At 43.8% G+C, this 288,358-nt stretch overlaps 1 protein-coding gene across 6 annotated transcripts; it reads right to left on the minus strand.

Annotated features, from left to right (window-relative positions):
* Positions 1–26,869: 26,869 nt before the first annotated feature.
* SLC4A11 (solute carrier family 4 member 11) lies at positions 26,870–204,473 on the minus strand. Of its 6 annotated transcripts, XR_007773012.1 has the most exons (21): positions 204,139–204,473; positions 178,232–178,282; positions 154,641–154,793; positions 138,012–138,058; positions 130,253–130,484; positions 127,948–128,029; positions 106,955–107,078; positions 100,794–101,000; positions 92,245–92,329; positions 82,241–82,366; positions 80,136–80,249; positions 78,934–79,066; positions 78,233–78,306; positions 64,667–64,919; positions 62,240–62,346; positions 60,839–61,007; positions 54,982–55,167; positions 49,308–49,503; positions 41,053–41,222; positions 29,910–34,940; positions 26,870–28,833 (listed from the first exon to the last, which is right to left on the minus strand). XR_007773012.1 is itself a non-coding variant. In XM_050943352.1 (20 exons), the coding sequence occupies exons 1-20, from the start codon at positions 204,176–204,178 to the stop codon at positions 34,877–34,879; spliced, it is 2,610 nt and encodes an 869-aa protein (XP_050799309.1). In that variant the 5' UTR covers positions 204,179–204,473; the 3' UTR covers positions 30,617–34,876. The 6 variants fall into 6 exon arrangements, 5 of the variants coding, with proteins under 5 accessions (XP_050799309.1, XP_050799311.1, XP_050799310.1 ...); XM_050943352.1 differs by lacking the exon at positions 26,870–28,833 and having other exon boundaries at positions 30,617–34,940; positions 138,012–138,055; XM_050943354.1 differs by lacking the exon at positions 26,870–28,833 and having other exon boundaries at positions 30,617–34,940; positions 54,982–55,155; positions 138,012–138,055; positions 204,139–204,472.
* Positions 204,474–288,358: the final 83,885 nt, after the last annotated feature.

The following is a 288,358-nucleotide window of genomic DNA, read 5'->3' on the forward strand; positions in this document are numbered from 1 at the left end:
GGGCCCCCCAGCGCTGGCTGGTTCTCACTGACAGCCCTGTTCCAGCTCCCATCCAAGCTCAGCTCCCTTTACTGGATCTCCTGTAGTTCTTGCCCCAGCAACTCACGCCTCCTCTTCCTTGCTGCTTCCTGTCTCTCCGAGTCTCCAGCAGCTTTGACTGTATCTGACTGCCCAGTCTCCTACCCTCCAGGGCCCAGGTGCCCTCTCATAAGCCTAATTCAGGGTCAACTGACCAGTTACAGGCGCACCCGCCTCTTCCCTCTTGAAAGGCCACCAGGCTGTGACAAGAGCACCATGACACCTAGCCTGACCTCCTGCGTAGGAACCCAGGACCTTCCAAGCCAAAGCTCACAATCCTTCAGCTCAAGCTGTAGGGGCAAGTTCTCTGCCTAATTGTGATAGCAGCCATGTTTCTTCTCTGTGTCAGGCATTGGGCAGAAGGGTCAGAGAACACCGGGTAAAAAGCGGCTACTTACCTGCACAGTCAGTGGTGCTCTTCAAGCTGTGTTGTGCACAACTACATTTAGAAAAGGGAAGAATAAATTCTCTATACAGAGAAAAAATGGAGTCTGTGAGGAGAAATGGGAAGCTCTGACTTTCACCGCAGGCAGTAAGAAGGAATGGGGAGGGAGGCAGGTCAGCACGCCACTTTACGCCCTCATCTCAGAGCAAGAGGGCATTGGGGCAGGCAGGCTTTGGCCTATCAGTACTGACTGCAGTGGGCACACATCTAGCGACAGCAGACTGGATACCTGCACAAGCACGTGAAGGAGAACCTCATGATGTCTACCTGTCGCAGCCTGTCTGACACCGAGACTGTGAGATGGGGTGGATCTAATCTTCTTTCTTAGGAGTCTGTACAGCCCCTAGCACAATGGTGCCCTGCTTCTTGACTAGGGGTGGGGTTCCTAGCCACTAGCATAACAGACATAAGCCACAGCAACCCTGGGAGACACTCCCACCTTCTTTCCCTCCATGAGAGAAGCAGGGCCCAACAGCATAAGGGTCGTGTCAACCATTCAACCTGTGTAGTAGAATTCTGCCACCCACTTACAGCTGATGACTTTAGAAAGCTGCCTTTTAAATATCTATTTAGAGGAAAGGGAGGGGGGCAGGGAGAATGGCTTAAGAGAGTGGAAGTGAGCCCCGTGGATTTATTCATGAGGCTAAGCCAAGGAAAATTGTCTCTTGCTCAATACCTTCCTAGACAAACAATGTGTTTTTTCTCCACCTCTGTATATTTTCCTGGGGGTTGTGTTAAATATATTCTGACACTGTTTACATCCTCGTACCATTGTGTGACTGCTTCCACATCAACAATCCCTGGAAATTTCACAAATAACTCACTGGGCAAGAAAACTGTGTTAGGGCTTGATTTTTGAAAGACAGCTTTAACATTCCTGGTATAAAATAAGAATTTTCACGTGAGCGCTTGGCCCACCAGAGGTCTCCACCCCCCCCCGCCACACACACACACACCCGCCAGGAGTAGAGAAATGTATTGAAAATGACGCAGAGAAGGCCTGGGCACAGATAAGGAATATCTGCATGCAGCCCACAAAGGAACGAAATCAGCGACAGAGGTTGGAGGGCAAGATAAAGAGAAACACAATTCAAGGAAGGAAGATTTAAGGCTGTGGCAGCATGTCTGTGTCTATAAAGATGAAATCGCAGTCTCGGCTGATTTCTGAGGACAATCCATAAAGCAGTGCTGGCTTTCGGTCCTTAAAAGTGGAGCAGTTTCTTGTTCCCATTTCAGCCAGAAGACTGGGAAAGAATCCAGTGTGTTGTTATGGGCCTGCCCCTCTTGTGCAGTCATCGCCAGCGGTGCCGAATACGTGGGAAATGGAACCTCATGGGAGAGGTAGCACTGTACAATCACTTTGGACGTGTGTAGCGGGTCCACTTCGGGTTACTCTGTGCCAGAGACATATGGTGGGGCTGAAAACAAGCCCCGTTCCAGATACGTCTGGACTGGATTCCTGCAGTCCGAGCCTATGTATTGCCCTGCAGGGGTTTGCTGGCCTGAGCTGCTCTTTCACGCATCTACCCAGGGGGTAGGCTACATCCCCAGGTGGTTGTGCTCATTTGATTTTTCCTACAACATGCAGCTCCCCGTGCAGTTGGCTGAGACTGGGAAACTTTGTGACGTGCTCAGAAATCACGTCCTTTGCTGGGAACTACCCCACTCTCCTCCTTTCCCTGCTGTGCAGGACTGACTACTTCTGTTCACTCTCAGTCCTCAGCCAGGTCCCCTAAAGTCAACATAACATAGGAAAGGCCATACTGGGTCAGACCAAAGGTCCATCAAGCCCAGTATCCTTCCTCTGACAGTGGCCAATGGCAGGTGCCCCAAAGGGAATGAACAGAACAGGTAATCATCAAGTGATCCATTCCCTGTCACCCAACCCCAGCTTCTGGCAAACAGAGGCTACGGACACCATCCCTGCCCGTCCTGGCTAATAGCCATTGATGGACCTATCTCCCTTTTGAACCCCATTATAGTATTGGCCTTCACAACACCCTCTGGCAAGGAGTTCCAGAGCTTGACAGTGCGTTGCGTGAAAAAATATTTTCTTGTGTTCATTTTAAACCTGCTACCTATTAATTTCATTTAGTGGCCCCTTGTTCTTGTATTATGAGAAGGAGTAAATAACACGTCCTTATTTACTTTCTCCACACCACTCATGATTTATAGACCCCAATCATATGCCCCCTTAGTCGTCTATTTTCCAAGCTGAAAAGTCCCAGTCTTATTAATCTCTCCTCATCTTGAAGCCATTCTATACCACTAATCATTTTTTTTGCCCTTTTCTGAACCTTTTCCAATTCCAATATATCTTTTTTGAGATAGGGCGACGACATCTGCACACAGTATTCAAGGTGTGGGCGTACCGTGGATTTATATAGAGGCAATATGATATTTTCTGTCTTATTATCTATTCCTTTCTTGATGATTCCCAACATTCTGTTCACTTTTTTTGTCTGCTGCTGCACATTGAGTGGATGATTTCAGAGAACTATTCACAATGACTCCAAGATCTTTCTTGAGTGATAACAACTAAATTAGACCCCATCATTGTGTGTTATATATATTTGTGGCAAACCCAGGATAAATGGCTACAAAGGGAGGGATAGTAATTAGTCCCAGGGGGTTAAAAGGCCTCTCCCAATCCACTGAGGAGAGAGAACCGGGGGAAATAAGGTTCAGCTGGAACAGGGGTTACCAGGGAATTAATTAGGTTCAGCTGGGTCCAACTGCTGGAGACCTTTGTAAACCCTCCCTGGCATGGAAGCCGGGGGAGAGTGAGAGAAACAGGGAAGCTGCCAGCAAGTTAGGTGCAGCAAGGCAGGCTGCGCTCTGTCCCTAGAAGAGGAGTAAACAAGCACAAAGGATTGACAGAGAAGGATTAGCCAGACCCTGTGCTACCTAGAAGGGTTTGCTTTGCCCAAGCCTGTGTCTCCAAGGCTAAAAAGGACTGAGCCTGCCGAGGAGAAGAAGGTACTTTGCCACACCTGGTCTCAGGAGTGGGACGTCATAGTGAGTGAGTCTCTGTGGCAAGCCATCTCAGGACAAGGTAAATCGCACACAAAAAAAATGGAGGATGTATTGAAGGCATTGATACAGGCCACTGCGGCTCAACAAAAGGCTACCAGAGTACAGGTGGCGGCCCGTCAAGAGTCATTACGTGTTCAACAGGAGACAAACCAGCTGCTGATGAGCCAGGTGGCCCAAGATCGAGCCACCCTCAATGAAGTGGTGAACCAGTTGAAAGCCCTGACCATGCTGACGCGCGGGCCCCAGGTGACCCAGCCGCTAAGGGCAAGCAACTATTTATAGAAGATGACAACAGATGACGATGTAGAGGCATATCTACTTGCATTTGAGAGGACGGCACTGCGGGAGACCTGGCTCCAAGACCAGTGGGCAGACATCCTGGCTCCATTCCTGTGTGAGGAGGCCGAGAAGGCCTACTTCGACATGACCACGGAAGCAGCTATGGATTACCCCCAGCTGAAGGCGAAAATCCTGGCGAGGGCAGGTGTGACGCCGGCCATACGGGCCCAGCGCTTCCACGAGTGGAAGTACTGGGATAACAAAGCACCAAGGTCCCAGCTATTTGACCTGATCCACCTTGCCCGGAAGTGGCTCCACCCCAAGACCCATGGGCCGGAGAAGGTAGTGGAAATCCTGGTATTGAACAGGTACATGAGGGGGTTGCCACTGGACATACAAGGGTGGGTCCGCCAAAATGATTCCTCCTCTTATGATGAACTAGTTGCCCTCGTAGAGAGACATTTAGCAGCCCAAGAACTTTCTCGGACCACTGGGGAAGGAAGGTGCCAGAATCGGAGACCAGCCTTTGCACCGAGTTTGCCCTAGTGCCAGGCCGGACAATGGAGGGGAGGAAGGAGGTGGAAGAGCAGCCGGCGGTCCCGGAGAGACTTGAGGACTTGGGGAGAAAGACTTGGGGAATAAAGCCCAGCAGCCCGAAAAATAGGAAGCTGCCCCAAGCGGGGTACGGTTGTTATGCCTGTGGCAAATCGGGGCATATCGCTGCCCAATGCCCAAATCTAGGAGAGCCTATGCAATGTGAACTGGGAGATATGGGGGGACCATGTGATCTAATAAGTCTAGTCGGGGTTGCGATGGTCCCTCATAGATACACTAGGCCTGTTAAGATGAATGGTATAGAGACCACAGCGTTAATAGACTCAGGAAGTGCAATCACGTTAGTCTTGGGGAAGCTGGTCAGGCAGGACCAACTTTCCCGGGCCAAACACGCAGGAATATCCTATGTGCATAGGGATGTCAACTATTATCCAACCATCCACATAAAAATTGAAGTTCTCAGAAACCCCACTAAGTTGATGGTGGGAGTAGTTCCGAAACTCCCCTACCCTGTCCTTATAGGACAAGACTTCCCGGGGTTTGATAGCCTACTCCCTGGGGAGGAGGAAGAAGAAAATGATGACTCTGGGACCCAGGGTGTAGCCTTCCATGAGTTTAGCCAGAATTTGTTCTCCCCGCTGGGAGTCCAGGAAGACCCGGAGGGAACAGAGGGTGGATAAAAGGAGGGGGACAAGGATCCTGATCCAGTACCAGAAGTCTATGCTTGTAGGGGAAAGAAGGGGCTTAACCGACAGCGGGACGGGGTCGGCCGTTAACAACCCAGTCGTTGGACCTGGTTCCCCAGGGGCTTTCCCTGAGAGGGAGACAGAGATAGACCCCCCAGAATTTGGATAAATGGGGACCGCACTCGGGAGTTTTGGTCAGAATCAGGCCAATGATCCCATATACCACAATATTCGTAAAGAAGTAGTCAAGGTAAATGGGGTCCCTGTGGAGGGGAGAGTTAAGGGCCCAGGGCTGTATTATATGATTAAGAATGATCTGCTATACAGAGTAGTCCGGGTCCAAGAGCAAGTCATAGAACAACTCTTGGTCCCCTGGAAGCATCAGAGGGCTGTAAAGGATCTGGCCCACAGCCATCTGTTCGGGGGCCATCTAGGGGTAAATAAGCCCCTTGACTGGATTTTACAGAGGTTTTTTTGGCCTGGCATTTATGCGGTGGTTTGGCAATATTGTACATCCTGTCCAGAATGTCAGATACATGGTCCCCGACCACGCTTAAGGGCCCCCTAGTACCTCTGCCAATTATCGAGGTCCCATTTGAGCGAATAGCTATGGACATAGTAGGGCCATTAGAGAAGTCAGCCTGGGGCCATCAGTACATTCTGGTAGTCCTAGATTATGCCACCCAATACCCCGAGGCCGTGCACCTACGGAATACCCTGTCCAAGACTATAGCCAAAGAATTAGTCCAGAGTAGGAACACCAAAGGAAATCCTGACGGACCAAGGAATCCCCTTTGTGTCTAAGATGAAGGACCTATGTGCAATGCTCCACATACGGACCCTTAGAACATCGGTCTACCATCCCCAGATCGATGCCTTGTTGAACGTTTTTAATAGGACATTGAAAAACATGTTACAGAAAATGATTAATCGGGACAGGAAAGACTGGGATGCCCTGCTACCTTACGTGCTGTTTGCCGTACAGGACGTTCCTCAGGCTTCCACTGGATTCTCCCCCTTCGAGCTGTTATATGGTCGACACCCCAGAGCATACTGGACCTGGCTAAAGAAGACTGGGAAGAACAGCCAAACCCGAGGAGAAACGTTGTGGAACATGTGCTACAGATGAAAGACAGAATAGCCCGAGTTGCCCCCCTTGTGCGCGAACACATGGAGAAGGCCCAAGGGGCACAACGGAAGTACTACAATCGCCAAACAAAGTCCCAGAAGTTCCAGGTGGGGGACTGGGTGATGGTGCTCATACCCACAGTGGAGAGCAAGCTCCTGGCCAGGTGGCAGGGGCTGTGCGAGGTAATAGAAGCTATAGGAGAAGTCGACTACAAGGTCTGACAGCCGGATCGCCGGAAGCTGGAGCAGATCTATCATATAAATCTGCTGAAACTTTGGCAGGATAGAGAAGCTCCAGTGGTGGTGCTGGTGGCACCATCCCCTAAAGGCAACCAGCCTGACCTGGTGGGAATATTCCCGGAGTTGACTCCGGAACAACAATCAGAAGTGATCAGCTTGATCAAAACGCAATCAGGACGTGTTCTCGGAAAAGCCAGGCAGAACTACTGAAGTTCACTGTCATATCCTCACAAAGTCTGGAGTGAAGGTGAATGTCAAGCCATACCGGATCCCGGAGGCCAAGAGAGAAAAGATTAGGAAAGAGGTCAGAAAGATGCTGGCCTTAGGAGTCATTGAAGAATCGCATAGTCAATGGTCCAGTCCGTAGTTTTAGTGCCTAAGCCGGACGGCAGTATGAGGTTCTGCAATGACTTCTGCAAGCTGAATGAGGTGTCCCAATTTGATGCGTACCCTATACCCAGAATAAATGAGTTGATTGGCAGATTGGAAAAGGCACAGTTTATGTCTACTCTTGACCTTACCAAGGGCTATTGGCAGATCCCCCTGGCCAAGGCCGACAAGAAGACAGTCTTTGCAACTCCAGAAGGACTATATCAATACACTGTTCTCCCCTTTGGGTTGCATGGGGCCCCCGCTACTTTCCAACGGCTAATGGACAAACTGTTGTGACCCCATGGAAAGTACGCGGCAGCCTCTCTCGATGACATCATCATATATAGCCCCAACTGGGAAATGCACGTGGAGAAGGTAAAAGCACTCCTGGACACCCTGTGGAAGGCAGGACTGACTGCAAATCCGTCCAAATGTTCGATTGGGTTAGCTGAGGCCAACTACCTTGGGTATATAGTGGGGAGGGGCATGGTGAAGCCCCAGCTCAACAAGTTAGAAGCTATATGGAAGTGGCCCTGACCACTCTGGAAGACACAGGTCAGAGCATTCCTGAGCCTAGTGGGGTAGTATAGAGGGTTCATTCCCCACTTCGCCACTCAGGCATGCCTATTAAAGGACCTAACCAAAGCTCGGGGCCCAGACATAGTAAAATGGTCTGCTGCAGCCGAAGGTGCTTGTGCGTATCTGAGAACGGCCCTCTGCACAGACCCCGTACTAGTCGCCTCAGACTGGGGGAAGGAGTTTATCCTACAAACCGACGCCTCTGAAGTAGGGCTGGGGGCAGTGCTTTCACAAATGGTTGGAGATGACGAACACCCCATCCTCCTCCTCAGTAGGAAGCTCCTACCTAGGGAACAGAAATACGCTGTAGCAGAGAAGGAATGCCTGGTGGTAAAATGAGCCATAGAAAGCCTCCTCTACTATCTACTTCGACGGAGGTTTACCCTTGTCACAGACCATGCCCCTTTGCAGTGGATGCACCAAAACAAGGACAAAAACGAGAGAGTAACAAGATGGTTCCTGTCGCTCCAGCCCTTCCACTTCAAAGTTCGACATAGGTCTGGAACTCAACATGACAATGCAGATGGCCTGTCAAGAGTGCACTGCTTTCCGACCCAAGTAGCCCAACCCTGTAGTGTTGAGGGGGGGGGGGCAGAGGGGAGATATGTGCAAACCCGGGACAAATGGCTACAAAGGGAGGGGTAGTAATTAGTCCCAGGGGGTTAAAAGGCCTCTCCCAATCCACTGAGGAGAGAGAACCAGGGGGAAATAAGGTTCAGCTGAAACAGGGGTTACCAGGGAATGAATTAGGTTCAGCTGGGTCCAACTGCTGGAGACCTTTGTAAACCCTCCCTGGCATGGAAGCAGGGGGGAGAGTGAGAGAAGCAGGGAAGCTGCCAGCAAGTTAGGTGCAGCAAGGCTCTGAACCTTTGCAGCAAGGAAGGCTGCGCTCTGTCCCTAGAAGAGGAGTAAACAAGCACAAAAGATTGACAGAGAAGGATTAGCCAGACCTTGTGCTACCTAGAAGGGTTTGCTGTGCCCAAGCCTGTGTCTCCAAGGCTAAAAAGGACTGAGCCTGCTGAGGAGAAGAAGGTACTTTGCCACTATATATATATATATATATATATATATATATATAATGAATGAGAAAGAGAGAGAGAAAGTGTGTCATAAACAGATGGTTAAGAGTTAACGTCTCTTTTACCTGTAAAGGGTTAAGAAGCTCAGTGAACCTGGCTGACACCTGACCAGAGGACCAATGGGGGACAAGATACTTTCAAATCTTGGTGGAGGGAAGTCTTTGTGCTTTTTGTGTTGTTCGTTGTTCGCTCTCAGGACTGAGAGGGACAAGACGTACACCCAGACTTTTCCAGTCTTTCTGAATCAGTCTTTCATGTTTCAAAATAGTAAGTAATAGTCAGGCAATGTGGATTAGTCTTATGTTTGTTTTCTTAACTTGTAAATGTGTCTTTTTGCTGGAAGGATTTTTACCTCTGTTTGCTGTAACTTTGAATCTCAGGCTGGGGTGGGGGAGTCCCTCTAGTCTATAGGAATCCGAGTACCCTGTAAAGCATTTTCCATCCTGATTTTACAGAGATAAATTTTACCTTTTCTTTCTTTAATTAAAAGCTTTCTTTTTAAGAATCTGATTGATTTTTCCTTGTTTTAGAATCCAAGGGATTGAGTCTAAACTCACCAGGGACTGGTGGAGGGAAAAGAAGAGGGGCATGGTTAATTTCTCCTTGTTTTAAGACCCAAGGGGTTTGGGTCTTGGGTTCCCCAGGGAAGGTTTTGGGGGAACAGAAGTGTGCCAGACACAGACTTCTGGCTGGTGGCAGTGTACCAAATTTAAACTAGTAATTAAGCTTAAAAGTGATCATGCAGGTCCCCACTTCTTCAACCCTAAAGTTCAAAGTGGGGAAAAAACCTTGACAGAGTGTGTGTGTGTGTGTGTGTGTTAGGATTATGTTTTTCAATGTGCATTACTTTGCATTTAACAACATTACATTTCATCTGCCATTTTGTTGCCCAATCACCCAGTTTTGAGAGATCCTTTTGTTGGGAGAGGCAAACGAACCCCAACAGTTGCCCCCCCCGCAACACTTTTGTAGCTCTTTGCAGTCTGCCTGGGACTTAACTTTGAGTACTTTTATATCATCTGCAAATTTTGCCACCTCACTGTTTACCCGCTTTTCCAGACTGTTTATGAATACGTTAAGTAGGACTGGGCCCAGTACAGATCCCTGGGGGACATCATTTACATCTCTCCATTCTGAAAACTGACCATTTATTCCTATCCTTTGTTTCCTATCTTTTAACTGGTTACCTATCCATGAGAGAACCTTCCCTCTTATCCCATGACTGCTTATTTTGTTTAAGAGCCTTTGGTGAGTGACCTTATCAAAAGCTTTCTGAAAATCTAAATACACTATATCCACTGGATCTTCTTTGTCCACATGCTTGTTGACCCCCTGTGACAATGTGGTTCTGGCGAGACCCAACTGAGAGTGCCAATTCAGGACCAACTGCTTAAACAGGGCAGTTACAGCCCAAGGCTGGGTTTTTTCCACCTGTAAGGCAAACCAAATCAGTCAGACAAAGAGGGCTTCGGTTTCACCCCACTGGCTAACCACAAGTCACACAAGCAATTCCCTTAGACACTTCAGTCTCCCAGTATCACCAGCAGTCCCACACATCCTGGGGAAGAATGGTTATGAAAACCCACACCCCAATAAAAGAAAACGGTTCTCTCGATCCCAAAGAATCAAGCCCCAGACCCAGGTCAATATACACATCAGATCTTACCCACAAATCACGCTGTTGCCAATCCTTTAGAATCTAAAATCTAAAGGTTTATTCATAAAAGGAAAAAGATGTAGATGAGAGCTAGAACTGGTTAAATGGAATCAATTACATACAGTAATGGCAAAGTTCTTGGTTCAGGCTTGTAGCAGTGATGGAGTAAACTGCAGGTTCAAATCAAGTCTCTGGAACATATCCCGCTGGGATGGGTCAGTCAGTCCTTTGTTTAGAGCTTCAGTTTGTCGCAAAGTTCCTCCAGAGATAAGAAGCAGGATTGAAGAACAGATGGAGATGAGGCATCAGCCTTTTATAGGCTTTCCCAGGTGTAAGAACACTTCTTTGTTCTTACTGTGGAAAATTACAGCAAAATGGAGTCTGGAGTCACATGGGCAAGTCCCTGCATACTTTGCTGAGTTACATGGTGTATCTGCCTTCTCTTAATGGGTTAATTGTGTAGCTGATGGTCCTTAATGGGCCATCAAGTAGGCTAAGCAGAGCTAACACCAACTTGTCTGGGATGTCTCCCAGAAGCATAGCATGAGTTTGAAATACAGACAGTATAGAGCCAATACTCCTAACTTCAACTACAAAATGATACATACATATAGACAGCATAATCATAACCAGCAACCCATAACCTGGTCTTAGACACCTCATATGATCCCCTTTTCCATAAGATGTAGTGCCACTACAGGACCTTGGTTGCACCATGTTTTATATGGTCCCAGATTATATCAATAACGTCACACCCCCTCCAAGAATTCTAGTAGATTGGTGAGGCATGATTTCCCTTTACAAAAACCATGTTGACTACTTCCCAACAAATTATGTTCATTTGGGTGTCTGACAATTTTGTTCTTTCAACCAGTTTGGCTGGTACTGAAGTGAGGCTTACTGGCCTGTAGTTGTCAAGGTCATCTCTGGAGCCCTTTTTAAAAATTGGCATCACATTAGCTATCCTCCAGTCATCTGGTACAGAAGATTATTTAAATGACAGGTTACAGATGACAGTTAGTAGTCCTACAATTTCACATTTTAGTTCCTTCAGAACTCTTGGGTGAATATCATCAGGTCCTGGAGACTTATTACTGTTTTGTTTATCAATTTGTTCCAAAACCTCCTCTAATGACACCTCAATTTGGGACAGTTCCTCAGATTTATCACCTAAAAAGAATGGCTGAGGTTTGGGAATCTCCCTCACATCCTAAACAGTGAAGACCAATGCAAAGAATTCATTTAGTTTCTCCGCAATGGCCTTATCATCTTTGAATGCGCCTTTAGCATCTTGATCGTCCAGCGGCCCCACTGGTTGTTAAGCAGGCTTTCTGCTTCTGATGTATTTAAAAAAAAATTGCTATTACTTTTGGAGACTTTGGCTAGCTGTTCTTCAAATTCTTTTTTGGTCTTTCTAATTATATTTTTACACATCATTTGCCAGAGTTTATGCTCTTTTGTATTTTCCTCATTAGGATTTATCTGCCACTTTTTGCCTCTCACTGCTTCTTTTACTTTGTTGTTTAACCATGGTGGTTCCTTTTTGTTCTCTTACTATGTTTTTTAAATTGGGGAATACATTTAAGATGAGCCTCTATTATGGTGTCTTTAAAAAGTTGCCACCCAGCTTGCAGGGATTTTACTTTTGCTACTGTACCTTTTAATTTCTGTTTCACTAACCTCATTTTTGTGTAGTCCCCCTTTCTGAAATTAAATGCTACAGTGTTGGGTAGCTGTGGAGTTTTCCCCACCACAGGGATGTTAAATTTAATGATATGATGGTCACTATTACCAAGCGGTCCAACTATATTCACCTCATGGACCAGATCCTGTGCTCCACTTAGGATTAAATCAAGAATTGCCTCTCCTCTTGGGGGTTCCAGGACTAACTGCTCCAAGAAGCAGTCATTTAAGGTATCAAGAAACTTTATCTCTGCATCCAGTCCTGAGGTGATATGTACCCAGTCAATATGGGGACAGTTGAAATCCCCCATTATTATTATTATTATTATTATTGAGTTTTTTTATTTTAATAGCCTCTCTAATCTCCCTGAGCATTTCAGAGTCACTAACACCATCCTGGTCAGGTGCTCTTTAATATAGCCTACTGCTATAGTCTTATTTTCTAAGCATGGAATTACTAGCCATAGAGATTCTATATTATAATTTAGATCATTTAAGATTTTTACTTCATTTGATTCTATGCTGTCTTTAACATATAGTGTCACTCCCCCACCAGCACAACCTGTTCTGTCCTTCCGATATATTTTGTACCCTGGTATCACTGTGTCCCATTGATTATCCTCATTCCACTAGGTTTCTGTGATGCCTATTATATCAATCTCCTCATTTAATATGAGGCACTCTAGTTCACCCATCTTATTAGACTTCACCTTGGTATAGAAGCACTTAAAAAACTTGTCATACAATAGCGGACCGCCAAAAAAATGACAATTGAATGGGACTTTTTTTCATTTGACTGTTTCTCATCAGATCCTCCCTGTATTTTATCATTTTCCATCCTCTCCTCCTTATGGGGACATAGGGAGTCTCCTTTTATAGATCCTCCCCTAAGGGATGTCTGAACCACATGCTCCTCCGAACCTGTTTGCTTTCCCCCAGCCCTTAGTTCAAAAACTGTTTTACGACCTTTTCAATTTGAAGTGCCAGCAATCTGGCTCCACTTTGGTTTAGGTGGAGCCCATCTCTCCTGTATAGGCTCCCCCTCACTCAAAAGCTTCCCCATTTCCTAATAAATCTAAACCCCTCCTCCCTACTCCATCGTCTCATCCACACATTGAGACCTGCAGTTCTGCCTGTCTAACTGGCCCTGCACGTGGAACTGGAAGCATTTCAGAAAATGCTACCGTGGAGGTCCTGGACTTCAATGTCTTACCTAGGAGCCTAAATTTGGCCTCCAGAACCTCTCTCCTATTCTTCCCTATGTCATTAGTACCTACATGTACCATGACCACCGGCTCCTCCCCAGCACTACACATAAGCCTATCAAGATGTCTTGAGAGGTCCACAACCTTTGCACCAGGCAGGCAAGTCACCATGTGGTTCTCCCAATCATTGCAAACCCAGCTATCTATGTTTCTAATGATCGAACTGCCCAATATACTAATACCTATCTCTTCCTAAATAACTGGAGTTCCTTTCCCCGGAGAAGTATCCTCAGTGTGAGAGGATACTACATCATCATCTGGGAGGAGGGTCCCAACTGTGGGATCATTTCCCTCTGCTCCAGCTTGATCTTCTCCTTCCCTGAGGCATTCATCCTCCTCAACAGCACAGAGGCTGTCAGAGCGGGGGTGGGACCATTCTACGGCATCCTGGAAAGTCTCATCTATGTACCTCTCTGTCTCCCTTAGCTCAGCCACCCTGGTCTCTAAAGCCCATACACGGTCTCTGAATGCCAGGACCTCCCTGCACTGAATGCGCACACACGCCACCAGCCCGTAGGCCAGGTAATCATACATGCTGCACTCAGTGCAATAAACTGGGTAGCTCCCACTCTGTTGCTGGACTTCTGCCTGCATTATCTTTTTACTCTCGAAGCTTGTTCCCTTGTTGGTGCTTTGTTTTTATCAAGTGGTGTTTTGAGCTTTAAGTGCAAAGAATGTTCGGTGTATCTAGCCCCTGGTCACGCTCCCCCTGTAAACTCCCTCGCCAAACTCCCCCCATTAGCCACTCCTGTTTGCTAGCTCCTCTGGTTGCTTAGGAGCAGGCTTTTTAAAGCCCTGCTGTGCCTGAGTAGCCCCGTCTCCTGGTTAAGGGTTGACTGGCTGCCCCGACAAGATGTTCCTAGCTCTCAGCCTTACCTAGCAGGCCGCTAGGCTCAGCACACACACGGTCCCCCAAACAAAAACAGACCACACGGTATATTTCAGTCAAGCAGCAAGCACAGCACAAACACAATCACCGCAGACAACAAACTTACCCCAAGGATCCGGCAATCCCTCCTCCTTCACCTGGCGAAGTCCCTCGCCAACTCCCCTGTTAGCTGCTCCTGTTCGCTCGCTCCTCTGGGAGGGTTATGGGACAAATCCAGACCTGGCACTAGCAAGTGCAGCTCTACTGGAGTGAGGCCAATGATGGAGCCATCCACCCATGTCTACAAGGGAGGTTCGTCTGTAATCTGACCCAGCCTTCGAACTATCTCCATAAACAACAGGAGTCCAGGACAAAACTTTACCCAACAGCTACATGCACAAGAAAGAAGTGACACGAGGCCTCTGGAATGCCAGTTTTTAATATACATGACTTGATCAGTGAACCAGGCACATGCAGACTTCTAAAATTCCATCTGAAATACATTCCAAAGTTCCAGAAACATGGATCAACCCAATGTTTTAGGCAGCCACTTATTAAATTAATATAAACCTCAAATAATATCCATAATTATTTCCAGATTCTGTCCTGGTGGCTTGAAACCCCCCTACTCGCATTGGAAAAGTTAAGTGGTATTTATTGAATATGGAGGTGGAGTATATATTCCTTTATCGCTCCGGCTAACTGCTCTCCACACCTGCCGCCTCGCTGCATATGTCTGTAAAAAGGGAACATCTGATGCAAAAGGATTGAGCGACGTCTGTTTAGAAGAGTCAAAGCACACGATTTTCAGAGTTCTGCAGTGCTGGGGGTGATGCGAACAGCATCAGGCTCTGCTAATGTGATACCGAGTCAAATCCAGACCAAGTTAGTCAAAACTGTCTGTTCAGTGGCCTGTGCGTAGTGAATCCGACGGTCCTATTCGAGTTCTTTGTGCAAAGGTGTCTACCCCACAAAAGCCACCAGTAGAACTGGAGCTCAGTGCCCTCCCTTGATGGCAGTCACATGATAGAGGCCAAGCCTAAGGTGACTCAACTCCCCTTCCCAGGTCAGTACTGGGGTATGCTAGCAAGGAACCCGCACAGCTGCTGCCCATGTGTTTACAGAAGAGCTCATTCTCCAGGGCTCCAACCTGCCCTCAACAGGAGAGAGAATAGTCAGAAATAAGAAGCCTCCCTTCAGCCTGGTGCCAGTCTTGACCTTCTGGAAATACTTGGCTTCTAAGCTCCTTGGGGAAGGGGTCCTCATGTAGTCCTGTGTTTGTACAGGGCCTGGTACTAGCTTTGACCCTGGTCCACGTTTTCATCACAGATCTGGAAATAAATATACAATCACTGTGGCCGACACAGACATTGGTGGAGTGATAAACGAGGACGGGGCTGCCATAAGGTCAACTGGATTGCAGGGCAAACTGGACCCATTCAAACACAATGCATTTTAATCCAGCCTGAGAGCTATACACCTAGGAACAAGGAATGCAGGCCAGACCTGCAGAGCAGGGGACCGTACCCAGGAAAGCTGAGTCTGGAAAGGATTCAAGGCTCATCATGGCTGAACAATGCAACACGAGCATTGCACTGGGAGCATGGTGAAAAGGACTAATGTAATCCTTGGATGTGTACACAGGGGGGTAGTAAGTGTAGTTAAAACACATACAGCCAGTGACTTTCTTCAGGTGTTGGCCCAGCTGTGTGCACAAAGCCGACACAGCAGACCTCAAGAGAGCTGCCCACAAGACTTGGTTTAGTAGCAAAGGCACCCAGCCAGGTTTATTGTCAATTAGAGAACGGTACTAGTGCCCCGCAGACTCTGCCAGACCACTAGTACATGAATGCTCCTGACAATGGACCAGCTCAGTGAGCGGTGGGACTTTCCATTCCCCTAGGCCAGACAAAGACACTCCCTCTGAGACCCCTCTTTATACACCGATACAAACAAGTTACGTGGCTTGTTACCGCCCTTTACCTTGAATATGTTGGTTCAATCAAAACATCTCTAGCCATCACACTGCCACCCTGACCTTATCTTTCAGAGGGGGTCAGTGTGTCCTTGTATCATCTTTGGGTGGTGTGTTTACACCGTAACCCTGTATCAGGGTGTTGGGGGAACACAAGGAGCAGGGGCAGGGCCTGAGCAGAGGTTGAGCACCCCAGGGCAAGAAGGAAGCTGGTGCTAGTGACACTATCTAAATAATGAACCCATTGCCTGTATGAGACCCACTCTGTAGATTGAACCAGGCAGAACTTAAAGCCACAAGTGGCTACAGCTTGAGCTACAGGACCATAGCCAGGAGATATAACAGCTCATATTCACTGGTGCAGCAGGGGACTTGAAATACATCCTCACCAGTGGGTTACACCTGTAATTTTCCAGCCCATCAACTGCAAGGAGAGGAGATCTGGAATCACTTGGAGAAATGGCAAAGATCATTTGGCAGCCCGTAGAAAAGGGGATGCAGCAGGGACACACACACACACACAGCTGTACAATGAAATTCTGAAACTTACATCAACCACTTTTGGAAAATAGTATCAGAGGGGAAGCCGTGTTAGGCTGGATCTGTAAAAGCAGACATGCACTGACGAAATGGGTATTCACCCACGAAAGCTCATGCTCCAAAACGTCTGTTAGTCTATAAGGTGCCACAGGATTCTTTGCTGCTCTTTTGGAAAATAGACACCGAGCCCCAGCCACTTGGGAAGTTTAGGGGCCTAACCGCGTGCCTGCTTTGCATGAGGACCTAGGAAGCCTGCATGTGGAAATCAAGTCATTGCGCATGCGTACGGCTGGTGAGGAGCAGCTGAGCAGCCTGTCACCTGATTTGCACAGGCACATTAGGCTCGGGATTGCATCCAGCAATTGCTCACTCAAATAAGCAAAGGTCTGAAATTCTCGGTGGCTGCCAAAACCAGCCGTGTGTTCTGTAGCTGTACAGGCAAACAGGCCCTGCTCTGTAACCCTGGTTGTTTCTTGCTTTCCTTCTGAGTGAATGAAAACCACTGAAGTAAAGGGGAATCTTTCCATTGACTTCAATGGACTTGGGATGTGGTTCTCATAACACTGGCTAAGAGCAGGCAAGCCGGGCTTGGTTGCCATTAAGCAAACTCATCTCACACACAGCTCGACCAAGGCCCCTCCGATCCCACTTGCATTACCCCAGTAAACTCTTTCATAGTGTGTAAAGCTCTTAGGAGTGTGTGTGCGCATTGTGGGGAGAGGGAACTTTTGTATTAGGTATTTGTGAGATCAGAAAATTAGCAGAGGCTAGAAGTGTCAGCTTCACCGGCATCAGCAGGGTACGGCACAGGTCTGTTTGCTATTTACATCTGCTTCTGCTCTGAGTGCAATCAAGGGACTTATCGCTGGGTTATTCCCACTGAGACGTGGCAGCTTGCAGTCCGACAGCAGGCCCCCCCATGCAGGGCCAGTGCTTCCATTTAGGTGACCTAGGCGGTCGCTTAGGGAGCCAGGATTGGGAGGGGCGGCAATTTGGCGGTGGGGGGTCCTTCCGCACTCTGGGTCTTCAGCGGCAATTCTGTGGCGTGTCCTTCACTCGCTCCGGGACCCGTCGCTGAAGTGCCCCGAAGACCGGGAGCGAGGAAGGACCCCCGCACAGCAGAATTGCTGCCGCTGACCGGGAGCGCAGAAGGACCCCCGCCTAGGGCACCAAAAACCCTGGCGCCGCTCCTGCCCCCATGGCAAGAGAATCCATTGCACTTTCAAAACCAGGTACAGCAGGCCAGATCCTGGGAGACGCCCAGTGCCAGGGGCTATGTCTTTAAGGGCTGAACTTCCCAGAGAGAGGCCAGGGGGGTTGCTATGCTCATCAGCCAGCTGGAACCATCCACAGAACAGTGCACTGTGAGCATTGGGTGATCACTGAATAGCACACGCAGGACCTACCAACCCCCTTTCATTTCTGTGGGAGCCACAAGCACTCAGCCTCTCCCAGGATCTCACAACGGGCAGCTCTTATCTAACAGGGACAAGAAGCCACAGACCTCTCCTCCCCCCCGCCACCCACCAGAACAGATTCTATTCTAAACAGGCCTGCGGATAAACGTTCTCCCCATCCTGACACTGAATCCACAATAGCTAGTGAATTCACTGGCAGGGCAGGATTTCCCACCCCACCAATGTGCAGCAGCGAGGGGCTCGTGGCAATGAGCGTGGGCTATCCATCTAGACAGCCCTGGCCCTGCACTGCTCCCGGAAGCGGCTGCTGGGTCCCAGTGGTTCCTGCTGATGGGAAATATGGTTCAACCTCCTCAGGGAAAAGGCAGAGCCCAGCACCCAGGGAGAATGCCAGGACCCCACTGACTGCGATAAAGGCATTTGCTTCAAGAAAATAGGATTAGTTTAGTCTAAATGCATAGGCGAGGCTCCCCCTGCTGGATTCACAGCACAAACACAGGCTTCAGATTCTGGTCTCACCTTTAAAATCTCTCCAGATTTACAGCAGAACTGAAGCTTTCAGCCCAGCAGGCTGCGGTCGGGGCTGGGAATGAGCCCGGTTCCTAATAGAACTAATTGGCACCTGTCGAAAACAATCCCGGCTCAGCAGCCTGGGGGCTATCAGAGTTAGCTCTACCTTATCTGCTCTCTTGACTCAGCGCCGCATAGACTGTACATGAAAGGCAGCCTCCTCTGGGGTGAGCGCAGCAGTCAACACACAGCTGACTCGTACTGGGTATGGAGTGCAGAGCTGCTTTGGACACTCATGGTGCTTTGACACAGCATCAGACACTTGCTATTTACTTCACGTTTTGGAAGCGTTTCCTCTGCGTAATCCAGTTACAGGTAGACGTTTCTTCGGGCCAGATCCTCAGGGTTTCACTCAGTCCTTGCGCCCTGGGCCTTTGCCAGAATAAGGCAACGTCGACATTAGCACTTACGTTGGCAAAACTTGTGACACTCAGGAGGTGTGAAATAAACGACATACGTTTTGCCGGCACAAGCGGTCGTGGTGCACAGCGCTATGTTGGCAGGAGACGCTTGGCCACCAACATGGCTACCGCCCCTCATTGAGCTGATTTGATTGTGTCGACGGGAGACCTCTCTCCCGTCGGCATAACGCAGCTACGAGAGTGATCTTACAGTAGCACAGCTGCATCGGTACAGCCATGCCACTGCAAGGTCTCTAGTGTAGACATGGTCTGAGGGGTGAAGGAAAACGACCCCGTTCTGATAGCTCTTGGATATACACATACTAAAAGAAAGAAAATTTCCATGTACACCCACATCTTGAATACTGCTTGCAGATCTGGTTTCCGCATATCAAAAAAAGATATATTGGAGTTGGAAAAGGTACAAAGAAGGGCAACAAAAAAAGATTAGGGGGTATGGAACAGCTTCCACAGGAGGAGAGAATAAGACGACTGGGAAATGATAGAGGTCTATAAAATCATGAATGGTGTGGAGAAGGTGAAAATGGTAGTGTTATTCATCCCCTCAAACATACAAATCAGGGGGCACCCAATAAAATTAATGGGCAGCAGGTTTAAGACAAATATAAGGAAGTTGTTCTTCACACAACACACAGTCACAACCTGTGCAATTCATTGCCAGGGGATGCGTGAAGACCAAAATGGTAACTGGATTCAAAAAAGAATTACATACGTTTGTGGAGGATAGGCTCATTAATGTCCATTAGCCAAGATGGTCAGTGATGCAACCCCATGTTCTGGGTGTCCCTACGCCTCTGACTGCCAGATTCTGAGACTGGAGGACAGTGGATGGATCACACGATAATTGCCCTGCTCTGTTCATTCCCTCTGGAGCATCTGGCACAGGTCACTGTTGGAAGACAGGATAATGAGCTAGAAGGCTCATTGGCCACGCAGGGTCAGACCATTTTTATGTCTATCAGGTGACGTTATGGCTCCATCCGAGCTGAAGTATTATTCCCTTTCCATAAGACACATGTATATCAATACAGGACATTATGGAGAGGAAATTTGTGCACGTAGAATGGCCATCAAGAAATCACCAAGCAGAAATGGGGGAAGACACTTAATGTTAAACTCCACAGTAAACAAACAAACAAAAACCTAAGTCAGCCAAAATCAACAGGCGTTCCAGATCGTGAATGTAGCAGAGAAGGGATAGTATCTATCTGACGATCTTTTATTAATGAGCCAATATAATTATATTATTTACTTAAGGTGACGGCTGAAATACAGAGCACGTGAAATTTCAGCCCAGGCGCACTTGCTACAGCTCTTTCATACACAAATATACACACTCTGACATAATACATGACAAATGGCCTGGTGCTCTAATCTGATTATAACAGGACTCTAATGATTTGAATTGTTATGGGAGCTGAGAAAAGCTTTCAAATGTTTTCACTTGCATACTTGCCCAGTGTAGGCATTTTGCTTTTGGCTTGCTAATATAAAGTTTCCTTGCAACATGGGCCAGATTCTCAGATGGTGTAAACTGGAATAGCTCTACTGACTAACGGAAGGGTGTCGATTTACATTAGCTAATGATCTGGCCCGGAAAAGCTCCTATGCCAGGAGGAAAAGCAACAAATCAATCTCTCTGTGGAAAAAGAAAGGTTGTACCTGAAGTGTGTCACAAAGTCAGTCAATGTAGTTCTTGGAAACGTTGTACAAGAAACACACAGCAGTATTTTTCCTACCATGCTCTAGGTGGCATCTGTTCTCAATAGAAGATTGAAACTGATTAAAAAAAATACAGCTGCACATTTAGTGCCCAGGCAGTGCTGTTTGCCAGTGTCTGTGAATAGACTCTTTCCTCTGGAAGGTATGATTAAAATGAGCGCTTCTTGATCTTTATTACGTATGATTTTGTATTAGACAACTGATCCCACATTATGGTAACCAGTTTTTCAAAAAGCACGTTTTGAACTTTCCCTTTTCTTGGCGTGCAAAGGTCCGCCTATGCTGCAATCACGGGTTGTGACTGCAGCTTGGGCTGATGTACCTGTGCTAGCTTGGTGAGGGGCTGCGGCAGGAACTGTACAAGCCCACCCAAAACCCTAGGTAATTACTCTGAATCCTGTGTTGCTGCTGCTTCACTACTCCAGTTCTCAAGCTAGCTAAATCAAAGCGAGCTCAGGATGTCACCATGAGTCGCAGGCACACTCCACGATTGCAGCGCAAGAAAAGGTGTGTTCTTAAGTCGGGTTAGCTAACTCAGGATAATATAGCAATGAAAACATGGTGACTTGGCTTTTAAGGCAGGTTAGCAGCTTGATTGCAACTGCAGGTTCCAGAGTGGGCTTTAACTCAAGCTGCGAACTTGGAGTCAAAACTGAATGGCTGTGTCTTCGCTGCTATTTTAACCCGAGGTAACCAACTCTGATTAGCTAACAGGGGTTAAGAAAACACCTCTCTTCGCAGCATTCACATGCACCGATGATCAAATGCATTATCCCTTGAGAACATGGAACCTTTGCTATGTGGCTGTACCTTTCAGAGTTCTTTTACGCTGCTCTAATATAAGGCACAGCAAAATAATTACTGCCACTGCTGTGTTCATAAATATCAGAGACGGGCTAATCTCAAATTCAGGTTAATTTTTCTAAGAGTGATGCCCTGGAAAGGGCAGTGCAGAAAGAAAAAAACTAATGTCCCTCAAATTTCATTCCACACTTTATCTGCTTCCAAAGATTCAGAAGATGGGGGTGCTGGAAGGTGGGGGAAGAGGAGAGAACTACTTTCAAGCTCCTTCCAGAAAAGCAAGAAGCATTTACTTGAAGTCACAAAAATCAGATGCCAATCACAGCAGATTGTCGCTCTGTACCTCCCCACTTTGGCCACTCAGAGGCCATGATATGATATATGCTCCTGACACACACTTTCTGAATGACCTGGAAAACTGCAAGTGCCAGTAACTCTTCAAAACTCTGTTCACTCATGATGCCAAATGAGGTAAACTCGCATCAGACTATGCCCAGCCTCAAATATGTATTTGTTTGAGGGTGGAGGAGACTGTCCTGAGGCCGTGAGCCTTCTTCCTTCTTGATGCTTTGATGAACGATGGACGTTGACATTTAAATATCATCATTAAGGCTTCAGAGTTTGTATTGAATGGGGACACCTTGCACTACACAGAACTATTGTTTTAGGCTAGTTGAAGTCTCAGATGGATGCAGTGCATCCATTTATAGCTGGCTGACACCTGGCTGGTTATCTCCACAACCATAAGGCCTAGAGACTTAATGAGTTTTAACAAAAGTTTAGGCTGCAGAGCACAGCTGGAAAAGAGCCCAGGATCTGGCCAAACTTGGCCTTTGCTGCTATCACTGCCTTAGAGATTCTGGCTTCTCCAATCTCTCCTTTTAATTATGCTAGAGGGTAAGGATAGGGCCCAGAGTGGCCTAGACAAATTGGAGGATTGGGCCAAAAGGAAGAATCTGATAAGGTTCAAAGGGACAAGTGCAGAGTCCTGCATTTAGGAAGGAAGAATCCCATGCACTGCTACAGGCTGAGGACTGACTGGCTACACAGCAGTTCTGCAGAAAAGGACCTAGGGGTTACAATGGACGAGAAGCTGGATATGAGTCAGCAGTGTGCCCTTGTTGCCAAGGCGGCCAATGGCATATTGGGCTGTATTAGTAGGAGCATTGCCAGCAGATAGAGGGAAGTGATTATTCCCCTGTATTTGGCACAGGTGAGGCCACAGCTGGAGTACTGTGCACAGTTTTGGACCCCTACTACGGAAAGGATGTGGGCAAATTGGAGAGTGTCCAGTGGAGGGCAATTAACATGATTAGGGAGCTGGGGCACATGACTTACGAGGAGAGGCTGAGGGAACTGGGGTTATTTAGTCTGCAGAATAGAAGAGTGAGGGGGGATTTGATAGCAGCCTTCAACTACCTGAAGGTGGGTTCCAAAGAGGATGGAGTTCGGCTGTTCTCAGTGGTGGCAGATGACAGAACAAGAAGCAGTGGTCTCAAGTTGCAGTGGGGGAGGTCTAGGCTGGATATTAGGAAACACTATTTCACCAGGAGGGTGGTGAAGCACTGGAATGGGTTACCTATGAAGGTGGTGGAATATTCTATGATTCTACTTAGGAGCAAGTGCATAATGTCAAGAATGTGAGAAATCTCATGGACATCAATCTTTCTCAACAGTGAATACAAACAATCCAACCAGTGAATACTACATGTGAGGAAACCACAAACAGCCGGCAACCATTCTGCAAACAGTAGAAGATACTAAAAACCATCAGGGAAATGATTTACTGAGAATCATTCACTCAGCCCCAACAGTCACCCCCACACAGGTGCTGCCTGGCAGAAGATAAGGCTCAGGATAGCAGATACAACACACGGGGCTACAATCGCTCAGTTATTCTCCTCACCTCGCATTCATCCGGTGGGAGAAAGAGCCATAAATAATTGATGATTAACATTTCTTCTCTTCCCTCTCTACTCCTCACTAACCATAGGCCCAGGATTCTCCAACTGGGGGTTGGGACCCCTCAAGGGGTCACGAGGTTATTACCTCAGGGGTTGCAATCTGGCAGCCTCCACCCCAAACTCTGCTTTGCCTCTAGCATTTATAATGGTGTTAAATATATTAACAAGTGTTTTTAATTTATGGGGGGGGTTGCACTCAGAGGCTTGCTGTGTGAAAGGGGCCACCAGTACAAAAGTTTGAGAACCACTGCCATAGGCCCCACTGAGCCTCAAAGCTACATGTTGAGCAACCCTATTTGACTACATGGCTTATTGTGTGGTTGTGTCCTAGCGACGCAATGTTATTGTTTAAGGAACATCCCCTAGTTTTTTGGTTATTTTAGACCCCCAGGTTTACCATATTGCTCTGCACAAAGCCCCTGATTCACCACGGGGCATAAACATGTGCTTCCCCCCCACCCCAGCTTCAGTAAGACAAACATGTTTTAAATGCTTTGCTGGTGCGCTGGGGTGACTACCCCACACTCACCCTGCAGGGTTGAATGCCGGCCAGATAGGCCACTTAACCCATTAGGCAGCTGACTAAGGGAGGCTCAGCTGGGCAGGAATAGGTGGAGCCTATAAAGCTCAGGATCTGAGATCAGAAGGGGCTGCTGGGAAAAGGCAGACACTCCCGGGTGATGGACGAGTGAATGGAGATGGCAGGCTGCAGTCACTCCCTGGGAAGAGAGGTTTCGGGGAACAGGTAGGTCTAAGAAGAAAAGGGGAACCAATGGTAGGAAGCAGCTCAGGAGAGGAGCAATGAGGTCAAAGAGTGAAGGCCCAGGCTGCTGAGCTGAGGGTTGCTGGGCTGGAAACCGGAGAAGAGGGTGGGCCCAGGTTCCCCTACCAGCCACCAGGCGAGTGGCACTGAGGCAATGAGTGAGAGGACTGCCTAGGACTATTGAGCAGCTAAACCTCCCCCTGAAGGTGAAACAGAGACAGTGACATGGCCAGGGGGCTGAGACTCGAAGAGAACACTGTGGTTCCTGAGGCTGCGAGAAGGGCTGCAGGCAGCTGGAGTGATCGTGTGCAAATCATGGACAGGGGTGGGGGCATCGGCCTCAAGCTAATCCCCAGAGTACCAAAAGGAGGGGCTGGTCTGGTGGTGAAGGGTGTGCCCCATGACAGCTGGAATAGGGGCAGATATAGGAAATGGCATGGAAAAGGAAGGAGTAGAGGAGAGGGTGGGTGGACTGACTTCATATGGGAATGCTTTGTTGCAATGTAAATGAATGGAGATTCTCACAGTCCTGAGCAGTTGCTGAAGGTCACACCAAAGGACAGTCCAAGCAAGAAGAGGTGGTGGTCAACCATAAGCCAGGACATCACTAAATTACATGTTGAATTGCCATATCCTGGCATTGGGAGCAAGACGGGAAAACACCAAATAGCACCTCTGGGGCAGTACAGAAAGCTGGAGCGGAGGACAGAGATGTTGTTGGGACGGAGGATGCAGCACAGACATCGCATCCTTCTCTAATTAAGAAAGATGAAGCATCAGCACTGGAGGAAAGTTTAGGACGTGGGAAGCTCTTCACAAACGACAGGCCACGGTGTCAGAAATTTCCACGCACAGTTCTCTCAACCTCAGTTGTTTCTAATACACCCCTTGCAATTGGATCTAGGGGCAAGATCGCGTGCCTCACCCTTGGGAGGCAAAGCACACGCAGTCCAGGAGGAAGGTGAAGCAAAAGGATTCTGGGCTCTTAAGGGCCAAAATGGACTCTGGTGTAACACAGGCAGCTCAAGAATTTGCTCCAAGATTCAGTGACCCTGACTGGGCTGCTTCTGAGCAGCTTGACAACCCACTGCGACCCTGCCCCTGTTTGAAAAGGACCTTGCAAGAGTTACCTACCCTAAGAGGATTATTGCTCTGTTGACCAGGGGCTTTTTTTTGTGTTCTACTGAGGACTGTAGTGGAATTGCAAGTTATCACTGTAAGTGTGTGTGGGGGAAGGAGGGTAGAGGGTTTCTGGTCCCGCTTGCAGGCAGGAGGCTGTGTAGGGAAGCGTGCAATCAGAGGCAGTCAGCAGCCAACCAGCCAGCCTAGAGTATGGCCAGGTGAGTTGTTCCTCTGTTTTTAGGGAGCAGCCTGTTTTGTCTCACTCTGATTTTGAATTCTTGTGTGTTATTGCTCTGAATTCTCAGAAATAAAGTACTGTTATGGTGCAACCTTCCAGCAAGAGAATTTTATGTTCTAACCAAACTTCTCTGTGTTTATGCCAAACCATAACATTTTTGTTCTGTTTGTACAGCAATCCAGCACAATGGTGTCCTGTCTATGACTCTGGTTCCTAGGTGCTATAACAGAAATAATAGTACAATGGCCTGACCACGAACGAGAATGTGCATATGGCAAGGGGAATCCCTCCTTAAGCACCTAATTAGCAACTTTAACTGCACATCAGTGTCCAATTGGATGTGTATTTGTCCACATGCTCATGCAATCACTGCCCTTGTGCACAGCATCTCAGTGAATGGGTGCACATATGAGGTGTGTGGGGTGCACATGTTTTTTCCACATCCTATTCTGAAGGCCAGACTCTTCCCTTATAGGTCCTCAGATTATGTTTGACCTTTTACTGACATACTTAAACCACTTTAGATGCTATCACTCAAAATCACTCTCTTCCACACACACCAAAGAGGCTGGTGAAAAGCTGCTCCATAGTTCAGCTGTTGATGATGGAATGAAATGTGTACAACAGGGGATCACTTTCATTCTCCCAAATGAATAAATTTCACTAGCTAATTTTGTTATTGTCACATTCAGCTCTGTTTTAGGTTAGCAGAGAATATGGCTACCTTTTCATGGGTAACAGAAGCAGGCACCTCGTTCAGGATATCATAGCAGCGATATAGGCAGGAGGATGGTCCAACCGTTAGGCCACTCCTCTAAGGCTTAAGAGATCTGGATTCAACTCCCTACTCTGCCACAGACTTCCTGGTGGGTTTGGGCAAGTCATTTAGTCTCTTTGTGACTCAGTTTCCCATCTGCAAAACAGGGGTAAATAGCTCAAAGATGTGTTGTGAGGCTAAATCCATTAAAGATAAGGAGGTGCTCAGATTTGATAACGGGGTCCATATAAGCAACTCCGGTAGAGAGAACTTCCTGAGATGTCATTTAAAAATAAATCAGCACCCTGTTGCAAGAAAAAGCAAGATTCTCCCCTTGAAACGACGACACAGGTCTACCTTCCACCTGCTCCACCCAGAAATGCTATTTCAGAGCACAGCAGAATTCTATGTCAATGTCTCATCCTTACGGGCTTGATCCTGAAGCCAACTGAAGTCATGGAAAGACTCCCTATTGACTGCAGTTGGTTTCAGATCAGCCCCTGAGCCTTAAGACAACTTCATTAAACCATGGTAGGGGTGGTGGTGTTTTAGAAAAGGAAATCAGTCCTTGGGCAACTTTAAATAATAATAAAATAAATAATAATATTAATAATAAGACATCAGAGCTCAGCATCGAAATATATGAACAGTATATTTCTCTTTTTATTTGTATGTTTCAAAATACAACAGAGTTCCTTATACAATAAAGGAATTGTTTTCCCCAAGAAGCAACTCTTTTATCAAAAGAAAATCATTCACTGTAATCAACACTAGTTAATATGCATGCGTTTAAAATCCTACTTAGCAAGTGCAATATCTATGGGCTCCATCTCTATAAATACAAACCCCTTGTGTTTTGCCACTTAAAATATTTATAGACTAGCTCCTCGCCGAGCTGTCAAGGAAACCTTTTGGTCACCAAGTACAGAAATTTAACTGGCTGCATTCCAAGTGACATGTCGAAAAATAAAACCACCGCTAGCAATCTCCTGGCATGTAACAGATTGTCTGAGCTCAGCAGCTTTTCTAGCATTAGCTTGTATGGAAGTAGGATACAGGATTTAAGAATCAGTTCTGAATATCTCAGGGAACAGAGAATTAAAGCTCCTCTGTTTTTAGGTTCTGGGTGCTCCATGAGGCTTACCTGTATGCCATTACCCTGTATCTCCCAGAAGGGGGTGGGGAATTGTAATCTGTCATTTCTGCACAGGCTCTTTGCAGGTCCAACACAGGCAAAGAGACCTGGCTGCATAATATAACCTGTAGGGGTGAATACTTTAGGGAAGTAAGAATTAAAGGGAAGATTCTGCCTTACCCACATGGCAAAGTGCCAATCTTCACAGTGGAAACTGAGGCATAAATACTACTCACTGTGGGTAGGGGGGAGGGGAAAGGGAGAAGAAAATACAGAACACTGTTTGTAACTGGAATATTCTTTAAGATCGCTCTAACCCAAGTTACTCATTACACATGCTCAGTCAGCTGACGTGTAGGTAGGTACAACTCAAGACTTCCACCAACCGCTATGCTTGGTGAAGGAAGTGATAGGCTTGTCCGACTCTTGCATTTTTACTTCCTTTCTCTATGTTTGGGTCTCTTTGGAGCCAAGACTGCCATCTGCCACGTAGGGTCATAGTTGTGGAGGTGCACCTCAGCCTCAATGGTCAGACCTGGGCACTTCAAGTTAGGCTCCTAACTCTGCGTTCAGGCATTTAACTAGAAGTGACCTGTTTCCAGAGGTTCTGAGCACCCACAAATCTCAGTGCTGTCAAGGGGAGTTGCAGATGCTCAGCACCTCTGAAAAACTGGGTCACCTATTTAAGTGGTGAAGTATGAAGTCAGGCCCCTAACTTCCGCACCCAGGTTTGCAAGGGCGGGTTGTTGCCAATCAGAAGAAGCTCCACGTCCCAAATTCCAGAAGTCTGGGGCTACAAAATATCGCACATTGAAATGAATACATTAATAATGGAAAGGTGTATAGAACATTACTGCTCAGACATATATTTCACTGAAACAGATACACCGCCTGATGAACTTAATAGTTTATATCGAGAGAGCTGTGTCACTCATTGAACATAATTAATCATGTTCTGAAAACAGATCACCTGCAAACCATGGTACTTAATTACCTAGCTACTGCACTCATTGGATCAGCTACTTCCAGCAAAGCTGACATGTGTCTCATTGCCCTGCTGAACTTGGTAAACCAAGTACGGAAACAGATACATCGGATGTTGAACCTCATACGCAGATTTTTTGTTGGATCCCATCATGTAACTAAGGTGAAGGTACTGTCAGCCAGCATTTCTCTTTGTGCATTGAGGACAGAGTGCCAAAGACTATTAACCTAAAGGATTTTCATTTAATCAGTTTTCCTCCTTGCTGCCATCTTGCTCAATCACAAAGTGGATAGCACCATAGCAAGAAAGCAGTGCAACAGTGACACAATACAGGAAATCACTGGGACTGGTGCATTTCAAGCTTGAAGTCGAACAGCAGTTAAATTTAGAAGTCTATACTAGCCGGGGGGATTTGGTGGCTTTCCACACCTGGGCGCTCAGCTCAAGTCTAAGTGAAATGAGCTGGATGGTCTAGCTTGGTTCACAACAAAAATAATCCACATTACAAATGCCACCATATGGCACAACGGGCCACCTCTACTCATCAAACATCCAGGCTTTGGCTCTTATAATGGAAACTGAATTCTCTCACCAGGAGAGGCAATACATTCCCCAGGACATCATAAGTGTTCTATCAAATACAGTTCAGAATCGTACCCAGTGAGTCATGTCCTTGCACTTTTCTGTAGTAAAATCATAGACAAATTTTCTTAGCTTGAAGGGCAACCATGTGCATTTGTGAAGAAGCAACAGTGCTGGAGATACCATAAGGATTAAGGGCACACCACACTGAAAGAAGGTATTAGAAGTTGTCAGGCATTTCTGAAACCTCTTAAAATATTCTGGCAACCTCCAATACCCTCAGCTCTTGACACAATCATGGTTGCCAGTTCTTTGCTGTAACACAAGCCAGGCCTGTAGCCCCGGGGACAGGACTGGGAGTTCAAGGCACGTTTTCTTTAAGCAACTTGACAACAAACTGGCAATGCTATGTGCTTTTCACTTCTAACAACCACAGGCCTCCTTGGAAACACACCTAGGAAAATTAGACAATCACATCACTTCAGTATTTTTGGAAGCTCAAGAGATGAAAAAAAGGCCTGCTCTAGTCAAGAACTGCGCCAGAAAGCTAACCATCTACAGAGGTGCTGCATAAAGCAGCACAACAATCATATAACAGAAATTATGAATGATTCATAATTGTCTGAGATGGCATGAGTTGCCATGCCTATGCCTTAAAGTTAGCTCAGAATTTGTACAGGCCAGTGAAGATTGAGTGGTCTGCTATAGTGACACATTGCCAATGTCTTTGGACTGGAGAGTAGAAGAGTAGATTTTGCCTCTGCTGTATGATCCATGGAAGGAATGCGTGATGGTCAACACGAGGAGATTAGAGAGCAACGATTTAGCAGCAGTAGCCAATGCCATGGCATGGGAAACAGACAGGGCAAACAATTTATTAATTTAAACCATCCCTACTGCTGCCAGCTAGCTTCCAGGTATAAATGCACATTTTAGAAAGTGACCCTCTCACTGTTCTAGGTGACTTATCTCTGTCTATTCCGACATGTGCAAAGTGAATGCTTAGCAGACATCTGGAACATGATGGCTGTTCTTGAGGTGAGACCAATGTATCTTCTCCCATTGGCATTTCTTTCCTCTCTCCTCGAGATGGCAAATGGAGTGTTTGTTCTGATTAACTCTAGATCTACAATCCAATCAGCTTGAACCAAAATTCCTGCTTCTCCCAAGATCATGCTGTTGAACTATGTTTTCCTGATGATGGTTTCAATGCAGTGAAATGGAAGGTACACACCTCTCCAAAAGCTGGCTTAATCTGGTGGCTTAGTTGGAGATGCATGTTTTAGAAGCTGGGTGCATCAAGGAGATTTTTTTTGTGTGTGGTCCTAATGTGATATGCAGTGAGTCAAGGGCTTGTAATGGTCATATTTCAGCATCTTAGTGTATTGTATTTGTTTTTATATGATTGTATCTCTAATTCACGTGCAGTTCATCAGTGATGTGTGTTTCTCACAGTACAGTTATCCGATTCTACGTTGAGATGTTTCACCAAGTAGCATGCTTGGCCAGAAAGTAGTTTGAATTTTTTTATGTCACTACCCTAACAGTGACCTGCTGGTATGTAACCAGCTAGCTTTTACCATCCAATAAGGCTTTCAAACTTCGCTGCTGCTTGGTGGAGATTTGTGTGTGTTAGTTTCTGAGCAATCTGGAAGGCACATTCAGCAGCCTATATAGCATCAGCATTCTTTAATACACACAACAAACCTCAACATATCCATTTCAATGTGTAATGTAGCAATAGCATTTCATCAGCTGTAAAAAACTTTCAGACCAGCAGACCTATTTATCAATTAAGATTACATCTCCACCTGATCAGGATGACTTCCAGCGATACCATTAAGTGCCTACAAATTACAACCTTTAAAAAAAAAGTGTATTATATTTCCCAGTACTCTCATAATTTTGGCAGATGTTGGCAGCTAATTTAGGTTACAAAATTCCAGTCATTTCACAGGCATTTACTACCTTCTGACTCCAGTAGAATACAGCACAAAGCCCTCTTAATTAACAGCAATCGTCATCTTTTCAGATCCAGTTCTTTGGCAATATTTATACATAACATTGTGCATATCTATCTAAAGAGCTTATAATAAAAGAAAACTTTTGGTTATTACATTCTAACTGTCTTAACCTTCACACAAGTATTAAAGTGCAGAAATAGTTCTGTTTAGCAAACTCTCTTTTCTTAGTTAGCCTACTTCCTGGAAATGCCTGCTTACATCAGTAAAAAGAAAAGAAAAAAAAAACTTTCATTTGTAACAGGAAGGGAAAGGTACTTGTATGAAAATCCTGACTTTTTTTGGTCTGAAATAGGATCATCATTACCGGTATCTTGTGAGCCTGATATAATTCAAGACATTCTGACAGAGTCAAGTTTTTCATCTGATACCCATCGATTAGAATGTAGGGCCAGATTCTCAGATAGGGAAAATAGAAATAGTGCTATTGACTGCATTGACTGATGATAATTTACATCAGTTGATTCTCTGGCCCATGATTTATATAGTGAAAACCCTGGGGGGGAAGGGGGAAATCAAACAGTCATGTTTATGGTGAAAAGAAATATGGCGAGATTGAAATTGCATTACAAACTGTTCCAAAACAACTTAATATAAAAGTAGTTAGGGTGCTTTATTGTAGCTGTGAGAGTTAATTTGCCTCCAAATCATGTTGAAGTGTAACTATTTCTATATTTTACATTGCTTAACTCAGCGACATTTTTCACTGCATCTGAACTGGTATTTTCAGAGAGACTTAGAGAAAAGTAAAGGGCATCTTTGGTTCTTTCAAGAAACTGAAAAAGAGCTCATTTAAAATATATTACTCCTGCAAGGGCTTTTGTTAAGTGCAACACACACAGTCTGTCAATGCAAAAGTGACAGGTTGTGGTAACTCATGTAAGTTTACAAGGTGAACAATGAACCTATGGTAGCTGTTCTACTGCACATAGATTTTAGGGGTTTCTTTTCCTTTTTAGTCCTACTGTAATTTCATGCAGTTTGCAGGTATGCTCATAGGCTTTTCTGTAACTAGATTTACTGTATGTGTACAGCGAAATTCACCTCCTGTGCAGAGGGTCAACCCAAAACCTATGGACAACTTATGTTCCATGAGACTGCACAGAGATGAATTTCACCTATGGACTTTTACTTGAAACAGCTGCTTTGCAGGCAGCATTCTTGCCCCGCTCCCAGCAGGGGATCCATCATGTGCTTTATACCCTCTCATGCAGGGAGCCTGATTTCTCACATTGTGAGATCTGTTGTTAGAAACACAAACACTGGGAGCTCAGGCATCAGTGACATAACACAACAAATGTGTAGTTCCAACACCCATGTTTTCAACACGCAGGTCACTCCAAAGTATTTGAGACACCTAACCTTCTTTTCAGGGGCTTCCATTTCAATGTGTTTTACACTGGGAAGGAAAGAATTTGTTGGAAAATTGTCTTATTGCAATTCATATCCGGCCATGGATATCAATACTGTTCTCTTTTTGAGTCACCTGGTCTTTTGTGTGTGGACTGGCACAGACTGCCCTCTGGACCATACAACAGTCTTGTTTGCTGAACATTCACCTCATCTTTAGGTGAAGTTAAAGAAATGAATAAACTTTAATTTGAAACTTCTGCAATGACTGCTAGCAAGCCTACTAAAGACCTGATTCCAGGATTAAGAATATCAGTCAATGTGCATAATCTAGTTGCCTTTAATTCTTATCTTCTTGTTCTGGATAATGCAAAAAGTGTCAGATCTGTCAGTTAGTTAGCCATGTTTGTTACTAGAGCTATTTCTTTTTGGTGTGCTAAGACATTTCTAGTAAAAACAAATTAATGGCAATGCTCATGTTTCATTTATTAAGAGGGCCAAATTAGGCCATGCCCTTCACAGCACAGCCGCAGGAGTTGAGTAGAACATAAGGTTACATTTTCAAGGTGATACAATGCTGCTCAAATGGCTAATGAAGTAGAGAATCTATTTCCCTGCAATCACTGTGCTAAATGTTTATCCCCGACAGTAACATATAAACCCTTAGGAACAACCTGGTGCTCCTTGATTGGATTGTCAATGGGAAACTTATGAAACTTCAAAGAGAAACTGAACGCTCTGCTCTCAGTTGTTTCCTTCAAAGCTGTAGGCAATTGCAATATGATGGAATCCCTTTGAGTGTTATTAAAAGCAAACTAGTTATTGAGTTTGGGTTTATAAGTTTGGTTTTAGCATATGAGCTTTCTTCCCCAGTTCCTCTCAGTAATGGAGAGATGCGTTTTTTTACTTCGTAAAGAAAGCCAAATCGCCGATGTATTCTCTCCGATAAACTTCACTGCCAATTTATTGTGCAAACAATTTGCTTGAAACAAAAACACTTGTCTGCACGAATCTACTGTCTGTTTGCATTTATTGTAATGTGATCCTAATTTTTGCTTTTTAAAATTATCTTCATTGCTCCACTTTCTTTTCTTGTAAAGTTTGCCACTGGCTGCACTAGAGATGAATATGGAATTCGCTACAGGATAGCTTGTTTCACAGTACTTCAAGTATAGAAAAACTGACCATAATACCAGATAAATTAAATAAACCAAAAGATAAAATAGATAGCAGGAGAGTTAGAATTCATACAGAAATATAATGTAATGTCGGGGGGTGGAGGAAAATGAGAGATAGCTACAAAACTGAAACAGTGAAGTGACAAACAAATATTGATTAGAAAACAACCAACTTTCACTACATACGGTACATTAAAATTAAATGGAAAATTCACGTCAGAAAGCATTCAGACAGGATGATGCAGGTCACAAAAGCCAAAGGACTAGAGGAAAACGAAGGAAAGTTTGAATGTAGCAGTATGTTTAAAAAAAATCAGTAATTGGGTTAATGCAGTTTGACAAAGAAGGGCTTTGAAGAAGAAAAAAGAAGCACCGAAGCAAAGGACAAATGTATGTCAACATAGTACAGGTAACACTGATTGCACAAGAACACTTTCAATATCTTGAAAGAATATGCCTAGATATCCAATATATGTATAATATATATGCAAAATATATACACCAATCTAAGTTATGTATGTATATATGTACACATAGGCCGTTCTGTACATATGTATATGTGAACATTAATGCGCATGACTGAATTTTGCCACATTTCAGCATCCAGGTGAATTTGAGCACAACCAAAAAGGTTGCTGCTGTACATACCTACAATTCTATATTTGATTACTGAGAAGTAACAGTGTAAAATAGGTTGAACTAATTCTCAAGCGGCTTAGACCCAGCTGTAATTACATCAGCATCACAAAGCGAATCCAACCTCTGAACATTTCTGGTACACATGAAGAAATTAAATAATACACAATCCTCAGCACAACCATATTCTTTTGCTTCCCAGCCCATCCACTAATCAATAACTTGACGAGATCCTCTGACATAGAGCTATCCTTTTGGAATATGAACTGGAGAGATGGGTAATTGCATTAAAGCTCCAAATTATTCAGTAATTCTGTAAAGCAAGGGTTGATTACTGTCCTTACATCTCAATAGTGTTCTGGGAAAAGGGACACAGTGTATAAAAAAGGGAAACCCCTTAAAAAAGGGAACGTGAGGCAACCCTAGCATAGCACAATCCAACAAGAGAAACACATTGATCTGTGGGACTTCAAGTTTTAGGATGAAGAAGGTAACATTTCCATAAAGCTGGCTTGCCTCAAAACTCAGAAGAGTACTGGCCTCTCAATCCAAGGCTGTTTTGATCTGAAACTTAAATGGCCAATCGGTCTTCAATCGTATATCTCCAAGTGCCAGACTAGAGCAGAAAGTGAGTCCTGGAGGTTCTAAACACAAGAACTTCAGATAAATAATTCTACATCTCAGCAAGGCTGCCATTTCCTTTTGATTTGAAAAGCTGTTCGCTGTTCTCAGAGCAGAGATTCACTTTTAGTGCTCAGCATCCATAGCATCTAAGTATTTTGCTTCAATGATCCTAGGAAGCAGGTTATACCTATGAGTGAACAACAGAGATAATTAGATTCAAGTTAGTGCTGCAATAAGGGTTATGTTCATCCTTTTCCAGGCTCTTCAGAGCTGGGTGTGTCTGGGGCAATTCATGCAACTTGCTGATTTACATCAGGTTTGTCAAGCTGGCAGGAAAACACAGCCATGTTTGTTCACATCGCTGGAATCCCTGAAACAGCAGTGTTGCAAAGACCCTCCTAGAACCAATTGCCTTCAGCTGTCAGAGCAGCATCTCCACCATGTCTACTGCTGGTGCTCCCTCTCCCCTCTGAAGGCGACAAGGATGGGATGGAATGTTGGCCTTGCCCCCATATCTGTGTCCCTGTTTGGTTTGCGGGAGGCAGCTGACCAGCTTTTGATCGGTCGAAACAGAACATAAACCAGCCTGAGGAGCTGAAGTGTTCAGGAGGGGTCTAACTTTCCTAGAATGTCACTTCCAGCTCTCATGTCTGTTATTCAACAATCACAAAGCAGGACCCAAAACATTATAAGACTGGCTTAAAACAGGTCACTATTTTAAACAAAATAATACATCTGAGTTCCTTTTACAAGAACCCAAATAAACAAAAGTCATCTAAGATTCTCAGACACTCAATGCGTTCCAGAGCTGGGGCTTTAAGAAAACACATCACGTATTGTTCGTGAGAGCTAGCACCACTGCTTTTACAGTCACTCGTCTTTTGCTTCTGCCTGCTTCCCTGTGTTCTCCATCTTGTCCCTGTAAGGTCTTTGTGGGAGGGACTCCCTTATTCCACATTAAAACCAGGACCCCATTGTGCCAGGCACGGTATAGATTGGGGCCGCTGGAATCTACTTTTATAGAACATAATAATAATGGTATCTCCTCTGAGTGAAACACACACTAAGTGGCAACGCAGTCAGGGCTGGCTTTAACTTTTTTTGCAGCCCCAAGCAAAAAAAAAAAAAAGGAGCATAGCCCTGCTGTAACACCCCTCCTGGGCGCCGCCCAAGCCCCCCCCCGAGCGCCACCGAAACACACACACACACCCTCCGAGTGCTGCCTGGCCGAAACAAACAAAACCAAACCTGAGCGCTGCCCCGCCCCAAGGTGCTGCCCCAAGCATGTGCTTGGTCGGCTGGTGCCTGGAGCCGGCCCTGAACACAGTCAACGTTAATAAGCTTTCTCCTTAATACATCTGACTGGATATTTGTAGATTAATCCTCTGCTTCCTCAACGGCACAGGAAGTTACTTTTCAGCTATTTAAATAATAATGACAACAATGTAGTAAGCCTGGTTTATATTTAGAGCGCCTCAATAGGTAGCCAGGAAAGGAGATTTCAAATCTCACTAGCTGCAGCGCAATGCCCTGAACTCCTCAAATTGATCTGACAGGAGATAAACACTGGAAAATGAAAGCATCCAGGAAAACACAACTCTGTTTGATCTACATTCAATTCATTTTGTGAAACACAAATGATTGTGCAAAGAGGAAAAGGGATGCTTAAAATACTCTCCTATCCATGGGGATACAGTGCCAGAGAAGTCATGTTTAGTCAGCAGCATCCCCAAAGCTCTGACCCTGCTAAGAATTTTCTCTGGATGGAATATTCCATTACAGCCAGGGTAGAGTCTCCCGAAATAATTACTCCTGGAGGCATTCTGCACCAAAACATTAAAAATTCTGCGCATGGTATTTTAAAATCCTGCAGATTTTATTGGTCAAAATAACACTACATAATCACACCAGTTTCAATTATTTTGGTAAGTTATTTCAACATACCTGTCAGCAAGTATGTCTGTAAGAACATGGACACAGGCAAAAATTCCCCCAGGAGTAGAGAGTTAAAGAAACCCCCTATGCCAACCCAGTTCCTGTTCCAGCCAGGGGGCCAGACACCCACACCTCTTCCCGCAGAGCTCAACAGTGGGCCCCCGGAGCCAAGGGATCCAGAGGGAGAAATACCCAGATGCTAGGCCCCAGGCTTACACAGAGTTTCCTGCATGCTGCCCTCTCCTTCTCTTAGGGCATGGTGCAGCTGCCAGGAACCCTCCAGCTCCCTCTCCCTCCCCCCAGCAGTGTCTTCTGTGTGCGAGCTGGGCTTTGCCAGGTCCAGGATCCCATAGTGGCAGCCAGCAGCACTGCAGCCCATTTCTGTGGGGGAAAGGAAATTCTGCACACACAGTGTTAAGTTCTGCAAAATTCTGCTGGGACTCACTTGATATGGATTCAGTTCCCAGCTCTGCCACACACTCCCCATGTGACCTTGAGCAAGACACTTCATCTCCCTTTCACTTCCTTATCTATAAAATGGGGATAATACTTCCCTTCTCCTACCCCGTGTCTGTCTTGTCTACTTAAATGATCAACAATGTGGGGGCAAGGACTGTCACTGACTATGTGTATGTACAACGCCTAGCACAACAGGGCCTCGAGTCTTGGTTGGGGACTCTCAGAAGCAGGATGGGTTGATTTAAAGCATGATTTCAAGCACCGAGTGGAAAGCTTTCATTTAATTCATCAATTTTAATCAACTTTTCCATTTGTATTTCAGTTATTTTCTAGAGCAGGGGTCGGCAATCTTTCAGAAGTGGTGCAACGAGTCTTCATTTATTCACTCTAATTTAAAGTTTCACATGCCAGTAATACATTTTAATGTTTTTAGAAGGTCTCTTTCTATAAGTCTATAATATATAACTAAACTGTTGTTGTATGTAAAGTAAATAAGGTTTTTAAAATGTTTACGAAGCTTCATTTAAAATTAAATTTAAATACAGAGCCTCCTGGACTGGTGGCCAAGACCTGGGTAGTGTGAGTGCCACTGAAAATCAGTTCGCGTGCAGCCTTTGGCACCCATGTCATAGGTTGCCTACCCCTGTTCTAAAGAAAGGAACACTGTCACTGGTTCATATAACCATTAAAACATGTTGATGTACAGTTAAATAGAGCCTTGAAAGTATTTGGTATATCTTTTTGCTACTCAGAAGGCTTCACTGTAACTATGTACATTTATTTAAGCAATTATATAGCTCAGTATTTTCAGATTCTTATCAATTGTACATTTGTGTAAGTTAGAAAATGGTCAACGATGGGTGAAGCCATAAATATTCATAATTTGAGAACTGAGCCAATTGGAGCTCAGGTAGAGAGAAGCTATAGAAAAGGCCCCGTGGGCTCACTGGATTATCCTGACAAGATACATGATGGTGTCTCCTGGAGTCAGAGGCTAGGCCCTAGTGTCTGTGGTGACTTTGCCAGCCTCTTGCACCCAGTAGCACAGCCCCTGGATCCCCCACAGGATCAAGCCTTTAATACAGCACATGTCCTATTGTGCCATATTCATAAAGCTTGGTGTCAAAAGTTGGTTGTTTATCCTCTGGTTCTCTCTCTATGTAGAGAAGCAGCATTTGACTCAAAAGTTTTTGATAGAGGCTCATGGATTCAGCATAATTTAATTTTTATTTAAATGTTTTGATTATAAGATGTTTAGACCTTAATATATTTTGTATTAAATTCAGATTTCATGGTAAACAGGTTTATTTTGTCAAGAAAAATATTAATTTAAATAAATTTAAATAAAAAATCCAATTCCTGCCCCAAGAAAAACCATCTGTTTTTATCCACCCTGCTCAGCCCTGCTGTAACACTAACTAACGAGGACAAAAATTCAGGACACAGAGAAGCAAAGGTTCTCACAGTTACAAACTTGCTCTGATTGCACGTACTGAAGTATCCATCTTGCAGTCTAAGCAGTAATCCCTAATATTGTCTATGTGCAGCGTGAGATAGTGAATGTTGCTATGAAAATTGTGACTTCGAGTGCAGGGGACTGGATTAGATGACCTCTCAAGGTCCCTTCCATTCCTACGATTCTATGATTCTGCAATGTCTATTTTTTTTATACAGTTAAACAATGTAACCTTGATGTTGTTGTATGTGGAGGTTTTGTTGCTTTTTTGCAATCCAGTTCCCTCCTCCCTTCTAATTAAAGGAAAGCAAAACATATGCAGGATAACGTTTAAATGATTTAACTTCCACTTTCAATCCACACCTCGCTCTACTGTGAGCTGTGAACAGTTCTCCTGACAGCAAGGCTCGATGGCAAGGTGGTACAAACACCTGTGGATGGTCTGTACTAGTGTTCCCTGTATTACCGTAATGCCCGGTCCTCAGCAGGGGGGATTGAACCTGGGGCCTCTGGAGCATAGTGCATGAGCCCCTACTGCACAAGCTAAAAGCCAATTGGCTGTAGAGCAGACTCATTTAACTCTCTTTTTAAGTATCAGAGGGTAGCCGTGTTAGTCTGGATCTGTAAAAGCAGCAAAGAATCCTGTGGCACCTTATAGAGTAACAGACGTTTTGGAGCATGCATGCATCTGAGGAAGCGGGTATTCACCCACGAAAGCTCATGCTCCAAAACGTCTGTTAGTCTATAAGGTGCCACAGGATTCTCTTTTTAAGTGGTCTCAGTGCCACTAGATGGGACAGAACATCACACCCAGGAGGCGTGGGGGTTACATTAGCACCAGCGGTGACACACTGTTACAGCAACTGAAAGAGAATTACCTAAAATTTTCATTTAGGCACAGCCGCTGAGGGGAAGGGAAAGGAGATGCTCACACACATGCTGCTGTCATTGTCTGGCTGGAGGCATTTTTTGCAAAGCTGGGCTAAGTGACCAGCAGCTCATATGGAAAAGCAGCAGTTAAGGGCAGCAACAGAAAACGACAGCCACCCAGAGCCTAATCCTGATTCTAAGGGAGACCATGGCAGTTTTGACCTTCTCTTCAATGGGGACAGAATTGGGCCATTAGTTTCCACCTTTGACACACACTGTTCATTTGCAATCTTTTTCTCACAGATTCTCCGAGCAGCCCCGGTGTCTTTTAGATCATGTGGGAAACGCTGTATTGTAATGCATTAAAGGCAGCAGGGCATCATTAAACTGCTACAGTGCTGGCTGATGCCCAACAAGCATGCTTAGAAGTGATTTTTAATAGCTTATTACTGTTTGATGTTTAATTCATTTCCCACCACACCTAAAAAAAGGACAGAATACGAAAGAGGGCGTCGGTCAATTGTTTTATTTAATGAGCCGAAAAACCCCAACTCCTACAATGCTGAGAAAATGAATTTCTTTCACTCACTAATGGTCCCTAAAGCATCAAGGGAGTCTCCCAAAATTTAGACAAAAAACAAAACAAAACACACCCCCAAATCACTTCCGGGTCCCTAAGGCAAATTTCAGCCAATTGTGAACATGTGCCAATGTAATCTTAACACTAAGGAGCACTGCCCAGGAGACTGCTAATTGTGCCATGGTTTGAAGCTATAAAACACTTAAGTTAATACTGAGAGTTCTTTAGGAGAACATTCTTTACTGTATGTAACTATTCTGCTGAGAGTAACTAGTTAAGGTCAAGCGGGGGTGCTGCACATGTAATCTAGGCCATTACAGGTTGAAGACTCAATCACAGCTTTACCCCAATCAAGGCACTGTCATGCTACCCCTAGAGCAGACTAATCTGTCTTCTGGGTTCCTCCTTGCTTCTGTGCTACAGTCTGTCTCGGTCATGGGCGGCTTTCACTTAGATATCCTGGCTGGTGTGTATGGTTCCAAGGCTCCCTGCCCCACACCACCTTGGGAAGTCCTGAGAAAGATCTCATCCATCACACACTGCTAGCCATGATCCAAGTAGCTGGTTCCAGGGGAGCAAGTTGGCACCTTGTGTGACCACTCAAGCCAGTGCAGAGTATGGCACAGGATCACAGAGAAATCTAAGGGCAAGTCTACACTACAGAACTACATTAGTGCAGCTGTGCACTATCATGTGTCTGGTGAAGATGCATCATGCCGATGGAGGAGCGCTCTCCCGTCACCATCATGACTCCACCTTGGCAAGAAGTATAAGCTATGGTGGCAGCAGAGCTTCTCCCGCCGACATAGCGCTGGTGTGGACAGTGCGAAATTTGCATCGCTCAGGGAATGTGGAGGCTTTTTCACACCCCTGAGCAACGTAATTTAGATCAACTTCAATGGTAGTGTACACCCACCCTAAGCAGTATGCAGTTGCCTAGTTAGAAGCCAAACATCCTGGTCACTTAGTGAGGTGTCTTTAATACAGAGAGTGTCTTACCTGATTGGGATCATTCCTATCATAATGAGAGGAAAAATCATCTTCATGTACGGTAATGGTGACATCCCAAACCCACAGAGGATGAGGAGCTGAAGAACCTGTAGGCCTGTGAAATAGTGGATCTTCCTCTGAGGGACCCTGCGGATGTAATGTGTCGGAGGGTAAGCCGTCTGTGAAAGAGATAAAAGGTATACATCAGGCAGCAATAGACAAATCAGTCCAGGTGGAAATAAAGTATAAAAAGAGTGCCCATGAGAGAAATTATTTTAGGGAAACCATCACCACACAGCTGTAAGGGTTCATATCGCACATCAAGTCAACGGGTAGATACCAGAAATACACAAATGGCATTGCAGATGTTGAAGGACTTTCTAAGCGGAGTACTGGCCTGTTCCTTAAGCCGAAAGGGCTGAATTGGGGATTTCTAGGGTTAAAGCGAATACCTCTGGCTGTGGTACTGGCAACAGAACACAGAGAATGACTGGGCAATAAAAAATGGGGGAAAACCAGAGATAGACTTGCCTCAGGGACCACCTGGAGCACAAGAAATACTGATAGAAATGCCATAATTAGATTCCCCAGTGGATGATTAGCAGCACTTTGTAGCAACATGTAAAATATCCGGGGGCGAGGGAGAGTGTGTGCATCACGTGGTGTTGCCGTGTTAGGCAGATCTGTTTTCGTGCTGCTCCCATTTCAGTTTGTTTTCTATGTTTTAATGAGCCCTTTACCATTTGAGAACTTTCCATCTTCTCTTTAGGGGACAGAGTTCAGCCCAAACTGAGATCGAGCAACTGTGGAACTTAGCTGGGGAGAGGATAAAAGAGACCCCACACAAGGAGATGGCAATGTAGTGTGAGTAAGAGTGACTATCCGCTGATGCTGATATAAACGAATGGGTCTAGGATCGCAGCACCAGTTATGCAGGTTTCCTAACCTAGGTACAACAGGCTAATCTGTACTAAAACAGATATTATTTGTTATCTGTGTATCATAGCACCTAAGAGCCCCTGTCCTGGGCCAGGACCCCGTAGTGCTAGGTGCTCTACAAAAACAAAATAAAAAGACAGTCCCTGCCACAAACAGCTTACAACCTAAGACAAGAGCCAACAAATGGAGTACTCTGCATACAAATATCCATATCCATTCTTTATTTACAAATGGATATATTCAAACAATGGAATCTACAGTACCTGTGATATCCTAGGTAACAGTGGGTTTCAATAGATGCCAAATAAAATTAGGAGACTGTTTTTCCCTTAGAACCGAATCCTGGGCTCAACTGAAATCAATAGAAGTGCTGCCAGTGGAAAAAAAGAGTTATTAACCTTCCGTAACTGTTGTCCTTTTGAATGGACATGTGCAACAAATCTCAATCTTGGTGCGTGTGCAATCTGCACAAAGTCATTGGAAATATTTCCCTCAGTGGTACCCATCCGGGCGACTCAAGGGCCCTCTGCTACTGTGTGCCACTATGTGCTGGTATAAAGGGCCCAGCTGCCCCAGAACCATCTCAGTTCCTTCTTGCTGGACAGCTCCGATGTGGAGGGATAGGAGAGTAGATTGTGGAATGGTGACATGGGTAATACATTTAGAAGAATACCAGTTACAGAAGGTTAGTAATAATTTTTTCTTCTTCGAAGGATTGCACATGTGCATTCTATTCTCAGGTGACTCAAGCCATCAAGTAGGAGGAGGGATCCATGTTCGTGGACATACAGATTGGAGCACAACTTGTTCAAATTTAGCTTCACCTCTAGAGTATTGGATGATGGCATAATGGGATACAAAGGTACAGTTTGCTGCTGTACAGATTTCCTGGATAGTGAACACAACAAGGTCACTTGTGATCTCTCTTATGTAATGTGCCGTCACTTTGCTGGGCAGGGAAATGCCTGTAAGATCATAATTTACACTAATACAGGAGGTTACCCAAGATAAAGTTCTTTTCGAAGAGACTGGGAGACCCTTCATTCTGTCTGCAATGGGTCTGAATGCTTGGGCTGACAAATGGAACTCTTTAGTTCTGTCTACGTAGAGTGCCAAAAATCTCCTAACATCTAGGAGTATGCAGGCATTGCTCCTCTCCATTGGAGTGTGGTTCTGGGGCAAAAGATAGGTAAGTAAATCAACTGGTTAATATGAAAATTAGATACCACTTTAAAGAGAAATCTTGGATGAGGGTGCAAACATACTTTAAAACTTAAAGAAGACTGTATAAGGCGATTTGCCCACCTTCCTGCATGCAGCTCAGCCACCTTCTGGTGCGAAGTGATAGCTACCAGAGTGATAGCTATCAAATGGAGGACCCATGAGTCTTGACAAAACTAGGTTCAAGTCCCAGGGCAGGGGAGAAGTTTCCTTATCTGACAAGCTTTCCAGGTTCTTCAAAAATCTGATTGTCCTATCGTGAGAACATATAGAACAATTGTCCATATGGAAATGAAAAGCTGATATTGTTGCCAAGTGGACCTTGATAGAATTGCCAACCTTGCTGTTGTAGATGCCATAGATAGTCCAGGATATGATGGATTGATGACTGCACTGGTGAAATCCTAGATTGACAAGACCAGATGGGAAAATGCTTCCACTTCAACATGTAAGTAGACTCGGTGGAGGGCTTTCTGCTATTTAACAAGACACATTGAGAGTTTGCTCCAAGCAAGACTCCCGTCTGAGATTTAGCCATGGAGCCTCAAAGCAGTTAAAAGAAGTGCCCATCAGTTCAGGTGGAGCAGCACACCATGATCTTGGGAGATTAAGTCTGGGTCCAATGGAAGTGAACTCGAAGCATCCACAGATAGATCCAGGAGAGTGGTGAACTAGTCTGCTGGGGCCATGTTGGAGGTACTAGTATAACCCAGGAATGGTCTCGTTTGATACTTAGCAACACTCTTTGTAGGAGAGAGATTGCAGGAAAAACATAGAATCTGATATTCTTTCTGTGAACTTGATAAATTGCCACATGAAATCAGGCACCTTTTAAATCAAGGACGGCATATCAGTCTCCAGGAAGGGAATAATGGAAGCCAGGGTGACCACACAAAACTTTCTCCTTTTGAGAAATCTGTTGAGCTGGCACAGGTCTAAAATTGGTCTGATACCTCCCTTCGCTTTAAGGATTAGGAAATAATGGGAAGAGAACCCCGTTCCCTCTGAGACACTGCAGAACCTCCTCCATGGCTCCTACCTAAAGGCGTGATTGAACACCTGGAGGAGGAGATCCTCGGAACAGCGGTCCCTGAAGAGGAATGGGGAGAGGCGGAAATCAATTGGAGGTATATCCTACTTCCACAGTGCTTAATATCCTTTGGTTCAAAGTCATCTCGGACCAAGCACTGAGGCCATGAGAAAGGCCATTTGCGAATATGGAGAAGATGGAACCTGGCATTCTGAAAACTGGCATGGCATTCTGTAGTGATCCACCAAAATGATGGCTTAGCACTCCCTGGGTGTCTGGATGGAACAGGTATTGATGCAGAAGCAGAAGGAGGAGGTGGTCTATAACTATAACCCCCACTCTTCTCTCTCTGCAGGTCCTGCTGAGGTGCAGGGGAAGAGTAATGATGGGTCCACCGCAGGCAGAAATGTCTCCTGGATGGCTATGGATGGAGTGTACAACCCTACAGACTAATGTCGTTCAGAGTCCTTCAAACCATGGAGCTTAGAGAGTCTGTTTGCGCCAAAAACAGTGATGACCCTTCAAAGGGCAGGTCTTGTACTGTCTGTTGGACGTCTGGTGGAAGCCCCGAGGACAGTGGCCAATAGCTCCTAAGCACAAAAACCACCGAAACCACGGTCCTACCTGCCAAGTCTGCCGCATCCAGTGTCGCCTGCAGCAAAGTTCTTGCTATAGATTTCCCCTTATTAACTAACGAGGAGAATTCCTGCCTACAGTCCTCTGCAAGCATGTCCCTAAATTTTAACATGCAGTCCCAAACATGAAAATCATAACGTCCCAAAAGAGCTTGTTAGTTGGCAATCCCGTCTTGCAACCCCCAGTAGAATAAACTTTTCTACCACATAGATCTAGTTTTTTTTGCATCCTATGATCTGGGGAATGAAGATTCTTGGCCCTGCCATTACTGTTCATTGGCCACTGACACCAGAGATCCCAGTGGGGATGAAAGTACAGATAATTCAAATCTCTGAGAGGGAACATAATACTTTCTGAGGTGGGAGGAATGTAGTAAAGGGTCGGCCAAAGAGACTTAAGGGGGTCCATAATTACCTAATTAATAGGTAAGGCCACTTACGGAGGCCCTGTGGTGGCCAAAATATCAACAAGGCAGAGGAAGGACTCCTTAGCCACCTCCATCTGAATTTCCAAGCTTAAGGCCACCCTCTTCAATAGCTCCTGGTGAGCCCTATAATAACTGGGGGAGAGAGAGAGACACGCCCCCTAAGGAGACTGCCTCACTGGGAGAGGTGGCTGAAGAGGCCAGCACAGGTTGAGGCTGCTCCTCCTCTGGCTAGTTGTCCAGCACCATCCTCCTGAAGTAACTCTTGCTGCTCATCACCAGGCCCAGTACCGGGCTCAGGAACAGGTGTCACCTGGTGAGTAGATTCCCCATGTCTCTTCAAGGACATGGAGCACAAATGCCTTGTGTATGACCTAGAAACCAGGGGAATCCCCGTAGTTTCCAAAAAGGCCACTGGACTGGGGGTGGGCCCCTAGCCCACATGCTCAGTGTTACTCCCACTGGATGATCCCGAGGGTAGTAGCACCCTGATGGATAGTGGCAAGAGCAGCTCTGAGGCTGGGAAGCACAGGCGCCAATCTCCGATTCAGAGGAGGAGGACAAGTCAAGGAGGTCACGGAGAGGCTGCTCCTAATGGTGCTGAAGACTGGTGGCGAGTCAGAGAAGAGCATCACATTGGCAACATTGCAGGCTTCCCCTTCATGGATACCATCAGGAATGATGTCTGAGGCAACGGAGTTTGTGGTGGTATGGAGCACTGCACTGACAATACTGGTGTCTGCCGGTGCTGATTGCATGGTCTCCTGCACTGCCGCGGAAACCGGTACCAATAGGTTCAGCAGACCTCTCTCTGCCACAGACGCCACCAGAGTGGTCAGTTCAAAGATGGTCTCGGAATGATGCAGTCCCACCGACAAAGAAGGCACTCCATCAGGCCCAGAACTAGATGGCACCTATTTCGGTGCCTGAGTCAACAGTGCTGGTTTCTGTGGTATCAGAAGAGTGCTTGGGTTTCAGCTGCACTCTATGCTTATCCCAAGCCTAGAGAATTTTAGTGCCAGTAACCTTCCTTTCTTGGCAATCTGCTGAGAGGTCTTATGCTTCTTCTTAGGCATTGGGAGAGTGAGCAGTGCTGGGTCTTGGGCAACATAGAAGATTCCTAACCAATGACAAAGCAGTCACTGCTGAGTCCGAACAGCTGGGCTCTGCCAGAGATCTCAGGGCTGCTGGCATGCGCAAAACCTTTAGCCTGGTTTCTCTGTCTTCTCTTGTTCTAGACTTAAAGTCTTTGCAGATTTGGCAGCAACCTCAAGTATGAGCTTCCCCCCCTAAGGAATTCAAGCAGCTTGAGTGTGGGTTGCTCAGGTACATTGGCCTAGTGCAGGAAATGCAGGGTACCCTTTGGTACCAAGAAATGGAAAGCCCAAACTGGGAACTGAAAAAGAAACAAATCCTATCTACACTATGAACGAAGTACCAATCAATTAGAAAACTATTTACAATGAGCACACAGAGCATGTGCAAAGGCAAGCCAAGAACTTCCAGTGACAATCCTGGGCAGTAAGAAAGTTCTCAAGGGTTTCTCAGACTGTTGGACAATATCTTGGCAATATCTTGAAGGACAACCATAATTTGGCCCTTATTACAATACCATAATATATAAGGTGGAGATTCACATTACTACTTGTTACTGTCTAACATAGTGACTGGCTTTGCTTCTGTTCTGTTAACATGAGCAGAAGAACTTATCAGAAAATGGAATTTCTGCTCCACTTTGAAATTTGTTTCCATCCTGGATTGGAAAACCAAAATTTCCTGCCTAATAAAAATTCCAAAAAGTTTCTGTTCAGGACCATCAAAATGTTTCCCATATGGTAAAAACGTTTAATCACAACTTCATCATTTTGATTTATTTTGTGTTAATGTTTAGATATTAAAATCTATAATATATATACACACATGTAATATTAAAATATTTTAACGTGTCAATGTTGTTGAAATGAATCATTTCCACTTTTTCCTGATGAAAATTTGGTCAAAGTAAACATGCCCCTGAGAATCAATGTGAATTCAGCAAAACTGCATTTTCCAATGGAAAACTATTCTACTGAAAAATTTTCAGTGGATTGTAATCGGTAGCTGTCCGGAATGACAGTCTATCTTGGAAGTCAACTGCTTATCAGCTGTGAAACGTAATTGGTTTTCTAAAAATACTCTATTAGCAGGCAAACTGAAAAGCATTTTCACATGCCACAACCTGAGATAAGAGTTTTTTTCTCTCTTCCAATAACTGATAACTTCACTGAACAAGGCAGCGATATCTTCTGTAGCTGAGGAATGTAATTCTGAACTTAGGAACATGGTGAGTAAGTGAAGGAGTAACTAATTTTTCACCAGCTAGCTTTAAATTGCATTTGTTTAGTTTAGACTTGCACAAACTGAACATTTCTAGTCACGATTTGAGATTTTAAACCTTCGTTTTATAAAAAGAAAAATGTTTCACTATGCCATTAGCTTCACTCACTTCTCAAATTCATTGTCATTATACACCTGGTATTTTATAGGATTTATACAGCATACAGATATTATCCCTGTATGTGGACACTGTGGTTGGCTTTTAAAATATATGTTCCAGATATTTTACAGTCAGAAGGTAGAAATATATTACTACACGCCAAATCTATTTAAATGGTATTGTTCAAGCATCTATGGTTTGTACTCCGCAAACACTTCAGGGTTTGTCTCCAGCAGGAGTAACAATACATGGTTCTTTGGAGCCCGTTTCTCCCGAGGTGAAAGATTAGCGCATTAAAGCTCGATCACGTCTGTGCAAAACTCACAGAAGGGAAAAGTTGCTTGGGAAGCCTCACGTAACTGACTTTTCGGAGCCCCCCTGGCTGGAATGGGTTATTTTAAAGGCAACAAATGGCAGAGTTTAAGTAATTTATAATGCAGATAAAAGAAAATAAAGGCAATAGGAAAAACTGTACCAACCAATGATAAGAACCATGGAACTAATGGGCGAACCATAACTATTCAGTCACTGGAGGTGCTTTTGAATGCTGCATGCCCCCTCTTTGTTTACTCTCACTGCAAGTTCTTTGGGCAGGGACTTGTCTTACTCCTGTGGTTTGGTATCCTAAGCATGCAGAGCATGAGGCTCCATGGGGAACCGCATTCCCAGCACCACAGAATTCCAGCATACAGAGATGTTTATACATCTGCCTGAACTGAATGTATGTCAAGTCAATATTATTGTTTGTATTACAGCAATACACAGATGCCTCACTCTGGATTAATGTCCTATCCTGCCAGATGCTATCGAACCCAAAGAGAGACGGACAGTCCCTGTAGCAGCAGAGAGCTTACAACCAGGGTGTTCCTCACTTTTACAAGCACTAGTTCCATTCTTTTTTAATAGAAAAAAATAAAGTTACTGGCTAACTGTTGCCCGGAGGAATTTTCACTGGGAGCCGCATGTCTAACCTACACCAAGAAGTGCTATAATTCTGAACGTTTGGGGGATAAACCAAGTGCAAAGGGACTCAAACATGCCATCCCCATCGTTGTGAGAATGGGTGAGTTCATGGTCCGAAGAGCTTGTGCCATGTTTGTCAACCTGCAAGGAAGTAAAAACCACAAACAAATACCAAATGGGAACACAAAATGAGGGTGTGATTGCAAAGGCTGACAATAAAAGCTCCTTCATGTATCAAAGGAGAGGAACATGAGGTTTTTGAAGCACCCTTCCTGTCAGGGTTAATGGCGAGACTGTCAGGAATCCTGTGGTGGCCTATTGCCCTGTAATTATTATGGTGACTGCACGCACAAGACAGCTTATATAGGGTGTGTGGTGTGTGAGAGTGTGTGGGGAGGATGGCTTGGGGAACGAGGAGGCTAAAACACATAATCATGGACTATTTAATGGCAATGTTTTGAAGCTGTAGTAATCAACTCATTATATGAGTTTCCTCAGGAAACAGAGTGTAAGGCGCTATTTCTTGTTCCATATCCTGTGCAGTAAATTTCCAGTTTCAGGATGACTCTCTATACCTGTTCTTTCAGCAAGAGGGCCACCCTCTCGAAGAGTTGATTCCCATCAATGGAGGTCAGGGCGATGTATAAGAAGAGGCCATAGAGGACTGGCTTTGGGATCCACTGCAGTGGGAAGGGCAGGAGGAAGAGTGAGAGACCCACCAAGAAGTTGGCCACCAGTGTAGTCAGTCGTGTCTCCTTCACGCTCACTATCCTGCAGGTGGGAGAAGACACAGTGACATGGAAGCAAAGACTGAGAAGGATAATGACAGGTCAACCCCCATGCGTACCGTTGGGGCTCACTCACACTGGGAGCCTATTATGAGACATGTGTCATTCCAATTCAGCAATCAAGTATCTCCAGCCAAATGCTAATATTTTCAGAAGACAGAAGCCATCTTGGACTCAGTCCAGGCAGTTAGCCCACCACTCAAACAGAACAGCTGGATAAGTGCCAAGGCCCAGGACCAAGTTTGTTTATTTAATTTTCTGTCTCTACTCTTGTTTTCTCCCAAGCTCCATGGATTCTATCTGAGCTTAAACTAAACTAATTTAGTTATCTGCAGTTTGCTAAGCAGAATCACTTTAGAACATTCGAGAACCCCCTTTCTGCACGTTAAGCCTTCCCAGCATTACCTGATTTCAGACTGCACTGATGTGTGCATGTATGTTATACATATACATGACCCCCTCCCCAAATGGGGGTCAGAGAGCTGCTTCTGTGGAAACTAACTAGTAATCCATTTGAAAACACATTCTCTTGACTAAGTCATCAGCATTTTTGATAAACACAAGAATCCCCTTGTTTATACACCAGGGAAAATGTCCAGAGAATTATGTAGGGAATTAGGAACTTAATCCTACGGTGGAGTATGGGAGTTGCTCTGCAAATTTCTCATTAACCCATGCTAAAAACCTACTTACTTAATGCAAATTTCCAGAATTTGACAGATTTTTAGACTGACAGACCTGTCACTGGAAATATATCGACAGGAAGTAAGAAAGGACAAGTTACTTTAAAACACACTGTACAACACACAGTCTAGAAACATTCCCGAATGTGAAAGAGTGTCCCCTGCAGTAAGCCGGAAAATAAGATAAGAAAAAAGGACATTGCTACCCTACATGTGAGCAATCGCTGCCATTGTCCTATGTGCCTAACAAAAACTGCGAAAAAGGGGAAAACTACTCTCCCAAGATTATTTAAAAAGACAGTTTACCTGTATTTTCATTTCCTTATAAGGAAATGTAAGCACTAATGCTGAGGTTAACTGCTGGCAAAGGCCTGCCTATATCAGCACAGAGACAACTGGACTGAAGATTGTTTAGGTGCCTGTGAGTGGGGGAGCCCACACCTAGTGGTAAATGGCCACGCCCCATGGCTAGGAGGGAGGGGAACCTGGGTTCCCCCACTCCACCAAGTTCCGACCAAGGGACTCACTTGGGTAGCGTACAAAAAGTGTCAGGTACTCTCCCCTGGGTCTCTTCCAACAACTCTGTCCCCCTTCTGGATGTGTTGTGGCTTGCTTGTGGTTATTCAATAATAATAATAAAAAAATAATAATGGAGAACAACTCTGTCCCCCTTCTGGATGTGTTGTGGCTTGCTTGTGGTTATCCAATAATAATAAAAATAAAATAATAATGGAGATATACCTATCTTCTAGAACTGGAAGGGACCTTGAAAGGTCATGGAGTCCAGCCCCCTGCCTTCACTAGCAGGACCAAGTACTGATTTTTGCCCCAGATCCCTAAGTGGCCCCCTCAAGGATTGAACTCACAACCCTGGGTTTAGCAGGCCAATGCTCAAACCACTGAGTTATCCCTCCCCCTCTTCTCACCTGGTCTATGGGCATCTGCAGGATGACATGTCCCAGCTTTGTGCAGCTGCCCTCCCCCTGGGGAGGCCCTTTGTTGCAATGAGCGCAGCTCCGGTCTCTCTGCCTGCCACCCACTTGTGCTGAAGTGACTATTCCTTTCAAATCCCTCCTCCAGCTAGAGCATACCCAGCAGGCCTGCCAGGGTGGGGCTCCCCTGGCCCTAGAACTATTCCTGTGCCTGCCTCTCTTCATTGTGGGGTTTATCCACCCCATCACTGCCATCCCTGTGGTGACATTATCTGGATGTAGAAACTTATATTCCAGATGAACGGCAACCAAGCTTCCAGTAAAGCATTTTTAAGTCACAGGAATGGAGAGTCAAAGAAACACATTTTTCTGTTTTATACACACACATTTCTGGGGCTTTTCAATTCCTTCTGGCCTATCGGAGATTTCCAGCCCTGTGGAGTGGATCCTTTCCGCACTTAATTCTTTTTAACAAGATATATTATATAGACACTCCCTTCCTGTAGGAGAGACTGAATTTCAAAACCTCCTATTTTACATAATAAATGAAAAAATGCAGCATTTAAGGTTGTGGTGAGATCCAGACTTAAATTCCCAGAAGTGAAGGCTTCTCGGGTAACGTAACTTTCCATGCCAGTAAATATAAACTTTAACCTGTTACTCTTTAACAAGAGGAAAAGAATAGAAAATATTATACTTGAATAATATGGCAGAATTAAGATAGATCAGTTAGTTACAAGATCTAAAGAATAAAGCCCATCTATTAAAAGGGGGGAATGCAAAGTCTTTTGAAGGTGATGTTTAAGCTCCATGGATGAGTGATAGAACAGATCCAGGATCAAGCCTAAAAACGACAGAAGGGTCATCAAAAGGAATTACCCTCAATCTCCCAACTGCATTTGCAAAGCAGAAATTTGCATCTGCTACCACTGGGCAAGTCCCTCCTGCAAAACCTAGAACCACGGTTCAGATCCTCACGCAAAACTCCAGATTCCAAAGGGACAAGTTGCTATTTACAGACTTACCGCAAATTCTGTAATTACCCCAAATTCTGTTAGGACCTTTAGAAGAATTGGGATGGCCAGCAGTCAGTGAGGTGGATGGAATTCATTCCCCACTGGTCTGCATCCAGGCCTGGCTTGTTGTGGAACAAAGATCCTTGAGATGATGGACTCAGGCAAGCTGGAAGCATAATTGATTCTTTGATGGCTAGAATTAGATGGTTTGTGTCCCAGCATCAGTGACCATTCAGGAGCTTCTAGGACCAGTAACATTCTATTCTAGCCTCTCAGATGACCCTCTGTTAATAGTGAAACACGAGGGATGGAATACATTAGTTAATTTGGCCTGTCCAGGAAAATAATGAATGTGCCTATGAAAAGTGCCCCAGGCTCTCTTCAGCAGACAGCATACAGTAGGAATTTATGTTTTGATGCAAATGGGTCAATTACTGGGCAGCCTCACTGTTCACAAATGTGTCCAAATATGTGTTATTTTGAGCATTCATAAAGCATAGTAGGTGCCTTATAAGCCAAGTAAAAGAGTTTGCAACCTGACCTGGACATGGCAGAGCAACAGAGGGCATTCCCAAGGAGACCAGGTCAGAGTGGGAGGTCGGGCCTGTGTGCGAAGGTAAGAGGTTTGGACTTTATGTGCAGAACGATTAGATGATTATTTTCAGAACCAAGAGATATAATTCTACCCATCAAAACAACTTGAAAGTCTAGCAGGGTAAATATAGGTTCCTGGTCCCCTCTCCTGATGGTTTAGGAACAACAGCACTGATGGGTTTTGCTGGCAATATTAGTGCTGTTAGGTACATGGGAAATGGGCTTGATGTGAGAAGTGCTGTGAATCTGCTTCCAGCTCTAGGACACTATTTATAGGCAGTGCTTGTAGCACCACTTACAGCAAAAGTTTACCTGACCAGTTGTCAGTTGCTTGCAACCTTGCCAGATTTCACCCATTTGGGCTGACATTTCCCATGCTGGTCATCTTCCCTCACTTGCTGGAAGATTCCCTGCACCTTGAAGTCTTTAAACCATGATCTGAGGACTTCAATGGCTCAGACACAGGTTTGATACAGGAGTGGGTGGGTGAGATTCTGTGGCCTGCGTTGTGCAGGAGGTCAGACTAGATGATCATAATGGTCCCTTCTGACCTTAAAGTCTATGATTCTATGAAGCTGAATTATTCTGAAAAGTTTTTGGAAGAAAGATTCAGCTGTTTCCAAGAACAAGATTAGGAAAATATGTTGTACCCATGTTAAAAATTTCTTACAATTGATTGGTTGAGAAGCTCTAGCTCTGGCCAGGCGAGGGTGGACAAGAGGGAATGTGCCCATTGCTGACAAAATCTAACAAAATTTGTCCATTTTACATAAAAAGCTCTTCAAAATCAGTTCACACAGGCTCTGAAGAGACTTAGGAGTCTGGCAGTTAAGACTATGGCCCTAGAAGGCTTGTCATCAGCTGAGGAAATACAGGGAACTAGGGGAGACTCAAGAATATAATCCTAGTTCCTCTTCAAAAGAATCCTTTAACCAAGGCTAGATCACTGGGCTCCTCACTATATGAGGCACAGCACCTTGAATTAATTTAGCTACACGATCAGACTCCAGGGTTGGCCTGGATTAAACTCTGATGCAGATTTCTCCGCAGACAAGAAATAGGAAATGTTTTGCCCACTTCATGGGAGGTTCTTGATTCTTGTGTTTACTTGCATCCATCGTGTTCTGAGTCTGTAGCTTGGTTTCTTTCAGAGAGCAAGAGGTGGGAGGCTTTCAGTACCCAGAGGTGAATGATCCTTTTTTGATTTTCTACTTAAGCTTTACTTAAACTTCCCTCTCACAACAAGGCAGTTGAGGAGGAGGAGGAAGAGAACAATACATAGAGCATCTTGTTTATAGTTTACAGCTTTATGAGGTACGAGAGATCTGGAAACTCCACGGGAGCTGTAGAAGGCAGAAAATACTCCCATTCCCCAGCATCCAGTTCAAAGTTGTCATTTATATATCTAAGCACCTCAGGGCAGAATGAACACTAAGGAGAAGACTCTTAGTGTAGCTTATGGCCATGTGCACTTACTCGCCTCAGTCCTGTCAATGTTTTCCCAAGAGGCCCTAATGGCAGAGGAGTGGCATCAGGAAAGCTATCTGTGTAACAGAAGTCTCTCAGATGCCTGAGGTAAAACGGAAGATGCTGCAGTGAGCTTTGAAACAGATCCACACTGATACTATTTTCTACCCTTTCCACTATTGACCTCACAGGTTTCAGACACGGGGGAGTTTCACTGGATATTTTTCTAATGAGACAAGCAGGCAGCATCTGGCCAAACTACTGTCTCACTGCTCAGCAGGGCTTCAGCAGATAGCTTAGAAATACTAATATCTCCGAGGAGACAGAGTTCAATAAAAAAAGTTTTTTCCTCATGGATTCCCAGATGAACCAAAAAAAGTAGGGGAAAAAAAAAGTACTGAGATATGGAAAACCTGGCTTCCCAACAGCATACTTTGAGGCTAGCACTAAAAGAAAATGTCCTGTCAGAGCAGTGCAACTGCCAGCTACTCCAAAGATGCAGAATAGTGGTGGTGTTTATCACAAGGTTTGATAGCTGGTTCTGGGACCAAAAAATGACCCCCAAAACAATCTTTCTTCATCCCAGCTGCCTCTGTATTGATGTGGGGAGATCATTCCTAGCACCCACTGTCTGGATTGGTGGAGACTGACAGGAAAGGTTGTTCTGAATGATGTGAATTAATCATTTATAGTGTTTAAAGACTCCCGGAAAACCCCTCAGAATCCCCAGATCTCTCTTTCCTTCTATGGGTTTGTCCCCAAAACTTACGTCTCATAGATGTGCCCGTTTTCAACCCTCTCTTCCACGTAGGCCAGTGCCCGGACGTGCATTGGGGAATGAGGGAACGCAGCATGTATCCATGGCAATCCAAAGACAGACAGTCCCGTGTTAATCAGAGCTACAAGGAGGAGGTCCCAGTGATAAGCTGTTCCTTTCACTAACCTGAAATAAACTCTAGTTAATAAAGTTTTTATGTGCACTCAACCATGTAGTAACAATGCTGCCCTTGCTATGACTGAGCTAGCATGTTCAGTGATGGACACCGATTGTACATCTCAACACACAGAATTTTACAGACCTCCTCTTTTATAGAGGACAGTACATGAATTTGAAAGGTAATGAAAATGTGATTGCTGCCTGGGGAGAGCAATCAGTTTGAAAGGACAACTGAAAAGAGAAACATTTCCCATTATAAGAATGGTCTAGTCCACAATTTCTTCAGCATTTATTACTGTCATATTAAACAGGATACCTCAACTTATTCAAAATTATTATTACCATCAGATGTACTACTGTTCTAGCTGGAGCACTAGCAACAGCCATAGCAAGGGTTGTCAAAGCATTTTTCATTTTTAACTCTGGTTTTTAGTTGCTCATAAAATTTTATCCATTGAGCTGAAATTTTCCAGGCCTTGTTTTTTGATGCATTGCATGTGTGTGCCTGGTAAGTTAGCTACATGCTTAAAATTTACTAAAGGCCTATAGGGGGTCCCACTCTGAGGAAAGACACCTTTAATCAGCAGCATCCATTGGGGTTATGTGCCTGCTTCCCCTCTAGGCAAGCTTTGAGCAGGCACGTTCTCAGCTCACATCCTGTTCTTCCACATTGCCAAAGCAGCACCTGAAGAGCGGAGGCTTCATTTATTTTTTTTTCCCCATCTGCCCTTTTTGGATTTTCCCGTTAGCTTATATAAAAAAGTATTTAATTGCTTATGCCATTGTGGGCTTTTTTCCAAAGCCTAGATCCATCTGGCTACTCTCTCTATCCTTGTTTCAGTCCCAAACTGGGATGTTGCCCCTAGGTTTTTTGATAAGTTTTTAAAGTATTCAGTTCACAGCAAGCAGACCACGGCCTGGGACCTGATTCAAGATAAGTACAGCACGTACTCAATTTGAAAAATGGGCAACATCAGCTAAGTTATGCTGAAACAATGTACAGAACCACAGATGTAAGAGACTGCGAAGATTTATTAAGCTGCCTGTACATTGCCCAGTCAACCCATCATTTTTCTCTTCACCGATCACAGAATCATAGAAACACAGGGCTGGAAGGAACCTTGAGAGGTCATCTAGTCCACCCTCACATGGTTAATATCTTCATTAATGATCTGGATGATGGGATGGATTGCACCCTCAGCAAGTTCACAAATGACACTAAGCTGGGGGGAGAGGTGGAGACCCTGGAGGGTAGAGATAGGTTCCAGAGTGACCTAGACAAATTGGAGGATTGGGCCAAAAGAAATCTGATAAGGTTCAACAAGGACAAGTGCAGAGTCCTGCACTTAGGCCGGAAGAATCCCATGCACTGCTACAGGCTAGGGACTGACTGGCAGTTCTGCAAAAAAGGACCTGGGGATTACAGTGGACAAGAAGCTGGATGAGAGTCAACAGAGTGCCCTTGTTGCCAAGAAGGCCAACGGCATATTGGGCTGCATTATCAGGAGCATTATCAGCAGATTGAGGGAAGTGATTATTCCCCTCTATTCGGCACCGGTGAGGCCACATCTGGAGTACTGCGTCCAGTTTTGGGCTCCTCACTACAGAAAGGATGGTGACAAATTGGAGAGAGTCCAACGGAGGGCAACGAAAATGATTAGGGGGTTGGGACACATGACTTATGAGAAAAGGCTGAGGGAACTGGGCTTATTTAGTCTGCAGAAGAGAAGAGGGAGGGGAAATTTTATAGTAGCTTTCAGCTACCTGAAGGGGGGTTCCAAAGAGGATGGAGCTCGGCTGTTCTCAAAGGTGGCAGACGACAGAACAAGGAGCAATGGTCTCAAGTTGCAGTGGGGGAGGTCTAGGTTGGATATTAGGAAACACTACTTCACTAGGAGGGTGGTGAAGCACTGGAATGGGTTACCTAGGGAGGTGGTGGAATCTCCATCCTTAGAGGTTTTTAAGGCCTGGCCTGACACAGCCCTGGCTGGGATGATTTAGTTGGGGTTGATCCTGCTTTGAGTAGGGGGTTGGACTAGATGATCTCCTGAGGTCTCCTCCAACTCTAATCTTCTGTGATTCTATGCTGAGGCAGGACCAGCTAGATCTAGATTTTAATTGGTAATGCTTTACCCAATCCAGTTTTGAAGAGTCTTGTAACTGAGCAATTCAATCTACTTTCAGTTGAGCAGCATCTTTTGCCTTTCTATACCACAACTGAAAGGCTCCATTTCATTTGAAAAAGACACTGATGTGAGAGTTAGCAGTTTGGCTGTGATACCTAAGGAAGAACCCAGTTACATACCCTTTAACTATAACTCTACTCAATACCAAAAGTCACCATATCACATGTGCTGCTAATGTCGCATAGGCAGAAAATGACTCTCAAAATTCAACCAAGAAAATGGCAAAATGATCCATTTACAACTGACATTTATGCCAATCACTATTTGATTAAAGAGCTGAATCAAAGAGGATAGAGGAGAATTTTCCAATGGCACAGAGAAGAAATCCCAGAACAGGCATAACCCAATTGTTTTGAGCCTGTCCATTTCTCTCTGCTTTCTTGTGCTAATGGTCCTTTGTCAAATAAAATGTGAGAAACAGAAAAAACACTAAAAAATATTGTTATGCAAGAAAAAAAAAAAGAAAAACCCTCCCATGCATTACATTAGCAAAAGAAATCCACTGAGAAAATGGTAGTTCGGGGTGGGGAGGAGGAGGAGGAATCCTATAAATTCACCCTTGATGCCATAGCTGATTGTAGTTGGTAGAAACATCAAAGGGAATATTTGAAGACTGCAGCTTCTTGTTTCCAAGCTTGTGCATAAATCAGAGCTTTTAGATAAAAGTGATACTAGATTACACACACTGTCCTACTTTAAGCCTGACCTCCTTTGCTTCCATATTCTGAATTATATAGCAGCAAGCCAGCATAGTTCCAAACTCTCCTTTTTCAGTTTCAAAATTCTTTTAAATTAGCATAGCTGCAATACATGATGCGGGAGATCTTTTTGGTTGATCTGCTCTAGTTTAAAGAGAAATATTCGCTGCATTCCAAAATCAAGAAACCACAAGCCTGACCACATATTAAAATGGGAGGTGCAACCATTGACTTCAGAATAAATGAGATCATAAATGTAAAATCCATAAAATAAGAACGGCAAAGCTGCAAGGTGGGGTAACCAATCTTCAGAAGCTTTGCTCACTGCTCCAATGCAACGCTGGTTCTTTGTCTTTGTCAAAAAGTCTTAAGAGACTGCTTCTGAAGATTCTTTCCAAAAACTGAAATGCTTCCTGACAACTCGTTTTCTTAACAGAAGCTTGAAATAACCTTCTTTGTTTCAACAAACCAAATTTGAGAGGGTCTGACTATCTGGTCTCTCTAGACTAGTGGTTCTCAAAAATTTATTTGATTGCACCCCTCTTGTTCATGTCTGTAGTAGTTTTTGCTCTCCCTCCCTTGATCACACAAAGTACATATACCGATTAAAAAAAACCCCACCAACGTTCAACTCTCACTAAATATTAAAAACAGTAAGGCATCATTGATTCAAACAAAGCCATTTAAGCATATAGTGTATCACTTTCTGGCCACTCAGCTCAGAAGGCTGTGCTGCCACCAGCAGCAGCAGAGAAGTAAGGGTGGCAGTACCTTATTTCACCATTACTTCTGCACTGCTGCTGGTGGCAGCGCTGCCTTCAGAGCTGGGTGCCCAGCCAGAAGCCACTGCTCTCTGTTCTGCCTTCTCACACCCTCCCAGAATACAGTCCATGCCTCCCAGTTTGAGAATCTCTGCTTTAGACATTGGCGTTTTTGGAAGTTCCGAGGTAGGTTGAGTACTTGTTGGCCCAACAAACAAAATGGGTGGTAGCCACACATCTTGCACCATTTAATCCCCAAATATAAATTTCTAGGAATAATGCCAGAGTACACTTGGCACTATGGGTATGTTTACACAGCAGTTGGAAGGTGGGACTGTAGTACATGTGGAAATACCTGAGTTAGCTTTGATTTATTTATAGAGCAAAGCTAGTTCGAGTAACCATAGTAGTATAACCAAGAAGGCTAACAGCATTTTGGACTGTGTAAATAGGAACATTACCAGAAGATCGAAAGATGTGATCATTCCCCTCTATTCAACATAGGTGAGGCCTCGTCTAGAGTACTGTGTCCAGTTTTGGGCCACACATTACAAGAAGGATGTGGAAAAATTTGAAAGAGTCCAGCGGAGGGCAACAGAAATAATTAGGGGGCTGGAGCACATGACTTATGAGGAAAGGCTGAGGGAACTGGGATTGTTTAGTCTGCAGAAGAGAAGAACGAGGGGGGATTTGATAGCTGCTTTCAATTACCTTAAAGGTGGTTCCAAAGAAGATGGATCTAGACTGTTCTCAGTGGTATCAGATGACAGAACAAGGAGTAATGGTCTCAAGTTGCAGTGGGGGAGGTTTAGATTGGATATTAGGAAAAACTTTCAGTAGGAGGGTGGTAAAGCACTGGAATGGTTCCCCAGGGAGGTGGTGGAATCTCCTCCCTTAGCGGTTTTTAAGGTCAGGCTTGACAAAGCCCTGGCTGGGATGATTTAGTTGGTATTGGTCCTACTTTGAGCAGGAGGTTGGACTAGATGACCTCCTGAGGTTCCTTCCAGCCCTGATATTCTATGATTCAAAGTGGAGCAGGCTGTCAGCTACTCAAGCCCATACCCAGGGTCCTGGGCAGGCAGGGCTAGCCTGTGCTGCTGTAGCTTCACTGCTATTATTATTTGAGCTAACTTGGATCAAAACTAGCACGAGTACGACTTCATGTGCTGCAATCACATGTCCTGACTGCATGAAATCTGGTCTCACTTGTGAAATCTGGACTCCGGCCCCCCAGCTCTGAAGGCAGAATGGACAGTGGCAGCTGCTGGCTCGGTGCCCAGCTTTGAAGGCAGCACCTCTGCCAGCAGCAGTAAAAGAGTAAGGGTGGCAATGCCACAAGCCCCTCATTGGCTTGAGACCTCCTTTTGGGGCAGGGCCCCCAGCTTGAGAAATGCTGCAGAGAAATCAGTTTTTGTGGGTTGGTCACAGCATAAAACAGCAAATTTCATGGATGTGTTAACAGATGCAAAATTTGCTATTTATGCCATGACCAACCTGCAAAAAAGTGTGTGACTTCTCCAGGATTTAAGCAGACCTCTACCTATGAAATCACTCCCAAAAGAACACATTGCTAGAGGCAGTTTCTCTCGGACTGGCATAAAATACCATTCCAGGTATGAAGAATTGGGAGACTTCCACATGCAAATATATAAGGGGTACACAAACAGAGCTAGCAAGGTTGTGTAATTCAGTCCCAGTCCATCTTTACTCAGAACACGGTAATATAGTACTGAAGTGAAATTATCTCAGGGCTTCTCTACATGAACAATTAGACTGCTGCAAGCAGGAGTGTGAATCTACAGGGCACTCTCCATATGTACCCTGCTGACATGCGTTAACAGTTCATTAATGCTTTTTGAGCTAGTCCCATTTCAAAAGAGGACTAGGTCAAAGTCTATTCAACTGTTAACAAGCATTAGCAGGGTGCACAAGGATAGCTCCAGGCTAGGGCTGGGGAGATTCACTGCCCTGGTCTCATTGCTCACATAGAGGATCCCTAAGAAGAACTACTCTGGTTTGGAAAGAAAGGGATTAACAATTTTACCTGTTCTCTGGAGCATTTGTGAGTGATGCCACTATATTCTGCTCTATGAAGAAAAGCATCGACAGAAGGAAGCCCAGGCCCATGGCACTCATTACAGAGCCAATTGAGAGAGACTGGATTGGGGCCAGGACGAATAAGCTCTCAGATGGGTTGTAGTTAAATTTGGACACTGTAAACACACAGGAAAAAAAAAATGTTAAAGAGACATCGTACTGTTTTCCAACTACCTGCATGAAACAAACTTATGTTCCAGTCCAACCACAAGTTACTGGCTTTGATACAGGTTCCACTGGTTCTCTGGCCTGCATTATGCAGGTCAGGCAAGAGGATTATAATGGCCCCTTCTTGCACTGAAGTCTATAAATCTACTGTTTTTTTAAAATATATTTATCGCTCTAGCCCTGACTGATAATGGCTAGTCATGCTGCAATTTTTATTTTATAAAGGAGATAAAAATTTTAATTGAGGACAAGGCAAGTAAAAAAAAAAAAAAGCAACTCTTATCATAGACATAGGATTTTACAGCCCGTTTCTGGATCTGAAATAAATACAAATAATTTGGCATCTTCATCGTACAGTCTTACTTCATAGTTAATCTGCTAGTATAGGCATTTTAAAATACTCAACACCAAATGAGCTACACAATGGGTTTAAGCATAATACAGGGCTGGCTTCAGCTGGTGACAAGAAATCCATCGTCACTAAGGGAAAGATCACACGCTACAATTCACCACTTCTCAATCCAGTTGGATGGAGTGAGAGTCACACCAAAAGTGCCACTTCTTATTTACTTCCATACACTTCCTCAGATCGTTAACTCACGTCATCACAGGTCAATGCAATTCCTGTCCCTATTCTCTCTTCCTGATATGGAAAAGCTGATCCGTTTGTCCAATGAATGGTGTATCATTGTTAGACTTCCTTGTGTATCTTAGAATCACCCAGATGCTTTGGACCATTACACTTTTAATTAGGAAAATATAAAGAGGAGACTAAAAGAACAGGCCGAGATCATCAACACCACATCTGTACAGCTGGTGACAACCCTTCCTGCCTACTAACTGCCCTGCCCTTCTGTCCTTTATGAGAATAATAGGATCAACTCTTTCTAACAACAGATGCACATTTTAATGGCATTCAAACGAAATGACAAATTTAAATAACGCACTGAGAAAAACTATATGCAATACTGTTTGAGTCAGTGTTTGCATAAATTAACTCTTACTGACAGAATTGGAGGCATATTTATGCATGTGTGGGGCATGTATTTAAGAGACAATATACTGAAGAACTTTTGTATTTTGATGCTAATGTTTTTTGCAATTAACTTGTTTTCTTCTTCGATTCCATCTTACGTGCCTTTCCCCCCGGTAATTTGGAGGATTAAACAAGTAGACTTACTTTCTATTTCCTTGAAGAAGTAGGAGCCTACGATGGAGAAGGTTAGAACGGATATGGGTAAGGCACAGTCGGACAGGATTTCACGGACCCTTGCATGCAGATAGGGGCTGCAATTAAAAAAAAAAAACAAACAACTTTCCATTAGCATTCAACATACTCAGTTTTCCCACTATGACGGTAATGGAGTAATCATTCAAACCACAGCCAGTGACAAGCTCTATACCGAATGCTACTTCAGCCCAGTGCTGCTATTGTTAATTCTTCACTCCCAATATTATTTTAAGAAGTCCTTAATGACGTAACGTACCTACCAGTTTTTTGAAAGCTAAAGCAGTAGAATCTCTGTTTATGGGAAATGTAGGCTCTGAAGTTTGGTGAAAAATCACAGTGAAATCCAAAAGGGAACAAAATTAAAGATTCAGGCTTTGAAAAACATGCACGGTTCTCAAGAGCTGACAGCTAGCTCTTATTTCCAGTCTTCCTTCCTCCCCCGCCCCCGCTACGTGGCTTGTGTCTGCAATTTCCAGCTCCAGTACTTTTCCATTCTTTAACAATTCGAGTGGGAGATTTGTCAAAGACTCCAAAAGGAGTTAAAGCACCCAATTCCCATGGACTCTCAGAGAGAGTTGGGTACCCAGCTAACTGCCTTTTGTGCTTTTGGAGGTAAGTGAGATGAGGTACCTTTCCAGGAAATTATTATTTACAATATGAGAGGATATTTCTAGAAAGTTATCCCTTTTCCAGATCATTTAGAAAACAGTGAAGTGGCAAAATCTGCCGACCATACACAATTGCTCAAGATCGTTAAATCCAGAGTAGACTGGGACGTTACAAAGGGATCTCACAAAACTGAGTGACTAGGCAACTAAATGGCAGCAGAAAGTCAATGCTGATAAAGGCAAAGTACTGCACATTGGAAAATAATCCCTACAGAATGATGGGCTCTAAATTAGCTGTTAGCACTCAAGAAAGATCTTGGAGTCCCTGTGGATAGTTCTCTGAAAACACCCATTCAATGTGCAGTGGTAGCCAAAAACATTAGGCATTAGGACATTAGGAAAGAGATAGATAATAAGTCATAAAATATTATAATGCCACTATATAAATCCATGGTACGGTCACACCTTGAACACTGTGTAGTTTTGGTCACCCCATCTGAAACAAGATATATTAGAAATAGAAAAGGTACAGAGAAGAGCAACAAAAATGATTAGGGGGATGGATCATCTTCTGTATGAGGAGAGAGTCTTGGAAAAATGATGACTGGGGGCAATATTATACTGGTCTATAAATTCATGAATGGTGTGGAGAAAAAGTGTTATTTACCTCTTCCCATAACACAAGAACCAGGGGTCACCCAATGAAGTTAATAGGCAGGAGGTTTAAGATAAACAAAAGGAAGTACTGCTTCACACAAGACAAAGTCAGCCTGTGGAACTTGTTGCCAGAGGATGTTGTGAAGGCCAAAATACAATGGGTTTTAAAAAAATCAATTAGATACGTTCATGGAGGATAGGTCCGTCAATGACTATTAGCAAAGATGGTCAGGGATGCAACCCTGTGCTCTGGGTGTCCCTAGCCTGACAGCCAGAAGCTGGGAGTGGACAATCACTCAGTGATTACCTGATCTCTGCAGCACCTGGCACTGGCCACCAACGGAACACAGGATACTGGGTTAGATGGACCACTGGTCTGACCCAGAGTGGCCATTCTTATGAGATTAACTGGGTTTTAGCCACGCACTCTTCAAGAGAGTCAACGGAAGTTTATATGACTGTCACAACACTTTCAAAATCTATTAATGTCTTAAAATGCCTAGCCAGACATGGAAGCATGTCTTCCACTGATTAAACAAGATTTGCTTAGCGTTTGCCTACTTGCTGAGCCAAGCAACTGCGTTCATAGTGGCCAGGCGGAGCTCTCGGAGCCCACCACTGAATTTGGTTAGCAGGCAACTCCTCGATAACTTGTATCGCTGTCTGATCTGTGCCGCAGCTGCAGGCGACTGGGATTTTCCAGATTGCCAGCCAAATTAAGGCCTGTTCTTGTTCCCACTGAAGTCAATGGCAAAACGCCCACTAACTTCACTAGGGGTATGTCTACACTGCAATTAAAAAACCCCGGCTGGCCCATGCCAGCTAGCTTGCACTTGAGGGCTCAGGCTAAGGGGCTGTTTAATTGCAGTGAAGACGTTCGGGCTCACACTGGAGCCCAGTCTCTAGAACCCTGCAAGATGGGAGAGTCCCAGAGGTTGCGCTGTAGCCTGATATCTACACCATTATTAAATGGTCCTTTAGCCTGGGCTCTGGAAGTCCAAGTCAGCTGGCCCGGACCAGTCACAGGAGTCTATTTGCAGTGTGGACATACCCTACACTCAAGATTGGGATTTGAATCTGTAGAATGAACTCTAAGGCTGAAGTAACTCACCTTTTCTTAAACTGATAAAGTGTATGACCAAGCCAAAGGGTTCCCAGCATCAACATGAGACTAAGGACAGCAGTTTCACGTCCATAATGCACAACCTCATTCATGCCCGTCTGATTCTCCAGCGACAAAGACCTGCTCACTGATGAATTCATCAAGAAGGTGGTATTGATGCTGAGGCTTGGAATTACATCAGCACGTGTACTTTCCAAGTAACTGTCTCCTTGGTGCTCATGGTAGTAATATTTCTTAAAAACTGCACAAAACAACAAATAGGCAGTATTAACAACTTTCATAGTGTAGTCTCTATTTACCCGTAGTCACATGGGCACCAACTCCGTGGGTACTCCAGGGCTGGAGCTCCCACGAGGAAAAAAAACCCAAACAAACAGTGATCAGCTCCTCCACTGATCAGCTCCTCTCCCTCCTGCCTGACACGGATTAGCTGTTCAGCAGCATGCAGGAGGGACTGGGGGGAAGGGGAGGAGCGAGGGTGGGATGCACTTGGGGGAGACTGAATGGGGCAAGAAGAGGCAGAGCGAGGGTGGGGCTTGGGGAAAGTGGTGGAGTGGGGGCAGGGCCTGGGGTGGAGTGAGAGTCGAGCATCCCCTGGGGAACACAGGAACTTGGCATCTGTGCACAGTCTAGTACTCTAATGGCACCATTCACACTACTGAAGGTAAGAGAAACCAGATTATTAGGAGTTTATAACTCAGTTGTGCACAAAATGTAGCTTGTTTTATAAATTTAAAAAAATAGGTCATTTGTAAGTTACAGTACAGAAATATAAGTCCCCCTCATATTGTTACCTGGTTTTGCTCCATGCACTGAATCATGGCTTTAAATGTAAAGAAGTAAACTGTGGCAATTTCTTGCTCTAGTATACTTGGCAATAACTGAAAACATCCAAGGTAGAGTATACTCAGGAGAGTTACTATTATGAACATGCAGTAAGTACTTTCTTACACTCACTAGTGCAAAGATGTCCAAGTTCGGTTTTATAGGACAGACAAATTAACTGGGAGATAATACATTTGAAAACATGCTTCAAATCTGAATTTGCAAAATGCATTAAGATATTATGGTTTACCAGGGCGACTGTAACTAGCTTAAAAATTTACCTCAATAAATGACAAACGCAAACATGCCTGCTATAACTATCCAACTTAAATACCCTATAATGCTTCATTAGGTCCATAAAATACATAGTGAGGTAATCTACATTAAAAAGACTGCAGCTACATATTTATAGAACAGAGTAGCTGCTGTAAAGATGCTATTCCATTCTATAATTAAAATCAGAATAGTATTAGAGGAATACTTCTGGAAGGTTTGGCACTGGATGGGTCTGACCATACTTGATGGAAGATGGAACTCGTTGAGAATTTGAAAGTAGAAGGAAGCTTGGGTGAAAGTGATCATGAAATCAGAGTTTGCAATTCTAAGGAAGGGTAGAAGGGAGTACAGCAAAATAGAGACAATGGATTTCAGGAAGGCAGATTTTTGGTAAGCTCAGAGAGCTGATAGGTAAGGTCCCATGGGAATCAAGACTGAGGGGAAAAACAACTGAGAAGAGTTGGCAGTTGGCAGTTTTTCAAAGGGACACTATTAAGGGTCCAAAAGCAAGCTATTCCGATGGGTAGGAAAGATAGAAAATGTGGCAAAAGACCACCTTGGCTTAACCACGAGATCTTGCATGACCTACAAAATAAAAAGGAGTCTCATAAAAAATGGAAACTAGGTCAGATTACAAAGGATGAATATAGGCAAACAACACAGGAATGCAGGGGCAAGATTAGAAAGGCAAAGGCACAAAATGAGCTCAAACTAGCTATGGGAATAAAGGGAAACAAGAAGACTTTTTATCAATACAATAGAAGCAAGAGGAAGACCAAGGACAGGATAGGCCCACTGCTCAGTGAGGAGGGAGAGACAGTAACAGGGAACTTGGAAATGGCAGAGAAGCTTAATGACTTCTTTGTTTCGGTCTTCACTGAGAAGTCTGAAGGAATGTCTAACATAGTGAATGCTTATGAGAAGGGGGTAAGTTTAGAAGAAAATAAAAAAAGAGCAAGTTAAAAACCACTTAGAAAAGTTAGATGTCTGCAAGTCACCAGGGCCTGATGAAATGCATCCTAGAATACTCAAGGAGTTAACAGAGGAGGTATCTGAGCCTCTAGCTATTATCTTTAGAAAGTCATGGGAGACGGGAGAGATTCCAGAAGACTGGAAAAGGGCAAATATAGTGCCCATCTATAAAAAGGGAAATAAAAACAAACAACCCAGGAAACTACAGACCAGTTAGTTTAACTTCTGTGCCAGGGAGCAAGTAATTAAAGAAATCATCTGCAAACACTTGGAAGGTGATAAGGTGATAGGGAATAGCCAGCATGGATTTGTAAAGAACAAATTGTGTCAAACCAATCTGATAGCTTTCTTTGATAGGATAACGAGTCTTGTGGATAAGGGAGAAGCAGTAGATGTGGTATACCTAGACTTTAGTAAGGCATTTGATACGGTCTCGCATGATATTCTTATCGATAAACTAGGCAAATACAATTTAGATGGGGTTACTATAAGGTGGGTGCATAACTGGCTGGATAACCGTACTCAAAGAGTAGTTATTAATGGCTCCCAATCCTGCTGGAAAGCTATAACAAGTGGGGTTCTGCAGGGGTCTGTTTTGGGACCAGCTCTGTTCAATATCTTCATCAACGATTTAGATGTTGGCATAGAAAGTACGCTTATTAAGTTTGCAGACGATACCAAACAGAGTGATTGCAACTGCTTTGGAGGACAGGGTCAAAATTCAAAATGATCTGGACAAATTGGAGAAATGGTCTGAGGTAAACTGGATGAAGTTCAATAAAGACAAATGCAAAGTGCTCCACTTAGGAAGGAACAATCAGTTTCACACATACAGAATGGGAAGAGACTGTCTAGGAAGGAGTATGGCAGAAAGATCTAGGGGTCATAGTGGACCACAAGCTAAATATGAGTCAACAGTGTGATACTGTTGCAAAAAAAGCAAACGTGATTCTGGGATGCATTAACAGATGTGTTGTAAACAAGACACGAGAAGTCCTTCTTCTGCTCTACTCTGCGCTGGTTAGGCCTCAACTGGAGTATTGTGTCCAGTTCTGGGCAGCGCATTTCAAGAAAGATGTGGAGAAATTGGAGAGGGTCCAGAGAAGGGCAACAAGAATGATTAAAGGTCTTGAGAACATGACCTGTGAAGGAAGGCTGAAAGAATTGGGTTTATTTAGTTTGGAAAAGAGAAGACTGAGAGGGGAAATGATAGCAGTTTTCAGGTATCTAAAAGGGTGCCATCAGGAGGAGGGAAAAAACCTGTTCACCTTAGCCTCCAAATGGTAGAACAAGCAGCAATGGGCTTAAACTGCAGCAAGGGAGATTTAGGTTGGACATTAGGAAAAAGTTCCTAACTGTCAGGGTAGTTAAACACTGGAATAAATTGCCTAGGGAGGTTGTGGTATCTCCATCTCTGGAGATATTTAAGAGTAGGTTAGATAAATGCCTATCAGGGATGGTCTAGACAGTATTTGGTCCTGCCATGAGGGCAGGGGACTGGACTCGATGACCTCTCAAGGTCCCTTCCAGTCCTAGAGTCTATGAATGTATGCCATGGTCTCAGATGATTTGATGAGCGAGAGTCTGGGAAACTCATTAGGAAAAGAGGCAGCCAGGAAAGAGTAGTGGGCGAAAAGGAAGATAAAGACAGCAACCAACCAGGAGGCAAGGAGCAATGGAAAAGGAAGTCAATTAAGGGGAGAGGTACATGCCAGCCACTGTGGAGAAAGTCAGCCAGCAAAACTGGAATGGGACTTAGGAGACCTTGAAGTGGTGTGTTGACCTGGCTGAAATGTTTCCGTCAAAAAGTTTTTTGGCGCTGAAAGTTTTTTTTTTTTTTTAAACCATAAACATTTTGGCAGATATTTTTCATTTTGGTCAAAACTTTCCCGGGTTGATGAAAACCCAGAGAATGAAAAACTTTAGGTGATAGTTTGGTTTCCAGAAATAGATCGTTTTTCCTGAAAATGGTTTTTAAAAAACATTTTTTTTCAGTTTTATGCTTCAGTTTTTCCACAAAAACGATAAAGTTTTTATAGAAAAAAATTCCTGTGAAATAGAATTGGCATTTTTTTGACCAGCTATAGTTCCATAGGAGCGTGGAGCTACTTCTAATTTCTGCTTGAGAGCCTACCCAGATGTTGTCATCACCCTCTTTTAACTACACTGCCAGGTTAATACTATTGCTATTACAGCAGTGCTTTGGGGTACTGCTGCACAAACAGGCAGTGAAAAGGTTTCCCGAAGAGTTGACAATCTAGGTTAAGAAATGCAATAGGTGGAGGAGACAAAGAAGTGGATAAGGGATAACTGCAAAACAAGCAAATAGTTGTGTGATAACAGAAGTCTCAGTTCTCTATCTGTTCGTGTATTTTAAAAATAAGTTTCATGACTAAGGCTACAAGTAGCACATTAAAAAAAATATCAAATAAGAACATGAATTATGCAAATATCCGTTAAATTTCTCAGATTTGACATTGAACATTTTGCTTTTGTTGCTAGAATGATTTTCATTGTCAATTACACAATTCTGCAATGCAGCAAACACAGCAGGAGAATATTTATTATTACAAAAAATTTCTCTTGAACTATTGTTACTTTTCTAGTGGCTTTAGGTTAATGCAGGGGTAGGCAACCTATGGCGCAGTGCCGAAGACGGCACGCGAGCTAATTTTCAGTGGCACTCACACTGCCCGGGTCCTGGCCACTGCTCCGGGGGGCTCTGCAATTTAATTTAATTTTAAATGAAGTTTTCTTAAACATTTTAAAACCTTATTTACTTTACATATAACAATAGTTTAGTTATATATTAGAGAGACTTATAGAAAGGGACCTTCTAAAAACATTCAAATGCATGACTGGCATGCGGAAACTTAAATTAGAGCAAATGAATGAAGACTTGGCACAGCACTTCTGAAAGGTTGCCAACCCTTGGGTTAATGCATACCTTATTTTTCTGAGGAACAGCATTTTGGGCAAAAATTGCCTTGCTAGTTTCCTTTTAATAATAAAGGCCAACCCTTTGGATTGGATGATTCTGAAATTTTGAAGCATAAACGGAGTTTTCTTAAAGTAGAGGTCTGAAATCTGAATGGATAATGTACCATCTAGCCATTATATATCCTGGCAATGCCCAGTATAGCCAGAAGTCAATGCCAGTTATCTCTCATGCACATTGCACGACTACGACTTCAGAAACTTGGCAGGAAAGCTATCACAAATGTATTAAATAACACCTCGATTATAATACTTGGCATTTCAATAGCACATCTCCTCTGAGGAGCTCAGAATATTCTATTACATTAATTACACTTGCAACACCCTTGTGAAGTAGATATTGTCAGGCCCTTTTTACAGATGGGTAAACTGAGGCACCGAGTACTGAAATGACTGGGCAGAAAGTCAGTGCTGGAGTTGTAAACAGAACCCAGAAGTTTTGACCTGCACTCTACTGCTCTGACCATTAAAGGACATTCCTAATAGCAGCACTGGCAATAATTCAGGAGGATTAATAGCCAGCTGGGGTTAAAGATCTCCAATAGCCTCAGTTATTCCCAACTGACTGTTAAGAAATAAACACTCTTTGTTTTGATGACTACTGACAAGGTTCAGATCCAAAAAGAAAAAAAGGCCAAGAAATTCAAAATAATGCTGATATTTTAAGTCATCCTGTTGGTCTAGTTACCATAAATGTTCTGGGAACAGTAAGTGATTTCACATTCGGCACTACAGTAATACCTGAACACAGAGTAGGTTTAGAATTGAGCATAGATCTTAAAATAAATTTCAAGACTGTTACTGATTTGTGTCACTTCACATTTTACTTAAATGTAGCAGTTAGATTATATGTATTCACTTTGGATGAAATGTTGGGGAAATGCAGCTGATTTTTCATTACTTATTGTAATGTGTGTTCTGATTGGAATGATTGGCAGTTGGATAGATCAGTCTGCCATGTAACAAGGATTTAGTGTTTAATATTCAGCTGCTGCATGCTAAGCAGTCTTTCCAGAGACACTACAGAACAGCCGAGTTCTTTTCTCTATTGAATTTCTGCAAACACTTTAAACTAGAACAGGAGGACTTGTGGCACCTTAGAGACTAACAAATTTATTTCAGCATAAGCTTTCGTGGGCTACAGCTCACTTCTTCGGATGCATAGAATGGAACACAGCATCCGAAGAAGTGAGCTGTAGCCCACGAAAGCTTATGCTGAAATAAATTTGTTAGTTTCTAAGGTGCCACAAGTCCTCCTGTTCTTTTTGTGGATACAGACTAACACGGCTGCTATTGTGAAACTTTAAACTAGCAGGTTGTATACTTTAAACTGAACTGTCCTAGAAGGCAGTTTAATTTCTAGTTCCTTTGTTCCCTCTAGTTCACCTTTGTTGTTTGCTTCAGCTGTTACAAAACCGTTTCCTGAAGAGTGCAAATGTCAAGATCAAACAGAAGCATGGCTCAGGTGGTTGGCCATGAGTTGAAAACAACTGTCACTAGGATAGCAAGAAGAATGCATGTGTTTGAATGACTATATGTGATAATACCTCTCTCTCTCATTTCCTGCATATTTAAGGATACCTTGCAAAGCATATATAAAAGCAATATGGCTTAGCAAATTAAGGAACAAATGTCATTTTCCTTGGGAGCAGTGCATCCCAATGCAATGCTTTTAAGTTAGTAGGAATGCCATAGCAACGTATTGTCTGGCCAGCTGATGTGTTATGCAACCTGACAGCATGCAGAAATCTTCTGATCTCGCCCTTCTGATCTCCCTAGCCACATGACTATTGGAGTACTGTGTCCAGTTTTGGGCCCCACACTACAAGAAGGATGTGGAAAAATTGGAAAGAGTCCAGCGGAAGGCAACAAAAATGATTAGTGGGTTGGGACACATGACTTATGAAGAGACGCTGAGGGAACTGGGATTGTTTAGTCTGCAGGAGAGAAGAATGAGGGGGGATTTGATAGCTGCTTTCAACTACCTAAAAGGGGGTTCCAAAGAGGATGGATCTAGACTGTTCAGTAGTACCGGATGACAGAACAAGGAGCAATGGTCTCAAGTTGCAGTGGGAGAGGTTCAGGTTGGATATTAGGAAAAGCTTTTTCACTAGGAGGGTGGTGAAGCACTAGAAAGGGTTACCTAGGAAGGTGGTGCAATCTCCATCCTTGGAGGTTTTTAAGGTCAGGCTTGACAAAGCCCTGTCTGGGATGATTTAGTTGGGATTGGTCCTGCTTTGAGCAGGGGGTTGGACTGGATGACCTCCTGAGGTCCCTTCCAACCCTGATATTCCATGATTCTGACTGTCCGTCAATAATGAGGTAGGCAAAAACTGACATAGAAAGGTCAAGTGTTTTGCTGGGGTTATGGAGCAAGCAGGAGTCAGGATTAGAACTCTGGAGCCCCTGGATGCAGGTTCTGTAGTCCGGAGTCCATGCAGCCTCTCATAACCCCTGGGTATCATCACTCAGTCAGTCCACAGGAGAATTTACAAAGGATCAAAAGGGTCTGTGAAAACCCCATTTCAGTGATTCTGCCCACACCCTTCCAACATTCAATATGGTATACTGGACACACGTGTGGCTTTTTCATATTGTAGTAAAACCAACCCATCTCAGAGGAGGCATAGCAATGGTGAACCTAAATATCCAAGGAGACGGGGAGACAGATATTTGGAAGAGTGTAACAGGCTGTACATAGATAAATTTGGCCAAGTTATAAGCCATTTAAAAACTGCAGTTCACACGTGCTAACTTGAAATTTGTTTCTGCTTTGTGTATAAAATTCCCTGAAGATTCTGTCTGTGTTGGGAATGCTTCAGCCAGGGGGTGAGCAGGGCTTTCCCTGCAATTCTAGTTCTGGGCTGCTGTGGGCCAGGCACTCAACTTGAGAGCAGGGAGCATGCCTTTCCTTTACTGTCAATGCCCCTGTCCCCTGCTGAGCCCAGACAACATGGAGGAGGAAGCCGCCTGCTTTGAACACAGAAGGAAAAAGACACAGACCTGCAAGGGAGGAAGCAGGGGGAGTAGATTGGGACCAGGGGACTGTAGTAAGTGAAGGCCCTGATAAAGGCCCAGTATGAGGCCTGAACTAAAGTAATGGTCAAGACTTTGCTAACATAAAGCAATGTGAAGCTGTGAGCCAGAGGCAGGCCCTGCTCGCAGAAGCTGGCAAGGAAAGGGCTGATGCTGCAAGAAGATACGTACCTAAAAGGTACTGAACACTAGAGATCAGAACATTCACATACTTGCACATTCCACACAGATAACAAGGAACAGACTGACCCATCCCAATGACAGGGGCAAAAGGGTAATATGATGGATAGAGTTGTTTTGATCGAGCCAACATGTACAAGGTGAGAGGCGGCACTTTACTACGTAGAGGGGTTGTACCTTACTGCCTAGAGGGGTTGCACCTCAATACGTCAGGAGTGATGTGTAACTTGTTTGTACCTGTGTATAAAAATGTATCCCTGGGGCGATATCTTTGTCCGGCCTAGGGGGCAGTGGAAAGTCCCGCCACTGACTGAGCCGAGTCCATTGCCAAGAGGCATTCTGTCGCAGTATGCCCGGTAGACTAAGTACTCTACGGGGACCCTGCAAGTATGTTCGAGCGCAATAAACCTGGCCGACGTGCCTTCGTACCTTACTAGACTCTGTGGTCATTGGGGGTTCTCTTCGGGTCTGCTGTGTCAGCTATTTGCGCAAAGGTGGGACGGCACACAGAGGGAACACACGCACGCAGCCGAGTGATACCAACAAGGAGAGAGCAGAGCAGGGCACCACACCAGTAGCATCTGACAACAACACCTCTGACAACAGGGACAACTAATGAAATAACAGGGATAGGAGTGCAGTCAAAGGATTAAAAGAAGGGAGCCTGATGGGGACACCAAGCAGAGAACCCAGACAGCACCCACTGCTCCTCAAAGGCATCAAGGGAGCCAGTAGATGCTGCCCAGAGGAACTCTGCCCGGGTACGTCAACGGAGAGAGGATCGGAAACAGGCCTCACAGTCACAGGAGTCTCCATAGGCCAATCTCCTCTCCCTGGTTTTATAGATGGCCATTTTAGCTAGGGCCAGGAGGAGGTTGGCTAGGAGGTCCCATGACTTTGTGGGGCCACGGATAGCGAGTGCATAAAGAAGGTGGTGAGGGGAAAAGTGCAGTCAGAAATGTAACAGAATATTCGTGAGGAGCCGATATAGGGGCTACAACCTGACACCCTCCAAGTAAACGTGTGCCAGAGTCTCCCTCATGCTGCAGAAGGGGCAGGTGTCCGGTACAAGGGTAGACCACACCAAATACATGCTGTGCTCAAAACCCCATGAAGGAGCCGCCAGCTGATATCCCCGGCGGGCCTCAGGACCAGGGTGGAGTACAGGCTGGCCCACCGGGGCTTCTCATCCTCTAGAGGTGGCAGGAGGTCTCGCCACTTTGTGTCGGGGCAGGACACGAGGGTGAGGAACTGAAGGGTGTGGAGCATGAGCGTGTATAGATGCTTCCGTGGCGCGGTCTGGAAGCAGATTGGCTACAAGTTGTGCAGCTGGCTCACAGAGAAGGGATGGGGCAGGGGGCAGCTGGGTCCATGGGGCAAGTGCCCAATGAAAAGGTCTGGAGTGGAGGGTGAGCGCGGCGTGCCCTTGTGCAGGACCCGGTCGAAGTTGGCTCAAGCAGTGGACGGCAAAGCGGCCCTCACCTCCTGAAGTATGCGCCGGGAAGTACAAGGCCTAGAGAGTCCCATACGCCAAGCGAGCGTCAGGGGATCCAGCTAGTCTCCCTGGTCATAATCCAGGAGGTCTCTGACTCTGGTGACTTCTGCCAAGACCAACCTCTGACACACCGAGGACGACTCCGCCACCTGCACATGGAGCTAGGGGTTGTGTAGCAGGGGCTCCGCACGGAGATCTGCCCCCTCGGTGGCCACCATGGACATGGTCGCTGAGAACAGTTTCCTGGTCTAGAGGAGGTCCTGGTAGAAGACCGGCAACCTGGAGAGGTCTCGCAGAAGATCTCTCAGATCGAGATAAAAGAGCTGCTGGTCGTATCGGAGCCCTCGAAAGCAGCGCAGGAAGGCATGTGCCAGTACTCTCCATGCCAGACTACCTGCACCATAAAGGAGCTTCTGCAGGCAGAAGACATGGACCTGAGTGCATAGGCACTTCAGACTCTGCCCTCCCTCCTCCTCCAGGGGCAGGTGGAGGACCCCTGCAGAGACCCAGTGCAGTCCTGGCCAAAAGAACTCCAGAATCGCCGTCTGGAAGTCGGCCAGGAAGCCCGGGGCTGGGACCAGGGTGTTGAGCTAGTACCAGAGCATGGACAGGACTAGTTGATTGAGTACCAGTGCCCTCCCTTGAAGGGAAAGGTACCAGAGTAATCCTGTCCATTTCCGGAGCCGCTCCGTCATCCTGCCCTGGCAGGGAGAGTTGGGAGTGGGGTGGGGTTGGAGATTGAAACAGAAAACCAAGAGGAGAGAGAGAGAACCAGTGGGCTGGGATGGCAGACTGGAACTGGGAGCAGCTGGCCAAGGAGACTGGGAGTATCTATCAGTGTATCCCACGGGGAGGAGCCTGTTTGCAGGGGGAGAAATGGTATTGGCTGGGCAAAGACACTGGACAAGAAACTGAGTGGATAATAGCACAGATTGGATGCGGAGCTCAGAGACTGGGACTGGAAGCAAGCAGGGATGGGGAATGTGGTCAGAAGAGGGGATGACTGGAGGCTGGGAAGAGACAGATTGGATGAGGAGCTGGTGAGGAGGGAAAGTCCAAAGGGGTGAGACTGGAATTTACTGGGCAAGGAGACCGGCTTGGGGTGTGAAGCCTGAGGAGTGGAGACTGGGACTGGTTGGGTGAGGGGATGGGGAGCAAGGAATGGGAGAGAGACAGTAGGACAAGGACAGGTTGGAGAGGACAAAAAGGGCAGAAGAGTCTGTGCCCATTAGATCACTTCCCCCCACCACCTGGAATGGAACCTAGGATTCATAACACATCATTCCTCTGCTGTCAGCAAATATCCATGAACCTCCTTTAGTTCTGATCTACATAGAGGATGACAGCTACTACTATCAGTTACTCCATTAGTTCAAGGAGCAGATGTGGTTGGGTTTTTGTTTTATTTTTGATGGGGACAAGTGTTGTACAGGTCTCAAGGGTGTCCTGCATAGAACTGGAGTCTATCCCTGCATCTGTCAGAGTTTCTGTGTGATGCTAGTCAACTCATTTACAACCAAACATTCCACTGGTGATCACTAACTGCATGTTCCTCATTTTCTGGGTGATCAGCCCGAGATGCTAGAGTCCGATTTGCAGAAGCACTGAGTGCTCACAGCTGCAATTGACATCAATGGGAGCTGAGCTTTGAACACACAAATGCTGTAAAATGCTAAGTACCCTGAAAAATCAGGTCCTAGGCATGAAATTGGGGACCCAAAAATAGTGGATACTTAGGACCTCAATCTCTCTGTGCCTCAGTTTCTCATCTGTAAAATGAGGATAGAACTCTTTAATTAATGAGTGTGAAGCACTCAAACTACTGTTATCAGCACCATAGAAAATGGCAAATTAGTAATTCGGTCTTCAGAGCAGGTTGAATAGTGTGCAGTAAATAAGGCCTGGGGCCACACATTGTAAAATGAGGAGAAAAAAAAATACAGAAGAGCTGATCTTTGAGTGAGCACAACCCATCCTGTGCTCTGAATGAGGCTGGGGGCCTTTTGAAAAAGTAGTCTGTGGTCATGCAATTGAAGACTGTATCATAATGCATATGCACAAGGGGCTGAATTAACATTGCTCAAGCAACCCTAATTCTGGCATTTCCTAACTTTTCAGTGCTTCATTTTGCAGCCTGAATAATATTTTTTTAAGTACTTTTTGAGTGTGCAATAAAGAGCAGAGCCTGCAGGTTCTAAGAACTACAAATCACACCATGGGACCAACTTAATTATAAAGGATTCAAGGCAACAGAACTCAAAACCCCTTTCGCCCTGTTAGTATCAGGAAAAAAAAAAGGTGGGGGGGAGGAGGAAGGGTAATAACATTAGCTAATCCCTCAATCAAAGTGCTTTCAAGGCAAGGCAAAAGGAACACTGCCTTTAGCATGCAGTTTCTGCAAGGAGCTTTCATCTTTTTCACTAGGAGGGTGAAGCACTGCAATGCGTTACCTAGGGAGGTGGTGGAATCTGCATCCTCATAGGTTCTTAAGGCTCACCTTGACAAAGCCCTGGCTGGGATGATTTAGTGAGTGTTGGTCCTGCTTTGAGCAGGAGATTGGACTAGATGACCTCTTGAGGTCCCTTCCAACCCTAATCTTCTATGATTTTATCTTGTTCATGCCTCATCCTGTTGCCTGCGTCTGGTGAAGGTAAAGACTGCAGGAGCTTTGTTACTCTTACCCAAGATCAAACACTGCAGAGGTGTGCAGCACAGAAACCATGCACTGTGACCGGTTTGGCAGAGAGACCAGAAATGCTTCCTTTAGGTGCATCCTGACAGGCATTTGCTGCAAATCTGTATGTTTCCCTTTAAGAGAGCTGGACTAGTATGGCAGCTCATTCTGAAGTCATCTGTGTGGGTCTCCCTTCGTATATGGCCACAGGCGGAGGGTTACCCAGCATCTCGTGGTGCCTCGTGTATAGAGGGCGCTGGGGCATTGCGCAGTTAAAGTCTGGCTGGAGGTGATTTTCAGAGGGGCTGGGCTCAACCTGCTCCATATGGCGCAATCTAAACGGTACCTAGTTCGCATTGAGGACGTCCCGTTTCAAACAGGACTATGTTAACGGGCTCTAGGTACCTTTTAGAGTGCACCAGCAGGATCTACAAAGGACAGCTGGAGCACAGCACTTTAGAGCATTCTGCATTTGACATCCCTTCAGCCCAGGCACAGACTGCAAGGACCAGCTTTCACATAGCCCAGCACAACTGACATGCGCTCCAGAACCCAGGTTGCTTACTCAAAGGGTTATGTTTTTTTCCCTCCCCTGTTATGCTCCAATTGCCCCAAAAGTTCACTGTGCTATTGATGGTGAAAGGGAGGATGAATCTAAAATGAATCTAAAAGGCGAATTTTTGTTGAACAGGGCTTTGAAAGAAAAACAATACGGTTCAGAAAAATGTATGTGGGTGGCAGGAAGCAAAAATTTCTACAGTGTCATTAAATTGCACCTTCTCCTTTCGATTTTAGTGTCTGATCCTAACAGAACAACTGAAACAAGAGTGTCTATAATACAGCCTACACATCCAAAATAAAACCTTGTCATGAATCATCCTCCCATCAACACAGTTTAGAAAAACTGAAGACTCTTAATGAATACTTAATAGACAACAAATGCTGTGTATACTGCAAATCCCATTTTGCTGGGAGTTCTATAGCATGCTTGGCATTGAAAAGAAACTGCATTTAAGGTTGGAACCTAGTTATTTTCTTTTGTACAGCAAAACCAAGTATGGATCAGAACTGAAAACCACCACCTTCTTTCAGTGCTTACCTTTAGTAATCCCTTTGAGTGCATCAAGCACAAATGTGATCGATATAAAAAGTGCAATGATTTCTTCGGTTGATCTAAAAAAAAATCTCCCATGGATTAATATGGTCAGAGTGACAAAGTCTGAATACCCCCCAATATATTAATATACTTGTTATTTTATGAGGCAAGTGCACAGATTTTAGTTAAACACTCATTTGGGTGATAAACTAACAAGTCTTGAAAACATCTTGCAAACAGAAGTACTAAAAACTGGAATGAACACATGCTGTCCAAAACCAAAACTATACATTCTCAGTTGAGAGTATTCTAGTGTTGTAACACACATCTTGTTTACATGACATTTAGCTTGCTAAAAGTGGGGGTACGAATCCAGAGTGCACTAGCCTGCTGAAGACAAACGGTCCCTGCAGACTCTGCTGATGCATATTAACAGTTCATTAATATACTTTGATCCAGTCCTCTTTGAAACAGGACTAGATCAAAGCTCATTAATGAACGGATAATGCGCATCAGCAAGGTCCACACCAAAAATCAGTCCATGGCAATTCATACCTCAGCTTGCTGCAAACTAATTGTTCATGTAGACAAGCCCATAGATTTAATAGCAAGTTCACAATTAGGAACTTCTAGAACATATGATTTTCTATTTGCTGAATAATATAATCAAAATGGGGCTTCCCTTGAAAAAAAGCAAGAGGTACCTTTTAAAGAGCTTCATTACAAGACTGAAGTTAAAGAGAGAATACAGCACAAGAAAAAAACTGTTCCACAGTCCAATCCAGGCGTAGAAAGCACTAAAATCCAAGCTGTAGTCATCACAGATCCCTCGGATCACTGCAACAACAGTAACACATTCAGTGGTGGATTCACGTTTAAGATTTTATAGCTAAACCATTCAGGTTTATAGAGTTTGAGGTCACAAGGGACCATTAGATCACCAAGTCTGACCTGTATGTCACAGGCCATTAAATTTCATCCAGTTACCCATGTACTGAGCCCAATAACTTGTATTTGGCTAAAACACTAATTTTTTCAAATGCAATGAACGGGCAATAGTTTCGATTCTATCTGCTAACACTATCGACTGTTCCAAATCTAAAGGGAGGTTTAATGCCCACAGGAAAGGAGGGGAAAGAGAGAGAGAGAGAGAGGTCCTGCATTACATATCTTGACCATCTGGCTGCTGTTGAATTTTCTAGGTACCGTGTAACCAAATCTGATACAGTACATCTGAACATTCCATTGGTTCTTGTTAAACGAGCACTGGTAGCACAGCATAAGCAGAGGACCGGTCAAAAGTATTAACATAATGTCAGTACCAATATTTAAAGAATGATATGGGGGGGAGGGCTCTTTTGAAGGTAGCCAAGCAGTAAGTCTCTCTAGTGGAGAGCTAAGCCACCAAGCCACTCCACTGTAATTTGACTTATTGGACCTATAATGCAAATACTGGTGGATCCAACTTACCCCTGTACCTTCAGCTATGAAAAAATAGGACTACTGTCACTGGTTACCCATTACTGAAAATCCACTCATCAGGACTATATATTCAGGATGCATATTGCAGTCCCTGATCCTCAATGCATACAAATATTTATTTCTAAGTGAGAACAAAAAACATCCCATGGACATTCAATTTTATTCTCATTAAAAAAAACAAAACCTGTATTTTTTTTTTAAATTTAAAATTATTCTATTAGAAATCTCAGTGAAACAACACTCCCCAGATCCCTTTTGCAGGGCTGAAAGCAGGTCTGTAATGTGTAGCTTTGTGTAGCTGTACGCCTACGATAGATTTAGTTAGTGCAGCTCTAAGGAAGGCAAGGCTCTCAGAGAGTGCCATCTCACCGATTCCGAGTGCAGTATGTTCTCTTCCATCCGCAATATGCTTTGGTAAACTTACCATTGATGTACAAGGCTAAAGGAGCTGTGGTTAAGAGTACAACTAGCGGCTGCCCTGAAAACAGAGCATAAAGAAGTCCACCGATACACTGGCCAACAATTGTCTTCTGCACATCTAAAAATAATGAAAAAAAGTGTATTTTTTAAGCCCACGTATTTACAAATGCACTTCCTACTAAGGGTCTGGCTACACTGCAATTGGCTCAGGCAGGAGCCTGGGCTCTGGAGGGTCCCACGAAGAGGGAGGATCCCAGAGTCCAGGCTCCAGCCCGAGCCTGAAGGTCCAAACCACAATTAAACAGCCCCTAAGCCTGAGCCCCGTGAGCCCGAATCAGTGTACACATGCCCTTAGTGACAGGGGCGGCTCTATGTATTTTGCCGCCCCAAGCATAGCAGTCAGGTGGCTTTCGGTGGCATGCCTACGGGAGGTCCGCTGGTAATGCGGATTCAGTGGCATGCCTTTGGGAGGTCCGCCGGTCCCGTGCCTTTGGCATACCCGCCGCCGAATTCCCACCGAAGCTGCGAGACCAGCGGACCTCCCGCAGGCATGCCACCTAAAGCAGCCTGACTTGCTGCCCCAGGCACGCACTTGGTGTGCTGGTGCCTGGAGCCGCCCCTGCTTAGTGATCAGCAAGATTGTTATTGCGCTAATGTAAACCACCCAAGTCGTGAATGCCAGGCACTACCAGCACATACTGAGAACAAGACTATTCAAACAGAGGCCTACCCACAGATAGCAGTTAATACACAAAGGGCACAATAAATTACTAGGGAATTCAAATCGATGGAACATAACCAAACTTACATTAACAGTCTAAAGGGAGACTTGGGATCCTAGGCAATTGCCTTTTTATGTGCGGAGCAGAGGGATTTTTTTAAATCAGTGGGTCTCAAACTTATTTGATTGCACCCCCCTTTACACACACACCCACACACACACACCCACCCGCCCGCCCACCGCTGGCCAGGCAGAGCAGAGAGCCGTGGCTCGTGGCTGGGTGCACAGTGTGGAAGGCAGTGCCACACCAGCAGCAGTGCAGAAGTAAGGGTGGCAATGTGAAAAGTGACATTTGTCAATATCACTTTTCAGCAGACAGCAGACTTAGCTCCCCATTGCCAACCTCACTGCTGCCACCCTGGGACGGACAGTCGGAGACCTGCCACTGCCTCCTGGAGGGCTGGGGGGGGCGGGAAGAGGGGAGGAGAGCCAGAACCCGGGTAGTTAGGTTCCGGCTGTCAGCCCAAGGCAACGGGGTTCCAGTTGTCCCCTTTATCCCTTCCCCCTGCCTCCCCGGTGTATATGGTCCTTCTGCACGAGCCCTAGCCTCCTGGGGCTGATGGTCCGAGCCGCCCAGGGCTGACAGCTGGAGCACTTAAGAAAAAACCACCACCACCACCACAAAAAAAAAAAACCAAACCCCCCCCCACACACGTGCAGCTTGCACTTTCCTTGACACATTCCTGCACCTCCCTTGGGAGGCACACCCTATAGTTTAAGAACCATGCTTTTAAAGTGAAACAAGGAGCAATATTTCATACATAAGTAGAGGACAAAACAGGGCTGAATTCTCATCTACACTAAGCTGCTGCTGAATTATAAGCACAGTGTCAAGGGGCCTCAGTGCAAAGATGAATCAGGCCTAAGGCGGGGATAGGTTGGGTGATACTAGAAGAGTAAGCAAATGTCTTCCACCAGGCTAGTTATTTGTATTATAATAGCCACCCCAAGCCCCAATCAGGAGCGGGGCACCCTTGCATTAGGTGTTGTACAAACACAAAGCATGTGTGGACTTACAACCCTGTGAACAGGATTACCTTTAGCGTCATTGCAACATGGGTAGCACAGAACAGAATGATTAGGTCTGTACTTGTCTATACATCCAGGGATACCAGAAAAGTTTGTATATAGATACAGATTCGTTTTTCTAATCTATTAAGACAAATGAGGTCAGAGCACAACCGTCCATATTTTTACTGGAAAAGAAGTCGTTACCGACGTCTTCTCCACCAGACCTTGCTTATTTCATTATTTCCCCCAAACAGACATAAAGCAACCCTGATTTACAGACAGAGAGGATTTTAAACCAAAAAGACTGGTAAGCTCACCAATAACTCCTCTTGTGTTTTCATCATTTAGGGAACCAAATGCAATGGATGGCAGGAGGCAGGCAAAATATAAAAAGATCATCGTTGTGATGTATTTTCCTATGGCCTTGTTATTCCCAATAATCCCTGAAACAAACCAAAAATAGCAGTATTAATAATCAACAGCAAAGTCGATTCTATGGCATTAAAACATCACTCAAAGACAGTCACGCAGATCCTTAGTTATTGGTGACAATTTAATTGCTAAAATGAAAAACTAGAGACGTAATCTGCATCCATTTAAAAGATACAATTCCTGATGGTGTTTATGCCCAGTTATAGTACAAAGGCAAGCTATGGAAGATAACCTGTAAGTAGTGAACATAGGTATGAAAGAATGTTCAGTGTTTCAACCTGAAAATCTACCTTCATTAAGGAAAATTCCACTTCTGTTGAGGTGAGCTTTTTGTTTGTTATTTACAAACTATATTTGATTTTTCATTCTGTTCTCATTTAGAAATTATTTACAGATACTTCTTAGGGACCAAGGAAGTGACTTAAGTGAAGGAAGCTGAACCAGTTGGGATAAACTAAACCAACCTATAACAATAACAAAAAATAACAAACTTCAAACCAAAGGTTTATCTGGAGGCTTGAATTTTTTTAAAAAAGGTAAGTTATTTTTCATTTTAGTGAACTTCTGCACTCCCATCTGGGACTCGTATTAATTTAGATGAAATATATGGCGCAAAGATATTAACATAAATCCAATCACTATCCAACATTAAAAAGCATTAAACACGGTTTGGGGTTTGGTACAGAGGCCCCCTCAGCCTGCTTAGTACCTAAGCCAACGCAGCATTAAAAATCCATTTGACCTTTGGTTTAAAATAAAATAAATAAATATAAGAAGGGAAACCAGTTAAATGTAAATTGAGTATGACTTTTTATTTTACCTATACCCTTTTCCCTGGAGAGAGTCTTTACAGGGGAAAATCCCTTGAGCGACAGTCTCTTAGATGGTTTTAAAGATGGTAACAACTGTCCTGGTGGGGGAAAGAGAAGATGTTAGTTGAGATGGGCTGGAGCCACTGTTGTACATGCTATTGTTAAAGTCCAACCCTGTTTTATCTCTGCTGGTGTTCGGGATTCATCTGGAACTGGGAGGGTTGAATCCATCTCTCTGGCTTGGTCTAGTAAGGACATCTCAGAATCAAGATGATGAAGGTCCAGGGTTCCCAGGAAATGGTGAGGTTGGCAGCCATGATGGTGAAGCCTGCTTCAGTAGCCTTTGTCTGTTCTTCCTTACTTCGTCCTCCAAAAAATGTCTTTCAGGACCCAAAGAGAGTGTGACGGGCGGAATACCCCATCTCCTCATTATTTTGTCCTCCAATTAGGCCCAATACCTGACACACACATTTGGGTCCATTAATTTCTGGTTCCACGGCTTCTTGTTTTACCAAACATGATCTTAACACAGTCCTTGAAATATATCACCATTGCCTTTTTGTCTGGACTAATTTAGTCTCTCTGTCTGGTTTTCTTGCATTTGTTGACAACATTCAATATTGAAAACAATTTGACCTATTTTTCCATCAACATTTGTTGTTATAGGTTATTGTAATATTTTGTCAACTTTCACATATTTTTTACTGTTGAACTTACAATTAGGGCAACTTTATCAAAACAGACCAAAATCGGAAGTGCCAAAATGCCACCTGATTGGCTGTTCTAGCAGACAGACGTTCTAGCATCATCGGAAACAGGAAATACTGGAAATCTCAAGAGAAAACATGTTTTTGTTAGACTTGCAGCCTAATTTTCCAGATCCAAGAAGTCTGGACAGCTTGGAGGAGGATCAAAGCAGCAGCCACATGTTAGGGGTTCTTAACGAAAAATCAAGCATATGAACATTTTGTGATTTGTCCTTTGTTAGTTTCAACATGCTAATCAATTGTCTTCTCAGGTCACAGTGCCTTTGATAGGAAAAATAAGCACCAGGAACTACACTGTCCCAGACAGAAATCTGATAATGTTATAGGCTTGAATAATTAATACACAGGGGAAAAAAACCACAGTTTATTTGATTTGATACTTTTACAAAAACAAGTGATACAATACAAGAATGACTATGTTAAGGTTATACGCAGTGTTGTTTTTGCTGTGTTGGTCCCAAGATAGTAAAAAGACGAGGTGGATGGAGGTAATATCTTATATTGGACCAACTGAATGAACTCTCACAAAAAAAGATAAGACAAAAACACTATATCACTTGTGGGCGAACACTTTTCACAAAGCAATCACTTGGTATCTGACCCCTCAGTCCTTGTTCTGAAAGGAAACCTTCAAAAGAAAAAGCCTGGGAGTTTAAATTCATAACTTACTAGACAGTAAAAGTCATGGTCTTAAGAATAAATACACTCGATTTTTGGCTTATTACAACAAATCAGTAACCCGCTAACCCCCGCTTTTTTGTCTTATGACTGCAGGGGTGTTAATGGGTCACTTCACCTTGAATGGTTCCTTAGATTAGAATGTGTGTTAACTACTTACGCCAGACAATCTGCTCCACCTTGTATTTAGCTGTGTCACTCTATATACCTGTCCCAGGCCTGAAGAGCTCAGAAACTTGTCTCTCTCATCAACAGCAGTTGGTCTAATAAAAGATATTACCACACCCACCTTGTGTCTCAAGGGCATGTCTATACTACAGCCTCTGTCGGCAAAATTTTCGTCGCTCAGAGGTGTGAATATTCCACCTCCAAACGACAAATTACACCAACGTTAAGAGCTCCTGTGCACAGCGCTATGTCGGTGGGAGAGCTTGTCCTGTCAGCATAGAGGGTCTTCAGTTGTACGTATAGATATGGCCTAATGTCCTGGAACCCATACAGCTACAGTAACACTGCAGATTCATTGAGCTGCTGTTTTTTTCTGCACGTACAAATAAACCATGTGTAAAATTAGCATTTTTAACTTCAAATTTTTATCACAATGACATTTTTCTTTTAAGTCAATGTCTGATGAGAGATCTAACAGGTTTATTTGCAGCCCAGAAACTGACCCAGTCCACTTCATCTGAAAAAAATGCAGGATGCATCATGACAGTATATCATTTGGAACAGCCTAATAAAACTAGTGGAAAAACAAGCCACCTTCCTCCAACTGGGCAGTGTACATTTGCAGCACAATCAACTTGCAGTCCAGCTGTGAGATTTGAGTGCTTGACTGTTAGAGAAGCTGTGACTTAAAATGAAGGTACAGCTACAATTCAAACTGCCAGCGACAATGCTTATTTGTATGACAGCTCTAAATTTTGTGCTCTATCATTTCCACATATTCAATTATCTGTGTTCAGGTTAAAAAAAAATTGCTATCTGACATTAAAAAAAAAAGCCACCATATAGCATCTTCTGGAAAATGCACAGATTAGCATATTGTTGGCCTCAAATTACTTGAATATTCATGTTTAGAACGTAATTCATAAAAAGGCTCAGAGGCTGACACACTTAGACCTATTAATTTTACATTTATTGAATAAACTTGAGACATTCTAGGAGATGTGCGAGTATAGCTATTAGTAAGCAAGTGTTCCTTTCCCATTCTATTAGCTATTGAATAAAGTCAGCTGAAAAGTTCAATTACACTGATGTGCTTCATAGACAAAGCCACATCTTTTAAACCCAAGGCAAACAAAGTATCAGTCATGTTTAAATTAGGAAAATACTTGGCAGATGATATCATTGAGTCATTCCTAAAGAAGGGCAATACATACACACTTCATGCTGCAGTGCCACATTAGAGATTTTTGAACTGTATTATGAATTGTTAGGTTAGATCTGGCTTTCTGATCTACTTCTCAGATCCATCCCAATTAAGAACACCACAATTTCACTATAATGTGCAGGAAGAGTGAAAGCAAGAAGTGAAAGGAAGACGTGAGTCTGCTCTGTATTCTTGAAGAGCACAGACGGCCAGAATGAAGAATTTCTTTTTCCTTAAAGGAAGACTGCTTCTGAGAACACGTTCTTTAAGCTGGAGCGCTCTATAGTCAACCGATTCTTTCTTGGGCAAAGGGAAAACACACACAGGTTCAGGAAACTGAATTTGAGAAAACAAACAGAATGCTCAGGGGGATTCTACCAACTTAGTATCTTGTATTTCTTTCGGCTATTTATTATTTCCTGCAGACTTCTGTCCACTTAGGAGGATGTAAATTCACACACATCCATATTATTTTAATAGGTTTCACTTTCAACAAGAGGGGCCCAAGCTATGCATGGAAATGCCGAGAGTCTATACAATTTGGCACTTGAACATAGCCAGAGATGGGGCTTTAGGAAGCCAAAATCCATTGAGCACTTAAAGCAAGAGAGCAAAACAGACAGACAGCTCAGGAGAGTGGTCACCTATTTAAGTGCATGTGAGTATTTACCAATGGGGAGCTGCAGGCTCAAACTGCACTTGCAGGCTTAGGTGATGCACTGGTCAGTTAAGGCACTTTGCATGTTTGCAAAACGCCCTTTTCCAACAAGTCAGATTAGCTATAGCACTTAAACAAAGCTTGCCACCTTGAAAAGTTCTTTATAAACATCTTGACCCTGGTGAGCATTACGGTACCTCACTATAGCCCTGATCCCGCAAAACACAAACACATGCATCATGTGGCTCACCTCCGTAGTCCTTCAATAGGACTGTTCACTTGAGCAAAGCTACATGCATGCTTAAGTGTTGTGCAGGATCAAGGCCTACGAGGGCAATCCTACTGATTTCAACAAAACTTGCATGGTGAGGTCAAAACATAAGATGGCCAGACTGGGTCAGACCAATGGCCCATCTAGCCCAGTATCCTATCTTCCGACATTGGCCAAGGTCAGGTGCTTCAGAGGGAATGAACAGAACAGGGAATCAACAAGTGATCCATCCCCTGTTGCCCATTCCCAGGTCCTACTCAACATGAGTAAGGTGGAAGAATAGGGTCGACAAGACTTAATCTCAGATCCCATAAGACAAGGAAACTGAAGCAATGGGAAGCAAAGGGATCATCACAGGGACATAGAGAGTCAGTGTTATTGCACAGAACAAAATCCAGGAACACCAGTATCTTACTTCAGTGCACGGACTTTCATTTAACTGATCAGCATTGTACATCTTCAGATTGTTTCAAAGTTCTCTTTGTATTGCACTGGTAGAATAAAATAGCAAACCACAAAAAAAGCCATTATACATAAAAAAACATACCGAAGGAATGGAAGAACATTTAAAAGAATGCAGAGAATGTGTAAATCACATATGATCAAAAGAAAAAAAAACAACAGGATTTTTGGGTTGTGGTTTTTTTTTGTTTTTTTGGGAAAACAAGCAGTTTTTTCAAAATCTGTATGATTTTATCAGGAATTTAAGCTAAAATCTTCAGAATTTTTTTAGGGACAAGTTCAGCAATGGGATATCCTGTATTTGGCCCTATTATTTTTGTACATGATATTGGTAAGTCACAAGGAGAGTTACTCAAATATATCAATAAAGTTATTAAAAGATAACTGCTGCTGCTGGACTGAAGTTTATAAAAACCAAGCAAAATCCCACGAGCCGCACTGCAAGAACTCAACAGTTCATAGCTCACCATACATTTCATTTTACTCCCAGTTTTAAAGGACAGTTAAAGTGTCCCAGGCGTTTTCATAATTCAAGTGTATCAAACCCAAGTGCTTCAGACAAGAAAGACAATCTCTATACAGATCACACACACCCCTAGAATCCTGCTGTGACTTCCTGGTTCCATTGACGTCAAAGGTGCTAGGATTTCACCCCTAGTCTTTCTGCCACAAAAACACAAGCCTCTTATGAACTAAAGCATTCTTCTTTAGCTAGCACTAGCAGTTCCCTTATCTTCACTGTGAGCACAAAGCCACTAGGACAGCAAAATCCCCCCCCCCCTTCTCCCACACAGTTATGACACTCCAAAAAGACAATTTAATGGTCGGTCTTGTTGGTCCGTTCATACATTGCTACTGTGCCTTCTGCTCAGACTGCACTCTCTACTTCCTCAGTAAAAACAATGCCTTCTCTGTAACGTGAACCTTGTGGCTGTTTCTTAGTTTGGCTCATTCAAATACCCCATTTGCAGTACCATGCCGCTCTGAGATGATTCAGAAGCTTCATGGCCTTGTTCTCCTTCCAACCTGGTGCTTTGTGGAAGATGTTCACTGTTTCTCATCTATTTTTCATCCCATGTATCCTTAAAGAATTACACCACTGCGTTCTTCATTGTTGTAAGAATCTCAGCCCCTCCACCTACATTCTGTACAGACTGCATCATTCATGTTATGTCATAAATGCTAAGTATACTGATGGTGCAGTGCTGAGAATCATTGAACCAAGTTTCAGCTGTGACCACTGCTCATACAAAACTTCTCTGCTTATTTGAGCTAGTGATGAGCAAGGTACTTCACAAACACAAAATAAGGAAAGGTCCTTACCTAAACTCATACTCTTTCATGGTGTTCCTGCTCTTCACTGATTTTTAGCATAAAACTACAAAAATATACTACAGTCTTTATTTATAGTAGAACTCACCAGAAAACACAGTTCCATTGAAATCAAAATGCTTGTGCAAAACTGTGCCATTTTGGTGAACTTTTGTTTGAGAAAAATTCAGAAAAAAATTCTGACTATAGAAAATCAGAACAAAATGTTTTTTTAAAAAATCGCTTTACATTTCAATTTTTTAAAAATTTGTAGAATAAAAATAAAGTCAAAATCAAAAAGTGTTATGATTAATTAAAAAAATAAAAAATTCTTCACAGAATTTCAAATGTTTCAAATTTCATTTCAATTTAGAACCAAGTCAAATTTTGAAATCCTTCACAAAATGGCATTTCCATACTCTGCCTAGCTCTCATTTATAGACATTTGTATAGCATTCCCTGTTGTAGTCTCTGTGCCCCTCACAAAAGAAAAAAAATACACACCCCACCTCTTGAAGGCTCAGCTCTAGTTCCTTCTATTAGGCCAGTTCTTCACAGTGATAGGGACTAGTGGTAGATTCCGTCAGTGCTGGGTGCCACTGTTATATGGCTGCTTGGGGAAAAGTTCACTTAAGAGGTGTGATGTGCAGCATGGTCTGCAGGGAGAGATTTGGGCTCAATTTGGTCTCCTGCCAAAGCTAGTTCCATCCTAGGAATTTTTCCACTGAAAACTCTCCGTTCTGCCCAACACAAAAGAAACGTGGGATCTGTTGGCTGATGTCACAGAGCAGCGTAGCACAGTATGGAGGAGAGAGAGATGGTTCTGGGAAAACAGGGTTCAGAGCCCAGTCAACGTTCTTAATGTGAGAACAAGGATCTTGAATTGTATTCAGAATTCAATTTTCAGTAAATGTAGAGGGGAGAGCATTAGGATGATGGGTTCCTGCCTGCAAACATCTGTGTGCTACCCTGATGCAGCTACAGTGCGGATCTTGAGTCATCCCAGGTAGTGAGAGCAGCTATAGTCTAGTCCTAAGGTGACAAAGGCATGGATCATTGTAGTAAGCTACACACTACCTAGTACTCTTCCAGCACTTTCCATCCAAGGCACTCCGCGGGCTTTACTAATGTTAATATTATCCTTACAATACCACGTGAGGAACCAGGCATGGAGAGATGGAGTGACTTGCCCATGGTCACACAGCAAGTCACAGGTAGAGCTGGGGGTATAACTCTGATAAATTATCTCCCCATCCACCAGACAAACACAAAAATACATATGCAAAGAAATGACTTATTTTAGCTGCACTAGGCACTTGAGCGCCACTTATGAAAATAATTTTCTCTGCACATCTTTGCCCACAATTGGCTCACATGATACACTCTGAAAATCGAGCTCTAAGGGTTTGCCCCCACTTGCATCAACCTAGGGAAGACTGAAACTCTGTCCTTTCACCACCTTGTAAACATTTAGCTGCTGCTGAACATTTATGGTAGTCACAGACAGCCTGGAGACACCTTCAGCACTCAGGCACAACTGGGTATGGAGCACATGGAGGATAAAAGGAAACTAGACCCATTTCACTCAGCCCAACAGAATGGCAATGTAGAAGACAAAAAGTTCCTTGCCCACAGTGTTGGGAGCTAACGGGAAGGCTTGGGGCTGACAGCCCTGCCTCAAAGTGACTTTTCAAGCATATTACAAAATAGACAAAAGAAGGGGCATGACACCACTGTTCATATGGGGCTGGAGAGTGAGCTCCCACTGCCTGGCTCCCCACTCTGAGCGCCGTGACCCGACACATGGGAGCGCCGTGACCCAGACTCTGTGTTCCACATTGCAATGCCACCGACTCACATGATTGGCTGGGCCAAACATGAATGGTGCTACTGTTACAACCCCATGCACCAGGTTGCAATGCCCGGAGTGGGGAGCTGGGCCCTGCCTGTTGGACAGGAGCAGCTGCTGCCAGGTGAGTGTGGAGCAGACTTGCTCTCCCAGCCCATCACTAACGACCCACCGGCCCTGTGGTTGCAAAATCTGGCTCCACCAGTTTGCGCCATTCACAAACTGCAAAATATATTTGAAAAATTATTTTTTCAATGACCAATCAGCTTTTGTGACCCTCCTGTTGGTAGAAAGCCAGAGCTTCCTGTGGGGCAGCAAACTTTAGGACATTGGCTCTATGGGAATGTAAGGAAGTCTCCACCCTTTTCTAACAGGACACATCATTTGGTACCTTTCACTGTAACATGTGGAGCTATTTGGAGTTAGATGAACCCCCAAATCAATTTACGTAATAAATTAAAACTTCCATTACTCTAGATCTCAAAACCAGTGAATAGAATATAAAAATTGCTATTGGTCGGACGCTTTGCATGCCAAGGTTCTGTCCTGAGACAGTTTTTACAACAGTTGTAGACTCCCAAAAATGTGTGTTTTTTCATAGGATTTCAAGATTAGAAGGAACCATTATTTAGTTTGCCCCCCTCCGTATAAAACAGGCCATAGAACTTCCCCAAAAGAATTCCTAAACCAGATCCTTTAGAAAAACATCCAATCTTGGCTGAAAAACTGTCAGTGATGGAGAATCCACCATGAATTATTCCAGTGGTTAATAATTCCGTTAAAAATGTACCCCTTATGTGCCCCCTGAATTGGTTTAGCATCAGCTTCTAGCCATTGGTTCGCGTTGTATCTTTCACTGCTACATTATTAAATATTTGTTCCCCCTATAGGTATTCAGATTGTAGCCAAGTGACCCCTTAATCTATTTAGCTTAACAGAGTGAAGGTTGAGCTCTTCGAGTCTATCACTATAAGGCAGGTTTCTAATCCTTTAATCATTCTCGTGGCTCTTCTCTGAACCCTCTCCAAAGTATCAACGTCCTTCTTGAACAATGGATGCCAGAACCAGACATAGTATTCCAACAGTGGTCACCCTACTGCCAATTATACCGGATACAATTTCATGACCATTTACAAATTATGATTGACGCTACTATAATAAAACCAGGTAGTTAAACCCTAGTATAACAACTAGTTTGGCTTATAGCCCTATGCTTCTCTATATTGCTTATGAACCTTAATGAGACCACATTGTTTGTAAAAGACATCCTGCTGAGACGCCCATAACTTCAATTTGTAACAGTGCTCAACACCCACATCATCTCTGGATAGCGATGGCTGGCTTACACAGACAGCAGCAGAAGGGGAGTGTACTGTACCAATTAAAACGGATTCGTTTGTGATAAATTTTGATTCACGTTCCTTCGCAGATACCAACAATAAATCAACGTAATCATCAACATACAATTTAATGGGGAATTAATTTAGCTTAAAACAAACATCTTCATTAAGAAGAGAATGTTGCAAATTTCTCAAGTCCTTAAATCATGTCTGTTCAGAAATTATTTATAGGTTTTATCCTGGTTTTCTTTTAAGTAAAAAGGGCCAATAGAGATATCAAAGAACATATTCAATTCATATTGTAAACAGGACATCATATTACAAGAATTAAAAGCAGGCCAGTGCTTCTATAAACATTGGCCAACCTACCGTCAGTGAAGTCCAAAGCGTACACTGGAAATCTTCGTGCTATGTCATCAAATATTCCCTTGCCAACATTGAAAAACTCATGCAACTGAAAGAAAGGAAGGAAATGTTGTGTCAGTTTAAAGGCTCGTGTATTGTTAAAAAGATTAACCTCCTTATTCAGTGCTGATAGGCACTTAAAACTAATTGTTTTGAATGGGCCATTCAGATCCAGACTTTGTAATAATAATAAAAATAAACAGTTAGCACATCTATAGCAATTTACATAGTCCAATGCACTGTAACCCTTCCATGAGACACAATTATTTTCATAAAGAGTCCTGCGGCACCTTATAGACTAACAGACGTATTGGAGCATAAGCTTTTGGTGGTGAATATCCACTTCATCAGATGCACTCACGAAAGCTCATGCCCCAATACGTCCGTTAGTCTTTAAGGTGGCACAGAACTTTGTCGCTTTTTACAGATCCAGACTAACACGGCTCCCCCTCTGATACTTGACAGTTATTTTCATCCCACTTCACAGACGGGGAAATTGATTCTTGAGGCTGCTGTGGTAATAGGGAGGCTCTGATGGAGCCATGTTACCGAGGTGAGAGGAGAGAAAGAGAGACTGAGTTTAGGAACGTAGCCCAGGCGCCACAGCCAATGCCGAGTAAGGCACAAGCCTCCAAACGGACAACCAGCCTCCTGTAGATCTCAGGATTTTGCAGGTTGGGGTGGGCCCTGGAGCCTTTTCCATACCAACTCCTACCCTAAAGGGATGATGTGGCGAGTCTCCAAAAGAAGGGACTGGGGGATTTCCTCCCACAAAGTCCACTTCCCTAGGTTTCCATCCAAATAGATGATCCAGGCCAGTAAATCTGAAGGACCCAAACTATTTTTGCATCAGATAAACTGCTTCCAATAACAGAGGTCACACCTGACTTTGCCAACCCCTAAAAGTTCAAAAATCATTAGCGCCTACTAGTCCCCCCATCACAAGACTGATCTTTATTAAAAAGAATCTCATGGCTTTTTAAAAAATAAATATTAGGCTCTTTTTATTTGCTTCTGGTATTTTTAGGATGCAATAGCTTTCCGCTATCAGGCTTTCTTCTGCAACCACGGGGCTGGAAGCCTCCTTTGTTTTTGTTTAAAAAAAAAAAAAAAAATTCTCTTGTAGCCTTCCAATTCCAGCAGCTGGAGCTTTAAGAAAAACACCGACCATTGAGAGAATCACGATAAAGTTGAGAGTGGGCAATATTATTACAGTAAGCAACTTGTTGGAGTTGAATACATCTCTGCTGTTTTTTAAAAACAACCTTCACACTTCCGCACTTTTGCAAAGAGCCAGCAGAACGTAATATATTTGGCTCCTTGAACCATGAAATGAGAAATTTGATTCAATTCCTTCCAAAAACCTAAATCATCTAACAATTAAAGTACTTCATTTCTCTTGCTAGCCTTGCCAACGCAGAGCATAACACACCACACAATAGTTCAGGTGCAAAATCTTTAAACCCTGCTGTTATTTCAAACTCTAATGGCTACAAGGGTCTTATTTGAAAAGAGCCAACAGTATGTTTGTTGCAATACTGCACACAGAAAATACAGTCCCTGACCACATTGCTTACAGTCTAAATGAGAGACTCAATACAATTTGGAGACATAACATACATGAATTAACCAGACGGTGGCTCCATCTCAAAGAGGTGGAGATTTATCTGCTTTCCCCTTTGGTTGACTATTCATCTGTGAAAGGCTGGGTGGAAGTCATGTGTTTGAAAGGAAAGTTTTAATGCTGCAACACTAAAAATCAGTTACATGAATTTAATTCAGTATAAAACATTCACCAGAGATTGGTTTCTACGTGGCATTAACTTGACTGCAAACGACAGAACTCCACACCCGTTTCACATGGAATGGAATCACTTATTGAGTGGAAAGAGATCACAGCTGAGCTGAAAACTGGGACTTTTCCCAATCAGGTATAATCTAAAGGGATCCCCCACAAGTTCAGTTTCTGTGTATTCTTCATTACTTTTCCCATTGGCCTTCAGCTATTTGGTCAATTGCCTGTTTCTCTTGGCATGGTGCTGGCACATGTGTACTACTGCTGTGTCCCCACAGAACTTTATTTTAAGCCTTCTTTAAAAGATCTCTTGCTTGTTTGTGTTGGAAATTTGAACTCTAGCAGCTTGTTTGTGGTCTAAACAACTAGGGAAATATGAACTGAAAAACCCCAAACCCTCTGATAGAAACATTTGAGCGTATTGCAAAAGGCTACTATTTTTAGACAAACATTCCCAAAGGCAGAGGTCAGATGGAGAATCACAGTTGCTTTAATGAGGAGTATGTTTACTCATCTTGCCATAGCAAGCACAGGAGAACCACCATCAGAATGGTTACCCTTAGGGGAGAAAGAGAAAATGACTGCACCCATGTGTGTGGTTAGCACAAGCTGCTAACTCAGTGCCTGCCCCGGTAGCCTTCATGCATATGAATGGAGGTTGATCTGGGTGTTAGTGGTGGCGACAGCATATAAGGAACAAATTAAAAAGAAAAAAAGTATGCATGCAGTGAATTAAGGGAAAATTTGGTGTTTCTGCTCATTTATTCCAGATTTATGAACCTTGCTCCTCTCTCCATATTACTTGAATGAAGAATGTTATCACTGGGCTATTTGGTTGGCTAAAATGTCATAGTGGACAATGGCGTACACAACAGCTGCCCAAAGGAAATGAAACTATTACTTTTAAAAAGTTTATCAGGGAAACTAAAATTTCAGTTTTTGTTGGGTTTTAATTAACTGTGTATCAGGCAAGTTTAGGACAGGATTTGTTAAAAGGAGTCAGCTTCAGCCATCAGCTTCTATTGTTGCTGATGATCTTCCCTCTAAAGGGGTGGCAGCCTATGTATGTTTCTCTAGGATACCCACACACACACAAAAAGGCAGAACCTTAGCGAGAAGAAAAGCCCAGCCTGCTTACATGGCTAAAAGTTTTGAGGTGGTCATAATCCCACTTTCCTGCTTGTTCATCAGGGCTCCTGATCCCCTTCTTCTCCATAACCATCTTGAGAGCTCTGTTCGGCTAAAGTTATACTTGTAACTTCAAATCAGCTTCTTGCTTCCCTTCTGGTCTCTAATACCCTCATAACAGCAGTACCAGTGATTTCACATGAATGGCCAAAGAGAATGGATAGAAGCCCTCACTCCCTAAACAGTGACTTCCAAATTCCCCTGGGTCCTCACCTCCTTTACGTGCATCCTTCTCATTATCCTCTCAGTCACCTGAAGTTTCCTTCCCCCTCACCACATAAACATGAATTGGGCTCTCTCATTATTAAAAAGTCACGCTCCTCCAATTATTGCCCCTTCTCCCCTTTATCTCCAAGCTCATCCAGCACAATCTGTAACTGCTGCCCCTTTAATTCCATTCTAGATCCTCTTTGAGCTGGTTTCTCCATCCTACTCTTGGCTCTCAACGAGGTTTCCAGTGACCTCTTCCTGGTCAAGGCTCAAGGTGGACACTCCATTTAGACACACATGCTAATTCCAGTTATTCCTGTTGTGATTGTGACTCCATCCTTCTCCTACCTCTAGGATTGCTCCTTCAGGGACTAATTAATCCTTCACGGATTAGCCCTGGTAAATGGCTTTGATTTTGGGAACTGCTGAAGCGAGTTGTTGGGGGCAGCAGGGTTGCAGAACGCAGGCTTGTGTCTGTATGATGCGCGTACCACCACATGCCTAGTCTGAGCGGCGGAACAGGCTTTGATTGACTCCTTCGCTTCACAGGAATCTGCCTCAGAGATCTCCAGGGAACTCTCGTGGAGATACTGGGCAATCTGCTGCCACAGGTTCTTTGGCAGAGTTGCTTTGTTTCTTGCCCCATTAAGGGTAACTTTCCCACGCCATTTTGCTGGAGGGAACATTGCTACATACAGGTGAGCCGCATAAGGGCCAGGGTGGAAGCCGCAGTCTTGGAGAAGACCCTCCCTTGATTCCCTTCTCACTCTCAGCAGTGAGGTATATTCCATAATGAACACAGCCTGTGGAAAATATGGGGACAGGAATGATTATAAGCCCCCCCTCCCCAATGCTGCCTCTCTCCAAGAGTCACACGTCCAGTATACAGTATGGTCCTGGCACACTGATTTCCCCCGCCCCTGCGGTTACTCACCATTTGGGGGTTCATGTGGCTCACGTGTGCTTGCCTGGGGTCAGCTGGTTAGTGACAGGTATGTGAATAGTGGCTGTGTTTAAATCAGTGGTCTCTGATTTATTGCAACCAATACTGGTTCTGTAAAATGTTGCATTTTGGCTTCATAGATATGACCTGGGGAGCCCAGCCTCCCTCTATGCTAATGCCAGCTGAACGGCTGCGCAGAATTAGAAAGCAGCCACAAAGAACTAAAAAGAGGACTTTCTGCGTGATGTCATGATGCACTCCACAGCTGGAAATCAAGAATTGAAGGAATGGCAGGACAGCAAGAAGAGGAACCAAAGGAGAACGTGGCACGCCAGAACGAAGCCATGGAGCGGCTCTTAAACATTATGGAGCGCTGAGCAGACACGCTCCAGGTGCACCAGCACTGCTAATCGAATAGCTCTGCGCCCGCCCTCCCCTGCAGCCGCTGTCGCAAAACACTTTCCCCTGCACCCCCCAGACATCTCCAACACACCGTTATCAGCATCCTGGCTTTAGTCTCTACCTGCAGCATTCCACTCCTCCCCGCTCACAGTCCAGCACTGCAGACTCCCAGTACGCACTGCACTCAACACCCATCCCTCTGCAATTTAGCCCTGCTGACGTACAGTACCCTCTGCACTGGACTCCAAAGGAGAAGGCTGCATATGACACCTGGACATACACAAATCTTTAACAGTCCTGGGACCCTCTCTTCCCCGATCCCCCTCAGTGCGGTTTTTTGTCTCTCTCTCTCTCTCTCTCTCCGGTTGTTGTTTTTTAATAAAAGAATTGTCTTGGTTTGAAAACAATCTTTATTCCATTAATTGAAAGCAAACAGAGCCCTACAAAGCAACAGGCAATTTTCTTACACCTTCATAGTGCATTGTCTGCACCAATCACAATCACGTCCTAGCATTACAAACACTGCACTCCCGAGCACAGCAACAAAATTTTAGTAGCTTTCAGCTTCAAATTGGTGCTTCAAGGCATCCCTGATCCTTATGGCCCCATGCCGGCCTCTGGCTGTTCAAACTCAGCCTCCAGGAGCTGAGCCTCAGCGATCCAGCCCTGAGTGAAGCTTCACCCTTCCCTTCGCAAATATTATGCAGTGTACAGCACACGGCTATGAGCATAGGAATATTGTCATCAGCCAGGTCCAGCCTCCCATATAAGCAGTGCCAGTGGGCCTTTAAACAGCCAAAAGCACAGACAACTGTCATTCTGCACTTGCTCAGCCTGTTGTTGAACCACTCCTTGCTGTTGTCCAGGTTCCCCACGTATGGCTTCATAAGCCACGACATTAAGGGGTAGGCAGGGTCTCCCAGGATCACAATGGGCATTTCGACTTCCCTTATAGTGATTTTCTGGTCCAGGAAGAACGTCCTTGCTTGCAGCTTCCTGAACAGGCCAGTGTTCCAAAAGATGCGTGCGTCATGCACCTTTCTGGACTAGCCTTCATTAATGTCTCTGAAAAGCCCACGGTGATCCACAAGCGACTGCAGAACCATTGAGAAATACCCCTTCTGATTAATGTAGTCGGTCTCTAGGTGGTCTAGTGCCAGAAATGGAATGTGTGTGCCATCTATCCCCCCTCCACAGTTAAGGAAGCCCATTTGTGCAAAGCCATCCACAATGCCACACACGTTGCCCAGAGTCACGGTCTTTCGGAGCAGGATGCGATTAATGGCCCAGCACACTTCCATCAACACGTGTCCAACGGTCGACTTTCCCACTCCAAACTGGTTAGGAATTGATCGGTAGCAGTTTGGAGTAGCCAGCTTCCACAGTGCAATCACTTTTCCAATGGCAGGGCAGCTCTCATTCTCGTGTCCTTGCGCCGCAGGGCTGGGGCGAGCTCATCATAGAGTCCCATAAACGTGGCTTTCCTCATCCAAAAGTTCTACAGCCACTGCTTGTCATCCCAGACGTGCACCATGATGTGATCCCACCACTCAGTGCTTGTTTCCTGAGCCCAAAAGCAGCGTTCCACTATAATCAGTACCTCCGTGAATGCCACAAGCAATCTCCTGCCGTAGTTACTACGCGTGGTAAGAACAATGTTGAACTGCTCTTGCCTTTGTAGTTTAAGGAATAACTCCACTGCCACTCGTGATGTGTTAGTGAGAGCGAGCAGCATGTTGGTCAACAGTGTGGGATCCATTCCTGCAGCCCGGAGAGGCAGAGCACGCAGTACACAAACCATTGAAAGATGGCACCAAATGTGGACAGAAGCACAGAGATTGCTGGGATGTGAAGCAATGCATCACGGGGCATTGGGATAGGACTCAGAAAGCCCCACAGCCCCCTCTGCCTTCCCACAACTCTTAGCGGCAAAAGAGGAAGAGATGCTCTGTGGGATAGTTCCTCAGAGTGCACCGCTCCGAATACCACTGCAAGTGCCGCAAGTGTGAACACGCTATTACGCAGGCAGCGGATAGTGTGAACACAAAACAGTGGTTTCCCTTCAGCACTCTGAGTGGTGCTGTAATTGCTAGGGCTGTAACCTTGCCAGTGTAGACATACTCCTATTCTCGTTAAACTTTTCACCCAGAGGCTGTGGTTTCCTACTGTGACACGCCCCAGTGTTTACAGAAATGGCTTCAGAGGAAAGGGATCAAAGGGTTTAACCTGCACTGGAAGAAAAAACATTGCTTCAAATCGCTTGTAACCAGCTTAAAGAAGCAACAAGGAGTCCTGCGGCACCTTGAAAACTAACAGACATATTGGAGCATAAGCTTTCGTGAGTGAATACCCATTTCGTCAGAGGCATGTAGTGGAAATTTCCAGAGGCAGGTATCAATATGCGGTCAAGAATCAGTCTAGAGATAATGAGGTTAGTTCAATCAGGGAGGATAAGGCCCTCTTCTAGCAGTTGAGGTGTGAACACCAAGGGAGGAGAAACTGGTTTTGTAGTTGGCAAACCATTCACAGTCTTTGTTCAATCCTGAGCTGATGGTGTCAAATTTTGCAGATGAACTGAAGCTCAGCAGTTTCTCTTTGAAATCTGGTCCTGAAGTTTTTGTTTTTTTTTTTTGGCTGTAAGATGGCTACCTTTACATCTGCTACTGTGTGGCCAGGGAGGCTGAAGTGTTCTCCTACAGGTCGGCTACCCCTCTACAACTTAAACTGGTTCTGCAAACCTGAACCCCAGAGTGAATGAGGTTTAGATGAGCTCAGGAGTCACCTACTATAGACTTGTCTCTGGAAGAAGGGATTCTGTGCTTAAAATGCAGAGGACTGGGATCAAGGTAAGAAAGGGCAGGCAGGCTGCCCTCTTTGTGCTCTTCACTAAGTCCTAAACCATTATATTTTAAACTCTGAAAACCAGCCAGAACATGGGATTTGTATTGAAAGTTTCTACTCTGAACACCGTAGGCTGTTCAAAGCTTCACATAACTTGTAGTCTAGGGAAAAGAGTAGGAGATTCGAAGTGGCATGCACCAATTTATTTTTAGATGTGCAGCTTTTCAGCTTGGATAAAACCTGTGTGTGAACAGACAGGGTGCAAGGATGACATTAAGGGAGCTTCAGAAGACAAAGCGGAGATGTGGCATGCGTGCTAAGAGATGTCACTTTTCCAAAGGATTTCTGTCTGCAGGGGAGCCAAGAAACCCTCAGATCAAAGTGATGATCATGCGAGTAAAGATTACAGTTCTTCAGAGACAGACTTGCTATCTTCCCGATTGAGGATGCCAAAGTGCATTTGCCTCTCTTTGGCAATTTACAATAATCCATCCATCCTAGCTCTCATTAAGCATGATCATTTGAAGAGTTTTCCTTTAATTTTCAGTGGGAAGTTGTTACATGGAGATATATATACACACACAAGTTTCATTGCATTTCTCAGGTATTAAAAAGGGGCAATCGTGCTTTTTACTCTATTTTCACTGTTGCAAAAGAGATACAGTTAAACGGCATAAGAAACCAGAACATTTCAGCAGAACTAGCTGGTGGTGACAAAAAGGGTGTGTCTCCACAGCTGCTGGGAGTGAGTCTAGCGGGGCTTCTGCTAGTGTGCTAAAAACAGCAATTTGGACATTCCTGCCCAGGCTGGAGCTCGGGCTCTGAAACCTAAGGAGTAGGGTGGGCTTCAGAGCCCGAGCCCAAGCCCGACCATCAAAGTGATGTCTACATGGCTATTTTTAGCACACTAGCCCAAGCCCTGATAGTGTGAGTCAGTCACCCAGGGATGTGGGATTCGCTCCCAGCAGCTGTGTAGACCTAACCCAGTTGTCTGTTTTGAGGACGGAGATGCATAAACTCATTAATATATAACTAGGGCTAATTCAAGCCCATGAATAATCAACCAGGTTCCTGCACTTTATTTAAACAGAAACAACAGCGGAAAGCCAGGACTTAGATTTTTTCTCGCCCTACCTTGAGCGGCTTGTGGCTGTGTGTTTTGTGCCCCTCGTTCACGGCTGAGGGTCTCTGATTCACCACCGTCAGCAGGTGGCGCTGATGTACCAAGGCTTCTTTAAATTCTTCTTCGGTTTTTGTTTCTAGAAGCTTCTGCCGAAAAGTTATATCTGAAAACATCGTGGCGAAGGTCCGGCCCACTTCAGTGGCAGTTTTTGTACTTTTCTGAGGAAAACAAATGGATGTGCAGATTAGGGACCATAACAAAAACTCAAATTGTTTAAAAACTGTAAAACTTCAAAACAAAATAAATACCACCCAAAACACCAATCTTCCTTCACCTGCCTGTCAAGACTAGAACATAAGATTCCACACTTCACCTGAAATCACCGCTAGCACAAACACGCAAATCAGGGCAGGAAGAGCAAGCAAATGCTTCCAGCCTGGCTTCGGTGCTGAGAGACCATTTCTTACAGGGGAACTGGTTTGTGCATTGCAATCTCAAGCACAACATTACGATTTTAGCATCGAGAGACTGATCCAAAGTCCATTGTGATGTTAGGTATGTGTCATTTGTAGGTTCGTCTCAATGAATTGCTGTAGAACTTTAGATTCAAAGACAAGACATAGGTTTTGAAAGTTACATCCAAAAGGTTAAAGACTACCGTGACCAAGTCTCATAGGAAACCATCAGATTAAGGTGACTTCTGAAGTATATTCTGCAGATATTTGGGGGGGGGGGGGGCGGGGAACCACTCTAGATTATTTCACAATACTTCAACCCTCTCTATCCTTCATGTGCTGAACACCCCCTACTATCCAATCCAACAAGACAGTCCAAAAAGGCTCTCCCCCGAAGAGCTCCAAAGCCTCACAGGAACAGTATCCTTTGGCTATAACACAAACATAATCATTGCTTTTATATTTTCATTTTGTGGTGAGTTTTGATAGTCATTTAGATAAGTGAGATTGGCAGATGATTTTTTAATTAACATTAGCAAAGCTTTCAGGGCTCTTCCAATGCACCACTCAGGAGCACAGATGTAGAATACTTTAGATTGCACGCACTGCACAATATCTTCATTTTAATCCTCCAGAGAGAGTTTGTGTCCCAACTGTCAAAAGACCCTGCACATTGCTCGAGATCACCCGAGACAGTATCGCTAGCACTTTGTAGATTTAAACATCTAGAGACAGCAGCAGTTTGTTCTAGGTTGAGCGCTCTCAGCCAGTTTGGTCTGCAAGCCTGCTACATCGACAAAAGGGAGTTAAGACTTATTGTAAACTCCGCGAGGCAGGGCTCTTTACTTCATGACTGTACTGCATAACGGGCTCCGGATGGAGCTAGTGTAATACACACCAGAATAACAGCCACCAACACTACTACTAGTGGGGAGGGGAGAATGCGCTGTTTGGATAAGGAAATCGATTCAGGGTAAAGCAAGGAAGTCAGAACCAATCAGTTTTTCCATCCTCACCATCATCATGGGAAGACTGGGGTGTGGATTTTACGCTATTTCCCAGACAATTTCTCAAGGCGATTTAATTCGATATTGTCAATGAGTTTATTATTTTAGCAACTGTACCCAGCACGTACTTAGGGCTTGGTAGATAAATTCATTTAAAAAACAAAACAAAAATCATAGACTAGCACAAACCATGGCTTTTCTTTACCAGTCACATGCTTCTCATTCGCCTCCCTTTATTTGTATGCTGTCCACCTGTACCATATGCCCCTTGGGAGTTATCTTCATACCTGTCGCAGAGTGCCCAGCACCCCCTAGCCACTGGCCTCACTCTCTGCACCACCGCCATGGGGTACCGAGGTCAGTACTGACTCAGAGAAGAGTACCCCCTACTGAGTCACTGACACTGCTCCCTGCAACAGCGGGATTTCCCTTAACACGTTGCTGACTCCATATGTATACACAGTTTGTATACATTGAAAAAGGAAATCAGTACAGCTGAGTGGGCTCAGTTTGTTTGCTGCATTCAGTGGGCGACATCTGCATGTTTGTTTTTAGTCTGTACAGTTTTTAGACACCAATGTGATTGGTGCCAAAAGCATTTTTATATAAAAAATGAACAAAAATTAAGGCAGAAACTGCTGAATCAGCCTGGACATAAATGCTCAAAAAAATCAGCCTTGTCTATGACCCTCAGCTGAGCACCTCACAATTGTTCATTTATTTCTCCTCACCCACTCCTGGGAAATAGGGAAACACTATTATCCCCATGTTTACAGAGGGGGAACTGAGGCAAAGATATTAAGGCCCAGATTTTTAAAGATATTTTGGCATTGCCACACCTAGCATTGCAGCGCCTAACTGACCTAGGTATCCAAGTCTCATTTTCAAATGGGGATTTTGCGTCCCAAGTGCCTAAATCCTTTTGAAAAAGAGTCTTAGGCTTCCAAATCAGTTAGGCATCATAATGCTGAGCTCAGCAACACCTTTTAAAACATGGACCTAAATGACTTGCCCAAGACCAGGCAGTCTGCAGTGGACCAGAGATTTGAACCGACGGCTTGGCTACACTGGAGAGTTGCAGCGCTGGTGGTGGATTTACAGCACTGCAACTTAGTAACTGTCCACACCTGCAAGGCACATCCAGCGCTGCAACTCCCTGGCTGCAGCGCTGGCTGTACACCTGGTCTGCTTGAGGTGTAATGATTGCAGCGCTGCTCATCAAGTGTGGGCACCAAAAGCGCTATTATTGGCCTCCAGGGTATTAGGAGGTATCCCAGAATGCCTGCTCACAACAAACTGGAAGAAAGGTTGAACTCCGAGCTCCCCTGAGCTGCTTATCTAAAAAACAAACACAGCTCTTGTTTGCTGGAGTGAGCGGAGGCAGACAGGGGAATTGCTTTGGAAGGTTCATAGCTGTTTGCTTGAAGAGAGAAGTCACACAGCAGAGGGGGAGGGGGGACTCTGTGTTGAGCAGCTGCTTATGTGGTCTGAAGGCTATTTAGGAGTGCATAATTTGCATTTAGTGAATAAGAGAGGGGTAGGGGAAGGGCTCGAAACTTTTAAATTGATTGCAAGTTGGTGATGTGTACGTTCCAGTCCTTAGAACTTGCAAGGCAGGGAGCTGACAGATCCAAAAATCCACTCTCTCTCTCCCCCCCCTTCCCACATTCCCCCTCACCCCCCCTCTTTTGAAAAGCACGTTGCAGCCACTTGAAAGCTGGGATAGCTGCCCACAATGCACCACTCCCAACAGCGCAGCAAATGTGGCCACACCACAGCGCACGTAGCTGTCAGTGTGGCCACACTGCAGCGCTTTCCCTACACAGCTGTATGAAGACAGCTGTATATCCTAGCGCTGTACAACTGTAAGTGTAGCCATATCCCTAGGTTTCCCAAATCCCAGGCCAGTGTGTTAAGTACTGAAACATCCTCCCTTCTCCAAAAGGCCACCTCTACACTGCAAACAGACCTAATATGGCTAGAGTGGGGCTAAACAACTTGAAGTGGGAGAAAGGTGCAGATTTCTAGTTTAACCAGCAGAGGGTATCACAGTTCCCAAGTTGGTTCATGCCCGCATGAGTGCATCACTTCAGAACCTCAGCTCTGCTGGCCCAACAATTGGCATCCTCAAGTAGAACTTGAGCTCAGATCTTCCATATGACAGTGCATTTATTGACTGAGCTATTGGTTGCATATTAATTATACTGATTACCTAAGAATTCCCAATTAACACACTGAGGTTTGGTAGGTCTTTGTCCCAAGATCAGGGCCAGTATTATTAAAATTACCGTTCAGTGGGAACTCCAACATGCACGGTCGCAACACTCAGACTTAGGAAAAACCTTCTGTATCTACAACAGGCTTATTAATAGAGTTAGCAAAGTTACACACACTCCAACCCAACCAGGCAGAGAGAGCTCATACCGAATGAGTGTCTGTGCACCCGTACACTCAGGCTACCCTTGCAGAACAACCTGAAGCGTTAGTCATTAACTTCCTCCTAGGAATTAATAAGAAGAATTTTTGTTATAAGCTGGGACTCATCAGCTGGAAGTAACAGAGGAGGGGAAGGACCTCACAGTATTGGTTGATCACAGGATGATTATGAGCCACCAATGTGATATGGCCATGAAAAAAGCAAATGTGGTCTTGGAATGCATCAGGCAAGGTACTTCCCGTAGAGATAGGGAGGTGTTAGTACCGTTATACAAGGCACTGGTGAGACCTCATCTGGAATACTGTGTGCAGTTCTGGTCTCCCATGTTTAAGAAGGATGAATTCAAACTGGAACAGCTAAAGAGAAGGGCTACTAGGATGATCCGAGGAATGGAAAACCTGTCTTATGAAAGGAGACACAAAGAGCTTGGCTTGTTTAGCCTAACCAAAAGAAGGTGGAATTGTTTAAGCTAAGTACCAATGTGGACACAGGAACAAATGGATATAAACTGGCCATCAGGAAGTTTAGACTTAAAATTAGATGAAGCCTTCTAACCATCAGAGGAGTGAAGTTCTGGAACAGCCTTCCAAGCGGAGCAGTGGAGGCAAAAAGACATATCTGGCTTCAAGACTAAGCTTGATAAGCTTATGGAGGAGATGGTATACTGAGATTGGTCTTTGACTATTAGCAGTAAATACACGCAATGGCTTGTGATGGGATGGGATCTGAGTTACTGCAGATAATTCTTTCCTGGGTGTCTGGCTAGTGAGTCTTGACCACATGCTCAGGGTTTAGCTGATCACCATATTTGGGGTCGGGAAGGAATTTTCCTCCAGGGCAGATTGGCAGAGGCCCTGGGGTTTTTCGCCTTCCTCTGCAGCGTGGGGAACGGGTCACTTGCTGGAGGATTCTCTGCACATTGAAGTTTTTAAACCATGATTTGAGGATTTTAATAGTTCAGACATAGGTCAGGGGTCTATTACAGGAGTGGGTGGGTGAGATTCTGTGGCCTGCATTGTGCAGGAGGTCAGACTCGATGATCATGATGGTCCCTTCTGACCTTAAAGTCTATGACTATCATCACCTTCCTCATCACCACCACTCAACGTCCTGGCATCTCCCAAGGCACACAGGTCTGGATACCACTTTTATAATGTGTTACGCAGATGCCCCTATGCCTAAGCATGTTCAGGAGGGGTTTCCTCCCCTTCTCCTTACTTGTATCTCTTCACCCTCCTAAGCTTGGCATGCCCTTCTCCCACAGGTTGAGAGCTTTCACCTCACACTTATTAGCGCGTACGTCAATTAGTTACCATGGCACACTGGTGGCCAGACATCAGCAGAGGTTACCACCTCAAAATATACCATCTTGGGCTAATCTAGCATCTTGTGGTTACTTGTCTGCGGTTCAGTCATTACAGCGTTATATGTTGTGATCTAGGGCAGTAATACCGGGGCGCAAAAGCTGCAAGTGGCTCTTTAAATGTGTCTCCTGTCGCTCACTGCAGCCCATGATTTTAAAACACTGTGTGATTCAATTAACCAGTCTCAGTTATTAACCAATCAGGATGCTTTTACTATGTTACTGACCAATTATTAACTTGCATTAAGTTATTAACTTATTTGCTGCGAGAATAATATAGACTTCCCGTCATGCTGTTTAAATACGAATCTATCATACTAGAGTGAATAAAACAAAGAATTCACACGACTGTGGATCTTTTGGGTAATGCTGACCGCTAATTTGGTTCAAGAACCACTGAGGTCTGAGTATCACCAATCTAGGGTTACTTCTGGTTAGCTGCTTATGCTAGGGCTTTCGAACCTTAGGCCTTTTTAGCTAAGCTATTGTCTTACAGGCCTTGCAGGCTCATTACATTACTGCCGTAACTTATACCCATGCTTTACCTAGCAAATAACCTATTGGTATAGGCTACACATTGAGGCAAGAGCATGATATGAGATCAGTCATAGTCAGACTTACAGACCATGCCAAGCTCCAGCTCCAATGCTAGATAGGAAGCCATTCTGCTCTATCATGAGACTGCAGAAGTCTGGGGAACCGTAAAGTCATCTGTCATAATTTTATACCTTGTGCTCGCTGCTGAGTCAGAAGGAGATGTTGGCAGACAACCCACTTTGGTGACCTCAGTCCTGCTCTCTTCCTCCTGCATCTAGAAAATGAGTGGTCTTGCACCCCAGTGGAGCTCCACAAGACAACTATCAGAAAAGCATTCTGAGGCATCAAGAGTGAATGATGGAGAAACACTCACCATTTTAGGAGGCGCAAGAACCAAGATGACAAATCTCACTTCACAGGAGTTCTCCCCCCAGTTCTGAGGCCTCTCCAGGCGGCTGATGCAAACATGACGTCGCTGAAGAGACTTTATAGTGCAACTGTCAAGTGAGATGGAAATATTATGGCTTAGGTTAGACAATACATGAGACCCTCTCCTTTCTGCCAAATGAAGGTTTTAAATATTCCCGTTCTAGCTATGATACAATATACATGGGTGAAAACAGGTGGCTTAAACATTGTTGTTTGTAAAAAGACAAAAATGGCATTCTAATGGCACTGATTTTCCTTCCTTTCTAGGCCTTGATCCTGCGAGCTGCTCAGTGGGAAAGGCACTCGGTGACAGCACGGCCCTGCTCACAGAGTAGCTGGCAAGGGTTGGGGCCTTACTTTGCTTCATCTGTCCCAGCTGTTATATAATAGCCAGTAAATCAATAAAGAAACTTGCCCTAAATTTTCAGTATTGCACAGAGTTCTAGCTAGAGGGTTCCCCCTTTATTTTTAAAAAAGAATAATAAACAGAAAGTACTTTGCACTTCCGTAGATCCATTCATCCAGAGGTCTCAAAGTGCTGTTGCAAACAATTTAAGGATAAAAGCCAACAAACAAACTGCTTCTCTCTCTCTCTCTCATTCCTTCCTTAGCAGATGCCTCAATATTTGTTTTTGTTTTCAAGAGGTTTTCCCCTCCCTGCTTGGTTGGTTTCGATTATTTTTAAATACATTACAAATATCAGGTCCTGACCTCCCTTTTTTTGCTGGACAAGTCAGACAGCCTTCAGAGGACCAAAATTGTGACAACATTGCTCAGTGACGAAACTTGAGTTGGAAATCTCCCAGGTCCATTAGAGAGGAAAGTTGAAGAATTAAGCAGTCATTTAGATCTTTCAAAGATTGACAAGAGTTACAATAATGTTAAAAAACAAAACATTTTTTATTAAAACATGGAAGCCATTTGGGGGCATCACAAAAGAGCAGTAAAAGCAGCAAAGAATCCTGTGGCACCTTATAGACTAACAGACGTTTTGGAGCATTCTCTTTGCTGTTTACTTCAACTACCACAACACGCTGGCAAGGCAGGTAGCCATAATTCTCACAATTTTACCAGGGGGGAAACTGAGGCAAAGCAAGGTGATTTGTCCAACATCACACCCCAAGTCTATGCTAGACATCGGATAACACCATCACACTACCAATAAAACCACAGCTAATTATTCTGCTAATACACTTGGCAGCTCTTTACAAACACAGTAGCAGATAATGCATAATAATTTCACTATTGGGGTGAATAGCACACAACCCTGATACTCCATCCTAATTGCAGTGCTTGATTTTGCAACATGAGAGTTTACATTATTTTTAATGTAATAAATATCAGCAAGATGATGTTACTGTTATTATCATTATTAACACACAAAAGCCAGTAGGAGAACACCTCAATCTTCCTGGACGTTTTATAACACATTTAAAAGTAGCCATACTTGAACAAAAAAACTTCAGAAACAGACTTCAGAGAGAAACTGCAGAACTAAAATTCATTTGCAAATTTACCACCATTAATTTGGGCTTCAGTAAGACCTGGGAGTGGCTGGCTCATTACAGAAGCAACTTTTCCTCTCCTGGAATTGACAGCTCCTCATCAATTATTGGGAGTGAACCACATCCACACTGATCCAACTGGCCCTGTCAGCACTGGTTCTCCACTTGTGAGGTAACTCCCTTCTCTTCATGTGTCTGTACAATAATGCCTGCATCTGTAATTTTCACTCCAGGCATCTGAAGAAGTGGATTTTTTACCCACGAAAGCTTATGCCCAAATAAATCTGTTAGTCTTTAAGGTGCCACTGGACTCCTTGTTGTTTTTGTTATCATTGCTTTTTTTCAGGTGAATATTTGCCAAATTAACGATTGGCAATTAAAGGATGTGGACAGGGCTTCAGTACTTTGGTCCAGTCTCTCTCTTCCTTTCTCTTAACATAGTTTATCACCTTAATTTTCAACTTAAATGACATATCAATAGCAGTCCCTGAACGACTTGGAGAGAAGGGGATGTGCGGACCAGAGCTGAATTAATAATTCTTCCATACAGGTCTGAAAAGTTAGCTTGTAAGTGTATCCATATGGGGCATTTTACTAGTGAACAGGTTTTTGATGGACAATGATAATTAAGTTACTTGATTTATGCAAACTAACAACTTGACAGGCTATTGTTAGACATACTTATTTTGATGCAAGGGATGGTTACGTTCCTTTTATTATTTGTATGATACAGAATATGTGGAAGGGTGCAGGATTTCACATATTTATACTGTATTAGTCACATTCCCTTTCTTCCCCTTTTTACATGAATCAGACTCATAACAGAAAATACACACATACCCTTGGGATAGAAATAAACCTATTTAAAGTTCTGTGCATGCATCCATACACTTTTCAATCTGTTTATCTGCAGTCTTTTCTTGAGTGGCAATTATTTGAAGGTTACAGTTACTAACGGACACATTTGGTAACAATCTACAATAAACCTTTCCAACAGGGAACAAATGAAAACAGAGTTAAAAGTGAATTCAACAATTTGCAGCAAACTGAAATCAATCTTAATCTAATCTAGAACCACTGAGGTGGGTAAGTCTGAATGTACCCAAATCGTCTTGTGTTGTCAATTGGGGGTTCCAGTTCAGCAAGATAGCTGGGGTAAGCACATGGACTTTCTAGAGCTTTGGGACTGATAGGATATCTGTCAAGTTGTCCAGCATCTTAGGTCATCATATCTTCACCCATATTAATCGGTAAAACCTCATGCATGAATGGAGAGGTGAACAGTTAATGTACTGTTAGCAAAATCTACCCTCTTGTATTCTGCTCCGTTTGCTCACTGAGTCAACACTTTCATTCCTTAGCCTTTAAGCTCAGTGATTAACACAGTTCTTTAAAAAGGAAGATTCGCCTGGAGTTCTGAAAGTTATTTGTATTCCAGCAGTGGCCAAAGGCCTCAATCAGGATCATGGCCAAATTGTGCAAAGTGCTGAACAAACGCTTAAGATAACACTATCGCTGTTTCAAGTTGCCTACAATACAATGTCCTGATCTTACATTAAGGCATGTTTGGGGCTCTACGCAGGTGCTTATGCTTCTCAATGCAAAATCAGAGCCTAATTTGAAATATGATACTGCATTTGTGCACTCCAGTCTACTGGAGACTATATGTCAGAGAAAGATGATTAACAATAGTAAGATCATGCAGCTACTCTGACAACAATGTGCAGAGCTTGATGACTCCAAAGTCTTTTGAAAGTTTTAATTTTTCTTCAGGCAAAACACACATACAGCAATCTTCCACTGCCACGCAACCTAACCATCATTAGCTGAATAAATGATTGTAGGCATTGACTGCAGACAAAATACTTGCATTCAACTTCTTCCTTATATATATACATATACATATATACACACACACACACACACTTGCAGCTCTCTCGCTTTTCAGAACAAAGCTTACAAGTTTGATGTACACACAAAATTTTGGTGGTCACCATCAAAAAGTCAACATGTATCAAGAGTAAACATATTATGGTAGACTTAGAATAGGGAACAATACGGTATATACTGGAGTGGGGTAACTGTTGACTTTGTCTAAATGGTGACCATTGTATGGATGTAATATGGTTAGAAGAAGAGGTGATGCCTATTGAGGCAAGCACTGGGATTAACAGTTGATACTGGTTAGATTCTCTTTGCAAAATAGCCTTCAGTAACACAGAAGTTCCTTCCTGCCAGGACACCTTTGTGGATACCAGCCAACAAGCCAGTGAACTGATGAAAGAGCTGAAGTGGTTAATGGAAAAAGATGAAATAAAAGCAAGGAGATGATATGAACCAAAAAGAAAATCTCACATTAAACATGAGCCACGACACTGGAATGACACTCAGACTGACATCAACAATTCCCTCGTGGGACTGTCCGTGAAAAACTAGACAATGCCCAGCAATGAAATAACGACACTCTGTTCTGCCAAGTCAGAATGCATGTTAAAAGCCAATAGCTTCTTCAGCCAGAACAAGATAACTTCCTTGTGCTTAGCCAGAAGAGTGCCATATATGCCCATGGGATTTGCACTAACTCATCCAAATGAGTTATTTTATGCTTAGTTCATCGTCAATGACTCACTGATGGATTCTTTAGAAACATATTCAATGAGATCTGAATTATTCCAAATGGTTTTTGGAAACTTTTCAGGATTTACCTTTTTTTTTTTTTTTAAACTTATCATCTAGTATTCCTTTAAGTAATAAAAACAAGTCAAAATGGGAAAAGTTGCAAAATAAAGTTAACCAAGACCTGTTCTAAAAGGCTACCAAGCTGATGGACAGCTAATTATAGTCTTGTTGTTGAAAAGTTTTCCAATTAAGGGCTGCAATCTTAATTTCTTAGCACAAAAACCAATTTACACAGCTAGTTACACAATTCCTTGTACTGCTTGTGGATTTTGGAGCTAGAAACCAAAATAGTTGATTGGATAGCTCTTTATAAATATATCAGAGGGATTAATATTAAGGGAGGGAGAGGAATTATTTAAGCTTAGTATCAATGTAGATACAAGAACGAATGGGTATAAACTGGACACTAGGAAGTTTAGACTTGAAATTAAACGAAGGTTGCTAACCATTAGAGTGAAGTTCTGGAACAGCCTTCCAAGGGGAGTAGTGGGGGCAAAAGACATATCTAGCTTTAAGATTAAGCTTGATAACTTTATGGAAGGGATGGTATTATGGGAGAGCCAAATTTTGGCAATTTATCTTTGATTATCGCCAGATAAGTATGCCCAGTGGTTGGTGATGGGATGTTGGATGGGATGGGATCTGAGATACTGCAGAGAATTCTTTTCTGAGTGCTGGCTGGTGAGTCTTGCCCACATGCTCAGGGTTTAGCTGATCACCATATTTGGGGTCGGGAAGGAATTTTCCTCCGGGGCAGATTGGCAGAGGCCCTGGAGGTTTTTCGCCTTCCTCTGCAGCGTGGGGCATGGGTCACTTGCTGGTGGATTCTCTGCAGCTTGAGGTCTTCAAACCACAATTTGAAGACTTCAATAACTCAGGCATAGGTTAGGGGTTTGTTGTAGAACTGGATGGGTAGGGTTCTGTGGCCTGCTTTGTGCAGCGGGTCGGACTAGATGATCACATTGGTCCCTTCTGACCCTAGAATCTATGAATCTAAGAGTTAACCGAGTATTAAGACTTTTGCCTGTAGGAAACCTATTAAAATATAGCAGAGGGGAGGCTGGTTATTGCAATAGGAGAGATAAGTAAACCTGCTAGAAATGAATAGGTGACTTCAGTTCAATACAGATGACCACTCCACAGATCTAACCATCACAATGTGCTCTCTTAGCAAAAATACCCTACTTTGATTTAGTTGTGAGACCTTTTCACTCCTAAAATGGACCTTCCAAATCAAAGGAAGTAATCAGTACAGACAGTCCAAGACATTCAAAAGTTTGAACCTCCCTGCAGCATCAGAAGATTTTATTGAAAAAAATAAAGAGGATATTTCTTTGTTGTCCAGCTTTTTAGCCATTAGGCTCCACCTGAGTCCAGCTCTTTTCAGGAGCCATGACAACTGAAAACCTAAAAATGAGATTCTCAGATATCACCAGACTTATGATCAGATTATGATATTTGGCAACACTGAGTATATCAGTGGGAAAGTGGGAAAGCCTGCATGGTCACTATCCATGCTACAACTGTTTTGTGGCTAAAGGACTTTGGAGTCTAGCGCTTCAAGTCGTTCACCTTTCACAAATATTATGCAACAACAGAACTCTTTTGAGATTCCTTCCAGCACCCTAGGAGGAAATTTACAAGAGTAGTCTACACCCAAACTGCACCATTGAATTCAAGGTGTGATTTTATCTACTGATTTATTTAAGCCATGCGTGGGGGCACTTAAAATCTGTTTCAGCCTGTCTTCTATTGGTTTAACTTGTGTTGCTAAGTTTACTGATACAAGCTAAACCAGGGGTGGGTAAACTACGGCCCATGGGCCGCATTCAGCCCGTTAGACATTTGAATCTGGCCCTTGAGCTCCCGTTAGGGAACACAGTCTGGTGCTTGCGGCTCCACACACAGCCCCTGCCCCAAGCGCCACCCCTGCAGCTCCAACTGGCTGGGAACCATGGCCAATTGGAGCTGCAGGGGTGGCGTCTGCAGACGGGGCAGTGCACAGAGCTGTCTGGCTGTGCCTCTGTGTAGGAGCTGGAGGGAGGACATGCCACTGCTTTTGGGAGCTGCTCGAGGTAAGCGTTGCCCGGAGCCTGCACCACTGTGCTCCTCCTGTGCCCCAACCCCTTGCCCCAGCCCTGATCCCCTTGCTGCCCCCAACTCCCTCATCCCCAGCCCCACCAACTTCATGAGCATTCATGGCCTGCCATACAATTTCCATATCCAGATGTGGCCCTTGGGCCAAAAAGTTGGCCATCACACGAGCTAAACAAATGTTAAAATGATGCAAGTGTCTTGACAGGGGGTTAACAAAATCAGCATTTAACCTTATTGAAACAGGTGCAACTTCCGTGTGTAGACAAGCCAAGCCCTTATGCCAGCGGTCCCCAAACTCTTTATCTTATCCCCCTTTCCCCCAGCCACAGTCAGGAGCCAGGGCCGGAAACAGGGCCAGAGTCAGGCGGAGGCTGTGGCCGGAGTCAAGGGCCAAGGGCGGGGCTGTGGCCAGGAGCCGGAGCAGAATTGGCGGCAGAGTGGGGCTGGGTGGCACTCCCTCCCTGCCCCTCTTGGGGGCTGGCCTGAGCTTCACCACGCCCCCCACTCCACCTCAAAATGTTCCTTCATGCCCCCCTAAGAGGCACACCTCACAGTTTGGGGACCACTGTCTTATGCTAAAAGAAAAAGCAGCATGATCCCTAAAGCAAGTCTGTCTGTAGCTCTGCTTCACTAGAGACCTTTCAGCTATAACTTTCTCCAAGCTCCCTGGATTAACACTACGGTTGGGGCAACACTGCACATATCCTCACATGAACACTAGCATTCACTGACACGTTACAATTTTTGAATTGTGAAGGCCCTCTAAAATAAAAGACTGGGCTGAAATGCAGTCATGACAAAATGATCCAGAAGAAGTGATGAACTGTGTTTAAATACCAGGTCTTATTTATGAAGATGCCATAATACCATATTCTCTAATGCGGTATTCATAAAAGGCTCTTTAAATTACAGTTCTCATTTCTGCACCACTGCTCAATATATTTCTTTTTTTAAAAAACTACATTTAAAGCAGCGTTCAAGACAAGAGGTTAGCTGGCATGAACTGGCATAACTCCACTGACATCAGCAAAGATACAGAGATTCACGCCAGCTGAAGACCTGACCTAAGCCCAAGAACTTATCTAAGCAATAACAGACATTTCTTACACAAAATTATTAATGTTTAAGACATACACACCCATCAGAAATAAAACCCAGTCATCTCATGAGGGCAAGAAAGGAAATTAATTACTTTCATCAGTAAGAAAAATGGAACCCTGATTGCTCATTAGAGCTAGCCTTTTCCTATCTTACAGTAGCACAACAACATTTTGGTTCTTTTGCACTGCAGGTACATCTAAGAAAGCAATATCCCAAGTGTGATACATCAAGTCTTAAACCTTCTGAGATCAGAACCACTTGTGAGAGACGCAGTCTTGACAACTTGGATGGTTCATTTGGACTTTTATTGACACCTTGCCAAGAGGAATATCTGGTAATGTACTAGAATATCCAGTCCCGCAGACTTGCTTCTTGACATAGTCTTGAACCTCTCCTGGTGGGCTATCCAGGTGCAAGTAGATCCCATCCTTACCTGTCACCATCAAAAAGAATGTCTACGGAACAGAATGCAAGGAAGAACTGGCCACAACAGAAATTGGACCATCTCCTCAATCACCAATAATTCATCTTTAGAGAGTTAAGTTATTGGACAAGAAGGTTTTGACTTGACAGCTTGAATGGAAAAGCAAATTGAAGGCGGAGAAAAGTTCCACAACATCCCTGTGTGCAAAGAAATAACCAGAACTACACAAGCAAGGCTGATTATGGTGGCTGCAGACTTTTTATACAGAAAAAATAGGTGTTTAAGAACTTTAGAAAGCTTACTCTTGTAAGCATGAGGGTAAAGGCACTTGTATACATAGGGTGTCATTAATAGAATAAAGTCCTGTAATCATTCCTCTAAAGGAGCCTTTCTTTTTACAGAAAAATAGATAGCTGTCAAGGAAAAACATGGCAGAGGAGTACATTTCATTATTAAAAATGATACACTTATTATTAGGCATAATTTTGCAACAATTACTATATTTTAAACATCTCAGATTTGAAAATGTGCTATTTTAAAATCTAAAATAGTAATCAAAGGGATTTTTCATCGCAACTTTAAGACGATAACAGAAAAATTCTTTGGAGTCCAGACTAATAATTACTTTTTAAAATGTGCAAAATCCAATCCACGTGCCTAGTTATGTTTGGTGTGATGAAGCAGAGATGCATCAGTATCCCATGCTATGATTAATCACAGACATTAAAACTGAAAAATTATTTACTACTCTTAAAAGTTAATGTTTGTACAGCAATTTTGCTCAGCATCCTAAATAGCCTCATGCATCATGTTTTAAAATGTTACCTGGGAGTTTGAGTTAGCTGGCCCCTCCAGAGGGACTATTATGATGACAAATTAATATATTAGAATAAGCAAATATCAAGCTACACTCCCATCTTGTTGAGAGATTATTCCTTTGCTTCATTAGTCATGAGAGCTTTATCAAATCAACTGTACAATTTCAAAACAAATCCTTCATGTGCCTTATAAATGCAATCAAAGGAAACGGCTCTTCCACGACTTGACATTTGCCTCCTTATGGTCTGACTTTTCCAAACTCAGCCCTTTTAAAAATAGAAACTGTATCCTGGCAAGTAAGGAATAGCTTGGTGCCAACATTGCTTCAAGTTAATAAAAATGATATGAAGAATTCCATTTAAGTAACCCATATAAAAATACAGGGGTTATTCAAGAATCATCCCAACAAGAACATCAAGAACAGAGATGCAAGGAAAGACTCGCAGGCTGTTGCTTGCTGCTATATTAATAACTTATACGGCAAATTCTCTCTTAAGCATTGGATAATTAAGCCTCATCACTGTCCTGGGAAGTAAGAATTAGTATCTTAACCTACACAGATACAGAGCACGATCTATCCCTTAACCTCAGGGGCATGGAGGAGCTAGACATAGAGGGGGATAATATGTAGGGGAGACCTGAGGAGACCCAGTGTCTCCTAAAGCTCCCATTAAAGCAGGGCACCTTTTACAAGCCAAGTGATTCATGAAAGCTGGGATTAGATTAATTCCTGACCCCTGGTTTTAGGAGAAGGTCCACTGCACTATATTTTGAATTAACTATCAAAATCAACTGGCTCCTATGAGACAGAAAAAACAGACACTCATGTATTTCAGGGACGAGATCTGGTTTAGAATTATACTACATTGTAAAAGAGGTCTTACCCAGATCAGCCCCTTTATTTTCAGTCCGATGACAATCTTTGGAAGGGATTTTTGACAGAAAGGTGCTGTCAATGACCACAGTCCCAAAAGTTATCCCCTCTGGCTCAGAAGTCTCAAGCTCATGGATGAAACACTCAAAATGCAGATTTCAACCTGCATGGAAGTATGAGACTGTAACACATCAGTCAGGATCTGTCAGCTGGGGACTGCCTCTCCTGAAGCCTTAAGTCCCCAGCAAATCACCTCCAAATGCAAGAGTGAAGCAAGAACCAACCAACTAACCAGATTTTGACAAAATCTCTTATTTACTCTGGTTTCTGGGTCTAGTATCTAACAGGCCACTCTATCCATGAATTCTCAGACACACAACCTGGGAAGACTGACTGAAGTCTTCTGTTCTAACAAAAACTAGAAGGCAACACAAGATATTGCCTATTTCAAGCAAGCAACGAGTGGCAGAGTAACAATGCAGTGGATTTCTGTACGTAGTAAACTCAGTGAATGTAAGAACGGCCATCCTGGGTCAGACCGAAGGTCCATCTAGCCCAGTATCCTGTCTTCCGACAGTAGCTAATTCCAGGTGTCCCAGAGGGAATGAACAGAACAGGAAATCATCAAATGATTGTTGCCCATTCCCAGCTTCCAGCAAATAGGCTAGTGAGCGATTTCACAAGAATTATTCCACCCTTGACTGAGGCAGTGTATAGTGTAGCTCACTGACCTCTGGTAGAGCTCCTGCTCTGAAGAACAGCATCCTAAGTCATCTGAACTGGAAAAGAAATGTACTTCAGGGACTGTTGAGTTGCTCCATCCATAAAGTATCTTGCTGTCCTGTTCATGTTGATGTTCAAAATGGCACGCACCATTTCAGATGGCCAGACAGAGTGCGATGGGCACAGAGTTCTTTTCATCTGTTCCACAGATGCATGGATACTGGTGACACACTTTGGGGTTCAACCTAGACCAGTAAGGGGTTTACTCACCACTTGCTCTGTTACCCTAGTGCCAGCGCGCTGTGCAGCTTTGATTCAGGTCTTGGATACCAACAGCCAGCTTATATAACAACACATGGATCTCCCTCTGGCTTCCACCGCCCAGTTACTCTTTACAGGGGGACCTCAACAACCCTTCCAGCCCCAGTTCTCCCCGCAAACCACCCTTCTTTGCAGTGCTCAGCCCTTCTTACTGTAGCACCCACAAAACCGTAGCAAGTTCGCTATTCCTTTAAAGAGATGGTAATAAGCAGTTAATTCACTTCAGGGGGGTTGACAAACCTCCCACTTCAGTCAAAGCCCTGAGTTGGTTTATAGTCAACGTAAAAAGTTTATTAGCAAAAGGACATAATTTAAGTGATACCAAGTATAGGGAATAAGGACAGAAATGGTCACAAACAAGCAGAAGTAAAAATATGCTTTTAAAGCTAAAACATGACAAACTAGAGCCTTTTGTTCAAAGACATTTTTCTCACCACAGTCATTCTTCCAGCCTGGCTGGCCTGTCCTTAAGCCAGGACGCAACATACAGAGCTTGAAGTGCTTCATTTCTCTGACTCCTCAAGTGAGGAATGCTAAAAATGGTTTTTCCTCTCTGCTCATATCCTTAAAGTTCTACCTTTGTTTTCAAAGTCAGGAAGCCCTCCTGGGGGCTCAGCTTGCTTGGAGCCAGGGTAATTTCTGTAGTCTCCTCCCCCAATCATGGCATTTTATGGTGATCTCCGCCACTCACTAGTTTGATGGCTTTGTTTACCTTCTATGTAAATATACCTTCATTATCTCCCCTTGCTCAGGTTATACTGGAGACACCTTCAAGCAGACAGAACCATTCCTTTGTCTAGGAATAGGTTACTGAAGCTCTGTCTACAAAACACCTTTTAAGAAAGTATTTCCAGCACATACTTATAATTCTCCATATAACACCCACTCATACATCATGCAATAATATTCATCACCAGCGTGTTATCAGTTTGCATATGATACTTTGTGAGACAACTTTTAGGTACAGATTATGACAACGTGGTGTAAGGTGTAGTGAATGTGTCAGGCTTGACAAGAGTTGCTGACACAACATAGTGAACCACCAGCGAGCAAAGAGCCAGTCCTGAGCTGCCTATGAACTTGGTACATCAGAGAGGCCGAAACCCACATTAAAACTAGTACTCAAATGAATGCCACTGTGTTGTGCCACACAGGGAAGCTCCTGTATTTCACAGATCCATTCAAATAAAAATCTACAACTCTATTAGCACCCAGGGTAGGTAGCTTAGCTTTCTCTGTGAGCGAGAGTGAGGCCTTTGGAAAAGCCACTGGCAAGTTTAGTTAGGACGTAATTCTGTTAACACTGCAGAGAAATTTTGGATTCAAACAAAGGATAACTTTATCTCTGCAAACAACGGTAAAAGGAGGTCTCACCAGGAGATCCTGAAGCTCTCTCTCTTTCTGTGGCTGCAGTTGCTATAATAAAGGCTGTTTTAATTGACAGACGAAGCAGAGAACATTCTTTCATGGAGTTCGAAGAAATGTTCATGAGCTGAATGAGTAGGAGACCAAGATTCCACGTAGATGTGGGCACTCTAACCGGAGAGTAGATGTTCATTAACCCTTTCAAAAATCTTTTTTCAAATTGTGGCTGAACAGAGTCTTTCGCTGGACTAAGCAGCAAAGAACAAGAGACGGCTGTGAGATGTACTTTTACTAACAAACAATATGGAGGTTTCAAATTACATTTGTACTCTGGTATGGACTGAACAGGAGCTGAAGCTGGGTTTAATGTTATTGCTGATTACTCACAAAGAGAACCTTTTCCACTTATGATCGTAACACAAGCAAGTTGAATACTTCCTAGAGTTCAACAGAATCTCCTGCACTTTGTCTGAACAGGACAGTTCAAGATCTCTCAAAGTCCTATGACCCATGCTGTCAAGTGGAGAGAGTCTGGGTCCAGATGGCAACTCCGACACCTCTGCTGGGTCAACAGATCTGGAATTGTGGGGAGAGACAGATAGTTGCAGTAGATCTGAGAGCTACTGTTCTTTTGATCAGGTCTGGGGAATCAGAATAACTTTGGCTTTAGCTTGTTTGATTTTCATCACTCTTAGAATTAGTGGAATTCGGGGGTGAGGAGAGGCAGAGAGAAGACATACCCCCCCAGAGTCCAGAACACACACAGCCGAAATAGACCAAGTGTCCTCTCCAGCTAGGATATTTTGTGCAGTCAGTTTTTGCAGATATGAATTCAAAAGGTTATCTACAAATATTTTTCAACTGCAACATTTTGTACCACAGCACAGCAAGAAGAGTGTTCATTTAAACTTGACTTTTCTTATTTTGGGGGATTTATATTAGATCTTGAATGTTTTCCTTAGTTAAGCTTTTAAATTCTTACTCCAATCACCATCCTTTCATTTGCTTTAGATGTTTTAAACAATTAACATAAAAACTTATATCATTATACACAATGCCTACTGCATTCAGTCTTACTTTCACTCCAGCAATGAGAAATACAGTTTTGGAAAAAAGAAAGAAAGACAGCAGTATCAGTTTAAAGGATAACTGAGGGTCAGGATGAGAAATGACACACTGCAGAAAAACAATGGCAAAAAGATTTATTTTAGGTTATTTTCCTATTAATATTACAGGAAAAACAGATTATTCTCCCTGACAAAATCTTCCATTCAAGTTAAGTGAGTTGTAATTTTTCTGCAGGCAGGGCATATGCTCTAAAAATATAGCTCTATTAAAAAGCTTTTCTACACTAACTACAGCAAAAATACAGTAAAATAATAGATATAATTATAGTGCACAACTCATCCACTTCTTTCCCTCAGAACCTTCCTCCCTCTCTTTTAATTAGAATCACAAAAGGAGAAGGAAATAAGGAAAATTGTGGGTAATAACCCTATACACCTTTGGGTTATAAGCTTATTTTTTTCAAATCCTGATTGCCAAGGAAATAAGTATTACTCAAACACGCTATTATTCAATCTTAGGGTTGCCCTTTGTAGAAGAGAAAGCATAAATTTATGCCATAAAACCATATGTATTAAATTAATCAGAACATTTGTACCACATTTTCGCCTTTGATCAGTGCTTTATGAAGTGACTTGCTCTATGAACACGTCCAAATAAGCATGTCATACGTGACTGTAGTGGATGCTTGATGACACCTGCTATAGTAAAGCTTATGTCGGGACTGTATCCTTTCACTATAAAGCTCAGTTTTCAGTTGCTCACGGCCTTCTGACAAGTTGGTTTCTTGGGCTGAAATTTTCCATGATTGTCCACAGACTGGGAGTGAATTTATTTTTGAAAGCCTTCAACACTACACCTTCAGCTAAGCTGATTGATGCCAGGATGGGAAAAGAGAGACTCTATTGCCACTAAAAACATTAAAAACAGATTTTTTTTCCCCCACGTACACTAAAAACACAGCTGAATTAAAATGTCTGAAGTGTTCAAGAAGACAGTCCCACTGAAGACTCGGTCAATTAAAAAAAATTCAACTTTGGTCTAAGAATTTAATACTTGTTTGGGTCATGCACAGCAGCTCTAGGTAGGTACAGTCCTAGAACAGCACTGAAACTAAAATCTACAGGACAAAAATTTCAGCATAGAAAACCTGTGGCGAAGTTTCTATTGATTCTATTATCCTTCCCAACTCATCTGCAGATGAGCCTCCTGCCACGATTCCTGTCCCTCTTTAGAGTACCTATTCCCGACACGCCTCGCAAGCTTACTCATCTTCGGACACCTGTTTACAGGAGGGGGAATAGAATTCAACACAAGCTTCCACAGGATAGTGTTGTGAGTGCAGTGGAAAGTTTCTGCTGATGCTGCAGGGTTGTTACTGGTGGCAGTGTTGCTGCTCTTGGAGCTCCGACATCAGCGGCTCTAGCAGACAGTGCAGCACGTTAATTCAGCAGAGCTTGATGTTATTCATAGGAAAAACCACAGGCTCAGTTCAGAGGCGATGGCATGTGGCCTGGTTTACTGTCAAAAAAGCACAGTACTAGTGCTTCATAGGAGCTACAGCTACGCTAACACGTGTATGCCCCTGACTAAGTACCCACTCAGTCAGTACACCAGGATCTTGTTCCCTAGGCCAAACAAAGAGGCCCCTCCTATGACTTCTCCTTCTATTCATTGTGTGGGACACTCCAGATGTTGTTAGTCATCACCCTTATCCATGAGCCTGTTAGTTCAAGCAAAATGTTATTATCCATTGTCCTATCATCCCATTCTTATCTTACGAGGGGTCAGTGTGTTCCTGTACCATCTCTTAAGAACATGCTCACATAGTTACTTGAGAACTCTGGGTAGGTGTTCCCGTACCATCCTCCCAGGTCAGGAATGCGCTCACATGGGTAGCCAGTACTTAGTGTATTATTTTGCCAAGGCCAGACCTACACTTTTTCATCCTTTGGTTCACACTCTCAGTTATACCTAGGGCTCTCGCAAGGCCTACAGATAGCATGAAACTAGGCGCAAGCACTCCCAGACTTCACCAGATCGCAAGCAGGCCACCTAAAAACTGCTAGTAGATTGGAAGATTGACTCATAGGACTAGAGGGGACCTCAAGAGGTCATCATATAGCCTAGTCTCTTTCATTGAGGCAGGACTAAAGTATTATCTAGATCATCCCTGACAGATGTTCATCATTGGAGATTTTTAAGAGCAAGTTATACAGAGATTCCACAACCTCCCTAAGCAATTTATGCCACTCCTTAACCACCCTGACAGAAAGTTTTTCCTAAATCCAACCTAAATTGCCCTTGCTGCAATTTACGGCCATTGCTTCTTGTCCTATCCTCAGTGGTTAAAGAGAACAATTTTACTCTCTCTTTCTTGTAACAACCTATACTTGAAAACAGTTACCATGTCCCCTCTGAGTCTTCTCTTTTCCAAACTAAACAAACCCATTATTTTCAATCTTCCCTCATAGGTCATGTTTTCTAGACCTTTATCATTTCTGTTGCTCTTCTCTGGACTTTCTCCAATCTGCCCACATCTTTCCTGAAACACGGCATCCAGAACTAGAAGCAATACTCCAGCAGAGGTCTAATCAGCATGCATAGAGCAGAAGAATTACTTTTTGTGCCTTGCAGCCTTGGTCTGCAGGTGCCGTGCCCTGCAGCTCCCATTGGCCATGGTTCCTGGTCAATGAGCTGGGAGCCATGGAGCTGGGAGCGCTCTGGGATGGGGGATTGTCATAAACAGATAGTTAAGCGTTAATAGAACAGGAGTACTTCATGTCTCTTTTGCCTGTAAAGTGTTAACAAGTTCAGTGAGCCTGGCTGTCACCTGACCAGAGGACCAATCAGGGGACAGGATACTTTCAAATCTTGAGGGAGGGAAGTTTTTGTGTGTGCTGTTAGTTTTTGGTTGCTGTTCTCTCTGGGTACCCCATGTTTTGGACGCTAAGGTTCAGAGTGGGGGATTATACCATGACAGGGATGGAGGCAGCGTGCCTGCAGAGCCGCCTGGCCATGCCTTGAACAGCAACAGCAGAGATGGGGAGGTGCTTACAAGGAGCTGCTGGAGGGGAGCACTCCCTGACATCTGGCACTCCGAGCCCCTCCAGTGACCCAACTCCCTCCCAGAGCACGCCCCGTAGCCCCTAGGCCTCAGCCCCCTGCTGGCCCTGCACCAACTGCACTATAAACTGGACTTTCAGTGCAGATCAGAAATGCCAGTTAAAAGAGTTTTTACAGTACTTTGCATTTGTCCTTATTGAATTTCATCCTATTTTCTTCAGTTTGTCCAGATCACTCTGAATGATAACCCTACCCTTCAAAGCAACCCCTCCCAGATTGGTAGCATCCACAAACTTCATATGCCAGGGCTTCTCAACTTTTTCCTTTCTGAGGCCCCACAAACAGGCTATAAAAATTCCATCGCCCATCTGTGCTACAATAACGGGATTTCTGCATATAAAAGCCAGGGCCAGCATTAAGGGGTAGCAAGCAGGGCAACTGCCCACGGCCCGTGAAGCTAAGTTGCTCAGGCTTCTGCTTCAGCCCCTGGTGATGGGGCTCAGGGCCCCGGGCTTCAGTCTCATGCAGTGGTACTTGGGCTTTCTGCTCTGGGCCCCAGTAAGTCTAACAATGGTCACAGAATATCAGGGTTGGAAGGGACCTCAGGAGGTCATCTAGTCCAACCCCCTGCTCAAAGCAGGACCAACACCAACTAAATCATCCCAGCCAGGCCTTTGTCAAGTCAGGCCTTAAAAACCTCTATGGAAGGAAATTCCACCACCTCCCTAGGTAATCCATTCCAGTGCTTCACCACCCTCCTAGTGAAAAAGTTTTTCCTAATATCCAACCTAAACTTCCCCCACTGCAACTTGAGACCATTACTCCTTGTTCTGTCATCAGGTACCACTGAGAACAGTCTAGATCTATCCTCTTTGGAACCCCCTTTCAGGTAGTTGAAAGCAGCTATCAAATCCCCCCTCATTCTTCTCTTCTGCAGACTAAACAATCCCAGTTCCTTCAGCCTCCCCCCGTAGGTCATGTGCTCCAGCCCCCTAATCATTTTTGCTGCCCTCCACTGGACTTTTTCCACATCCTTCTCGTAATGTGGGGCCCATAACTAGACACAGTACTCCAGATGAGGCCTCATCAACGTTGAATAGAGGGGAATGATCAGTCCCTCGATCTGCTGGCAATACCCCTACTTATACAGCCTAAAATGTTGTTAGCCTTCTTGGCAACAAGGGCACACTGTCGACTCATATCCAGCTTCTCGCCCACTGTAACCTCTAGGTCCTTTTCTGCAGAACTGCTTCCTAGCCATTCGGTCCCTAGTCTGTAACAGTGAATGGGATTCTTCCGTCCTAAGTACAGGACTCTGCACTTGTCCTTATTGAACCTCATCAGGTTTCTTTTGGCCCAGTCCTCTAATTTGTCTAGGTCCCTCCGTATCCTATCCCTACCCTCCAGCGTATCTACCACTCCTCCCAGTTTAGTGTAATCTGCAAACTTGCTGAGAGTGCAGTCCACGCTGTCCTCCAGATCATTAATGAAGATATTGAACAAAACTTGCTTGGTGGACCCCCTGCAGCCTGGTTGAGAACCACTGCTAAATCATCGATTTATTTCTAAATCATCGATGATATTGAACAGAACCAAACCAAGAACTGGTTGACTGTTAACCTGATAACCACTCTCTGGGAATGATTTTCCAACCCCTAATGTACCCACCTTATAGTAGCTCCCTCTAGGTTGCATTTCCCTAGTTTGTTTATGTTTATTATCCCTACTTTGGATATCAGATACTGTTCCACACATATTGAAGGAACTTCTATTGAGGTAGGAGGGAAGGAATAGCTCTTCCAGCTTCCTTATTGAAATCAATACCATATGCACACTTTATAGATCAAACACATTAAAACTACTGATGCCTCTATATCAACCCTCAGACTTGAAACTCTGAAAAAGTACGGCAAACCATGCCCTGTTTGGAAATGAACCGCAAACGTTCAGAAAAACAGACCTTTCTAAAGGACGTGTTACCATTCCCTATGCAGCTCTCAATAGCAGTACAGTAACTATATTATTTATGCTGTCCGGTAGTGTACATGACATTTTATAGACATAAAAAACAAGGTCTCCTCCAAAAGAGTTTATAATCTAATTTACTGTCTTGACAGTATGATGATTATTTATTGTTTGTATTGCCATAGGGTGTAGGAGCCCTAGTCACTGACAAGGACCTCATTCTGACAGGCACTGTACAAATGGAGAGTTTACAATCTAGGTACTTGTATGGTCCCCAGGATCACAGCATGCAGGTGCCTATTTTTGCAAATAACTCAGCAAATAAAGACAGCTTCAACTCAAGGAGTGGGTGTGATGTGACAAAAGTGGTAAAGAAGAGAAGAGCTTTCTTAGGGTTTACCAGAATTTCGAGGTGCCAAAAGTGATGATTTCTCGACAGACATCCTGCAAACTGTGCACACCGTTAGGGAGAGAATTCTAAACTAAATCAATCATGTTAATTAATAATTGATTTATATCAGGCTTTACCATCCGCTGAAAGGGATGTTGACAAGCAGGTTGCCAAGCCGTCTTCTGAAACAGATCCAAACATAGTGGCCACTGTGATAAACTCAGGACAGACAGCTGCAAGTGAGGGGTAGGAATCAGTACCAGAAGGTTAAAAGGCCCTCCTCCTTATCAACTGAGAGGCAACCACAGGTCAATCAGGTTCAGCTGTGAAAGGTTACCAAGGTAGCAAATTAGAATCAGCTGAGGGGGGAGCTACCTGAGGTTAATTGGGACCAGCTGATTCCAACTTGGGGCCGCCTGAGACCTTTTTAAACCCTTGCCTGTGGAAGGAAGAGGGGGAGAGTAGAGAGAGAAGAAGCCCTGCTGCCAGGAGTGCAGGAGCAGAAAAACAGCGAGACCCTCCAGGAGGAGACGCAGTACTTTCTCCCACAAGGGGGTAAGAATTCGCTAGCCAGGACTAGTGGAGATACGGGGAGCAAACTTCTCTTGTGTCACAAGGGGGACTGCATTACCTGAGCCTGTCTCACCAGGGCTAAAAGCAGCAGAGACTGGGGAGACTGAGAAGGTGCCTTGCCACACCACATATATAAAAATCTCTCAGTATACGCTGTGATGATAAACTACCTGTTCTCCAAAACCTACCAAGTCACCAGCCACAAGGAAATGCATCACCAAACAATGGCTCAAAGGAGAAAACCCTTCCACTAAGATGTGGTTAAGGTAAGCCTTGAAAAATTCTGCCTAAAGACAGTAAGTCCTTTCCCCAACAGGTAAGTAAACAGAGTTAGTCTTCTCAACATGTTCAGTCACTGGGGCACATATGTAGATCGTGTGATACAAACCACTCGTACCAGTGGATTGGAGGGGCCATGAGCACTATTCCAGTCTACAGGTTGTAACACAGGCTGAGCATGCATTGCATTACAATCTCACAATTAACTTTCACCCCTCCAGAGTTCCCAGGACATAGCCTGATTAACCCTGGCTGAGACACAACTTCAACCATACTTAATCAGTACCACTTACCAGCTTACTAGAGTAAAACAATTATGCATCAAATACTCATCTGCCTAAATGTGGGGTTCTATACACGTTCAACTTGTAGACTGATCAGTAAATAATAGCGCATATACTTATGTAGGACAATGCTACAAGTAACTTGCTCTTAATTTCATACCACAAATTAACACCAGAAAGTTGTATAATATGTAATATATTTAATTATCTCTGAAGAGTCATTCTCTGTAGCACTCTCTGTTACACAACATGCAAAAACCCCAACCAAGCCAAAGCTCTGATAGATTTATGAGCCCAGAACAAACATCACAGCATGGATGTAGTGGCAGGGTCCAGAGATGAGGACAAGTATTATGAGAGGAATGGAAATCCTCAAGGCCACCACAATATCCACTTCAGTTTGAAACAGAAGACATCTCATGATGAGACTCTCAGTCACTCTTCAGCAATCTATCAGACTAACCAGGGACATATATATTCTCCTCTTCATACGCACATATAATTCCTGATGATACTACATCTTTTCTAAAACTATATTTGAAAGAAACGTGAGCGCGTGGTAATGCAGAGGATAAAGTCAGAAGATCGGAGCTCATTTCCGAGATCGGTCAGTGACTTCTAGATGAATAGATTTTTTAATGCCAGAAAGGAGCAGCGTGATCATCTAGGTCTGACTTCCTGCATAACACAGACCAAAGAATTTCACCCAGTGATTCCATCCAGCCCAACAACTTGCAGCTGAACTAAAATATATCTTTCACAGAAACACCGAGTTTAAACTAAAGATGCCAAGTGATGGAGTTTACCACATCCCCCGATAGTCTGTTTCAATATTTAATTACCTTCATTGTTAAATACGTGCATCTCACTTTAATCTATCAGGCAAAGGTATACTGAGACCAGCGCCTGGAAACTGAAGAGCCCTTTGGTGTAGGAGCTCTTCCCTCTCGGTACGTAGTGGGCAGACAGTGATCAACTGTCTCATTGTAACAAATGTTTTCCAGACCATGAACCTATTCAATTTCTGAATATCCTTTTAAAAGTGTGCATACCACAACTGGACACAGTATTCCAGCAATATTTTATCTAATCATACAGAGAGGTAAAAAATATTGTGCAACTTTTGTTAATTATTTAAACTATCTGCCTCCGTTTCCCCATCTGTAAAATGGGGAACATTCACAGCACATCAGATCAGTGTTAATAAGTTTAATTCATTAATGTTTGAAAAAGCAATTCAAGACCTTTGGATGGAAGGTAGTGCAATGTATTATTATTATGTGCCCATGAGCAGAAGGGAATAAATTCTCATTTATAAAGTGAAATACATATTGTTTTGTACAGAAAAAAAATGTTTCTAGTTCTGAGAAGCCCAGGAAGGGTTCCCAATAGTCTGATATACTTACATGATACAGAGCCAGGACTGTTGATATTGAACCCCTGTGACGGTTGCTGTGACCCCCTGAATTGTATCGGATAGGAGGTGAACTAGAGGGGGTGAAAAAAAAGAGACACTTAAAAATGTACTGGAAATTGTAACTCTGCAGAATTGCAGCTTCATGAAACCAGACTCATGCAGAGTTCTGATGGAAAGTACTGGCATGAATACTGCACTTTGATTCACTTATCTGCTGATTGGATTGATGCACAGGAGAAAAGGATAAAAGATAAAAACACGGCAACCTGATGTTTTCAAATACTGTCCTTAAAAGACATTTTACAGCCTTGAGTGGCAATGTTCTTCTCTTCGTAACAGAGCTGACCGAGTCAGGCTATAAGGCCTCTCTTATAGAAAGGGGGAGGGAAAAAAAAAAAAAAAAAAAAAGTTAGGCCGAATCCAATTATCAAAAGATGAAATCTTATCCTTTGGTTGGACTATTTTATTCCCATTGTTTGTTCTGTGGAACAATTTATAACTTTATGCTCAATTGTCATTGAAAAGAGGCAGAAAAATCTGTATTGCATATAGCTATAAATATATGCCCATATGAACGAATGAACGCGTAGCACAGAATAACCAAAGCAGGAACATGTGTTACTCACTCAGGAGTCTTGTCAAATTTGTTAATTAAATTAAAGGTGGGATTCCTGTATTTTAAGTAACACACATTTTTGTATTCACGTAAATATTTTATCCTCAATGAAGAGTTTCTAAAAGGCACATGGATGCTTGCAATCAATGCCTCTTTGTTCAACTAGTGTTGCATGTGTAACGGACTGGAGGGTCAGGTGCTGGTGCCATGTACTGTCACATGGCTGAGTACGATTTGATCACTGGCTCCAGTGTCTTAAGCTGTAGGCCAGCTGGTGTTGCTCCCACAGCATCTCACTGAATTTCTGGAGAAGAGGAAATGCCTCCTGCCACTTTCATTTGATTGTCAAGTCTCAGAGGGGGAGCCATGTTAGTCTGCAGCCACAAAATCGACAAGGAGTCTGATGGCACCTTAAAAACTAATTGATTTATTTGGGCATAAGCTTTCATGGGTAAAAAACCCCACTTCTTTAGATGCATGCAGTGAAAGTTACAGATGCAGGCACAAATATACTGGCATATGAAGAGAAGGGAGTTACCTTACAAGTGGAGAACCAGTGTTGACAGGGCCAATTCAGTCAGGGTGGATGTGGTCCACTCCCAATAACTAATGATGAGGTGTCAATACCAAGAGAGGGGAAACTGCTTTTGTAGTGAGCCAGCCAGTCCCTATTCAAGCCCAAATTAATGGTGTTAAATTTGCAAATGAAGAGAAACTGCAGAGCTACATAATGTTCCAGACTCCTTGTTTTCATTTGACTGAGGCCACGTCCAGACTAGAAATTAAAATCGATTTTAGATACGCAACTTCAGCTACGTGAATAACGTAGCTGAAGTCGAATTTCTAAAATCGAGGTACTCACCAGTCTGGACGGCGCTGCATCGATGTCCGCGGCTCTCCGTGTCGATTCCGGAACTCCGTTCGGATTGATGGAGTTCCGGAATCGATGTAAGCGCGCTCGGGGATCGATACACCGCGTCCAGACTAGACGCGATATATCGATCCCCGAGCAATCGATTTTAACCCGCCGATGCCGCGGGTTAGTCTGGACGAGGGCTGAGAAACAATGTTAAATGGCTCCACAGGAAGTTCTGTCCAGGTCTCCTCAACTGGTTAGATATCTGCAACCATGAAGGATTTCAGCAGAGCCGGAGAGAAATTCACAAGCATGTGTCAAGTTGGGTGATTTTAGGCTTAGAGGGATTCCCATGGCAAAGCTGAGTGTTTCTGGGAGCAAGCAGTACCAGTCCCGAAGGGACTCTAACCAACACCACAAACAAACAAGCTCTTACAGAAAGAGAAATATTCCAAACCAAAGAGTAATGAAAAACAAAGCACTTTAATGCTGCTGATGACCCATCCTTTCAGACTGAACCAGTATGACAAACTAAAATACTGACTTTGTGTCTAGGTTAAGTATAAAATGTATCTTAACAATTCAGACAGACACAACATGGGATAACTTAGCTACCACATTAATAAGTGACTCAGATCTAAATGCTACCAACAGCACGACACACAACATATGAGCATGTGGTCACAGGGAACGAGCAGTGAACATTGAGACTCATAAGCCATAATGAAAACGGTACAAAGCAATTTAGATGCTGTTCATAAGGGTCAAAACATGCAGCTCAGATAGAAACTCCACAGCTACAATAAATGAAGAGGTAGTTACCATTCCCTTCTCTGGGGGCTCCCGAATCGGTGAATAAAGTGCTCATTATTTTGTCAAAGTTGCAGCTTGGCTCTGTGTTGTCAGAATCTTCAGCAAAGTGTTTCAGCATCTCTCGAAGGACATCATCCAAGGAGGTTGCTGTCTCATCCAGTATGATGATAGCTCTGGCCAGGAACCCATCCAGGTCACGGTGGGCTCTGACTTCTTCCTCAAAATTCTTTAGCTTCAGGTACTGTATTAGGGAAAGGTTCTCTCATTAGACGTTTCATACTCATGCTAGATGTACTAATGAACTACTAGAGCAACCTGACCCCCTGTATAGTTAGCCACAAATATGCAGTTCATTCGGGCTGTAAAACTGACACAGATCTGAAGATTTTATGATATACATCCTGCGGGACACTAGGAGTGCCACAGACTCCCACTCTCAGACAAGAAAGTCAGAGATAGAGACTGAACACAACCAGGCTTGACCACAGCAGAGCAGTAGCACTGTGATAACTCTATAGGTTATTTTTTTTTGTTAGTTAAATAATTCAGTTATCATTGAACTAAGGATCTACAGTTCCAGCTCATGGCACTGGAAATTGTGGGTGTTTGGGTACCGTTAAAAGAAAATAATCAGACCACAATATGTACACAAACAAACAGATACTGCAATACATTTACAATTCTGCAGGTGCTTCAGGCAAAGTTCTGGCAAAAGGACATATAAAAATTTTAAATACTAGTGCTAAATGAATGGTTAAGGTTCTTAAGTCCCATTTTCTAGAGTGAGTTAGTCCTACAGCAGTCTAAATCTGATTGATTTAGGCTCCTGAATAACCTTTGAAAAGGTGACAAGCACATTCAAAAATGTTACCCTATATCCTTATTGTTGGGGTCCACAATTGTCTCACACATGACAAATGCAACCTCTTACCCTTCTCCATTTATAGCCTAATCAAAGTGTGACTAACATTTTACTAATGACTAACAATCAAGTTGTCAGTACAAGCAACACATCCATTGCAATGAACACTGTTTTACTTTGCATGAATCAGTTTCTTACATAAAATAATCCTTCTCCGTCTAAATTATTCTAAGGAACTAGGCTTCTCTCTTCTCAAAGCCTTTGTTGCCATATGTTCATTAAAAGGGAGATTGATCTTCATATTACTACCTACATTGTGGTAACCCCAGGAAGTCCAACTGAGGAACAGAGGGCCCTATTGTACTAGACACTGTACAGACAACTCCAGAGTACACAATCGATCTTACCAGACAACTCAGATAAACAGGGGAGGGTAAGACAACAACAAAACAAACAGTTAAGCAGAAGTCTCCATTTGCCACTCACCTAATCAAAGCCAGACAGGCATGATTTGCAGGCACCATGACAGAGGTGAGGTTTAAGGAGCTTTTGTAAATAAGGTAACAGAGTGACTTTGCAGATTTTAACAGGGTTCTTCTCCCATGCATAAGGGGCGGGGGGGGAACCACAAAGATGTTTGAGAGAAAACTGGACAGAACAACAGTATCTGTTGGCAGAGCAGCATTAAGTGCTTTCAACATGCCCATTGCCCCTCTGATTCACCTCACAACATATTGCTTCTCCAGCTGCCTTTTACAGAGATATACAGCACCCTGTTGAAACCTATGTGCTAGGATCCCCAACCTTCGGTCGTTGAAGCGAATGGCACATCGCATCCTCAGCAGTGTATTTCAAACCAAAGGGTAAAGAAATACAGAGGGCACTCCAATGCAGATGGCTTACCCCTTTTGGGCTGTACCAGTAGGAATCTCCCCAGTGACACACAGTGTAAGTCACAATTCCAGACAGGAAGAATGGTCTAGGTCACTGGCTCTCGACTTTTCCAGACTACTGTACCCCTTTCAGGAGTCTGATTTGTCTTGCGTACCCCCAAGTTTCACCTCACTTAAAAACTACCGGCTTATGAAATCAGACATAAAAATACAAAAAAAAAAAAAAAAAAAAAAGTAAAGTAGTGTCACAGCACACCAGTGCTGAAAAATGGCTGACTCTCATTTTTACCAGACAGTTATAAAATAAATCAACTGGAATATTAATATTGTAACTATATTTCAGTGTATAGTACATAAAGCAGTATAGACAAGTTAGTGCTTTTTCTGTAGCCTGTTGTAAAACTAGGTAAAAATGTAGAGGAGTTGATGTACCCACCGTAAGACCTCTGCATACCTCCAGGGGTAGCGTACCCTGAGCTGAGAACCACTGGTCTAGTGATTAGAGCACTAGCCTAGGAGTTGGTTGGCAGACCAGGGTTCAAATCCCTGCTCTGCCAGACTTCCTGAGTGACCATGGGCAAGTCACTTGGGGAAATGAGGCACGGAAAGACTATCTGAAAATGGGGATGACAGCATTGAACTGTCTCACAGGCTGTGAGGGTAAAAATGCTAAAGATTGTGAGATGCTCAAAAGCTACAGTCATGTGGGCCAGAGAAGTATCGTAAGATAGTATCAGGTAGCTATCAAAAATGACTTAAATTTTAGGTTAATGTAACTATGGCACTCATGCTGAACTAACCCCTTGGCTAGGTCAAAAGAAGAACGCTACCCCTTCCATTGGTGTAGGCTGGGTCTGCACTATAGGGTTACACCAACATAGCTACAGCACTATAGCTATGCTGCTACAGACCCCGCAAGGTAGCCAGGGCCTTAGCTGGAAATGCTGGGGGCTTAGCTCAAAATAAGGGCTTGTGTACACTACCGCGAGGGGTCGATCTAAGATATGCAACTGCAGCTACGTGAATAGCGTAGCTGAAGTCGATGTACTTAGATCTACTCACCGTGATGTCTTCACAGGGGTAAGTCAACAGCTGACCCTTTCCCACTGACTCTGCTTGCACTGCTCATTCTGGTGGAGTACCAGAGATGACGGGAGAGAGCTCAGCACTTGATTTATCACATCTAGCCTAGATGCGATAAATCGAACCCTGCTGGATCGATCCAGCAGGTAGTGTAGACAAGCCCGAAATCTGCTCTATGAAGAGAAAATTCACTTGTTTAAGCGTAAAATATTTGAGAAGGATTGGTCATTAATCTTGTCTTAAACAACGTTTAAGTCACAATGGGAAGCTTTATGCTGGAATTGTCCTAATGAAAACTGAAAAAAAATCTTATAACAATACAGTTGTTTATAAGAGGAAGAAAAAAATTCTTTGTACTCCCAAAGTACAATTGCACCACTGCAAACCAAAGCTGTCTTCATTGCAAGAGGGAAACAGAGTCTTTTCATTCAAGAACATAATTAACATTGCTTTCCCCCTTCACAAGTGATAACCATGGCTTCACGGCCAACAACAATAACAGTGAGTTATTAACAAGGCCCAAAAGGAGTTTTATCTGTTGGGCTACTGCTGCTTTGGTGATTACATCTGCTCACAAATGCTGCAAGAAAGTTTCAAAAATGTGTTCCAAAAATTTATTCTCATGAACATTACTTCCTAGTTTTCCCAATCCTGAGGTTGCTTGAGGCAATTCACTCAATTAGTTGGGGCTCTCATAAGCAGGTTCAAATCCTGCCAACAATCTTAGAATCAAACAATATGTTTGGCTTCTTTGATTCTCATGCTTACAGGGCATAAGCTGATCAACAGCTGGAGGCAAGAAATATTTCCTCTCTGTAGATTATAGAATATCAGGGTTGGACAGGACCTCAGGAGATCTAGTCCAACCCGCTGCTCAAAGCAGGGCAAATTCCCAGACAGTTTTTTTGTTTGTTTGTTTTTTTAAACCCAGTTCCCTAAATGGCCCCCTCAAGGACTGAACTCACAGCCCTGGGTTTAGCAGGCCAATGCTCAAATCACTGAACTAGCCATAGGACTACAGGAATAGCTGCACTATAGGAATTTATGTACTCCTCAAGTATCTGCCATGAGCCACTGTCCAAGACTGGATACTAAAATATGTCTCAACAGAGAAAAAAGCAAAGGTATTGGTCCATTCCAGAGAACTGGCTGAATTGAAAACTCTTCAATAGAAAGATTACAAGTATCCAGTCTAAAGCTGTAACTTGTTTAACTGGAAAGCAAGCATTAAGAATTTAATTCTCCTTTAAAAATCATTGCAATATACTCGCAGACTTGAATGAAAGACAACAGCTAGCAGCGATCAATGCTCTGCAACTCGGACCAGAGAGATATTTAAAATGGAAAAAACAGATCAGTTCTTTCTTGACATACCTGCTGAGAAAACACATTCAGCATTCTCATTTTCCCTGCCAGTAGTTGATGGCAAAATACCTACAAGAGCATAAGGAAATGGTGCTCCGCTGTAGCTATCTGTGATGCCATCACCTGTTACAAGGGAGATAATCTGCCTGTGCATTCTAGCAGGCACAACGCTTTGGAATTTACCTCAATGAAAAGTGGCCAGTCTGTAAACAAACTGGTCTCTCCCATTCTATTGAGAGTCACCACACACACTACTCGTGCATTGCTCGTTCACCAAGAGTTGCAGCGGGGGCGCCACATGTCCCCAATCAAAATGGTCACAACATGTCATGTTCCTCTGTTGGTCTCGCAACCCCACTCTCCTGTTGCACTGCTATCCCTCCATCCACTGCCTTCTGAACTATCCAGTTGCCCCCATCGGGCATGTTCTCATCTTTGGGCAATACCAAGAGAAGGGGGGCTCCAGACGCAGAGAAAAAAGAGACTTGAGTAGAGTACGGAAGAGGCACTCACATCACCGCTGTCAAAAAAGAAATTAAGTCAACTCTGCCTGCGTCTGACTGGTGGGGAAGGAGGCACACATTCAGCCAGCATAGCAGGTGGCTGGCTGGGGAAGGGTGCCCTGAAGGACAGCAGTATGTTTCTGAAAACAAGTCGGTGACAGCTCTGAATGTGTTATATCTGGGGACTTTGGGGTTGCAGATGAGGGTTAGTGTGGGAGAATGGCAGAAAAAGCAACACCTTACCCCTACCCTGAGCACCCCAAATAACGTGGTGGCCCGTGACTTGCAAGATGCTTTGAGTGCTGACTACTCTGGCATTCATAGAGAAGGATTCACCAGAAAGGAGCAAATTCCAAACAAAAGTGAGAATCTAGTTTAAAAAAAGGGGGCGGGGGGAGAAATACATCCATTCTCTTTATGTCAGTAGTTCTCAACCCGTGGGCCCAATCAGCACACAGCTGCAACCCATGTGACACCCTCAGGGCCACACATGTAGAGTATATATTGTGTGAATGCACCCTCTCCCCCCTAAAACAGAGAGCTGCATATGCAGCCCACAATGATAAATAGGTTGAGAATCACTGGTCTGGGTGCATCTATGTCACTTGCACCATCACATCTTGCAGATGATACCAAACTGGGAGGGACTGCAACTGCTTTGGAGGATAGGGTCATAATTCAAAATGATCTGGAAAACTGGAGAAATGGTCTGAGGTAAACAGGATGCAGTTTAATACAGACAAATGCAAAGTGCTCCACTTAGGAAGGAACAATCAGTTTCACACATACAGAATGGGAAGAGACTATCTAGGAGTACGGCAGAAAGGGATCTAGGGGTTATAGTGGACCACAAGCTAAATATGAGTCAACAGTGTGATGCTGTTGCAAAAAAAAGCAAACGTGATTCTGGGATGCATTAACAGGTGTGTTGTGAGCAAGACACTACAAGTCATTCTTCCACTCTACTCTGCGCTGGTTAGGCCTCAACTGAAGTACTGTGTCCAGTTCTGAGCACCGCATTTCAAGAATGATGGAGAAATTGGAGAGGGTCCAGAGAAGAGCAACAAGAATGATTAAAGGTCTTGAGAACATGACCTATGAAGGAAGGCTGAAAGAATTGGGTTTGTTTATTTTGGAAAAAAGAGAAGACTGAGAGGGGACATGATAGCAGTTTTCAGGTATCTAAAAGGGTGTCATAAGGACAAGGGAGAAAACTTGTTCATCTTAGCCTCTAAGAATAGAGCAAGAAGCAATGGGCTTAAACTGCAGCATGGGAGGTTTAGGTTGGACATTAGGAAAAAGTTCCTAACTGTCAGGGTGGTTAAACACTGGAATAAACTGCCTAGGGAGGTTGTGGAGTCTCCATCTCTGAAGATATTTAAGAGTAGGTTAGATAAATGTCTATCCGGGATGGTCTAGACAGTATTTGATCCTGCCATGAGGGCAGGGAACTGGACTCGATGACCTCTCGAGGTCCCTTCCAGCCCTAGAATCTATGAATCTGAGCACAGCAACACAAGGCCTCTGAACCAGTCCTCCTTTGGGGTCAAGCAAATTGGCTATAGAATCCTTAGCTAATCCTAGTCAAAGCAGATATGACAGATTGAATAATAAATAATAGTAATTATGCCCTAAAATCCTTTAAGTGCTACTTGTATACAAACAGGTGAGCTACATCTTTCAATTCAAAAAGCAAACAGACAAACTGCTGTGTATTCACTACTGCCTTCCTTTTGTTTCTTCTTTCTAAAAATGAAGTCTCTTCTGTGGTTAGAATTTGGCTTTTTAAGAGACTATTTGTTTTATTCTGTTTAGCACTCAAAACATTTTTGGGTCTTTTTGTGGAGAGGGGCAGTCAAACTATTTAAACCAATTTCCAAACATGGGTGCCTGAAGTTAGGCATCTAAATACCCATTTTAGGTATACAAATGCTAAATTAGAGTGCCTATACACAGATATGGTTTCAGGCACCTGAATCAGCATTTAAGTGCCTAAAACAAGCATTTAAGTGCCTAAATACAGATTTCTGCACATAAAATACCCAAGCCTCAAAATCTGGCCCAAAATAATAATAGTTTTAATAATTATACACCTCTACCCCGATATAACACTGTCCTCGGGAGCCAAAATAATCTTACTGCGTTATATCGAACTTGCTTTGATCTGCTGGAGTGTGCAGCCCCGCTCTTCCGGAGCGCTGCTTTACCGCATTATATCCGAATTCATGCTATATCAGGTCATGTTATATTGGGGTAAAGGTATATTTATGTAACCTATTGGGTTTTGAAGGGCTAGCGAGTCTTACTTCGGAGCTCGTGGGCGGGTGGGAAATTGGGGAATGAGTCAAGAAGATTTAGAAAGGGAACACCACACATTTAGACTGTCTCTCTCCCAGTTTCCAGATCCCACAGGATTGCCAAGATTCTAGATTTTAAGTGATATCGGGTAAGTTTCCATTTCCTTTGCAACACGCTTTCTGGTTGATTTACCTAGTTATTAAATTGTTTGCAGTAATGTGGTTTCTATATGAATTTTTTCATTTCTCTGTTAGCACTAACATGTTATGGCCGCATAACTAAGTGCAAAACAAACATTATTTGACAATAATCCTCTTTGGCTACACTGCTGCAAGGGAGTTCACTCCTGCTGAACCTCCTGAAGGCAGATCTGATTAGCTGGGATAAACAGGAAACTGAATCTCACAGTTACAATATCTATTGGGTGCTTTTGTTTTTAAGTTTGAGGCAAGCTAAGGAGACTGTATTGCTGTGTGTAAGCCTGGACCACCTTTCAGGCAGTTTCATGAGAGCAAGCGATGAATAAAAAAGGCCCAATAATAAGAATATTAGATTTTGATGGCCAAAGAAATTGTGTTAGGAAAAGGAGGACAGTACATGGCTTTTGGGATGTAAATAGAAACAGAAGTATTCTGAGAGAGCAAGGCATTGAAATGTCTTCTGATTAGGCCAGAAATGATCAACTTTACTTTTTCTAGTAACATATTATGATTTACAGGAGTGAGTTAAAAAGGATTAACCAGTTAAACAAAACTGCTACTTACCTTTCTAGATGTATGTAATAAAACACAGCCAGCACTTTCACTTTCTACTGGAAAAGAATTTGAGAAGAATATTACAATCGTAGGTATCTGGCAGGCAACAGGCATCAAACAAAGGATTTGCAAATATTCTACAATATAATGCAGGGTGAAAGTTTATCATTCTACTGATAAATGAAGCTTTTTGGTCTGACATTGGCAACATTTAATAATCTTTCCAGACAAATTTGTGACTGCAGCAACAAAAGAGCTATTTAGTATGCAGAAATTTGCTTTAATATTGAAATCAAGAACAAAAAAATGGAAATAAGTCAGCAAAATGCTTCAAGGTTCTGCAAAAATATGATTTTTTCCATTAGTGACAAGATTATTTTCATCTAATCCCCAATCCAGTAGGTAAAATATATAATTGTATCCTACGAATCTGTCTCTTATTCAGGTTTACTGACAAAATGTTTCAAAAGGATCAAGAGTATTTCCTCATTCAGAGTCCAGCCATGCATCCACAGTAATTAATGCAAAAAACTCCCATTGACTTCAGTGAGCAGTGGTGACAGATAGTGACACGAAGACTTGGAGACAGGATGGGAAAATATCACCACCACCTACTTATAAATGATCAAACTCTCTGGTATTACCTTGACAAGATCAAGCACCACAAACTATTTTTAGAGTTTTTGTAGACTCACTTGGTGTGTAATATTACATGCATAAGATTGGAAACTTATAAAGACCTAAAAAAGGCACTTAGAAAATCATTTTAATGTGATTCTGTATTCAAAATTCTTACCCTCGTTTGCTAGCCACACAATATATAGTAAAGCGATTTTTAATTTGTTACCTAAATTATGGAGAACTGAATAGCAAACCATAGGAAATTCCTACTCCCAATCCTCTCCAAAGAGCAAAATAAATTCATAATCAATTAAGAAAATTTTGCATATCTATAGCTGTTGGTATGAAGTAGGAAACACTCTAGGAAATACTTTCTGCTTATGTACATAAGTACTGTAGTATTAAAAAAGAGTGATTACTTGGTACACTAGATGTAAAAAGTAATTTCCGATGTATGTTAACCAAGGACAGTTGAATGGCCAGTGGATAAAATGTCTGCCTTATATTTCACAGGCCTGAATTCATATCTCTTGGGATTGCACTTGTTAAAAATTCCTCCTTTCCTCTTCACAGTACCAAAAGCACCACTGTATTTTCAGTACTTTGTTTTATGACACAGAAACACAGTGAAAATGCTTAAACAACTCTTCTACAGTGCCACTGAGTTCAATGGAAATATGGACCACATCTTTGCTGAAGACACAAAAAGCGTAAGAGCACTTTATGTGTGGAGCCGTGACTGGGTAGAGCACAATCAAGGATCTTAAAAGCTACTAATCTTTTCTAAATTGGCTGTTTTTAAAGCCACATCTTTAAATGGCTGAACTGCTTCTATTATCTTATTTTTATGTGCAAAAATATTTTTGATCTGCTCCCCTTCTCATTTACAAGTACTACATGGGCCTGTCCTCAACTGGTGCTCTACTTAACTCCGTTATCTTCAGTGCAAATAAAGCTGATTGACACCAGCAGAAGATGGGGTTCACCAGACATACAAGCTATGCCTTCACTGCAGAGTTAAACTTGAGTTAAGCACTGCTCTAGAGCAGTGGTTCTCAAACTTTTGTACTGGTGACCCCTTTCACATAGCAAGCCTCTGAGTGCGACCTCCCTCTTCCCACCCATATAAATTAAAAACACTTTTTTATATATTTAACACCATTATAAATGTGAGAGGCAAAGCAGGGTTTGGGGTGGAGGCTGACTGCTCACGACCCCCCATGTAATAACCTCATGTTCTCCTGAAGGGTCCCAACCCCCAGTTTGAGAACTCCTCTCTAGAGAGAGCTGCCACTCTGTAGAACACTGGAGCTGCAGAAAGTGAATGGCTCTCTGCACAAAATGACTTTATTAGCAGCTGACAAGTTGTGCACATATATCCCCCCCAAGTTAAAAAGCACTACCACACTTAAGTTAAGGGTTTAGCGTGCATGGATGGACCTCAAGTTGGGGCAACACATGAGTTACAACTCAAGTTAACTCTACAGGGAAGACAAGCCCGCACACGCACCCCTTTAAGCACAGTGAAACATTATAAGGCAGTTCAGATGTAATCACTTTCTGCCATAGAGAATCTCAGAGTACACAGGCTACATCCATTTCTTTCATCAATCAACTAGTTAAAGTGTAATTAACTCTGAAGTATTATAGATTATGCAAGTCTCCATATGAAAGTTATGATTGTTAAAATATCTTTGCCAGGAATATTTGATTTATAAGTCATCTTTACTTGAAAACGGTATTTAGTAGAAAAACATAAGCCTCCAGCGACCAGAAACAATGGGCATTTTCCCCAGGCTTTTATAGTCACTCTTCATTATTTCCAAATATTTTCCCTTTACAATAGCCTCCATTTACAGTCTGATTACACAGATAGAAGTGTGCTAGAGAGACTTGGAATCAGTAAAAATAGAGAGGAATGCAAAAGCTGAAAGTATGCAATCTGATGGCTCCAGTAAAAAAAACAAAAACCACCAATCAAAGAAATGAAATGAAACTCAAAATAAACTATATCTGTGGGTATTTGATTATCTGCAGTCTGTCCTTTGCTCCATCCTTATGGATGCGCATGAATCGAATATAACTGAAGTTACCCTTCATCACTTCATGACCCTCTCTGTTTAGTTCATCTACTAACTCAGCAGTAAACCAGTCCAATTACCATCAGCAATTCTCTTAAGTAATCTTCTTGAATGAACTCTTTTGCTTCATCATCAAAAGCAAGCAAAAGCATCTCTGATTACATCTTCTGGACCAGGGCCATTTAAACTTCTCATCAAATATCCTCAGGAATGTATGGAAGTTTTATATGGCCTGAAGCCTCATTCATCACAGTATCCAAGAACACAGCTTGGATGCTTTCCCAGGAAAGGAAGCATATCATGCAAGTCTTCCTTGTTAATAACACTGTCCCGTTCTGATCTAGCGGAATTCTTGAATCTGATACAGAAAGAACATAGCTAACACACTGGGGCATGCGTGTGGCAGGAGCTTTAGTGGCCTTTGTCTTTATGTGTTTTCTTAGATTGCTGGCTCTTGGTGCTTAGATACCCCAGCGATGGGTACCTAGGTAAACAGACTGAGCAAACAGCATAAATTAGAGCTAGACAGAATGCATCAAACAAGGATCTAATTTGAACAGTTACATAAAATAATTTAATTTTAAAAAAGGGAGGTGGGAGAATTGATATTTTTAAAAATATCTAAGAATTAAAAAACATACCACAGTCGTTTTGTATTTTCAATTCTGTTCTTCAAGCTCCTCCTTGCTGAAAATAAAATTTAAAAAATCCCAACCAAGAATGTGGTTTGAAAATCTATTACAAAAGTCTAATAAATATAGTACTTTCATTACCTCTACGTATCTCTGCATGTAGCAAACAGAAAACAACAACAGGGCAAGGAGTCTAACCTTGCATTTGTTAGACTGTATTCCAGTTTGTCTGGAGATTTTTTAAAAAATTGATCAATACAAATCAGCGAATAAACCCCAGATGTACATCAGAACCTGTGCTTAGGTATCACACATTATGATTCGTATGATACATACACACACACACACACACACACACACACACACAAACACACGTCTACCGGTTTGCTCAGACGAGCTGTGAGAAATTCATCGGGACTTTAAAATACTTTTACAGTGACTATGACAAATTGCACCATGTTGAATTCACATTTGTGGCTTTGCATATGGGAACTCAGAACTTCTAGCGGTGCACCATTGCTTTTCTCGGTTTTATTATAGTATTATCTAGTACCTAGGACAAAGTCTCTTTCCAACCATCTGCAGTTGCAAGCAGACTAACAGGACAGGTTAGCTTCTACAGCTTGACAAGGATGGGTCTGACACTACAAAGATTCATAAATAGGATGATTGGATGTTTATTGTGACATTTACTCTATGCACCTTAAGGAAAAGTTTTCTCTGAGACAGGCTTTGCATAGCCTGCTAACCTCCCATGATTGGGATAACTTGGAAATGCAAAAGAAAGTTTCAGATTTCATTTTTAAAGAGGAACTGCCAGAATTTTTCTATGCAAAAGCAGCCTTGAAAACAAACTCATTTAAGCTGAATGGTAGGTTTGAAAGCTTGTTGCTTTGCATCTCACTTTCTCTAAAGCAATTGGTTTACTCAAATTTCCTTTCCCCTCGTAGGCCCCCATGACTGGCCTTTGGGGTCTGCAAAAATCACAATCACATGTGTTTGAGATGTCTCCACATTACGGACAGTGCACAAATTGTATGTAGACTGACCCTTAGATTTAAGATCTCTGCAGCAGGGACTGGCTTTTTAGTACAGCAGCCACAGCAAAAGGGTCCAGAACCCAGGGGATTCCTCCAAGTGCTAGCATAATAAAATAAGTAAACTCCAGCAAATAAAACTGAGCAAAATAAGAGCAATTTCATTATCTTCTAGTTTTAAAAGTCTTATTTTCAGGTTTTGAAGTGATCATGTTTGGGCACTTAGACAAAAGCTAATAATTCTGGATCAGGGCTGGTGATTTTTCCCCCAAGGACTCAAACAAATTAAAACACATTTCTAACAGCATTGGCTTGCACTCTGGACTGCAGCACCAACAACCATCCTGCCATTTTGTTTTCTTCAGGATCTATGTAATTTGTAGGCCACGCTTTTGACACAGAATGCAGTGGGGGCACTGCGAGCGGTGACAGGAACTCAACTCACACCACTGTTCTTGGGGCGTTCCAGTGGCAGGAGCTCAAATGGCTCTTCTGCTTTGCTGCTTGCCCTGACTATTCACTCAGCGACTTAGCTGAGAGCCTTTCATTTGCAAGCTGGTCAACAGCCAGCATTGAAAACCTGAGCCTCTGTCTTCCTGATTTCTAGCGGTGCTCTATCAGCTGCAAACGGACAAGGGATAAAGGCAATTAGCTTCACATGAACTTCTCCCTCCCACCCCCATTGTAACTCTAATTTTGACATTTGGATTTGGCACTGGGGAGAATAATTTGAAGATTTAAACCCTAAATAAAATCAGAGCCCCTAGTAGGGTATCCAACTCTGACTGATGCTATTCTGGGAGTTTTTTTTCCCTCCAACATGACAATATCATTTTCTTAAAAATACCCTATTAAAATCTCCTGGATTGATTTCAATAGTCACTGGGAAACCAATGCCAATTCCAGGGGACTCCAGGCTAATCCTGAAGCATTGGCAACCACAGCCCCTAGGAATAAATTCTTCCATCTTTCCTCACAGGGATCTAATTACTATGAAATTTTTCAGGTGTAAGAGCAAAATTTGGTCCCCAGTTAGGATGACCAGATGTCCCGATTTTATAGCCCCGATATTCGAGGCTGTGTCTTATATAGGCACCTATTGCCCCCCACCCCCATCCTGATTTTTCAGGCTTGCTCTCTGGGCCCCCAATCCTCAATGCTCACAAAATGATGCAGCTGCTGCCACTATCACAAGTTAAATTTACAGTGTGGTAGCACCTTCCAGCCGACCAGATGATGCCTCATTGTATTAGGTGCTGTGCAACACAAGCCAGTGGGTCACAACTTTTTTTTTTCCGCAGCCCACTTGAAAATTGCCAAGGGTCTCGGTGAACCACTTCATGATCTTTCCAAGTGTTTGTACCGTTAGCTAACTATTGTAAAGTGCTTTGGATAACAGCGCTATATAAAAACCCGTAATAATAAACATTTTTTTGTTTTACAAATAAAAGCACACCACTCATATTTTAATTTCAGTAGTCTTACCTTTCTAATGCGATGAATGTGCCCTCTCTCCCCTGCCATGGCAACCCCTGAGCTGGGGCTGGGAAGGAGGTGGGGGGTCCTCTCCCTGGCAGCCACAGCCCTGGAGCTGGGGAAAGTGCCTCTTTCTCTGGCCGCCACAGCCCTGCACATCCCAAATTCCCCCCCCCCAGCTCTTTTCACCCCATTACCTCCTCCCACCTACCCTCTTTCCCCCCCAAGGCCGCCACCACCTCTGACGTGCACCTTCTCCAGGGTCCAGGCACCTAATTAGTGGAGCTGCACCTGCTCCACTAACTAGGTGGGTGGCCTTTCATTCTGTTGCGTGCGGTTGCCCAGGCGCACGTTTTAGAGGGAACTATCCGTGGACCACCTGAATGGAGCTCGCGGACCACTGGTGGTCCGTGGACAACAGTTTTAGAACCTCTGACATAAGCAATAGCGTTCCCTGGACCCAAATAGCTTACATTTTAAGAGCCATAAATGAATAAGAGGAACGAGTGAGCTTGGAGGTGGGGAAAGGAAGCAGGTTAACAAATCTAATGGGATGTGCATAGTTCTTGGCCAAGTGATCACAGCTCACTGTCTGCCTAGCTGTTAGTTCTGAGGGAAAACTGGAAGGGAAGCAAGGTGTTGGCTTGATGAATTCTGACTGGAAGCTCCTCTCATAGAAGGTGTGGGAGGGGGAAAAACGCACAAAGGCACTCGTGACTAGAGAAAGACACCACCCCACTCCTGTTATGAATTGAAATGTTCAGACACAAGTCACTATGCAGAGCCGGATTCTCTTGAAATAAGAGGTTTTGATACCTGCAAGAAAAATAATCTCCTGCTCTAGCCCTAACCATCACGCTGGAAAATATTCCATTTAAAATGGTAATCTGCTCAAATAGGGCACTAAATAAAACTCTCACAAAAACATCTGGGCTTCCCGGCGCCTCTGAAGCAGATCCACTGTGAAGGAGCTAGAATTAGCAGAGACCTCTTGCATAAAATACTTGCATAAGGCTCAAAAAGTGTGTGGGAGGGAGGGGTGTTAAGTTGGTAAAGAGTGCTTTGAAAATACCCTGATCAGGAAGCTCGAAGGGAGGCCACCCCTCTCCACAATGTGACAACACAATTGGTGTATCCACTTTCCATTATAGTATAGGAAACCCTAAGAGCCCAACATCCCACACTGACATCACACTTCTAAAATAGGAGTTATCAGATGTAATCCCTGGGTCAGCATTGTGTCAGTAGACATAAAAAGGCCTTTGGTATTCATGTGAGGAAATGTGACCATTGTGTGCAGAAGGACACCCAGTCAGACCCAGACCACTTGTCTCTGGCCACTACTCTCCCTGGAATTCCTTGGCGCCACTACAGCGTTCCTCATCCCCGTTTATAAAAAAAATTATCTTAACAGGGGCCTGACAGCACGCTGGAAAGCTGTGTTTTGCTAGTAAAGCAGCAGGCGAGTGTGTGCACGCGCGTGTGTCTCTGGAGTGTATTACAGGAAACTGTTGGCTCTCGGTATCTAGGAATGGTCTATTGTCTAGAGGGTGGAACAGTCTTTATAATTTCTTGTGAAGTGTAAATTGTGTTCCATTATTATTTCTAACAAAGCCACATCCTTCCTTTGGATTGATTTTTCACCAGTCACTAATAACCAGGAATTCCCCCCCACCATTAACTTTCAAGAACAAAAACATTCAGGCTTCCTTGTTGCAGTCAGGGGCATGAATAAGTATTTGCTATTATGAAATATACAGTCTGCAAACAGATGATAAAATGACAGCAACTAGAGCCATGAGGATCATGAACCTCCAACTGAATGGATCACTCCAGTTTGAGTTCTCCTTTTTCCCTGGGCATTCTTTGCATACTTTGATCCACCATTGTGGTCTCTGGAGCATGGGGTTGCAAAGAACAATGCAACAGTCTAATTCCACAAGGGGGAAAGCTCTGTTGGGACCTGCAACTCTTGGATACAGAGCAGAAACGGGATGCTAATCCTGGGGAGGACAGACAGCTCCCTGCATGGGATATCAGAAAGGGAAAGTGGGAAGAGGAGGAGCGGCTTGGACCAAGGTAGAGGCCTATATAGAAAGCAGGTAAGAAGGGCATTTCTTTGTGTTTATTGTGCACATCTACCCAGAGATGTAAGTACATGGTAAACCCCTTTGCTTTTATATTTGCAAATATTAAAATGAGTCTTGAAAACAAGCCTATAGGAGATCGTGCCAACCCTGTATAGCCTCCATTGCAATACCCTCACAGACTTCCCTACTACCACCAATTCCTTGTTCGAACCTTTCCCCACTTTTCCATCCCCCCAAAAAAGTTTTTAAGAACCAGAGTATGCTAGAAGGCAGCAGCTTTGCTGAGACTGTTCCTTTAGACAGCCTGAAAACACACACACCCCAATCTTCCCAAAAAGCCTTATCTACATGATGAGCAATAGCAAGGCCCCAGGCCGACATAAGCAAGCACCTGTAATCACCCCAAGTGCTTCCTACCAGAAATAAAACACTGCCATTCAACAGTACAGCCTATCTACCTCTGCCAAAGATGATAGCATCCAATATTCAAATTCCAGGGGCTGAAGAACGAGCTTGATTGTGCGCTCTCCAGCAACCATAAGGAAGCAACACACATGTATGTGAACAGGTTCAGTGACCCCAGTGCCAAAACTGAGCCAACCTTTAGTATCTGGGCACCTAGGCTGATATGGGTGAAAGCTGGTTTATACAGTAATAGCCTGGACTAGCTAAGAATGAGGGGTTTTTTTTTTAATGTATATTCTATTTTTTAGCTACATCCTTCCCTATGGTACAGAATTATATGACAATAGTTAATTAGTTGGCATAATTTTATGGCCCATGCTATGCTCTGTTGCTCAACATTGTTTAATCCCACGCAAAGACATTTTAAAATAAAAGTTGTAGCAAAGAGCATCTGATTATGCATGTACTGAGCTGTACGTCCATTACATGAGGTTATTAACTAGAAAGGATCATAGCAGAGCTGTCACCAGGTTCATAATTCTACACTATTAGTTTACACACTTCTTTCAAGCACCTATGCCGGGTGGCTCTAGGTGCTTTTACAAGGGATGATTATTTGTACTGGACCGGAAAGTGGGGGAGCTGCCTTACCCCTATGTTCTGGGGATTGCCCAGAGCAGCAAGGAGTTCGGTCACCTCTTACCTTATAACTTTGGATGCTGCTACGGCTCAGAGCCAGGACACCCGCAAACAGCCCCCACATAAAGTTTCACCTTGGCTCTCATCAGCCCAGTTATTCCTTGCAGGGTGACCCCAACAGGCCTGCTGCTCTCAAGTCATCCCAAATCGATCCTTCCTGAGTTCGTAACTAATAGACACTCTGGCTTTTCCCCTCTGGTGCATCACTGCCACCCCACTTCGAAGGCGTGAAACCAGCCCCCCAGACACCAGCTTACTTTGGCACACACATGCCACAGTTTGCACACTGGAGACCTGCTTAAGATAAAAATTAACTACAAGTTTATTTAATAGAAAAATCACAGATTCAGAGAGAAAATCATGTAATATAGCAAACACATGCAAATTACACCCTCCTCCCCCGCAACATAAAAAAGCAACTTCAGGCTTTACACTTACCTTATATACTCATTCATAAGCCGAATGTTTTTAGTAAAAAAGGGAAGCAACAGAGAAGGGGGTCGGCTTATGAACGGGTCTAGAGAGGGGGAGGTGGGAGACAGCCCCTCCCCCCAACAGAGGGAGCAAGGAGAGAAAGCAGAGCCAGCAGGGCCAGAAGGGAAGAGGTGGGGCCAGAGTCTCTGCTTCTGGCCACGCTGCTCTCCCCCCAGCCTCTGAAGCAGCTGCAGCTCTGGGGCTGGCAGGCTGTGGCCTCGCCTGGTCTGCCCATGCTGCAGCCACGCTGCCCGGTTTGGCCCACTGGAGCAGCTCCAGCCAGGCCAGAGACATCCTCCCCTGACCCTCCCCAGATAACGTGGGAAGGGTTGGGATAGGGAGAGTGTGGCGGTCCTGGGCTAGGGGTGGGGTCATGTGGGGGGTGGTCACAGAGGTTACTCCCCTGACCCCTAGCTTCTTCCCCCCCCCCCAAAAAAAAAAAGTTTCCCCACCAGTTGCTGTTCTGGCCCGTCAGGGTAAGCAGCTGGCACATCGGGACACTTTGCTTACTTAGTTTTACCTCCGTGCCTATGGATGCTCTAGGTAAACAAACCATCTCGGCCCCACTAGCGGCTTATTCTGATGGCCCGGGAGCCAAAGTTTGCCGACCCCTGAATTATAGGGTCGGCTTATGAATGGGTCATAAAAATTTTCCATTTTTACTTACTTACCCATCTGAGGGAAGGGGGTGGTTGGCTTATAAATGAACCAGCTTATGATCAAGTATATAGGGTATATTAGAACAGGAAATTAGTCTCATATAATTTACCTGTTGTCACTGAGCAGTTTCCCAGAATACACTCTGTCATAGAGAGCATCCAGCGTTTCACAGACAGCTCCCTGTTTAGAGGCTACCCCTCATTAAGAAAACTTCAGTTTCTTCTTAAGGGCTCCCTCCCTGCTTTTCTTTTCTCCTGGCATGGTTACTCATGGTTGCTTAGGGTGGGGAAATCTAGCACAATGTTTTCCCATTAACGCTAATGGCCAACCATTTGTCTCTTCCTGGGTTATACAATGCTAGGTGCTTAGAGCTAGTCTGTCTGGGGGAGACAGATCCTCCTCCCACACCTGGCTGACCACCGCCTTGCTGTGTGGTGGAGCTGAATGTAGCAGCATAAATTATGAGCATCGTTTTATACCTACTCACATACACAAATTCATATCCACAGTCTGTATACAGGTCATAATGACCATCAAATTCAGAACATTACAGGCTTTCATAAAACATCTTACTCCATATGTTTTCATACACAAGGACATTGTATACCACAGCTGATTCAACTGCTTACACTTTGGTGTTCAGACACCCTGTTCTCCAATTGGTGTGTCTGGAGGCTGACTGTCACACTTAGGGAACATCTTACTACCCGCCGGCGGGTAGTCTTAGATGTATTGGGGATTGACTTATCGCGTCACGTCTGGAAGCGATAAATCGATCTGCTAATCGACGCCCGCACTTCACCTCGGCAGGAGTAAGTGGAGTCAACGGGGGCACCACGGCAGTCAACTCGTGGCCGTGAGGATGGCCAGGTAAGTCGAACTAAGATACTTCGACTTCAGCCACGCTATTCATGTAGCTGAAGTTGCGTATCTTAGTTCAACCCCCCCCTTGCTAGTGTAGCCCAGGCCTTACAGAATATCAAGATCCTTGCCCCAAAGAATCTGCAGTCTAGAAGTTGGACAGAATTAGCACCCAACACAGGAGACTAGTCAACCTAATAGTTACTGCAATCTTATGTATGTAATCTCCTGGATCTCTCATTGTGGCTACTTTCATTTATTTAATTAGTTATTTTAAAGTTTGCTTCATGTAATCAGTACTGAATGACCTCCAGGTACAGAGGATTAAAATATTATTTAGTCAAAATGATAACAACCATGTTTGATGCTTCTTCAACAAATGGCTAGCACAAGAGACGAGCGTCTCATCATGCATTACAGATGATAGATCCAGGCTCCCTCTGAACAAGGGGTGGAGTGACATCTTGGAAAGGGTCTTGCAAGCAGCTCCCTTTCAGAGATTTATATTCTGACGCCAGAAGGGACCGCTGCGATCACCTAGTTTGACTTCCTGCAGAACGCAGGCCATAGAACTTCCCCAATTAAATTTCTCTTGAGTCAAGCTGCTGTTAGCTCAGCCACTGCCACTGACTGCAACAGAGGTTGTATGACAAAATAGCCCAACCCACAAGACAATTAGTCACTGAGTAAGTTACCAAGAGGCTTTATTAAGCTTTGACAAAATAGGTAAAGAAAACAGTGAGCAAAATCCAGGTGTAGGTGTCTTCTATGCTTTTAGAAATATTAGCGCCTTAATCATTTTTATGAATCAACTTCAAAACACAGCTGGAACTTTCACATAAAAGTATGATCTGAAGTCTGTAAATGTAACCTAGATGCATAGCTTCCAAGGCCAGATGAGACCATTGTGATCATCTAGCCTGATCTCCTGCATAACACAGCCCACATAACTTCCCCAAAATAATTCCAAAAGCATATCTTAGACAAATATCCAACATTTATTGAAAAATTGTCAATGACTGAGAATCCACCATGACCCTTGGTAAGATGTCAAATGGTTAATTACCCTGTTAAAAATTTGCACCTCGTTTCCAGTCTGAATTTGTCTAGCTCCAACTGCCAGACACTAAAATAGGTTATCCTTTTCTCTGCTAGATTGAAGAGCCTACTATGAAATATTTGTTCCCCACATAGGTACTTATAAACTGTACTTACGTCACCCCTTAACCTTCTCTTTGTTAAAGAGACTGAGCTCCTTGAGTCTACCACTATAAGGCATGTTTTCTAATCCTTTAACCATTCACAGGGTTTTTCTCTGAACCTGCTTCAATTTATCAACATCCTTCTTGAACTGTGGACACCAGAACTGGACATGGTATTCCAGCAGTGGCCATACTAATGCCTAATATAGAAGTAAAAATAAACCTCTCTATTCCCATTTAAGATTCTCCTGCTTGACAAATTCAGACTGTAAAAAAAAAAAAAGCAGCAGCCTTATTTCAAGAAAAGAACAGTGATAATTAACAATTGGAACAATATATGAAGGGTTGTGGTGGATTCTACATCACTGAATTTTAAAATCAGGATTGAATGTTATTTTCCAAAAGATATATTGTAGGAATTATTTTGTGGGAGTTCTCTGGGATGCGTTATGCAAGATATCAGACTAGATGATCACAGTGGTCTCTTCTGGCCTTGGAACCTATTAATTAGTCATTTGGAGCTCCCAACAACATACGTGGTGTGGATTATAGACAACCTGTGTGAACACAGGATAGTTTGTGCTGGCAAGCCTAGAAATAGAATAGCTAATCTAAGGAAGCAGAATCATCTGACCAGCCTTCTTGGAGGTACACAATTAATTATCCAGGATTACTATGATTTGCTTACTGAAGCTTCGGTGTTTATTATTAGAGCTGGGTGAATTTTTTTGGACAATTTAGTTTATTTGTTGAAAAATGCTGTCTCAATCAACCCAAAGCTATTTGCAAAATTGAGAGGAGTTCAAAGAATTTTGGCCAAAAATATTTTTCAGAACATGAGAGGTAGAAGTGCCCTCCTTGTAAGTTTAGCCTGGTGGTTAAGACAGTCACTCGGGATGTGAGAAACCAGGTTCAATTTCACCATTGACTTGATCTGGGGAAGGGATTTGGACATGGGCATCCTCCTGTAGTGTTGGAGACCTTTTCCACTAGGCTTTTGGATATTCTGGTAAGGGGCTCTCAATCTCTCTTGTTGAAGTTGTTCCATTTGGTATAAATAGTCACTGGAGATATACTAATCTCCTAGAATTGGATGGGACCTTAAAAGGTCATTGAGTCCAGCCCCCTGCCTTCACTAGCAGGACCAAGTACTGATTTTTGCCCCAGATCCCTAAGTGGCCCCCTCAAGGATTGAACTCACAACCCTGGGTAGCAGGCCAATGCTCAAACCACTGACCTATGGGATTTGAACTTGGCCTCCCACATACTAAGTGAGTCCCTATCAGACAAGGAGTCATTCTCACTTCTTTTGTTGGCTCAATGGCTATTCACGGTCATTCATAGTGGCAATTTATATAGTCAATCAATGACCATGAATAGTCACCGGGTCATGGCAAGACTGAGATCTTGGAATGGATTGTTTCAATTTAATCAATTTTTTCACGATTATTGAGTTTATGGATTTTTTCCTTTTCCTCTATTTTTTGGAACTGCTAGCAAACCAAACCAAATCAGTTATTTGCCCAGAATTATGTATAATGTGCCAGTTACATTTGCTACCATGACAAAGGTATTTGAAGTTACAGTTGCACAGAAATATGATACAGGTTTATCAAATGAAGATCTGACCTGGGAACATGTGAATACATGTAAATCCTGTGTTCTGTTTAGACACCAGAACACAAGAGTGATGTTCAAATCAGGAAATGCAGTCCCGCTAATTAACTACTGTTATACCCACAGGGTCTACATGGACACTGCATAGCCCTAACAACATTGACATAAGCCCCAGGCCTCTTAAGGAGATGGAGTCACTATGTTAGTGTAATAGGGCACTTACATCAGCGTGAGCACAGCTACAGCATGTACACTAATATAATTAGTGGGCTGGTCAGTTAATTGCTGTTAACTCATGTGATTAACTCAAAAAAAATTAATTGCAGTTTTAATCACACTGTTAAACAATACCAACTGAAATCTTAAATCTTTTTGGATTTTTTTCCCCTACATGCTCAAACACAACACAGCATACAAAGTTGACACTGCTCACTTTACATTACCATTTTTGATTGCCATTTTTACAGTGCAAATATTTGTAAAATAAAGAAATAGCATTTTTCAATTCACCTCAGTCAAGTACTGTAGTGCAATCTCTTTGCTGTGAAAGTGCAACTTACAAATGTAGGGTTTTTTTGTCCACTCAGTCCTACTTCTTGTTCAGGCAATCACAGAGAGAAACAAGTTTGTTTGCATTTATAGGTAGGGTGACCAGACAGTAAATGTGAAAAATCGGGACAGGAGGTGGGGGGTAATAGGAGCCTATATAAGAAAAAGACCCAAAAATGAGGACTGTCCCTATAAAATCAGGACATCTGGTCACCCTATTTACAGGAGATAATGCTGCCTGCTTCTTAATTACAATGTCACCAGAAAGTAAGAATAGGCATTCACATAGGACTTTTGTAGCTGGCATTGCAAGGTATTTACATTCCAGATATGCAGAATATTCATACGTCCCTTCATGCTTTGGCCACCATTCAAGAGAACATGCTGATGACGCTCGTTAAAAAATAATGTGTTAATTAAATTTGTGACTGAACTTTTTGAGGGAGAATTTTATGTCTCCTGCTTTGTGTTTTACCCACATTCTGCCATACATTTTACATTACATAAGTCTTGGATGATGACCCAGCAACTGATGTTCATTTTAAGAACACTTTCACTGCAGATTTGGTACCTTCTTTGCATTTTGTCATTGTGAGATTTCTAAGGATAGCTACAGCACTCGAACCAAGGTTTAAGAATCTGAAGTACCTTCCAATATCAGAGGGACTCGGTGTAGAGCATGCTTTCAAAAGTCTTAAGAGAGCAACACTTCGATGCAGAAACTACAGAACCCAAACCACCAAAAAAGAAAATCAAACTTCTGCTGGTGGTATCTGACTTAGATAATGAAAATGAACATGTGTCAGTCTGCACTGCTTTGGATTGTCATCGAGCAGAATCCATTATCAACATGGATGCATGACCTCTGGAAGGGTGGTTGACACATGAAGGGACATATGAATGTTTAGCACATCTGGCACGTAAATATCTTGCAACACCGGCTATAACAGTGCAACGTGAACACCTCTTCTCACTTTCAGATGACATTGTAAATACGAAGTGGGTAGTATTATCTCCTGCAAAATGTAAACAAACTTGTTTGTCTGAGTGACTGGCTGAACAAGAAGTAGGACAGAGCAGACTTATAGGCTCTGAAGTTTTACATTGCATTCAGAAATAAGGTTTTTTTGGTATATAATTCTACATTTGTAAGTTCAACTTTCATGATAAAAAGAGATTGCACTACAGTACTTGTATTAGGAGAACTGAAAAAAGTTTTATTTTGTTTTTTACAGTGCAAATATTTGTAATAAAAATAATATAAAGCGAGCACTGTACACTTTGTATTCTGTGTGTATAATGGAAATCAATATATTTGAAAATGTAGAAAACATGAATATTTAAATAAATGGTATTCTATTACTGTTTAACAGTGCGATTAATCATTAATTTTTTTAAATCTCGACAGTCCTAATAATTAGATCGCCTGGCTTACGTTGTCCTAACTCTGTATTGTAGTAGACCAAGCCTTACAAATGTTGATGTGAAAGAGAAAAGTTTTGTTACTGGAAAACAACCTATTTAATTCAGGTTCCACTGAAAAATGCAAGACAGAGCTTTTTCTGGCATCAGCCCACCGCTATGGAACTCACTTCTAGAAGTGGTCATTATGATAGTCCACCTCAGTACTTTCAGAGCTCAAGAGAAAACCCACTTCAACCTCATTTCACCACCCTCTCACACTCACTGAAAGTAAAAAAAAAAACCAAAAAAAACAAACAAAAAAAAAACAACTTAGTGTACACAGAGGTATATGCTTTCAAAAATGAGTTCTTTAAATGTCTCCCAAGTCCATTTTTAGAACTACACCTATATCAAATAAGTCGGCACGTACATAAAAAGATCTCAATTTTTAAAAATGCTGAGCACGCAGCAGGTCTCACTGAAGTCAATGGGTGCTTCTAGGCATGCACATGGGGTCAGTTTTTCAGAGGCTCAAATGGTATTTGGGTACCTGTCATTGAAAGTCAATAGTAGTTAGATTCCTAATTGAGGTCTGTGACTTTGAAAATCTTCCTTGGATACTCAGACTCAAGGACTGGAAGGGACCTCGAGAGGTCATCGAGTCCAGTCCCCTGCCCTCATGGCAGGACCAAATACTGTCTAGACCATCAGCTTTTGTTGGGCAAATACCTACCAGGGAAGTCTTCATCAGAAAAATAGGGAGATCAACGCAGGCATAGTTTGACCTCCTCACATTTCAATAAGGATTGTAGAGAACACAACACACTTACCAGTTACATTCTGTTGTACTTCTAAATTGACATTCACAAAGAATCTGATGCTGTCCCCGGAAACAATTGAGGAATTTACAGTGTCAAAGAGCTCTTCTCCTCCTACTTCTTCTTTGTTCTCACAGCCGTCATCGGTGTCACATTTAAGATAACCTGCAAATAAAAATAACACGCCTTCATTATACTCTTTGCCCTTCACAAGCAATTGAACCAAGACCACAATGAAAAGGTCCCTCATTATATCAAACCTTTTTCATGAGCAAAACAGAAAGGAATATTTTGCAATTTTACTTTGCGGGTGACATCTCCTCAAGCCTGCAAGAGGATTTTCTACTTCAAAATTGTTACATTATGGCATTCCACACACTCACAAAGCACAGAAGACCAGAACAGAGCTCTGCTGTGGCCTTGGAGAAGAATGCTGTCCTATATATTAGCATTAGTAAACCTCTAAGGCCTTCTCGGGGCAGCAAGTTATATAGGACCATGGTACTCCAGGAATATTCAGGGCCTGGGGGCCCGGCTCCACCACTGCTCTGGGCTGGGTCTCTCCCCCAGCCTCACCTGCTGCCCCTGTGCGCCTCCCTTGGAGCGTCTCTTGGCCCCATCTGCTGCCCCTGGACGATTTAAAAGGGTCTGGGGACCTCCAGCCGCCACCACCGACAGCACAGTGGGGCTAAGACGGCTTCCTGCCTGCCCCTGCTCCACACCACATCTCTGCAGCCCTGCGGGGGGGGGGGGGGAACGCCCCCCCAAGAACCGACTCTACAGCTCCTATTGACCGGGGAAGTGCGGCCAATGGGAGCTGCAAGGGTGGTGCCTACAGGAAGCGGCACGCAGAGACCGCCTTGTCCTCCCGCCTAGGAGCCGCTGCCAGAGGGGTGTGCAGGTTGCTTTCAGAAGATAAGCACCACACCCCTCACCCTCTCCTGCACCTCAAACCCCTGCCCCAGCTCAAACTCCCTTCCAGAGCCTGCACCCAAATGCCCTCCCAGAGCCTGCACCCTAACCCCTTTCCCAGCCCAGAGCCCAAACCCCCTCCTGCACCCAAACTTCCTCCCAGAGCCTACACCCCTCCCACACCCAAACTCACTTCCAGAGCCTTACGCAGGTGTGGGGGTGGGAGCAGGACTTAGACCCATTCTGGGCACCACCAAAAATTATACAAATCTGTCACCCCTGGGCCTTGCTGATACTATGCGGTGGGGGGGGACTGATCTAAATTACACAACTTCAGCTATGTGAATAACGTAGCTGAAGTTGGTGTAACTTAGATCTATTTACTGCGGAGTCCACACTACGCTATGTCGACGAGAAAGCGTCTCCCAACTCCCCTTGCACTTTTCTTTCAGGGGGAGTACAGGACTTGATGGGAGAGTGATCTGCCGTTGATTTAGTGGGTCTTCACTAGACCCGCTAAACTGACTGCCGATGTATGGATCACTGCGTGTTGATCCCCTGCTAAGTGTAGACAAGCCCTAAGACTTTCACACAGGATGTAGTAGCAAACAATTCAGAGAAGTCAAGTAACTTGTGTTGAAAAATATTGCTTAAAAAAAATTAAAAGAAAATACAACACATTATGAAAATTTCATTTATATATGCTATATGGAAGCATCAAAAATGTATTTGCTTATTGTTAGGAAATTCCTTTTTTCAAGGATTAATTGTGTGACTATAGCACTGGTGAAAGGGGAAGGAGCAATAGTCATGGAGAATGAAGTTTCCCATTTGGCTGCAGAACAGACATAGCATGAGTAGCAGCAGCGCAAGCGCCCCTACAAACCTAAAGCATGTCGTTCCTTAGAGGCTGGGTCTAGTTACGAGGGGGAAGTCCAACGCCAATGTGCATTCAGTACTGGATCTCCATTATCAGACTGCCAACAATGGTGCTAATTAATGCAACATGTGTAGGGGTAGAGGGCTGTGATGTTGAAACTTGTCCAACTGAAGCAGGATTGAGAACAACTCATCTTAGACATGTCACTCAAAAGCTATGAGATGGATAGAGGGGGAGGAAAAAAAAAATGTAGGCCCCATACCTGCAAAGCACAAATGCATCCATCATTTGAGATGTCAGTCACTCTCTTTCTGGGCTACCAAACGGATGACCTACAAGTGAACATTTCTATTGCTCCATTCATGTCCCAGTGAAACCATCCAAGTCAGAAAGCCAGGGTTTACCATTTAATCTAGCTTCTAGCAATACAGAAACTTCACTTTGGATTCGTTATTTGAAAACTCAAAGAGCTACAAACATTTTATCTTGCAGGGGAGGAGGTAGCGGATACATGAGAAGAAGACAAGTCTTAATTGTTGTGTCCTAACGGGGTAAGGAACAGAAGCATGGCTGATCAGATGAGATGATACACCAAAAAGGCAGACAAATTTCTTAATTACAAGAGACAACTTTAGATCCTTTTGCAGCCTTATCATTATAGCTTAATCTAGTCTCATTCACCACTTCCTTTTATTACAAACTAACTGAAATACCCTGGTGCAGTGTAATTCTTCAAATCAAATGTGATGCATTAACAAGTTTTATATTACCAGAAAAGTTATTTAGGCAATTTCCACCCCTTTTGTGGCAAGTAATATATAGCACACAGACAAAATATATGGACATATTTTATTAATGTGTTTTTAGAGACAACAGCAAGCTAAAGCAACTAGTTTCAGAACAGAAACAAAAGCCACTTGAATAGAAACCAATATAACATTGATAGAACACTTTTTTAATCCTTGAAAGAAATCTAAATGTAAAAAAAGACTGCCAATAAGAAGAGTTTAAACTCAAATACATATTTCAGGACATCAGGCTGACAGTTTGCCACCACAAAACAAAGAACTCCCTAATTTCAAGACCACAAACAGGAACTCTAAACTATGACACTTGAACTTCAGGACTTCCTGTTGCAAAATTATCTTTCGAGGCTTGTTCTTGCACAATGTGCTGACTCAGAAGATACCTATTATGCATCTTCTGGTTTAGGATCAGAAGCCTATACCAACTTTCGTTCTGCAGAAAGTAGAATTCATTGGGTCTATTCAGGCTTTTATGCAAGGCCCACCACCTCAGAGGAGCACTACCATGCGTCTCTGAGTGCAACTTCTAGAACAAGAACATACAAGATTACCTACATCAAACCAAAAAAAAAAAAAAAAACAAAAAACCCAAGTTTACTCTTCACTGTCCTTCCCCACTATGAGAAACAAGCTAAGTACTTTATTTCCTCCCTCACACACACACTACTTTATACAAATGCTACAATGGACATGCTTAACCATTCCTACAATTTCAAATTATCCTACTCGAGGGCTTCCGGAGGGCTCTGGGGGAGACTGTATTATTCCCAGGACCAGGTAATAATGTTTTGTGCTTGGCTGTCAAAACAGCAGCCTTCAGGCAACCCTATTCTCCAGCTTCTTCCTCACAGTTCGCCATGATTTACCTGCAACAGCTCACGGGAGAGGGAAAACGCAGAGGCGATGCATGGGTGGGCATGTAGGGTCACGTAGCCCCACCAGATTTCTGCCAGGGTTTCCCACCCGGGCCCTCTCCCTGTGCAGCAGCTCCTGGAGCTTGCAAGCTGCGGCCACGGAGAGAGGGAGACGCAAACAGCTGAGAGCTGCAGGGTAGGGTATGCCTGGGGGTTGTGACCAAGGTTGGCAATTTTGGCTGGACGTATTCCTGGAGGTTTCATCACATGACAATCTTTAATTAATGGTTAATCTTTAATCCTTGGAGATTCCAGGACAATCCTGGAGGGTTCCTGTATCCATCATAGCATTGCACTGAGGTGGCTCCATCAGCAAATTTTATTTAGGTGGTGGAATGTTCAATTAATCTGGACAGTCTTCCCACAGTTTCTGATGCAAGTCCATCCATTGCAAGGTAGCTTTGTGGATTGAAATCAATCCAATTTAGACTAAGCTGTCTGTGTCCATGGAGGTGTGTTAAAGCTTGGAGGAGACAAAAGCTAGGCCTTCACTGCTTGAATATAAGCCAGTGCCGTTTATGGACATTTTGGGAGAACTTCATGCCACCGTCTGTGCTTCGAATCCTAGTCTTCCCATGCAGGTGGGGGCCAGTTGGCAAGTATTGAGTCTTTGGCTGGTTGAAATTATCAGTGCCTCCTTTGAGGAGGGCAGGCTGTCAATTGATTTAAAAGGAAGCATGTGTTTGGTCTGTGCTCAACGAAAGTCATCTCTCGACACTGGCAATTTAGCCAATCAGTATCCCATTGATCATTTTTGTTTAAGGTTATAGAACAGGCTGTGGCAAGAAAACTTTCAGAGCATTGACACTGGGTTGGTTTCATTTAACTTTGTCAATCAAGGCTCTGACCTAAGTCAGGCACAGATACTGCAATTTTTATGCTGGCTGATTTCACTGCTGGAATGGATAATACTTGGTGTCCGTGCACATATCATTAGCTCCATCAGCTGCCTTAGATACCGTGGATAATTAGGTGTTGTTGACTCATTACAGTCCCTGGTGGAAGTGGACAGGGCTGCCCACAATTCACTTTATTCTTTTCTGTCTGACAGATATTCCAGAAGATTGCTTGGGGTAATTGCTATTCTTCCCCAAGTTGCTTCCTGGTTCTTTGTTGTCACCCCTCTTATGCAATGTGTGCCGTTGAGGAGAGCCTAGTAAGGATCTATACTCGGGTTATAATGGTTTAAGTACATTGTTAACTCACTGCTTCATATCTGACTTGCCCAGCCCAACAGAATGCGGTTGAGCGTCTTTCAATGTTTGAGTGCAACTGAGGCATGGATGGCCAGAAGCTGGTTGATACTCAATTCCAGATAAGACTAAGCCAATTGCAGTGGGCTAGGGAAGCAATCAGATAGTAAGGGTATGTCTACACTGGCAGAGTTACATCACCACTCAGAGAGCACTGAAGGGAAACCACTGTGTGTTCACTCTGTCAGCTGCCTGCGCAAAAGCGTGTTCACACTTGTGGCACTTGCAGGTGCACTCTGGGCAGCTATCCCACAGAGCATCTCTTCCTCTTCTGCCACTAAGAGTTGTGGGAAGGTGGAGTGGGTTGCGGGGTGTCCTGTCCCAATGCCCCATGATGCATTGCTTCGCATCCAGCAATCCCTGTGCTTCTGTCCACATTTGGCGCCATCTTTCAATGATTTGTGTACTGCGTGCTCTGCCTCTTTGGTCGGAAGGAATGGATCATGCACTGTGGACTAATATGCTGCTCACTCTCACTAACATATCATGAGTGGCAGTGGAGTTATTCCTTAAACTACAAAGGCAAGAGGAGTGCGACCATGCGTAGTAGTTACACCATGAGATTGCTTGTGGCATTCATGGAGGTCCTGACCACAGTGGAATGCCGCTTATGGGCTCGAGAAACAAGCCCTGAGTGGCAGGATCACATTGTGATACATCTGGGATGATGAGCAGTGGCTGCAGAACTTTTGGATGAGGAAAGCCACATTCATGGCACTGTGCGATGAGCTTGCCCGAGCCGTGCGGCGCAAGGACATAAGAATGAGAGCTGCCCTGCCGTTGGAGAAGCATGTGGGGATTGCACTGTGGAAACTGGCTACTCCAGATTGCTACTGATCAGTCACTAACCAGTTTGGAGTGGGAAAGTCGACCATAGGACTCGTATTAACGGAAATGTGCTGGGTCATTAATCGTATCTTGCTCCAAAGGACCGTGACTCTGGGCAATGTGAGTAACATTATGGATGGCTTTGCACAAATGGGCTTCCAACTGCAGAGTGGAGACAGATGACATGAATATTCCAATTCTGGCACGAGACCACCTAGCCACCAAGTACATTAATCGGAAGGGATATTTCTCAATGGTTCTCCAAGTGTTTGTGGATCACCATGGGCATTTCACGGATGCAGGCTGGTCTAGAAAGGAGCATGACACAAACATCTTTCGGAACACTGGCCTGTTCAGAAAGCTGCAAGCAGGGACTTTCTTCCCGGACTAGAAGATCACCGTAGGGAAAGTCAAAATGCCCATTGTGATCCTTGGGAGACTCAGCCTACCCCTTAATGCCGTGGCTTATGAAGCCATACATGGGGCACCCCGACAGCAGCAAGGAGCGGTTCAACAACAGGCTGACAAGCGCAGAATGACTGGTGACTCTGCTTTTGGCCATTTAAAGGCCCACTGGCACTGCCTATATATGTGAGGCTGGACAATATTTCTATGCTCATAGTCACGTCCTGTATGCTCCATAGTATTTGTGACGGAAGGGGTGAAAGGTGCACTCAAGGCTGGAATGCAGAGGCTCAGCACCTGAGACTGAATTTGAACAGCCAGAGACCAGGGCTATTAGAGGGGAACAGCGTGGGGCCATGAGGATCAGGAATGCCTTGAGACAGCAATTTGAAGCTGAAAGCCACTAATATTTGTTGCTGTGCTCAGGAGTGCAGTGCTTGTAATACTAGGAAGTGATTGTGATTTGTGCAGATGATGCACTGTGAAGATTGCAGAAAATTGCCTGTTGCTTTGCAGGATTCTGTTTGCTTTCAGTTAATGGAATAAAGATTGCTTTCAAGCCAAAACAATTCTTTCATTAAAAAAACAATAACGAGTGGGTCCCAGGAGAAGGTGGGGTCCCGGGACGGTTAATGATTTGTGTACGTCCAGGTATCATATGCAGCCTTGTCCGCTGGAGTCCAGTGCAGCTGCTACAGTTCTTCAGCAGGGCTAGACTGCAGAGGGCTGGGTGTTGAGTGCAGCGAGTACTGGGAGTCTGCAGGGCTGGACTGTGAGGGGGGAGGAGTGGAATGCCATGGGAACAGACTGAAGCCAGGAGGCTGATAACAGTGTGTTGGTGGCGTCCGGGGGGGCATATGGGAAAGAAAGTTTTGTGACAGCAGCTGCAGGGGAAGGCAGGTCCAGAGCTGCTCGGTTTGCAGTGCTGGTAGCACCTGGAGTGTGTCCGCGGCTTCGTTCTGGCGCACCATTTTCACCTTTCAGTCCCTTTTCTCGCTGTCCCGCCACTCCTTCAATTCCTGTTTTCTGGCTGCGGAGTGCATCATGACATTACACAGAAAGTCCTCTTTAGTTCTTCGTGGCTGCTTTCTAACTCTGCGCAGCCATTCAGCTGGTGATAACAAAAGAGGGAGGCTGCGCTCCCAAGGTCATATCTGTGAAGCCAAAATGCAACATTTTACAGAAGCAGTATTGGTTGCAACATACAGACCCCGGATTTAAAACACAGCCACTATTCACAAACCTATCACTAACCGGCTGACCCCAGGCAAGCACACGAGCCACAAGACCACCCAAATGGTGAGTAACCGCAGGGGCAGGGGAAATCAGTGTGCCAGGACCATACTGTATACTGGGCATTTGGCTTTTGGGGAGGGCCAGCACTGTTGGGGGGGCCTTATAATCATTCCTTATCCCCACATTTTCCACAGGCTGTGTTCATTATGGAAGATCTCACTGCTGAGGGCAAGCAGGGAATCAAAGGAGGGTCTTCTCCAAGGCTGCGGCTTCCATCCTGGCCCTTATGCAGCTCACCTCTGTGCAGCAATGGTTCCCCCTACAGTGATGGCAGAGTGGCACAGGAAAGTTACCCCTAATGGGGCAAGAAACAAAGCAGCTCTGCCAAAGACCCAGCGGCAGCGAATTGCCCAGTATCTCCATGAGAGTTTCCTTGAGATCTCTGAGGCAGATTCTTGTCAAGCAATACCCTGTTCCGCCGCTCACACTAGGCCCATGGTGCTACGCGCATCATACAGACACAAGTCTGCTTTCTGCAGCCCTCCTGCACACAACAACTCACTTCAGCAATTCCCAAGATCAAAGCCACTTACCAGGAGCCTCCTCTCCTGTTTGCGCTTTGCCAAGATCCGACAGCTGAGACAGGTTGGCATCTGCTAGGGTAGAAACTAGCTCCTGGATACAAGCATCTCCAACCTCCGAGACCCCCTCCCTCTCTACATCCTCGTCCAAGGATTTCCTCCTCCTGGCTCAGTCCAGTCTCGATTGGCACATAAGTCACTGAAGTATCTACAGTGGCCTTCGCAGTGGAGGTGGGGTCGCCACCGAGTATCGCGTCCAGCTCTTTGTACAGCCAGCAGTTCGTGGGATCAGCACTGGAACGGCGGTTTGCCTCCTGTGCCTTGTGGTATGCATCTGACAGCTCCTTCACTTTGACCCTGCACTGCAATGTGTCCTGGTCATGGCCCCTTTCTGTCATGCATCGTGAAATCTGTCCAGAGGTATCATAATTCCTATGGCAGGAGTGCAGGTGGGACTGGACAGCCTCCTCTCCCTAAAGTGCTGATGAGGTCCCTGATCTGGAAAGATGTGATGACACCTCTGCATGCGTCACCAAGCAAACAGGAAGGGGACTTTCAAAATTCCCAAGGAATTTAAGGGGTGGGGCTCACGGTTGGTCACCTAAGGGCAGGGCAGTAGAGTTCAAACCGAAGACCAGAGAGGCGAGAACGGGCATTGTGGGACACCTCCTGGAGGCCAATTGCAGCACTGTAATCGACCAGGGTGTCCACACTGGCACCACGATGCTGTACCCCCGGCACAGAAAGCCACATACCTCCCATCAGGGTGGTGTTTTTTTTGTTTGTTTTTTTTAACAGCACTGAAACTGTGCAGTTTCTGTGCACTAAGTGGCTAGACAGTGTGTACACCTTGGGAGTTGCACTGCAGAAAGCTGCTTTACTGCGCAGAAACTTGCCAGTGTAGACAAGGCCTAAGTGAGCACAGAGCAGTAGTGGTCAGTCCTGAAAACAAACAGGACAGGATGTGATGGTTGACTGAGTGTAAGTTCCAACCCCATTACTGGGAAGATTTGGAAGTGAGGGAAAAACAGAGGGAGGATGGTAGATGGAGGGGACATTCAGGTAGAGGATTTTTAAAGAGAGTGTGGAAGACCATGACCAGCTTTCTTTAAAAAAAGTGAGAGGTCAAGGAAGAAGGTAGAGGGAGGTCAACAGTTAGAAAGGAGTGGGGCTTAAGGGGCAGGTGAAGGGCTGACATTTAGTCTTGGTGGGGACCTGACACGGTAGAGAGATGGGAGACTATTAAGACTGGGAAGGAGTGACTAAACCATGCCAGAGCTTGTTGATCTTCTATTGGAAGAGTCAGCAGAACTGAGGGGAGGGTGAGTAGAAGGGGTGGGAGGGTTTGAAGAGGGAGCGGAAGCAACGGGGGACGTGGAATCTAGGAAAACAGAAAAGTATCGTGGGTATGGTTTTTGGTAAGGCAACATATTCAGCCTCAAAACTTGTCCCACTACAATCGCCTCCCTGATTAGAAAAATGTCCAGTTTCATCATTCTTCCCTCTTCAGAGCAGGGGGTGGTGTCAAACCAAGCTTGGTGCCTCTTGAAATTTTACAAATAAACCAAACATGTTTGGATTATGAAGTCTCATGGAAAGTAACAACACAGACACTATTTGAGCAGATTTCTATTTTTTCCTCAAAAATAGAAGCCTGTGGCTTAGGAAGCCACAGTCACTTGGGATCCCTTAATCAATTTATTGATGCAGACATAACACTTTCCATTTCGTTTTTTAATTCTTCTTCAAATCCATTCACATTTTGCCCATGATCTCAGCTAAACATTTTTTATTTTCCTGTTAGCTGTCTGGCAGGCAAATACATTGCACTCTCTCCCGACTCTGTAGTTCAGCAACTGATTCGTGAGAATTTACTGAAAAGTCTGGCAACAATCCATCCCCAAAGGGATACCCAGTGATGTTTCTACTCTGTTTGCAAAAAAATGCAGATGAGGCTGCAGGAGGCAGCAGAATCTGTTAACTATCCTGGAGTTTTAATTTTTGTTTAAGGGTGTTTTGGGATAGGGATTTTTGGTGGTGGTGTTGCAGATTTCAGCTGCCTTAGATGAGATTTATATTTTCACACTGGAAAATATCTCACCAACCTTCAATAGAGAGAAGCAATTGTGTGTCTTGCACAAACCATAGAAAACTACTTTAAACAAAGAATTTGCAGCAAAATCTTCTGCCAAATATTAGATGTATATGCATCTAATTTGACCTTGACTTGAGAAATAGATTCAGACTCTGCAATATCTAGTCAGATGCCTCAAACTTCAATAAGTCACAGCATGTCACTTGTACCTATCTACAGCATCTTTTTCTGAATTGTTCCATCAAAGACACCATCGGTACCAGCAAAATAACTGTGCCAGTGCTTTGAAGATGGGTTGTGCCACATAGAGCTGAAGTATTGTCAAAACTGCTTGATTGAGCCTTCACTCCAATCCCTGAGTAAAAAGAGGTGGCACACAAGTCTTTTTCCAAAAGAGCCAAGAAAAGAAATAGTGTCTCAATCACCATTCTGTCAAATGCCTTCCCTGCTCCTACTTTTCACCTTGGAGGGAGAGGAGAGTAATTCACTGCTGCCCTTGTGCCAGCTTGCTCTGCCCACCCCTCTCCACTCTGCTCACGGTGGGAGAACCTACTGTCCTCTGATCTCCCCTGAACTCTCATGATCTAGGAGATCCTTATTCCCCCTCAGTCTACAGCTCTAGAGAGAGACAAAAAAAGCTGTGTTAAAGAACACTGCAACCTTAATCAAGTCAAACGCTCCAAAGCTAGGAAATGTCTGTGTAATCTTAGTCTGGCCCCCTGGTAGGTATGCATTATGATACAGTCTTTAATTACACGATCACATGCGATCTATCCCCCACAGGACCCCTGCCTCATTCAGAGCACAGGAAGGGTGGTGCTCCCTGAATAAGTGCCTATTCAATATTTTGTTTTCTCCCCATTGTTTAATGTATGGCCTCAGGGCCTATTTACTGCAAACTATTCAAACCCTGTTCTGAAGACAGATTATTATTTTCCTCATGGGCTTTTCCATGGTGCTCATCAGTATAGTAGCCAAGTGCTCCACAGACATAAATTAACTTATGTTCACAACACCCCTGGAAGGTATGGGGGGGTAGGGGCTATCCCCATTTGACAGATGAGGAGCTTGGAAACTGAGGGACAGAGAAAGGTAAAAAAACTCCACTAAATTTCAAGTACCCAATTTCAGACACCTTGGATTTGATTTTTCACAGTACTTTGCATAATACAGCGCTTTGTATGTTTAAAGTACAGCTCTCATTAACTTTACTTGCAGCTGTGAGTGCTCAGCACTTCTGCAAATGAGACCTCAGGTCTTAAGTCAAGCACTCAGAAAACAAGAAACATACAGTTAGTAACTACTTGTGAAAAGTCTGGAGGCCTGGGGAAAAAAAAAAGTTTGTGATCACGTAGTTATATGGTCATGTAATTAAGAATTGTATCAGAATACATATGCACACGAGGGCTGAATTCTGGCATGTTCTATGTTTTGACTGCTTGTCTTTCCTATCTTAGTAATGTTCTTGTAATGTAGTTTTTGGGTGCAATTGTCTAGGATTTTAAAAAAGCACAATGAAAAAAAAATTCCGTTGTGTGGCATCATAAGGACACCTGTATGGGTCACCAGCAAGGTTGGAATCTTTACATCTATTGCACAAACCTCTGTCACTCAAGCTAATGGAACAACTGACAGCACTAGTAGGTTGTCATCCTCTGTCAGGGGTAGGCAACCTATGGCATGCGCGCCAAAGGCGGTTTGTGAGCTGATTTTCAGCGACATGTTGCCCGGTTCCTGGCCACCGGTCCGGGAGACTTTGCATTTTAATTTAATTTAATTTTAAATGAAGCTTCTTAAACATTTAAAACACCCAGCATACCACTTCTGAAAGGTTGCCAACCTCTGCTCTACGTGGATCAGCACTAGAGGGGAATGATGCACACAATTTTGCTAGCGGATTTCACAGATATTTGCTGACAGCAGATGAACAATCAGGCTCAGGAATCATGGGTTCCATTCCAGGCTCTGGAGAGGATATGCTCCGGGGGATCGGGGGGGTCACACATTCTTGTGCCTATCCCAAATTTAACTCCTTCTGCCCCATCCTCTCTAACCTATCCAGTTCCCAGTCCTGTCTCTTCTCCAACACTGATGCCATGTCCCAGTCTCCACTCGTCAGGCTTCTCATCCCAGCCCTAGTCTCCCAGACCAACCAGTCCTAGGTTCTGCTCTGGGCTTACTGTCCAAGTCCAAATCTTCCCTTCCATTCCCAGTCTCTTCCCCTCTCCACGTCCAGTCTCAGTCTCCTTACCCAGCCAGTCTCAAGTCTCCCCCCACTTGCCAGCTCCTTGTCAGGTTCATCATCCCTCCTCCTGCCCACACTCTCCCACTGTTTCCTAGTCCCCATCTCCTCATCCAGCCAGTCCCAGTCTCACCAGACTTGGTCCCAATCTACTCCTCTTCCTCTCCCCTTGTCTAACTTTTTCCCTCTGCATTAAAGTTAGATTGCTTCCTCCTCCATGCTCCCTGGCTACCAGCACAGGGGGTCATTGAGAACATAGAGATAGGCTATCTGCTCTCAATTTCAGTGCCTGGCACAGAGCAGCCATTATAGGGAAATGTCCTGCTTTGGCCTTTAGCCCTGGCTGGAACATGCACGGTTCTGTAAGGATAGCACATGGAGTCTGGTCATGGGTAGGAGCTATAAGAGACCAGAGCCTGCTTAGTAAGGATGGAATCTTACAAGATTTTTGCTGCTAAAAAACAAACAAACAGTCTCTACTGAGCACGTGCAAACTGCTATTTTTCAAAGGCTTATCACTTGGCCAAAACGTGCATATTTTCATAGGGATGGCAGAAGTCACATCCCTGGCATAGGCCACACCCTGCCAAATTTCAAGTCCATGCTCCAAAGCATGGGGGATGCTAAAGCATTTATAGAAAAGGTCATGAACTTTTTAACATGGGCAAAAACCAATGAATTTTCCCCATTCTGTGAAACAAGTGAATTGCTTTGGCTGAAATTTTCCAAACACACTGCATGTGAAATTTCAACGCAATCCATTGAGGTTTGGCAACACTATAAGCAACTGAAAAAAAACTGTGCTTGACAGTTGGAAGTGTCAGGCGACCGTAATAATCATCTGCACCACCAGCACTGACGATAAGAAGAAATCTAATGAACATGATAAACAAGAACTGGATAAGTTCATGGAGGATATGTCCATCAATGGCCATTAGCCAGGATGGGCAGGGATGGCATCCCTAGCCTCTGTTTGCCAGAAGCTGGGAATGGGCAACAGGGGATGGATCACTTGATCACCTGTTCTCTTCATTCCCTCTGGGGCACCCCATAATTGCCCACTGTCGGAAGACAGGATGCTGAGCTATATGGACCTTTGATCTGACCCAGTGTGGCCGTTCTTATGCAAGAAAGCTAGCGTCCCTGCTAACTGCACCAACATAGTGGGAGGTTTTCATAGGCACAAAGAGAAGCTAGCTGCCCAATTCCCACTGAAAATCATGCTTTGAAAGTCAGTGGGAGTTATGCACCTAATTGTCCTCTATGCCTTTGAAAAATGACAGCCTTAAATTCTCACTGTGAGAGGTTCTCGTAACAAGACTACTCTCATCAGTAATTGCTTCATTTTACATGCCAGCCTATCTGAGATATGTGCTGCTAGACCATAGTTCATTTAATGAGATCGCATTTCAATATAAAGTCCTCAAAAAGCAGGTGTACAAAGCGCAAGTAGAGAAAACACTGTATGATCCACTTTGTAGACATCAACAGTTGGGACTACAAGTGTGTGAACTACACTATAGCACAAGCAATTTAAGAGCTGTCTAATGTGACCAGGTCTATTATTGCCATCAGCGTATTGGGCACAATTCTAAACATTAACTGGAGCAGGCAAATGGCACAGAACGGAGAACAGCATTTCAAATGATCAGTCATTTCTCCTTGTAGCAAGATTTAGATGTTGCACTGCACTGAGAACACACATGCTGAGTAAAGACAGATTTTTGTGACCCTATATTTAAAAACTGACATCTTGTTTACATATGCAACTTTCTCCCTAGAAATAACATTTTGGGGGGGGGGGTGAAGAGGAGAAACTGGGAGACAAAATAATTGATAAACTGTAAAACTTATGTTGTCAACATCTACACAGGAGCTGTAAAATTATGGTTGTTTTCAGGTGGCATTCGCATGACTCAGTATGCGAACGCCATGAATATTTAGGCCAATTATTGAAAAATGCCTTTCAAGTTACACTTTACCCTCAAGCATTCCAAGCAATGTACATTTTACAAATTTAACCCTGCTAACAAAAAGAAAGAATTTAACAGCACTGTGTATATAAGCACTTGTGTTCAACTTTATCCTCACACACAACTATTTCAAATTTGATGACAATATATATCTCCAGATCAGCGGCACAGCTATGGGCACCCGCATGGCCCCGCAATATGCCAATATTTTTATGGCCGACCTGGAACAACGCTTCCTCAACTCTCGTCCACTCACGCCCCTTCTCTACCTACGCTACATTGATGACATCTTCATCATCTGGACCCATGGGAAGGAGTCTCTGGAAAAATTCCACCATGATTTCAACAGCTTCCACCCCACCATCAACCTCAGCCTGGACCAGTCTACACGGGAGGTCCACTTCCTAGACACCACGGTGCAAATAAGTGATGGTCACATTACCACCACCCTATACCGAAAACCTACTGACCGCTATGCCTACCTTCATGCCTCCAGCTTCCATCCCGGGCACATCACACGATCCATTGTCTACAGCCAAGCACTGAGGTACAACTGCATCTGCTCTAACCCCTCAAACAGAGACCAACACCTACAAAATCTCCACCAAGCATTCTCAAAACTACAATACCCACATGAGGAAATAAGGAAACAGATCAACAGAGCCAGACGTGTACCCAAAAGCCTCCTACTGTAAGACAAACCCAAGAAAGAAACCAGCAGGACTCCACTGGCCATCACATACAGTCCCCAGCTAAAACCTCTCCAACGCATCATCAGGGACCTACAACCCATCCTGGACAATGATCCCACACTGTCACAGGCCTTGGGTGGCAGACCAGTCCTCGCTCACAGGCAACCTGCCAACCTGAAACATATTCTCACCAGTAACTGCACACCGCACCATAGTAACTCTAGCTCAGGAACCAATCCATGCAACAAACCTCGATGCCAACTCTACCCACATATCTACACCAGCAACACCATCACAGGACCTAGCCAGATCAGCCACACCATCACCGGTTCATTCAACTGCTCGTCCACCAATGTCATATACGCCATTATATGCCAGCAATGCCCCTCTGCTATGTACATCGGTCAAACTGGACAGTCGCTACGGAAAAGGATAAACGGACACAAATCAGATATTAGGAATGGCAATATACAAAAAACCTGTAGGAGAACACTTCAACCTCCCTGGCCACACTATAGCAGACCTTAAGGTGGCCATCCTGCAGCAAAAAAACTTCAGGACCAGACTTCAAAGAGAAACTGCTGAGCTTCAGTTCATCTGCAAATTTGACACCATCAGCTCAGGATTAAACAAAGACTGTGAATGGCTTGCCAATTACAATTACAGTTTCTCCTCCCTTGGTTTTCACACCTCAGCTGCTAGAACAGGGCCTCATCCTCCTTGATTGAACTACCTCATTATCTCTAGCTTGCCTGCATATATATACCTTCCCCTGGAAATTTCCACTACATGCATTTGACGAAGTGGGTATTCACCCACGAAAGCTCATGCTCCAGAACGTCTGTTAGTCTATCAGGTGCCACAGGACTCTTTGCTGTGTTCAAGTAGCAACTCAAGCTCGATGATGCCCACTCTGATCATTTCACTGCAAGTCTCATGATACATGGCGTTTTTCTTATGACACCAGCTCCTGCATTCATGCAATTACATCAGAATTTCAGTGTTTTGGGTTTTTAAAAAAAAAAAAAAAAAACTTGCAGCCCTCGTGGTTGGGAGAAAAAGCTTGAAGAAATGGAAATGCTAGAAACTCAAAAACCAGATGACAATACAATACTTTTGGGGTTGTTCTTGAGCCACTCGTGATTTTGGGATGCCCGGATAATTTCTGAACACTTGTGGCTGGCAATATTGAAAGTTACTGATACAACACTTGCATTGTTACGTTTCAGATTGCTTTTTACATTTGCTTCTAAGCAGACAGCATGGACTGCAAAATACTGGGTAGTCCCTCTGCTGATTTGGCAAACTAGCCTTTGTGGTACCGTGGCCAAATATTAAAGTAGCAGTATCAACTCTGTTCTTATTTTAATTTAACAGCCCAGACTGGTTTTTCCCCTAAAATAAGGATGGTTTCTCTCCAACATCACTACTTGGGATGTGTTTTATCATAGATTCCAATTCATTAAAACAAACAAAAAACCACTGGGCTTATTTTTATGGTTTCAAACTGTAAACCTCACACATGCTGATCAGTTCAGTTAGGCTACAGCACAATTTCTATTAGTATAATAATACTAACAGAAATTGGTTGATAATAAAAAGGACTACCCTGAACCAAATTCATTACAATATGAAAATGTTGTGAAGCATGTTTCTGCCCACATGGGCAGATCCCTATTATTCTCACATGACAGCTGTGTTAAAACAGAGGTAAGGTTCAAAGTACACATCAATAACTTTAATAGGGATGCTAACTTTCCAGGATTGTCCTGGAATTTCCAGGGATTAAAGATAAATCTTTAATTAAAGATTCTGTCATGTGATGAAGTCTCCAGGAATTTGTCCAACCAAAGTGGGCAACCCTAATAATTTAAAGATAAAACACATTAAAAAGGGAAGTTGTAATTACTGTATCCTAAAACCAAGCATTGTTAATCCAGGGAATTCAGAGTTAAAGTTACACTCAAAATCCAAACGTTATAAAAAAGTTAAGAAATGCATAGGTAAAAGGTATCTAAATGAGCTTAACTTTGCCCCATAGTGATGCCAACCATGATCACATGGTTAAAGACATTTTAGTGTTTAGGGTCTCAGATTACATTAAACTGATTTTTAAAGACACAGTTCTCTTGCTACTCCATATTTTCCCCCTTCTTGTCACTCAGGACAAAAAAGGAAAAAAGATTGACAGATGCTGAACTGCTTAAAGGGCCCAATTTTTAATTAATTTTTAGCTCAGAGTAATTAACAGATTTCCTTGTAAATGCTCAGAAAATTTGTTCTTTGTTTGGAGAATGCTGTAAGTTCAGGGAGACGACACTATATTTTTCATACAAAACAGAAAAGAATGAATCCCTGGTTTTAAGTGCCAAACGGAATTCAACTTTACCTATGGAGTGTCATGTCCTGCATCTCCACACTGAAAACGGGATTACAAAAATATGCAGGCGCAGTATTGCCTCCAACTTTCTGCTTTGTTAATATTAGTAGGAGAATAATCAAAGGATGTTACAGATAGGGAAGAATTTACTTTATACATATGTTACCAATTCCCTCTATTTTGTATTCATCACATTCCAGAATAAGTTTGTAAAAAAAAAACAAAAACAAAAAACCCTCTCTCTCTCTCTCACACACACACACACACACACACACACACACACACACTTACTTAAAATGCCATCATTACATTTAATATGCACACTTACATATAACCCACTTGCTTGAAAACAAGGGTAATGCAGAAGAGCAATTTCTGAGTCAAAATTATCACCACAGGAACCCAAAGCATGGATAAGAGGCTTTTTTCTTCAAGGCAGGGTGATCAAAACTGTACATTTGTATCCTACTTCCAGCTGCAGACATACAGGTAAATTAAAAAAAAAATCCTCTCAGTCATTTCCAGTTTAAACAAAGTCTGCAAAATTGTCAGGAAGATTTACCAAATCAAGCTACAGATTGTACTCACCGCACCCTTTGTCATGATAATGGAGGATAATGAAAAATACTTCTGGCATTCTACCCAGCAGCCATAAAGAAAAATGTTATTTTTCCAGCTGACTTCCCGCAGAAAGTAGACTTAAAATATTAAAGCAGTATGGGGGAGATTAATACAAGTTATAAAAAACGTTAATGATTGTGTTTACAACTACATCTGCTGATCTTAAAAGGACAAACGTTAAAACTTTGCTTTACTAGAATGTTAAGCTTTTACTTAGCTCCATGGGTCGAGACCTTCCCTAGCAGCTCTGTCCCAATTTAACTTCTTAGCAAATTAAATCATAACAAACCCCTAACAGGTAACTATGCTATATGGATCTCTGAATTGGGGAAGCCCTTTAGACAACTTCAGTGTTGAGTTAAATAAGAAGCATTTCACTTCCATTTCAGGGCTCTCTTCGCTCCAGAGGTAATGGGCTATGTCTGCCAATCCCCAAGACCCATAGCCACTTGGGAAAAATGGAAAAGATAGTTAGGAAAGGCACTATTTCCCCATGGGTTTGAAGATCACTATTTTAACACAGAGACTTATGAGATACTGTCTTGGGATGAATGTTTTTTCTTTACTACTGTACAGCCATGATTTCCAACCTTATTGCAGTGGGGCGGGGGGGTTGTCATAAAATAAGCCAAATGGAAATGCAAAGTTTTCCCTACTGCCTTAATAATAATTTATAACAGATTTGAAAAAAAACTGATATGCTACTACAAAAGAAATAAGCCTTATCTGAATAGTATTCTGTTATACAGCTAGTTGCCTAAGAAATCTTGTAATTAAGCTGAGTAATCAATGGGTGGTGGGTTGTTGTTTTTTTTGTTGGTTTGCTTGTTTTAAACACAGCAGTGTGCCAGGTTCCAGCTCTGTACTACAAGGAGCTAAATTAGAAACTTTCCTTTTAATTTATAGCTATCTTAGCAATAGGCCCTAGAAATAAAAATCTGCAGCAAGACACGCAAGCTGATTTCTGGCTTGTCATCAGCAGTTGTGGTGCATTTGCGGCTGGCAAACAGACGTTGTACCTGGAAAATCCAATTCCCATTGTGAAAAGATTCAGTATAGCATTTAGATTAATTTCATGGTTAGATAAAACTAATTTTTTTTAAAAAAGCAAAACCATGACACACATTCCAAATTTAAATACAAAACCAAAAACACAACAACAAATAGATAAAATATGTCCAAAGATCCCCAGCCAGGAAAGTCCCTCCAGCAGAATTGCAATTTATTGTGCCAGCAAAACCAATTAATAAATCAGCAGAGCAAACAATAAGATTCACTCTGGAAGGTGAAAGTTGTGTTGTAGTATTTGCTGACCCAGCTTTAAAACAATGCACAGTTTCAGTTATTCCATAGAATGTTAGGGTTCCTTCTTTTAGGATTTATCACCCCTCATAATTAAAACAAGATTCTCTTCAGATAAAATGAAGATGCAGTGCCAGCACATGTTGCCTGATCATTTAAAAAGTTAATTATGTTGGCAAATAGAATTAGTATTAGTAGAATATAATTGTGTTAGAACTAATCCGCTTACAGTTAAAGTTTAGGTATCTGTATCCCTTTTAACAATGAGCAGAACTAGAAGGTTCCACTAGGAAAAAAGACAACTAGCTTAATGAGTTATTCTGAACACTGCGTGCAGAGCTGCATTTCATCAAGATTCTAATTATCTTCAGATTTGGACTTAGTCTTTACAATCACTCGAACAGACATTTAAAATTGCCAGGAAGGACTCTAATTGACATGAAATCTCATTCAGGATACCAACTGGTCAACTCAGAAACACAATCTGTATCAAACACTGTTGCTATTTGCCAGATCTGGGGAAGGCGGGGGGAATAATACTGACACCTATGGCAAAAAAAGGAAAGGAAAAGAAAAAAGACAATGCAACAGCAGCGATAAATAAACAACCACCCAAATAAGTTAAGTATCTTCCTTGCTGGTAAAAGATTTTTATTCATGTCTCTTAAATCTGCTCAGTTTGGTATACAAGTCAAAACACAATGTTACTGCTAAATACCAGCAAACTGTACTTCAAGAAAATTGGAATTTATTACTCATCTTGCCAGCTTGCGCTCGACTCTGTAAAGCTACTTGTTAAAACTTTTAAAGAATATTTTATCCTTGTTTCTCATGCACACACCCCAACTTAATCCCAGGTCTCGGCGGTAGTTTTCTTTGAAATTCTCTCAGTCGACATGCAGGACCACAGAATGTACAAATCTCAATGTGTGCATGAAGGATGAGTTCAAAAGTACTAAACAGGAGCAGATGGCTATAAAAGTGATAAAAGGTGTTAGAGATATTATTGGGAGTTGGCAATATCGAAGACCCAAAGGAAGAATCTGTTAGAAAGTATTATTCTTCCCGTGGTCAAGGCCTATAGATCCAAGCATCGAGCCAAGCAAAATTAGGGTTTCAACTCAGTGGAGCTAACAGTTGCTGTACCACTAGAAATAAAGAATATCAGTGTTTTCATTTAAAAAAAAATGAAAACCTAGAAGGGAAGAGCAGAAATATTTGGCTTGGCAAGAGGGACTATTAGTTTCTCAGATCAGTATCTTAAAGATGAGGCGAGATAAACCATAAGCCAACGAGATATTGTTATCCCTAATTAAAAGACAATGCTGAAGGGCTCGGGAACGGGGAAGGAAAAGACTGCAATTATACTTCGAGATACTATCAACAGATCATTCCAGGATGGAGATAACAATTTGTGTTCCAGCTCATGGTTATGAAATCTAAGTAACAAAAAACATGAATGCCGGAGTATTGCCCCAGTACAGCGCAACAAAAAGGTCCTTAACGTATTGAAAGTAGTAAAGGAAGTTGCTGGTACAACAATGGGCAACTTTAGCTATCTCAGGATTAACTGGTTGAGTGACACATTGGGGCATGGTTTGGAGAAGCAAGTTAAATGATAAGCCTGCTTTACAAAGCCATTTATATTAAATGGAAGGGTGACTCACTTTAGAGGGAGGAAGTGGACTTAGGAATTTAAATATGGCTTCCTCTAAATTGAGCTGTAGTTCAGACTCTGCCTGCATTTCTGGGCAAGTCATTTAACTTGTCTTTACACCTGTTTCCCCAACCATGAAAGGGGGCTAAGAAATCTTTCCTCCCTCAGAGGGTGATGAGAAGAGACACAGTATGGTAAAGTAATATCCGTAATTAGACCAACTTCAGCTGGTGGAAGGGCAAGTTTCTGAGCTTCACAGAGCTGTTCCTCAGGCCTGGGGACAAGAACAAGAGCGCATTAACTAAATAGAAGGTAGGTCAGATTATTAAGCATAAGGGGTTCACACACCAGGTGATGCAAAGATTAATGCTTGTAAAACTCTAGATAAGTGCTATAATGATTATTATTCCTAAATTCTGTGCAGGAGGTTCTCTGTGACCACATCACAATTAACGCAGATAAGGTGATTCATCTAGGATTAGCAGCAAATGTGAACTTTTAAAAAAGGTCAGATTTTATAACTTTAAGGCTAGGAGAAGGAAAATGACTAACAGGAGGTTTAAGGACGAAGTAACAAAAAAATCCACCTTTACAATTATAAATCAGCCTGGATGCAATATAATAAGAGCATTGTATTTAAAGAGCCACCTACAATCAAAACCAGAGAAACCTAATAATGGAAAAGAGGAGTCTGCATGATTAGCTCAAGTCCTTTGGTTTCTTAGAGCTACATCCCATATGCATGGAGAAGATTAGTTAACAGTGTAGTGCAAAAAGAACGGTCAGGACACAGTGTGCTCAAGGTGACCATGGGCCATCTGGAGAACAAAATGCCGGAAGCCTGCCTCCAGCTCTTGAAGATTGCTGAAGGCAGCAGGTGAACTAAAAAGCTCTGGGGTCTTAACAAAATCCCAGAAAAAAGTCTCTCTGTTTTTGGCATCTGGAGAAAGAGGCTAAGGGCCCTTGGCATCTGTTGCCACTGCTGGATGCTGAATGCCCTGAAAGGGGACGTACTGCTGGCACTGGGGAAGGTACTCTTCCTTTTCTTTCCATGAGGTGAAACGCTCACCTCTGCCTCCCCTCCTGCTGCCACCCACATCCAGCTAGGATGGAGGCTGACGAGGCAGACCTCAGCCTGGGCCTGCAGAGGCCCTTGGGCCCCAGGCACAGACCCTGCAGGGTGGGAACAGCGACACTCGCGTGGGCTGAGCTTGGCCAGGCCAGCATGAGAGTCCCTCAGGCTCTGTTCCGGGGCCTTCAAGTGGCTGACGCCCGCTCCCAGCGTGGCCAATATGCCAATGGCCCTTTTCAGGCAGGTTGGCACCAGCTGCCTGGGGCTCAAGGGAGGAGCAGGCCCCAGTTCAGTACCTCAGGAGATGCTCGGTTTAGCCACAAAAGGACCCACACACTGGCAGGTAATAGCTCCCATCCATAGGGCCCCCACAAAGCCACTCAGGCTGGGGGCACTCATCCCCCTTGCAGAGGGGGCGATGGGCTCCTTCCCATTGGCAGAATTGGGGGAGGGAGGATTGCTGAATCCAGGAGCCCCCAGCACAGCCCCACATCTCCAGTCCCGCATCGAGCCCTAAGCATTCTGTATCCCCAGCCCATGGCAGCCTGTACCCTCCACCTGGCCCTACGTGTCCGCCCTTCCCTGCATCTTTCCAGAGGAGCTCCTAGCTGTTGGGCTCCTAGCCCGTGTGGGGGCAGCACCTTGAGAGCCCAGACATGATGGAATTGAAGCACCGGCTGCAAGGCGAGTCCGGGGGGCAGCAGGGCCCACCGGGGAGGGGTGAGGGACAGCAGGTGGGGGCTGGATACTGACACAAAGCTGGGCAGGTCCCTGTGCTTGAGGCTGAAGCCCCAGCAAGCTCTTGTGGTGCTACCAAGAGCAACTCCAAGCCACGCGGCGTCTGAGCTGCGACCGCCATCTTACCTGCCCTGGTAGTGGGAAGCATCTGGGGAGGGGGTAGGAGTGCTTCCCCACCAGCCTGGCTGTGGGCCATTTCCTGCTCCTCAGAGCCCTGGCTTGTGGCCATCAAGCTCTGCTGGGCAACCCTGCCAGCCGCATCCATTGCCGTCGCCACTACCGATGGAGGGACCCAGGGTGGAAAGCTCATCTGGTGTGGAAACAGCAGGCGCATGCAGGCCTCTCAGCTAGCTCTGAGCTAGTGCTGGTTTCCCTGAGCAGGGCACCAGTTGCTCCAGGCCTCAGCTGCTATAAGACCACCCAGATGGGGGGCAAAGCCCCAGTATCTTCTCCCAGGGGAGCTTGACCCCAGCCTGAGCAGCCCTACAATAGGAGGTGGTAGCCCCAGAGAGCTGGACGGCTGTGTGTGGGGAGGTGGTCACAACATACAGGGAGTCTAGTGTCCCAGAAATCTACCACCCTAGGCAGCTGCCTAGTTTGCCTATAGAGAGAGTGACCCCCGGATACTGACCATGCTGTATCTGGCATATCAAGGAGGAGGAGAACACCCTGAAACAAAACAAGACAAGGAACCACCCAAGACAGGGACATGCACGGAAAATCTGAAGATACTGATATTCAAAGCAGTAAGGCATTAACATCTATGGGACTTGATTGTACAGACTATTTGTAGCACTAGAATTATGCAACATTCCTTTCATCCATACAAATCTGGGTTCAAACCCAGTTTAGGTTATATGTGAAATGGATTTGATATGCCATCTGTTGCAGATGATTTTCAAAATCAACCTACTGGTAGTTATTTTTCCCACTGATACAGCTAGGTCACTACGGTAGTTTCTTTTATATACAATATAACATACAACAAAATGAGTAGAAAATAAAATTATACTTGCCAGTCTCTTCAAAAAAATACCCATTTCTGGACATCGCTGCCGGAGGACTTTCTAAAAAAAGAAAAAAAGGGGAGGGGAGGGGAGAAAAAAAAAAAAGAGAGATTAAGTCCAAGTGTGAGAACCATAACGAATCTGAATACTTGGGTTTAACAGCTTAGCTCAGGGGTCTCAAACTCAAATGACCAGAAGGGCCACATGAGAACTAGTACATTGGCTCGAGGGCCGCATTTACTGACACCTCCCCACTGCCACCATTGGCCCCGCCCCCACTCCACCCCTTCCATGAGGCCCCGCCCTTGCCCCACCTCTTCCCACCCCTTCCCTGAAATCCCCATCCCACTCCACCCCCTCCCTGCCCATGGGGGGGCAGGCGGGATGTGGGGTGCGGTAGGGGGCTTAGGGCAGGGAGTTGGGGTGCAGGAGGGGTGAGGGGTGCAGCAGGGGGTCAGGGTGTGCAGGGTGCGGCAGGGGGTTGGAGTGCAGGAGTTTAGGGCAGGGGGTCATGGTACAGCAGAGGGCTCAAGGCAGCGGGTCTTGGTGCAGCAGGGGGCTCAGGGCAGGGGGTTGGGGTGCAGGAGGGGTGCAGGGGTTTAGGGCAGGGGGTCGTGGTACAGCAGAGGGCTCAAGGCAGCGGGTCTTGGTGCAGCAGGGGGCTCAGGGCAGTGGGTTGGGGTGCAGGAGGGCTTCAGGGGGCAGGCTACAGCCCCACATGCACCAGGGGCAGGGCAGGCTCCCTGCCCACCAGCCCACCTGCCCTGCCCCCGCGCCGCTCCGGGAAGCCGACAGAACCTGAGGAAGGAGGGGCACAGGGGTGTGTGTGGCTGTTGCTTCAAGCACCACCCCCAGCAGGTCCCATTGGCCGCGATTCCCCATTCCCAGCCAATAGGAGCTGCTGGGGGCAGTGCTTGAAGCAACAGCCCCCGGTGCGCGTCGGGTCGGAGCCACTCTAGGTAAAACGTTGGGGAAGGGCGAGGAGCTTGCAGGCCGCAGAAAATATCCCCGCGTGTTTGAGACCCCTGGCTTAGCTCATCATCATAAATGCTCTCAGACAGATGGAAAAAGAAAGTTATTACAGACATTAAATGATTTATTCTGGTACTGACAAGTTTAACCTTTTGTTTATTGACTTTAACATTTCCCAGAATGTTCAATACCGTCACCATCTCCTGCAAAAAGCATTAAAAAAAAAAAAAAAAAAAAAACCCACAACTCATGCTTCAGCTGTCCTGTGTGTGTTTAGTGCTTCCAGCAGAAGATACTACATTAGTCAACATCTGCACAAGCCTGATTACATTGCCGTGACACGTCAGATCTGAAGGACCACATGGGTGCAAGTATTAACACAAAAGTCTGCTAAGGGATGATCCTATTAAAAAGAGTAAATAATGGCATCCAGACAGTATGTACCAAATATGGCCCCGTGTGCTTGGATAATTAATTCTAACAAGACCTTCACTTAAATGAGAGCTTGATTTTACAATCCATTCTGCTCCTTTTAAAGGAACGATCAGGGCACCTGAACTAGAACTTTCTCCCGCATGACAAAAAAAAACACGCTCTTGTCTTCTCCTGCCCACAGACCGACCCTGGATATAGCAGACAGATACCATTTGTTCCAACAGTGTCCCAAAAAAGAGGCAATGTCACACTCACATGCAAACAACTGGGAAACTGAACTCATGTCAGGAACAGGCCCCTGCGTACCCGTGCTTAAAAACAGTTGACTTGCCACTATAGCTAGGTTTAACTCAGTATCAGCAGTTACACAAAGTATGATTGACACTTGGCAGACACAGGACAAAAGGGTTTAACAGCCAGCTGAAATGTGCCTCATCAGTTCTGAATGATGATGTGGGCCAGCTGCCTACACTTAGAGATGCATGTGTAAATCCAGCATTTGGGCCAAGTTGAATTTTTAAACCCACCCTAAACAATCCAGATTGCTGGTTTAGGAGAGGGCAACAGCTTTCTCAAAAGGCGAAAGCAGGACACATGCAGGAGCCCTGCCACGCTCCAGGACCCCGTCCCCTACCCCTCCTCTTCCCTGCCGAGACCTTGCCCTCTGGCCCAGCCGGAAGCCAGAGCTGGGCCATGGTAAGAGCTGCACTGCCCAGGATGCTGTGGGGAGCCCCAGACCCTCCCACCTGCTCACTTCAGCTCTTCCCCCCGCCCCAGAAGAGACTGGCAGGACCCCTGAGCCTTACACAGGCATAGGGAGGTGCTGCAGGGAATCCAGGACAAATGCTGTCCCAGAGTTATTCAGCCCAGGACCGGGACTTGAACTCTGCATTTTAGGACTGTCCTGCCCAATTTGGGATAGGTGGTCACCCTAGTTTGGGACCACTGAGGACCTTCTTTATACCAGGAACTGGACAAGGTGTAACCCTTCTTCAGTTCAACTCACCATAAAAAGTGTGGGAATGGAGCTCTAAATACTCATGAATACATTAAAACATTCACCTGAACACTTCACATAGCAGCCACATGCAGTATTTGAGGGACAAATTCACTGGTTTGTAAACAGTGGTGTAAGTGGCAGAAGGGCATAACCTGCAGTGATCTGGCATTCATCAGATGTGCAAAACAAGGACCAGAGACAGAAATGTGGGCCTATAGCTATTAAAGATGGTATAAAACAACATGAAGCAGGCCTCTTTAATTTACAGTATAGGATCCTGGTACTTCATTTTCCTGCTACAAATACCCTACCCATTACCCTTCTCCCACAACCTACATGGAACAGAGGTTACACTCATTTTGCACAGTTAGGGCCAAATCTGCTGCTGGCATAACTCCATTTGACATAAGCTGAGTTACGCCAGCAGAGACTCTGGCATTTTGGGTACAAATTATGTTATTTCGCTGCTTATAGTCATTTTTTAACCTACTTACATCCAGCTTGTAACTTCACCCCATCAGTCACTGCCAAATGTGTCTCAGAGACTTCCACTTGGCTGCATTTGCTCCAAGTGTTTATACACTTGGGGCTATTTAAAGAACACAAATTAAAAAGAATGAACCCGGACACCAGCCCAGGACAAAGCAGAAATAACCGTGTGCTTCCCCAAGAGGGAGAGTGAGGAGTAAGAGAAACGATTGGGCTGCTGGACAAGCAATGAACCACGGTCCAAATATGCCCCCCCCCCCCCAAAAAAAAAAAGAGTCAGTTGTTTTATCTAGCTGGGAGGGAATGGGAAAATATGATTGTTATGTTAATGACAGAAGGGTCCATTTTTAAAGGCACGGTCAAGCACCGAGAGCAATCAATCAATAGGCACTTCTTTTCAGTTGCTGTGTACATACATTAAAAAACAGATCAAGTTAAAAAATGAGATATCCTGATGGAAGAGCCACAAAATAGACCAGGGATGGTCAATAGGCGGAATACCAGCCAAATCCAGACTGCCAGACGCTTTTGAATGGACCCAAAACATTTTTTCCCCATCATCATCATCTCTGGAGTCGGGACCTTGACAATACCTTGACCAAGAAAACTGGACCTTGACAGAAAAAAAAAAATAAAACTAACTATCCCCGGCCTAGACTCTCAATTTATAATGAGTAAGAAGTCCACATATCAAGGGTCTGATGGAATTGACCAAAAAAAAAACAAAAAAGCAAAAAAAAAAAAAACAAACACCACCACCACACCACTCTTGTGCATCATAGTGTTTTTGTTTACACAAAAACAGGTCACAGGTGCTTTCATAACATTTTGAAATCATAAATCAGAGTGAAATAAGGGGCTCTTCTCTGCTTCAACTCTATAGTCTCCTCCACATCCTATTTATTATATTTCCATTGCATTCCTGAACTAACATGGTTATCTTCTGATGGCCAATGTAATAATACAAATATATTAATCTGCATTTATTTTAACCAAAGCCTATACTTATTATAAAAATGTGTGTGTATATTAGAAAGACAAGGCGAGTGAGATTATAGTATCTTATTGGACCAACTTCTGTTGGTGAGAGACAAGCTTTTGAGCCACACAGAGCTCTTCTTCAGGTCTGGGAAAGGCGCTTCCCGGTGTCACAGCAAAATGCAAGGTGGAACAGATTGTTTAGCATAAGTAGTTACATTGTAAGGGACCATTCAAGGTCGAGGGGCCTGTTAACACCTCTGCAGCTATAGGACAAAAGAGGGGGTTAGGGCTTGTCTACAGTGGCAATTTACAGCCCTGCAACTTTCTGGCTCAAGGGAGTGAAAAAACACCCCCCCCCCATGCACAGCAAGTTTCAGCGCTGTAAAGCGCCAGTGTAGACAGTGCCCCAGCGCTGAGAGATATGCCCCTCGTGGAGGTGGGTGTTAAAGCTGGGAGAGCTTTAGCATTGCCAATGTAGACTATGATGACCAGATGTCCCAATTTTACAGGGACAGTCCTGATATTTGGGGCTTTTTCTTATATAGGCTCCTATTACCCCCTACCTTCTGTTCCCATTTTTCACACTTGCTGTCTGGTCACCCTAGTGTAGACTAGCCCGTAGTGTGTTACAGATTGTTGTAATAAGCCATAAATTCAGTGTGTCTGTTCAGTCCATTATTTTTAGTGCCTAGCAGAGTAAGGAGTTTGTATACTTCATATATATAAAACATGATGAATGAAAGGAGTTCAAAGACTGTTGCATTCTATATTAAAAGTGCCTCATATCTGCAGCATCCCTCCTGGGCTGTGATTTTATCATAACTTAAGTAGCATTGTGGCCTGATCACTACTTGGATGGGAAACAAAAGGGACAAGCCAGGGCACTGCCATAAGGAGCAGTGTTTCATTAGGTGGCACTATTGCCCTTGAGTAAATAACGAACCAATGCTCAAGCATGTTGCCTAGGGGACAGTTATGCTGGAAATGCTGTTTTTCAGATGAGTCATAAAACCAAGGTTTTAACCTGGTAATTAAAGGTCCAGTGGTATGTTTTGAAAAAGTAGGGTGTTAACCCTGGAATGTCTTGGCTGAATTCCAACTCCGGTAATTGCATTCTCATTACGTAAGTTGTCCTACGGTTTCAATTGGGTAAAGTCTTAAAACTATTGCATAGCAATGGACAGCTATTACCATACACACAGAATTGGCTGAACTTATTACTTTGTATCCCAATAGGTTTGGAATATGCTTTAGGAGCCTGTGAGATAAACATGTTTACATACGTGTTGATTATAGGCCCAGTCCCGCACAAAATGTATGCATGGGACTACTTGTGCTTACATTTAAGCATGTACATAAATGTTTGCAGAACTAGGGCCCATCTCTTTTCTCTATCATCCAGCGGATCAATACATTTTCAGCATAATCTTACTTCCTAAACGCATTTTGTATCTAATAAATATTTAAAAAATTCTGTTTAAGATGGAACACAAAAGTATGGTCTCTTTACATTATATTGGAACATACGTCTATGGATAGTTTGTATCTAGAACCTTACATGTTTACCACACTTTTTTATACAATATACGGCAAAGCAATGACTCAGACGGAACAGATCTATCTACAAGTATTTGCAGGGTGTAAACAGTGGAGAGAGAACAGTTATTTAGGGTGGCACAAGAAATGGAAAGGTTCTGGCAAAGTATCAGAATAATCTTCAAAGGGTAATGATGGCAGCACCATCACTTCAAAATGTTTAAATCTTGACAATGAAACACTAGCCAGTTATACTGTAGGGAACAGTCCCACAATGCCCCTCTCATGTCACCCTCTAATACACCAAAGAGCCAGCAGTATCTTATGAAAAATATTGAACCTGTGACTTAAAACAAATCTGCTCATAGATGTTTTCTCTGTTTTTCCCTTTTATTCTTTGCTACTAAGGGTACAGGCAAGGAGAGTCCATCTGTGTCTCCTGCTTGAACCTCAGCTGAAGGTAAAAATCTCTACTTGTACATCATAGTCCTATAAGTAGACATCAGTTGTGACACAGCTGCAGAAAGACTGATTACAGGTGGGGATAGAAGTAGCGGAAGCAGATGAATCAGGAAGCAAGAGCTCCTGTTTTATGCAAATATTTTAAATCATACGGTAACAAAATCCAAAGTTTACAGGAAAGTAACAGTATGCAGTGTTGTAGTTGTGTTGGTCCCAGGATATCAGAGAGACAAAGTAGTAATGCGTTTCATGGGACCAACCTCTGTTGGTGAGAGAAAGCTTTCAAGCTTACACAGAGCTCTTTTTCAGGTCTGTAACTGAACTGTTATGTTCTCCCTTAAGGTGTCCACAGTTTTGTATCAGCTTGTTTGAGATCAGTTATCAATAGAAAGGTTCACATTGCATTCATGGAAATGAATGAGCTCTGCTGGAGGGATTGGTTTTAGCACTACAGTTTGCCATCATTTTCTTGCTGTTGTGCCTTCAAACGTTTAAAAAAAATCCATCAAATCTACTATGTATTAATTCTTACCATTTTCCTGAAAATAACAACAAAATCCACACAGAATCAAGTATCCAGTATAAGCCCCAGTTTGATATTAAAGGAGCAGAATCCTGTACATAAAACAACCCCAGTAAAAAAAGAGAGGATGCGCTATGAAGAGATTCAAGTTCAAACAAAGCAATTAACAATTCCATAGTAAATGAAGATCTTTCTACTCTAAATGCTTAGCAAAATTGTTTTTGTTGGCACATTTTAATGCTTAGGACTTTAAAACCCTATAAGCAAAGAAAATAATTAATGATCTATTTCGTACGGCACCCATCCCACCAATGAACCCAGCTTTCCTACCCTCTGCATTCATTTCTTCTACAAAGTGTCTTTGAACCTTTTTTTATGCCACCACCCTAAAACACAATAAAGGAGTTAATAGTATTCAATCTCCTACCTTTATCTTTATTCACCAAACTATGGGTCAACTCCTAGCCCCACTGAAGTTTTTGGGAGTTTTTTGATTCATGTAGGGCTAGGACTTCACGCTACACATACATAAATCCCTAAGCCACATATTCTTCTTACGACAGTGGTCCTCCTTTACCCCCATTCCTTCCCTACTCATTGCCAATCTTGAATCTAAAATTTAGGTTATAAACTCAGTAGAAAAACCCCATCTGTGTAGCAAGTAGCATAGTGCTATAAAATGAGAGATTAGATCAGAGACAAAAAAGAGAGATACATACAGTGATCCATAAAGAAAAGTGGTTTCAAGGACATTAAAAAAAAACAAACTCTAAACTACCTTGCCCACTTCAGTTTTACAGACAAGGACTTTGCAAGCAACATAGTAAATTCAGTATTTAGGAAAGACAATATCAATAGAAAAAAAAATTTTTCTTCCTCCAACATAGTTAAATGTGTAGATTATTCTAGCTGCTCTAGGAAGAAACAATTATGTTTTTGGCTTCTTTGCTCACTAAAGGAAAATACTACCTTCCTCCTATTTAGTTGCCAACAAAACCCTAGTAATCACGCTAGAACTTTTTGGCAAATTAATGTGTTTTTCAAATCTTTTCATCAGTCAAAAGCATGCATAACCAACTCTTCTTGCTCCCTAGAGAGTATCTATTTAAATTAGGATTATTTAGAAAATGGTGAAGTCTTATGATTTCCTTGCTTTTTAAAGCTTTAAAAAAAAAAAAGATTTTAATATATATTCAGTTCACAGTTTGTTATGGCCCTCTAATCAAAAGCTGCAAATGGTAAATGTTAATATCCATTCTGTAGATTTAGAAGATACACGTTCAGAAAAACAACCGCCCTTTGACTTTAAGCCATTTCAATGACTCAGACGTAATGTACAAAGTTTAAAGAATGTGATGGTTCAATTCCTGACACTGCCGGTCAGGTAGGAAATTCTAACTTATGTCGCTGTTTAGGATTTTTGGTCTCAGAAACAAAAACAGAAAAGCCCACAATGAAGATGAATAGGCCAATCCCAGCAGAGAGAGATCAGGACAATAATATTTGTACTTCCTGATTTCTTACATTTTTACATCTGGATCTAGCAACAAAATGAAAAAGACAAAATATCCATTATGCCATCTTCCATTATTAAATTCCTTGGGGAGATGTGTCCTAGCAATTCCTTTAATAACCAGTTTTAACTTTCTTGTTATCAAGGTTAGTAATAAGCTCTCTTGAGCCATGCAATATTACTAGATTACAAATAAAAACATTCTCTGGATACTTTCAAAAAAAAATTGAAATAAAATGTTCTGCTGCTGGCATCTTCTGAGGCAACAGCTTTCCTACAACCCAAGCATCTTGTTTGATGTAAAACATAATTCTCTGTCTAATCGATTGCCAGCATGCACCCTTCCATGTTAAAGAAAGCAACGTGCAAAATTTACTGCAGACTTCTTACATCTGCTCAATACTGAAAGTTTTTCCCATACATTTTGCTAATGATATATCACGTTTCCTCATTTTTAGAAATGAAAGAATTGCTTTCTTAAGAAGAAACAAGACTAGGGCTACACACAAATTTGAAACAGGATGTCTGCATGCCAAATGTTTTTAGATATATATTTATATATCTTCATTGGTGGCATCTCCAACCTGCCTGCACTAGAACATACAGAATAGCCAGATACATGCTTTTTTTGTACCACAAAAATACCCTTCAAAAGCCATTAAATCATCTTAAATTGCTTCACATCATTAAAATTAACAGACGGTAGCAGTTAGCTTTGACCAAGGATTTTTTAATATCAGATCTCCTAGAAAACTCGCTCTTTGGCAAACTGCCTCCAAGATAAGATGGTTGGGTCTCTGATGATTAGATCACTGAATCCCATCATCATGAGCAACTTTAAAAAAAACAACAACCAACCAAGTCAAAACAAAAAAGGAACCTCTGCTAAAATATGCAGATTCCTTGAATGTCTGAGGCTTTGTGGTAACCTTGACAAAAGCTTCAACTTTAATTGGGGAACATTTCAGCCTAAATTTTCAGAAGTTAAGATACCCAAAAATCAGTAATAAGTTTTTAGCTATTCTGCTTGACACACCTTAGAAAGGGGCCTCATTTTTACACAGAAAATGCACAGTAATTTTTGAAAACACAGGGCCATTCGGCTTAAAAGCGCTAGTCACTTACTGAAGTACACAGCTTCATCAGTAAGCCAGCTATTGAAGAATGTATGCTGTGCTTGAGGACGGGCAGTCACCCTAGCTGGTTGAGGCTGTTGGGCATGGTGATTGCCTTCCATTCAGGCAAAAATGAGGAAACAATTAAATGCCCCTTTGTTTAGGGGCAGCTGTAACTATGGGAAACCACCACCCAAGGACTAGCCCACATGGCAAGCCTGGCCAGTGGCTCCACTATGCAATCCCAGGGTTTTTCCAGGGGTCTGATAATAAATAGAGGGGGACAAAAGACTGATTTCATTTGCAGCTGTATGCGTGGGAGAGATGCAGAAGAAGCACCAAAGCTGAGGAAACAGCAGCAGAGACCCAAGGAGACAGCCAGAGCAAGCCCTGGGAGCAAGACCCTAAGCAAGAAGCCTACAAAGAGCTTTTAGGGCAGAGTCCTAGATGTAAGAGTTTTGGAACTGTGAGCAAAGAAAACGTCCCCTGATTGATTCATACTATGTTCAAGAAAACAGGACTAATAATTCCTACTTATTTACCAAGGATGTGTACACACAAAATACCTGACTATCAATTTCTCCACCTAAATGGAAACAATCTGCAAGACCCCAAACACTGGCTAACTACTTGGGTCAACATGGTAACAGCACAGTAGCACTGTTTACTTCAGTGCAAGAGAGGCTGGATACATGTCGGTGAAACACTATTTTCAGGCTCTTGACCAGCATCAGAGCACTATCCTGTACTGAAAATACTTGCCGCAACCTGCAGCAAGGGAGGTTTAGGTTGGACATTAGGAAAATCTTGCTAACTGTCAGGGTGGTTAAGCACTGGAATAAGTTGCCTAGGGAGGTTGTGGAATTTCCATCACTGAAGTTAAGAGCAGGTTGGAGAGACACCTGTCAGGGATGGTCTAGATAATACTTAGTCCCGCCATGAGTGCAGGGGACCGGACTAGGGGACCTCGAGGTCCGTTCCAGTCCTATGATTCATTTTTGCTGATTTCTTGAGTCAGCAACAGTTAATGTCTAAGAAATATTTCAAAACTACAGTTTACCTTAAAATACTGCGCCACTCAAACTGTCAACACAGCTCATGTATCTTATATATTTGACTATAATGTGCATCTGATTTAGATTGTGAACCACTGGTGCAAGGACTACATCCTCTGCATCTGTAGACAGGCAACACACTACCAACAATATCTGTCTATAACATACATCTCTCTAAATATATGTATGCATTTCCGTCTCTGTAGAGATAACTACATATATACATTCTACAATATCCACAAAAATTGTCCAAAAATTCACAGGCTATACTTAGGTACAAAGACAAAATCCTACAAGTCTTGCATTCTAATGTACATAGTTACCTTACAACTAAAATGATTGACAAACACAAGTCACACACACACACACACACCAGCAACAAGCAATACCAGATTTCAAAATTGGGCAGCTCTCTCATATTACACTTCCTCATTCCTCACAAATTAAGAGTTGGGCTTGGTTAGTACTTGGATGGGAGCCCTCCAAGAAACACTCAGGTACTACCATAAGCTGTGTTAATCACTCAGAGGTAGGACTCTTCCTCTGAGACTGTCTCTTCACTGACAAGAGGTTTTTTTGTTGTTGTTGTTGTTATTGTTTTAAACACTATGCGACAACAAACATGGGACAATTACCACTTGCTAAAAATCACTGGGGACAAGGCACTTGTTTACTAAGAAGTCACAGGCGAGGTCAACACTCTACTTCCTGCTGGACCTCATCTTGCGGTAAAACTGAACTGCTTTGTCTCCACTGTGTTTTTGCAGCAAGTTCTCATGTGCATTAGTTATCCTGTCCTAAAAGCCAACCTTCTGTCAGCAAAGACAGGACTCAAGTCAGTATCGAACCACAATATGTTGTGAGAGGGTGATGTGCTGATGGAGGTGCAGTCTTTTAGAAGAGAGACGAAACAGCATTCCTGATCCCTGCTGCTCCTCAAATACCTTATGGCATTCTTTGAAACAGTACATTCTACCTACCCAAATTCCTCGTGCAGTTTCAACTGGATAGTCTGGTCTTCATTTTGTGTCCTAAACAGTTTGGTGCTGTGCATTGTTCATCAGCTGCAATACATTTAGTAGGAGAAATGTATTGACGCAACTCACTGAGTCTGTTCAGGCTTCTAGAAAACACATGCTCCTACTTGGCATGCAAGGAGGCTTCCAGCATGCATTAGGATGGTAGTTTCCACCCCACTCCTAAAATAACATTACATCATCTCATTAGCAACATCATTCCCGTGATAGTAACATGGTACCTACTCGTTAGGTGTTCTATTTCAGAGGTGGCTCATTTCAGTGAGTGATCCGTACGCAGATGCAAATAGCATCTGCCCGTTAATTCTGGAAAGTGTTTTGAGATTATTTTGTTATACGGAGGAGGGAGAAAAAATTGTTCTCGTTAACCTCTTAGGCTAGGACAAGAAGCAATGGGCTTAAACTGCAGCAAGGGAGGTTTAGGTTGGACATTCGGAACAACTTCCTAACTGTCAGGGTGGTTAAACACTGGAATAAATTGCCTAGGGAGGTTGTAGAATCGCGTTATTGGAAAAAATTAAGAGCAAGTAAAATAAATAAAATAAAATAAAATGAAATGAAATAAAAAATCACCTGCCAGGGGGGGTCTAGATAATACTTAGGGCAGGTCTACGTTACAGGGTTATGTTGACATAGATTATGCAACTCCAGCTACATGAATAACGTAGATAGACTTGATGTAGCTTATGTTGACTTATTGCGATGCCTACACCGTGCTGGGCCAATGGGAGCCACCATCAACTTACCTTACGCTTCTCGTTCCGGTGGAACGAGAGTTAACGGGAAAGCGATCTGTGGTCAGTTTAACGGGTCTTTGATAGACCTGCTAAATCGACCTCCAGTGGATCGATCACTGCAGCGTTGATCCCCGGTAAGCATAGATATACCCTTAGTCTTGTCTCAAGGGCAACGAACTGGACCAGATGGTCTCTCAAAGTCCCTTTCCAGTCTTATAATTCTATGAAAGAGTTGCATAGTGCGATTTATATACAAGGTAGTATAGGCATCTTAGCCTTATTTTAAAGCCGGGAGTGTATTTACATTTACCAATTAAGTGACAGCCAAAGCATGGACCAAAAAGAACTTTGATTTTAGAATAGCCCAATCCAACATGACAAGTAATTACAGCATTTGATCCTTCTGTGAATCATAGATGTGTTTGGATTTACGTGCATCTTTCACTTGCCTCTGAATCAACGGCCTCTTGGAACCACAGGCTGCCAGATACAAGTGAAGGGCACTCCTTAAGCTTTTTTAACTTGCACCTAGGGCCAGCACAGCTCCCTTCCCTAGAATAAGGAGCACACAAAGGTTGAGGAGAGGAATGGAAAGCCACCTTAGCCCTCCCCCCATGAGTCCTGCCCAGAGCAGTGTTCATGTACACTCAGGGACAATGGAAGCTCCCTGAAAGTGAGGGGGCCAACAGCACCTGAACCATGGCCACGCCCTTGTACCACCCCTTTTCCCTGAGGCCACACCCCCACAACACCTCTCTCCCTCCCCTCACCCTTTTGGCAGGTAAAAAGTGATGGGGCCATGGCAAGAACTGGGCCTATTACTGAAAACCAAACAGACATTTCAATAAATCTTGGGCACTTTTAAATAGAATACCTGGGCAGCCATAACTACATACATTTAATATGTTCTCTAGCCTTTTCCTTAGGGGTTTTTCCCCCCTTAATGTAAAATACTCCTCATTGTTCTTAATGGGCTCCAATCTCATAGTGAACCCACCCAATACAGAATGCACCTACATCCAGCATTTGCAGGAGAGACCTCCTACACCTATAACTAGAAAGATCTAAACAGCTTCTGAGGTTTCAGTGAGTCTCAGCACAATCCGCTCCAATTTCACAGGCTAGCCCAGAAAGTGCACTACAAAAGCAGTGCCCATAACCATAATCATCGTGTATCACAGTTACATCCTTGACCCAAAGTCTACCACATGAATACAGGGGAAAAGTTTTTTTGTTTGTTTGTTTGTTTGTTTTTACAGCCTATTGGACATTAACTATTAGACTGGGGATTCTATTCAAAGCGTATGTTCAGTGTTCTTTTTAAAATCCCCCATTTCCACTGCAAGAAGAAAAAGGCTGTTCTTAAATCTTAATCAATTGTGGACACTCTTCTAGTAAGGGGGAAATCCTAACCCATAGGAGTGGGGCAGTGGGAGGGGGAGATCTGATTTTCACAACTGCTGGCTGTGGAGAGAAAAAACATATTGAAATAATGCATCAGGCAACCTCCTCACAAACTGTGCAATCACAAGCAAACATGCATCCACACACAAACACGGGGATCAGTCTTGTCTGGTATCAAAGCATTCTCCTTACTGTTCCTTGTAGAGTTTTTTTGCTAGACTGCCCCCTTAGTAGTAATAAAACCACTTAACAAAAGGTCACTGTCTGTAGTAATGACAGTGCTACCCCAGCCTTCAGAACAAAGCAAAAAGGCTGTGTTGATAGATTTTCTCCAAAAGCACCAGACTGCCCAAGCTGAGTCATCAAGTTAACCCACTGGACAGCTCAATATGCAAGGGTGCCTCCCAGAGGTGATTACAAAACTACTCCCTTTTTAGAATCAGATCTGTGCAGCTGCTTAATTAGCAGAATACTTTCTACTCTTTTCTTTTAAAAAAAAATAAATACAAATTCACTCTTGGCCAGCATTCCTCTACAGGTGTCACGTAGGAGTGACGGGTCCCACCATAGCAAGAGGAACTATGGCACTGCCACACTTCCTGCACTTCTTACAACAGTTACAGTCCAGCACAACTGCATGGGGTTTACACACAATAGGTGCTTTTATTAGCTGATCAGGAAAAAGAAGAGGAGCCAGGGAACAACGACCACTCAGGATTTGGCTGACGCACAGATAAAAGCTTTGGCCCATTTACTTTCCTCGGAATGAAAGGAAAAGAAAGTGCTGCTATCCAGTACCATTTCATTAGATCCTCAAAACATAGTCACGGTCTACTGGGATCTGCGGCTTGAATTCCAGACAATGCTACATGTGAAGGGTGGGAAAAACCCAATCATCAGAGATACAACAATCTGACAAGACCCAGGCGTTCTCCAAGTTAAGGCTCTTCACTTCAGGTGGAATTTCCAACAGTACTTAAGTGACTTAGGAGCACGGTGCCACTGAAAGTCCCTCTTTCATCCAGTGACTGTACTTACAGAGGCCTATCAATCTCGTAATGGTATTTTAACTTTATGGAGGAAAAAAAAAAACTGACTTTGTTTGGGCATTTTGGGTCCTTCAAGTATAATATCCAACTTCTGGCAGTATTCTATACAGTTTTGTCATTGCATGCTGGCATTTTATCAACAGGCCTTTTTTCACATTAGAGACCACCATGGGCAGAGTGCACTACTGTTACTATGCAGGACCCAGTGCAAGTGCTTACCAGCTCCAAACAATCCGGTATGAGTCAAATCTCAGAGACAGTCTCCGTGAAGTCATTCTGTATAACTCTCCTTTTGTATTTATGAGTATTGTGAAAACAGTGGTGCAAGACAGCTAAAACTGTTGTCTGATTTAATTTTAAATAAAATATGGGCCTTGAAGTCCCCATCTTGGACACTCGGAATAGAAGAGTTTGTAAAACAACAGTCACCCAAGGTAGTAAGATTTTTGGTGTGTGTCTGAGCCCACATAATGTGTTAATAAGAAATACTCATAATTAAAGGTTTTTATTTTAAGAAAAACAAAAAGCCAAAACAAAAAAAGGGAGATGAATACCAAAAGGCGTTTCCATCTCGAACTGTGGCTGGACAAATTTTATTGCAACTTATATTCTGCAAGCCAAAAAAAAACCCATCTGGTCTGAAGCTGTGGCCAACTAAAATTCACACTGAACTCAAAGTGACCAGTCTGTAGCCCACATAAAACAAGTTTTATAACGGAAACACTGAAAGGATCAAAACTAGAGCAGCATTGCTAAGTGCTGACAGAATCACCCGACTAGCTGACCAAAGTACCTTCAGCCCTGCTTCAGAACAAAAAAAAAAAAAAAAGACAAATATTACAGCATGTGGAAAGGCAGAATTTCTCCTTGCCCATAAAAGTGAAAGTAGCCTATGGAAGCAAACAAGACAGCCTCAGCACATTAAAAAAAAAAATTACAAACCAGAGAAATGGGAAAATTAATAGTAACCAACAAACTAGGCAGGCTAACAAACAAAACCAAGCCATACAGCAGAATTTCTATATCCTGACATACCATGAACCTCCATGAAGCAGCAGCAAAAACAACCAAAATATAGTGGAAAGAGAAGGACGCCTGATATTCAGGTAAAGGAATGTCATTAGACTAACAATATTCATTCCTGGTCTGTTAATTTATTTAAGTTCATCAAGATCAGTTACATGGCCACCGTAGCAGGGATGTTGTACCAGCATCTCATCTTAGACAGATATATGAAAATTATATATTTTCTTTTTTTTTTTTTACATTTCGCAATATGTAAAGGACAGATTGTTACAATGTTTTAGCATACTAGTTTTTTAAAAAGACAGAACATATCTCCTTGCTCGTATCTCCCCATGCAATTTCTGTAACTGTTTTCTGGATACATACAGTAAACTGATGTCTAATTAGAATCAAAAAAGGTATTCTGCATCCCTAAACACACAGGCATCTAGAATACGAGAAACAAGCAACAGATTTCATTACCAAGCAGCAAAACCCATGGAAACACAAGAAGTATTGTCTTACTTAGCTTTTTAATCGACCAGACAGATTACTTGATTTCTAAAATTTCCTGGTTAAATCCATCACCCAGCAACAACAGTGCCTCTATGTAAGCTACGATTTTTTTAGACTAACTTACCTGCACTACTACTTTAATGAAAGATGCTGCTAAATTGCAAACAGCTTTAGATCTTGTTTGTTGCTTTCCCTAAAGCTTTCAATAAGCTTGAACACTTGTTTCCTAATGCCACTTATGTTCAGGTGGCACGAGAGGCAATGGCCTGTGGTTCCTCAGTGGCTCCAATATTAATGAATCCAGTCCATCTTTCTCCCTCACTTCCAATTGGAGTGTAGCACATGGGTGGAGTGAAAGGATGACCCATTCGATTCCAGAGGTATATACTCCACTTCGGCTTTCAGAGAGATTACTGTTTGCAGAAGTAAAACAACTAGGGAATGAAGATACTGGAGATCCAGTAGCTAATTAAGTCAAAGCAATCTACATTCGATGGCTGGTTCAGCTATCCTAAACTTGGAATCTCTCTCCTGCAGCCACTGAGGTTTACTGTCTCTCAGAGCTATTTGCTTCTGGAAAAATAGAACAATTCAATTAAAGTGACCCTGCACTTCCGAGCTAATGCTTTTTGATGAATACCATATCGAGAAAGCTAGTGCTCCTCCTTAAGAAACCTGGTAGCATTCAGGCACCAACTGAAGTGAGGAGCTACTGTACCTTACAGACAGAAGTACAAAGATGACAATAAAAGGATGTGAAGATGTAGGAAAAGGAGGAAAAACTGCTGCCAAAAGGTAGATCGAGCAGAGATCTCTTAAAGCCACAGCCACTGTATCTAACTGTGTTCTTTGCCTGATGTTTTGTAACCTACAGTCTTCTAGTAAATTGCTGCAAGGAGTCTAGCCTTCTTATGCATAGAAAGCAATACATACAGTTATATGAATACACAAACTCAAACAAATCAGAAACTCTTGGATGCAGAGAGGCTATTGACAGTACACAGGGGGTTAATGGACAGAGAGTACAGTTAAGACAGAATTTTGTGATGTCCATTAGGAAATGTCCTATGATAACTAAAATTCATTTCATATAGTCAAAGGCTGTTTACCACTGAGAAACAATTTTGCAAAAAATATTTAATTTAGATTTGTTTCTAGCTCAGGATTAATTCTGTTAGCAGGTGCTCAGATAATGAAACAATGGGGCCACATACTGTAGTTGGGGGTATTTAGTATTTGTGTCTCAACAGAAGTCAGGGTTTGTTCGAGATTTCACTCTAGGACCAGATCCTCCAGAACTACTAGAGATCTGCTGTAGAGAGACAGGAAGAGAATACACGTCTTCTCTAGTCAGGCTTGCTTTTGCACTGGCTGTTTACCTAGAGGCAGCCGCACTTCTGAAACCAACTCCAGGTTCAAGTGAAAGCCACAGACCCCGGCGACCCACATGCAAGTCCCTCCTGTACAGGTCCTTCCTGGGCACTATACCACATGTAAATGAACAAATACAAAATTATTTTTTTTTGTAAACAAGATTAACCAACAGTACTGCCCAGTATCAGAGGGGTAGCCGTGTTAGTCTGGATCTGTAAAAGCAGCAAAGAATCCTGTGGCACCTTATAGACTAACAGACGTTTTGGAGCATGAGCTTTCGTGGGTGAATACCCACTTCCTCAGATGCATGTAGTGGAAATTTCCAGGGGCAGGTATATATATGCAGGCAAGCTAGAGATAATGAGGTTAGTTCAATCAGGGAGGACGAGGCCCTGTTCTGGCAGTTGAGGTGTGAAAACCAAGGGAGGAGAAACTGGTTTTGTAGTTGGCAAGCCATTGACAGTCTTTGTTTTTAATCCTGAGCTGATAGTGTCAAATTTGCAGATGAACTGAAGCTCAGCAGTTTCTCTTTGAAGTCTGGTCCTGAAGTTTTTTGCTGCAGGATGGCCACCTTAAGGTCTGCTATAGTGTGGCCAGGAAGGTTGAAGTGTTCTCCTACAGGTTTTTGTATATTGCCATTCCTAATATCTGATTTGTGTCCATTTATCCTTTTCCGTACTGCTCAGGTCTATCAGGTATTTCTCATTTCCAACACTGCCAGCCTGATATTTCAGCTACAGACAAAAACATACAGACAGTCTACAATTTTTTTGCCCTTTTTTTGGCCGAGATTTTGTTTTTCCTGACTCCCCTGCTGCGTTCTACTGGGCCAAGCTAAGTAGCCGGGGTACAGCAGGGGACTCTGAAGGCACCCAAGGAACAGCTGGAGATAGCAAGGCCAAGGAAGGATTAAATGGTTTAGCGGGGATGCACATGGGGCTGAGGGAGGCAGACGAGGTTTGAACGTGGGAGAAGATGTAGGGGAGAGCAGAGGCCTGGGTTGTGTGGGAAAGCTTGATGTGGCTGCACAAAGGCATTGACCCTTGTAGGACTCCTCCAATGCCAACGCCTTGGTTCTCCGCTGCACCCGAACACCAGCTCGGTCAGGAGCCAACCAAGGGCTGGTGCTCGGTGCAGGAATGCTCTGCTTCCCAGCGCATTAGCCAGCAGTACGGGGGAAACCTTCAAGTACCAATACCTCCGAGCAGGTGTGACGCTGTCTTGGGGTGTCCAGGACTGAGAGTCATCATTGTACCCTCCTCCCCAGGCAAGAACGTGACTTGCTTGTACTAAACTGTGTGTCAGCTCCCTGACACGCCCGGTCTGTTAGCCACCCACGCAATCTCCTCAGGGCTCTGCTAGCTCCTTCTTTGCCTTGCAAGTTCACACCGGGTGCAGCCCAGGCCCCAAACAATTCAGAAACCTCCCCCTGTAGGGTCCAGCCCATCACCACACACTCTCAGTAATTACCAGGTAAGCTGTCCCCAGAGACAATACACACCCCAGCTTGTTTGATTCAACTGAGTATCAGCTCCAATATAACATCACAGCACTGTAAGCTGCTTATAGCGTAAACAGATACGGCATTCACTGACAAAGGTAAAGATTGAAGAGATAGCGAGCAAGGATAACAGCCACTGGTCACAAATAAAACAAAAACCTAAACAGCCTGTGCAAGTTAAGCCCTTGTCTAAAGCAGTTTCTCACCTAAAGCATCCGCGCAGCATCACTAGCCCTCTTGGCCAGGACCCAGCTTTCACGAACGCAACGAGCACGGTCCGTTTTGCTTCCTCGGTGAAGGATAAACCAGGTGTCCTTTTGCTTTCCTCTTCTACCCCAAAGTTCATGGTCTTTGCACCCCTGGGAGAGGACAGCCCCTTGCTGTCTCAGGTGTCTTCCCATCCCCCTGTTTATGCCATATGCAGATGTAGCTTACAATGCGTAATTTACATTTGATAGACACAGGTCTTATCTCCTGTCTGGAAGAAACCGGTTTGTCAGCTCTACCTGATTACAGGCTTTAAAAACATAATTCCAGTAGATCTACATAACTTTTAAAAATATCCTCAGTACATACGTGTCACAAAGGTATCAATGACCAGCGTGATACAAGCTTTCATTTGCTTGTCAGGCTTGCAAGACACCACTGAGTGATAAATACTATGAAAGCGGCATTAGGTGCAGTGAGTTTGTCAGGCCGGTTAGGAGTTGCTCAGGCAGAGTAGCGAACCCTTTGCCAGCTGGCACCAATGTGTGCCACAGCAAAATCACTGGGCTTCCCCACAACCCAGGCCACTTATACAGTCCCCCTCCCCAACCCCAAAACCTCTCCTCCCAGTCCCCCAGCCCTGTCAACCACCATCGGGGTAGCTCTCTGTGAAAATGCATGAGCATGTAACCAATAAACGTGGTCAGAGTTAAGATTGAACTCCTGAGTGGCTATTCAGGAGGAGGGTAGAAAGAAATGGAGGGGGGTTAATTCAGGTTAAGAAAGGAAACTGAAGAGCAGAGTGTAGGGTCTGGAATAACTGATGGGGCATGGAATAATTGCATATCCTACCAGTACAAACCATAAGCAATCTAGCAACCTTTAGCTGTCAGGTACAGTTCTCTGGAGGGAAATAATATAAAACAGAACAAAAAACACCCTGCATGCTGATACACAGCACTGTAAAGTATCTGGAAATGCTGCTTTTCTAGCCTACGTTTCAACACCATGCAAATGCAAAGAGACTGCACAGGAAAAGCCTCAAATCTAGCTCTGCACTGGACTGATAAGCCAGGGTAATATATTCAAGCAGCATTCTCAGTACTACAGTCGTTTTCAGGAACAGCTCAACCCGTATGTTTGTTGTGTACCATAAGCATAAAATAGCCCCTCCCCCCCCATAAAAAACCCATCCGTTCCCACTGGAATGGACTGTGCACGTTTGTTGTGTTACACATGCATGTTAAACCCTGGGGCTCAATTAACCTCAAGGAGAGGTAAGGAAGGAGAGAGATGAGTGCAGCATCTGGGATAGCAGAGATCATAAAGGGAAGACCAGGAATAAACATGCACCCTTTAAAATGGAACTACTTGCAGAGTATGGCACTGCTACATGACCCCACTACAACAGGGGTCATCTCTGCGCCTCCCAACACGCTGGCGGGGGGAGGGGCGGGGGGGGGGGGTCTTCTCCAGTGCAGAGAAGAGAAAACCACCCGCAGTACTGCAGTTGTCGCCAGCTACGCCAGAGTACAAGCAGCCAGACTACGGCGGCTTCTCGAGGGATGGAGAGGAGACTCCCTCTCTCCCACCTCCCCCATGCATATACAGTGGGGATAACTTGGCAGCTCACAATCCAAACAATACTGTGTGTGCCCTACCAACCGCTATAGTTTAGCTACCATCTCCTGTCACGCCTCCCTCAGCCTCCCGCCCCCTTATTAAGAGACAAGGAGCAAGTCCCCAAGCCACACCTTTGTGCATCTCCCCATCGTAGAATATCAGGGTTGGAAGGGACCTCAGGAGGTTATCCAGTACAACCCCCTGCTCAAAGCAGGGCCAATTCCCAACTAAATCATCCCAGCCAGGGCTTTGTCAAGCCTGACCTTAAAAAGCTTTAAGGAAGGAGATTCCACTACCTCCTTAGGTAACCCATTCCAGTGCTTCATCACCCTCCTAGTGAAATTTTTTTTCTTAATATCCAACCTAAACCTCCCCCACTGCAACTTGAGACCATTACTCCTTGTTCCGTCCAGGTCCCCAGGTCCATAGACCCTGCTCCGAATCCTGTCCCGCCCCATTTCAACACTCATTCCTACCACACTGTGATCCACACCCTCCCCACCACTAGCCTCTGGCTCAGTCCAAAATGAAGTCAGTTGGTCATTTTACATTTCTGAATGTTAACATGATTTTAATTATTCCTCAATAAACACACGTTACAAGCAGCAGCCAGAGTGCGACCCAAGGGTGACAGGGTAAAGAAAGAAAACGAAAGGGCGGGAGGAAAACAATAGCCTTCCTGCCACTTTCACTCAAGGGTGCGTCTTGCCACCCAAGCTAAATAGTAGGTAGCGCCTGTCTTAGAGACCCTGGTTCCAAAAGACACCAAACAGTGATGGATTGCCCTAACTGTGGGGGCGGGGGACAAAACATTAGTCCCTAACTTACAGAGTCTTCTGAGTTGTTAGCACCAAAGTCCTTCTGTGGAAGCAGATGACCAGCATCCCCCCCAGTTCCTCACTGCTCCCTGGCCTGGTCCAGAGAGCTTCCTGGCCCCATTTCCTCCCTGGCCTCAGGGGGAAGGGAAGTGCAAGGAAATCCTGGTAATCCCCAGGCATCCTTCTACTGCCTTACTTTATAGCCCTCATTAATGGACCCCAGCTCATCTCCTTCAAATCACCCCGAACCTTCTCTTTCTTAAAACTAAGTAGATTGAGCTCCTTGAGTCTATCACATTAAGGCAGGTTTTCTAATTCATTCCATCATGCTCATGGCTCTTCTCTGAATCGTCCCCGATTTATCAACATCCTTCTTGAATTGCAGGCATCAGAACTGGTGCTAGAGTACACAGTCCTAAAGCACCATTCTCAAATACAATGGGAAGCTCCCTATTTTTACTCAGTATGCAGGGTCTCTTTTAAAAAAAACCTTTTCTGATTCCTCCCCCATGACCCCCAAGTTCCTCTGAAAGATTTGACAGTGAGATGATATGGGATGTGTGAAAATCTGCAGGATACAACACTCGACTAGCTTAGGGACAGTCGGTGCAGGGTAGGGAGAGGAGTTATTTCAAAAATCAGATTATAATGGAAAGCAAGTTTCAGCTCTGAGGGAGCTAACTCCACTCTGCGACAAAACATTTTAATACTCGTTCACCCTGCTGCCGCTGGCATCGTCTGTAACCTTCTCTAAGTTGGTTCCCGTACCCATGCTATGAGACAGCAGGCTAAGGCTCTCTCTAATTTACCCCACACCAATCTCTGCCACAGTAAGACACATCACACCAAAGTATGTCTAGGAACCATAACAGGCAAGTTATTTAGTGTAAAAAAAGTCCTTAAAGTGGGATGCCTGCTTGACAGTTGCTTGTGTAACAGACACTTCTTAGTTGTCCATATGTGAGCAAAAGTTTTCTCATGTACTTCAATGGGTGAAGTCAGCTTTCAGTGTTTTTTGCCTTTAAAAACACACACACACACACACACACACACACACACACACACACACACACACACTCTATTAGCCCTGAAGAGTCAGCCTCACCACGGGAGAGGGAACTGGATTCCAATCCCTTTTGTGTCCTGTCCACAGGATTGTTTACCTACTCAAAATTAGTTACGTCTCAACAAACCCCACTGAAAGGAATGGATTTGCACAGGTGGCACTCGGCTTAATTTGATGACAATGGGGTTGCACTGGTGTTTGTCAGTACAGTGTAGTCTGCAGGACCTCTGTTACAGATGATGATGAGAAAGAAGGAAAGAATACAGCTTGACTCCCAGAACACCGAGTGAGGTTACAGGGCTAGAAGCTAGAAAAAGACATTGTTCTAGCTGCAGATTGAGTAGAGTTGACAGATACGGAACCGCACCGTGCCACGGTTACAGTCCTGTTCACAGGGCAGGAATATTTTAACAAAGCAGACTTGCTTGCAATAAATAAACCTATTCTGCTATAAGCTGAAAAACTGCCCTCTGCTAAATCTTCACCACCTGCTGCAATAGCTCTCAGCACAGAGCCATCAAGCATCTGCTTTTCAAATACAGGCAGTACATAGGAACATAAGTACGGCCACATTGGGTCAGACCAATGACCCATATAGCCCAGTATCCTGTCTTCCGACAGAGGCAGATGACAGATGCAGTAGATTTCTGCAAGCCTACATGCAAATTAGCATTAGTAGAGTAGGCAAAACACTACCATCATCTAGCACTTTTCACCCTTAGATCACAAAGCCCTTTATAAAAGGACACAAATATCAATGCCTCTTTTCACACATAGGGAAACTGAGGCACTGTGGGGTGGATTTAGCATACTATTTCTATGCGGTTATCACTGCAGATATACTGTACACATGCACATAGTTCACCTCTCATGGTGTAATTAATTGTAGTTTTACATATATATAATTAGAGGGCGGATGATTTGGTTTCAAGTGATGTGTCATTAAAAATACCTAAACAGTTTGCCCTATTGGGCATGTTTATGGCAAGTGAAACATTCTAGAAGGAAGCAGAACTTCAAAGAAACATTGGTTGTATCCATGGGATTCTTGGTCAGCAGGGCATCATTGCAGGTGTTCAGAGAATAACCCCTGAGCATTAGCTGACAGGACACTACTGGAATTCACTGGGTTTCACAAATACCTCCCTAGACCCCTGGAGGTTAATGTCACGTGTATCTTTTTTTAAAATCTCAAATTTATGAAGCACAGTGTAGTGCTTTTGTCCCATACATACTTAGCACACATGTGCTATTAAACTGTGGGTGGGGGGGGAGAGGTTTTATAAAAAGAATCACACACAAATACATAACAGTGTCAGGTAAACTCATTGACATGAGTCTGGGCTAAGCACATTACTCATGCCGATCACCTCCAGGAAGCGCCAATAAAAGCATCACGTGTTTTGTTTATTCCACGGTTTAGCAAAAGTGATTTTAGAAAAGTTCATTAGTACTCCTTTTGGACCCCTCTGCCTGTAAAGCCAGGTTGCCTAGTTATTTATTGTGAGCCTCATTCGGTGTAAAAAAAGTTGGTTTAATAACTTATGAAAGCCTCAATTTATCTACTATGGCTTTGCTATAAGCCAAGGCATCACCATTTTAAAGGCCAACGCCTCCTGACCCATCAGCACTACAAATAAGTGCTGTATTTATCTGGAAAAAGCCAGACACACAGTTTTGGTGTAATGCTGGTGTTTCTGTGTTTAATCATAGGCCATCAGACCTTTAAGCTGTCAAGGACTGACTGGCCAATTCTGGACTTCAAACTCATCCATCTTTGGAGTGAGGGAGAAGAAAATATTTCTATGGCAGGTAACTGTCACAAAATGGCAGCTTCACAAAAGCGGCTCAGAGACTAGAAAAGTTAGAGATAGCGGTGGCCGTCTACAATAGAAGTTAAGTTACAAAGCCCACCGCTGCTGGTGGGAATGGTGCAGGTTGTAGCATAGAACAGGCTTAAGTATTTTAGCACCATCCTTCTTCAGCTCTACAACATAGGCCATGAGTACAGTAAAAGTCATTTAATTTCATAACTGCAGACTATGTGGAAAAGTAACACTCTGTTTAGTGGGCTGCTAAAACACATTTCAAATCTCAGCTGGAAGACTTAACGATAGATAGAAAACTTCTATACAAACAAGCACTGCAACTTTTCCTGTCATCTACAAGGATGAGGATGAAAGCTCGGAAAAAATCCAAATGCCATCAGATAGAGTGTCCATGTGCACACTTCTGGCACCAACATCATCTATCTGGATAACAGCAGAACGCCAACAAAACACCCATTTAACACAGGCTGGCCCCCAAAACTACCATGGCAAGATTTTTAGCAGAGCTCACAAGTAGAGAGAGAGGAAACATTATTTCTTTGGAAAATTGGTGTTCAAAGCAGGTCAAGCAGTTTTTAACGAGGTACAGTACACAAAGATCACCAATGAACTGAAGAGAAAAAACCATGAACTCCGCCAAAACAAAAAATCAACAGGAAAGTTTGAGTCCCTGTTCCAAGACAGGAGTACTTGTGGCACCTGAGAGTTCCAAGATCATGTTATTGCTACCTCTGAACTAAACAGTTCCTTTTATTCTAGAATGAACTTTCATGGAGAAACAGCTATAAATCCAATGCAACTTAATTTTTCATAAAAAGCAACATTAGAGCAGTCACAGTGCTTTTCAAGGAAGTACTGAAATCCATTTAGAAACAAAATAATTGCACAACATTAAATTTGTCATCCATCTGGTAACAAAGAACCTTATTTCGAAGTGCATTTAAAAGTATGTCAGCGATTTGTTTCCAAACAGCCTTTCCAAAACTCACCGTCAGAAAAATTTACTGGGGTTCTGCCAACACATGCACACACTCCAACCATTTGCAATCAGGTTAAATTGATTAAGTTATGTTACAACTTTTACGCGGACTACTTTTCTAAAGAGAAGCCAGACTCACTTCTCTCACTACAGTTAGTTAAAAAGACACCCGATGCTAATTTTTCCCCAATGACAACCTATGTAAACACTACAGTACAACATAAACGTTTAAACTGCTAATTTATCCCCTGCTCCTCTGAAGGAAGCGGTTGTTTATTTTCAGGTCATATCTGCACCGATTTTGTTTAAATTGCCTCAACTGCTGTCAAATTAGCTCCATTTTGCAAACCCGGTCTCTTCTACCTTGCATGGGACCACAACTCGCTTATAAACAAAAGGGTTGTAAACAATGATGCAACTCAGTCAAAACTTAACACTTTTTCTTTTGGCAATTTGGGGGGAGCGGAAATCGGGGGCGGGGGAAGTAGCGAGCTGCACATGAAAACGAAACGCTCTTGCAAAGGCTGCTCCCTGAGCCCATCTCATTGCACTACAGGAAAACCCTCCACAGCAAACATTGCACATCGCGCCTGGGAGCTGCCAGCACACACACCCCCCTCTTGCATGTTGCGATCTGAACTAGCCGCCCCGGTCTCCTCCCTGGCTGCCGCTGGGGTCCCTGCGCCTTACCGCATGGCTGGAGGTGGAAAACCCGCTTCGCTGCTGCCATGGCTGCGTGGCTCTCACCCCATCTCCACCATCCTGCTCCTGACACTTCAAGACTTTTTTTTTTTTTTTTGAAAGAAGCAGCAGCAGCGCAGCCAAAACTGAAAGTCCTTGTGCACCAAGCAGTGCGGGCTGAAAGGGGAAGAGCAACAATGACAAGACCCCGCCTGGGTCCTAGTGCTCCTCCACGCTTCCCCGTCAGGCCCTGATCCACCCCTCCCTCGCCCCTGCCATTGACTCGAAAAGGGATTTGCAGCCCCACCTGCTCTTATGAACGGTGGTTCCACGGACCCGCCCTTCTCACCTTCCCCACTGCATGGACCGGCCCTCAGTGATCGGCAGAGGAGCCAATCAGCAAACCCACCAGTACCTTAAGTACTCTTGCAAACTCCTTAAAGGAGCACAGGCAACCTGCATGCTTTTTAACCAACTCATTAAAACAAAAGACGTTTTCTGATAGCGCCCCCCTCCCCCCCTTAAATAGCAGCTCCGGAGATATTGTCTCCTCTTTTGAAAAAAGAGTTGTTACAGAAACTGTTTTCCTGCTCAGGTTTCTAAGGGTCTTTTGGGGAAATCAAGTATCGGGGTAGCCCTGTTAGTCTGTATCCACAAAAACAACAAGGAGTCCTGTGGCACCTTGAAGACTAGCAGATTTATTTGGGCATAAGCTTTTGAGGGGGAAAAAAAACCCTCACTTCTGCAGAAACATGGCTCTGAATAATCAATAATTCAATTTGGGTAATCAGTTTCCCCTTCACTAATAGGGAAATGGTGAAATTGACAATACACAAAAGTGCCATCAAATGCACAAAACAGAATGGATAAAATAGAAACATACATGATCTTGAGTGAGGCTTGTAACAACAGCAGATACGAAATGTTTGGACACACCTGTGGTTTTCAACGTGACAATGCCCCTTTCACTTTAAAAAGCAGGACACACAAGCACCTTGTCAGTTCTTCTCTAGAGTCCCAGGCATGCATGTGGTTTTCTTACTGAACTCGTTTGGCAGTTACCATCATGATCTATTTGTTTGCCATCTGAGCAGTGTTTGATTTGCCTCGCCATTATGCATTCTCACCAAAGAAGCGATAGATGAATAACTCTAGTGAGTGCAGAAGGTAAAAGACAAAGGGAGTGGCTAAAGGTCTGTTTGTTAAATTTCAGGCATCATTATTAAAAGCTTCACTATACAGAAATGGAAGGAAACTTAATACTTAGACTGAAACAAAATAAGTTCTGAATTTAAAGACTGGCCAGGGAAAGATTATGTCATCTTTAAAACATATAGAAGGAAATTGAGAGAGTTTCAGGGTGTATCTAAAAACTTGATCTAACCAGTTTTTGGCCCTGGACCCCCAAATCATATTCTCTATATAGATCCCATATAGCTACAGCAATTACACCACAAAAATCCAGTGACATATCCTGGCACTAGACTGCCACAAAACTCATATCAGACACCTGGATCCAACCAGTTTGGGAGGAGTTTTTGCCTGGAACCCCAGAATGGTACTCGCTAGCATGAGTCCACCTGAAAAATGAATCTATGAAAAACCAGGCCCCCCAACACATTCTGGCATAACAGCACCACAAAAACCCTGGTCTTGCACCTGGAGCCAGCTCACTGTTGGCTCAGAAACCCCAGACTGTACCATCGAAAAAAGCAAATATCCCTGGTATTAGTCCAACAGAAACATATGGACACTAGGGCATCCTGGTAAAGGGCACTGGAAAAAAGAAGAAGAAAGAAACCCACACATATCTAGCACCTAAATCCATTTGGACCCAACTAGTTTTTGGCTCCAAATGGTAAAGGAGTTCACTTTCCAAACAGACAAGCGTAACTACTTCCAGCACACAAGAAAAATCCAGACTCCTTGTGTCCAAAGCAAACGTGGGACGGAGAGTTGGGTGTTCTGTTTTTGATCAGATCGTGTTTGGTTTTAGCTGATGAATTCATTTAAAAGAATACCGATTTGTGGTTCTACTAACATTTTTCTAATGTTGCATAAATTAATGCTTGTTAGTTTAATGGCTTAAAATCTGTGGTCTTAATAATTTAACCTTCATGTTCAGTTTGGATGTGGTTTGTACCCGAACCTATTCGGAATCGCCTGGGGTCCTATACTGGAAAGTGGTGAGCTCTTAGCTCTCATTGACTTCAGTGGGTATTAAGAGCCTTGCATAAATCAGTCCCTTGGATAGCATGTAGACCAAAAGAAAAAGTCAGTGGACACCAGATAGGGAGTTGTATGTACTTGTAGGGTATTTTCATGTAATGAAATCAAAGAGACAAGGCAAGAGAGAGAATCTCTTTTATCTCACCTAGCTTGTCTCTCTCATACCCTGGGATCGACACAGCTACAAGAACATAGCAAATAACTTAAAATATTCATTTAACAGTGCCAAGTTCTGTCCTTGGGCACCCTGCAGCTTTCTTTGAGGGTGAAGGGGAAGCATGTGCACTTCAACGAAAGCAGAACTGGGTTCTTTATTATTTGGTAACTAAAATAATATTGATGACAAATGATCAACTTCCTTTTTTCTTTCCGCACGGAGTGATAAAACTTGGTTCACTTCTTGGTCGCCTTTGATCTTAATTGCTCTAAGTTACTGCCCTCTGGGCTCACCCTCCCCCTCTTCCAACCAGTCTGAAGTTCTGCAGCTGTTCTCATAATTTCCACTTGCCATTCTGACTTGGTCACTTTCCTCTTCCAACATTCTCTCTCTAGCTTCCAGTTCAAGCACTTTGGCTTGGCTAAGAGGAGGTTGGAGACTTTTGATAACCGGTTTGGTGACGAGGACAAAGCAGAAGCAAATCTGCAGGTGAATTGAGGAGAAAGCCAATGCAGAGTAAAAAATACAGCATTCTCAAGCAGTATGGTGGGTGATAGGGTTGTAACTGGAAGGGTAGGAAGGATTAAGGAAGGAGCTGGAGGGGTTTTTTTTAGGTTAGGGAAAACCAAGGAATGTTTGCAGGAGTCAAAAAAAAAAAAAAAAAAAAAAAAAAAAAGCCATGAAGCCTTCACACCAGAAAAGTTGCAGGTTTAACTTTAGTCATAAGAACGGGCATACTGGGTCAGACCAAAGGTCCACCTAGCCCAGTACCCTATGTTCCAACAGTGGCCGATGCCAGGTCCTTAGAGGGAATGAACAGAACAGGTAATCATCAAATGAGCCATCTCCTTTCACCCATTCCCAGCTTCTGGCAGACGGAGGCTAGGGACACCATCCCTACCCATCCTGGTTAATAGCCATTTATGGACCCATCCTCCATGAATTTATCTAATTATTTTTTGAACCCTGTTATAGTCCATTTTGAATACCTCTGTGTGGACCCTTGATATACTTTGAGTGGCTTACTCTTGTTTACCTTAAACCAGCTCCTAATCGACGTAAGCTAAACCAAAATAAGAGTGTCTACCGAGACTTTTTTTTGAAGTCTAACTAAATTGATTTAAAAAAAGTTTCCTTAATTAGCTGGTGTAACCTCTCTCATGTAAACAAGACCTGAGATACAGATGAAAGAGCAGGAGTGGACAACAGATAGACAAGATGGGGTCAAGGCTAAAGGCTGAGCAGTGAGGCATGGCTAGCGGTAGGAGATGTAATCAGAAGCTGGGAAGAATGAAGGAAGAACACAGGACAGGGAGGAAAGGACAGATGAGAGAGAGATGGGGAAGTACTTGTCAACTTCTTCTACAAGAAAATTGCAGCCTCCCAAGATGATCCTGGGCATCCAGTCAGGAGGGAAAAGGAGAAGGTTTGAGAAAAGAATCAAAAAGGCGGGAATCTGTTAAGAGAGAGACACTCTGCCGCTTTTAGCGACATGGCAGTGCCCCTACAGCTGTGCTGCTAAAAGGTGCACTGTGTAGCCGCTGTTTGTCAGTGGAAGCAAGCTCGACTGCTGACAAAAAACTTCCACCCCCAATGAGTGACAAAGCGCTGTTCACACCAGCGCCCCTCATCGACAAAACTTTTGTCTTTCAGGGTGTGTGTGTGTGTAACAACACCTTTGCACAACAAAAGTTGTCTTTCACTTGACAGTGTAGACAAAGCCTCAGAGAGAGAGAGAGAGAGATGCAGTGTGCTACTGGTGTAGAGCTCACTGACTGCAGCAGGGGTCTGTATAGAGAGCAGCAAAGAAGTCAGAGGTACTTATGAGCTGAAGGACAAGAGGATTGAGTGATCAGGTGAGGAGAGGGAAAAACTGTAGGAAAAAAAATATCAGAAAGATGCAACTCAGTGACTGAGAGAACCAGAGAATTAGCTAAGGTGGTGAGTGGCAAAATAGCCCCAGACCTAGGAGTCAGATGGAGAAGGTTAGGCTGTGTGAGAGAGGACAGCAACATGGACAATAAATTCATCCAGAAACAGGGAGGTGTGTGTGGGGGGGAGGGATGCAGGGTGTGGGAACGAGGGAAAAAACTGCACCCTGAGAAATGATGAAAAAGAAAAGTTGCATCTGCAGAAGGTCAAAGTGTGGCTGGTTAATTCTGGAGAATGACTTCCTTTGAAGAACAGTCCAGTCCCGGTCTCTTTGCTAACCATATGATCTGGGCAGTAATATGCTGGTAATAATTCACCATGGTTCTCCCATAAAAAAATTTCCCCCTGGCCTGTCAGACATTGCTGGAAATGTTTAGCCTTCTTCCTGAACTCCAGAGTGACTAGATAACGATAGCAGTACATCCTGTTCAGTGTCTTTAATTTGAAACTGGGTACTGAAGTGGAGAGTTTAAAAACAAACAAAAAAAACCCCTTCAATTTGATCCATTCCAAAGGCTCAGACCCTGGTCTTCATGTGTATTTCTATGAGACCCAAAATACCATCTACATAGGGGTAAATTTAGTCATTTCAGTGCAGGGGTGCAAGCTCCATTAGAGACAGGGAACCCATCCCTTTTGGGCAGTAGAAAGGTTTTAACTATGGGATCCAGTGAGACCTCATTACCCTCTCCAGCATATCACTGATTTGGAGTGGAGGATGACAAAAAAGCAGCTTACTCCAGAGAGTTTAACATGGTGGGTAGGGGCTTTGGACCTTCTTGAACAGAATATTTGGATAAAGACTTTTTTAGCACTCCAACATCAGTTTACATTTACCTGTGTAAGTGGTATGATTTTGGAGTTCAGAGCCAGATCTGCTAGATCTAGATAAATATGATGTTTGATGTGCTCTTGCACCAAAATGTATAGACTCCAGATTTTTCTGAAGCACTGCTTGTATTTGTCTTTTAAATGGATAGGAGGATGGGGAGGCGAGGGGTTGAGCCCAAAAAAACAGCTGAATGCAGAGGCCAGACACCTGTTTTGATGGTACTCTTGTGCCAGTATGCATCAGAGTCCAGATTATTCCAGTGGCCTACACTGATCTACAGAGCAGTGTTTGGGGCCCAGAATGAAAAAAAGTGGCCCCATGCTAGAGAGGAGGGTTTTTTTGTAACTCTGTTGCATTAGGAAGTACCAGGATCCACATATCTATAGTAGATTAGCACCAGCTCAGATAGCAGGATTTCAGGGGGAAAAGTTGTCTGCAAGGCCTGACTCAGCCACACCCAAAGCATGATTCAAAGCATTTGTTATAATGTTTTCCTATTTATTTTATTCCCTCTTTAGAATATACCCTAAACCCTTCAAAATTTCTCTGCTGTGCTTTGAGTGAGGCTTAAACAAGAGTTTTGCTTCACAAGTAAACCTGATGCCAAAAATCCTTGTGTGCGTGTGTAACAGCAGCAATGTCTATCATTGGACCAACTTCTATTGGTGAAAGAGACCAGCTTTCGAGTTTACTCAGAGCTCATCTGCAGGCCCTGTACGCTTGAAAGCTGGTCTCTCTCAACAACAGAAGTTGGCCCAATAAAAGATATGACCTCACCCACCTTGTCTCAGACCGACACAGCTACACCACCACGACAAGCAGCCGATCGGCCAGCTCTAGAGACAGAACTGCTGAGTTTCAGTAATTGCTACTGCACAGCAGAGGGAGCACAAGTTATCATTTTTGGCAGCCTCTTCAGAGGATAACAAATGAAGACTGGGCAGCACCGGAGAGGTCAACACTGTGCTGGAGGAGCACACAGAACTCTTCCAACTCACTCTCTCGTGCAAAGGATAATAATCCTAGCACAAAGGGTTAACATCTGAGATCTAGGTTCTAATTCTCCTCATTCTCATGCACTGATCTGCCAGCGGATTTGCAGGGCCAGCCTTGGAGCAGTGAGGTTTGGTTGTTTTGTTTTCAAGCAAACTAGATATTAAGGGCCTGATTTTTTGTTGCCCTGCACCTTGGGCATTTACAACTGTGCACAATATGCACAAATTAGATTTTAGATGCTACCATTATGATATGGTAGCATTTTTACCCACGCTCTTTGCACCAGTGTAAATAACCGCACCAGGTGCAGGGCAGAATTGTAGCAGACCCAGAGAATGTGGGGAAGAAAACTTCTGTCATATTAGAACAATCTTAAAGTAGGTCAGATTATGGTTCTTAAAGCCCTATTTAACCTTTTATCTAATCTTTATATTCATTCCCACATATCATGAAAACAAAAAGACCAGAGAAAACAAAAATCATCAGCCTGAGGTGAAGGCAGAGTGCTCTATTCAAGGAGTTAAAAAAAATCTCGGTTTAATACAGCATAAAAGACAGGAACCTGCATAAAAAACTTACTCCTGCAAAGTTGAGTCTGATGCTTTAAACACAAACAAAAGTGAGATGTTCTCAGTTACACGTCTCTCTCACGCATCCACCCACCAGTTAGGGATCGAGAACATCTCAGGCAGAAGAACGTTGGTGACTAGCTCACTCGGCTCCCAGTTTCTGCACCTCTCAGGGTTTCCCTACCAATGGGAGCCCCGGAGTGCACAACACACCTAGGAATGCCTCTTTCGCATGGGTGCTCCAGGAATTTGTAAGCATGAGCTAACAGGCCCAGCATTACCTGCTGCTGGGGAGAAAGGTCACCGAACCTCTCCACAAAGATTGCTCCAAGATTGCTGCTGGCATTGAAGGAAGATTGGGATAGAGCAGCCAGAAATCTATACCAGAGTGGAGCTGGGACTCTGCCTGCACCTGTTACACCAACGTACTCATTTTATTACAGAAAATTATTATGGATTGGGTAACATCAGGAAATGCAAACTTCTGAGCAGCACGACGCTATTTAGTAAATCAAACAGGCTTTGCAAAACTTGATTTGTGTTATAATTTTGACAGATGATACCAATGTTCTATTTTAAGCATTTTTCCCCATTTTAATCTTCACAGTTGCACACAATTGTGGATTTTAAGTATTTTTGGTCTATTTAAATTTTCACTATTACATGAAATTATTGGGGCTATCAAATTATGGGGGTAGTTAATGGCAGTAGATGTTGAGATCCAAAAAAAGTTACAAGCTGATAAACATTAACACACAAATGGTCAACATCACATCAAAATAATTGAAGTCAGTATTCTTAAATCGAACGCTAGTAAGTTCTCAAGCTGCATTTTTCTTAAAAGGCCCATCTATAATGTTCAGTTATTGATAGACATTTTTTCCCTCATTTTGTAGGGGCGAGGGTAGGTTGAAATCGACGTTTACTGATATTTATCGACAAAAATCTAATCCTTCCAAACCTAATCATACAATACCAAAGGCTGAGAATAGTAAGTGCAGTTCTTCAAGATGTATTGTCCACACACATTCCACTCTTGGTGACCAACAGGCAGTTGCCAGTTTGCTTGGAGAGGGGTATGAGGAGTCCTATTTGACTAGTGACAGCAGGCCAGCCCAGCCAAGACTGGCATTAGATCTAGACGCCTGCATGAGCAGTAAATATGTGCATCAAGCTCCAAATAGCTACTCTATATATCTCCGGTATGACACTGTTACCCAAACAGACACCAGAGGCTGCCTGAACCATAGCAGAATGAGTTCTAATAAACTACACTAATCCTAAAAAACCCTAAGCTAAATTGCAGAGTGTGCAACAGAAGTATATGCTGCTATGGGTTCCATCTCACAGCCACAGGAGAGAAGGAACCAAGAGATGGTCGGACACTACTCCACATTTATACCCTTGGTGTGGAGGGGTTCCTTCATCCAGGGCACAGGCATGGCGCCGATACACACGGTTAGCCTAGAGGATCCGATCTCGTATGCATGTGGCACTTGCTCACCAAGAGTAAAATCCATATAGACGTTCGTTCGGAGAAGAATGCACATTTCTCTGTGACTTTAGACACAAGCGTGGTATCGCACATACAGCATAAAAGATCCTATTGCCAAGTATACACAAGGGGAAAAGCTAAAAGATAAAAAATATTTACTCACTATATTTAAATTTATAAGCTTAACTGGACTCCCCCCCCACCTTTAGAACAGAGTTAATGTTCTTCATTTACAAATGGAGCACACCAAATATTGGAAGGAAAGGAGTGGGGGGTGGGAGGACCAAGAAGCACTCCCAACCCGATCAGCATTGCCTTCTGCTTGTACAAAAACACCCTTGAACTCCCCTCTATCACCACTGAAAGGTACCCCAGTAGACCCTACTTGGAAGTGCTAGATGCTATTACACATGAAAAATAAGAAATGAAGGAGAATGGAGGAACAATGGCTGCTACAAGGAGCGCTTCCATAGGAGACAAAATACCAGCTACCATTTGGTACACAAGAGGTACATATGTATGTGGTGGACAGGTTTGTATACGGACAGTCTGTCAAGTGAATACTTGGTTAGTGATATGTGACAAGGTAACAGTCAGGTGCAGTCAGCGTCTGCTTTCCCTCTGAAACAAGCAGCCTACAGCAAGGGGCTAGTTTCACAAGGGGGTCTTAGGAGCTCATGTCCAACATTTAGGTGCTACTGCCATTCATAAAACTACTTCTCAGCTGCTGCCTGACTCTGGATTTTGGGTGCCTGTGTTTCCACTGGCAAAATTCCCTTGGCACCTACGTTTCTGCACAAAACTGCCATAATCCTGACACCACCAAGCTGCTTGGAGGGATTCACAAACTAGGCATTCCCCCCACCCTATCTTGCCTGCAGAGTCTGATCAGCTGTGCTCTGAGTACACAACCTACCCAGTAGGTGGCACTACTCCCCTTAGACCCAATAGCACAGGTGTTAAGAGTGATCGCCTACGAAGGTGGGCGACTAGCGTTCAAATCCTCACTTTGCCTGATTCAGAGCAGGGATTTGAATTTGAGTCTCCCACACCCCAGTTTAGGCCCCTAACTCACCAGACTATTGGGTATTGTATTGTGTGTCTCAATCTCTCCTGTTGATGATGTTCTACTATGGCCCAACGAATATTTATTTATACAAGATAGAATGTGGGATCATTGCGTCGCCTGTAATATGAAGCCTTAGACTAGACAAAACACTCAAGGGTATTTGTAGAGAACCGTCATGTTCTGGCAGGGGTATATACCTGGATGAGTCAAACAACAAAGAGGTGGTCAGTTTGCTGTTCCTCTTTGCCCTGCTTTATATTAGGCAAGTGAAAGGATACAAGGAAATTAAAAAGGCAACAAATTTACAGAACAGAGAAAAAGGGACAAAATAACTAGCCTGTGGAACTCATTGCTGCAGGATATGTTCGTGGCAAACAGCCTGTGACCAAATGCTGGCCTCAGATACATGGATATGGCTGACTCCTAGTTTTGTATCTCCAGATGAAGGCAAAATTTGGCCCATAGTTAGGCTTAAGGAAAGATTACAGACAGAGTAGGAACAGTCACACAGGTTAGATATCATGGCAAGAGTACAGGCCTGAACACCAAATTTCCTTATTGTATCTAAGACGTGTGTTTATGGTATTTTAATAAAGACATCCGCTGTTGAGTCTTCAGAGGCATGTCTATATTCATGGATGATTGACACAATAGAATACAGGGTCTCCATCAGAGCCATTACTCACTATATCCTATAAGCAGCTGCTATAAAGGGGGTCTTTAAATATATGGGTTAATCGACATGATAGATGCCAATGGCTCCATTTCTGTGCCATTAGTATGCTCTTGAGAGCTTTAATGCTTCTCATGATTATGGTCTAATGAGTTCAAATATTTGAGAAATATACTGTACGTAAGTTACATATTACCACTTACATGTGGCCTAAAAGAAAGTTACTTCTCACTTATTTTGTTTGGCATAGTGTCTCATCCAGAAAAGAAAAAAAGTTTATATTTTGCTGCTTCTGGTGGGTAGAGGCAAATTAGCATAATGTGGCTATTTCCTTCATAATGATTACAATATAGATCCCAGTATAAAAGCTGCAACTGCACGAGGGGGGGGTAGCTGATTTTTCAACCTTATTTTGGACATCTGCAGAAAAATTTCCCCTTACTCTAAGAAATCACCAGCTGTTCTTTTGCAAAAGCTGAATTTAAAACTTCAAATTACCTGGCTCCTGTTGTCAGCAATCAATTCTTTGTTCCTATTAGCTATGGCTCCAACTATGGGCATGTTTTTACTATTGCTGGAGGCAGCTTGCTCTAGCTAAGGCATTACTATGGAGTTTGTTTAGTTATTTTAGAAGTTAGATGATGCATTACCGGGAATAATAAAGGATGACCCTTATCTAAGATTTGCCTTTTCTGAAGGTATTATAAAGCTCAACATACAGACAACAAGATCAAGTACAACTGATGTCATGTATACTTTATATAGTAGTGCAATTTAAAGAACAACCCAGCTGTAAAAGTAACAAATAACTGGAAGAACACTAAATTATTAGCAACGACGCCTGATGACCTAAAACAAGATTCTAATATATTTAGTTTTTATAAAAAACAAAACAATTACTACTTCTATTCTTATTTTAAAAGATTTGTGTGTAAAAAATACCTGTTTTCCTTGCCAGATTATACTAAATTAAGATATAGGCAGAAACAAACTTTACCTGGTACCTTCACAACATCATCAGGGAGAGCCGAGAGCCATATAACACTGCGATTTTATGCGGAGCAGAAAAAATGCATTGAAAATGGCGAGCAAAAACCTAACAAGGAAAGACATCTTCCATGTAAAACAATGCTTTCAGCCGCCCAAGACTCCTTAGCAGCAGGTTCACAAGGACTTGCGATGAAGAAAAGCTGTACAGCCACAGAACGACTCCAGCAGCTTTTGGATCGGCTAAATACACTTCTGAGACAAACAAGAATCATATGCTGGGATGTGGTTTTGAAAAATCTTCATACTTGGGGATGGTGCCTTTCATCTTGCTGAGCAGACTTAACAGCTGCTGGCAGTCTGCTAACAGTGAGTGCAAGAAGAGCTAAAGAACTAACTCGCATCAAGGTGCTCAGTACAAAACAACGTCAAAGTCTGACAGCGTTTCACTCACCAACACGCCACATAGGGGTGTGTGAAGAAAACTTTGTTTGATGTTTTTCCCCCAACCCAAGGTGAAAAGTCCATTCTTTAATTTTCTCTTTTCTATATGCTGCACTTAGGCTTTCGTATTCAATTAGGGATTCGTGTAGTGGAGATGCACTGGACTCCCAAGCTAAGTGGCTGTAACTATACATATTTAATCCAAATACTGTAAAATTCCATGTCACTTTGGTATTTGGTAAAGTGATACAACAACAACAACAGACCTCAGGAAGATGAAAAAGCCAGGATAACCAGCCCCAAAATTTTGTTTTGTAGGATCTGACATAACAGTTTCACTTTAGATCTGCGCCATACCCAGTGCCCTCAATTCTATCCTCAGATGCTTAGGAGCACTTCCATTCTCTCAGCTTGTATTCAATGCAATGATTGCGGCGTCCATTTTCAGGTGGGAACTTGACCCAATGCATATCAAGGTGTCCTTTTGAAGTGACATCAACTTTAAAAAATGAACAAAAACTCCCCCACAATGTCTGATACTTGTATCAGTAGCAAAAAAGTAAACAGCAAAGATTTCTGTAACTGTTCACTTCCTGCACTGGACAGCACTTTATATAGTCAGTTTCACTGTCTGTATGTCTGTAGGATGCAGCAACATGGGAGGGGAAAGCACTTTAAACAAGGAAAGAAACGGAATAGTTTAAATACGTACAAAATGGCAAAGCATCTCAAGGGCAGGCGGAAGCCTGAAACTTAATTATCTTTTTTAAATTATTCACATTTTGAATTGATGGAGTCCCTTTAAGCAGATTTTTTTGAATACTATCAAGGGTAAATCTAGCTTAGTAATATCTTTGACTGTAAATAGGAAATGGATTGTTATAGACACACAGATTTCATTTTCATCATTTATGGGGTAGATCAGTAGTTGGTGTAAATTGTCATTACTTTGTTCACTTCAGTGGAGATGACCATTTATACTTCCTTTCTGCAAATCACTTATTTTGGACAGTGAAAAGAACTTAATTGGTTTAATTTTTGGCTATAGTCAGTTTCAGAGTTACAACTCTTAATAGGGGATGTTTAAGTTTAAGTAAGTTGTCATGGATTTTTGTAGCTACAGTAATTGTTTTTTAAAATACACACCAACAAAATCAAAGGGCCATATCAGGTTATTGATTGTTAACAAGAGTTCTACATTTAAATTAATTATGAAAACTGCTGAGTGATCAATTGTGTAGAGCCCAAAATTTGGGCCCTAAAACTATTAGGAAGCTTTGCTTTATTTACGTAGCCTTAAAAGATATAATCATGGACAGAAATTAGCAGCTCACACTGCTTATAGGAAATTACAGTCTGTATCTGTAACCACAACTTTAACATAAACACTTAAGTAAAGGAACGAGTAATATTAAATTCAAAATTACTTTGTGTTTTGCAATCAGACTCCCAGCCTCAAAAACAATCACACTGCCGTGCAAGGTACGTGAAACCAAGTTCTTTTGAAGTTACAAAGTTTTATTTTTAACTATTACAACCGCACAAATTGTATTAAATGGCAGTTAGGCATCAAAGCTATTTTAAGCAAGTGTGATTCCTATGGCCTGGAGCACCTGATGTGAGGAAAAATGTCTGCACTAGATGATGACTCAGTAGTAGAGCAAAAATACTTTTTTCTTTGTTTTTGGCAGCATGTCCATTGCTTGGTTTGAATACTGATTAGCAAGAAGGCTGTAAAGGAAGTATGCTCTAATGCATCTAAACCACACATTGCTTTTCAAGTGAATGCTTGTTGATAGTTAATACAGATAATCATGTTGTGGAACTGCACACTAAACAAAAACTGCTACGGGTGTCCCTCATTTTCGTCCCATCCATACCCAATTAAGACAGTCTTATACATTTTCTATTACAAACCAGTTTTTGGCCAGTCTCTAGCTTCCTCAGAAGGGGCCTTTTGAGGCAAAATTTTGCAAGTGTAGTCTGTGGCCTGAGGAAAAAATTTGAATTCTTTAGGTTAATCAGATAAGCCGTGTCAGAGATACCAGACTCCCAAATAATAGGTGACAATCACATTTTCAAAAATTCTTAATCCTGTTTTATCCCTTCATATCTGACAGACAAACCTATTTGATTGTGCTGTATTCAGAAGTCCTTACCAAGACTTAGTGTATCTATTTTTGACATTCAGTACAGAATTAGAATGCTCAGAACCATCTGTCAGTCTCGATAGAGTTGAGCAAAGGTCTAATGAACTTTGTGAAATTTCCAAGGACCAGGTTTGTGTGTATGAGAGATCAACAGAGAGAACACATGAATTTCTGACACTATACATCTTCTGTTGACAGCTTGTCCAGTTGCATCAGAAGACCCAGATTGTCATATTGATAAGTCATTTATGGCTCTCAACGCATGCTGTCATCCAGTCAAGATGGATTTGAGGCTCATCACTTCTGGCTGGTGTTCCAAAAATTCAAAACTAAGAAAGTTTCCTTGCAAAGAGGAGTCATCTCTTATTTTAAATTCCTAATAATTTGCACTCTGCAACTACAATGTCGCTGACTGATAAGTAACAGTGCAAATAAATCCAGCCATTTTGTCTCTGTCTACAGGTGGATCTGTAAGCCATCCTTTGTCCGACAGCTGATATAACAAGTGATTCGGGGTAAGGATAGCAATACTCCAATCCATGCTGGAGACATCTCATCTGCTCTCCTGATCAGGATGAGCAGGAAGATTGTCCTGAAACCGGCATGCTATCTCATTAATTGGGGGTGAGAATTTCCCCTTTCCACTGTAATTCAAGTCAGTCAACTAAGCAGCACATCATCTCCTGAACCACTAAAGTTCTGAGATTCATAGTCCTTGCCATTCATCCCAGCAGATTTTGAAAGCTCTGGAAATCACCTGGCTGAGATGACGAGGATGAACTTACATTGGCATTCAAAGGAGGAGATAAGGAACACTAATCAGAATCTTGCACTATCGGAAGGAGCACCTGCATAAGCACAGATGTGTCCATAGTCATAGTAAGATGGGACAAAATAAGTGGCAGTGAGTATCCTAATAGGTATGTCCTGAGACAAGGAAATAGAAACACCCGGTCTTTGTGGCCTTCACAAAACTTCCCCAGAAGGCTAACACGAAGCATGTGGGGCTCATATAGGATTCCTTGACCTTGCTGTAGTGAAGGACAGAGAGCAATTCCTAGGCATAGAGTAGGAAGGCCCAGACTAAGGATCAGATCCCATCGCTAAGTGTCCCTGGATTTGCTTCAAACTCCATCATAGATGGTAACAAAAATAATCCAAAGAACTCCTGGAACCAACCAACCATTCCCAAGTGGCACCCCAAGATGGGGGACAACAGACTCCAGCAAAGACAAGTTTCCTCAGGAAGCAGCCACAGATGAGAGGTTGAGATTGCAACTGTCTGATCCAGGCACTTTGTTCACTCAGTTGTCTGTGAGAGAGGACTGTGGTAGGAGAGAGAGAGAAAAATCTCAAAGCACTGTCCTCCATCATCCTGAAGTGATCTCATGGTGTTATTGGCTCAATGGCACCTGTACTATTACAGTCCTGAATAACAGCCAGGAAAGTGCTTAAAATCATGGTGTGTGGAGGGTATGAGTGTGGGTGTAGTTCTGGATTCTCTCTGCTTTCTTAAACATTACAGTATGTATCTCTGAAATTCTCAGCTCTTCTTCTGATCCTTGCCTCTTTAAAACACAATTCTGGCAAAGCTTTATAAAGGTAAGAATACTATGTCTAAAGAATGCACAGGCTAATTATACTCTTAGGTTTATATATTGATTTTTAAAAAGCCAAGTGATATTACAGCACAAGCCCTTATCTGTAGAAAACAGACATGCTTCACCGATGCAACTATAGTTTCTTAGCATTAAACGATTCACTTATGTCTAATGGAATAGAAAAAATCATGAAGGAAAGAAATTGTGATAGAGGATGTACTATATTTTGCTATTAAATTTAATTTTAATTTTTATTTTTTTTTAAAAGAACCCCACCCTCACCCTACCTATTACTTTCCCTACAATTTAGAAGCTTCAGGAAATGCCCACAGAATGTGAACCAGACTGAGTCAAACCTTTTAAAAGTTTGCTTTAAAAAAGTTGCCATTTCAGAGCCTCTTGTTGTGGCCTTATTTTCATTAACAAGAGATGGTGCACTGCAGAGATAGTGGAGATCATTTTAATGTCAAAAAGACATTACTCAATATTCAGCACTGATTTAAGTATGTTTAATGGCTGCAATTTGGGGTGCCCCCATTTAAGAAAGATATTGACAAATTGGAGAGGATCCAGAAAATGAACAATACAGTGATTAAGGACTCAGGGTAACTAACCTATGGGGAAAGAATGAAACAATTTAGTCTGAATGGAGCCATCATTATGAAAGGGAAAAGAATCATTTAGGACAATTCACAGAGGACACTAGAAGTAAGGTAATGCAATTGAGGAATGTACTTTATGGCAAATATCAGGAGAATGATTTAATCATCAGGAATTTCTATTAGATTATGAATTAATCTTCCCCTTCCAAAAAACTAAAGTTATTCAAAAACTTGGGCTGGGAAATGTTTTTTTTTTAAACAATTATGTCTAAGCAAACTTGTATTCTCCAGGTAATTAATTGAAAAAGCTAGTGGGTCTCATCTCTAAATTCAATGGCTCGATTCCAATTCTGTGCCATGAGATTCTAAACTCAATCTGTGTATTTGAGGGGCGCAAAACTTGCTCAGTAAATCTAGTTGTGCAGGATTCTGGTTTCCTAAAACTATTGGCCCTTGCACAGCTGTGCCTCCATATGTTTTTTTGTGTGCTTGTGTTCAAAGTTTCTCACAGAGAGGTGTGGTTTGTTTTAAATGGAAGGTGTGACCCCTACACCCTTATTACTCATGCACTATCCTATCTATACACCTGGTGCATCAGAAACATTTTAAGTGTAATACTAAATACACATGAACCCCCCCGAAATGTATAATTAATAGATTTCTGGCAACATATCACTTTATATACATAACTTTCAAACTTCAAAGCTGGGTTTGGTATCAGCTTGCAAGGATATCTAGTGCTATTTAATACATTTAAAAAACAATTCTAGTCACATTTTTGGGGTGTCCCACCCCCATCTTGTATCCACCCACTTTTAAAACTATCTTCTCTTTATTATTTATTCAAGAAGCAAGACATAAAATTCAATAGATCGCTTTCTACTTGACAGGTATCAAAAATTGCTGAAGTTTGAAGACTGAAATTTAGCAATTAATATCCTTCAATGAAGAGAGTTAGTGATTTCCTAGCTTTAAAAAACAAAACAAAAAAAGCTCAAATACACACTTGAAAATGATGGATTTTGGTTTTGGAGTTCAGTCACATGACAGATTAGTATGTCTCTAAACGTCTACATCAATCTTCTAACCCCATTCTGTTTTCTGAATGCCATTTTGATTGTAAACTACCTGTGCCCGTCACTTTTGTACCAAGGGCTTGACGACATGAACAACTAGGCCACAGCAAGCTGGCAAGTGGATGTAGCCTGCACTAGCCTGCTGCAGTCTAACTGTTTGTGTGCACACTGCTGATGTGTTTTAACACTCCGTTGAAGTGCTTTGGTCCAGTCCTGTCCCAAAGAGGATTAGATCAAAGTGTTCTAACAAATGGTTAGCGAGTGTTAGCAGGGTGTTCATGAACACTGAGATCATGACAAACTAGCTGCTGCTAGATTCACACCCCAGCTTGCCATGGTCTAACTGTTCACGTAGACAAGTCCTGAGCCTCAGTCTTGAGCTAGGACACCTATAAGGTGTCAAGAGAAATCCATACACGTGAGGGAGCGGATATCAGCCTTGATGGTCATCCACTCAAATGGGTCTGAGCTGGGACCACAGGCTCTCTGCGGTCTAGCACCTTATCAGAATTGGAGAGGAAGGAGGACTGGAGTTAAACAACATCACCTGGCTTGGCATTTGAAGCTGCTCAGGAAGGGGGCATCACCTGACAAAGGAGAACAGAGCTTTATTTAACTGGATCTTCTTGAGGAGCAGGGGTTCTCTTCCTGACCTTCCATCACCAGGAACAGAAAGACAGAGCATGAGAAGTGGGGTGTTGGGAAAATTACAAAAACAAAACCCAAAAGCTAAATAGTCTTGATGCAGTCAGTAGCTCCTTAGTCAGACCTCGAGAGAGCCCAGAATGATAAGAACAACAATCCAGCATATGTGCAACATCCTCTGCACAGCACCACACATTTCGGGTTCCCCCCAGCATGGCTGGTCTTGACGGGGTGAACCTGGCCACACCTGAACCTGTTAAACGGGCTCTAGAGATGGCATGGAAGCTAAAGTCAGGTAGCCATCCATCTGGTCTGGTGATGATGTGTTTGTTTCTATTCTGTCTGCCACAGGAAGATGATAATGTTATCAGCTGGAGGGAAATTGAACAAGCAATGTCCAGGTAGGATTCCTGCTATTCAGTCAGTAGCGAGGAACATCTCATAAATCCCTGAACAGTGGCAAGTATGGGATTTGCTCTACCCTTGTGATCAGTTTGTGGGCTGCATTCTGACAACAGCTATTTGGTGGAGAAATATTGGCTAGGACCGATAACCATAAAAATTTTGTAGGCTTCAATTTGCCTATGATAATTCTGATGATATGAATGAGCTGTATGTCTGCTAGTCTAGTGTAGTGCAGGGTTTGGTTAAACTGGGGAACAGTGTTCACCAAATAAGTACTCGACATTGAGTAGCAGAGAGTGAACCCCAAAACTACTCAGTGTCTGTGTATTGGCTCCCCATGAGGATCCTACCAGTTTGTTCAGAGACCGTTTCTGCTTTTGATCTTTTGAGCTACTTTAGTGAGATGGTATTTGTATGTGAGCATGTGATCTACGGGGACCCCTAGTAACAATCCAAAGCAAGTGGTGGTGCCAGCCACTGACCACTCAAAAAGATGTTGAGCTTAAGTTGACTCCAAGCACAGTGTAGGTGGACGCGTATTGGCATGGTCTTTGGTGTATTTGATTTCAGTCTCCATTTCTTTCAGTAGCCTTTGAAAGGACACAAACCAATTCTCTCTTCAGAAATGCCATGCAACCCCAGTATTTCAAATGGTTTGAATGTGGGGAAAGTCAGGACAAAAATTGATCCATTAAAGTGTACTAGCTTCCAATAAGGTACGGAACCCATTTTACAGATGGAGAACTAAGGCAGAGAAGTTAAATGACTCACTCACCTAAGTGACTCATGGCAACCATATCACAGTTCAGGTTCTCAAACTTTTGGAAATCATGGTCCCTCAAGGCCAAGCTGATATCTGTCGGTTTACATGAACCACCTGGAAATTGTGTGTGGGAGACCATTGGTCAATACATTAAATAAAGGTTATGTCAGCACTAAACCTTGAGGAAGTCCATTCTTCTGGAATCTCTGGGTGCTGGGTTTGTGGCCCAGAGCCACCTGAAGACATCTACCTTGGAACATCAGCTCAGTTGCCATGGCAACCCATATAAGAAAACCTCTTGACATCTTGTATAGCAGTGCAGTGTGCGAGATGGCATCATAGGAAAGGTCAAAAAAGAGAGCTCCAGTTTGCTTCTCTTCTTAGTATGTATGTGGAGAATGGATTCCAAGTGCTAACACTTCATCTCAAGTGCTTTGATTTAGTCAGAAACCTGCTTGATCATCACTCAAAAGTTGCTCTATTGTGGGCATAATTCTCTGCAGGATCACCCACTCCGGAAATTTGTAGTTACAGCTCAGAAGTGACATTGAGCAATAGCTAGCTGCTAAAGAGTGGTCTTTACCTGGCTTTGGTAAAGCTCTCACTGTAGCTTTTTGCCCTATCTTGGGCACCACATTCTCCTGTACAATGCAGGAGATACAGCTAGTTTAGGCTTTTCTTCCCAAGATGTTGTAGTAGTTGAAGTAACTATGGCCCCAAAATTATGAACTATTATGATGATTTAAAATTGCTCAGGCATCAAGCCCTTTAGAAAAGACAGACTGGAGGACAAAGAATAAAATCCCAAGGGCTAATAGCTGGATTTTTTCAATAGTCTGAGGAAATTCAGAGCTGCTGCAGCCTTTTGCAAGAGTGCACTGCTGGTGCAGCTAAAGAGACTTCCTTCCCCCACCATCCGTCTGTGAATAATAAATGAAATATAAATAATATTAAATCAATATCAATTACATGATGTACCAGGTAGACGTAGTAAATAGGAATCTTAATGGAATGTAATATTATAAGTAAAATGTGCATAAAAGCCAAGTCAGGTATAAGTGATACAACTCTGGGCAAAATATTGTAAACGCTAATGACAGGGTTTACTTCCTGGGTAATCATGTTAGGAAGAAAGGGGTTGTGTTCATTTTGATTTACATAAGAACGGCCATACTGGGTCTGACCAAAGGTCCATCTAACCCAGTATCCTGTCTTCTGATAGTGACCAATGCCCGGTGCCCCAGAGGGAATGAACAGAAGAGGTAATGATCAAGTGATCCATCCTCGGTCACCCATTCCCAGCTTCTGGCAAACAGAGGCTAGGGACACCATCCCTGCCTATCCTGGCTAATAGCCATTGATGGACCCATCCTCCATGAATTGATCTAGTTCTTTTTGAACCCTGTTATAGTCTTGGCCTTCACAACATCCTCTGGCAAGAAGTTCTACAGGTGGACTGTGCATTGTGTGAAGAAATTTCTTTTAGTTTAAAAGTCAAAGTGAACATGTACGGCTTATATTTGCTGTCAAGCATGCTTATGCAATCAAGTTAGTAAAATACACCTGTGCTGAAAGGGGCCAATAAATGAAAAAAAGGAACGAAAACAAGTGTTTATAAGGACACTTGACCACAGAATAGAATAAATCAAAAATGTAACTGGTTAGTGCATAAGCTCAGCCACACACATCAAGGTCCCACCGGTATCGTTAAAACAAATAGAACAGAAATGGAAGATTTATACAGCTGTTCTGGTCCGCTGGAGAACAACTTCTCTTGCATTGTATAATGGACAGTTAAAATGGATTTAAAAACAGCCTCAAAAATATGGAAGGACTCTGTAAATTACATGAAATTTAAACTAGACATTTCAGCTGCTTGCAGAGTGTGGATGGAGAAAGTGCAACTTGAATAAAGCACAACTGCAAAGCTAGCCCAGGGATGCACTACAAAATGCAAATCACAGAAAGCAACATGCAGAGGTAAGCTGCAAACCAGCTGCTGTTCAGGTATGTCCCAAGATAGTTTTACCAGCAGTTATGATCTAACTTGTCTTAAACAAGCCTGTATGACAAACTGCATTGCACAAAGAGACTGCAAAATTCCAATCCTAAGTCACAAGAACTCAAAAGCTGATGTCTCATTCCCTGACTGGATTGTGAGAGGGGGAAGACTCATTTTGTCTGGACATTTTGCATCTTTGGCAGAATTATGAATCACGATCTGATTGCTCCACACCAGCACCTCCAAGAGGAGGAACTGAGTTGAACTGCCCAGCAAAATAGGACAAAATGGCCTGTCTCCTTCAGCACAGCCTGAAAGCCAAAGACACTTGGAAGGGAGAAAACTGAGGTCCTGAGCTGGCCATCTGGGAGGCCTGCTGCTCCTGCTGTCTCAGATAGGCACTCTTAATGGTCTCTTTCTATTTTCCAGCTATTCCAGTTGCCTGCTAGTGGACCAGGGAAAGACTAGTTGTGCCCATCCTTTGCTCCATCTGTATTTGCAGTGTCATCTCCTGCTCTGAACAGTAACTGAGCTGAAAGCTGATGGCTGAGCAAGATCTGGAGATACGCAACACACAGACATTCTTTTGGGTGTTGACCCAAATCAATCAATCAATTGACCACTTCCTTAAACTGAGTACCTAATTAGTAACAAAGTATACATGCACTGGGGTATGTATTTTAAAGATTGTCGCAGTTACAGCGTGTCTTTATTTTGTAAAAGGTTCTAGTTCAGATTATTGTAAAGTAGCTTCTAACAAATTGCTATTGTTGACTAAAATTGTGGAACACTGTAAATGTATCTACCACAGTTAATGTTTTCATACCTCCTTTCATATTCAAGGTGCATCAGACATAACATGAGATTAAGCATGCAAACTTCTTGAGCTGCACACAGTCTACATGGTTTGTCATAAATGCAGGCATTTATGTTAGATAGTTAGGAGTGTTAGACCGACCCTGGGGCTAACATAATTTGTAGGAAAATGGATAACAAAAGCTGATTACAGATCCATTGGGAAGACAACCTTTGTAAATCAGCATGTCAGTAACTGGCCAAATTGTCTTGTTATCTAGCTTTAGTTTCTTTCCTCTGTTGTGTTAGCAGCACCAGAGTTGAGAACCAAATGTCACAAGTGAGGCCCTATTCGGAGGTACTCAGTCAAAAATCTAAAAAAGTCACCTTCCCAAGGCAGTAACTGGGTAGAAGTGCTGTTTTCTATTGTGGTTATGTGATTTGATTCTGAAAACAAGAATGGTTATATAGATGAATTTTCTTATTTATGTAGCCAAATTGTATCCAATACTACCTGTGCCTTCTTATAACCTATACTATTAGTTGTTATTGTTAAGGATATTTAATAAACTCTCTAAAACCAACTTCAATTCTAGAATCCTTTTCCTTTAGTTAAGCAATCGAAAGCACGCTAAGGAAGACGATACTGGTAATCAATTGTTTGATACCCTATCTTTCTTACATCATTCTGGTGAGACATTGTCAAAAAATGCAGGGATTTCCTTGTTTTCATTGATTTCAGTGCCTTTTCTATGTCAGAGACTAAACCCACCATGCCATCTGAGGCTATGGAGAATCTGATCAAGGCAAGATAGACCTTGCAAACTGGGCCACCCTCAATAAATGACATCTTCAATACCCTAGGCAACCAGTAACTCTTCACTGTGTCTGCTGGAACCAAGGCTACTCCCCTGACCTCAGCTGGGGTCACTTCTGCTGGAGACAGCCCTATACTAGCCAGCTGCTGGGTCTTTAAGACACTTGCCCCACCGCTAGCATTATCCAATGCTCATCAAAATAGGGGTCTTCATATCTATACTGACTACTAGCCCCAGGCTATGTTGGAGCTACAGAAAAGCAGACTGGGAAAATTACACTAAGCTCATTGACCAATATATAGTCTGTATCCCATATAACATGTGAATAGAGCAAGCTTATACAAGATTGGCTAATGCAATTAAGACTGCCCCAAGTCTATCCCACATGACTGTCAAACACCTATGTCACCATGTCTGGAGAAGGAATGTGCAAACTTCCATAGACATTATGAAAAATCCTGTGATCCAGAAATAGCCAAACACTTCCTCCTAGAGAGCTTGAATGCAGCCTGAAGAGCACCGGGGGAAAAAGTAAGTTCAGAAATGGATGTGTCAAGATCTATCAGGGAAGCACGGACACTCATCAGGATGTTTGGAGCAACACAAACCCCACCAGATGCACAGCACTAGACCGTCTCCCAAAGTGTTGCCACATGGCTGGGCAATATTACTAAATCCGACAAAAGAAAATGTTCAAGTTGCCAGTAAAAAAGGAGTGATGTTATGCAAGTAACTATAAGTACTGCTCGAGTCAGGGACAGTGTAGGCAGGTGCAAGGAAAGCATCTCCTATCCATATACCTCTATCCTAAGTCTTCTTACTGCTTCAGTTCCACACAGTGCTGATCATGATAAGTTATGTCAAACTAGTACAAGCTGTGATAACATGGACAAATACCTACGCATGATTTAGCTGAAACCTCTAAATCAATTTTCACTCATAACCTAGCCTAGCATTGCCCAAGTCTCCCGAAGTTAGAAGCCGGTCAGTGTATTGATCCATTGGGCTGGTTCTAGTTTTATTGCTTACTAGAGACACCGAGCTAATGCCGCTGGAAAGTGAAGTCCTCAATCCACAGAACAAAAAACACAGGCACAGACAGTGCCAATATGGCTAATCAGAAAGCTCTGAGGAGTTTCAGCTGATGGATTATTGTACCCATTCTCCAAGTTACCTAGTTCACCATTAACATGGATAAATGAATTGATTAGTAGCCAGAAAGCAAAAAGCAGGCTTTAAATATGGTATTCTTCATGGACATTAGCAAGGAGTGGAGTCCCACAGGGCTCTGTATTAGGCCAGGATTCTAATGAATGTCAGCCACGCTCAATCTATTCCTACCCAGGACGCATTAATTATTCATGGTTTCTTGGCTTGACTCCCCCACCCAGATCCAGATCCCACAGTCAGTCAAAGTGGGTCCTGGTCCTGGAAAGAAAGAAACCCCAGATGATATTTAAGTGCAAGGAGGGGGGTTGTGAATGGTGGGTAATGAAGGTGCTGGGTTTAGTTGGGCCTATAGGGATGGAGGTAAAATAAATAAAATAAATAAATAGGTAACTGAGGGTGCTGCTAATGGTGGGTCCTCAGTAGGGGTCAATGCATCAGGTCTGTAGGCTGATAGTGGCTGCCTGAGGTGCTCTCTCCCGTCACACAGTGCTCAGCTACAGGGCAGCACAGCTTCAAAGGGCTGCAGAGCTTGCTACGCAAGCCTGAAGTTTGGCTTTCCTCTCCAGGAGCAAAGCACTTGGCAGGCAGCAGGGACTGACTCGGCAGTGGGCACAAAGGAGAGGGGTGCACCTGCCCCGACTCCTGTGACCACGGGATTTGGCAGCTCAGCGTATTGGGTATGGCCCAGTGGGCACCCCAGTACAACCCACTTCCAGATTGCATCTCAGTGGCCAAGACCACCTGTACAGAGCAGAAATGTTAGGCTATTATGAAAAATAAAAATCATTCAATTTGCAGACAATGCTGAATCAGAAGTAGTCAAGACACTGAGGGACAGAGGTATTTTTCAAGATACTCTCCATCTATTAGGCAAATAAGCTGACAAACGAAATGCAAAATTTAATGTGACTCAGACAAGTAATGCCTGTGGGCAGAAACAGTACTCTGGCAGAGAAGTATTGAATAAGTTAATGCTGTAGAGAAAAATGATACGGGTGTACTGTTAGTGCCAATGTTAAAATCATCACTCAGTGAGCCACAGCAGCAAAAAGGTTAGTACGGTGTATAGCAAGATGAGGCCCTGAAACAAACTCTTGTGTCAGAGGCCTAGTCTGAGGCCTGAAGCCTGAACCAAAATACTTCTAGGCACTGCTAAGCAAAAGCTGGAGGCAGGCCTCACTCATAGAAGTAGCGAGAAGAGGAACTTGTGCCAAGATGACATCAGGACACTCCATAGATAACAAGAAAGGGGCAGGTGCATCTTAAAGACAGGATAGCATGATGGTAAGATCTGTTTGTCTGGAACAATATGATCAAAGGAGAGATAGCACCCTAACGAGCCAAGGGGCTGTACCTCAATACGTCAGTAAGGATGAGTAATCTGTCCTGTAACTGTATAAAAGTAGGTCCCGGAGTGCGCATCTTTGGCCAGCCTAGGGGGCAGTGGAAAGTCCTGCCACTGACTGGGCTGTGTCCATTGCCGGGGGCACATATTCGTAGTACGTCCTGTAGAGTCTGCTGGAAACTATTACTGTGCTTAATTTGACAATAAACCTGGCTCGAGTTCCTTCGTACCTTACTAGAGCCTGTGGTCTTTGGGGGTTCTCTTGGGGTTTGCTGTGTCAGCGATCTGTGCAGAGCCAGGACAGCGCACAGAGGAAACACGCACGCAGCCGACTGTTATCATCAAACAAGAGCAGAGCACCACAGTGGCAGCAACTAACAACAGGATGCTGGCTGTTATCAAGAGGACTATAAATCCTAAAATACTGTGCAGCCCTTTTATAAAGCACTAGTTACTCCACCCTTGGAGTGCACTCTCCAGGTCTGTTCACCCAATGCAAAGCAGTTTAGATAGATCAGGGAGGTATAGCCTAGGGCAATAGATGATGAATGGAACTGAGTTTAACAAGGGAGTAATGTACCCAGGATTATTGACATTTGAGGGAAGGAAGGTTACTTAGGGGTAACTCCCGCACCTGTATGGGTTCTTCTCCCATCACACTTTGGCAGTCCACTCAGCATTATAGCTTCACCTATCAGGAAACAGGATGTGAACTCTGTTCATTATTCACAGATCCCTGCATGCCCCCTTCCTTTCAGTTATAGAGACTTCCATAGCAGAGAGATGAAGGGGATTTTGATGTGTAGACATAAGAATGGCCATACTGGGTCTGACCAAAGGTCCATCTAGTCCGTATCCTATCTTCCAACAGTGCCAATGGCAGGTGCCCCAGAAGGAATGAACAGAACAGGTAATCATCAAGTGATCCATCCCAGTTAGGTGAGGGAAGGGTGAGCGAGGAAAAAAAGAGAAGAGATCTCAGGCACATGTATCTCCACCATCATGCCCCCATATCCATCCAGAGACTAATCTCACTTTGTGCTTTAACAACACGCTCTTAACGATTGTCTCATGCTATGAAACAGACAAGCTAATTTACGCTTGGGCAGTTCTTGTGAACTGAGTTAGTCTTCTGGGGAACTCCTGACCTGAATGGGAGGACACAACCAGTACTTTTCCAAGTTTATTTCCTAGGAGGAACACCTGGCTCTACATCCATTATCTGAAATCTGCAGAGCTCACAGACCCTTTATTGGGGGTTTGTTTCGTGGGTGTGGGGGAGGGAGACGTTTGGACATTCCATGACCCCCCCATAAGCATTATGCTTATGGCTTCTACAAGTTGCTAATGTGATACTGTAACAGAGTTATTTGGCTCAGGATGTGTGTGTGTCTCCCCCCCCAAAAAAGGTAACCCTTAAAGGGCGTGTTTCTCCCAGGAAGAATTGCCCCCATCTCAGGAAGCAACTCCAAGAGGCAACTGAAGAATTTGTGCTTCCTAACTTGGGGAGAGGGAAAAGTGGCTTGTACTAGCAGCAAGAGTAACAAAGTGATGTTCCATTCTTAAACTGAGCTCATGCTAGTGCCATTATTTCAGGGACTCTTGCATGGTTGTGTTAGCCCACCAAAAAGGAGACCATGAGATCACACAACGGTATGTACAAGATGCTTTGCACGTCTGTAGCACCTTCCTCCTGAGGTTCTCAAAGTGTTTCGCAACATCACCGGGGGATGGGAGGGGAGGAAGAGAAGTAGACGTAAGAGAAACTGAGGAACAGAGAAATTAAATAACTTGCCCAATATAAAAACAGGGAACCTTTAGCAGAGCCAGGAATAAAACCCAGATCTCCCTAGTCCCAGACCACAATCCCATCCTCCCTCTCCTGGCTGTTCTTGATACCTGAAGGAGAAACAAGCTGCAAGTAGCTACAAGTCTGGTTCAGTGGAAGACCAGAACCAGTGCACAAGTGCCACTGCCAACACATGGCCTTCTATCCCAAACAACAAGTGATAGCGATCACATTGGCAAGCAGAGAGAGGCTGAGGCCACGCCCCCTCAGGACTCCGGCAGTACCGGTAAGTCCTGTAAATTACTTTCACCCTGGACTAGGCACACACAGAACCTTCATTGTTAGGAGCTATGCTGTCCTGTCAGACTTTATCCAGCAACAGCTAAGGCATGTGAGAGCTCGCAAGCTGTTTCTGGAACATAAGGATTTGCAGGCATGAAATATCCTCTCTTTCAGGAGCTGCACTTCTAACCCATCATAAGTCCATGTCTCCTCACTCCTTGTTCAGTCTCTTTCCCAATTATGCATTAAAAAATCCCATAGGAAATTAAGGCAGTACAATCTGAGTTGGTGAAGCAGCTACAGTTGCTAATAGAGCCTGTCGTAACTTTGATGCTTAGAATTTCTGTTTCATAGGAAATTGTGACACTTTGACAAAGTTTTTTGTGCTGATTTGGAATGAAACTAAAAAATTCAAAGTTTCCCATGGGAAGGAAATTCTGTAGGTTTGTCGTTTTGGAAAAAAATCTAAAGTGCTTCTGCTCAATTTTTCCAAAACATAATGGAGCATCTGGCTTCTCTGAGTCCCAGGAACACCTCACCCTGCTCTGTCTCTGGAGAGCAGCTCTGGGAGTCCCTTAGAGTCCAGGGAGACCCTCCACCACAGAGCCTAGAATCTCTCAGTACGTCAGCTCCAGCTGGAGCTCCCAGGCTCCTGGCTGGGAAGTGCTGGGATCCCCATCTCTGAGGAAGTTCTCATGATGGGACCGTCACTGGCTCTGAAAGCCTCTCTAGCAGCCTGCTGGATGAGCTTGGACGGGGGGAAAAACCAGGCAGGTTTCTGATGCTAGATTCCTGTACTTGTGTTGTGGCAGAAGTTCATTGAAACCAAAAGGTTTCCTTTAAACACTTGGTTTCCAATAAAAATGGTTCCATTTACCTGGAAAATTCCTGACCAGCTCTAATTCCCACCCACCCACATCTGAAACCCTCAAAAGCAAGGGTACACAACATTGAGCCACCACCATCACATATCCTCTACCCCTCCAGTCAGTGAAGGTCGGTCAATGGGACCTACGCTGCTAAGTACCTAGGCCATCTCCCCTACCCAAGCTCATTTTTCAAGTGGGGGAAACAGAGAATATTCCTCATCCACATCATCTCTAGAACAACAGATGAAGCACCAGCAAAAGCAGGAAGGAACAAGAAAGGGATGGAACTTACAAGGTCACACACCCAAAGTCTGGATCTGGAATAAGCTGCCTGCCTTGGATTGAGAGAGTCTGAATTTGACCACCTTCAGGGCAAACTGCAGGGCTGATGTGTCTTCCCAAGCTTTTGAGAAGGCGGAGGGGAAGGAAGGGGTATGTGTAGTCAATGACATTGTTGAAGACCCAGATGGATATGTAAAAGCAGCAAAGAATCCTGTGGCACCTTATAGACTAACAGACGTTTTGGAGCATGAGCTTTCGTGGGTGAATACCCACTTCCTCAGATGCATGTAGTGGAAATTTCCAGGGGCAGGTATATATATGCTAGCAAGCTAGAGATAACAAGGTCAGTTCAATCAGGGAGGATGAGGCCCTGTTCTAGCAGTTGAGGTGTGAAGTTTCTCCTCTCTTGGTTTTCACACCTCAACTGCTAGAACAGGGCCTCATCCTCCCTGATTGAACTGACCTCGTTATCTCTAGCTTGCTTGCTAGCATATATATACCTGCCCCTGGAAATTTCCACTACATGCATCTGAGGAAGTGGGTATTCACCCACGAAAGCTCATGCTCCAAAATGTCTGTTAGTCTATAAGGTGCCACAGGATTCTTTGCTGCTTTTACAGATCCAGACTAACACGGCTACCCCTCTGATACTTGACACAGATGGACATGGATATTCTTGAGGGACAAGCTGAATCTAACTTTTTATTGGCTTATTTGCTGTTTGGAATTACTGCATTTTACACACAGCGAGAATATAGGTACTGTAAAAGTATTACAAATATGTTTTTAATTGTAGTTTTGCAAATACAAGATACTTGAAACACAGGTAAGATACAAATACCTCAAATATTTTATAAGCAGATAAGACTAAATCATACTGGATATAAAATTATTTTTAATTTTTTTGTATTAAGATAGTGCCTGGGAGGCCCAGTCCAGAATCAGAGCCCCATTGTGTTAGACTCTGGGCTCCCCTGAACTGCTCCAATAACAGCCTCAGCTACCTTGAATTAAAATAAATAAATAAAATAAAATAAAAAAGCGACTATCCTTTATCAGACCTTTTTTCTTGGTTCCTTGAGTGATCATTTCAGACAGGTTTCACTGAGGCCGCAAAGCTCTCAAGAATGTTACTTGTATTTTAATAGCATCTCAGGGTCCCATCTCACCACTCAAACCTTGGTACTACAGAAAGATCTGAAAGGGTTTACAATGATTCTCCAAGCCGGGAGATAATTGCGCAAGGGGCCCCACATGGTAGTATCTATGGTTTATTTCTGAATGAAACTAGAAGCACAGAATATCTTGAAGTGCTGCAAAAATAGGGGACAGTCTAGCAGTTCCATCAGAAGCCCTAGAGACCGATTTGCTTTGTTTTTCGTCAGATACTTTTAACTTGCAGAACAATTCAGCTGCTTCCTCTTGATAACATTGCTAACAAACTGGTCTTTTCTTTTCACAGCAAGGGAGGAAGAAGATGGGAGGGGAGGAGATGCTTAGTCAGTGGACAGCTTGCTCCTTTTCCAAGCAGCAGCATCTAACTCAAGGCAGTAAAAAGGCTGTTGTACAGAATTTAAAAGAAGGCATTCTTTAAACTGACAGCGACATGCAAAACTGATTATAGTGGTCACCTTTAGAAACTGGCCTATTACCTCCCAGATAATTGTTACCTCAGTAACAGAATTATTAGGTTCCTCAGTTACCTTGGTATCAGAATAATTCCCTACACTTGCTATAGGTAATTACTGCAAACACTGAAGTAATGTTTACTTCTGTTAGCAATTGGGGAATCACTGTAGTTTATATGGGCCAGATTATGGATTTTTTAAATTAATAGAATTATATAGGATGCAAGTCATCCCAAGATGGGGCTGTTTCCAACAGCATTAATTTCTTCATTGTGCAGTCCACAGATCAGCCTGCTTGACCTGTCAATCATTAGTAGTGGAGGAAAGCCCTGCCTCCTGAATATCCCTCCTGTTTTCTTTGCCTTCATGGTGGTTGTGGAGAAGAAAGCTCATGATTTTTAAGCCAATTTCATGATTTTTATGGGGCCTCATTGTGCATGTGTGACCCAGTTCTACAGATCAGTCTTCTAAGCTTTACCTAATGCCACCGTTTTCAGCAGAAGTCACCTCCATGCTGCATTGCCCAAGTAAGGGGAAGATTACGCGTGTATCAATGACCTTAATTTTGGATGTCTATAGTTAAAAGATGACCCTGCTTCCCACCCTGGAAGACATACTGCTGTAAAAAACAACTCCCATTGTAACCAACTTGTGTACCCCATCACAATGGGCTAGACAAAAAAAACAACTTACCTGAAAAGTTTCCCTTTCTGAAGAAATTCCACAGATTCTACTCTGTCAACAAAAGGCATCACCCAGAATCAGATGAAAATTGACATCCAAAGAATCAGGTTGATTTCATTAGGGGACTTCATCCCCATTCTCTGCATTACGAGAAGCTTGTGTCTTTGTTAACCAAGGCTTTAAAAATCTCTTATTAAAAGATATTAGAATGAAATCATCCTGGCTTTAGAAGGTGTCTCAACAGGTGGGAACTCCAGGGATGGGACAGTTCCTGACTGCCAGTGACTGACAGGGCTGGTTCTGTGCCCAAGCTATGAACGGGCTGAGTTCCCATTGTAACAGATCTGTGGACCTAATTTCATGAAGGAGAGGGAAAATTTTTTTAGGTAAGTTCAAGTTTTCCTAAATGGACCTGGCATTCTGTGTTCTGATAGAACTAAAGGCACGTGGCAGAGAACATGATGATTAGATTTTTGCATAGATAGATGGTGTGTAGAATTACACCCTATTCACCTACTGTCAAAACATGAGAAGCCCTTAATAAAAACCAATACCAGCACCTCGAGTTGCACCCAGAAATCAGTATGTAAACTGGAGCACTGACGTGCTTCCTTGCTAGACAAATGTACTGATGCGTTCTGCGCTAACAGAAGTTTCCAAATGATGTGCAGGTGTGGCCTGGTTTAGAGCACATACTGCCATAATCCAGACTCGATGTGACCAAAGCATGGATCACTGTAGCGAGGTCTACAACAAGAGAAAAGTTGCACTATTATACATGGTGCTGATGAAGACAGCAGTGTTAGTAACCACTGGACATCCAAGAAGCAGCCAAAGCTCAGTGAAGGGTGCCCAGATTGTAAAACTGATTACCAAATGGCAGGCAAACCTGCATAGTTGAAAGCACAGATATTAGTTCCATCGTTTCTTTCAGTGACTTCCCTAACGTGCCACCATCATCTCAATTCTTTTATATTAAAAGGAACCCTTGAAATGTAGCCAAAATTAGAATGGGGTCGGGGGGAAGCTGCAATTTAGAAAGCTTCATAGGAACTATTAGGGTTTATATGATTAAGTAGCTTCCTCAGACCCATCAGTCCTTCGAAGACTATTTTTCAAATGCATATTTTTAAATAATTGAAAGAGTGGCCTCTACAATAAATTACATTGACATCTGCCTATAGTTGCAGAAGCTATTCCAGCAACATTATTAAATCCACTTCAAATTCATATTTCACGCTACAGACAGCGACTCGAGCGATTCATCCCCCAGCGATCTAGTAGGCATGCATTCCTTTCCAAGCCACATCCTTCTCCGCAGGTGCACATTTAAATGCATGGCCGGTCTGCCCTTTTGAAAAGTTGTCCAAAATGTGTAATTTCCAGTCATTGCTTTCGCTTTTCTCCGAAGCGGAAAGTTCAAAGAATCAAACTACAACGGGATACTTTTAACGATAAATGTGAACATTTTTCTTTAGAACCTATCAAAATTAGATTGTAACTGAAGAATAAGATTGGTATGGCCAGGCACTTCAATGTCTTACACAAATACATCTGATGGCATTTTTACCAGTATTACAATAAGGGTGTTAATAGCAAGACTGTACTATTTGTTAGTGTCAGTAATGAGTAATCGATGTGACATATGGAACAATGTAAGGCGCCTTACAAGAATTCAACACAAAACCCCCCTAATAAATCTAATGCCGCACTTTGAGTGAAGAAACTACTGTATATGGTAACCACTGCTGTTATAGAACAAGACAAAAATTGAACAGCACACAGAAATAGCCACACAACAGTTTAAAGCATCAAGCAGACAATATATAACTGAACCTCAGAACATTTAGGCAGGCAGAATGTCAGCGTTCAATTAGAAGTTAATATTCCTGCTCTGACAAGATGTGCTACAGCGTCTTTAATAACCACATCTGGCTGGGAAATCAGTTTTCCAGAACCTCTAGCAGCACAGTGTCTCACAACTTTCGGTAGGTTTTCACAGCAAAGAAAAACCTGCAGCTGGCCTGTGCCAGCAAACTTGGGCTTGCAGGCTGTAAAGATGTCCAGGCTCAGGCTGGAGCCCAGGCTCTAACCCCCTGCAAGGTGGGAGGGTCCCACAGCTCAGGCTCCAACCTGAGCCCAGAAGTTTACCCAGCAATGAAACAGCCCTGCAGCCTCAGCCCCGAGAGTCCAAGCTGCCTGGCACGGGCCAGCCGTGGGTTTTTCTTTGCTGCACAGACATACCCTTTCTGTTGAGGGCATTGGTTCAGTAATGAATCGGGGGAAGAGTGAATTGCTAATATTCCTTCCATGGGGCAAACTAGCATCCAAATCCTGCTGAGATTTACGCATGTTAGTCTTTATCATAGACTGTCAGGGTTGGAAGAGACCTCAGGAGGTCATCTAGTCCAACCCCCTGCTCAATGCAGGAGTGATCCCCAACTAAATCCCCAAATGGCCCCCTCAAGGATTGAGCTCACAACCCTGGGTTTAGCAGGCCAATGTTCAAACCACTGAGCTATCCCTTCCCGTGCTTAACCTCATGCATTGTGAGCAGCCCATTGACTTCAATGTCTTCTCACACTATGCCGAGTGGAACATGAGCTTATGGTCTTTGCAGGATTGGGGCCGGAGGCTTCTAGAGTTCTTCCTTTCAGCTACTGGCCCAGCCAGACTCTGATAACTTGTGAGATTTGATAAGATCATAAGCCCAGGGAGGTAAGACTGTTGAAGTAAGGTAGTACCTAGTGTTAATTCTGACTTCCAAACACAGAAAAAGGAAAGTTAAGATTCAGTATTTTTTATTTATTTTATACACACACACACACGCCTAGTGTGAAATCCTGTTGCCCTAAAGTACAATTTCAAATTTTTGATCTCTTTAACCTGCAGTAGTGAACTAATGGCTAAGGGTACTGCCCTGTCAGCTGTACACTCACTGAGAGCATGCATGGATGCTGAGAGACAGTAGTTCAGAGATTCCAAGGCCAGGAGGGACCACTGTTATCTTCTCTGACCTTCCTGTATGACAGGCTATGGCTCGTCCCCAAAATAATTACTAACAGCAGATAGTTTAGAAGAACATCCAGTCTTGATTGGAAAATTGACAGTGATGGAGAATATACAACTATGTAAAATTGTTCCAATGGTTAATTACTCTCATTGTTAAAAATTTACACCTTATTTCCAGTCTGAATTTGTCTAGCTTCAACTTCCAGTCATCGGATCAGGTTATACCTTTCTCTGTTGGACTGAAGAGCCCATTATTAAATATTTATTCCCCCATGTAGGTTCTTATAGACTGATCAACTCACCTTTACCCTCCTCTTTGTTAAGCTAAATGGGCTGAACTCTGAGTCCATGATTGTAAAGGCATGTTTTCTAATCCTTTAGTCAATCAATCATTCTCATGGCTCTTCTCTGACCCTCTCCAATTTATCAACATGCTTCTTGTATTGTGGACAACAGAACTGGGCATTACAGTATTCCAGCAGTAGATGCACTGGCGCAGTTTTCTTTTTGATATTGCAGGTACTCTCTTGGAAGTGTTCCAAGATCAGTTAGCACTCGGTTTCACCATTTTTACAACTTAATTAAAAGCTCCCATTCTGCATAAAAGCTTTTCGTTTCAGGTTTTTATTTATTTAGAGATGAAACTTTTATTTCCCCTAGAAGTCAGATTTTCATCACATATAAATACAGGGACATAAAATTATATTAGAACTTGAGATACGGCGACTTCTGGTGGTTGATTTTTTTAACAAGGTTTTCACTGAAAGTTTTTTAAAAATGTAATTCTGAGAAAAAGGTCAAAAAATTAAATTTCTGTGGAAAAAAGCCACTTATTGCCTTTCACACTTTTTCCCTCCGTAGTATCAAAGTGATTTTTTTCCCCACCAAAATTAAATGAAAAGTGTTGATGAAAAACTGAAATTCTGTCTAAAATTCCTTTCATTGAAAACCAAAATGTTGACCAGGATCTTTGTTCTTTTAAACAAATTTTTACCCTGGGCAAACTTCCATATAGTTGACCGACATATATCCAAAACACTAATGAAAACAATCAGAAAGAAGGATCTCATCTACTAATTAACAGTATGAATTCATAAAGAAGTGTTTCCCTTCCTCATAATGCAATTTTCCTTGCATTCATAGGCTGCAATTTGCTTGTCACTCATTTTACACATCAAACATACTCACGCTAGCTCAATATCACTGAAGATTAGTTACTCCAAGTCTCAAAAACTAGGCTCATAGAAACCTTACTATTTCAAAGAAATAGGGCCACAGTGTTTCAAGCTTCTGCTGACATTTTCGTTGTTCCCCCTATTTTGTGTCTGTATTATACACTTAGGCTGTGTAGTTCTCCACGTGTCATGGCCCGCTTTCCCCTATTTGATGCGCAGTGAAATCATAATGCTGTATTTGTGCCCTCACAATCACTTGCTGCCAATGGACATAAATATGATTTCACTACAAGAGGCCACACAGATTTATGTAATGTGAAAGCACTGAGCAGACCATGTAAAGGGATATTTAAGTGCTATTACAAAAGACCGAAAGCCAGAAAGTCATTTTAAAAAAAGCACAAAAAAATTTCAGTAGCAAAAATACCTTGAAACAATGGCAAGTTGCTTTTTGGTACAAAAAAAGTTCTCCTTTTCCAAGCTTCCTGTAGTCTGAACATCTACTTTAAGACCTTTCCTCCCCTTGACCTGTACATTTAAGTCTCCTCAACAAAAACAGGTTTCAGAGTAGCAGCTGTATTAGTCTGTATCCGCAAAAAGAACAGGAATACTTGTGGCACCTGAGAGACTAACAAATTTATTTGAGCATAAGCTTCCGTGGGCTACAGCCCACTTCATCGGATGCGTGTAGTAGAAAATACAGTAGGAAGAGATACACACACACACACACACACACACACACACACACACCCCATGAAACAATGGGTATTACCATATACACTATAAGGAGAGTGATCAGTTAAGGTGAGCTATTATAAATAGGAGAGAAAAAACTGTAGTGGTAATGAAAGTGGCCCATTTCCAGCAATTGACAAGGAGATGTGAGGAACGGGGGCGGGGGGGTGGGTGGAAAATGGACACTGATGTAGTGCCGATAAGGAGAACAGATTTGAAGTAAACCAGCCAACTTTAGGCTTCCATTTAAAGATTTTAGTATGTCAATACCACATTTATCCTTCGAGATTCAATAAGGAGAGTAAGTGAAATGGGAATAAAATGTATTGGAATCATATCTGCTTTTAAAAATAAAATCAACCCTGAAAAGACATGCTGTTTTACAGATCTGCACTGCTCATTGTCCTAATTACAAAACTTGGCTGAATAGTGCTCTTTGAAAAATGAAACATGACTGCTGTCCTGCTGTTTCAGCAGGGTGGTGTGTCAGAGGAAATTCTCAGGCAGACAATGTTCTTTCAGGGTCTGATTGTATATCTATGGGAGGATCACGTGACCCATGACCCTTGAAGTATGTGTTGTTATGAGTGTATTTTTAATACAGTCCCTATTAGTCTTTTCTACTATCGTGGTAGAGTCAAGAATAATGTACTATTTAAACACAGATGATGCAACCTCGAAAGATGTAACAAAGCTAAAATTCTGGGATGATAAAAACCCGGGGAGATCTGAATTTGTCGAGTTCTTAGCAAATTCAGTAGGACTCAATATCTGCAAAATTTTATTGCCCCTTTTGAACCTGAGTGGCTAGTCAAAGTTTGGGGCCCTGTGGGTGCACCAGTTGGAGCAGAAATTGGTGGGAGTCAGGCATTTCTTTGATGCAGTTTTGTTTATTTACGAAGAAATATACAAAGTTCTGTCTCTCTGAACACAGAAGGAATCAAATAGCAGCAAACAGCTTCATGTGCTCACAGCATCAAGAGCACCCCAACCCAAAACCCTCTTCCCAGGTTTCTTCCAGGGTCAGCCACAGTGTTTTCAACTGCTCCTTTAGGCTGCCCCTCTATCAAGTGGGGGTTTTTGGGATGGGAGGGGTGAGTGGAGTGGCACTGTGCTCAGGCCCTGTCTACACTGGCAAGTTTCTACGCAGTAAAGCAGCTTTCTGCACTGTGATTCCTGAGGTGTACACACTGCCAAGCCACTTAGTGTGCAGAAACTGTGCAGTTGCAGTGCTGTATAAAAATCACCCTGAGAGGCATAGAGCTTTTTTGCGCTTTAGTTACAGCGCTGCGGTGGCTCCAGAAATGTCCCATAACGCCTGTACTCGCCTCTCCGGTCATCAGTTTCAACTCTACTGCCTGGCCCTCAGGAGACCAAACATGAGCCCCAACCTGTAAATTCCTTTGGAATTTTGAAAGTCCCCTTCAGGGGTGAGAGTAACTTACAGGACTTACCAGTACTGCCGGAGTCCTGAGGGGACATGGCCTCATCCGGAAGAGGGGGTGCCTCTCAAGATTTAAAAGACCCTGGGGCACCGGCTGTGGCTGGGAGATCCAGGGCCTTTAAGTCAACCCAGGGCTCCCAGCTGCAGAGGTGGCTGGGAGCCCCCGGGGCTAATTAAAGGGCCCAGGGCTCCAGCTGCTGCAGAGTTCCGGGCCCTTTAAATCCCCGCTGCAGCTCCGGCAGCCGGGCTGGAGCTGGGATTTAAAGGGTCCAGAGCTCCTGCTGCTGAGGGGAGCCCCAAGCCCTTTAAAACCCAGCTGCCAGAACTGCGGGGCGGGGGGGGGGGGGATTTAAAGGGTTCTGGGCTCCCGACAGCCGCAGGAGCCCAGAGCCCTTTATATCCCAGCTGCGGAAACCAGTGCAATCCAGCACAGCGTACTGGCTCTTGCTGGTACGCTGTACCGGATAGTACCAGCTTACTTTCACCTCTGGTCCCCTTCCTGTTTGGTCAGTGATGCATGCCGTGGTGTCAGCACATCTTTCCAGGTGGCCACGCCTGCTCCATGGACCAGGCGATCCCCCGTTTGGAGTAGTGCCAAGTCGCTGGACCTCATCAGTATTTGGGGAGAGGAGATTGTTCAGTCCCAGCTGCGCGCCAGCCATAGGAATGATGATACCTACGGACAGATTTCACGATGCGTGACAGAAAGGGGCTGTGACTGGGACACATTGCTGTGTAGGGTCAAAGTGAAGGAGTGGTGGAACACCTATCACAGGCATGGAAGGCAAACCACCGTTCCGGTGCTGCGCCCACGAGCTGCCGGCTTTATAAACAGCTGGATGCGATACTCAGCGGCGACCCCACCTCCACGACGAAGGCCACTGTGGATACTTTGGTGGCTCATGGGCCAGTCAAAAGTGGATCGAGCCAAGAGGAGGAAATCTGGGACAAGGATGTGGAGGGGGACCCAGAAGCAGAGGACAACTCCAAGGTCAGAGATGCATGCAGTCAGGAGCTCTTTTCTACCCCGGAGGAGGCTAGCCAGTCACAGCTGTTGGATCTTGGCAAAGCGCAAACAGGAGAGGAGGCCCCTGGTAAGTGAATTTGATTTTGGGAATCAAATCGCTGAAGCGAGTTGTTGGGGGAAGAGAGATGCAGAAAGCAGGCTCGTCTCTCATCACATGCCTAGTCTGAGTGGCAGAACAGGCTGTGGATTCACTCCCTCACTTCACGGGAATCTCCCTCCAAGATCTCCAGGAAACTCTTGGAGATACTGGGCAATTCGCTGCCGCTGGTTCTTTGGCAGAGCTGCTTTGTTTCTTCCCCCCATTACTGATAACTTTCCCGTGCCACGCTGCTGTTACTGGGGGGGGGGGGGGGCGGGGGGGGACCATTGCTGCACACAGGTGAGCCGCATAAGGGCCAGGGTGGAAGCCGCAGTCTTGGAGAAGGCCTTCCCTTGATTCCCTGCTTGTCCTCAGCAGTGAGATCTCTTCTATAATGATCACATCCTGTGGAAAGTGTGGGGACAGGAACGATCATCAGGCCCCCCCTACAGTGCTGGCTGTCCCCAAAAGCACGTGCCCAATGTACACCCTCCCTGGACCATGTCGATTTCCCCCACAGCTACTCATCATTCTGGGGGTTTTGTGGCTTGTGTTCTTGCCTGGGATTAGCCAGTTAGTGAAAGGTGTGAGAGTACTGGCTGTGTTTTAAAGCACTGAATCCGTGGTCTCTGTGTTGCAAACAATGCTGCTTCTGTAAAATGTTGCATTTAAACGTCACAGGGATGACTTTGAGAGCCCAGCCTCCCTCTTTTATCGGCGGCTGAATGGCTGTACAGAATTCGAAAGCGGCCAAGATCTAAGGAGGACTTTCTGTGTGAAGTTCTGATGTGCACCGCTGCCAATAAACAGGAATTGAAGAAGCAGCAGGACAGCGAGAAGAGGGACTGAAAGGAGAATGCAGCACACCAGAAAGAAGCCACAGAGTGGCTCTTAAAAGTTACGGAGCACCAAGGAGATACTAGCTCCAGGCGATACTCGCTCTTCAAACCAAGCAGCTCCACGCCCACCTTCCCCTGCAGCCACTGTTGCAAAACTCTTTCTGGTGCTCCCCCCAGACACCACTAACACATTCTTATCAACCTCCTAGCTCCAGTCTCTACCCACAACATTCCCCTCTTCCCCACTCACTACCCACTGCACTCAACACCCAGCCACCTGCAGTTTAGCCCTGCTGAAGTACAGTACCTGCTGCACTGTACTCTAAAAGACAAGGTTGGATATGATCTCTGGACATGCACAAATCTTTAGCCATGCCTGGACCCTCTCTCCTCTGCCTGGGACCTTCCCTTCTCCCATCCCCCACACTGCTGTTTTTTTTGTTTGTTTGACTCTCTCCTCCAGTTGTTGTCTGTTAATGAAAGAATTGTTTTGGTTTTAAAGGAATCTTTAGTCTATTAATTGAAAGCAAAAAAAGAGCCCTGCAAAGCAACATACAATTATGTGAAACCCACATATTGCATCATTGGCACCAATCACCTCCTTGCATTACAAACACTGTGCTCCTGATCATAGCAACAAATATTAGTGGCTTTCAGCTTCAAATTGATGCCTCAAGGCATCCCTGATCCTCATGGCCCCACACTGCACCCCTCTAATAGCCCTGGTCTCTGGCTGTTCAATACAGCCTCCAAGTGCTGAGCCTCTGCAGTCCAGCCCTGAGTGAAGCTTTCATCCTTCCCTTCACAAATATTATGGAGTGCACAGCACGTGGCTATGAGCATAGGAATATTGTCATTGGCCAGGTCCAGCTTCCCATAAAGGCAGCACCAGCGGGCTTTTAAAAGGCCAAAAGCACAGTCAAACAGTCATTCTGCACTTGTTTAGCCTGTTGAACCGCTCCTTGCTGCTGTCAAGTTGCCCTGTGTATGGCTTCATAAGCCACAGCATTAAGAGGTAGGCGAGGTCTCCCAGGATCACAATGGGCATTTTGAATTCCTCTACGGTGATCTTCCCTGCTTGTAGATTCCTGAACAGGCCAGCGTTCCGAAAGATGCACGCATCATGCACCTTTCTGGACCACCCTGCATTAGTGTCCATGAAACGTCAACGGTGATCCACAAGCACCTGGAGAACTACTGGGAAACACTCCTTCCGATAAATGTACTTGGTGGCTAGGTGGTCTGGTGCCAGAATGGGAATATCTATGCCATCTATCACCCATCTGCAGTTAGCTTTGCACAAATGGTCTTCCCTATCTACAACGTCACGCACATTGCCCAGAATCACAGTCTTTCGGAGCAAGATGCTATTAATGGCCCTGCACATTTCTGTTAATACGAGTCCAATGGTTGACTTTCCCACTCTGAATTGGTTAGTGACTGATTGGTAGCAGTCTAGAGTAGCTAGTTTCCACAGTGCAATCACCATGTGCTGCTCCAATGACAGGGCAGCTCTCATTCTTGTGTCCTTGCGCCGCACGGCTCGGGCAAGCTCATCACACAGTGCCAGGAATGTGGCTTTCCTCATCCGAAATTCTGCAGCCACTGCTCGTCATCCCAGACCATGTATCACAGTGTGATCCTGCCACTCAGGGCTTGTTTCCCCAAGACCAGAAGCGGCGTTCCACTGCGGTCAGCACCTCTGTGAATGCCACAAGCAATCTCATATCATAGCTGCTATGTATGGCGAGATCAACATCACACGCCTCATTCCTTTGTAGTTTAAGGAATAACTCCACTGCCACTCGTGATGTGTTGGTCAGAGCAAGCAGCTTACTGGCCAACAATTCAGGATCCATTCCTGCAGCCTAAAGAGGCAGGGTACACAATACACAAACCATTGAAAGATGGTGCCAAATGGGGACGGAAGCACAGGGATTGGTGGGATGTGAAGCAATGCATCACGGGGCACTGGGACAGGACAGGATTCACTGCTACCCCTCCACCTTCCCACAACTTTTAGTGACAGAAAAGGAAGAGATGCTCTGTAGGATAGCCGCCCTGAGTGCGCTGCTCCGAATACCACGGCAAGTGCCACAAGTGTGAACACGCTATTGCACGGGCAGCTGACAGTGTGAACACACAACAGTGGTTTCCCTTCAGAGCTCTCTGAGCGGCGCTGTAACTCTGCCACTGTAGACAGGCCTTCGGTTTCTTTGTGTTCTGTCTTCACACTTTCCTTTGACCTTAGGTGGGCCTTATGCTTACAGTTGTGTTAACTGAAGGGTGACTTCACACCTATCAATCTCAATCCCATAACAAAAAGGTTTCACCCAGCTCATTATAATATTTTCTGCTGAAAAGAAGCCTAAAATATTCATCCCACAAACTACTGATTTTGAAACAATATTAATGTTGCCAGACACTTCCCACTATCTAAAAGCTTTTTCAGTTGCTTATAAAAAGTTTGTCAAGAACTTTAACCATTCAAGCTGAAGTTTCACATGCCAGGTGTCTGTCTCAGGATGAATTGTTTTGGAACATTTTAGCCAAAAGCTTCTGCCATTTCTGAGAATAAGCCTAGAGAAAAATGTGTTTTGTCCATGTTAAAAAAAATTCTGGTGACTTTCTCTCTGAAAAGCTCCAGTGCTCCCATGATTTGGAGCAGGGATTTGAACTTTGGCAGGAGTGACCTGTGTGTCAGGGATTTGCCTTTTGCCATCCCCATGAGACATGCCCATTCCATGGCTGTCACAAATATGTGAAACCCACTGACTATGCAGACCAGCAGTAGAGGGGGGACAAGACAAAACAAGACACATTAAAAGGTAGCAACCTACTACTGCTATCAGTTACTTCAGTAGCTCAAAATGTCAGAAGTCTGTGCAGTGGGTATAAAGGTTCCAACCATGCTAAGGAACCATGTGATCATCAATACAAGTTGTTTTTTTCCCCAGTTTGCTTTTTTTAAACAGCTAGGAAGTTGCACACAAAGATAGTGGAGGAGCTTGTGATCATATAATCATCATAGTACATATGCACAGGCATCCTAAAATTTGGCATTTTCTATCTTTTGAGTGCTTGGCTTTACAACAAGAACATTAGTAAAGTTGCATATTTGCATATAATTATGTAGAAGACACGCAAAGGACTAAAAATTGTTGTCTGAAGCACCAGCCTTTGAGCCTTGCTTAACCAGATTTAAAAGCATGATATTAATTAACTTTTTACTGAGTTCACTTCGGTTGTGATGGTACGAGTTAGTTAACATGCCATTTACTTATTCCTCCAGATAAATATGTTCAAGAAAACCCAGATTAACATCAGTCCCAGTGGCACCCCACCAAACATCTGTCCCTTACATGTATATATGGCTGCTCTCCATTACACTTGGGAGGTATTCTCTATGAACATCTGCAAAGCTACTTCGGTTTCCTTCAAATCCCTCCTTAAAAACTCTTCTTTGCTGTGATGCCTACAAAAAAATTAACAGCTAGGCTGCTGGTGTGTGGAGACCACAGCTTATCTGAGGACTAATGTCTCATTGTTTGCTTGTAGTCCCCCCCGCCCCCTTCAGTCTGTCTTGTCAAAGTTAGAATCAGGACTCACAATTTGTCAGACCACTCTGTTTTATTAGCACAGCGCTCTGCCAATAACATTCAGAATATGTGAGCGGCCATGCAAGGCCAAAACAGTCTTATTTATACAGATAAAAGAGCGGGAATCAGACAAAGGAACAAAGAAAGCAAAACTGTAAAATTCACCTGGGGCACAGCATGCATATCCTACTTCCTTACTAACTCTTTATGGATCTGAGGCTAATACTTTACCAATTGCCCTTAAATGGTGCAATTGTTCTATGTGAATGTCTGTATTCCTGACACCTGGATTGCAGCATTCCAACAGTTTTTCTTAAAGGTACAGACAGCATTTCTTTAATCCTTTCTATTTTTACAATATAATTCATTCTACTTTCACAGTCTGTATCCACCCATTGTCTCCTGTTTTACACTTAGATTGGAAGCTTTTTGGGGTAGGGACTGTGATTTCGTTCAGTGTTTGTACAGCACCTGGCACCATGGGATCCTGGTCCATGACTGGGGCTCCCAGACACTACAGAAACACAGATAATTAATACTACTACTACTACTGGGAGTGTAATTTAAAGCACCTCTGCAGTGACCCAGGCCTAGCTGTATTTGTCAGAGATGCCCAAGCATCAAATATAAATTTTCTAATGGTTTCCAACTTGAACAGCTAGCTTCGGAAGTGGCCATTCCCTTTCAATCCTGGGACATACATAACAATTACTTACAATCCTTGCTCCTTTGTTTTTCCATTTCTTATATCAGTTCCCAAAATTATTTTGCCGCTAGCCTCAATTATGGAAAATTTTATTCCATTGGTTTTGTAAATAATTTTCAGAGCATGCTCCACTTCCTCCTCTCCTCTTTCCCTCCCCGACCTATATTGTAGCTATCAGTGTTGACATTCCAATTGTGAACGTCAGGCCAATGAACTTCACTTAGACTCATTAGGTCAGACTTCTCCATCATCTACATCACTTCTCGTTCATTCTTCAAGTGTGTCTTGCTCTCCTGTACCATGGGCGACACATGGATTGCCTGCTGACTGAGGCTAGCCCAAGTCCCACCCCTTCCACTTGAAAGCCCTGCCCCTTTCCGTACCCCCCACCAGGGCCCAGAGCCCCTGCACAGCAGCCGCTGGCCCCCACCCCCAGGGTAGTGCCCCCAAGTCTCCCCCCACCACCTCCAAGCGCTGAGAGGGCATACAGCGCAGTCCTAGCCCAAGCCAGGGCCACTACACATGGGGTCGGGATGGATCTAGGTATTTTGCCACACCAAGCACGGCAGGCAGGCTGCCTTTGGTGGCTTGCCTGCAGGAGGTCCCCGGTCCCACGGATTCTGCGGCACACCGGCGGGAGGTCCACCAAAACTGCGGGACCAGCGGACCCTCTGCAGGCTTGCCGCAGAAGGCGACCTGCCAGCCGCCCTGGCAGCGAGCAGCAGAGCGCCCCCTGCAGCTTGCCGCCCCAAGCACGCGCTTGGCGTGCTGGTGTCTGGAGCCACCCCTGCATGGGGTGCCACAAATGAAGCAGGAGGCGGTGCCCTGGGGGCAGAGAGTGTGTGAGGCCACACTTGGCTGTTTCCTATGGTACCCATCGCCCATGTCCTGTACATAGTACTTTGGATTTTGTGTTGCAAAAAATCTTCTTAAGATTGGAAGCATGTGGCAGATGAAGTCAAATGAAAAGGTCCCACTGATCCCTCTTCTCATCTAGTTTAAAAACCACTTAAGTCCTGCCAGTTTCAAACTCTGGTGTGTATTTAAACACATGGTAAGAAGCCCCTATCAACTCAGCACTGAAGGGTCTTCAGAACTTCACACATAAAATAAAACTTCCTTCGTATACTCCTCCCTGTGATCATCCATTGCTCATTAGAAGAAGAAGCCTGCTGTTTTGCCTGTGAGAAAGCACACCGCACAAGAAAAAATATTAGCCAGCTAGTTGATAGGGTGGTTGATGCAATTGTGTGTTTATCCTGCTGCTGAGTTCCAAACTAGGCCAACAAGAAGTTTATGGTCCCATGATCTTCCTGTGGATGTGTTGTGAAGTTAAAAAACAAAAAACTCAAAACACCCACGACAGGCACAATTCACACCGCAGTCATGTTATCTGCATAACAAGTAAAAGCCAGGAATACTGTTTTCTCCAAATGATTTTTTTAAAAGACTTAATTGCAGCATATCAGCATCAGTTAAAAATCCCTCAGGTAGATTGTCAGCATACACCATACTGTACATATACCCTGGCACCAAAGCCAGAACCCAGGGACTATCGGGGCTACACTCCAGTTGCCCACTAAGGTTTAGTGCAAGTTACAGCTCCAAATCCCTTCCTTCCCAGCCACAATCAAATTTCACCTCAAATACTCAAGAGGACAACAGAGGGGGCAAGTGACTCTGTTGGGTCTAAACTTTTGGTGAACTTTGGGGAGCCAAAACACACCCAGACTGGCCGTCTCTGCATAATCCTTTCTGAACCCTTTATCGAACAAAGCACTGACCTGCAAACTACTCATGACACCCCCTTTCTCAAGTAGCCATTAGCCTTTATCTCTATGCATTTACTTGTTAAACTTGCTTTTCCTGTAAAATCTTGATTGATTATGCATGACCATTATCTTTTGTTAATCACTTTGTTTACTTCTGTGTATAAATATTGATGCTCACCCCTAATAAAGGGGCCACACTTAATCTAAAGCTTTGAGAGCTAAGGATAGTGTGAGCCCGTTGATCAACGCATTGGTGTCTGGTCTCTGACAGAATTGTGTGCCCCATACCAACTCCGCACGAACTCGGGTGCTGGAGAGGTGAGTGAGGACTTGCTTTATTTACCTAACAATTTGGGGGCTCGTCCGGGATTCCTTCTGGTGCGGTACCTCTGTCCAGTGGTCAGACCACTCATATATGAATTGGCAAGGCGCCACAGGAAATTTCTCCCAGCCAATTCAATATTGAGGGGTCGTGTACTGGACAGCAGGGTAAACGCCAGTTGGAGGGCTCCTGTCAGACACCATGGGTCAAGGGACTAGCGTGCCTCTTGACAGTCCGTTGGGGATTGTAAATAAGTTATGGAACGAAGGGAAACTCCCAGTACAGACAGGAATGTCTAGGAAGAAGTTGTACACACTATGTGTAAGGAATTGGACTGGGTATACCGCGGTATTGGCCGACTCGGAGATGAGGTGGCCTTCGTATGGCTCTTTCGAACAGGCTGCCTTAAGAGGAGTAAAGAGCCAGATCGAAAAAGACCATCCGGGACAGTTATGTTACTGGTTTTGTTGGGACACAGCAGCAGAGCTGTGGAAATCTTTAAAAATTATGGCAGTCAGGTACTCTCCCGAGAGTGAACCCCCTCCAGGTTATTTCGATGAAGGGTGTAGACCACGGCGTGTTTTGACTCGTCAGCTGGTCCCCTCTGCACCTGCCCCTATTCCTCCGCAGGGGGACTCTCTCCATGTAGCAGAGGGGAATCTGCAGGATCCCAGATTGGAATTTCTGCAGAAGGATGAGGAGGAAATGAAGGGGCAAACCTCGGGAGGAGTGGTTACTAGGCTAATGTCCAAGCAGGTACGGCAGGGTGCATGCCCCCCCCCTGAGGATAGCCCAGAGGATGTCCCCGTCAAATCTCTTGCGAGTAATAAAAGTATAGTTAGAGAGATGCCTTTACAGGTGCACGATCAACCTTATATGGGCAATGATGGACGGTTACAACATGCTAATATTGTGGAATATAAAGGATGGCTAGAATGGGATTTGAAAGAGTGGGGACGGTTGTCAGGGTCTTTTGGGGAAAATCCCCGAAAGATCATAGAACTTCTAGAAAGATTGTTTTTAAGTTATAATCCTACTTATACGGATGTGGATCAGTTGTTAAGTAGAGTTTTGACCGGAGAGGAACGTAGTAGATTGTGGATGGCAGAAAGGACATGGGGAGATAGCAATGCAGTTAATCTTACTTGGATGGATAGGCGGGATCTGGCCGCTGGCTGGAATCCCCTAGACTGGACTCAGCCAAGGCTGACTCAGCTGCGAACAGATCGAGAGCGATTGTTAGAGAGACTCAAGGAAATGGCTCGCCGCTCGCCTAATCAGGCTAAGTTCATGCAGATTCGGCAGGAATCTGATGAGCCGCCCAGAAAGTTCTGGTCGAGGCTATTGGAGGGGGCCCGAATGTTCACTCAGATGGATCCTGAGAGAGAAGCAGACCACCCTACTCTTATTTCATTTTTTGTGAATCAGTCGGTGCCCCCTGTAAGGGATTACTTCTTAAAGTTTCGCCCTGGTTGGGGAGGTGAGTCAGTCACTTCAGTGTTGGACGTAGCTGATTTTGCCTGGGAGAAAGAAAGGGAAAGTAGTAAAAAGAAAGAGAAAAGGAAGAATATAAGCTGATGGCTTTAGCTTTTCATGGCGGTGTTCGAGGCAAAGGCCGTGGCCATGGCAGGGGATTCCAGGGTGCTCGGGGAAGAGGGTCCTGGCGACCCCAGCCATCAGAAAATTGTTTTCAGTGCGGACAGCCCGGTCACTTTAAACGTGGATGCCCCTGGGGACGCCCAGAGGGTCTGGTTGCATCCGCAGATGCTTACACAAGTGAGGAATACACCCCTGCACCACCAGCTCAGCCCATTCCCCAGGCCTGGATCAACTACGGGAAACAGCAGCAGCCGCAGCAAACTCAGCCTCCTCAATGACGGTACCCCGGGGGCGAAGGCAAACAATGTGATGGTCTTATTTCCTTAATGTCTTTAGCCGGCTCCTTTCTCACTTTCTCCCCTCCCAGCAAAGAGCCTCGTTTAACCCTTTCAGTCCAGGGACTGCCTGTCTCTTTCCTCATTGATACTGGGGCTACTTTCTCTCTTTTAAATCATGCCCCCTCTCCCTGGCTATCCTCTGAGGTTAAAACTGCGACTGGGGTGGAGGGCAACCCACAGTCTCTGGGACTCACTTTGCCTTTGAATGTTATTTATGCTGATAAATGTTTTCCTCACTGTTTTCTTTTTTCCCCAGCTTGTCCGATCCCTTTGATGGGCCGGGATTTACTCTGTAAGCTTGAGGCTACTTTAACCTGCACTCCTGAAGGGGTAGGATTATTGATGACAGTGTTAGGAGATTCGGCCCCTACTCAGAGTAATTGGGAAACACCCCCCTCTCTCTCCCCTGACCTCACTGACTTGCCTTCAACCCTCTGGGGAATTTCTGACACTGATGTTGGCCTGCTCCTTTCGGCAGAGCCCGTAAGGATTCAGGTGAAGCCTTCCTTAACCCCCCCGTCAGTCCCTCAATACCCCGTCGCTGGAAGCCCGGGAGGGCATCCGCCCCATTATCGAGGGATTCATTGCACAAAAGCTAGTCCGCCCTCAGCGCACTCCCTGTAACACCCCTATACTGCCTGTCAAAAAGCCTCCTAAAAAGGACGGAGACCCTGTTCGTTGGCGCTTTGTACAGGATCTACGAGTTGTTAATCAGTATGTGGTCCCTCTTCATGCAGTAGTTCCTGACCCAGCTACTATCATCAGCCAAATCCCCTGGGATGCTGAGTGGTTCACTGTTATTGACTTAAAATCAGCTTTTTTCAGCATTCCTGTGCACCCAGACTCTCAGTATCTCTTTGGTTTCACCTGGGAGGGACAAAGTTATGTCTGGCAACGACTTCCTCAAGGCTACAGAGATAGCCCCACGATTTTCAGCCAGTGCCTCCGCCATGACTTGGAAGGTTTCACCAGTCTGCAGGGATCCACATTGGTCCTATACGTAGATGACATCCTATTAGGTAATCGCGAAGAAGCTGCCCTCCGCATCGATGGTAAGGCACTTTTATTATACCTACACACCAGAGGCCACAAGGTAGACCCTAAAAAGATTCAGTGGGTCTCACAGAAGGTCCGATATCTGGGCTTCCTGTTAACCCCAGAGGGAAGACAGATGGACCCAGCCCGCATAAAGACTATTCAAAACTGCCCTCTACCGAACACCAAGAAACAACTTCGAGGTTTCTTAGGATTAATTGGCTTCTGTCGCCCCTGGTTGCCGTCCTGCGGAGAGTTAAGCAAACCGCTCCACCGACTCACTGCTAACCTTGCTCCTGACCCTTTGCAGTGGTCCCCGGACACTATTCAAGCCTTTCAGTTACTCAAGGACAGTGTGGCCTCCTCCATGTCTCTCCGCCCCCCCAATTACAGCAAACCCTTTCACCTTTTTGTCCACGAGAGGGGCGGAATTGCTAGTGGTGTCCTTACCCAGCTGAGCGGGCCCTACCATTTCCCGCTTGCTTTTTACTCTCAGCAAATCGACCCTGTCGCTCAGGGAACCCCATCCTGCACCCGGACTCTGGCAGCAGCTGCCCTGCTGATCACAAAGGCAAAGAGCCTAACCCTGGGTCATTTTACCACGGTTTGGACCTCTCATGCCTTGTCAGCCCTTCTGCGTAGGGGCACAACCCAAGTCTTTTCGGCCCATCGTCAGCAACAGCTAGAGGCCGAACTCTTAGAAGACACTAACTTAATTTTTGAAAGGTGTGGACCCCTTAATCCAGCTACCTTGCTTCCTGACCTGCCAGTCCTCCAGGATCAGCACGACTGTGTGGAAGTAGTTTACAGCATCTTACAGATAAGAGACCACCTGTTTGACGTGCCACTGGACAATCCCGATTGCATCCTCTTCTCGGACGGAAGCTCCTTCTATGTTGATGGCAAGCATTTCACAGGTTATGCGGTCACCTCTGAATGGGACATTCAAGAGGCCGCCTCACTGCCAGGCAACTGGGGAGCCCAAGCCGCTGAACTCTATGCCCTGGCCCGAGCTTGCCAGTTGGCCGCTGGTAAGACCGTTACCATTTTTACTGATAGCAAATATGCTTTTGGAGTTGTGCATTGTCATATCCACCTCTGGAAGTTTCGAGGTTTCCAGACAGCTGCCGGTAAACCCATTCAGCACCTCCCCCTCATCCACAAGCTTTTGGACGCCCTCCAAAAACCCTCTGTCCTGGCTGTAGTTCACTGCCGGGCCCATACTAAAGATAGTAGCCCCATTACCCGTGGGAATGCCGTGGCTGACACCTCCGCCAAGAAGGCTGCCACCTTACCTTTAGCCATGCCCACATTGGCTATTGCAACCTCCTCCTTTACTCCACCGCACCCCGTACCAGTACCCGCTGCTGAACTACAATCGTGGGAAAGCCTCGGGGCCACTCTGGTCAAAGGGACCTGGCTTATGCCAGATGGCCGAGCCTGCCTCCCTCGCTCCACATACCCCGTGGCAGTTCGCTGGCACCATGATAAAGGGGGTCACTACGGCACGCACGCCCTCGTGGACACCATCGCTCGCTTTTGGTATGCTCCAGGCATTCAACCCTATTGCCTATCAATAGTGAAAGCATGCAGCACATGTCAGCGTAATGGACCTGCTCCGCCTCTTAACAAAATTAAGGGTGGAAGACCTCCGCCTGCTGCTCCATTTCAACATCTTCAAATTGACTTTGCAGATATGCCAAAGGCTTTTGGGAAAAAGCACCTCCTTGTTTTGGTTTGCCCTCTGACTTCCTGGGTCGAAGCTTTTCCTACTGCTAATTGTACTGCTGCCACAGTGGCGAAGATTCTCCTTAGAGACATTGTACCCCGTTTTGGCATCCCTCTTGTGCTCGACTCAGATCGCGGACCTCACTTTACTGGTCATGTCCTTGGCCGTTTAGAACAAGGACTGGGCATTTCACACTCCTTTCATACACCCTACCACCCCCAGTCTAGCGGGAAAGTTGAGCGTATGAATAGGGAACTTAAGTTTACATTGGCTAAATACTGGTCAGGAAACAGGATTAAAGTGGCCTCAGGTACTTCCCTTGGTCCTGTTTCACCTTCGTACTCGCCCAACCCACGCATTGGGATTATCCCCCTTTGAACTGCTCTATGGACACCCCCCTTTCAAAGGCGGGGCGCTACCACGTGCTGATGTTTCACTATTGGGAGGGGATCATATGACCGCGTGTCAGTTTCTCTCCCTACAGGCTCGCCTCCGTACCCTTTGGAAAGCCTCGCAGTTTTCCCAGACCGTGCCGCTGGAGGAACAGATCCACCCGTTCCAACCAGGGGACTTCGTCTGGGCCAAAAAGTTCGTTCGTGACGACACCCTCCAGCCAAGGTTTACTGGACCCCACCAGGTTCTTTTGACAACCCAGACTGCAGTGTTCCTGGAAGGACGCAAATCTTGGATCCACCACTCCCACGTCAAGCCAGCCGTAGTGGACCACAGTGACGGACCAGCAGCTCTTGTCACCACTGAGGACACTGCCTCCGACCAGTGGACCAGCTTACCTCTCTCAGATATTAGACTTAAATTGACTCGAAAAAAATGAGAGGACCCTTTATTCTGACAACTGTATGTTTTTTTTTTATGCTTTTTTAGTTTATTTTCTGCTTATGAAGATAATGCTTTTATTAGATATTCCCACGAGGTTAAAACTCGTATTTTAGGAAATAGAAGTAATTGCTGGGTATGTACTCAATTTCCAGTAAATGCAGCACAGGGACTCCCCTTCACACCCATTCCCCTAACCACTGCTAATATGACTTGGATGCCACCGACTAGAATAAAAGATCCAGTCCAACCCAATCTTACATGGGACAAAACAGGAGTGCCAATTAACAAATATCTCAGGGTAACCAATCAAACAGGATCACTGTGTTTTGTTAAAGAAAAAGGGTCAACTTTTGTGGGAACAAGTAAATGCAACATATATTTTAATGGCACCGCCTTTAGTAAAAATCTTGGCTTCAAGCCTTGCGCATCCCACTTATCCCATATGTGGATCCCTCACCCCGATCCAACCTTTTCAACTTTTTCATGGAGGGGCAGGTTTTCAGAGTCAGTTTTTAAAAAGCCCTGCTCAGATCTCAAGGGTGTCCAACTAATTGTTAAAGGATACACAATTGCCTTCTACAACTGCTCAAGCAGTACTACACTGCCCTTTGAGGACAACACTACCAAATTGTGCCTCTGCAGTTCACACAACGACCCCTCTGCGTTACCAGGGGAACAGTGGTACAACGGGTGGTGGGTTACCTCCTACTTTGAGAAATGGAATACCCAAAACGCATTATATGGAACATACTGGGTGTGCGGGCCCAAGGCTTATTATTTTCTCTCCCCTGATTGGGCAGGGTCATGTTATTTGGCATGGCTAGCACCGCCTTCTCGCATCTCCCTCACTCCCCCTCATTTTCCCCACGTTCGTAACATCCGTGAAACTGACAGAGATATTAATCTCCGTGATGGTTTGTCCTGGCAGCGGTGGGCTGGTCACACTAGCTTGAAGGGTGCTATCATCCGCCTACAGGGACTATTAGAATCTTTGACAAATGAAACTGCAACCCTATTTGAAAATCAGGCCGGGGAAGTGTCCCAGCTGCGCCAGTTAGCTTTGCAAAACAGAATGGCTTTAGATATGATGTTAGCAGCCCAGGGAGGAACTTGCGCCCTCATAAATGAAGAATGCTGTGTTTTTGTAAATGACACCTACTCTGACACTTTTCAACGTACCAAACACCTAAGGGAAATGGCTAAAAACTACTCCTCTGGCCAGCCACCTTATGATTGGTGGGGAGCCTTATGGAATTGGCTGCCCGGATTTGGGTGGGTTAAAAAACTCTTGGTGGGTGTTGTTGGGGCCATAGTAGTCCTTATAATACTGTGTTGCTGTATTCAGTGTGTCCCCTCCCTCATAAACTCATGTAAGTCAGTTTATTCTTTTCCCACTTCAGCTAAAAGCCTTACTCTCTTCGAATTGGCCCAGGCTGAAATTGCCAAGCGGCCCTTGAGATCTTGAAATAGGGTGTAGCTTTTTGATTAATAGTTATCTCAAAGCTACAAATGGAGGAATGTTGGGTCTAAACTTTTGGTGAACTTTGGGGAGCCAAAACACACCCAGACTGGCCGTCTCTGCATAATCCTTTCTGAACCCTTTATCGAACAAAGCACTGACCTGCAAACTACTCATGACACCCCCTTTCTCAAGTAGCCATTAGCCTTTATCTCTATGCATTTACTTGTTAAACTTGCTTTTCCTGTAAAATCTTGATTGATTATGCATGACCATTATCTTTTGTTAATCACTTTGTTTACTTCTGTGTATAAATATTGATGCTCACCCCTAATAAAGGGGCCACACTTAATCTAAAGCTTTGAGAGCTAAGGATAGTGTGAGCCCGTTGATCAACGCATTGGTGTCTGGTCTCTGACAGAATTGTGTGCCCCATACCAACTCCGCACGAACTCGGGTGCTGGAGAGGTGAGTGAGGACTTGCTTTATTTACCTAACAACTCTATACTGACAAGCTACTCAAAGTAATCAGGAGTTAATGGAGGAAAAGTGCTAGTTTCCATTTACGTGTTTTCAGACTAGATCCCCTTCTTGGGGCATTAACTAGCAGAAATATTACTCCAAAGAAGGCGGGTCACTGACAAGGCCGGCACGGCCTGCGTAAAAGTGGGGGAGGGCAGGGCTCCCCACCTCTCCTTTTCTTCTTGAGCCCCTGCCCACGGTCTATAGCCCCACCCAACAGGCCCCTGGCCAAGCCAGGGGGGTTCACGGCTCCTCACAGCTGCTCGTGGCTCTTACCTGGACGTGGATCCGGCTGGGTGGCTGCAGCCCAGCCATGGTAAAAGCCATGTGGGCAGCCCTGGGGATCTGCACTGCAGACCCTCCACCTGTCTAGGGTGAGGGAGTTGAGAGCAGCCCCAGCCTGTGTCCTCACCCTGCGGGCCCCCTGTCCAGGGCAGGTAGAGGGTCTATGGCACAGCTGCCCACAGCTGTCTGCACAGCTCTAACCATTGCCGGGTGGCAGCCTCCCAGCCAGAGCTGGGTCCAGGTAAGATCCATGGACAGCTATGGGGAGGCGCGGACCCTCCTGTCCTGGATGGGGGTGGGGGAGGGGAGTTGTGGTGCAGTGACATCCTCCCGGGCAGGTGGAGGGTCCGTGGCGCAGTGCCCTACCTCTGCCCAGGCTCCCCAGCTGGGCCTCTACTGCTGGCCTGGCTGGGGGAGGGGCGGGGCAGGAACGGGTTTTTAGGGGGCTGCTGAAAAGTGGATGGGCTTGGCCCATCCATTTTCAAAATGAGAGGAAGGCCATGGCCCCCTGGCCCATCCTATTCCAGCCCTTCTGGTCAGTGGAGAGCTGGGTAAATAAAGTTTGCAGAACTTCTGTCCAGAACTGGGCATCATCTTTAGCTTTGGCGAGATTAAGGCTATGAATAAGACTAAAAAGAAAGCAGGTAGCTGCCTTTCGTCTCCGTAGGAGACACATTTCAAAGAGCTGATATAGAAATTGTTTTAGACTTGGTTAGTAGGCTCAAACATTTTCAAGTAGGGAGACACCTTCAGGGGCACAGCAGGTTTTGTAGCCTGTTTTTGTTTACATTGAATTCAGTGATTTCGTATTAAACTACAACGGGTTCAGCTCCTGTTGCTACAGTTTCAAGCTCGACAGAGTGAAATTCACCTCTCACGCTTTTCTCAAAATTTGGAGACTCCAGGTACACATGAAGTCTGAGGATAGCGACACAGACACAATCACAAGTCAAGTCGTATTTGTACTACACATTTTATTAAATCAATAAGTTACAATGACCCCTGCATTATAAATCCTCAGCCTGTAGGCCTTGCGATGCACTCATCACTCCTAAATACTTGTCAATCTATACTTATTGTACAGTTTAAATCTATTTAGCATACATTGATTATATATGAAATAGCAGGAGTTGACCATAACACTAAAAGGATAATAAAATGGACAAATTAGCTACAGTTTATATACAGAGATTGGAGTGAGTCAAAGTTGATCAAATATTCTGTTCCCCTGACCTCATGTGCTACTAGTCTTGAGGGCTAATAGTGAGTAATAACAATGCAAGACTGAAATAAATGGTGGAAATTGGTAGATGTGCACCTGAGGGTTTGGGGGAATAAAGAACGAATGATAACTAAGGATACAACAAATTAAGGACATGAGAACATATTGTCTTTCAATCTGAAAGAAAAAAAAAAGGGAGGTATCTGTACACAGGTTCTGAGCACCCCGCCAATCGTTCAAAACTACTCACTCCTCCTCCCCAGCCAAGACATAATGCAATTGCTTCAAACCGTCTACCAAGCAGAAGCACCTAATCAAATACCAACACAGTACATTGATCTACACTGCGGGTCACCTGCCACTCTAGAAAGGCCAAGTAACGCCAATTGGCTCCTCCTGCAGGAGTTCATGCACAGAAAGTGGTGCATAGACCTCTAGGGAAGAAAACAGGCTGCATGTGATTGAAGGGTGCTGTACGTTCTTTCAGTCATCCAAGCAATTTGCATCATAAGACTGACACAAGATCAGTCATTCAAAATTGCCATCACTGTATCATGGCACTTGCATCAAAAGTCAAAGTCACATCTCTGCGCCTCTGTTCTTTACTCCCTCCTCAAGCACCCATGACTCCCAACAGAACTGTAAAAAATTTCCACTATCCTATTAATACCGATGTGCTTCTTAGCTTCTGAAATTTCACAGTGTTGGACTGAAGCACACAGATATCGCTTCCCTTTAAAGTTACTGTATATGAAATACATGTGAGCAGGCCTCTGGCAAAAAAAATTATATAACTAAAATCTTCCAAGGTCTGCCCTAAATCTACATACCAGAATGCTGAGATTTGCATTAAAACATTTACATAAGCTCATGCGTGTAGAAACCTTGCCAGCCCCCTCCTCATTTCGTGTTAGACTATGAAGAGAGATCAAGTTTTCCAGCTACTGTTAAGTTATTCGGTAATGCAAACACCCCAAATGGATTTCACCTAAGTCATTTTTAAATGATAGAAGTGGAATAAAGGGTTTATATCAACAGTGGATTAGAGGCTGAAGGAGAACAATGCCATGTTCCAGACCAAATCAGTTTTTTTCCCAGCCAGTCAGCAACCACACACTTCTGTGATGGAGGTATGCAAACCTCACACTGGAGAAGAAGTGGTTAAGGAATTGCTCTGGGCCCAAGACTCTCCATACCATCACCCCTGCAAAGGCTGAGAGGAGCGAGAACTTATTAAGGGAAGCAGAGTAGCTCAGTGGTGGGCAGACAGAGGAGGTAGCTGACCTGTGCGCTGAACTCTGGGAAAGAGCAACACAGGAACTCTTGCTGCCCGACACGTTGCGATGCTGACCAAGCCTGCAAAGGAGGGACTGGTGACTTTTGAAGGTTGGAAACTTTATGTTTGTGTTCAGTTCTTGCCTTTACCCCGAGGGAAGAGAGGGCACTGGTAGGAAGTAATCCAGGGAGGTAGCTGCATAGCATCCCAAGGGGCAGGGCTCGGCTGCCTACACTGGGATCCAATCCAGGACTCAGTGGGAGAGAGTGAGCTCTGGCTCCCCTATCAATGCTTAAACAGGGGACAACAGTACAAGGTTCTCTCTTGGCACAGAATCTAGTTGGGGAAGACCCTGAAGTTGCAAGGCCACTTGTCTCACCCCAGCCTGACAACTAGGTGGCACAGGCAGTCAGTGGTCCCCATCACAGCTTACCTCACACAAAAGTTAAGCACATGACTATCAAGGACTAAACTCTCATTCTCAACATTTTAAATGACAGCCACCACCAGACCCACAATTCAGAGATATGAAAGTGATGCTAATTGACAACATTACCCCTGTGGGTTGTGAACATGCTGTAGAATGTGAAAGTATCAGGGAGTAGCCGTGTTAGTTTGGATCTGTAAAAAGCGACAGAGTCCTGTGGCACCTTACAGACTAACAGATGTATTGGAGCATATTGGTATTCACCCACGAAACTTATGCTCCAATACATCTGTTAGTCTGTAAGGTGCCACAGGACTCTGTCGCTTTTTATAGAATGTGAAAGTGGTTTCTGTACAAGCAGGCACCATTATCTCAGAGTTTTGGTCACGGTGGATAATGGTCACTAGCGGTCTGATCAGGGATGTGAGGCATAAGAGACAACATAATTCTTATTTTAGTTTAGGTCACTCAAAAATCATGTTTAAGAAGCAGGAGATGCATACCAGAAGTTCTAAGGCCTATGAACATTTAAGGATAACAAAATAATTGCATTTTCACGTAACAAATAAAATTGGCTACTAGCGCCAGATGGGCAAGCAGTGAGAGATTTCAAAAATTTCACATTCCAAATCGTAAGGGGGAAAAAGAAACCAAAACATAACATTTTTCATGAATTGATAAAATTTGGTTCTGATCAATCTACACATTTTGAGTTGACTCCACATGTGCGTTTCATACCCACACCCACTAGGGTGACCAGATGTCCTGATTTTACAGGGACAGTCCTGATATTCAGGGCTGTGTCTTATATAGGTGCCTATTGCCCCTATGGCCCCCCACCCTAATTTTTCACACATGCTGTCTGTTTCCCCTCCCACCTCACTATAAATTGGCTCAAATTTCAGAGAAGTCATTCTGAACCAAGAAACTGGAATTTTTCATTTTGAAAGTGTCATAACATCATATCTTGGCAATTTTGAAACTTTTTTTTTCGAAGTTTTGAGTCAAGAAATTTGCCAGAAACCTCAAGCTTTTCCCTCAAAGCTTTGGCTGTGACTTCATCAAATGGGATTTTTTTTTTGGCCAAAAATTCCGACCAACTCTACTGACAGTGTCATCAGCATCATGTGATGTTCTGCCTCAAAGTTTATACAGACATGCCTAAAATGGGATTTACACTCCTAATACATTTCAAGTCAAGAAGAAATTTGTTTCCCCAAGTAGCCAAACCTAAACAAAAAACTTACACAACCAGCTCAAACATTAAGTGAGCGCATGATAAACTATACATAACGCAATTTAAATCCTATGATTTTTTGATATGCACATAGTTGAAAGGAAATCTGTTTATCATCATCATTCCAATGTCCTAACATCAGTGAATAAAATACAAAATCAATCAGTGAAGATAAAAAATAAAGTATGGCTGAAGTTATCCTTACTTAAAAAATCCAGGAAGTTACTCTAGGAAACAACCAACCTCTTTTGCCTCATTGCTTGGCTACACGTACAAAATCCTTTAAACACCACCACAACAGCAGCACAATTGCTTACGGAATCTAAAGAAATGCTTACTGTAAAGTCATTTTTTCCTCCTGACTGTGATTAAGCTTAAAGCATTGATGCCAAGAAGTAGCTTTTGTTGTCTATCAGCTGAAGCCTCTTGTTTCCCACTTCTGATAATGCATTCTCATTCTCTGAGAGCTATGCATTAAATGCTAAGTGGGTCATTACATAGGATTTGTACCTATAGGTTTATACCCTTTGGCGGCGACTGATTTTTTTACCATATAAAAATTACATTTAAAAAAACGTTTCCCAAAAGGAGACAGTTACATGCTTCCAGGAGGCTGCAGTCCTGTTTGCAGTACAGAAGAAGGGTGTGAGCCTTTTAGAGTCGCTGCTCCAGAGGCAGTCAGGAGACACACACCCAAATGCAGACACATTTATATGATTAGGGGCCACACACTGTCATTTCTGTCCTCTGAGCTCATTGCATACACCAGGGGCATCTTGTCCCTTTCCATCCATCCTCGCTTCACCCACCCCTGAAAGCTCCTCTTGTGCCATGCTCCCAATCCCAAGCCAGGGCCTCTGAATGTCCCTCCCTTTCCCCCTCTCCTTTCCTGCCAGGGACTCTGTGGGTATGTCTTCACTGCAGCAGGGAGCTAGTCTCTCGGCCTGCATTGATGGACACATGCTAGAGTGCTAGAAATGCTAGAGTGCTAGAAATGGCTGCGGGGACATTGCAGTAGTGGAGGAATCTCAAGCTAGCTACCCGAACTCAGAGCCAGGGTGAGGGGTGGGCTTGAGCTCAGACAGCTAGCCCAAGCCTCGGCCAGTGCTGCTATGTTCACACAGCTATTTCCACCGTACTAGCATGAGTTCCATTAACACAGGTCTGCCTACCTAAGCTAAGAGGCGTGTTCCCAGCTGCAGAGTAGACATACCATTAGCGCCTCTCAGCTCTTCCGTTCTTCCCCACCAACCCCTCCCTACACACACTCCTCTCCCAGACAGAGGAGAAATAAGTCATCCAAAGTGTCAGCATTTTAAATTGTATTGAGAGGATGGACAGAGCCAAGACTTAGGGGGTATTGCTGTGGATAATGGCAGCCATTAACTAGTCAGTCGATCTACAGACAATTATAAAGCTGGTTGAAGCTTGTCCATCTGCTAAGCAGATGCAAGGGGCTCCATGTGTCCCTCATTTCTCCCTTCACCAAAATCAATAGGGATCAGAGGGGACCACACTGATCATGTAGCCTGGCCTTCAGTATAACACTTCCCGGAATTAATTCCTGTCTGCACTACAGCATAAGAAAACCATCCAATCTTGATTTTAAAATCACCCCATGACAGAGAACTCACCACAAACAAGCATTTGTTAATAGCTGCAATGGTTAATTACTCTCACTGATAAAAATTTACCTCATTTCAACTTCCAGCCATTGGATCCTGTCAGACTTTTATCTGCTAGACTGAAGAGACCATTATCAAATATCCATTCCCTATGTCGAGACTGACAGACGGTAATCAAGTGAGCCATAACCTTCTCTTTGGTAAGCTAGACTCAAGGAGCTCAATGTATTTTAAATTACTACTTTCCTAATCTGTTAATGATTCTTGGAGCTCTTCACTGAACCCACTCCAGTTTCCCAAACATCTTTCCTGAATTCTGGACACCAGAACTGGACGCGGTATTCCAGTAGCAGCAGCCAAAATCAGTAGGTAATATAACCTCCCGATTCCTACTTGATATTCCCACATTCATACGTCCAAGGATCATCTTAGCCCTTTTGGCCACAGTGTCTCATGGAGTGCTCTAGTGTAACTGATTATCCACCATAACCCCCAAATCTTTTTCCAAGTCATTGCTTCCCAGGATAGAGGTTTCTTCCCTCCCTCCCTATGGAAAAATGGTCTACTTCTTTGTTCCTAGATGTATTCCTTTACATTTAGTTGTTTTAAAATGCATACATTTGCTTATGCCCAATTTACCAAGCAATCCAGATAATGCTGTATCAATGGCCTGCCTCCTCATTATTTATCACTCCTGTAATCTTTGTCATCTGCAAACTTTATCAGTGATGATTTTATGTTTTCTTCCATGTCATTGATAAAATATTAATGAATGTAGGCCAAGAACTAACACTTGTAAGACTCCGCTAGAAACACACCTGCTTGATGATGATTCCCCACTTACAATTATATTTTGAGACCTGTTGGCCTATTTGCCACCCACACTGGGTTAAAATCATTTTGAGTCATGATACTTTGATTAAGAAACTAGCATGTGATACCAAGTCAAATGTTGTAGACTGCTGCAAAAGTATATTACATCAAGACTTATCAATCAAATTTGTAATCTCAAACAAACACCCCAAGTTAGTTTGACATGATCTATTTTCCCATAAACCTATGTTGATTAGCATTACTTTTATTACCTTTCTTTAATTCTTTATTAATAGAGTCCTAGATCAGCCATTCCATTATTTTGTCCAGGACTGATATCAGGTTGATAGGCCTATAATTATCTGAGTCACCACATTTACACTTTTTAACTATTGGAACAACATAAGCTTTCTTCCAGCCTCTTGGAACTTTTCCACTGTTCCAAGAGTTATTGAAAACCAACATTAATGGTCCAGCAAGTGTCTCAGCTAGCTCATTTAAAAAACTCTTGGAGGCAAGTCATCCAGACCAGCTGATTTTAAAATGTCTAACTTCAGTAGCTGCTATTTAACTCCCTGCTTAGTTAGTACTGGAATGGAAAATGTTTCAGGATCATGTATGATTATCATCTGTTTTCCTCCCTAAATACAGGGCCAAAATATTTATTGAACACTTCTGCCTTTTCTGTATTATTATTGACAATTGTACCATGACCATCTAATAATGAACTGACACTGTTCCCAATATACTTAAATTCCTTCTTGTTGTCCTTAAGTCTCCTGGCCATGTCCCCCCCTACCAATGTCCTTTTGCTTCCCTTATTCATTTTCTCGAATTCCTAGCTTTTGATTTATATGAATTACTATCAACATATCCTCTCTTACATTTGCTTATTTTATTATCTATATTACAGACACACACACTCTAACTGCCCTCACTTCCCTTCTAGAATATCCTTGAAATTTTGGGCTTGATTAGATGCAGTATTCAAAAAGTATCAAGTTACATCCCAACAGACAAATTCTGTTGATGTCAGTGTAAGATCTCATTTCCTTGACCAACAAATAGTAGTTTCCTTGCAATACTGATTTGGGGTCAAGGTGGGACTGCTATAATTCCCAAGCCCTGCATTTCATTTTTTCTGCATTTTGAGAGGAATATTGTCACAGTATGACACAGTATTCTCAGACATGTTTATTAAAGGGAACTGTGATAAATGAAAGGGGGGCTCCCTTTTATGGACACCCAGCCAGCTATAAACTCCCTCTTAGTAGTTGTTCACTACTTGCTTTACTGTAAAGGGTTAAAAAGTCTCCCTGCATAGGTAAAAGGAAGGGAGTGGGCACCTGACCAAAAGAGCCAATAGGAACTTTTTAAAATAGGGGAAAAATCTTCCCCTTTGTCTGTGTTTGTCCTCCTGGAGAGCAGAGACAGGGCTGGAACGATGCCGTAAGAGTTTGGGCCAGGTATGAAAAATCATCAGATCATACCTAGAAACTACTCATTTGAAACCCCAGTTATGTAAGTAGATCAGGAAAATGTCTAGGAAGCTGTGATTAGGTTTCTCTTATTTCTTTATGGCTCGTGGACTCCTCTGTGCTTACTCTAGGTGCTTTTATTTTGCTTGTAACCTTTAAGCTGGACCTCAAGAAAGCTATTCTTGTTTCCTAATTTTTGTATTTGCTCTTTTTAAATAGCTTGAGGGTTTTTTCTATTTTTTTTTTTTAATAAAATTTACCTTTAAGAACAGGATTGGAGTTGCATCTCTTAAGAGGTTTGTGCATGTGTTTAATTAGCTGGTGGCAACAGCTGATTTCCTTTATTTCTTAACTCTTCCCTGGGTGGATGTGGAGTGAAAGGGCTTGAGGGTGCCCCACAGGAAGGAATTCCCAAGTGGGCCTTCCCGGGTTCTCAAAAGAGTTTTTGCACTTGGATGGTGGCAGCATCTACCCATCCAAGGTCAGAAAGAAGCTGTAAACTTGAGAGAGTTTAATATAAGCCTGAAGTGGCCAGTATTAACTGTTAGAATCCTTGCAGACCTCCACCTTCTGTACTCCAAGTACCAGAGTGGGAAAAATCAGCTTTGACAAGAACTTCAGAATCACGAGTAACATACATAATGTTCCGTATACATTTGCATCAAAACGAGACCTGCTGGAGTCTGAGGAATGGTGAGTGGATGAGAAATCAGACCCTTTCTGCCCAGTACCACCATTGCCTGCAGGACTTCAATGGAGCCAGAAATTTACCGGGGACAACATACAAGCAAAATACTATGTTTATCTTTTTATGAAATATGTCAGAAATGCCAGACACTTTCCTTCTACCAAAGATCACAAAAATCATACAAGTTAGAGATGGGAAAGGCTTACAGAACCAAATCCATCCAGCTCATCTTCCCACAATTGCTGAAATAGTCCCTATGGAATATTCTGTATTGCTTTGTATATTCTGGGGGATACATTGTCAAAGGAACTTCCATGGATTTTGGTGCCTATTTCCCCAACAATCACTCATGAACATTTATTTTTGGAGCTCTTAATTTATGGGATCCTATTCCACTACCAGAATCTCAGTGTCAAAATGAATTTCTCCCTTTCTTGGCTTCCTCCTAATGCATCTCGTTCTACACCCATGTGTTAGGCTAAATATTTCCTCCTCATTCCTGGAGTTTTCAATATTCAAGTATTTGCAAGTTTCACACATTTTCCCTTCTTGCCACCTTTGTTTTTGAGCTAAGACACGTGTTTAGTTCTTTAATCTTTCCCGATAATCAATCCTTTGAGTGAACCGGATCTTTTTCACTTACCTTTTCTGAACCTCTTTGAATCTTTTTGGTGATTTAGTGCCCAGAATTGAACCCAGACAGTCAAAACTACACTGTTACCACCCCACTGTCCTCAGTATCATTACACAGGTGCCATTGCAGACAGAGTTGGACAATGATACAAATGCAAAAGCACCAGTGTCATATCAATTCCAATTTTCAAACATGGATGCCTAATATTAGGGTCCTCAATCAAATATTTAGAAGCCTGTATTTGAAAATTGAGCCAATGGACCAGAAATAATTATTCCTTTCTCTCTGTGATGCCTTTATGGAGCTTAGAATTGTACTGGCCTTTTCTTCAATTGTATCATATTACTCACTAATGCCTTATTGCCCCAGTTCTTTCAAGAATACGGCTGGTTATGTTTCTCCCTTGCATCGAAAATGTGTCTTCTGGATTATTTTTCCTGTGTGTATTATTTTGCATTTTCCCCCAAATGCTTTTATATTCAGCCCATATTTCTAATCTCTCTAGGCAGAGTTATTTGTCTGGCCCGGAACCAATACATGCAAATCATCCTACCATCCACATATTTCATTAGCGTACCAGTTTCGATTAGTAATCTAGAAGAGGGATTAACTAAAGGAAGGTAACTCAGAAGCAACCATGTAGATATAGCATGTCTGATTCAGAGCTGCTCTCTTCCCACATGTATTTAGGATAATCATAGCTGAATAATTTAATAGACTTGTCACTCTCTGACTCATAACACTGCTGAGCCACACGGCTGGGAGACTGAGTGATTCTGTTCCTTTCCCTGCATCAGCAACAGAATTTTAGATGAAGTTCCAACTGCAGGTCCAAATGTTGCCCTCAGTTATTTCTGTGTGATCCCATAGAGGATAATGAGACCACACAGATGTAATTGAAGGCAATAGGGTTGCAAAGTTATAGGAGTATATTTGGCCTACAAATTCTACCACTGGGGATTATACATAAGGAAACCCACCCCCCCACAAATCCTACCCATAGCTTTTATTTTCATAGTTTTGCTGATTCTTGTGATATTAGAGGTTTTCCTTAAAGCTATTGCATAATAAAACTCCAGGAGCTGTAGTCTCAACTTTAAGTTAAATATTAAAAAACAACTGACTAGCCCACATTGTCCTGGAGAAAAGCTTAAATAAACGCTCAGGAGCACCCAAACCAGTTTGAACAGGAATAGTCAGACAAATAACCAGAGAGACCCACAGTAAGATCCTGGCTGAACATAAGGAGAATGTGAGTTTAGTTCTGTTTCTGTAACTAAAAAGAAAAGCTTCTTTATCTAAGCTTGAAAGGATGCATAAGATTAGAGAAGACCAAATGCATGTGCAGGCTGTTTGTAGTTTTAAAATCCTTCTTCTCTAATGCTTTGTTCCAATTGCTAACTTAAATTAGTATGTTTTCAGGGGGCTGTTGGTCCCTGATCACAGATTCCCAGGATGCCTGAAATCCAGCTGGACCTGCAGGATGATAAGTGGTTGGTACTCAAAGTAGTGTATTTGGGTCCTTGTCTCAGTGGAAGACTTGTGAGGTTCCGCCCCGAGACAGGTAAGGGCAGGAGGCCCAACACCTGAAGGAGGGGTGTTCTCAGAGACACCAGAAAAGGGGACATGGGGTTAGTTGCACCTGTTACAGATGGACACCCAAGAAATATTCAGAAACTGCACAAGGGAGCTACATCACAGGTGAGACGTGCCAAGAGATACAATCGTGTCAGAAAGAGAGGCTAGTTCATTGGATTCCTGTAACTGCACTAGTAAAAAGTATATTACAGGTGATTATTTCACTCTGTAAAAAGGTCACTATCTGAATCATGTTATTAAAAAAAAAAAAAAAAAAAAGAGATTGACACACTGCCCCCCATCCCCACCATTCCAAATACACAGATGACTCAAGAACAGCTGGACTCTGAAAACTGTGAGTCAGTTGTGTTCCCTGAGGAGCTAAGGTTTTTAAATAACTGGAGCCATCTTTGGTATCATAATGTACCTTCTCCTGTCCAGCCAGCCAGGGACTGCTGGAACAGTTTGCACAAGGAGGATTATAAATGATGGACGACACATCCGAGTGCAATCCTCCAAAGACAAAGTGTTATCCCATGAACATTAGGAAAATTGTTTTGCTAGCATAGTTATAATATATATTGCAGATCTTGGCATTGTAGAGCTCCCTTAATTTCTGCTGCATTTTCCAAGTGTTAATCTTCCATTAAAAAAAGATATACGTCTCTTTTAGCCATCCACAGTGCCAACAGGTGTATTGCTGCCAGGCTAACTCAGCTTTGCAGAGAAAAAATCTCCTGCCATATAGCAGCAGCAGCAGCAGCAGCAACTAACCCCTTCACCATTTTGTCGCCTCATCTTGTGATGTTGAAAGCAACATTGGCTCTATCCTAGCCAGGAAAAAGTTTTTCCAAAGATTTTCCACTCATTGCTAATCTAGGCTGAACTCCACCAATGTTAGCAATATCAGGATCCCTAGACTGGATTGTCACCACTGTTTTTAGCACAATGCCATCAAACCTTGCTCTGAGGAGGTCTAAGAGACATACTGCTTGAAACAGTGACCCATTTACACCATGTCTTACCCGTGGAACTGAGCTAGTGTTAGCAGGAGAACTCACTGGATTCTTCTCTTCTCACCTTTTGTCAGTCCTGAGTATAATCTCTACCCTGTAGAATTTATATTGATTATCTCTTACCACGTGCATATACAGTGCTTAGCACAGAGGACCCAATCTCACTTGGGGCCTGTGCATACTACCATAATATAAATAATTAATTCCACCACCACATAAGAATAGAAACCTGAACCTCTTAGGGGAAGTGAGGGGGAGTCTTGTATGAAGATACATGTAATTCTGCTTCGCTGAACGTATGAATGATATCTCTAAAGAAGGAGAAGTTACTTATGGGGTACCACTTTGACAGAGTGAAAAAATCTCAGGGGGGATGACTCACGATCAGGCAGGAAGACATCGTAACTGACAGCATTGGTCGTGAAATGGCAGGCCAAAGGAAAGTATAAAATGGAACTTTTACATAAAATGGAAGACTCTTTGACAACTGCTATGATTCAAGATGTTGAATTCAAGAGAACTTAAGGTTACCATGGTGAGTGGAAAACCCCACACCAGAAGCTAGCATAAAAAGAGTAACCACACTCACTAGAAAAATAACTAGAAAATAAGCAATAATGACTGGTTTCTTCTGGATTCATATTGTGACTTGCAAAGAGGTGCCAGCAAAAACAACTGGATAGATTTCACTAGAATTCTAATCCCTATCTCACTGGGTCTTCTCATATGAAGACTTTTGTAGACATTGGTGGTCTTGTCAAAGATGATAGGGAAAAGAAATTGGATTTATCATATAAATACCTTCTTTGAAAGACACACATGATAGCCATCATCATCTTCACTGTCTACCAACCCACACACACTGCCAGCGCTTCACAACAAGTCATTACATTTTGTATTCCAAAGATTAAATTTTCCTATTTCAATAGGAGGTCACCAAAACCAAGTGATTAACAGGGTTATTTAAATCCACTTAGTCACAATTACCACCACCACGGGAGAGGGTGCTGGCAGCATGCCAAATATCACAACAAACCCTGGGCACCTGCATCTTGAAGAACATGGATTATATTCATTGGATTCAAAACGTTGTTAAATCCATTACTATCTGAACTAAAGAGCAATTCTCAAGTTCAAACTTGCCTACAACAGTGAGCAGCCAAGTTGATGCAGTGCATTCAGAGGATTACATATCAGCCTCACAGAATCACATCAAACATTCTCTTAGAGCAGGGGTTCTTAATCTTTTCCTTTGAGACCCCCACAACACGCTATAAAAACTCCACGGCCCACCAGTGCCGCAATAACTCTTTCTGCATATCGAATAGATTAAAAGCCAGGGCTGGCATTTGGGGGTAGCAAGAAGGGCAATTGTCTGGGGCCCCACGCTACAGGGGCCCCACAAAGCTAAGTTGCTTGAGCTTCGGTTTCAGCCCAGGGCAGTGGGGCTTGGGCTTCAGCTTCAGCCCAAGGCCCCAGTGCATCTCACACTGGCCCTGCTCTCTGGTTTATTTTAGCAGACCCCTGAAACCTGCTTGCGGCCCGCCAGTCGGCCCTGGACCCAGGTTGAGAACCACTGCCCTATGGAATATAGTCAAAGCAGCACCACTCCTCTAGTGTGGATGAAGTTATAATGGCTAAAATGGTGTTTTATCCCAGTATAGTTTATTCCCCTAAATCTATGGGAATAAAGTTATACAGGAATAACTCATCCACACTAAGGGCTGTACCAGTTAAATCATTTTTTTTTTTTTTAAAACCAAAGTCAGGCCTCTATTGGATTGATATACAAACAATGCTGAGGCCAGGACTATAGAATCCTTAAAAATGTTACTGCCAGGTCTCTGGGAAGAAGCAACCCTGGATCAGATGAGACAAGGCATCTTGGAAAAGCCCATTTACTGAGACCAGCTAGGAATGGCCACTTCCACCTGCCAGAGGACAAGTCATCCGTCTCAAGCAAAAATGGAAGTACGAGCTCTTAAGGCTCGTCTCGCTCCAGGTCATCTGGAGAACAAGGGGAAAATATGTCAGGAGAAAGCCAGAGGAACAACGCTGAGGGGAGAAGCTACCTATTATCTGAGAGCAGAAGCTCAGGGCCACTGATCGATAGCCTAATATGGAATGAAGAGGTGCAGATTGTTAAAGGACACTGTGGAACTGTTCTCTCTCAAGAATGGCTGGAGCAGCAGTAAATTAAGTCTGAGGTATAATGTGCTCCTGTGAGGAATTCCTTCCACAGATGGCACCCAGAAAAGAGCCAACTGAGAAGTTCTGGAAGATGCCACGGTAGTGGCAGTTGGTATGGAACCCTGAGGTGGGGCTTATGGCCAACTACCAGCGTCTCAGGAGGTGAAAAGTTTGTGAGTGAAGGGAGTCCTCAGCTTGTCGTCTTCTGAGTCCCAAGGGTGAGAACCCTGCACATCTTGCAATATTTGGCACTTTCTTAACATGACTCCAGGAGCTGGGGCTTTATGTGGAAACCTCAACTCCAGTGGGGGGGGGGGGAGATTTAAAAAATGCTTGCAAGCATTCAGAAAAATATCAGTCTCTGGTTTTGCATATGGTATTATTACATAATAGAAATTATATAGAGTAGCTTAAACTGGACCACACTGAACATGCGAGTCTTAACTTTTGCATTGCCTGGCTTCTACAAAAATGTAGTTGTGCAAACTTAGAAACAGGTGAATATATTTAATTTATATATGGAATGGCTAAGAAGAATAATTCATGCCACTTTGATTATAAAGCCTTTGTTACATACACACAGTAGCGTGATCCTAGGCAAGAGATATTTCTCCAAAGGTTGCTAATAGAATTTTTAAGAACTCTGAACGAAAACATTTGTCAAAAGATAAGCTAACCTGTTTTAACAAAGACACTATGATGAAGTAATAATAGACCATAAGGATCAATCAGAGGCTGTGAAAGCACCACATCTGAGAGAAGATCAGAGCTATTAATGATCACTTTTCATCAGAGACCATTCTTTCCATCCAGTGCGTCCCAGGAAGGCAAGCCTACAGCAAACGGCCATTCACCTTGCAGCCAATACAATTAAATATTATAAAGCGACATTTGAGTATTACATGCATTTTTGAACCCCACTTCCCTCAGAGACATTTGAAAACTTAGAGATTAGTTAAGTGCAATTGCTGTTCTCAGGAGATCTACATTGTGACATTCTTGGGGGGGCTTATGCTTCAGTGGGGGAAGTTGTAAACCATTGTCTATACAAAGGATTTAGCAAGCTAGTCCATGCAGAGGAAACAATCTACTGCCATACGCCCCTGATGCTATCTAAATTATGCAGTACCAGTGCTTTCCACACATACACACACTTACAAAATCAGAGCTCAAAAACTAGCCCAAAGACTAAATCCTTGATTTTATTCAGCTTCTTTCTGCTGTTTCTTTTCCATTTTGGATCACGGCATATATTTTCTCAGGTCATTTTCAGTGCCTCCTGTTACTTCTCCCCCCACTGAAATACTTTCCTCACATTATAGCTTTTATCTGCTCCTCTGTTCTCTCTTCCATTTCGCTCACTTTTCCAATCACCTACTTTTCTAACTTATTTCCCCTCACTTTCTCCCTCCCACCTACCCAGCTGCCACTGACCAAATAATGCTGCAGAAAATCCAAGCTAGCCACTCTGGTTCTCAATTTCAAGGAGCTTCATGCCCACCCTCAGCCATGACAAGGTTTCTATCCACACAGAGCCCTACTAACAAGAGTTGAATTTTTTACTGTCACTCCTGTAAACCAACCACAGCTACCAAACAGTTAGATGGATTCTCTACTGCTTCATGCAAAGATTTCAATCAGGTTCACATTACTGAATTATTACTGAGTGACAGAGACCAAATTGATTTTCAAAGCACAAATAGAATCTGCAGTACTGGGAGTGAGAAAGGTCATCCTGCCTCATCCATTTCCTTGTGCTTTCCCTGTCTGTTGACTCTTGTCTTATATACTTAGGCCTGGTCTATACTTAAAGATTAGATTGACTCACTTATTTTGCCTAAGGGTTTGAACATGTTCATGCTGACCTAACTGCTGGTGTAAACATCGACCTAGTTAGCACTTCTCACAGAAGTAGCTTAACCACATCAACAGAAAAACCCCTGCTGTGGATGTGAAAAAGCATCCACACTACAGCACTATAGCAGGGTAGCTGCAGCTGTGCCGCTGTAGTGTAGACATGCCCTTTGACTGGAAGCTTTGTGGGAAGTCGAGTCACTTCTTCTATAGGATTGTTGATATATGAAAGCAAGGAGATGTCCACCTGGATTGTTGCCATTTCTCCCCTACCCCCTACATGCATGTGGAATGTATTGAGCCTGGGGAAGATAATTTCTATCCTTTTTCCTTCCTGGGAAAGGCAGAAGTAGAATATTTTCTCAGTTGTAACCCAACAATTACTGAGAAACTTCTTCTGGATTGTCTGGCATGTTATCTTTGAATTACACATTCTTGTGTATTTTTGGCTCCCAGGTCAGAAAAATATATATAGGTACAGTTGGGCAAATAACTGATTTTTTGGTTTGTTGACAATTCTGAGAAGGTCAAAAAAAACCAAAACGTCCAGATGAACTAAGTGTTTTGTTTTGATTGGTCATTTTGTAATTTTTTGAATTTTTACAATAAAATCAATGGATATTTCAAAATAAAAAAATACATTTCAGATTGGAAAGTTGAAGTGCTTGCTTTTGAAAATGTCAAAGTTTTGGTAATTTTGGAATTTTTTCTTTATTATGAACAAGTCTGACAAGAATTTACAAAAGATCTGTCTTATTGAATTTGCATTGTACACTGAAAAAAGGTTTGGTCAAAAAAAAAAAAAATTCTGCCCTAGTCTACTCCAAATACTGTTCCACTTCATTACCAGTGATAGCTATCATTTACCTCTGGTTCAGTCATCCTTATCTTTTTCCTTGGTCCCTCTGATCACTATAGGAGTATAGCATGGTTAGTTGCAGCATTTAAATAAAATTTCAGTTTATAGACTTTTGCTTTGCTCCATAGAGAAGACTTCTAAAATAACTAACTGTTCTCCCTGCTAAATTAAGGCTGGAAAGAACAACAGTGGTCCAAACCTCATGGACAAGTTCTGAAGTCCCCAAAGATCACTCTTTTATCTGCTCTTGACAAAACTTTGATATCTATATCGAATATAGCTCAAATGAAAGTAACTAGAAAAAAAAAAGATAGGCAAAGGCAGTTATATAGAGCCAAACCCAGAAGCAATGCAAGCCAGACTCTCTCACATTGGTAAATAGGTGTAATGTACATATCAGGAGAGACAAAGACAGAAGCTATGAGTTATGCCTATCTAGACTCCTTCTAGAGTCTCATCTGAATGGGGGCCCATAGGCTTTATTGGACAAATATTGGGATGCTGATCATCTGCAATTAACATCGATTCCAACAGGAATTGCAAGTTGTGAACATGCCTCAGGATTTTACCCTCTATTTGCTGTGCTTTTGCAAATTACCTTTGAGTTTCATATTTTTTATCTTCATCTGATTAACAGAAGTAGCAACAGATCCGTGCTAGCTTCTTTCAGTTATCACAAAGGAAAAAACTGTGCGCCTGTATCATGTTCCACAGTATTAAGATTCACAATGATTATGTATGGAATCAATATCGGTGACATATCCATGCAAATACTAAGCAAGAAAGAACATATTTTTCAGCCCTCCATCTCCAATACAGCCACTGCTATCGTTTTACATAGCAATTACTCAAAGTATATTCGTTACGCTGAATAGCAGCAAGAGGGTTATGAAATAGTCTGCAGTGTAAACACAAAGGCAGAGAGTAGTTTTGCGGCAGTCCATTTCCCCTCTGTGTGTATTTCAACAACAACAAAAATCAATGGACCTTCAAATCAAATTTCAGTGCAATTTAAATTATTAAAAACAAGACTTGAGTGTTTTCACTTTTAATGAATTCTCTGGGTTTCCTGCTAGGTGTAACACTGACTGAAAACCTCCAGAAATGCACCGAGTGCGATGAAATCTGAAGTATAGATGTCTTTCATTAGGCAACAAATCAGACTTTAAACAGGAAATGTTTATTGACTTTATATTCACTCCATAAAATGTTTACGTGACTAGAAAAGAAGCAGGAACTCTTAACAATTCAGACTGGATGTTAGTTTAAAATAGAAAACTGGATTCAGTATAAAATAAGTGTCCACGTGAACTTGAGAGAGACAAGATGGGTGAGAGAATATACCTTATTAGACCAACTTCTGTTGTCAAAAAAGAGAAAAGCTTTCTCGAAAGCTTGTCTCTCTCATCAACAGAAGTTAGTCCAATAAAAGCTATCACATCACCTATCTTGTCTCTTTCTTATCTTGAGACCAACATGGCTACAACACCACTGTAAACAACAATTGATCTTGAACATTTGGAAATTTGAACCTTGATGCTACCAGAAATTCAAAGGGTATGGGTTAAAACCATATTGATTTTAAATATAGCACGACAACAGCACATTACATCACTAAAACACGTTCCACTGCTTTACAAAGTGAAGGTGTTTGTTAAATAGGTGCAGTTGTGTGTGTACACAGGCATATTGGTTTAAACCTGCCTTATTTTGCTTTAGGCCTGGTCTACACTGGTGGAGGGGGAGGAGGAATAAATTGACCTAAGTTACACAACTTCAGCTATGTGAATAATGTAGCTGAAGTCCACGTACTTAAATCTACTCACTGCGGTGAGTTGGCTGCTGCTGCTCCCCCGTTGACTCTGCACTAGGGCTGGGAAGGAGGAGGGGGTCTCTCCCCACCACAGCAGCCACAGAGCTGAGGCTGGGAAGGAGGGGGAAGGTCTCTCCCTAGTAGCCACAAGCCTGGAGCTGGGGAAAGTCACCTCTTTCTCTGGCTGCTGCAGCCCTGCACATCCCATTTTTGCCCCACCCTCTCCTCACCCCACTGCCCACTATTACCCCCAAGGCCACCACCTCACTTTACATGGTATCTCCTCTGGGGTCCAGGCACCTAATTAGTGAAGCCACGCCTACAGCTCCACTAGTTAGGTGGGTGGAGCTTCATTCTCATGTGCAGCCGCCCAGACACGCACCTTAGAGGGAACTATCCATAGACCACCTGAATGGAGCTCGCAGATCACTGGTGATCCATGGACCACAGTTTTGAGAACCTCTGCAATAGACAACCTTGCCTTGCTAAGATCAACAAGTTACATTTTACCTTAACTCAAAGTCAGCTCAACGTACAATATACTGGTGTCGAAAGGTTTAACATGTTCTCTGAAGTCTTAACATGTGTCAGTTTTAGGTAACAAAAAAGGTACCCAAAGTTTAGTACTATCCAAGAACTAAAATAAATGACATCTCAGTTTATGACACCAGAACCTGCAGAAATAGCGTGCTGATCCAAACCCCGTAAAACACATGTACAATGATAAGCATACACCACATTTCAGAAAGATGCAATGCCAATAAAAGGCTGAGGGCCAGATCCTCAGCTAGGCTAAGTTAGTGTCGCTCCACTGAAGAAAAAAAAAAATTCTGTAGCTTCCAGTTACCTTGTTCCATTGACCAGCAGAGCTGCACTGATTTATTCGAAGCTGAGGATCTGGCCATGAAACTGCCTCCTACTGTCTGCTCCTAAAAATTAGAACCTCAAAAACCTACCAAATATGGAGTGCAAAAGCATGTGTGATTAGATACAGGGATGTTCATAAACTGAAAGCTGTAGGATTGTATTTCACTTTGAAGTATCAGTGGAGCTACATCCTTTCCACAGCACTCTAGAATTCAGTTAGATTAAGATGGCCATCAAATGTAATGTGAGGGCAGCCTCATTCTCTGTCCATTTATGCTGACTTTATCAATGCCTAACTCAAGGAAATTACTTCTGGTTTGCATAGGCATAAGCAGGAAGAGACTCATACCTCTAGATTAGAGATGGGCAATAGGAAAATATCAGCACCAATTGCCTCCCCACTCCTTCTTTAAACAAAAAACGCCCTCAAAAAAAAAAACAAACACACAGACACACTAGTTTGATGAAGGGATTTTTTTAAAAACAAAAAACTCCATGGAACACAAGAACTAGAACAGGATGAATAACCAATTTTTTTGGTTTCCTGTTCAAAAAATAAAAACACAAAACTCTCAACCTTGTCAAAATGAAACGTTTTTCCTACCCAAAATGAGAGATTTCAGTTCAGTTTTCATCATTTATAAAGGTTTTTATTTTTAAGTTAAGTGAAAGGAAATTTCAAAAACAGAAAGTTGTTTCAAACCAAAATACTGTTCTGAATGGTCAAAATGAAATGTTTTGACTTGTTTATATTATTTTCTTTATACATCCTCCCCTCCATCCAAGACACAAACAATTCACAAAGCATTTCTGTATTGCCAAATCTGCAGTTTTCACCCAGCACAAGTAAGAACATAAGGGATGGGGGAGAGATAGTTACTCTGTGTTTGACAGGATACTATAAATAAACAAACGGATGAATCTTCCATTGTTGCCCTTTTCTGATGTGAGTGGCTAGTCAAAGTTCAGGGCCCTGAAGATGTTCCAATTGGGAGTACAAATTGATGGAGTCAGGTATTTTCTTTGATGCAATCTTGTTTATTTACAAGGGATGTGCAAGGTTCTGCTTCTCTGAACACAGGAGGAACCAGAAACAAAAGAAAAGTTCGTTAGCCACGCAGCAACATGTGAACTTTCTTGCTTTGTCTCGGTTCATTCTCATTCTCTCTCTCTTACACACACACACTTTAGTCACAATAATACTCATCAAAAGCCCCTCAACCTAGTCTAAAACTCCTGAGTGGGGTCACAATCCTTTTTTTCTTATGTGCAGGTTTTGTGATTTACTTACAGTTATGCCAACTGAAGTGTGCTTTCACAAGCATCAACCTCACTCCAAGGCTTTAACTCAGCCCATAAGATTTAACCCTTCTTATAACCTTTTGATTTTACTGAGAGAATTCCACATATCCTCAGGATAGACTCAAGGAGGTCCATCTACCTAGTTTAACAAGGAGAAAGTTAAGAGGTGACTTTACCACCGTCTAGAAGTACACAGTGAACAAATATTTAATAATGGTCTCTTCAAGCTAGCAGATGGTATAATATGATCCAATGGCTGGAAGTTGAAGGTAGACAAATTCAGACAGGAAATAAAGGGCACTTTTTAAGTGAGAGTAATTAACCATTGGAACAATTTACCCAGAGTCATGGTGGATTCTCCATCACCGACAATTTTTCCAAGCAAGATTAGATGTTTTTCTAAAATATCTGTTCCAAGAATTATTTTGGGGAAGTTCTCTGGCCTGTGTTATGCCGGAGGTCAGACTAAAAAATCATAGTGGTGTCTTCTGGCCTTGAAATCTAGAATCCTATACCGTTTGGATTATTTAGATAAAAGGTAACAGAAATTGCAAAAGATCTGACATATAGTATTGTGGTAACAAGAGGCCTAATCATCCCTGTCCTACTAGCACTGAGAGCCACAGTCAGAGGGTCCTCTCCAGGGCTAGCTTTAGGTCGATTCTGGGGGAAATCGGGCCCCGCACCTAAGGCACCTTTTTAATTTTTTTTTTTAAACTTACCCCGGTCCCCGGCTGCGGTCTGCTCCGGGGTCTTCCATGGTCCCGCTCCTTTGAGCGAGGTGCCGGCGGGAGCTTGGCGCGGCCCCGCTCTCCCAGCTAGAGCTCCAGCCGGGGCAGCAGGGCTTTGCCGCGCTCCGGCCGGGAGAGCGGCAAGCCCCGCTCTCCCGTCTGGAGCTCTGGCCAGAGCGTGGCAAGCCCCGCGACCCCGGCTAGAGCTCTGGGCCCTTTAAATAGCCCCCAGAGCCCTGGGACAGTGAGGGGCTCCGGGGGCTATTTAAAGGGCCCGGGGCTCCAGCTGCCTCTGCCACCTCAGTCCTTTAAATAGCCGCCGGAGCCCTGCCTCCCCCATGCATTCCCCAGCGCTCCCACAGCTATTTAAAAGGTCCGGGGCGGGGTAGAAGGAGGTTTGGGGGCTACTTAAAGGGCTGGGGTTCCAGCTGCCTCTGCTGCACCCTCTGACCTGCCCACACCAGCCCAGCCCAGCCCCCCCTGCCTGCAGCCAGCTCTGCACCCCGTGCCCACAGGCAGCACCTGCCAAACCCCGTCTTGTCTCCAGCCAACCCCTGCCACACACCCCTTCAGCCCTGCCCAAAGCCAGCCAGCCCCACACACACTGCTGCCCGCACCAGCCCTGCACACCCTGCCCAGCCCGCACCCCCTGCCCTGTCTCCAGTCAACCCCTGCTGCACCCCACTGCCTGAAGCCAGCCAGTCCCACACTCCTGTCTCCAGCCCTGCAAACCCCTGCTGCAGCCCCCCTGCGGCCCTGCCTAAAGCCAGCCCACCCCACACCCCGTCTCCAAGCAGCCCCACACCCCTTGCCCTGCCTGCAGCCAGACCCTACCTCCAGTCAGCCCCTGCCCTGCCTCCAGCCAGCCCCATGTCCACTGCTGCCCTGCAGTTTCCAGGGCAGTAACCCTGCACACCTGCTTCAATGGAGGGGGGGCAGGGAGCAGCTGGGACCAACACATGTGCACACCCCCAGGGAGTTGCGGGGACCCACACATGTGAAACGACGGTCATTAATAGCCAATCAACAGCATATATGATGCAATGTATATAATTTTATTATTCATATAGTTATGGAAAGTAAATAATACATGAAAGAAATGAAAGGCTTTTTTTTCCACTTTTTTTTTTTTAAGTCATCCCTGCAAGGGCCCCGCCGAAAATGTTCAAATTGGGCCCCGCACTTCCTAAAGCCGGCCCTGGTCCTCTCTGTACTGATCTCACTCTTCTCAGAGAAGGAAGCAGTTTCCTCCTAGACATTATCTCCCCCTCGAGAAGTGTCATGTTTGGGTGTGCAATTCAGACCAATTAGAAGCTGTCTCACCACTGTGAGTCCTGTAACCCTGAGTGCCTTAAAGTGCTCTGCAGCTGGAGGTCCCTTCCTGAATACTCCCAACCACCCTACAAGCATGCACTGTGCCTTGAGCAGGCCTGGATCAGCAACTCTTTCTCCAGCAGCCTGCTTGTTTCACAATCTCACACTGGTCTCCACTAGCCAAGTGACTCCCAACACACCCCAGTCTTGAATTTCCCCAAAGCCCTCTGCCGTGGTCTTTCTAGGTAAAGATCTTTGCCCGAGCAGATGTTTTTCCATTTATATTTGTTTCCTAGAGACTTCAACACCCTTTAATTGTATACTCCATCTTTCTCAGCTTGTAAAAGCTCTGCCTCCTTGAATCTGTACAGTGATTAGGTTTGCGAGGCATCTGGTTTTTGACTGGAATACCTGATTGAAAAGGGACCCTGGCAGTTTCAGTCAGCACTGCTGACTGGGCCTTTAAAAGTCCGGTTGGCAGTGCAGCGGGGCTAAGGCAGGCTCCTTACCTGCCCTGGCAGTGCACAGCTCCTGGAAGCAGCTGGCATATCCCTGCAGCCCCTAGGCACAGGGGCAATCAGGGAATCCCTGCACGCTGCTCCTGCCTTTAATGCCAACTCTGTGGCTTCCATTGGCCAGGATTGCGGCCAGTGAGAGCTGTGGAGGTGGCACCTGTGGGCATAGGCAGTGCACACCATGCAGAGCCTCCTGGTCCCTGCACCAAGGGGCCGGACATGGCAGCAGTTTCCAGGAGCAGTGCAAAGCCAGGGCAGGCAGGGAGCCGCCTGAGCCAAGCACCCCTGGTCAGAGCCCACACCTCAATCCCTTGCCCCAGGTCAAAATCCCCTCCCGCAGCCAAACTCTCTCCCAGACCATGCACCCCATCTCAGGTTGGAACCTCCTGCTGCATCCAAACACCCTCCCAGAGCCTGCGCCCTGCACCCCCTCCCACACCCCAACCCCCTGCCCCACCCCAGAACCCCCTCCCACACCCAAACTCCCTCCTGGAGCCTGCACCACAACCCCCCCTCCCACACCCCAACCCCCTGCCCCAGCCCTGAGCCCCCTTCTGCACCCTGAACACTCATTTCTGGCCCCACCCTAGAGCCTGCACCGCCAGCTAGAGCCCTCATGCCCTCCTGCATCCCAACCCCAGCCCAGTGAAAGTGAGTGAGGGTGGGTGAGAGCAAGTGACAAAGGGAGGGGGACGGGCCTCAGAGAAGGGGCAGGGCACTGGGAAAGGGGCGGGGCCAGGGTGTTCAGTTTTGTGCAACTAGAAAGTTGGCAACTCTGAACAATAATGGATGCTAAGAGGGCTTCTCCTCCATCCTTATATCATCACAAAAACAACTCACTGTTTTGCCCCCAGGCTGAGGGTGACCTCATGCTGTTCTTCCTTTCCTGCGGATGTCCCACCCCCCTGCTGTCAATAGCGCTTCCACTGTTTTTGGTCATGCCTTGTTTAGTTTCAGTGGAGACAGGTAGCTAGCTGCCTTCCCTTCTGTCAGAGAGAAAACCTGTTTCTCCCTTTGTTTGGTCGCAGACTTTAAAGCACAATATCAGAAATATTCATAATTCCTCATATAGCATTAATGCAGACATATCACAATGGTATTAATCACCAGTGTGTCATTAGCTTTCATAAAAGATCTTACTGTATTATACAAAAGTGTATAGAGTAATATTGTGTACAATCATCTGAGCTTCAGACCCCTGCAGGATGCTTTCCCCAGCCAGATACTAGGTTGATGATTTTATTTACTCTTTATATCAATGTGGCTTCACAGGCTGTGCCTAGGGTTGCCAACTTTTTAACTGTGCAAAGCAAAACACCCCTGCCCCAAGGCCCCACCCCCTGCTCGCTCCATCTTCCCTTCCTCTGTCACTTGCTCTCCCCCCCCCCAGCCTCACTCACTTTCACCAGGCTAGGGCAGGGGGTTAGGGTGCAGGAAGGGGTGAGGGCTCTGGGTGGGGGTGTGAGCTCTTGAGTGAGGCCAGGGATGAGGGGTTTGGGGTGCAGGAGGGGGCTCAGGGCTGTGATAGGGGGTGCAAGCTCTGGGAGGGAGTTTGGGTGCAGGAGAGGGCTCTGGGATGGGGCTGGCGGTTGCGGTGCAGGACGAGGTGTGGGGTCCCAGCGGCCCTTACCACAGCTCCCAGGAAGCAGCCACCATGTCCCTGCGGCCCCATGGTGCATGGGTGGCCAAGGAGGCGACGCACACTGTCCTCGCACCTCGCCAGTGGGAAGCTGCGGAGCCAGCACTCAAGTGGGGGCAGCGTGTGTAGCCCTAGAAGCCGCAGGGGCCTGGAGGCCACTTCCGGGAGTTGTGTGGAGCTAGACCAGGTAGGGAGCCTGTCTTAGCCCCAGGCCCCCGCTGCATCGACGACTGGAGTTTTAACGGTCTGGTCAGCAGTGCTAACCGGAGCTGCCAGGGTCACTTAATGACCAGGCGTTCCAGCTCTGCTTGAGGACAAGCAAATACATATTCCTTTGTCTCAGGCTGACTGGGATCATGCCTTGCTTGCTAGACACATTTTAAGACCATAATGCTAGTGTAACCCATGAGCCTAATAGGGAGATATCTCTTGAAGAGACCCATTGCGGGGAGGTAGGAGTGAGTTGTGTCTGGGTCACTGATAGGCAGATTTAACACTCCATGTCCAGAAGCTTCTGGAATTGGGTGTGGTAGTTTTGGGTCTGCTGCACTGTTGCTGGGGTCAGACTCCATGAGGGCGAACAGATAGGGCAGCTGCTTTGCAAAGGGCCTTGTGCCCTGGGTGAGCTGGGAGAAGCTGAGCCCAGGAGCAGGCAGCAGGCTGGTGTCCCCAAAGCTGAAGCATTTTGCAGCAGGTTAGTGATACTGTCAACCCTCTAACCGGAAGCCTGGGTAATGCTAATTATAGCAAGGGGAAATGGAGAGGGGAAAATAACTTCTTCGGTTTTAACTGTGTGCTTTGAACGTGGTTTTGATTTCAGCCAAACTGTTCTAGTTACATTGTCTAGTCACTGACTTTTCTTTAAATGTAGCAATGGGGAAAACAAGTCGTTTCTATTTGGTTATTCTCAGTTTTGTGTTTTCTTGTCACAGGGTTCTCTTTAAATCTATACACGTAACTGAGTGGTGAGTTAATCAGTTCGCTGACTTCCTGTGCTGAAATCACTGCTAGGCAGAGTCTGCCTGGATTCCAGCTGAAGATTCCTACAAGCAAGGGGAAGGAAGATGTTGTTTTAGACCAGCAGACTGTAGAGATTTGGTGATCAAAGACTCTGAGACTTAGGTGAACTTAACCTAAGGCTTTGGCAACTCTCAGTTTCTTCCCACTGTGTTTCTGTGGGGACTGAACTGTTCAGATTTTAATTTGTTTTCTTTGTTTATGTATAACTGAAGGTAATGTTTGTGGATTACAAAATAGCATGTCACACTGTAAAAATTAGGATTGATTTTTTATAAAAATCTTATGATAAAGAAACAAAAAAAGTTATTTAACTTTGGATTTCCAGCTACTTTTCTATGGGAGTTGGGTTTTTTTTAGGCACTGGAGAAGGGCAGTGAAGTACATAGGTGCCAACTCAATGGGTGCTCTGGGGCTGGAACACCCATAGGGAAAAATTGGTGGGTACTCTGCACTCACCAGCAGCCAAGCACCCTACCCCCCCGACCTCAACTCTGCCCCCTCCCCTGAGCACACGGCATGCTCGCATCCCTGCTTCTCCTCCCAGCGCTTGCTGCTGCAAAACATCAGTTTCACCGTGTAACAAGCTCCAGCAGGGAGTGGGGAGGAGCAGGAATGTGGTGTGCTCAGAGAAGAAGGTGGGGCCGGGGCAGGGATTTGGGGAAGGGGTTGGAATGGGGGGGGGGAAAAAATCGAGCACCCATCAGGGCCAGCAGACATTGGCACCTATGGTGAAGTAAACTCTAGCCCACCCAAAAGGTTACACTAGCAAATATCCATAGCTTTGTACATACATCTCACAAGAATATCAACAAATCAGTGAGTTATTGGTTTTGCAGTGATATATTACATGCCACCTTTTGGATATCTCTCAGTGACAACTGTGTTAGATGTGGCATGTCAGGTCTGGCAAGAGTTCCTGACACAGAGTCGCTGAACCCCCAAAGGCCTCTGTGTCACAACCATACAGGAAATGCTCTGTAGAAATAGGGATATGAGGCTGGTTAGGAGGTACTCTGGGGGCAGATGGGGATGGATGGACACATACGCACCATTTCCTATTTGTGTTAGTCACCATGTCAGTTATGTTATTAATCTAACCATTGCTCCAACAGATACTGCCACGAGTATTAACAAACCCATGTCAGCATTTGTCTCATTAAATACACTCATTTGGTGTAATCCAGTGCAGATTTGTGTTTCATTTTATACATTTTTAATTGCAAATTGTTAAATAAGTGTTCCTATAGTTAAACAGAGACAGAACCAATGTGTGACATCTGGAAGCATTGGTCTTAATAACATCTCTTTATGGGAACAGTGATGCAATTTATTTTGTTCTGGGAATGTATTGTCATTCGTTCCAAATGCCCGGTGGGTATTTCAAAAGCTGCACAGAATTCTGAAGACAGAGAAAAATTATTCAAGCTCCATCAGATCTTGCTGGAAGATGCTGCAAGTACCATATGTAATTTTCTTTCCGAGGGTCTGTCTACACAGCTGGCAGGCATGACTGCAGCACATGTAGACATATCTAAGCTAGCTTTGAGCTAACAATGGCAGTGAAGCTGTGGCAACATGAGCTGTATAAGCCCACCCAGGACCCTGGGTTTATACTCAAACAGCTAGTCCATGTGGTCCTGGTTTCACCGTTATTATTCGAGCTCACTATGGCACAGATATCTTGGGTATGTCTACATATGCTGCGGTCACACCTGATTGCAGTCTTGACATATGCTAAAAGAAGCCTTACACCAAGAGGTGCCAATCTAAAGCTCTGACATACGTCTAACACAATGCCACGGGAATTATGCAATAGAACTGCAACAGCACTTCTCCTACGCACATCTCACCAGCCAAGAGACTATGGTTTAACACTCCACCCCCAAGACACCTTCCTACCACTTAGAAATCAGCTACACTCAACAGCTTCAGAACTCCACAGATGCAGAACTCCACAGATGCCCACTCAAACAGAAGGGCTTTGCAGCACGGCAAGAAGGTCAATAGATCTGGGCTACTTCAGGCTAACGGAGATGGGGCATTCCAAAGCAAAGGGGTCACTTAGAATGCTCCTCGAGCAGTCCCTTGCCTCTTATAGAAGATCCAGCTGAAATGCCCCCATGATCTTAACTGCAGGAAGATGACATAGGGAGAAATACGGTCTCTCAGGTAAGCAATTCCAAGTCATTTAGGGCTTTTTAAGAGTGAAAAATAGCAGAGTAAGCCCAGTGCCCAATTAACAGGCGTGCAGATCTGGGAGCAAGGTGTGACGAAGTGGGACTGTTCTTAATGTTTCCTCGGAATACTGTGTGGGTGCCTCAGTTTCCCCTATGCATTTCTTAAGTCTCCAGCATACATAAACATCTGACACTGTTTCCTGGCAACAAATGGCCGGGCCCTTGCCCCCTGCAAGGGGATGACTAAAGGTGAACAAAGATCAGGTGACCTCCTGGCCCGAGAAAGAAACAAAGGCCAGAAAAGAGGGGCTGGAGGGGATTTCAGTTGGGAGCTGGCTGGGGATGGGAAGTGAGGGCAGACGGGTTTGTCTGGCTCGCTGGGCCCCAGAATGGACCTGGCTGAGGGGTCCCTTTCTCTGTACCTACAAGCTTTGTTTTAGACCATGTTCCTGTCATTTAATAAACCTCTGTTTTACTGGCTGGAAGAGTCACGTCTGATTGCGAAGGTGGGGTGCGTGCAGAACCCTCTGGCTTTCCCAGGACCCCATCTGGATGGGCTCACTGTGGGAAGTGCACAGAGGGGCAAAGGATGCTGAATGCTCCAAGATCAGACCCAGGAAGGTGAAGCCGTGTGAGCTTCTTGCCCTGAAGACAGTCTGCTCCAAGGCAGAGGAGGCTCCCCAGAGTCCTGACTGGCTTTGTGGGGAGCAGTTCCAGAGCATTGCCTGGGGACACCGTGACACAAAGGCCTAACATACCTATGGCAAAAAGCTCTTACCAAGCAGGTTGACATGTTCTACACTGGTGTTGGTTTCAAATGGATTTAGTAGGTAACCCCACATGAGCACAATGCAGTTGTCCAGTAGAGAGGTGACAAAAAGGCAGCATGGCACCAAGTCCTGCATCCAAAAGGAAAGGCCATGACCACCTGACACGATGCAGATGAAGAAAACGGAACAGCAATCTTAGACATGCTACTATTTGATCATCGAGAAGCGGCTAGGGACGGGAGCCCCTTAGACCTTGCTCACAAATATTAGCTATACTCCTGCAAAGCAGAGGAGATAACTGGAGTCAACTCGGCCCTAGCTAACTCCTCCACTTACCTGCCCCATAACCCATTGTCATCACTTCAATGATCCAGGAGTGAGCTTCTGCCAGCTTGCTTTCACCCATTCCTTAGGCAAGCCCAGTCGCTGGGAAATGCCTTCCACTGCACTGTGCAAATCCAACGACAGAGCTATAAAGCTGGATGCCATCAGCAAACGGAACACCCTTTGGCTCACATCTCCTCACTACGGGCTCAGTGCTGCCAGGTGCCAGGCATTCTGTTCCTGCCCAGCAAAGCCCTTTTAAGTGCAGCTTAACTTCACGCACATGAATAGCTTCATTGATGTCAATGGGGCTAGTCACATGCTTGAAGCTAATCAAGCGTGTTGTGGAGAAAGTGAATGGGGGAGGTGTTATTTATCCCTTCACATAACACAAGAAACCAGGGGTCACCCAATGAAATTAATAGGCAGCAGGTTTAAGATAAGCATCAGGAAGTACTTCTTCACACAACGCAGTCCAGCTGTGGAACTCGTTACCAGGGGATGTTGTGAAGGCCAAAATTATAACTGGGTTCAAAGAAGAATTGGAGAAGTTCATGGAGGATATCCATTGACTGACCTATTAGCCAAGACGGGCAGGGACATAACCCCATGCGCTGGGTGTCCCTAAGCCTCTGACTGCTAGAAGCTGGGACTGGGATATCAGGGACAGATCACTCAATAATTGCCCTGTTCTTTTCCCTCCCTCTGCAGTAGCTGGCATTGATCACTATCAGAAGACAGGATATTGGGGTAGATGGACCATTGGTCTGACCCAGCATGGCCATTCTTATGTTTACGTGGCCACACGCTTTCCTGAATGAGAAATGAGTGCCTGGCACCTGGCAGGATCAAGCCTTAATTGTACATAGGAGGCTAGTGGAGCAACTGTGGGTAGCAAAAGAAACCTTGTAGGCCCCACATTAAACAACTCACAGTGCAGGAGAGCAGTTGGCCAATACTATCCTCTGGAACCTCAGAGAGAGAACAGACTGAAGGCTCTGAAGTGCAATTGTGTCCACTCTTGCCAAGAGCTGGGATGTCAGCACCACCTAGTAAACCACAGGTCTTTGGCATAAGTCTGGCCTATTCTGCCTCTCCTGGAGCACAGAACGCACGTCTCAGACTGCGAAGCACCCGAAGCTAGCCATTCTAACTTCGAGAAATAAATATTGCCCTCACAATCCCACCTGTAAGTATATTGACATAATCAAAGATGGTTAAATATGAGAGTTTTGCCTCCCTGTAACAAGTGATAATCCATCCTTATCCTATTACACTGAAACTAGATACTCCAGGAGCTTTCCAAACAGTAAGTCCTTTTTAATACCTTATCTGCTACAGTCAGTAAGTGAGGTGGACTAGGTAGCAAAAGATCAGCCTAATTCATAAACTCCTTGCTCTTGAACACTCTATAAAGATCATTTGCATGTACTTTGTGGGATAAGACACTGTCCATTATCAAGATAAGCCGTATTTAAAAACTCTTTGCCTGTTTTATTAACATTGTAGAACTGGAAGAATTTTTAAACTACAGAGTTTACTTTTCTGTGCTGACTTTTGATATTGTGCTCTGCTTGGAGAGTGCAACTGGAGTGGTCAATTTCACTTTCTGGTTCTAATAAATTAACAGGATTGAATGAAGTTTGGCACACTTCGGAAAACAGCATAGAGCATCTTCTTCAGCTAGGCTTTCAGTTAAACTATTTTTAATTAATGAGAAGCCATTAGCAGATCATTGTACCTACTAAATCCCAAGGTAGCAGTTTGACAGTGGAATCATATTTTCATCAGTTGTTGGTTTTAGGGATGCAAGGTGCCTTTATAGCACACTGGGTGCTACAAAAGAATACAGATAAGTACCACATTGGTCACATCCAGGTTTCCATCACTATTATGGGATATTTAAATCTCTCCCCATTTCTCTTTCCCCTTTCTGCATGCTAGAAAGTTTTAAACAAGAAATCAACTCTTTTCATGAGAAGTTTTGTAAAAAACCACTATATTTGGAACTTAAATGATCAACTTAAAAAAAAGAAACCACACTTTTTTTGTGTTAC

Source organism: Gopherus flavomarginatus, chromosome 3 (assembly GCF_025201925.1).
Source record: "Gopherus flavomarginatus isolate rGopFla2 chromosome 3, rGopFla2.mat.asm, whole genome shotgun sequence".
Taxonomy (NCBI): domain Eukaryota; kingdom Metazoa; phylum Chordata; order Testudines; family Testudinidae; genus Gopherus; species Gopherus flavomarginatus.

What these genes read in the sequence shown, in the direction of transcription:
- SLC4A11 (XM_050943352.1), bottom strand. Translation starts at nt 204,178, where the DNA reads ATGGCAGCAGCGAAGCGGGTTTTCCACCTCCAGCCATGCG. An exon ending in AGCCCCCAGAGAAGGGAATG is followed by an intron (nt 128,030 to 130,252) that starts GTAACTACCTCT and finishes CACCCCCTCTAG; the next exon opens with TTCACCTCCTATCCGATACA. An exon ending in CGCTTTGGACTTCACTGACG is followed by an intron (nt 82,367 to 92,244) that starts GTAGGTTGGCCA and finishes GGTTTGTTTCAG; the next exon opens with GGATTATTGGGAATAACAAG.